The sequence below is a fragment of the Thunnus thynnus genome, chromosome 17 (assembly GCF_963924715.1).
Source record: "Thunnus thynnus chromosome 17, fThuThy2.1, whole genome shotgun sequence".
In the NCBI taxonomy this organism is placed as follows: Eukaryota; Metazoa; Chordata; class Actinopteri; order Scombriformes; family Scombridae; genus Thunnus; species Thunnus thynnus.
In genome coordinates this window covers 14,572,397-14,860,754 of record NC_089533.1, presented here as the reverse complement: position 1 = coordinate 14,860,754, position 288,358 = coordinate 14,572,397, and the positions used below count along the sequence as shown (strand labels likewise).

General features: G+C 42.0%; 10 protein-coding genes across 21 annotated transcripts; 3 read left to right on the top strand and 7 right to left on the bottom strand.

Annotated features, from left to right (window-relative positions):
* Window positions 1-32,629: 32,629 nt before the first annotated feature.
* On the bottom strand, window positions 32,630-53,246 carry pdgfab (platelet-derived growth factor alpha polypeptide b). 2 transcript variants are annotated; one of them, XR_010932108.1, is made up of 7 exons: window positions 52,560-53,246; window positions 51,167-51,263; window positions 46,446-46,589; window positions 44,979-45,169; window positions 36,459-36,585; window positions 35,705-35,829; window positions 32,630-34,972 (listed from the first exon to the last, which is right to left on the bottom strand). XR_010932108.1 is itself a non-coding variant. In XM_067615748.1 (6 exons), exons 1-6 carry the CDS (start codon window positions 52,620-52,622, stop codon window positions 34,959-34,961), a joined length of 636 nt encoding a protein of 211 aa, XP_067471849.1. In that variant the 5' UTR covers window positions 52,623-53,242; the 3' UTR covers window positions 32,630-34,958. The 2 variants fall into 2 exon arrangements, 1 of the variants encoding a protein (XP_067471849.1); XM_067615748.1 differs by lacking the exon at window positions 35,705-35,829 and having other exon boundaries at window positions 52,560-53,242.
* A 13,997-nt stretch (window positions 53,247-67,243) lies between these two features.
* Window positions 67,244-133,879, bottom strand: prkar1b (protein kinase, cAMP-dependent, regulatory, type I, beta). Of its 2 annotated transcripts, XM_067570285.1 has the most exons (11): window positions 133,704-133,879; window positions 131,532-131,719; window positions 117,676-117,846; window positions 113,216-113,307; window positions 94,623-94,684; window positions 91,034-91,080; window positions 87,159-87,317; window positions 81,279-81,339; window positions 78,686-78,807; window positions 70,503-70,584; window positions 67,244-68,655 (listed from the first exon to the last, which is right to left on the bottom strand). In XM_067570285.1, the coding sequence occupies exons 2-11, from the start codon at window positions 131,703-131,705 to the stop codon at window positions 68,483-68,485; spliced, it is 1,143 nt and encodes a 380-aa protein (XP_067426386.1). In that variant the 5' UTR covers window positions 131,706-131,719; window positions 133,704-133,879; the 3' UTR covers window positions 67,244-68,482. The 2 variants fall into 2 exon arrangements, with proteins under 2 accessions (XP_067426386.1, XP_067426387.1); XM_067570286.1 differs by lacking the exons at window positions 131,532-131,719; window positions 133,704-133,879 and adding an exon at window positions 122,606-122,693.
* Window positions 133,880-135,756: 1,877 nt separating this feature from the next.
* LOC137168525 (dynein axonemal assembly factor 5-like) lies at window positions 135,757-159,995 on the top strand. 2 transcript variants are annotated; one of them, XM_067571158.1, is made up of 13 exons: window positions 135,758-136,340; window positions 137,067-137,251; window positions 137,382-137,506; window positions 137,722-137,840; window positions 139,923-140,155; window positions 140,566-140,790; window positions 145,102-145,245; window positions 146,681-146,849; window positions 149,462-149,609; window positions 153,193-153,343; window positions 154,931-155,087; window positions 155,385-155,576; window positions 159,078-159,995. In XM_067571158.1, exons 1-13 carry the CDS (start codon window positions 135,803-135,805, stop codon window positions 159,230-159,232), a joined length of 2,541 nt encoding a protein of 846 aa, XP_067427259.1. In that variant the 5' UTR covers window positions 135,758-135,802; the 3' UTR covers window positions 159,233-159,995. The 2 variants fall into 2 exon arrangements, with proteins under 2 accessions (XP_067427260.1, XP_067427259.1); XM_067571159.1 differs by lacking the exon at window positions 140,566-140,790 and having other exon boundaries at window positions 135,757-136,340.
* A 129-nt stretch (window positions 159,996-160,124) lies between these two features.
* Window positions 160,125-166,305, top strand: LOC137168527 (glycerophosphodiester phosphodiesterase 1-like). The gene is made up of 6 exons (XM_067571161.1): window positions 160,125-160,533; window positions 161,834-162,009; window positions 162,337-162,442; window positions 162,717-162,809; window positions 163,080-163,291; window positions 164,064-166,305. Exons 1-6 carry the CDS (start codon window positions 160,273-160,275, stop codon window positions 164,209-164,211), a joined length of 996 nt encoding a protein of 331 aa, XP_067427262.1. The 5' UTR covers window positions 160,125-160,272; the 3' UTR covers window positions 164,212-166,305.
* A 175-nt stretch (window positions 166,306-166,480) lies between these two features.
* LOC137168528 (MAPK regulated corepressor interacting protein 2-like) lies at window positions 166,481-171,029 on the top strand. The gene is made up of 5 exons (XM_067571162.1): window positions 166,481-166,986; window positions 167,099-167,168; window positions 167,694-167,833; window positions 168,958-169,050; window positions 170,622-171,029. Exons 1-5 carry the CDS (start codon window positions 166,932-166,934, stop codon window positions 170,690-170,692), a joined length of 429 nt encoding a protein of 142 aa, XP_067427263.1. The 5' UTR covers window positions 166,481-166,931; the 3' UTR covers window positions 170,693-171,029.
* Window positions 171,030-171,035: 6 nt separating this feature from the next.
* trap1 (TNF receptor-associated protein 1) lies at window positions 171,036-181,628 on the bottom strand. Its single transcript, XM_067571160.1, has 18 exons — window positions 181,425-181,628; window positions 179,004-179,210; window positions 178,810-178,892; window positions 178,574-178,714; window positions 177,324-177,395; window positions 176,683-176,843; window positions 176,425-176,534; window positions 176,241-176,314; window positions 175,925-176,080; window positions 175,618-175,738; window positions 175,414-175,483; window positions 175,076-175,223; window positions 174,786-174,971; window positions 173,755-173,893; window positions 173,563-173,648; window positions 173,171-173,316; window positions 172,999-173,071; window positions 171,036-172,146 (listed from the first exon to the last, which is right to left on the bottom strand). Exons 1-18 carry the CDS (start codon window positions 181,543-181,545, stop codon window positions 172,045-172,047), a joined length of 2,196 nt encoding a protein of 731 aa, XP_067427261.1. The 5' UTR covers window positions 181,546-181,628; the 3' UTR covers window positions 171,036-172,044.
* Window positions 181,629-182,327: 699 nt separating this feature from the next.
* crebbpb (CREB binding protein b) lies at window positions 182,328-220,594 on the bottom strand. Of its 4 annotated transcripts, none has more exons than XM_067571052.1 (31): window positions 219,704-220,594; window positions 208,269-208,888; window positions 203,532-203,699; window positions 198,926-199,178; window positions 197,940-198,053; window positions 196,947-197,198; window positions 196,657-196,750; window positions 196,101-196,238; window positions 195,866-195,983; window positions 195,509-195,683; window positions 195,302-195,364; window positions 194,847-194,968; window positions 193,619-193,807; window positions 193,085-193,465; window positions 192,653-192,826; window positions 192,187-192,367; window positions 191,941-192,059; window positions 191,582-191,821; window positions 191,286-191,374; window positions 190,154-190,264; window positions 189,942-189,998; window positions 189,740-189,817; window positions 189,556-189,623; window positions 189,314-189,464; window positions 188,154-188,300; window positions 187,947-188,060; window positions 187,672-187,837; window positions 186,661-186,828; window positions 186,250-186,411; window positions 185,784-186,065; window positions 182,328-185,672 (listed from the first exon to the last, which is right to left on the bottom strand). In XM_067571052.1, exons 1-31 carry the CDS (start codon window positions 219,786-219,788, stop codon window positions 183,342-183,344), a joined length of 7,410 nt encoding a protein of 2,469 aa, XP_067427153.1. In that variant the 5' UTR covers window positions 219,789-220,594; the 3' UTR covers window positions 182,328-183,341. The 4 variants fall into 4 exon arrangements, with proteins under 4 accessions (XP_067427153.1, XP_067427155.1, XP_067427154.1 ...); XM_067571054.1 differs by having other exon boundaries at window positions 190,154-190,234; XM_067571053.1 differs by having other exon boundaries at window positions 192,187-192,364.
* Window positions 220,595-221,762: 1,168 nt separating this feature from the next.
* On the bottom strand, window positions 221,763-256,677 carry LOC137168022 (adenylate cyclase type 9-like). 2 transcript variants are annotated; one of them, XM_067570435.1, is made up of 10 exons: window positions 252,140-256,677; window positions 234,013-234,185; window positions 232,126-232,236; window positions 231,459-231,715; window positions 231,213-231,321; window positions 230,266-230,474; window positions 229,284-229,443; window positions 228,930-229,072; window positions 226,727-226,750; window positions 221,763-226,441 (listed from the first exon to the last, which is right to left on the bottom strand). In XM_067570435.1, the coding sequence occupies exons 1-10, from the start codon at window positions 253,950-253,952 to the stop codon at window positions 225,061-225,063; spliced, it is 4,380 nt and encodes a 1,459-aa protein (XP_067426536.1). In that variant the 5' UTR covers window positions 253,953-256,677; the 3' UTR covers window positions 221,763-225,060. The 2 variants fall into 2 exon arrangements, with proteins under 2 accessions (XP_067426536.1, XP_067426537.1); XM_067570436.1 differs by having other exon boundaries at window positions 231,219-231,321; window positions 252,140-255,773.
* Window positions 256,678-260,053: 3,376 nt separating this feature from the next.
* srl (sarcalumenin) lies at window positions 260,054-274,365 on the bottom strand. Of its 3 annotated transcripts, XM_067570437.1 has the most exons (7): window positions 274,207-274,365; window positions 265,314-265,403; window positions 265,089-265,184; window positions 264,125-264,160; window positions 262,675-262,791; window positions 262,000-262,233; window positions 260,054-261,845 (listed from the first exon to the last, which is right to left on the bottom strand). In XM_067570437.1, the coding sequence occupies exons 1-7, from the start codon at window positions 274,265-274,267 to the stop codon at window positions 261,034-261,036; spliced, it is 1,446 nt and encodes a 481-aa protein (XP_067426538.1). In that variant the 5' UTR covers window positions 274,268-274,365; the 3' UTR covers window positions 260,054-261,033. The 3 variants fall into 3 exon arrangements, with proteins under 3 accessions (XP_067426538.1, XP_067426539.1, XP_067426540.1); XM_067570438.1 differs by lacking the exon at window positions 264,125-264,160; XM_067570439.1 differs by lacking the exon at window positions 274,207-274,365 and having other exon boundaries at window positions 264,125-264,278.
* A 3,235-nt stretch (window positions 274,366-277,600) lies between these two features.
* Window positions 277,601-287,834, bottom strand: tfap4 (transcription factor AP-4 (activating enhancer binding protein 4)). Of its 3 annotated transcripts, none has more exons than XM_067616291.1 (7): window positions 287,443-287,834; window positions 283,537-283,702; window positions 283,330-283,428; window positions 283,012-283,182; window positions 282,752-282,901; window positions 281,033-281,203; window positions 277,601-280,847 (listed from the first exon to the last, which is right to left on the bottom strand). In XM_067616291.1, the coding sequence occupies exons 1-7, from the start codon at window positions 287,529-287,531 to the stop codon at window positions 280,689-280,691; spliced, it is 1,005 nt and encodes a 334-aa protein (XP_067472392.1). In that variant the 5' UTR covers window positions 287,532-287,834; the 3' UTR covers window positions 277,601-280,688. The 3 variants fall into 3 exon arrangements, with proteins under 3 accessions (XP_067472392.1, XP_067472393.1, XP_067472394.1); XM_067616292.1 differs by having other exon boundaries at window positions 281,033-281,200; XM_067616293.1 differs by lacking the exon at window positions 287,443-287,834 and adding an exon at window positions 284,343-285,959.
* Between the last annotated feature and the right edge of the window lie 524 nt (window positions 287,835-288,358).

Here is a 288,358-nt window from a genome sequence, read left to right as displayed (position 1 = left end):
GTTGCAATTATCATAAAATTAAGTTATTGTTTATTTAGTTTGTTTAGCACTCAATATGTCTTGTGTATGACAGAAAAACATACAGAATAGATACACAAACATATCTATACATTAATGTTCATATAATTTGTTTTATATATATATATATAAAGAGAAAAAAGTAATAGAATTTAACAAAGTAATTAAAAAGTTAATATGGGAAATGGGATATCAAATATGGAGCAAATAGGACATGGAGCGATATGGAACAAAATGTCAATATGGATATTGTAGAGTATGAAATGTAAGAAAGGAGAAGGAGAAAAAGAGATTAGTATATTGCACAATATGTCAAATATACTATTCGATATATTGTGCTGGGATGTTTGTACAGGTATTTATAGCTATACAGTGTGTATATACTGTATGTAGATGTCCAAATGCTTGATGTTTTACTGTCTGTTTGGGTTTTTTAAGTCTAATGTCATTCTTGCTTGACACTTTCTTCTGCCAACTTGTACTGCAATAGAGGACCAAAATGGAAATGAGCCTTAGGGCTTTTTTGTATAGTCTGTCTTTGTGTTCAGCCTGTCATGTATGTTTTTTAAATTTTATAAAATAAATCTATCAATCTATGTAAAAACTGATATCTGACTTAACTAGAAATTCAGAAGTTTGCATCTAAAACAAGCAATGACAGCAGTTTTGAGAGAAAGTTTCAATAAGATGGAAGTGAACTAGCTGACCTTCCTCCATCTCTGGCTAACTTTAGCCGATCAGAGGAACAAGGTGAGGATTAGGTGTAAACAGAGAATGACTGGCCGTTTGAAGCCAACCAGGAGGTCATGTTCACATCCCTGGCCACTTCCACCCTGTTTCCTCCATTGATTGGGAATGTTTATCACATTAGGGAGAGGTCAAGGAGGGGGTCAAGTCAGAGAGGGGCTAGTGGGCTGCCACCCAGCAGTCTGGCTTATGATACTGTCCAGAGCCTGACCACAGGCACGAAAACCTGTTAAGTAGGATTTAGTGGATTTTAGAGATAGAGGGAGAACATGTTTGTGATTAAATGAAGCTGAAGAAAGCTGGGTGTTTCTAGAGGAAAGTAGCAGGCAAGGAACAAGAAACTTCTTGAATTTCCTGTACCAAGTGATTCCAGTGTTTCTGCCCACTGGTGCACCAAAAAAACAACCTAAACCTACCTGTTAACATCCTCAGTCCACCATTAACCTGCCCATGTTTAACTCCTCTGTAATTTGTAGCGTCAGCCTGGTCTCAAATCAGCAGGACACTCACATGAAGCTTTCATCCCCAGACACAGGCTGAGTTCAGGGCCTTTCACTGTAACCTGGACCATGCCTTGGCTTAGCCTGAGGCACAGAGACATCCCTCTCATGAATGACAGGGCTGGGACCTCCCCAACCTCCCCATTTGACCCCCTTGTTGGCCTAATTGTGTGTAATGCCAGTGTCATGCCCCACCCAACCCCAGCAGGCCCTCGGGCTGCCACGGCGTGGCCCAGCGGCTACAGAGGCCAATTATTCCCTTATTGTTGACACAGACAACCTGACAGTCTCCCTCCCACATAACTCCTGTCCTCCCATGTACTCCTGTGTCTCTCTGTCTTCCCATCTTTTTTCAAGACCACCTAGGTGTTTGCAGGACCTAATGCACACAGAGGCCGTTTTTTTTTTTCTTTTTTTCTTTTTCACGCTGTGTTGGCAGGATCCTTTCTGTTCTGCTCGCACTCTGCATACCAGCGGAGAGAGCCATTAACCATGCTGCCTCAAGGCACGACCGTGACGGAAGGGTGCAAGGGGGTTAAAGATCACCCGCTATAGAGGCAAAGTCATTTGTTTACTTCTTGACCCATAACAACTTTTATGATAAAGTTGTTATTTATTATTGTTGTTGTTTTGGGGATTTTTAAAAAAAAAAATTTCAGGGGGGTGGGCGGGGAGCTGGGGCGGGGCATCTCTTGCCAATAGCCTTTCTTTTTTCATGTTTTCTCTTTTCTTTACTCTGTATCTGGTTTTCTCTTCTTGCTGGTGCTTGGTACGGAGAAGCTGTGGGACACATTTGGCATGGAGAACTGTGTGTTACGATAACTCTCTGGTCTGGTCTTAATCCCTTAAAGACATAGTTTCTTGGCCAGTTTTCCTAAATGTAACTTTTACCAGCAGTGGCACAAACACCCTGTCTGCATTAAGAGAATGACCCCTTGCTATGCTAGGCATGTACTGTATCTTCCATTTTCAGCAAGTCAGCAGTTTCAGTCACTGGTGATGACCGCTAGTCATCTGTTTCAAAAGCAAATCCTTCAAACAAAGCTGAGTTATATAAACAGCATTGAGTGGAACACAGCAAACTATAAATTGTAGACCTTTTTCATCTTGAGCCCTGCATGGACACCAGCCAAAGTTTGAGGAGAAGACAATGACAAGACTGTGAGTGATTGTATTTGTGTGTGTGAGTTATGATCAGCACCTTTCTGCAAGTTGTCAGGCATGGCATTGGCAAAGGGATAGAAACGTAAGAGAACTTCATGATCACACTTTGATGAGAATAAGGGGGCTTGCCAAGTGCTGAAGGCCCAGAGGGACTGTTTGAGTGTGTGTGCCTACACAATATGTGTGTAGATGTGACTGCTCAGCTCTTTGAATGCATATATACCTGTTTAAAACTTCCCTCCCAGGTAAGCAGTAACAAAGTCCTACCTATACAGTTAACACCTGCGTGATCACACCTTAGTCCTTTCCTTCCTCACTGTGTCTTCTCTCTCTTGTAAGGTCTTGTGGCAGAGTTGGATGGTATTTGGAGGCACAGTGCATTTTAACAAAGCTGCTTCTGTGTGGACCCACTCACTGTGGTCTCGACCCCTAACTACCTCTGCTGTCAGACCAAGATGGAGTGTGTATGTGTGTTTGGTATAGCTGTCTTGATCTCTCTCTGTTCAGCAGCCTAAAATGTTCACTCCACTTCTCAGTGTCCAAACAATATCCAGTATGTGACAGTTATTGTTCTACAGGGATACAAGTCCCACCAGGTGTGTGTGATGTGTGTGACAGCCTGATGATTTAGCACCACAGCTCTGCACTTTTTAACGAGTTAGAGGAGCCTGCCCAGATGGATGGATAAGTTGGACCCATGGGAGCCATACAGGCTCCTATAGAGAGGTCCCTGGACTGCATGACTCCACCCCAGAGACAGTGCTGCGACCGGGGTGTCGGTCTGGGCTGGGGCCGGTCTGTGGTGTGACGAATGGGACACCTGAGCCAAACTGTAACACCGCCAGCGTGGTGGGTCCCCCTAATCACTCTGGCTGCCCAACTTCCAGCTTCGGGTTTCAGATTCCTTAGGGTGTGATGGTGGAGCACTGGGGCTGAGGTGTCTGGTTTGCTTTAACAACAAACATTTACAGACACTCCTGCACATACCACTCAGTGCCCCTACAATACCTGACTTAAAAACAGACAAATGAGCAAATTAATACATGCAAGCACACAAAACACATGCACCTCACACCCAAGGCTCCTGGGCCCCGTAATTGTAACTGTGATGAAGTTACAGGGCAAATCACAGTCAACCTGGGTCTCACACTGGATCAGGATGACAGTTTACAAGACAAGGCTTCACCCAGCAGATGGTGGACAACTGGAATTTTCTGAAATATGATCACCTATATGCTAGATGATGCTCCTCCAATAAAGCGAAATATATGGAAAAAATATACCAGCTGTTGCTCTCCATTCAAATTTCTAGCCATGCCACTTTAAAGCCCCCACCCAATAACAAGTTTTAGGAAGTAGTATTATTAGTCCCTTACATACACAGCATTCTCATGATCAAATAAACCTTGGCAGAAAATGAAACGGCCAGTGAATAAACACTACTCTAAATTTGTCATTGACAGTTCAAGTTGGCCTACTTTGTGGATATAAGGGGGCAGAACTTAATGCTTGGTGATACAGCGCTCTGTTGACATGGCAAACTATCAGTTTACCATGTTAATTGAACATCTAATAGCTTGCGTAGAGCAGATGGCCTGAGGTGAAACATGTCCTGCCCCCTCTCTTTGGGTTTTTATTTCTGGATCAGCTGGAGGAGGTGGGGTGAGAAGGGGGCAGAGGATGGTGTCTCTGCCCAGGACTAAAGCCTCCCTGTTAGGGCACATGAGACTCACTCCTCCCCTCATCTTTGCCGACATCCACCACCGCCAAATTTAGGTGAGGGGAAAACTACGCAGGGAGATATTTCAGTAAACTCTGTGTCAATAGTGATTTGTGCCAAACCAAACTCCATTTGCACTTGTTTCTCTCCTTAATCGCTCATCTAAACAAGCTTGAGGGTTGGTGGGAAAGGAGGAAGAAGGGCAAGGGGGCGGGAGGTGGAAAGGTGAGGAGGCAAGAAAGGGGGAGTGGACGGGGGTTTGCCAAAATAAATGCATGAATGCCGTCTTTGACTGACTGGCATCTTTGAAGTGAGCTATAATTGCAGGCCTCTTGTCCAGCAGTGGAGCCTGTGGCAAGCCAGGCCCTGGCCATGCTGAGATGTCTGGCTGCAGCACTGAGGAAACGTCATGGCTTGACAATAAACAAAGTCGAGAGGCCTCAATTCAGCATGATGCAGCGTCATGCTTTGGTGGCAGCGGAGTGGAACCACACAAAAGAAAATCAGTTATTGTTTCATTCATATGTAGAAATTCTGCATTCGTAGAAATTGGGTGTTTATAACCGTCCATTGCCTAATCATTGCACTGATATGAAACCAGTGTAGTTCCACATTGGGTGCACCACTTAGAAATCCCTTTACTAAGAGATGACGGCATGTATAACGAGGTAAGTACCAAAGCACTATAAGGGCTAAAGAGGATCCCTCACAAAGCTCCTTTCACAGCAGCACATATCCAGCTATTAGGTAACACTTGAGTCCCCAGCCCTCACAGAACAGCACTACCTGTGTGTACTGTACTCTGCTGCTCTCTGAGAACGCACTGAATGTATGAGCATGTGTTTATGTGTTCATGCATGTACATGTACATAGGTACATACGTGTCAAGGGGGCAAAGGGGGGGTCCTGAGACATGAGAGCCGGACGTGCTAGGGAAAAGCTCTCTCTGACCACGGTGATGTTTTTCCACTGGGGGGGAAGTGTGACAGGGTTACATGGCCTGTGATTAATACACGGCCCCTTGATGTCTTATTTAGAAAATAAACCCACCCAACCCCATGATTATTAGACTGAACTCCCTGAAGAATACCTTACACAATGCACCTTTCAGCTGCCCTTTTTAAACTGACTTTTTTTTTAGCAAAGGGTGTGTTGTCTGGGTTTTTTAAATGTTCCACTGCAGCACTTGTGAAAAGGGGAAAACCCAGCTTGGTATTGCATTACAATACTCCTCGGTGTATGCATATGTAACTTTGTACAACTTTTTTAAGACTGGAAAAGTAAACGGAGGAGGGATCAGTTAGGTGTTGCGGAGAGCAGAGCTGTACTTGTCAGGGCAGCACTTAAAATGGCTGCTAGGGGTTTCTTGTCCTTTGTTTCATTGATGAGAAGATGGAGAGGCTGATCACTTTGAAGCGGCTATTTTATGTTTGCCTGAATTCAGGCACCGTGCCAAATACGCATTCCAGGTCATGCAGATGCAGTGTCCCTCTTTAACCAGCGGGTATTTTCACAGCCCTGAGAAATGTAAATCAGTTCCTATCAAAACTGGTTTCAATGAGAATACTGTATCTGCATTTTTGGGTGTATATTGTCACTCAGATTTGTGCATACAAACCAAATCTGTGATTATTGACCCATACTGTATCTGCAACAACACAAAGGTTTTTCATACCCTAACTCCAAACTTAATGTTACAAATATCATTCCTGCTCACCCACAGGTGTCCTTGTGGTAAACTCTACAGTAAATCCACTCTATTCTGCACCATGCATCCTCTATATGCTATCTGCAGCCAGCGGATTCCCTCCTTGCATGCAAACCCTGCTGCTGACTGGAGGAATCCAGGCCCAGGTGGGGGGTTTGCGGGTGAACCTGGCAACCATCCAAAAGGCTAAAATCCCCCCACCCACCCCTAAAGTCACACAGACAGCCCCTTTCCTCAGAGTACACACACCTGTGCCTGTGTCTGAGCCTTTCTCGACTGCCGGTCTGAACCCCAGGAACCCCAGTGCTGTTCTGCTGTTTGATCCAACAAAATCTCAGGTTTTCTTTCACTTTCAGGTGCCGCACACAGAACGTACACCTGCACTAATGGTTAAACACAAATGCACACATGCATATACATTCACATACACGAATATACCATGCATTCATGTTGTGAACTCACTCACACCACAGATGGCGACTAGATTCTGCTAGCTGCAGTAAAGTTTCCTGAGCTTGATTTGTACTTTAACTGACAAAATGGCATGGGTGGATTGAATAACGTGTTTTGAAGTAGCTAATTTCGGTGATGCATGCTACAATATAACAAAATGTTATTGTAAAACCATCGCAAATTGCAGTACTCAAAGAGTCCTATAAAGGATGGCTTAAAACTTAATCATTCCTGTGAGACAACGCCTGGATATATCAGTTTTGGCACAGTTTGTGTTATTGTAGGCAATGTTGTGTCTTCAGTGAATGAAGAAAGTATGACTAAGATGAAGAGTATGTTGGGCAGTAGAAACAAAGCGTAATCAGATTTCTATAGGTTCAAGTGCTCTTATGAGAGGCCATGGGACAAATAATTGATACAGAAATATTGTATAACTTGTATGTATTGTATAATAACTCATACACACACATGAACACACATGCCAGTGCTGTATTAAAGGAAAATGGACCCACATACACTGTGGACATAAATCCACCTGATGTGCTGTCCACTCAGCACCCATTTTTCAGACCTCCATCGGGGTAAATCACATTCTGTGAGCATTGGCAGGGTGGGTTGAAGCAGGGGCTTAGTGGGGTGGTCTGTGAGCAGAACAAAGAGCGACGAATGCCCCTTCTCACCCTCACCCCTCCCCTTATCATAGAACCAGGTTCACCTTCCCACTCCCAGCCCCTCCGCTCAGATGGAGGGGTTGAAATTACAGCAGTGCAGGCTCCAAATCTCCCTCCATTCTCCACACATGCCAGACAGAAGGGAGGAAAGAATAACAGGCTTTACCGCCTCTGGCCTGCCTTTCTCTCTGCCCAGGCCTATGGCTCAGCCCCACCAACAGATAATCATTACAGCTCATAAAAACATGGAGGAAAGGAGGGAAATGTAGAGGGAGGAGGACAAAGACAGGAGGGAGAGAGAGAGAGAGAAGTGATACTTCGTTGAGTTGAAGGTGGGAGGACAGAAACAAGGAACTGTGGGCAGAAAATGATGCAGGGCAGAAGTTGAAGTCTGAAAACGAAAACAGGTTGGGTGGTGGTGAAATCAGAAGAAATTGGAGCATAAAAAAGCTGCAAGGGTTGTGGGAATTGTTGGGATGTAGTGTAGTTGAAAGAAAATATAGCAAAAAATACCCAGAACTGATTATGACTATAAAAAAACAAAAGAGTTAGAGAAGAAGGATGAGGAGAGACAGCCACAGCGAGAATAAAGTGACCAATGAAAGTAAGACAGAGACAGCACAAGAGATATGGAATAGAAATACAGGCTGACTAACATATCAAACACGTAAAAAAGAGAAGAAAATGATGACAGAAGACAGACCTGGATCATATCCAAGTCAAAAGAAAAACACACTTAAGCTGCATGCTGATCACACACACCTAGTGTGTCTCTCCATGTCTCTTTCATCTACAGCTCTGAAGCAACAGCCAGCACACATGAAAACAGTTCAGGTAATAAAAGTGTGGAGGGGTAGTTCCCCAAGTCATCCTCAGCCCGCAGACAGCGTGCAGACAGATATAGAGCCTGCTTGTGCAGAGGGAAGATGTCATACCTGGATGGAAAGCGAGTGGAGACAGGATGAGAAGAAAGTGATGGAAAGGACCCGTGACAGCAGAACATAATGAGTTACTGTAGGAAAAAAATGGGTTTATTCAAGATTAATGAGCCCATCAATCCGTCTTGATATGAACAAAAAAAAAATGGTTTAAATTCAAGGAAGTTACATTTCAAATAAGGGCATGCATAATGTTTTAAATGCTCCATGCACTAATCAGGTTTTATAATATGTATGAAGTTCAGCACACTTTGTGATCTAAACTACAAAATTTACCCCTGTAATGTATCAAATATTCTCATGCGTTGGCTAGATATTGGTGTCTTATATAGCAGAACATAGGCCCTGAAATATTTTACCCTTTAATCCACACAGGACAAAGAGACCTTTTACCCTCTTGTGAGCTGTCATCAGGAAAAATCTTCAATCTCATTTTTGAAGTATGATGAGCTACCTGAAGTCATCTATAACATGCTTATGTAATGTCTACAGCGGCACTTTTGTACTTGTGCGATGACAGAGAGAGAGAGAGACAGAGAGAGAGAGAGAGAGACAGTAACCATGAGTGGAGAGGTGGCTGTAGCGTGAGTCCAGAGATGTGTTTTGCTGATGTTATCTGGACAGCTGTAAACAATCCTCACTCAGAACAGACTGGCCAAGACACTAGGACATACTGATTGTAAACTAAAACATACAACACCCACCCTCCCTCTCCCCCCCCACAAAAACAACCTCTATCTGCCTTCCTCTCTTACATGCTACAAATACATACTATTTGATATTTTGTCTTCATCACTATTTCACTTTTTATCTGCCATGTAACTCTTTTGCTTTCTCTGATGTGTTTTCATCCTTCTCAATTTGTTATACACTTGTGGATCTTGTCTCTGCCGTGGATGTTATCGCTCCTATCATGTTCTCTCTTCTTCTCGTCTTTCTCCTTTTTCATCTTGTCTTTCTGTGTTCGTCACAGCTCACTGCCACTCCATCACACGCACTCCAATCATACCTCTGTCACTGCCAATCGTTTTGGTGAAAAAAAGACCAGCTTTTGCCTAATCTAATCCATTACCAACTACTTTACATGACTGCACCCTTATCCGCAACATGCAACGAGCTGTAAATATCATTTTAATTTGAATGCTCTTCATTCTCCACTCCGCGATCTGGGTTTTTGCCTAAGCAGATATGTGTTTGTATTATACAGTGGTATGAAAAAGTTTAGGCACCCCTGACAAGTGATGGACACAGCATTATTTCAGTAGTGAAATTAAGTTTATTGGATTAACAGAAAATGTGAAATATGCATCAAAACAAAATTAGACAGGTGCATAAATTTGGGCACTCCAACAGAAAAATCACATCAATATTTAGTCGAGTCTCCTTTTGCAAAAATAACAGCCTCTAGACGCTTCCTATAGCCTCTAATGAGTGTCTGGATTCTGGATGAAGGTATTTTGGACCATTCCTCCTTACAAAACATCTCCAGTTCACTTAGGTTTGACGGTTGCCAAGCATGGACAGCGCGCTTCAAATTATCACACAGATTTTCAATGATATTCAGGTCTGGGGACTGGGATGGCCATTCCAGATCATTGTACTTGTTCCTCTGCATGAATTTCTGAGTAGATTTTGAGCAGTGTTTTGGGTCGTTGTCTTGTTGAAATATCCAGCCCCGATGTAACTTCAACTTTGTGACTGACTCTTGAACATTATTCTCAAGAATCTGCTGATATTGAGTGGAATCCATGCAACCCTCAACTTTAACAAGATTCCCAGTACCGGCCACACAGCCCCACAGCATGATGGAACCTCCACCAAATTTTACTTTGGGTAGCAAGTGTTTTTCTTGGAATGCTGTGTTCTTTCGCAGCCATGCATAATGCCCCTTGTTATGACCAAATAACTCAATCTTTGTTTCATCAGTCCATGGGACCTTATTCCAAAATGAAGCTGGCTTGTCCAAATGTGCTTTTGCATACCTCAAGCGACTCTGTTTGTGGCGTGTGTGCACAAAAGGCTTCTTCCGTATCACTCTCCCATACAGCTTCTCCCTGTGCAAAGTGCGCTGAATTGTTGAACGATGCACAGTGACAGTGACTGCAGCAAGATGATGTTGTAGGTCTTTGGAGGTGGTCTGTGGGTTGTCTTTGACCATTCTCACCATCCTTCGCCTTTGCCTCTCCAATATTTTTCTTGGCCTGCCACTTCTGGCCTTAACAAGAACCGTGCCTGTGGTCTTCCATTTCCTCACTATGTTCCTCACAGTGGAAACTGACAGCTGAAATCTCTGAGATAGCTTTTTGTAGCCTTCCCCTAAACCATAATGTTGAACAATCTTTGTTTTCAGGTCATTTGAGAGTTGTTTTGAGGCCCCCATGTTGCCACTCTTCAGAGGAGAGTCAAAGAGAAGAACAACTTGCAATTTGTTGCCTTAAATACCTTTTCTCATGATTTGATGCACCTGGCTATGAGGTTCAAGGCTTAATGATCTCACCAAACCAATTTTGTGTTCCAGTTAATCAGTTCTAAGTAGTTACAGGTGTTCAAATCAACACAATGACAAAGGTGCCCAAATTTTTGCACAGCCTATTTTTCACGTCTGATTTAATTTCATACAACTTAATATTGCTACACTAAAATTCTTTGTCTGGAAAATACCCCAGTACTCAGCTTTTATTAGAAAATGAATGGCATGCCAATGTGATCATTTTCTGTGAAGACAGATTAAATTATTATGCAGCCTCAGAGGGGTGCCTAAACTTTTTCATACCACTGTATGTCTGTTTATTTTGATGGCAGGGTTAGTAGGTGCATTAGAAACTGTCAAAGCCTTGTCATACACTACAGCACATCCACAGCGGTCGCATGCTTGACTGCATCCAGAACGGGTATGCATTGAGAAAACTCTGCCAAGCCTATCCATCAAACCAGACCCCAGAGTTTGGTCGTGTGAGCCTTGTGTTTCTTGGAGGACTTCTCTTTCCAAAAGCCATGTGTTTAACGTGAGTCACAACAGTCGCAAAACTCACTTTTCTACTCATTATGTGTTTTAATGTGTAAACTTTTTTTTGGATGAACTTCCAAACACACATAAGGGACAACACCTTTCATCTATTAGCTAAGAAACTCGGCATGCAATCCGCAATGTTTATGTCTGTTTAGCCAACAAGTCTGCACAGGTCTGCCATCTGAAATCAATCAGTGATTCAGACACAATTAATATTTCCTCCCCAGACGTTTCTAATGAATAACTTATCAAAATGTCCTCTTCAACCCAGTGTGTGTCTACAATATGTGTGTAGGCCCATCTGTACAGTATCTGTGTACTTGCAATTGATAGGCGTTGGCTAATATCTTGGAGTGAATTAGGATACTTTACATTAGCAGTTTTCTGCACAGTAATGACATTTCTCAGTGTGTCTGTTTTCCTCCTGTGTTTTATAGTTTTGTACAGAGAAGGTCAGCAGGTTGCTTCACTGTACAGTAGGCCTCAGCTCCCTCCACTTCCCTCCCTTTCAAACTGCAGAGATGAGCTACAAAAAAAGAAGGTAGACAGGAGGCAGTGAAAGAAAGAGACTTATGAATATTGTGTGCATTTGTCATTCAGTAAAGGAGGAGGAAATATTTAAATGGGCACTTGGAAAACAATGGCCGCAGTGTGGTGGATATATTATATTTATGAGCGTGCAAGCTGAACCAGCATTGGGTTTTGTTATGGAACAGTAGTTCCTGAATGGGACAATTTTCAATAATCACAACACATGGAAATAAATGGAGAAAGGTCATGAGCAGCATAGGGCCAAGCATCAAAGAACATGTGAGTGAGGGAAAGAAGATCATGTAATGTGACTGTTAAAATGATAAAAGGAGGGAATGTGGGAGGAAGCAGGGGCATGAGAAGAGAAGACGGGGGTGTAGAGGATTGTGTATATGGTTGTTCTGCTTGCGGATGTTGTAGACGGTAATGTTATACCTCCTCTGTGTTTTGACATTTGAAGACTAATGGAACAGTTTCATACCAACAAAAAGCCAGACGATTATTAGGCCTCTTTTCTAGACGTAAATAAAGGGTCCAGAGACATCACTTTCCCATGATGACACTTGTGCCTTTGTACCTGATATCTCCTGCTATTTATTCAGATTACAACCACAAATATCTCTATAATTGGTTTATTTATACTTTGCTCCTCTGTTGCATCCTCCTCTTGAATGCTGATAAGAAATCAACTCCATGGTTAAGCATGAGGAGGATATTTTTTCAGTGTTTGGACCAAATGAGAGGCAGACAGACAGATAGACATAAAGTTGTTCCTAAGAGGAAATGCCGTCTGCATAATTTGGATGCGGGTGGATGGTTAGGAAAGAGAGGGGGAGAGAGAGCTGAAAGCTTGTGGGACGAGAATGAGAAAAACATATCCTACCGTCCACAGCATCAACAATGTGTTCTGCTGTGTGTGACCCTGACATGGATCATGTAATACCACTTATGTTATTATAGAGGAGACCAGTGTATCAGTGAATGTATGTTCTACTAACATTTAAAGTCAGCTAGTTCTTATTTGACCTTTGTTGCAGGTTTGTCTCTGGACGTCACACAGAACTCAAGTCTGCAACTGTAGTTCCGCAAGTCAACTGTGCTAAACCACAGTATTACATTACATAACACCATGTAAAGTTAAGTTTCAGTTCAGTTTTTCTCTTTTACAGGATTTCCTTTTCTTGTATATCTACTTGTACATGCTCTTTACTCCCTCTCACACTCTCTCTTTTTATGTCATTCTTTTGTAGACCAGTCCAGTATAAAGAAGATTTTCATGAATGGTCAAACATCAATAGCATCAAATTAAGTTCCCATTATGAAGACACCTGTTCACCAAAGCCAGGCAGCATTGAAAACAGGGAAGGAAGGGGGTTGAGAAACCAGATGCAATGCTGGCCCATCAAGATTGACCAAAGCACTGTGTCAGTAGTAAAGGAGTGTGACACCACCAATGTACAATACAGCAGACTATATAACAGGCAGCTGTCTGTTGGTCTGGTAAGGGGAAATTGTGTCCCAAATCTCTTCTTAATCCTCATGGAAAATAAATTTAAAATCAAAGTTGGAAAAAAAAACATCCATAGGTATTAGTTATGAAGAGTTTAACACTCATAAACTCAGATAATCTGCTTCATCAAGATTATGCGGAAGTGGTTTCGAAGTTTTGATTGTCCTGATTGACTTGGCGACGTCAGCAAGCAGTCACAAAACTTTCATCACACTTTGATTCAAATATTGCTAAATCCTGATTGCTACATGGATGTGCGTGGCACCACCTTTACCAACTGAGTCCTGCCTACTTCAAACCACTGAGAAGTGCTCAGACAATTGCTTGCTATTATAAAATTAGTTTTCAGGGGCTTTAAGGTAAGACTAATTTTTCAAACCATTCACCCAAACTAAACAACAAAATACAGTGCCAGTTGAAAGTTTGGACACACTGAGAAAGTGTGTCCAAACTTTTTACTGATGCAGTACATAATTTCTCTTCCAAAATGACCCATATGAGCATTTTCTGATCTGCAAACTCTATGGTTAATGTTTGGTTAGATTTAGGCACAAAAAACAATTCATCAGAGAAGTTTGAGGCTGATGGTTTTCTATATTTTTCTTATTGTCAACGAATCTCATGTGCAGAGCCAAACCAACAATGAACTAATGCTACTTACAAGTATTGTCTGTGCATCCAAAGTCTGGTATATCTTGTTCCTCTGTGCCATACAGCTCTGTTGTTGTCCAAAAACTAAAAACGATGTCATTGGGCCTCACCGTAGCACTGGATGACATGTTCTTTCACCACAAAGGCAATTGTTACCGTAGTTTGTTTAGAAACGGCTCCAAAGCGTAATAACAGCTATAACATTTTCACTCTCAGGAGAGCAGTTCCTTGTACGGCAGACGCCACTGCTAATTTGTTGGAATACATTTCCGTTTCACAAGAGGTTGTGATATGTAGTACAACACGCTAGCGACGCCCTGTAAATGTAACTGCATTCCCATGCATGCATAGTGGCATCTGCTGTACACAGAACTACTCTCCAGAGACTTAAAATGTGATTACTGTTATTAGTCTTGGCCATAGTTACAACAAGAGCTACTTAGTTAGTGTTCATAGTTAAGAGGAACCGATGTTGACGGTTACTGGAAAACAGGATGAGAAACAGTGAGCTCTCATATGAACGTCACTTGTTTTGGTGACCCATCCATCAACCCCGATGTCATCACCACAAGGTTTTACTGCAAATGTGACAACATCAAGCTACTTCCACTTTTGTTCCAGACAGACAAGGATGATAATTCACATGCCCGCTGGATGTCTTATATGTTGTAAACATAAAAAGGTTGTCTTTGTCTTTTCTTGTAAGGACAATCTCAATTTTTCTGGTATTTTGTTGATCCAAGCTTGAACCATAATCCAGCTTTCATAAGAATGTGTATCATTTCCTATTTCATTTGTAGCATTCATCTTTTCATAATATTTTGAAGGATTAATAGGACTCTCTCGTCCTTACGGCTGTTGGTATTTCAGCATCATCTTTATAATCTCTCCCACTCTGCTGCACACAAAGATGTCTTTTGTACTCCTCCTTAAACGGGCTGCAACACCTTGACACTTACTACAAGCCAGGTGGCTACAATCTCTCTGTCAAGTGTGATATCATTCATCTAGAGCTGATAATGTCTTGGAGTCCACTGCCATCTCTCAGATTTGGTTGCTGTGGTCGTTGCCTGACGACGTCAGTGTTGTGGTCATGTTTAGGAGATAAATCAGGTAGTATCTTGTTTGTATGGTCTGTGGGACAGGTGATAGAGTGTGACTTCATGGTTGATCTGTCTTCTTATTACTCTGGGGTCACATTACAGCATAGCCAGCCATTACTTTGCTACTTTCTAAACTCAGCAGTATATACACTGAAGTTAAATATCAAGAGAGGTTCAGCTTGATGAGATTTCCATTTAACAGTTCATTTTATATTATTCAGGTCCCAATCCTGTTACCTTGGTAGTTTCTGCTCTTCCTGTGATCCTGGTTTTGTCAGCAACTTAAACTTTAAATGCCAGAATACAAAGGTCTATCCTCTGATTTACTTCTCAATTAACCTCCACACTTTCCAGCCTCTTTTTCCCTCTTTCCGTGTGACCTTCTCACCCCTTCCTCTGTTTTTATATCCCTGCCCCCCTCTTCCAAACACAGGAAACCTGTGCTGGAAAACTCAGCTTGTGTGTCACTCCACTTTAAAGTGAGAGTATCAAGCAGGAAAATAAATACGGGATAGAGAAAGTAGCAGCAGAACAAAGCGAAACAAAATTGGCGTGGCTGCATAGCCGGGTTCTGGCTGGTGTCCATGTTGATAGAGAGGCTTAGGCTGAGACTGGGAGGACGCTAGCTTTTCAAAAAAGCCGCCTCTGATGCTATCACATCTTATCGCTGTGTTATTAGACTGCCAGGGTTGTGATTGTTGCTTTGATTATGCTGCACGGGGTGTAAGGCAGCCCTCTTGTATTTCCTATCCCTCACTGAGTAATGATTTGGAAAGTCCTAAAAGCTTAGTGTGTACCCACCATGGCAACGATTGTGTGTTTGACTCTCCTGCTCTTCTCTATTTTTCATGCTCTTTGATTTACTTCCAACCAACCCAGGCATCCCTCTGTATACACCGGTCGCCGATCTCTCACCTGACTAATCCTTCAAAGCTGACAGAATAATTTGTCTGGCAGAGTCGCACTTATCCACTGAGCTCTGTAACTGTGTATCTTCATTGCCAGCCTACAACGAGGGCACCAACAGATGATCAAAAAGCACAGGCAGGATAATAATAATGTTTCGAAACTGTGATCTTCTCTTACAAGTGGTGCATTGTGGGATACAGGCTGTCAAATGTTCGAGCTGATTACATAAAGGTGTACATCACTCCTTTAATCACACATCAAAGACTCATCATTGTCATGGCGACAGGCTGGTCCGTCCCATCTTGTACACTTCAAAGAGGTTGAAAAATCTCATACGCAGACACACTCTCACACAAGTACCTCTCACTTTGTCTTTACACATAAACTGACACACACAGGCAATTTAAGTGGCTCGTATCAACAGCGCAAACATCCTTCAGTGGGTAAACTGATATCACTAGGTATGACTTAAAACACCATACATAGATGGGCAAGCGTCAAGATGAAAGCAGATTTCCCAACAAGTCTTAACGGCTTTGTTCTAGAAAGATCCTGAGTGGAGATTTATCTGCTGGAATGTGGAGGGAAATCGCAGCCTGCATATTAAGCAGCTTGGCAAGGGGAAAATTCGATACAGAGGACAGATATGTTTAGGTGGTGGGGGGCGTTAAACATTCCTATAAAGTTGCTGTAGGGACAGGCAAGGCTGTGTTCCACGACCGTGTCCACATGTTGACAGCTTTACGCCTGTGGTCCTGTACTTTAACTGCTGCCTTGGATAAACCCAAAAGCCATCGACTCTTACCGCTTGCTATATAAAGTGAGACCTAGAGAAAATCTGGCCTGGACTGAAGCTTGTTGCTCAGTTACAGACACTTTAGGTAATGGATGAATACTGTAGACAAGAATTGGAAGATATTACATACAATTTCATTTGAATGACAGTCTCTCCCCTCAACAGGTGCCCCATCTAAAATCCAAACAAAAACCTCAGAGAGCAGACTTCAGATGGTCACACTGGTTAAGTTCGTCGACCTATGAACCTTCCTCCTAACCCCAGTTAACAAACACACAGCTTGTCTTTCCTCAGTCTACCTTTCAGGTCTTAATCACAGAGGAGGAAACATTGTTGGTTTGGGGTTCACAGAAAAATGTCCCGGGCTGTTTATAAGGTTAAAGGGTCAGTCCAGCCAAATTACAAAGAAACATATTTTCTCACTTACCCCCAGTGGTAGATAGCCATGCAGATAGTTTGGGTTTTATTTGCTTGTGTTCTTTAATAATACCTTTAAAAAAAAAGTAGGTCCTATGAAAACTGTCAACAGAATTTAACAGGGACATTGATTACAAAAATAGATGTTGCTGTTGAATTTTTTAAACAAATTTCTATTCACCTCCATTATAATAGTGTGGGGATGGAGACAAATATATAAAAACCTGGACAAATAAAATAATAATTTTATTTAATAAGTAACACTGCCAGATACCATCTAGGGCAATTAAGAGAAATGAGGCATAGCATTTGTTCAGACAGATGACTAAAGCCAGGACCAGCTGTTATGCTATCAGCTGACTCATAATATCCAGTCATATTCATACAGGTGTAGAGCTTAACCATTATCCATTATAATCTGACACTTCTCACTATTACTTTGCTATTACTCATGCCAACGCTGTTTGCTGCTGCACTATTACTCATGCTAACGCTGTTTGCTGCTGCAGCTCCCACCACCTCCCCAACCTCCTCCTCATTTGCTATATTTTCAGTATTGTTTATTTTAAGTTAAGACTTAATGTGCATGTTTGTTCTCAAAGAGGCTGGTCTGCCAAATCTCACAGTGTAACAATTTGCTATAAATGGTCAATTCCTTGTCTTAAGTGTTTCTGACTAAAATGTTTTTTGGGGGGGTTTTTTGGGGGCGGGGGGGGGGGGGGGGGTCCAGGGAACTGCATCATCCTTGCTTTGATTCGTGTTGAAGGCCTTTGTTGCATGTCATCACACTGTTTTTCTCTTTCCCTACGTTTCTCTCCACTCATTTCAGTCAACTGAAGAATATAATTTTTTTTTTTTTGCAGGGTAAGATCCTGTTCAACTGTGCAGCACTTTTATGCAGTGGATCACTCTCGCTACATTCACATTACAGGCTTTAATGCTCAATTCACTTTTTTCTTGTCAGATCCGATCTTTTTGTGTTGATGGGCCACATTCATGTTTGTAAGTGACATGTATCAAGCTTCAGTGGTTTAGACCTCAACACCTGTCATGCATAGGCAGATTTAACTGAAAGGTGAGCCGTATGCATACAAGAAAAACAACTATAACGTAATTTGTGCGACAATCAAATCATGAACATGGATGAGATGAGATCTGATATGAAAAAAAAATCAGATTTGGTTTGTTCATACTTCCATGAAAAAATAAGATCTCATGGAGGCAAAAAAAATTTGGACGGATTTGGACCACTTCAGCATGTAATGTGAACGTAACCATTGCGATTGAAATTAAGTTTACCATGCACGTAAGACAGGACTGTTGAAGATGATTGTAGTTATTTTTTATTGCGTAAATGTGTAAATACACTGTGCACAGCCATGCTCAGGGAAGCTGACCATCCCAACACATGTTTGCTTACAGGAGCTTTTTTAGGGGCCCTGTTTCCCAACATGTGTTGAGCTTTCTGGTCCATAGACAGTCCTCAACCAACCTCTCCACACCGATCCCTCTGTCCATTACCACCTCTCTCTCCACCCTCATCCCACACACACAGCGTCATAGTGAGACCATCCAACCCCAGCACCAGCTTTGATGACAGTATTAAGTGTTTCTAAGTGTAGCTCTCATAAGTGTAGTTCCCTGTTTTCCTCGATCCTGTTGATATGTAGCAATAGTGGGGGCCTCTGCAGCCCACAGGTGTTAATTTTACGCATGTGAAGTAGTCTGTTTTAAACCTGATCATGGTCATAAGGTAACCAAAGACAAATATGCAAGTGCATTAAGTCTGTGTTTTTCCAAGGGCCAGCTGATGAACTAATACACATTTGGCGGATATGAGCGGGCTACTTATAGGCTGAGAAGAGAAACATATTCTTGGTCCTCCCATATGGCATGGATGATATTCAGTGGACCGCTAACACTGTCGTTTTTCACGAGGCTAAAGTGCACATTTCATATGAGATGTGCCTGAATTAGCTGAAAGGGGGCGAACAAATTGTCTTTCAGACTCGGTCTCGACACAGTGTCTTCTCTCCCTCCCTCTATCTGCCCCCTCCGCTCTTTTAACTGGAGCTTCTCGAAGCAGGAGAGCTGCACAGTGAGTGGATTTCAAAAGCGACAGTCTGATGGGGCTCTTTATATGAAAGAAATAGCTCCAGTGTTCCCTTAATGGATTTTTTTTTTCATTGAGCACTTCTCAGAATACCCTCCCTTGACTTTCCTCTCCACTTTATGATAATGGTACATTCTGTCCTTATTGCCCAGAAGTAGTTCATTCCTCCTCCGTAGGATGAATGGAGAAATAAGTTATGAACATGCCATTGAATCTATCTTTTCTTATTCCCATAAAGAAATATCTATAAGTAATGGCATTAAAATGACAAGTTAACAAAAGGTCAACAAAGAATTTCTGCACGATTCTCTGCCTTTATCTGAATAAACATTTATTTGAGAGCAACAAATATTAACATTGTTCCTCAAATGTGTTTTGTGCTTATGCAACAATGTGCTGAGAGTTTTTATCATTCGCAGAGTTCCCGTAAGGCTACCATGTGAGAAGAGTGTGTTTCCTTTTACTTTCACAGAGAAGAATGGCATGGTTGCTCCCTGTACTGGTATCAGTGCAGGGCTCAGATATTTGAGTATAAATAGCGTGAAAAGAGGAGTTGTGCCAGACAGGAATGTCCTGCTCAAGGGCATCTGTTGGACGATGCCCAGCGTGCCATGATGGGTGTTAAAGTTTGCTGGAGAGCAGCCAAAAGCAGAAGGGAAGAAGGGGGACTGAAAGAGAGAGAAATTCCTCCAAGGAGACTCTTGTCTCACACTGTTCATTTCTCTACCATGCTCCATTTATGAGCAGAGGGGGGAAAAAAACAAGACAGAGACAAGGAAGAGATTGACAGATCTATGAGGCAACAGGTCGATACAGAAATATGGTGACTCAAAAGAGAGGACAAGGAAGATGAAATGAAAAATTGCAGGAAAGAGAAAGGAGGGAGAAATGAGCTTAAAGAGTGTCAGAGGAAATGAGGGAGGAAACAAAGACAGAAGATATCTGATTGGCTGGAGGCAAACAGGCAGAAGGGGACAGGAGAGGTGAGAGAAACAGAGGATGGAAGAGTTATTTCACACTTCTAGTTAGCATGACACTTTTCCTTCACTGTGTCCTATTAGTCCTCTGAGGGTGACTATACACAGCAGTATGCACAAAGCTGAACTCACTTAACACACTTTCATTACCTCATCCTGAATGTCCCCATTTCCTCTGTTTTACTTAGCCTATTTCTCTTCTCTCTCCTCTAGACTGTAAACATAACAGAAAGTTTAGTTTTTAATCCATCAAACACCAGGGCAACTGGCAGCTATTCTGAGTGGCCGTCACCTGGATATCAGAGACATGAAAACACACCGCTCAGGAATGGAATCTGAGCAAATGACCTTATAAAATAACATGCCAGACAAGCTTTCAACAGCTCCTTCTCACTTCTCAAACAGAAACCCTGCAATGCCAAAGCAGAGCATAAAGCGATTAACCAGGTATGTCAGGTATTGTGGAGTGATTTTGTGTATGTGGGTCTGCACTGCTGCATGTCTGTATGAATATTAGTGAACTGTATGCAGCCACAGTAGCTTTGTTGCCTTGTTTGTAGCAACAGGAGCCGCTGTCAGTTGCACAGTGACCCCGCTATTTTGCAGGGGTCAGAGGTGAGAGGTCAATGAGGTGACACTGGGATTGTTGGGAGATATGGAGTGAACTGGCCCGGCCCCATCACGGCCCTGACACAAAAACAATAGGCTGTGACCCTGAGAAGTTTTTAGGCGCAAGCAAAGTTGCTGATTTGGATTTTAAATCAATTGTAAGAAAACACTTCAGCGATAACTCATTAAGCTCCTGGAGGGCTTAGAGAGGCACCAAAGACATGCGGTCATTTTGCCACCTCGGTGAAAAGGAGAATGAGGAATGACCACAAAGCAGAGTCATCGGTGCATTCCAGTGTGGCGGGATATGAATCACAATGCTGACACTGTGGAGACACTCTGTAACTCATGGCAATGGGATTACAATGAGGAACAAGGATGTTAGTGCCTGTAATTTTGGAAATTTGAGATTTTGTGATTTTGACAGACACCAGAGAGGTCATCTGCTGGGTTGTGTTGGGAGGGGTGATGCTGGTGGTGCCGTCCCTGCTCCCCTGGTGCTTGAGATTTCACAGCAGCGGTGAATTCCTAGGCTCCGGCTTGTCACAGTGAGATTTGTTTCATATGGCAACACAAAGGCAGTGCTGGCTGCTCGCGGGCCCCCAGCACAGAACCAGTCTTGCTGGAAGGGCCACGCAGTCACACAATGGCACCTCTGTGACTCCAGTGTGCCTGCAGAATTTTGCTTTTGATCTCTGATCACGCGAAGTCACACTCCAGAATAGAAATAAGAAAATCCTTACATCTTCCTTGGACTATCTGGCGTCTACTTCCACTGTTTTGTTTTGGCTCTCGTTGTCAAGAGCTATTTTCAGAGAGGGAAGCTTCCATTTTGATCTCCACCCACGGAATACATCTCTTGATCTGACACTGAGGAAAATGAGCAAAACAGGAATACGGGAGTAAGAATAGAAAAGAGAGACTGAATAAGACCAAGACAGGGAGAAAAAAGATCCTTGCCATGTTCTGCCCTTGCATGCTATTAGTGACAGAACGGGTCAGAGAGGCCATATTTTACAAGGTAGCATTCAGTGTTGCTGTGACCTGCAATGCAAACAGGTGTTCAACAACATTATCTGACTCACTGTCTGTCTCTGCCCCCAAAATTGTTGACCTTTTCTCCTTCAAGCCCCCCATCTGTTACCTCCTTAATCCTCCAGGCTCTTTTCACCACAATGGTTATCCCTCTTTAGATGCACATGAATCTTCATGAGACCACAGTAAAGATAAATGATGTCAACAAAGTCACACTGCTATGGCCCGTACATGAAGTAAACATGAATTCACATTTGTTTTATTCCAATATATGTTTTGAAGCTAAAAATTTCCAAAAAAGACAACAAGGTGATCAAATGTAGGTTTTAGGGAAATAAATGTAACTTGACACTAAGGTTTTCAATCTTTTTTTAGTGTATTTTGGAGTGGTTCTTCCTTTAATACAAAATTAAAAGCATTTCTGCACATTCACATACAGTAAATCCCTGTATACCAGCATGAAATAATCAGTTCAGCAACCCCATTGTGTAGAAGCTTTGAGGTTAACCAGAAGACTTACGTGACTCCTCCACACATTAGACCACGCAATGCCACCTTGTAGCACCAACCGCAGTCTAACACAGCTGTTCAGAAAAGAGCATGCCACCCATATTTAAGCCATGCACCCACAACCAAATGCTTGTGCCTCGCTAGAGCCTGATGAGACCTCTTGTTGTCGGATTGGGAACAAGACATGAAAAGAGACAGTAGACGGAAAGAAAGAACAAAATGTTGCCACTGCTGCCAGTAATTCAAGGATTTGATTTCGCATCTTTGTGTGTTATCGCAGGGTGGAGATCGACATGGAGAGAGGGTGAGAGAAAAAAAGAATAGAGAGAAGAGAGAGAGCAGTGTGGGCATGCCCGCTGTTTGCTCGCCTATCTCTCTTCTCCATCAACTCTGCAGCAACTCATCCAGCAACAGGAGGACAGCTTTCCACTGAACCAAAGCTGCAGCGAGATCTTCAAACACACATGCACATGGCACAACACATACATGCAGAAGGTTCACTTGCCTTCCAGCTGTTTTCTTTAACTCGCTTCTTTAGTAACTCTCAGTGCAGCAAAAGTATCCTTATTCTTCCTTCTTCCTGATTCCTGATTGATCTGATTGATTGAATCAGGCACTCTTATTAAACGGCATTCCTGAAGTACAGGGCATGCTGGTTGCCTCAATCTCTGCCCTGAATCTCTTTATTCTCCCTCCTGCTGCCTTCTTCATCAACTTTTTCACCTTATGTTTGGTTTTATCAGAGAGCTCAGATAAATATTCTGCACTTTTCCTCATCTCCACTTTCTTTATCTCACGCTCTCTAACTTAACCTTTATCTCATCCTGGTCTCCTCTCCTCTTACATATCATTGCACATTTAAATATGAGACTCAGTGCTAATCTCTGTCATAAAAAAGAGCCATTGTCCTAATTTGCTCTAAGATAAATGTCTCAAGCCTGTAATATCATCAAATTATCAAACACATTAAGATTTTCCTGTTGCAGTATTGGTTTCCCCAGTGCAAACATACTACCATTGTCATTCTCTGACTCTCATATACACACGAGCCCCTCAGCATTCAATGTCTCGGATGAACTCGGAGCCGAAATGCACACTTGCGCCACTGGCATAGGAGCAACAAAGGTCTACACAGGCCCTGTTGTCCTGGGACAGTAAGGTAGTTATCTGTGCCACAGTGGGAACATAAAGCAGTCAATAGATGAATGCTATCTTTATATCTACTGCACCAGAGGTGATTTGAAACACTGCCACTGGACGTCATAGAGCCCCACTCTGAAACACAGCCTTTGAAGCACTGACAGCGCCGACAGAATCAGGCCAGCTCTTTGATACGGGTGGTGGGGAAAGGAAAACTTGAGCGTTAAAAGGGAGCATTATTTAGTTACAGCTCCATTAAAAATGTTGAACTTTTGAGAATGATAGGAGGAATTACACATGTTGGAGTTGGCTAGAAAAGTGCATAGAAAGTGGTTTTTAACCACACATTGGAATGATGTTTGTTGGGGCTTCACTTCAAGTAAAGAGGGCAGAATAAGAATGTTAAGTACTTGTGTGTATATATATATATATATATATATATACATATATATATGTGTGTGTGTGTGTGTGTGTGTGTGTGTGTATGTATGTATATATATTATTATTCTGCATTTACATGTTGTGCAACCATAGGTTAAATCTTTTAAATAAACATGATTACTGTATACCACACAAGCACAGAGACCACTAAAGTAATCCTAAATTGGGAACTTGTGGTGTTATTCTTTGTTTAATCAAAAGGCCTCAACTATAATGAAGTCCCTTGTTAGACCTGTTTGGGCTTGAGGGAATTTAGCTATCTACCCCAAATTCTGTTTATTTTACTCAGACTTCCTGTTTTCCTATCACACATCATCTAAAAGCTCTTTCTCACTTCCTGCCCGCGGGACTGCAGGTAAACCAAAACATTACGTCAGTGAGGAACTCACGTCTCGCCGCTTTGGGCCCCGGAGGACTTTTTGAGGCGAGTGATCAACACAATCGCTGGCAGTGGGAGAGAGAGTTAATTACTAAAAGCCGATTCACTCACTAATGACTGTTTCACTTCTGTGGGGTGTTTTTAATGGGATTCAGGAGTCAGGCTGAGCAACGGCACAATCTGTTTTTAATGGGACTTTGAACGGTTGGAGTTGATGCTGTTGCGCACAGAAACAAAGCCACTGCTTTTATTTGTGCTGCAGAGTGATCTCATTTGAGGCTTGGCAATAAAAGAATAATGGAGTGATTAGATCAGGAGGAACATAGAAAAAAACTGAATGACATTATCGCCGGTTTCACACTGCTCAGAACACACCCCGAGGCATTTCTTTCACCATGATCACACTTAATCCCTGTTGTTGTGCTGTTACAACATAAACTTTTACTGCAATGCTGATTCAGTCTTAGGAAACTGGGTAAAAGAAAATCTTTTGTTTACACTACATACTGTATGCATATAAAGTAGAATGCATTGAGAATGAAACTTATTTCTTAGAAGATGGTTGTATTTGCTGATACACATACAGTAGATTGTAGCCTGAATCTAAGCATTTGGAGAGTGAGATGGTGTGCGTTGATACACAGTGGAAAGTTCTTCAGATCTTCCTGAAGACTTCCCTTTTTTGTTTTTATTTTTTCTGCGTTTAGAGACAATGTTAATGGCTGCACCTCCTCTCAGTTTCATCATTTTTTGCTGATGAGGCCTGCGTAGTTTAGTAGTTAGCAAAGTTGAGTAAGAAAATGGTTATTATAATCAGCTTTTTTGTTTGTTTGTTTATTTTTTTTTTATAATTATTTGATAAATTAACTTTTTGTGTTTTTTAACTCTTGAATATTACTGACCAAAACATAAGTGATAACATCATTACAGCTCAATACCACTGCAGCGATAAAACACTATCTCACTTTAATATATCAGCAGCAAAGCATTCAACATGTTAAGCATACTACAGGCCTCAGAAAGGAGGCTCAGTCGATGAAAAGCAGAAAGGTGATTAGCAGTGTAACAATAGAGAATGATGACAAAGCATTGTGTGTTTCACTGCGGACCCCTGTATGTGACTGTCCACGGCTACAATGAGACAATGGCAGAGAAGAGGAGCCTCAAGTCACGGGGTGAGCCCTGGACTTATCACCTCAGCCCCCTGCTGCACAGCCAGGGATTACTGAGCTCTTTATAAAAACCACTTCCCTCCACATGCCTGCAGACCCCCCAGCATTCAGCACGTGTTCACACAATGTACATGCTCTGCACATATAGTCATATACACATACCTGCTCAAGTACACTCACTCATCTTCCCCCTGATTGTCTGTTTCACAGCACATATTAGTTGCTGTAGTATCAACTAGTAGAGTTTATACAAGAATGCAAACTATTTACATTCACCCTGGCTACTGAGATTGAATGACTTAATCATGTACTTTTTTGGAAGATTTCTCGTTTTTGTTTAGTGCGTTTCAAGACATTGAAATCGTCATCTGTTAAGTGTTGTGAGAACATTTTTCCCATTCCCGTTCCTGTGGTCCAGACTGAAATATCTCAACAGCTATTGGATGGATTGCCATAAAATCTTGTAAAGACATTCATGATCCTGAAAGAATGAACCATTCATGATCCCGAAAGAATGAACCCTAATGACTTTGGTGATCCCTCGACTTCTCCTGTAGTATGACCAGCAGGTCAAAGCTCATCCAGTAAAATATCTCAACATCTACTTGAGGGATTGGCACAAAATTTCATACACACATTCATGTCCCCCTCAGGATAAATTCTAATAATGGTGATTCCCTGACTTCTGTAGTGTTGTAGCGCCAACATGGCTGTACACTCTGAGGCTTGTTGGACTTAACCTACTTGCACTAAATCCAGTCAACACACCCTACAGCACAAGATACACTTCTGCTCCATTGCAAAGACAACACTGAGCAGCTACTGAGCAATCTACAAGTGATTTGATAGCTGTGTGTGTCTGTTGTTGGGTCAAGCTTAAATAAGGAAGGGGGAGTGAAAGAGGAATTCCTGGACGCTGAGCGCATGTTCTGTTTTGCCCTCCTTTCTCCGTGAGCAGGGCAGAGGTGTCAATCATATATATTCGAGTGTACGTGCACAGCAGCCTCGTGCAGTGGCCCACAATGATTTACACCTCCAGCTCTGCACGACAATGAGTATGTCATTTAAAATAGCAGGTGTTCACTGCTGCTTAGCTCATGGAAAGCGAGTTAAAGAGAGAGACAGAGAGAGAGAGAGAGAGGGAAAGACAGAGGGGTGTGTGTGAGGGGAAAGAGGAGGGGGTAGGACTGAACCTGAATTAAACTCATAAATGGTGCAGTCAAACTGGCATGCAGGTTCACTGAGTTTCCCGACCACTGCGGGGCCTGTTTCTCATCCTGCGACAATAACTTTGCCAGGCAACTTCCAGCAGCACTGGTAGCAGTTATCCTGTTGCTGTTATTAGCTTTGGTGAAAGTCATGTCAGAGATATTCAGGTCAGACTAAAAACCACTGAATATAAAGCACTGGGGTTAGTGGGGAACTGTGCATGCATGTGTGTATGTGTCTGTGTGCACTTCTGTTTCTGCACAGTGGAATGACATCATCTTACTGAGTAAAGAGAAACGTGAAAGTTTAAAAACATATTTTCATATGCACAGTGAGCATGCTAGAGAGAGAAACCGGAACTTCCGGGTTTTGTTCAAGAAGTCAAAAAACTTCATTAAAAATGCCATAAATGTTTTCAACGGTATGTTGTGTGGTTCGCTCCATATGTCTCAATAAAGATTGAATAACGTTGTTTATTCAGTATTTTTGTTTTTAGCAGCCTTTGCTGGACATGATTTCAAGATTTCAATAGATTTCAAGAGCTTTTATTTTTCATTTCCCATGAGCCCTAGACATTCACAGGCTAAACGTCACGGCTCGACAGAAGAGGTGAGTCCATGAAGGAGTCGAGGTTTCATGGCTAGCTCAGATGTCTGTAATAACAGCAGGACAGAAAGCAGAGAATGCTGTAGAAGTTTTTAGACAGCAGAGATTACAATCAAAATGTTGAAAAAAACATTCAAAGAAAAGCATTGGTGAGTTTTATGGATGTTGACGAAACCAAGCTATGATCATGTAAGTACCTGCGCTGCCATGCTAATATTTTCATGTGAGCTGTATTTTTTTCTGTGCACGTAAAGTAAACGATTAACTTTGTTAAAATCACAAGGGTCTCAGCTTCTGATAGCAAGTGCTGTAGTGCCCATTTGTCTTAGAATATGAACAGTAAGTTAAATACATTTTCAGACCGGCCGATGAAAGAAGTGATGAATGAGAGATTGCATTGACTCACAGAAGCTAGTGGAACTAGCCTGGACTGGATGTCATCACTTTGGGTCTTTATACTTTAACTGGAAATTCTGTTTCTGAAAACAGACAAACTGAGCCGTCAGAAAATGTAAAATTACTACAAAAGCAATTTTAATGGATTTTACCAAAAAAAGTAGCCGGATGAAACAAGAGTTTGGAACAGAGATGCAATGCAACAAAAGAACAACATGAAGTTAGAATAGGAATACAGAGAGAAATCCTCATACTGCACAACAAAGAGAACAAACGGGGTGCTGTGAAGTCTGAGAGCCGGCAATGTTAACAGGCTGTCAGAGATCCTTTCACAGTCTTTCCTCTCCCCCACCATCCCTCCATCACTCACTCCCTCCTCCCCCCACTGTCGTGACCTTCCCTCAGAAGCCACTCCGTCAAACCAACTTCCGCTCAGACTCCTGCGTCTGAGCCTCACCTCGCATCAAAGACGGTCATGTGGGGACTTTCTTACAGAAAACATCTTTACAGAAACACACACACACACAGCTTTTAAACGGATATAACAGCCAGTAGCCAGTGTTTTGTCATTCTGTCATTTATTCACCAGCTAGTCACTAACTTTGTATGTGCCCTTGGGTGCTGGGTGTAATGTACAGTGGGTTTTTAGAACTTTTTCGCTGAAATCAACTACCTGCTGTGGCTGAAAATGGCGATGACAACAGCGTGAGAGTAAGCCAAAACAGTAAAGAGCAATGCCTTTCTCTGTAAAAACATTGATTAGAACAGTTTCAAACAGAGCACTAGACTAGACTTAATTAATGTTTTTAGTTACACCTGCCAACACAGGTGAAAATGTTGGCCATGAAAAAGGCCTAAAGCACTATCTTAAGCAGTTACATGAATTAATAGTATTATTAAGTCTTCTTTTTGGAAAACCGTCATGTGTGCGTTCAACTACTCTTCAGTACCAGGTGTGTCTGCCACCTGCCAGCCGGTGTGAACAGTGTGAGGTCTGTTATGTGATGTTCTCATCATACCCCCATCAGACAAGGAGGTGTGTGGCTGCTTTCGTGGTCTTTCCCACACTCCGAATGTAAACTGCATGCACACAAAGTCTGCGACACAGACACATACCAAGGTCCAGAGTCCTACATTAATGTGGCTCGTCTAATTTTTTTCTTTCTGTGAGCACAAGAAAGTCTGTGTGTGTGTGTGTGTGTGTGTGTGTCTGCCCTGTCTATAGACAAGTGTTTTAAAAAAAAGCTTAAAAGATAAGAATGTGTGTGTGTGTGTGTGTGTGTGTGTGTGTGTGTGTGTGTGTGTGTGTGTGTGAAGGCTTGTTCACAAGAGTTGTAGTACGGTTGTTAAACTAGGTGGTCTTATCTCACTGTTGAATTATGGGATGTGCGAGAGCACTAAGCCCTTTGTGTTTTGCTCACTTCAGAGACAGTTCAGCTTTCTTCCAAAGAATCAGGAGCTATGATGATCTGTGTCACACACACATCATCTAGTCAGCATATAAACGGTGCCTCCTTTTAGTTCACCAGCCCTTTCTGTGTTGAAAATAATGAAGTAAAGGACATCCTGAACATCATCATTGCCCCTCGATAAAGAGAATCGCTAAGAGGAAAAACAGAAAGAGAGAGGGTTCAGCTGAGTCCATTACTCCTCTGATGGTGGTTGGATCAAAGTAAATACTGATAATGGTTCCACCACAGTTAATAATACTGCTGCCCAAGAATGTTGGCTGGGCCGGCTACTCCCGACCTCACACGTATAATTGTGCACACACACACAAACATGCATGTGCACACACGCATGCACACACTCCTCATTCCTCAATAGCAGTGACACATTCCAAGCTTTCTTCCTCTCTTCCCACAAACCAAACACTGCTCACTCCTTCTTTCTAATTGTAGACTTTCGATTTATTTGATGTGCAAAGGGAAACTGGCTTCCCTAGCTGCGCTCCCATCGGAAAACATGCACACTCACACACTCACCCAGTCACACAAACAGACAAGCAATGACTCCATGCATCTCCCTTTGTAATTACAACACATACAGACTTCAGCCCCCATTAGAACCTGACTTATCTCCCTCCAGAGACCTCTACACTCTCAGTAGTTCCTCTGACACACCCTCCTTCACTCCCTGCTTCTCTTGCTTCTTCTCTCCCTCCATTTAACAAGACCTTACAGAGGCTTTGCCAGGTTCCCTACAATCAGATAGTGCTGAAGTTGAGTACTTCTGGATCAGTCAGTGTGAATTTCCGTTTTGCCCTTTTTCTTTCTCTCCACACAGACATACTGTAGACAAAGTCAATTATAAGAGATACAGTATGATTTAACCAAGAGGAAGTGAAAACTAATTCCATCAGCCCACCAGTAAACCCTGTATGGTTGTATGGATTAGCGCTGTTTGCTATGTGTTTTTGCCATCTCTTGTGAAAGAGTTTTTTTCCACGTGAGAGAATGTGATTACTTGTCTTTTGTAGAACTGAATATCCTTGATGAGATTATGTGAGTAGAATATCATATGTTATGCAGGTCTGCATACACACAAATGGAGAAACAGAGTGTGACTCTAGGAGGGGTCCTGTGTCAGCGGGTTCCCACTGAGGGGCCGAGCAGGCTGCTGTACATCTCAGGTTTATCAGCAGCATCAGTCAACTCGTTTCCCTGGTGGCTCCAGAGTGCAGCGATCTGGTTTCAGAGCCCATCTTTGCCCCATCTCCCATCTTTGCTTGGGCCCAGAAACACGACAGGTGATGGGACTGTGACATAGCTGTAACTAAGGGAGAGGAGAAGGGCAAGAACAAGGTGGAGAGAGGAGAGCCTGTTGTTGGGGATTAAGGAGGTCTTGGATATAGGGACGGAAAAATTGTGGTTGTCTCACCAGCAGGTAAAGGTTTTAAATTGAACCCAGAAAGGTTATAATTGAGCCTTGACACTTTTTCAGAGAAACAAATATCAGAATGATTGAAGTTTAGTGAGTATTTATGTTCTGTATCATCTTTCCTGTGTTGCTAATAAACTATTATCTGTGTTAGGTGAGAAACGTTTCTGAGGGACTGCCACCCACGGGTAAAACCAGAGACCAGAACTCAGAAGTTCAGGTGACCCGCTTACCTACCCCTGTGCCAAACCCCACCACCACCACCACTCTCCTCAATCAACCCTCGCTGCCCTAATCCAGTGTTTACATAAAACGCTGGGCAGTAATGATAGCCATGAGACCATGGACCACCCCACGTCCCACTCCCTACACACCCTCCTCTCCCCGACCGCCCCCACCACCTTCCACCACTAACCCAAAGCTGTTTTCACAGGAGCCAAATACCTTAAATACATAATTAGCGGGGTCATTTGTGCGATGGGGGCCCCACCGAGGGCATGAGCGTGAGTTTGTGGGGGGCAGAGGGAGGATGAGGAGTGTAGCGGGGTCAGGATATGAAGACGTGAGAGAGCCGGACAAAGACGTGTATTCATGGCTGTGGCCCCGGACAAACTTGGCTGTCGCCATCTTCAAAGGCCACCTCTGCCTTTCCTCAAAACCCAGAGGCCACAGGTTGGGGCAGAGAGGAGAAACATAACAGGGCGACATGGAGGGAAAGAGGAAAGGGGAGGACGGGGGACGGAAGAGAGGGGTGTAAGTAATGAAGCAAAGGTTACAAGATCTGTAATCTGGGAAGAAAATAGTCAAAGTTGACTTGAGGGAGTTGAGGCTGGAATTTAACTCCTTCTGTCGATCATATCCGGTAAGTTTTCGATCCAATAATGTTATTATTGTAAGATTATGTAATGACCATACATATTTAAATCAAAATTAAGTAGAATTTATTTACAGTAAACATAGAAATGGAGGGAGTTAATTAAATCTTTACTCAACATCCGCCACTTTGCACCACCAGCAACATCCCCCATATGACCCCTGCACCCTGAACTCTGACCCTGTGCATTGTGGGTAGTCAAATCACAGTTTGCCCTCTGCAAGGGCCCAGAATTCCAGTGGTCCATGTTTCACACCAGGAGACCTCCTTTGTATTCTTAAACTACACACACACACACACACACATTTGCACACTTGTGCACTTGCACACACACAGAGCCAATTCAACAGCCTTCTTTACACCTTGTCTGCCCTCTCATCCCCCTCTGGCATTGTTTATGAAAGCATGTCCACTTAGTGCTGCCCTGTCTGCTCCCTCTTGCTGTGGTGCCGATTACCCACATCCTGAGTCCACTTCATTCTTGCTTTTTTCCCTCTTTCTCCTCATTTTTTTCCCCTGTCTCCATCCACTTACACTCCCACTCCTCAGGGTATTCTCACCCCTCTCTCCTGTGCTCCATCCTCCCTCCCTCTTTCCCCACCATGACATATTGCTCTCTTTTTCCTGCATGGTCAGTAGGCTGTACACGCTTTAATGACTCCTCACTCGCTTTAGCTCTCCCTCCTTCCTTATGAATGAAGCTGTGCATGTCAGATAAAAACAATAAAATCAATCCAACCCCTGCTCTTCCTTTTATCTTTACTTTATTTGCTTTATCCCCCGTTCCACTGGCTTGCTGAGCTGCTGTCTCTCTGATCCTTCCCCTCTTTCATGTTTTGCCTTTCTTTATCTGACTCCCTCCTGAGGTAATAAGCGGGGTGTATGGCCGGGAAGTGCAGAGGAGAGAGACTTTCATGTCCCTTAGCCCTGGGATTAGGGTGAGCTGCTCGGGGAAAAGTAATAAAGCCCCCAGCACCTACCGTCTGCTGCTGGTGGATCCTGGAATAAAGCCCAGCTCCTGCTCAGCCTGCAAGCCTGGAAAAGCTCACATTTCCTGTGTACACCACCACCCTCATATCCAGCCTCTGTCCTGCCTCCTGCAGCAGCACCAATACACATCGACTCCTCACTTGTGAACTCACATAATCTATGTCTCTGTTACATTTTTGCATTTTTTACTTTCATTTAGATAAAAATCAAAAGTTATTTGAAATGAGGGAGCAGGTAAGGTTTTTTTGGTGCAGGGTGGTCCCTCTAACCTCTTTCATATGCTGTACTGTTTTTTCAGCTTATTCTGTTCATTTACTTAATGTTTTACTTTCCATAACTTTACTTTTGTGCCCATTTAAGTACTGCAAAACATCTGTTTCATAACTTAATTCAGCCTCAAATACCATCCTTGACACACAAATCAAACAAATTATGGGACTCAACATTCAGTGAACAATTTCATGAGCAGAAATATATTTATTGTTGAAAACATAAATATATAAATTATGATTATTGCTGTCTTTATCCAATGGAGGCCCAAAAGAAAAGTGATAAAGGCTTAGTGATAGCGTAATGGCATTTTCTTTAATCAAATAGCTCGAAGCGTGGTCCCTTGTTTACTGAGAACACTATCTTACATTGATGTGAATGGAATTGCAAAACAGTGATGAAACATCAGACTTATAAATATAGCACCAGTCAACTGATGGTTAGTTAATTCACAGACAGGCTGCGTCTATTTAAGATCTGATGTTCACAACCCAGTGGCAGCTGATACAGCAACAGTCAAACTTTTCTTGTTTTACTTTCGCTTGACTCACTTCACTGTGAACAGTGACTCACTCTTTTACTGCTATAAAAATCTCCTTCAAACTTCCTTATTCAAACACAGGTTGGACTGTTGTTTTTGCTACGTGTTGGCCTGATTACACATTATTCACTCTTACAGGAACTGGTAAGGAAGTAATTGTTCCATCAGGGCACAGGTTGAGGCCAGAACTGCACTGTTTTCAGGCCACCTCATCATCATCTGTCCTGGTGGTATCTGGCTTCATAAAGTGTGAGTCCCATCAAAGGGTGGAGTGATCAGCGATCTGTTCTCCCATCAACAGAAGAGTTAAAGCCTGGTTAAACAAGGAGCCCATTCATGCGCTTGTCGATTCGCGTTGCTCACTCATTCGCTCTTTAAGCTGGCCGAGGTGGACTTTGCTCTTTGCAGGCTGAACATGTGTGCTGGTAAAGCAGGCCGGGCGGGCATCTTCCTTATCAACGCTTAAGTGATATGGGTGAAAAATAACTTCATGTACTGTAGGAGAGAGATTGTGTGTGAGCGTGCACACGCCCTCTCTACCCTGCCTCATACATGGGTACTTGCACACTAAAGTTGCTCTGACATAAAGTTTTAGTGTGTTTATGGGATTGGCATGCACACACTCTAATGTGCTGTCTGCATGTTTGTGTGAAATGGCACTCTTGTTACATAAATGATTGGGCAGTGCTTTTTAAGGACATAGAATAAGCTACAATATGACTACTCAATATGAAGTTGCCATGTTTAAGCCACTATATCCCCCTTTAAACACCTCTGACACACATTGCCAATGCACACAGGCTAACAAGCACTGACAGCCTTTTTTCTCCCTGATCTATTCCACCATGCCCCCTCCACACATTTTTGCATCTTTTCCAATGGATTAAATACAGGCATTCATCAACAGAAAGAAATAAACATAATTCCTGCTTGGCTATAAGTAAGCATAATATATTTCATAACAAAAATAAAGCATCTTCCTGTACTGACTCCCACATCTCCTCCTTGCACACATATATCCAAACCATATATCATACATCATTCAGATATACTGTAATATAATAAGAAACATGGATGACAAGATAAAACAACAACTAGAAAAAGGACATTGAGATTGTGATACTGATTGTTACAAAGAACCAGACCACACATTGCATGTCTCCAAAATCATACAAACATCCTTTTAGTTCTTTCTTTCTTTTGTACTGGAAGAGACAGAAAGCAAACGTCCACACGTATAAATAGTTTGTAAGTAGCGGCGTGTCTTCCTTTTCAGATTTTACTGTACAGAGCAAGTGGGCACAGTCACAGGCCGCCAGGGGTCTCTTGATTCAGAGCAAACATCTAAAAACTCAACTCAGAGCTTCTTGAAGAAGAAAAAACACATCTCCCATCTGTCTCTTTCTTTCTTTTTCTCTTTCCATTGTTTTTCCTATATCTCTCCTTCCTGTGTATGCAAGAGTCATTTAAACAGGGCAGGGCACTTTTATGTTGCCCAGCTGGAGGTCATCCACTGCTGTTTTGGAGTCTGAGTAACCGATTCCCACGAAAGCTTGATCCAGCTGTTTCATGGCCGTTACTGTTGTGCGTCTTGTTCAAACAAAGTCTGTCAAAATGTTCAACACAAATCCCTTTCATCATCTCCCTTCGGCGTCTTTATGCTCTGCCCGAGCTCCACAGCATCATTCTCTTTTCTTCCTGATCAATGGCAGGGTTCAGTTGACTCGGTAGATGGCGTACCACAGAGGAAGTCATCATCACTGGTTATTGTTTTTTTTTTTAAAAGCACCTTTGGCATCTTATTTATTTTTGTCTGTTGCTTATTATTCAGTCACTCATCTTAACAGAAAAGTTTGTTTTTTTCAAACGAAGGTGGCATGGCGGCGGGGAAGAGGACAGAGCAGGTCTCCTGTTGGTGGCATCCTCTATTTAGGTCCCTCCCACGCTGAAGTCCCTTGTTCCAATTGGTCTCACCTCACGTCCACTGTGGGAGAGAGAGCAAGAACTAACATGAGAATCTGAATTTATAAAAACAGTAACAACAACAACAACAACAACATGGGTTTCATCATGAAAAAAAAAGAAATTGGATTTTTGTAATTTGTGCATAATTGCATCAATTTCTGCATGCATTTCAACCAAGCTGACACAACACACACAAGATCCACAGTGTTCCAAATCATGTTTCTCCAGATTTCAAAGATAGTGATGAGACCAGACATCATAATGTCCAGTCAAAATAATCATGTGTCATTTTGTGTGTGTCCAAAGTAAAAGGCACAAGAAAACTTTTGTGGTACAAAACATTGTGGAAAAAAAATCTCTCTTTTAGTTACAGCCAGAGATCACAGAGGATAAATATTGGTGATGATACAATAAATTGAAGGTAGGTGAAAGCAAAAAAAAGAGAGAAAGGTGTCTTTTTAGCAATGAAACAAGACATACAGTGAGTGTTGTCTTGATGTACAACACAACAATAACAGTGCACACAACCACACGCAAGCACAACACAGTGACACAAAATATGTGTTCATGCTCAGCAGGCCACAAAATCAACATGCAGCGGTGAGGAACAGAACATTTCTGCCCTCCCCCTTCTCAGACTGATTGGCTGTGACGTGATTGGTGACGGTGATTGGCAGGCCCTTTTTTTCACCCCTGATTGGGCCAGTGCAGTGCCAAAAGGTGAGAGGACACTTTTGTGCTAAAGTCCTACCTGTTCCCTTCACAGCTCTCCAGTGGACTTTGGGTAATGAGTGCAACTTTATTATGTCGCCAATAAATCCTTGCTGGGTCTTAGTTTTTTTGGTTTCCTTTTTTTATCTTTAGCCCTACGGTGGCCTGAAAACACAAAGTTGGGGAGAGTGGATTGGAAGGAGGGTTAAAAGCAAGAAGCAGGGTTTATGATACAGAAAGAGGCAAAACAGCCCTGGGACAGAAGCAGAGAGTGCAAAGATATGACACACTATAAATACTTCAGATGCCTTATCAGCACACATCACAGCGCTTATCTGCTCCCAGGGAGAGAAAGGCTTGAGATCAAGGCACTAGCAGTTTACCTGCTGTCTTGCCAAGCAGCCTTTGGACACCCTCCCTTAACACACAGGCTTTCACACACACACGTACACATCCTTGTCTAACAAGGCACAAACACACAAGCTTTACAGTTTTGCAATAACTGCCCACCTTACAGGTCTGTCTGCCTGTTTGTGAGCAATCATAGAAAAAAGGTCACTCAGTGCAAAGCCAAGAGCCAGACAGGGAGAAAGAACATCAGACAGACATGAAGAGGTCAGGAAAGGAAGATGATGTAGGGATGAGGGCAGGACTCAGCCATCAAACTCAGCCTCAGTGTTTGTTTGTTTGTTTGTTTGTTTGTTTGTTTGTTTGTTTGTTTGTTTGTTTGTTTGTTTGTTTGTTGCTTTGACACTATTTGCAATAATGTAACAAAGATGTATAACTTTGATTACCTGTTTCTGCATCTGAGTGCTCCACCACATGATGCTGTGACGTGCACACACACTCCAGGTGGTCTTCTAACCGCACAAAGACCTCTTTCAGCTTGGGTTTCCTTCTCACATACTCCACCTTGGCTACCTGAAGAGAGGAGGAGAGAAAAGGTTAGCTACAGAGGCAGCTCCTGCGCCATCATTACTCTTCGCCGTGCGTGTGTCGTCAATGAATGCACACTCTCTTTGCCCATCCACTGACATCAAGAAGCATAGCGCTGTGACTGATGACTCTTTCATAAACTGATTCATAAAAACGCCAGCCATAGCTTTGCCTCCATGTGTTTGAAGTATGACGACAGCATTCCTCAGAGGCTGATGCATTGGGTTCCGCTCACTGTGTGCTCTATGGGCTGTTGATCAGGTGTGTAAATACTGAATGGAGTGTATGACCTTGTCCAAGCAAGCTCAAACAATGGGAGAGGAGAGATGGAGAATAGGTGGGGAAGCAGTGTACGCCCTAAGGCCCAGGGAAGGTTTACCCTGGCAAGAGAAGAGAGGCTGGGAGATCCCCCCCTGCTCCAGGCCTGGAGCATCCACATCCAGACAGACACACACCTAAACTCCATTGCCTTGTCCTGACATGTAGGTTGGTTTTAAACCACATTAATATTTCTTCATGGGCTAGGGAAAGTTGCTTAACTGCTGCATGCAAAAAATACAGTTTATATGGTCTAATCTAAGCAGTAGAACCCCAGAAAGCAGCCCTTCCAATCTAACAAACACAAAAGCAATGCAGGAATTCCTATCCTTCAGTCCAGCTAACACCCTCTCAGTTTAACACAACAGGACTGACCTCCACTTCCCACCCAACAGCTAGTAATGAAAAGGACTGATCCTCGGAGGGTTATGAATAGGCTATGTTGATTAAAGCTTAGATGAAAGCTGAATAGAGAAGGTTGCATGGAGGTTATGATGATCTTGTTGTGTAACCCAGGGGAGGTGGCTACATGCTTTTCCCTCTCTGATCTGAGTGCCAAGGGCAGGTAACCTCCTCATCCACCACTGAGGGCCTGGGGGCCACATGGAAACAATATCCCCTGCTTCACCTATCTTTCTGGTGACTGCACGAGAGAGGATATTGGCCGACAATCTCCCAACGCTCTCTAGTGTTATGAACAACATGGTTTTACAGTCAGCATGAGGCTCACACACGCACAGACAGAGGGCCAAAAGAGATGAGAGGCTTTCTTCCTCTATCCTGTGATGGCATAGCGCCAAAGCTGGCTCTTGGTGGTAAATTAGTCATGCAGACAAATGAACATACCAATCTCTGTCTGATAAAACAAAGTGTAATGTTGACATTCACACAGCAAGAGTTGCCTCATGTCAGTGCTGTAACAATGGCTGGGGAGTCACTTGGTGAGTCTAAAACTGAGACCAAAAGAAGTCAGGGACCAGCGGTTTCACCGGCCGCTCCTTTGCAACAGTGTCTTTCTATGGAGGGAGGAGAAAGAGAAAGAAGAGAGGGAGTAAAAAGAGGGTAAGCAAGCAGGGGAGGTATGCAGTGAGCAAACAGAGCACAATGGTGTCTGGGTTATTGGTGGTGTGTTTGCTGTTATCGGGCCCTGACACAGAGAGAGAGAGTGGGTGTGTGTGCAAACAGAGGGGGTTATTCAAGGAAGAGGGAAGAATGACTGACCATGATCATGACTAGCATTAGATGACATTCATGTGTTACCTATTAACATTTAGTTTCTGGGTTACCCATTGGGGAAATTTACTACACCGATACTGACAAGTAGATGAAGACAGATAGAAACGTTATCAAGAGTTTATTATTACCTGCTAAATGTGCAGACAGTATCCCAGAATGATATGATTTTCCCAGAAAACCATTGCCAATACTTAATCAAATTATCAGACTGAAAGACAGGGTACTGTAGGAGTGAGATGAAAAATGCAGCTGTCTCTGTGGACCGCTCTGCTGTCGTTGGTTACGGGAATCTCTCAGCTGAGGGGGGTGCAGAAGTACCTAACAAGAAGCCAAAAGAATCAGCCATGTCTGACACTTACTACTGAGGCTGATCCTAATGACTAACACACACACATACACATGCCAGCACAACTCTTCAGGCCAAACAAACAGCTATTGATAGAGGGATAAAGCAATGGGCCCCCTTGATGGGAGGCCCAGCGGTAGGCTTGTCTCCTTGCCCTTCAAACAGCAGGGTTATAAACACTCCCTGCAGGAGTCATGATACACACACTTACACATTTATATTTGTGTCTGAATGTGTATATGTGTGCCGCAATACTTCTCAAACAGCCTCTGCTCTGCCCACTTCATCAATACTCTCTCTCTCTCTCTCTCTCTCTCTTATTTCCTGTTTTGTGTGTTACGGGAAACTGTTGATGCTACAGAGGAAGGAATGGTGGTCTTCACTCCCAAAATTTTTCCACTTTACATCCATATTTAACTCAGCCTCCCCTCATTTTCATCCACTTCTTCACTTCTGTACAAAGAACACCGGCTTCCTATCCGGCGAACAGTCAATGACTTCCCACATAAAACATACATCAGAAAGAGACCCCCACACTACGACGAGGGGCCCCACACTGTCTTTGTATAAATCAAACTGCTCTAAACTCCCTAGAAAGCCAGGCCCTGAGAAAGAGTCCCCTGAGTGGCTGTGGAATGATATCTGATCCAGAGGGTTGGGGTGAGGCAGGGGGCTCTGGGAAGTGCACCCCCTTCGGTTTGACCTAGGCTTTCCTCTGAATCTCCGCGGCCCTCTGTGTGAAGCCGATTGTCCCGGTCGGGTTAATTGGGAATTCCCTGAGCACCAAGCACTGATGAGAGCATGATGGAGGGGAAAGTTTTACTCCAGCCTTCCAAGGAAAACACAACAGGGATGTGGATGTGCACCGCGGGCCATCGTGAATTGGAACAGTGACAGAATCAAGCAAGAATAAATAAAAATGGATGTGTGTATCTGGAGAAAGGAGGGGTGGAAAGAGGCAGGGTGGGGTGGCAATTCATCTTTCAGGAGGGAAATCGGGCGACTGAGACAGAGAGCTTGTGCCCTGGAAAAAAAAAAAGCTCTTGTTGAGATGCTACAACTGTGAGGTAGGGGATGTGCTTGGGAAGAGGAACGTCTGTCTCATGAAATCAAACAAGGAAGAAATGAGACCCAGAAGAAGAGATGCAAGATGATCTGCAGAGGGAGGGAGAGCAAACCACAGCAGACACAGACTGAACATCAGAGGAAGGCAGGCTAGACAACCTGCTGTTACCCTCTGCTTCAACCCCCCGCAAAACACACACACACAGACACACTTGGGGTGACGGGTGGAAAGGGTTATCACAGGCGGTGTGTGCAGAAGAGAGGAAGCAACGACAGCATTTATCATGTTGCACAGGCCTGCAGTGCCAGAAAGGCACTGCGTGGCACACCACTCCCTCCCCACCTCTCCCAAACACACACACATACACACACACACACACATTAATGTATCACCAGATGTGAATATCTATCTAACCCTGTCCCTTCCCCTAAGAGACCAAAAGAAACCATCATACAATATCAAATATCAAAGAATACCACAATGTTTCATTTTTCTCCTCCTTCGCATGTCTTTACAGAACAGCAGAATTGCAGACGAGAAAGACATTACTGAGCATTTAAAAGAGGGAGAGCGACCAAAAAAGATACAGACTGAATTGCAGAGACAGACACAAGGGTAAAATTAGTGAGTGGGAGATGGCTCTCTTGCAGGAGAGAGAAAGAAAGAGCAAAGAGGGAGTGAACAACTATTTCACATAACAGACAATCAGACTCCAAGAGTGTAGAAGAGAGGTGGAGGGGGAGGATGAAGTCATAATGGAAGAGCGAAAGGGAGGACAGGAGAGGAGGAGTGAAGCAAAATACAGAAATGAAGTAAAATATGATTAAAATACGACTGCTACTTTTCCTGCTCAAGCTGATGCATTCCAGCCGGCGCAGCAGAAGCCAAACTCTCCGGCTTCTGGCTTGGTCGGGACGCTCCCATGGTCTCTGACCCGCTCCGCAACCCCCGTCGTGCACACCACACTCACACATATACACACACAAACTCCCTCACCCTTCTTCATCTAGTCGAAAGAGTTGAGTGAATCAAAGGGAAAATAATTCACAGCTGCAAAGGACTTCAAACAGGGGGGCCCCTCATTCCCATCTGCCCCCCCCTCTTCACCTAATCCACAGGACCCCTCAGACATTCATAAATCATGCACACTGTATCACCGTCACACTGTCTTTTATTTATGAAACACCCCGTAAGTCAGGGTCCCACAAAACCACATGGCTACAGCTACTGCTTCCCCCAACACCCGGATCTGCACCACTGTTGCTGAGGTAACTGTCAGTGTGTGTGTGTGTGTGGGTGGGTGTGTGTGTGTGTGTGTGTATCAGGGTCGGGGCTAGGGCCAGTGCAAGGAGATGTGTGGACCCCCACACTCAGCACTGTGGCTATATCCGCCTGGCCTCTGTCAGCCTCCACTTTGATCCAGCAGCCATCAACACTTCATTACTCTGCGGCCCGTCTTCCTCTTGCTGCCACTTCACACAAATGGCCTTGTCCCTGCGCTGCGGTGGGGGAGTTTACGTAGCATAACGCGCTCTCTCTCTCTCTCACACACACACACACACACGCAAACAATCTCCTTAGGTTTACACAGATGTGCGCTGTCGACCCTCTCCGACCTCTGCAAAATACTTGTACATATGCTTCAAGGGCCATCAAAAGTTTCCAGCTACTAAACCAAACCAAATGATAGAAACTGTACTTTATTGTTGCCAAAATATGCTATACTAATTAGATCAAACTACCTTATAAAGGCAATAGAAAGCACTGGTTCTCGTGTTTTGCTTCAATTTTAAATTGTGTCAGTAGTTATTTATGTGAATTATGTTACTTTTTTTAGCAGCTCTTTCCCCATTTTTCTCTTCACTATCTATTATCTAAAGCACTCTCTGAGCTGTTGTTGCAATAGGATTTAATTTATTTGTGTAGTGGAAAACCCCCAAATTTACTGGGGTACATCAAGTATTTCTAATCTGCTCATTTTAAAAAATCTGGTTATTTTTCATGAAAATGTCATCTCATTATTTCTGTATCTGCTTATGTGGGTTCATGAATGAGGAAGGGGAAGATAATGAACTTACAGACAACATGTACTGCATAAGTCTTAGAGTTAATGAGTGAGAGGATGAGTGACAGCTCCATTCTTTGCCTGTGTCATGGCCTGTTTACTCTGCCCCACTGGAAGAACAAGAGGCATTTAGATTCACACACATACTGGTGCACAAAGACTAATGTGCAAAAGAATGCAAAAGCGCACATACGTGTGGCGATCACTACGTAACTCACTCTCCCTTCTGTGCACACCTTGTTCACTAGTCTCCTCCATCCTTCCTGTCCAAAATCACCTGTTATTTTATGAGTGAGTTTGTCTAGTGAGCAAGAAATGAGAACCCCATCAAAAATTCTGGTCACAGGTGCAGCCGTGAGCACACGGAGAAAAAGATATGAGGGAATACAGAAGATATGAGGAGAAGGAGAAGAATGAGGGAGAATGATAAAATATGAAAGAGGAGAGATGAAAGAGTGAAGACCAGAAGGGAGGAGATGGAGGGATGAGGGGAGTTTGAGGGAATTCATCTTGTTCCATCGAAATGATGCCAATGCTGACATTTATTTTGATGACTGTCGTTTCACGCCATAGTGTATCTAGATCATAATACATCTAAGAGCACTATGACAAAATAACACTGACAAAATGGTGAAAATATTCTGCAAGCCTTCGGTGATAAAACACCAATAGAAAAAGAGAAAGAAGAAGAAATGTGGAGGAATCACTTCGATGGAAAAGAAAGGATAGAGCAAAGATGCTGGGATAGGGGGAGTGAATATGGAGTCATTGAAAGTGCAAAAGGAGGTGGGGTGAAGGAGGAGTTAAAGGAATGCTGGGATGATAGAGTTTGAATACATGAAAACATTTGATCATTAAATATTCTGTTTGCATCTGTGCTCTGTCCATTTCCCTCATTTGTCTGTCTCTCTTTCCATCTCAGTCTCTCTCACTAAATCTCTTTTTAATGAATTTTGGACCATCCCTAAATGGCTCGCAAGACGCTTGTCTTTACACTTTCACTGTGTATTTCCCATGCCAAGGTATGCACACAACAGGAAAACAACTACCAACGTAGCTGCACATATATTACAACTGACAGTAATGGACAAAAGTGCAAAATAAGTTTAAGAGAAATGCAAGAGAATGAGAGGAGGGGAAAGGAGAGACAAGAAAAAGAAAGAGAGTGACTTTAAATCTGCCCCTTCTCCTCCCTCAGGCTTGTCCTATTTAAAGTTGCCTTTTTTTATTACCCTGCCACTGAACAGGACAGGCTTGTACAGTACAGGGCCTGCACAGACCTGTTCTCTTTTTTTTTGGGTCCATAGCAAGGAAAAGGAAAGAAGGAGAGAAAGAGAAGAGGGGGCATAAATAAATAAAGGTGCATTTGGACAAATGCATAGTGGCATGAGATGGAAAGAAACACAGCGAATGTGTTCTTTTCCCATCCTTGGCCAGCAGAAGGAAAACAGGGTAGACAGGCAACATTTTTAGCTTTCTAATAAACGGAGGGAGAAGCACAAACTGAACCCCTATTCAGCCTAACTGCTGAGAGGACAGACAGGAAAAAAAACTTGGCATGAGACAATGTTTCTCACACACAATGTGGTGAATGTCTCCTGACCGGAGCGAGCCCTGACGGATGACCTTTCCAGGGATACAACGCCTCTCTGCCCCCCGCGGCTGAAACCACATGGAAAAAAACGGCCCCGTGAAACCCTGTCCAACATGCCTGAAGGTCCCTCTCCAGTCTGTGTGCTCATTTTGTCCTCGGGGGTTTGACAGTGTCATGAGGGGGACACGGACAAAGTCTTATGGATCATGGCATTCCAGGAATAGCTGAATCAAGCCTTAGTGTCTTGTATGCCGTCGTCAGTGTCTCCCCATCCGATCCGTCCTCGTCTCCGTGATCACAGACAGAGCTCCTATTGAGGACGACGGATACCGACTGTCTGGCAGACGGAGAGACAGACAAGCTTGCATGCAGACAGACAGACACACAGGGTTGTACTGTATATCAGAGATTGACTCTGTTACCGCACTATGAGTCAGCATTTCTGACCATAAACCCTGTGCCCTGGATGCAGTGCCCTGTGCCCTTCAATGGCCATCTTGTCAGTGCAGCCTTACTGTCTCTACTCTATAACTAAAAGAGGGGGTCAGAGAATGTCCTCCTATCCATATTGAAATCTCCTGACCTGTGCCAGTGTGCCAAGGGGCAGGAGGCAGCAGCAGGTGGGGTTGGTATTTGTTTTATTACTCTGGTCTATCGAAGCGGCATCTTAAAAGCCCTCCATGGAACAGGGGAGAAAGCAATGTCTCCGTGCCCATGGCCAGGCAGGATGACAATGATTAAAGAGTAGAGACAATAGAGTGCAGAGATAGACTCAGAGAGAAACACAAACACACACAGAGTGTTCCAGGCTATCCTGTTTATCCCCCACTTGTCTCTTACTCTTACAGAACAGAGCACATAACTCCCATACCTCCAAACAGAGCCATGCACCGGCTATCAGGCTGTAGTGTAAATACACCAGAAATATGACTCAGCTCCAGTCATGGTGTCTCCTCTGATCCTGAACAGAAGGACATGTTTTCAAGCTACCGATGCCAAAGAGCCTCTGAGAACAGTGCAACCCCCTTCGCTCTCTCGCTCTTTCTCTTTGTCGCCTCGTCTCCTTCGGGCTCCCTGCTTCCAGAAAAGACAAAGGGCCCAAACAAACAGAGAGTAGAGAGATGGCTGTGCAGTAACCGGTGACACTCAGACATTCTCAAGATACAGGAGACTGTTTCTCTCTCTCTTTCACTGGCTGTCTTATATCTGGCAGGAGCATCCCTCTTGGGTCGACCCTTCAACAGATGTCCTTGCTGAAGGTGCCAACAACCCTCCCTGTCTGTCCTCTCTGTCCTTCTCTTCCTCCCTCCTGCTGTCCTGGCACGGCCACCCTGGCCTCTTGCCAAGCATGGGAAAGAGTTGATGAAGAGAGAGGATGGTGATCGGCTGTAATGGAAGGAGAGAGGGGAGGGGGCAGCGGAGGTGAGGTGGCCACTATTTTGGATACTGGCCAAGGAGGCTCAGGGGAGAGGGTTAGACTGAGATGAACTGTAGAGGAAAGAGGGAGTGAGGTAAGAAAGGAAGAAAGGTTGACCCAACCTTGCCTCCCATGTAATTTACTTACCTGGTGAGAGGAAAAGTGGTGGAGATCTATGTAACTATAAAGAGTGTATGTGTTGTAAATGGGGAGACTATGATATATTGTGTGTTTAACCTTGCAATGCAGTAATGTTTTTGGCAACTCATCAAGCTTGCAGACAAGAAAGTGAATGTATGTGTGCATATCTATACTGTAGGGGTGTGTGTGTTTTACCTTAACGGTGCGGTGGTGCTTGCGGGAAGGGTGACAGCGCATGTTGCTGGTGTTGCAGCAGCCCGTGCAGCGCTTCACCTCCACACAGGGCGGCCATATCAGGAAGTTAGCAGACGTGGGATCCACCTGGCTCCTGGGGATCTCGTAGATCACCGTCCGCGTCTTACACACCGCTGGGACCGCCTCTTCCACTGGAAGACAGACAAGAAGAGGGAGGAGTCAAGTTAATGCGTTTGGTCTGCATGAATGTTCAGTGACACATTTTCCAAATGCAAGCGCACACTGATGTATTGTTGTATTCCATCCTTTTCATTCCCAGCTGCTTCATGCATTCCTTCACTGCTCATTATTTGATGACTCACTTGATGTGGGAGCTGTTTGTCTTACCTCAGATCACACCCAACCTCCTTTAAGGCTGTTAAGAAGACAAGCTATCCAAAAAGCTGATCTCATATCAGCTAAGGAGCTTTGGGATCAAGTCGGTGAGACAGAAAAAGACTGCTCCTTTGTTCAGAGCCCTCAGTGGGGTTAATGCAGCGTGACTAGGCCAGAAAACCTTTATGTCCGCCGGTGGGAAATCTAATAATGGCCTTTGACCCTGTTGGCCATTGTGAAAAGAGGAAGGCAGTAAGCATTCATTTCAGATTTAATGCTCTGACAGGCACTCAAACCTAAAGATGTGACAGCAAGTGTACAGTAAGATACCATTATGTCGTAAAGATGATATGTGCATCATGTACAGAACATGAAGGCCTTTGTGGACAGCTGCCAAAATGTTATACTGTATCGTACACTTATGATACAGTGCACATACATGAAATACGACCAGTCGCTTTATCCTGCAATGCTTTAAATGCTGTTGCTGTTGGGAGAGATGTGAAGAAAATGCAGCCAATCTTAACACACACATTGCACACTACATGGTATTCTCCACGCCTCGATCAGATATCGTACCGCGTGGCGTTTTATGAAGAAATCTGACTGGGAGCCCAGACGGGCTGCAACTTGAACCCTGAATGCCTGGAATTTCCACGCTCAAGGATATATTTCTCTCCTGACGCGTGTGCCTTAGATCTCCAAGCCTCTGGCCAATTAAAAGGCTTCATGTCAGACGTCCTCGTCAACCTCACACACCAGTCTCGTTTCTCATGATTCCTTGATTGCCATAAATACTAGGTAGATGTCTTCATTAAGATGCCTTTTATCCACAAAAACACTATATAAAAGCCACTAACTATTAGCTTTATTTGAAATTAGTGTAAAGCGATCGGTTTCCTCTTGTGGAAACTCATATATGTACAGTAAAGGGGGGATATTTAAGATAGAAGTTATTTTTAAGGCATTATGACACTGTAATGCTGTGCCAAGTTGTGATGTATATAGTATCAAACATGGTCATCATGATGCAACCTCTGAGCTGCGCTATGAGCTGCGCATGACAGCATAATTGTATTATTTCAGTCTTACCGAGGCTCCTCTTGCGTCGGGTGTGGAGCTGGGAACTCTTCAGGTCGTTGTAGTAACCAGGGTGACGGGAGTAGTTCTTGTGGTGGTTGTGGTGGTTGTGGTGTTTGTGGTGCTTGGGCTCCTCAATAACATCATTTCCCGTACCTCGTCAAAACAGAAGGCAACAATATTAATAATGTCACACAGACAAGGCACAAACACACACACATACAAAAGCTTATTCAACCAATAAACTAGCTATGAGACTGTTAACCGCTGCTGGAGCTTTAGCAGTGTTGACTGACTGTGGTGGGTGGCTTGCAAGGCCTCACCAGAAGGCCGCATATGATCCACTATTGATGTTTTATGTACCCTTCCACAACAAACAATGTGTTGGTTAGTCACGCGACCATAATGAGATGGTAACTTCCTACTGGCTTCTTGTGCTGTATGTAACACATGCTTTGATTCCCTGAAGGGCTTAGGGTTCCCTTTATCGTGCTAGCAGGCAGGCAGGCAGGCGACTACTGATGATGTCACAAATTGAGGTAAACAGTTAAGAGTACACAGGGTACAGGAGGCACAGTTTTACACAGACCTCTGTGTAATTGCAAGCTTTGTGTGTCAGCCTCAGTCACTCATTTGGCTAAACCTTCCCAGCAGGAATAAAGTAGCTAGACACAGGTGAGTCAGCATGCTCCTTCAAAAACAACTAGCTTTCACACAGGGGACTAAAGTGGTCATTTGACAGGTAGTACTCAGTCGCCATTATCCCTGCACCTAATTAGTGGTTTCATGTCTCTCATTTACCTGAAAGTGTTTACTTTTTCAATCATTCCTTGGCTTGGAAAAGTACTTGTTTTGTTCTGCTGCAGTGCTACCCTCTTAAACCTCTCTAACTCCAGTCTAATATAGCCAGCTCAGCGCATTCACAGTCATGGTCATCTGATAAAGCTTGCTTGTTTTGGTCCACACCCAATATGAAGTGGATTACAGAAGAGTGCCAGAGCAGCAATAAAACGATAAAGCTTTCCCAAAGAGCAGAGTCTGACAGTGTTTGCGAATTGGGTGGGTCTACCTGTCTGTAGGTACAGCATACCCACCTAGCTAACACAATCCTACACCTGTACACTTAACATAAACACACACTCACAACTACACAAACTCCTCTCATTATCCTCCATAACATGTTAAAGCCCAATGTACACCAGCACAACAAAGCTTAGCCATAGGCAAACACATTCCACTCATCCAGCTTCTTTGTGCTCTGACCAGAGTCATCTGAAGGGATTTCCTCTACCTATGAATGGTCCAATTCTAGGATTGGTTGTTTATTTGCTTTTAGATGCCTTTTCTGCAGGTATGTCAGGTTCCCACCCCAAGATCATCTCCTCAGTGAGAGTGGAGGAAATTTCCCTCTAGCTTGTCTTGCAGTCAGTCAGACAGCCAGTGACCCAGAATCAAAGGTCCACAGAGAGGAAGTGTTGACTGCAGCTGAGGCCTGCAGTTAAGCAAAGGGCTGAGCAATCAGTGTGCAAGGCCAGTGTACCCACATACAGAGACACACACTCTCCAGTGCATGACACATAATTTCAGACACACACCTACACTGTCTGCGAGGCTGTCAGGTGGACTCATTGTCACAGCTGGCTGATTTTCCAACCTAACAACCTTTTAACACTGCAGGTCACTGACTGAACTCCCAGTGTGCCTCCTCTCACTCTGCCCTACCTATCCTTCTCTTCATCTCCTCCTAGCCACCCGGAGACAGTTTGTGTCAGAGCTGACAGGAGAGAGGGAGGGAGGACATAAAGAAGTCTTTTATAGACTGCACAGTCCATTTTTCAGCACCATAGAAGGGCCTTTCTGTAGTTTTTTCTATATTCAAAAGAGAGGGATGAAGAAAAAAGAAAATAGGGAAAGAACGCAATCAGCGATCAGGCAGGAAGATTCAGGAAAAAATGAGGTAAGAAGAGAGGAAAAAATAGAGGCAGAATAAGAAAGAGTGTTAAATAGAAAGGTGGAGACAGGGAAAAGTAGAGTGAGGGGTTTGCTCCTCCGTCGGTTCCAGGTGACTAAGAAGTAATAACATGCCCAGAGCGTCGTCAAACTGAGACAAGAGAAAAGAGGACAAGAGACAGTCTCTTGCCATGAATCAGGCTTTTATGACTTGCAAATTACTCCCTCCATTAGCTCAGGGCCCCGTCTCCCTCCCTTTACTCCTCCTCCTCCCTTTCTTTTCCCCTCTACCTGTAAAAAAAGAAACATGTTGTTGACTTGTTGTAATAAGGGTCTCCATAATTCTCTCTTTCTGTCTCTCCCCTTTGTTCCTATTATCAACATGTTACATGGCTGAGTTGACAAAGTATTAGTTTAGGTCATACGGGCAACAGGTCCTCCCTGTGGGTGTGCAGGCTAGTAGGAGACACGATAAGTCTGTTTTTAAAGGCACTGTAAGTTTATAGGAAGTGCTGCCAACTGTAAAGGAGGTAAACACACTACCAGCTTGTCAGAAACAAAGCAGATTGCTTACTTCTGAGTGACGTGTAGCGTGAATATAACCTCCAGAATCCTAATGCTCCCTCCTCCACCTCTGCCCCACGCCAAGAGTCAGGTTCCCCTTTTCTGTCAAAGTCCTTCACTGAGAGAGATAAGCAAGCAGGCCATGGGGCCGCATGAGAAGGGAGACAGGGATAGAGAAGAGGTAAAGCGAGCAGAGGAGCACCTCAGGGGCCAGACAGCCATCTGCAGACTTCAGCAAGGTCATCTCATCTGTCACTCAGAGCCGAAGACACCATCCTCACAGGATGTGTGCACATTGAGGCCCAAAAAGAAATGCAAGCCTGCACTAAGCAAAGAAACACTAAATGAAATACACAGCCGCTAGCTAGATAAGCCCTGAAGGCCTTCTCAGTGATCCTGACACATCCGTTCTTACAGGCTGAATTATAAAGTCATTCTTCCAGTTGACAGAGATCTCAGATAAGGACAACCAAGTGCTATGAAGACAACCACAGGGGAAAAATTATCGCTGCCTACATCAGTAAAGTGCTTCAAAAAATAAATGATTGACTTTGAGGATCTTCCGGATCCACTATTCATCACTGTCATCATTTTTTGTTACATCTCCCAGGTCCCAATGTGCTGCATAGTATCAAGGATAGAAACAAATAAATTTTAGCCTTTCCTTCCTCCTTTCCTGGCTGGCATACTATGCCATGTACAGTCCAGCCTGTAGTACTACGGTAGCTTTACTGTCCTGGCCATTCGCAACAAAAGCTCTGAAAATACCCCTCAGGCTGGCGTCAAAGGTCTTTTAATGGGCTGGCCAGGGCCGCCAAGCTGGCCCTCAGACAGATTTATGTCCTCGTAATAATAATCAGCCTACTACTGTTACCCTGCAAAACATTCCTCTGTTTGAAGAAAGACATGTTAATTCAATTATAAACACCTCTTCTCATGCTAGAGGCACTTTGGGGATCTATTCTGGGCTCAGCATAAAATGGGGTGATCACTGTTATGGAGCGCAGGTTGGTTTGATTGTGAATTAATAAAATTAAAACAAACACACTAATGATACAGGACTATTAGTCCTAATTGATACGTCCATCAGAAAAGTAATCATGTGGTTAAACAGAAGAATACTTGAGTGAAATACCAGCTCTAATGCTGCCTTGCTTAATATAAGTTTTGAGGTTACTAATGAGCTATGACCAGTGAGGCAGCTTACATCATTAGACTGTTAAAGTAAATTTAGTAATTACCTATTTCCATCAACAAATCTTTAGGGGGGAGCCATGTATTTGATATATGGCCGCTGCCTGTGTAAATACAGGCTCAAGTGAAGGCAAACAGCTTCTTCCAGCGCACCCCTGTAACTTAATCTAAGACAGTCTGACACAGACTGGTCCCCCACCACAGAAGAAGCAGCACCTCCAAGAACCCAAAGCTGAAGAAACCCGCCTGACCTGCGAGCCGCTGTCTCTGTTTACAGGGCAACATATGTGACAGTCTGGTAGCTATATCATTGCTTATTGTGGTAATAGCAGCTGAAAGAATATGCGAAAAAATAAAAGCCTGCCAGTGAACGTCCATCTTTGTCAAATGTGTACAGTAGATGCACCTATCACGGCTACTGCTTTATCATGCACGGTAGAGCTATACTTGGAAGCTCCCCTGGGTGCACAGATCCCTCAGCAATTTCCTGTGCAGTGCTGTAGTCATGGGCATGCCTTTTGAGCTTGATTTCAGGAGCTTACTAAAATGAGCCATAACTACACTAATTCCCTGCTGAATATACCATGCAGACTGTGCAAAATCAACACGGACTCCTGTTTGTTCATTAAATTCACTAAACCCTCAGCTATGGCAAAGTCCTGGCATCTTATTAAATTAAATGCCATTCAAACATCTGATTTCCCCTATTCTCCCTAAACATTGGATCCAATTGGATCCATGAATTGTGACACTACACTATTAATTTGTGTAATTATTACACATAGGTCACCTCGACTTCCAGTAAAAGTATAGATACTGTAGTTTCAAAGGACAAGCACACTGTATTTTACAGTTCATGAAAGCTGATGATGTAGATCATGGTGGCGCTTTTAGTACTCCCACACTTTTCCTTTACTCTAACATCAGCAATAGCAGTCTCACATGTGGACAACATCCCACTTAGGCGTCAGAGTCAAAAATGTAAATCAGGTCTGTTGAAAAAAGTATCAAGAGGCAGAATTTACCTACGGAGTCAATCTCCAATAGCCGCTGGAGGTCGCTGATGCTGTGGATTTCACTGTGGGACAGTCTGTCTATCAGCTCCTGGGGAAACTCCACTTCCTTCAGGAGGCGGGGGGGGGTTGCAAAGAAATCAAACAAGAGAGGAGGGTTAGAGATGTGTCAGGTCAGTGGCAAAACATTGCTGTAATTGTTTGTCTGTATAAATAAATGTGCTGTGTTTAAACAACCACCAAGACGATCAGTGCGTTAACCACTTCGCAACAATGTGCCAACTACAGTAAGCAGGTCTGTTCTTAGGCTACGTCCCTCTCATGCATGGTGAGAATGTGGATCCGAACTGTCTTCACAAATTATGCAATGTAATTATGCTTTGCTAATGCGCAAACGTTGTATTCCAGTGGGATAATATACCAAATATTTTTTGATTTGGGTCTTTTGGCTACTTCTGCACCCAGGTATTTCTAGAAATTATTTTTTTCTTGTAAAATATCTTTTTTTTTTTAAATGTTCCCAATTGCCTGCATGCAAGACAATGATTATGGGAAAGCTATCATGAAATTGAAATCGTGTTAATGTGACTATTACTTTTAGTATAACTTGGATGCCGGGTGAAAGAAAGTATCCTAATTATCTTAGAAAGCCCTTTGTTTCATATTGCTTATCTTCCTTGTTTGCGGATAAGTGAAACAACTTAAAACCGTTTGCTTTCTAAAGGAATTTGGAGCACTACTACAAATCGGGGGCTACGTCTGCCCGTGTGAACGGCAGCTCGCCACACTTTGCACTTGTTGCGGTCCTGCAAGCACCTCAACTTGAGCAAACCGTGCAGTCTTACAGGAACAGTGGCTATTTATATCGCCCGGAGCGGTTCCCATGAATGCTCTTTGCCCAACCAAAACGTTTGCCCAGTTGGCTCAGGCTACAAACAGATTTGGCACAAAAGCCAAAAATAACTGCGATATGCGTCCAAGTGCAGACGCGATGCTGGTTCCGAAAAGCGCGCAGTCACTGCTCCTCATGGTAACTGGAGATGATATGTTGTTTGGTCACTCTCGGATTCATATCTTCACACTGTTCTTAAAATAGCCCCTCAGATTAAACTGCTCATTTTATTTTCTTAGATGAAACCGTTTGTATGTTATAGGTTAATTAAAATGAGGCTGTGCCTTAAATTATGCACGTCCTTATCTTCGAGCCTAACTACATCAAAACTTGGAGCTATTACTCTGTAGTTTTTTTTTCTCGGGGCATCAAGTTGTGGTGTCTAGCTGTTAGAGAAATGTGCGCTCTGTGAGACCCTTGCACCCTGCACCACTTTGTATGACATGGGGCCAGAGGGACACAGTCTATCTGGTCCCGTACCACTCTGGCTGCGTGGAGTCCTTGTAACTTTACCTCAGAGGTGGCCAGCAGCAGGTACGTCGTCCACAGCAGGAAGTAACAAAGTGCGGCTCTCATCTCCCTTTAATTTAGATTTAACCCCAAACAAGAAAAAGGTGCTATTCTGTAGGAGCCGCAGAGTCGCTCCTGGCCCCAGAGGATCCACAACCATCCCCTCGGGGAGGGAAACCGGGGTGTCAGAGCTGTTTAGCGGGCTCAGTCAGACTCCGTGCTGCACTTGCTTGTAACTGTGAAAAGCTGAAGAGGCTGGAAGTTGACGCTTGTTATTCACATTGGACTGCGTCCTCTTCAACAAGCTCTGTGCGGCAGATCGACATAGCTCCTCAGGCGCAAGTGGGACAATCCCAAGAGACAAGTCTGAGGCGCGTTGCACTTGTCCTTCACCCTCTAACAAATAAACTTCAGCCCAGTTTACTGAAATATTCAAGAAACGCAGCTCCTCTTCTTTTGGAGAATTTCAGTATCAGACAGAATTAAGACGCACGAGTTTTTTCTATGATAGGATTTAATAGCCCTAAACGAATATAATCCAATAAGCAGATCCTCTGAGAAAAATCACAAAGGCAGTCGAAGCAGGGGGAAAGTCGTCCGTGTTGTGCTTTCCAGAGCCTGTCTCGCAGCAGTCTGCACAGGTCCTTGGCTGTGTAGGACTCTGAAGTGAATGGAGTCAGAGCGCCTCTGAGCCGCTGGATATAGAGCCAGCAGCTCCGTGCCCGTTGCGCCTCCCCTCGCGTTTCGGTGATCGTGCGTCTATTTAGTAAGGGGAGCTGGTTGGCTGGTTGGATGACTTAAGACTCAAGAGCATGTTCCCATCCCCCCTCAGCCCCTGTGTGTGTGTGTGTGTGTGTGTGTGTGTGTGTGTGTGTGTGTGTGTGTGTGTGTGTGCGTGCGTGCGTGCGTGCGTGCGTGTGTGCGTGCCCTTCAGCAGACAGCCCACTCAGAGATTCAGGCTGCAATTTATATTGATTATCGCTGATTGGAAAGGATGCGAAAAAGTGACAATTAACTTTGGACAAAAATTGAAACAAAAAGACTGATAATGAAGATGATGACAATGAGATATTGTACTCATTCCTCATTGTCAACTATTGCATATATATATGAATTAGGGGCTGATGAAGCCATTTACTGCATTTAATCTGTAAAAATAGACAGAAATGTAGTATTTTCTGGAGGAAAGGATGTACAATCGGCGAAAAGTTAGACAAAGTTTTTGATGATGACTATTATCATCATCATCATACATCATGGCGGTGGCGGTGATGATGATGGTGACTCATGATGATGTCTCACAATGATGTTGAGATTGTATCACAAACTGTGCATCTGAGTTTAAGGCAAAGGAATGTATTATGTCTATTATATATTAACGCTAAAGAAATATGTAAGAATGTCTGTAAATGTAGCAAAACGCCAACAAAAATGGCATGAACGATGACAGATGATGACAATGACCCTATATTATCTTAACCATTCAATACTGTGTGTGGGCATGACTTTGGGACACAGGAAGCAACTAGTTAACAGCAGGTTAACAACTGACTGGTCCTAACTTGTTGTGAGGAAGCTGGAGGCTGAGAGGTGCTCTACTGTGCTTGGAGGTCTGGGAGAGGAGCCCCGGGGGCCTGATAAACGAGGCATACCTACAGGAGCAGAGACACAGACAGAGACAGCGTGCACACGAATGATCAGCCAGAGGTGACAATCAGCAGGGAGCCATAGGTCACCTAACCAGGTGGTCTGCCCTCCACCTTGTCCATTCAACTAGATCGCATAGCGCAAGGCCAGCCTGAGGGCTTTGTGACTGGAAATACTGCATGGAGAACACACTGCAGCAGCAGCAGCAGCAGCTGGTGGAGTAATTAATGTAACTATTTTAATAGGCTTATGAAGTTCATTTTAGGATGGTGTTGTAAAATGAATATAATATTTTTATAATAAATGGCCCTCTGCTAAAGCTATTTATGTGACACGTTTCTTTGACTGAAGCCTCTTTTTTTAGATTTAAAAAAAAAAAAGACTGCCCTGCAATAATCGTTCATTCTCCAGTTTGACATTGCACAAGTGACTGCATAGAGGTATGTGATTTTTTGGCAAAATGACTAACACTGGCTGGTGATAGACAGGTTTATCATACCCCCCATGTGTTCATGGTTACATCACAGGTCAGCCTCCCTCCCTGGATGTACGCTCTCACTGAAATACATGAATCGTGCTTCTTGTAGGTGTACACTTCACGTCACAGTGGGAAAGGGGGAGTCAGAGGAAGAGGCATGAGAGCAGTAGGAGAGAGTGATTGTTACGTGTGTGAGGTGAAGAAGTGAGTAAAGGAAAAAAGTAGCAGGTGAGGATGACATGTTACAACTATTTTGCTGTTGATCATTTTTACATGTCTTTTTTGTTTCGGTGATTGTGAATATGAAAGGTGCTTTTGGCCAAATCATTAAGAAGAAACAAAAATCTTAAACTTGAACTTGAGATACAGAAGAGTGAGGCAGATGGAAGACAGATTGGATGGAAGAGGTGGTGAGAGGAAGATAAAAAGAAAACATTATATAAAGGAGGGGAAAAACAAACTGAACTAAGTAAAAGAAAGACAGAGAAGAAGAATGACTAAAACGTCTCTCCCTCCTTCTCTTCTACGTGAGCTATTAGGCAACATGTTTACTGGCAACTGAAGTCTGTGTACCTAACAACATTAACCCCATTAAATGGTTTTATAGATGCTGGTGCACAGTAAATCTAGCCATAAAGACGCTGTGGAGAGGACGTATTCTGAGTGAGGTGATGACTCCTGTTTCCCCCCCCGGGCCACACATAGTTCCCAGTGAGAGGAGAGAAGAAAAAGGGTGAACATTTTTTTAAGAATGTGGTGGATATGAGTAGCATTGCCTTTGGGGGATTGAAGTGTGCCTCTTAGTCTGGATAAAGGACATCTGTTTTTATCATTTATAGCCATAGTAAGAGGGCGTGATCATTTGAGGAGTCTTGACCTTGTGAGCCCAAATGTCTCTTAAGCTGGGACAGGGAGATATTATTTTTGGTTGGTTGTCAAGCATAGTGTTGGACCTGGTTCATAGTCAAAATAAACCCGTATATAGGGTGACTGAGGAAGAAATGAGGCTGGTTCAAAGATGATTTTTTAATAATGTTAAAAAGAAAGGAGGTAAAGCATGATGATGGAAATCTATTTGTCTGATGTTATATACAGTATCTACCTGGACTTCTTATCGGGTATTTTCCCATCTTTATTACCTCAAAATATACTGGTTATGTTTTTTTTTTTGTTTGTTTGTTTCACTGACAAAATTCTAATATACTCATAAAATACATCATTTAAGACTTTGTGGGGGATAAAATGATAATGTCCAGGACTTATTGCTATCATTGCTCTTTTTTTTTACTGTCCATCAACCTTTAACAAGATGGAGAATCATTATCTCCGTCCTAATGAAGAATCTGTGGAAACTGGTTGGTGTTTTAAGCCATTCATATGCCTGACTAAATTTTCTGTGATACTTGTATGTCAGCCAAAGTATGATAAAGTCCTGAAACCTATTGGATATGCTCAAAGCTATATCTTGTATCCCAGCACAGAAAGTGTTATAACACACACATTATTATCCTTAACCCAATCTCAACTTGATCCCTGAACAGCTGAACTCTGACCCTGCAGCGAAAGCAAAGAATCTCACACTTCATTGTGCTGGAAAACCATAAAAAGATAGCAGAGCTGACAATAGAAACTCCACATACTGATAGCCACATATTCACGACAGTTATGATACCTGCAGCTGTTATGTTTCCTTTCCAATGAAACCAAGTGCATATTTTCCACTGTGCATCCCTGTTCTATTGCACCTCATAATGTCAAAGACCAACTGGATTATAGAGTGGATTGCCTTGCAACAGAGAAACAAACACAGCTCTTAATCTGGTGTCTCCCTCAGCGCTAACCAGCCATATCATGAGCACGTATGAGTCACGGACACGAGCGACTCCTTTGTAGACTCATGAATGATCTCCTCCCTCCTCCTCAGGGTAGAGCTAACTAAAGCCCTAACAAGCTCATCAGCGTCTATGATGACAAAGTTGATTCCATTAGTGGGTTGTGTCTTGATGTTTTTAGTGTGGAGCTGTGTGTTATTTGACACGAGCTCATGTCTTGTAATAGGCCCATTAGAAACAGCGGTTACATTTATGGTTGGGTAACTCATGTACGCACACACACTCACACTCACACGGGTAAGTAATTCAGGTGAAATTTCCCAGGAGCAAAGGTACATTCCTGAGGCTGGTAGCGATATAGATTGGACTTGGAAGTTATCCAGAGCAGAGTGCATATCCAGGGCAACCTCTACACACATAAACACAGAGTCACACTGACAAATACTCAAAGACACACTCTTACTGCTTGTTCACCTAAATATTAAGCAGTGTAGGGAGGCAAAGTACAGCAGCCATACTTCCAACTGGTCCTAGAAGCAGCTGCTTTTTTATAGGGATGATTACTGGCAGCCATTTACAGGCGTTCATCTCTCCAACATGCATAGCAACCTGAATGAAGTGCTCTGTGGGGCCTCCCAGCACCCCTATGAACCCCTTTTTCCTTTAAGGCACTATAGGTGTGCAGGCATTCAGGGGGCACAATGCCCAACTGCTCTTTCATAAGTCACAACTGTGTAGTGTAAGTTCACCTCTGGGATCAAAAATTATGCCACATGCACACATAAATGCACAAAGCTGGTGGTACAAGGTATGCAAGGCAAACATCCAGCTGCAACACATTATACATTACAGGAGCACACTTCAGTTGTTAAGGGACCACGGCATCCTCTCCGTGTGATCTCCAGATCTGTCAAGCTGCGGTCTGCTCTTGTCATAACGCTGCCTTGACTTTTTCACTCTGTAGTCTTTCCATGAAAGCTATCCTTAGAGAGCCAGAAATAGGTGTTCGGTGTGAAGGAGAAATGACACCAAAGAGAGAAAATACTGGGAACACGCTGGAACAAATCTGTGTTTGTGTGTGTGTGTGTGTGTGTGTGTGTGTTTGCTCGTTCCCTGCGGGCTCAGCATCCAGTTCCTGCGGGTTCCAAGGACTTGACCTCGTCGTTTAGGTCAGAGATGGACTCCTGACCGCAGACTCCAACCACAACAGTGCAGAGGAGGCATCAGACAGCAAGCGTCAACTCCATATGTGAGGAAAGGAAATGCCATCTAGAAACAAAATCAGACTTGTAGCTCAGGTATGAACAGTGGGAACCCTAACACTTACACTTACTTACACACCTGCACTCTCTTAGGCACGTTCTCCAATTTCCACAAATGGACAGACAGACAAACATGAAGCAATCCGGCACAAGTCCTTACATGCAGTTCCCCGTTCCCCCTGTCCCAGCTCCTTTTTCCCCTTAAAACACTGCCTCTTTATTCTCTATGAACGAAAAAAAAAAAACTTTTTCTGCACACACACACTCACACAGAAAACAGGGGACTTCCAGCCACAGAGAAATAGCAGCATAATTGCCGGTGCTCTGTTGTCTATCAAGACCTGACCTTTTCAACATGTGTGTGCCATGTTGGGAGCGGTGGGAACCGGCAAGGAGGAAGACAGGGGTCTCCCCAGCTCTGTGGTGGTCTGACCCAACCTCCCCCCTCCTTTCTACACTCCAACTCCCCTAAAACTGTGGGAACTCCCACTGCGTCCCCGTGTTCTGTGGATTTGGAGGCTAGGAGGGGAGGACATGGCTAACCAACAAATCAGACTCTTGGCAGGGGGATATCAAAGGCGGGACAGGACGATGTGGAAAGGACAGAGGTAGACAGAGCTGCCCTGTCTCACTGCAGTCCCAAATGGATGGAGGAAAATTTGAGGTCTATGTGTTGAGCCTGGACATTATAGTGGCACAAATGTAAGCTTTCTGTTAGTGCCAGTGGGAAAATAGCTGACGAGGATTGCCTTACATGAATCTGGCCCTGAAATAAGGACAGAGAGAATGAAACATATACAGGGACATATTCATAATAAACATAGGGGAGTTTATAGGATTATACACCAATGGTAAGCGGAAAGAAATGGCTTTGACTTGCAAAGGAAAGTCATCCAAACAAATAGCAAGAATCTAATATAGTGAAAACGTAGATGTGGGGTTCATGAGGGACCCTTATATGAAAACTAATAAAAAGCATATTAAAAGCAAAATGGATCACTCATGGGCCCAATGACAAGTCATCTTTATGTTGCTATATGACAGACAAGCTCACTTCTCAGAGGGGGCACACAAAGCTGTCCTCAGAAATGTATTAGGAGCCTGTAAGCCCATAATTACTCCAATTGGCATGTCAGATGGGGCTTTCACTTTGTTATTTACCGTTCCTTCTCCATGTGTCTTTCACTAGCCATAGGTCGTCCCACTGATGGTGAGGGGACCATGAGATGGGGGAACTACTGGTGGTCGTGATGATGGCGGTGGTAATGTGTATGTGGGAAGGGGGCAGGGCTCTGTATCAGGGGGATTAAGGGGAGATTTCTCTGCTTGACTTGAGCGACATTAGCTATCCGTGAAGTGAAGAGGAAAGAAGAAGACTAGGATGGAGGGAGGAGGATGAGAAGAGACAAGGAAGGGTAGAAAGGGTTTGAAAGAAAACCAAACCACCAAACGAAAGCCCCTGGATTAAAGGGTGATTAAGACCAGTTATACAATCCACTTTGGCACACCTGGTTGCTTGATGCTTTACCATGGTTTGAGGTATGCTATGACATAGAGCAGGGCCCAGGATTGTGTTTGAGATTTTCGTCAACACAGCGCCATTCCTATAGCAACCACACCTCCAGGAAAGACGCCCACCCAGTTTATGGGTCATACCGTGATGCTGTTTCGCACGCATCTTGGTAACGATTAAAGGTGGTTAATGTGAGCCCCCTACCCCAACAAGCTCCCAGCTAGCTCCTCTGGAAGCAGGACTATAGCTGCTTTTAAAAAATAATTACAGCAGATTTTTGGCTTTTTTATTGTTGTTGTTATTATCGAGGGCCATAAAAGCAGTACCAGATCCAGGCCCAGCATTGAGGGATGTATGTAAGCAAGTGAAGGGGAGAAAAGAGAGGGGAAAAAATCAAAAGATGGGACAGAGTTAGGGAGACCCCCATTGTTTTTTTGTTGGTTTTTTTTCTGCCTGAATTAAACAGCCCACAGAAGAAAGTAACAGAGAACATCCTTGTTGTATGGACTGTATGGATTTGTATGGATTTGAAATATATGGATTTTAAACAGCATGCTAACATACCAACTCACAAACATGGACACACCTTGTACCACAGAACATATCATCAAAAAACCCACATTACCCCTGAGGTAGCTACAACTCTCATATCACATATTGCAACCCACAAAAATAATGAAGAAGACTTGGTTAATAACTTTAACTAAAAAATGAAAACAGTGTTTGACACAGTCGCTCCAATCAAAACCAGGAAAATAAAAACAAAAAGGTTGTCCCATGGAAAAACAGTCAAACCATGGACCTAAAAAGAGACTGCAGAATTGCTGAGTGCAGATGGCGAAAAACAAAATTAGTAATACATCACACTATACTCATTGAAAAACTTAAAAATTACAACAAGGCAATTCGAACATCACGGCAAAAATATTTCTCAAACCTGATAAACACGAACATTCACAATTCCAGACTGCTTTTTAGTACAATAGATTCTCTGGTAAATCCCACAACTAACTACAGTATTGAGTTTCCAGGTTCTAAATGTAAAGAGTTTGCTCACAACTTCAGAGAGAAAGTAATCAACATTAGATCTGGTATATGTCAGCAGAACAAGCACACTGCACTTTTACCTATATCCTCTGTACTGAAACTCTCATGAAAATAGTAACAGAACTGAAGCCATCCACATGTTCCCTTGACCCAATTCCTACCTCCCTTTTTAAAACTATTTTTAATTCTGTATGTGAAGACATCCTTGCCTTAGTAAATCACTCCCCACCGCCTGGTGTCTTCCCCACTGATTTTAAAACTGCTCTAGTAAAACCTCTTTTAAAGAAAGGGAACCTAGATGTTTTAGCACCCAGCAATTTTAGACCCATTTCAAATCTCCCATTTTTAAGCAAAATTTAAGAGAAATTAGTTTTTAATCAGCTAAGTACCCTTTTAAACTCAAACACTAAATGAGAAATGTTTCAATCAGGTTGTAGGACACATCACAGCACAGAGACAGCCCTGCTAAAAGTAATGAGTGATATCCAACCAAATCTTGACAGCAACAAGCCTTCAGATCTGGTGCTACTTGAGTGCTACCTTTGGCACTGTGGACCATAAGATTCTTTTAGATAGATTAAGTGAGCATGTTGGACTGTCTGGAATTGTTTTTACCTGGTTTACCTCATATCTTTGCAGAAGAAAATTTTTTGTATCTATAGATGACCACTCCTCCAAACACTATGAGGTTACCTGTGGGGTACCACAAGGATCAATTTTAGGACCGTTACTTTTTAATTTGTACATGCTACCCCTGGGCAGTGTCATCAGGAGGCACGGCATCTCTTTCCACAGCTATGTTGATGACACTCAGCTCTATGTGGCCGTGTCTCCTGATGACACCAGGTCAATTGACTCACTTTTTTTTGTCACAGAATTTTTTACAGCTCAACCAGGATACAACAGAAGTAGTGATCACTGGTTCAAAGGCTCAGAGAGAGAAACTGTCCTCCAAACTAAACACACTAGGACTCAACCCAAGCCAAGGGGCAAGAAATCTAGGGGTGATTTTTGATTCTGGTTTTAATTTCAAGGGCTTATGTGCGGGGCATCACAAAAACAGCATTTGATCATTTGAAGAACATCTCAATCTCCAAAGTGAGGCCATTTCTCTCTCTGAGCAACACAGAGAGGCCAATACACGCTTTTATAACTAGCGGGGTTGACTACTGTAACACTATCCTTTCTCGTCTACCGAAGAGTACAATAACTCAGCTACAATTGATTAAAAATTCTGCTGAACGAGTGCTGACTAAGACCAGAGGGAGAACACACATTACACCTATTTCAAAATCTTTACACTGGTTACCTGTTAATTTTTGCACTATTTGTTATTTTAACTACCCATCTTTTATTGTTGTCTTATTCAATTAACTTTTTTGCTTTCTAGCTGTGTTGGCATGCATTAGCCTCTAAATACATTTTTAACATCCTATGTTTTGTCATTCGCTTGTAAAGCACTTTGAATTGCATTTGATTTGTTTGAATAGGGCTATATAAATACAGTTTGATTTATTGATTGCTGGAATCAAACCAGAGATTTTGTAGCAGCCACATGCCACATGGCATCCCATCCCAGATTGCTGGCCCTCCAGGACACCCTGAGAGCCCCCATGGTCTTTTTTTGATGTCACACATCTATGTACTGTATAAATAATGATACAGCAGAGGCATCACATACACAGAGGTCTGTTATAAGATCTGGGACTCTAATTAGAAAAATACGAATTTTTTTGGTCTCTATGCCTTTGATGCCACCCCATACTGTCATTATGGTACACAGACACCAGAACCATAATAACACCTCTTTTTCCTCCTCCTCCTCTCCTAGGATTTAAAAATGAAGTGTCAAAATCCTGAGGCAGAGGGAGATCACAACACACTGATTATCAACAGGAAGTGCCTCCATTATGAGCTTAAAGATAGGAGAGAGTGCTCTCTGGTTACAGCACTCACTCAAATCCACACATTCCTGCGGGGTTTAGGGAGAGCCAGGTCACCCCTGCTCCTCAGCCACTGCCTCAGCCCAGGGGCATAGCTCAGGGTACAGCTGGGACATTGAAGGGATTTGAGGGTCTTCAAGGAGGGGCTGGAGGGTTGCGGATTCCTAGGGTGGCCTGACAATCAAGAGATGCTTGACAACCATTGCCTTGTGACTTAACACACCTGTACTGAGTGGTTGTGTTGTGTGGGATGAGGTGAGTCGCCTGGGATGTACGGATAGACTTAGTATTAATTCCTGGAGAATCTTATCTAGATATCAAAGAAGGAACATCTCTTAATTGTCAGCTTTTGAGTTGTGATGCTCCAAACTGGAGTGGGTGTATTGAAATCATAAGAGCCTGTAGCATCATCCAAAATGTCTGAAAGTCAAAATTCTATTAACATTATCTGAGTGGGCGTCTAAAACCATTTCCTAAATAGTTCAACTGGGGCTTTTCCCTCATTGCATTCCTTCATCTTCCTAATGTGATTAGAACAGGGCTCCACTACTTTTATGATCTGCACTCAAAACCCTAACGACTCCTCAGAGAGTAGGAGGCACTGACAAAAAGGAACAATTGAGACAATTGCTGAGCTGCCTCCCCAGGGAATGAAGTCAGAGCTGAAGTGAAGAGATGGATTGTGTTTTGGCCGGGATCAACGTGGGTAGGAGATTGCAGAGTCATGTGCACGATGGAATATCTCACTCAGAAAAATGCTACTGACCCATTATTTCCCCTTGAGCATGCAGAATGTTAGGAGAACATTTCAGTCTTTTGTTTGTTTTTTCTACACGTCGTTTGAAGGCAAGTCACACAAGGCTCTGTTGGCTGGGAATAACTTTGAAACTGAGGCCAAAATTGAGGCAAGTCGGGGAGGCCTGGTCCCAGTGTCGGTACATGTATACATGTGAATTATTTACTTGTCGTCCAGCAGGAAATGAGGAACGATAACAAGCTTGGGAAAGAAAAGCAGAAAAACAAACAGATGGTATCTCATCCCCTCCTTCATTTCTTGCTTTCTCTCTTTCTCCTTTCTTCCCTCTGAGGCAGTCGGCCGTGTCCTACTGTGGACAAACAGCAAAGGACGTGTCACTTTAAAGAAGAGGACATTTCCAAAGCCTTACATCTGCTCCTTTGCTGATTTGCTCCTATTAAAGCATCAACGAGAAAGACGATTGCCTTTTAATGTAACTTATTATTGTGCTCTAGTAACACCATATTGGTATTTACACAATTTTGGTTGTCACTATGTAGAGCAGCAGCAGTTAACTGAGCTGGACCTTGTGATGATCTCCTGACCCAATTTTTGACTCTCCTTCTCCTCCTGACCTCGATGCAATACCCCCTGTCCTCCCTAACCTTTCAATCCCATCAGCCTCACTATTGCCCAATCACCTGTGACCAGGCCTGGGTGGTGACCTATGACCTGAAAAGGTCACGATTAGAGCTGAGAATCAGAGCTCTAGAAGTGGGGACAGGCGGAGATGAGATGCCACTGGACCAAGAGCTTCGACCTAGCCAGGCTGAACTCTGCTCTGGAACAGTCAGGTCGCCACACCCAATATATCCAGACAAGAAAAGAGATGCGTATCAAAGGCTCTGGTCATTAGTGCAGGCGGCTGGGGGTTGATTCTTCCTCCGGGGTGTGAGGATCATGGAGGAGGGAGAAGGAAGGGAGAATCAATGGAGGTTGTAGCCCAGTGTTGGCAGGCATTTTAATTAGCCTGGATCCACCCAGACAAGAGAGAGGGAAGCAGAGATGGCGGCTATGGGAACATCGGGAGTAAGAGAAGAAGACAGGAAACAAAAGAGAGAGAATCAGGGATAAAGAGAAAGAGAGGGGGTGAGGGTCATGCGCCCAGGGGCTACACTCACTGTGCCAGATCTAAATATGCAGCACCAAATAAAAAATCCTCTCATGAGATCACGGGTGGCTGTGTCTGGTTATGGGATGCAACTAATAAACATACAAGCATGCACACACACACAAATCACTCCCAGCCATCTTATCTTGTAAATATTTGGCAATCATTGCATAAAACTTGGAATTTGGATTAATGTAAATTAGGAGGCAAAACGTTCCCATGCGGGACACATTCTTTAAGATCTATCTTGCTGGTTAAATGAGTGGAATTCACACCACTCTGGGGTGCACTTAAAAACCAAGTGAACATTTTCATGTTCCTCCTCCATCTCCTACTTTATCCTCTCTGTCTCCTCCCTCTCCTCCTCCCCACCAACTCACTGAGTCTGTCCTCTTGTATGTTTGGGCAACAAGATGCACAGAAGTCCCACACCAAACATTCTCCAGTGTGGGAGTAGCCGGGAGTTGTAGTACAGCCAAGCTGTAGCAACACAAAAAGGATGGATGGAAGGAGTAAAAGGGATAGTGGTGCATTTGGGGTCAAGTCCCTGCTACTGCTGCTTTCCTCCCCTCATGGACCACTTTCTTTCTCTCTGAAAGGGAGTGAAGAGGCACAGTTGAGAAAACAAAGCTAAAACTCAAGCGGATAGGATATGGCAGGGAGAGCAAGTCTGAAATCATTTAATGAGTAACAAACTGGCTGTGAACATAACATGGAAAAACACTCAGAACAACTAGAAAAAGCTGCTTCACTTGTTCAAAGACATTTAACACAATATGTTAAAAGATATGTATAACAATGTGTGGGCTAGAGGTATTTGAACCACTGTATGTAAGACAGAACTCGGATCCAAGAATTTGTTTTTATTTTTTTATTGCAGCTTTGAGCTTTAAAGACTGTCCAAACTGTGGCCAACTTTAATTTACTGAACAGAAATGATGAGCTCTACATGATCTGTTGTGGCAAAGTAATTGAATATAAGCATAAACATACAGTATGTATACTGGGAATAAAATTCACATTTAATCATCAACCTTAACATGGCATGCTCTCCAACCAGTGGTTTGCAGGCCTTCATATAAAAATGAGAATAATACTGGGAAGCTTTAAATGACTGTAATCAACTTTTCATCCATTTTGTCGGATAAAATCACTTCAAGCAAAAAAGTACTTTTTAATTGGCTGTTGTTGACCGAGTCTTGATGGTTGGGCCTCTCCTGACTTGACGATCATGTTGCCTGCAATATGAACACACAGTTACCTGAACTGGCAGCTTAGCTGGTGAAATGTTGTTGCTCTCAATGTTACAGGCACAGTGGGACCACAGGAGCTGTATGACGGATTATGAAACCATGAAAGCATAAAGGAACCAAACACAGAGCTGAGTGACTTAAATTAAAAGTTGGTAAAGGAGTGTGTGAAAGTGCGTATTTGGTGGTGCTCAATTTTTGTAGCGCTGGCACAGTGCCACGGTGTCAAAGCTTCATCTTACTGCTTATGTGACAGTGCCAAGTTTTGTCCGCAACTGGCCCACCCAGAATGGCCCAGTAATGGCTGTGCGTAATCAGGTGCTTTGGACGTACACCAACCACACTCACACTCACACTCACACTCACACACACACACACACACACACACACACACATAAACACAGGTCGGCCCAGGTTGACCTGTTCATTTTAGTGTCACCAGTTACCAATAAGGCTTCGTTAAGGGAGATCAATGTTTGTTGTATGACAAAACAATTCAGTACCAGCTTCTTCTGTAGCTTTCATCTGAACCACATGGTCTCCATCAGTAGCAAGAGTTTGCTCGGTAATAATGGAGATTGACATGCAATGTCAGTACCTCTTGGGATATCATCGATAGCACTTTTAGGAGTTCGTAGTAAGAAAAATCAGCCCCAACTCAAGGTCCAGTTTTAATCACATACTATCATACATAGTTGTTGAATTTTGTTTATCTTTGCGTGTATCTTACCAACTATTTCTCAAGCTGAAACATCAGCTGCATCCTCTTCAAGGCAAGGTAAGTTTATTTGTATAGCACATTTCAACAACAAGGCAATTCAAAGTGCTCTACATAGAGCATGAAAGGAATCAAGACAGAGTTTAAAAGCAACACAAGGCAATGTAAAAAGACATTTAAATACTTAAAAAGTGTTAAATTTGGAATGAAGCCTTTGCTTCAAGAAAGCAAAGACAAAAGGAAGACTGAAAGAGGGATCTAGAAAACAGATGAGAAGAAATTTTGATTCTTTATAGAGTCTCTAGTATTAAAATGATGGAGCGAAACTGCATGACTGTCAGCATCTTTATCCAAGTGACAGTGGACCAATTACTAGTGCACATGAAGGAGAGAGAAAGATTCATGTACTGTATGCAAGTGGTTTTGATATGTTATTCACGGTTAACTGCCATTAGTTGATGCATTTTTTTCCCCTCGAAATCAAACCCCACACCTTTGCTGGATGGTGATGGAGAGGCAGTACTTGTTTCACTGAGCTACAAATCCCAAACTTGTGTGTTTATTCATGTTCATGTGTGTTAGTGCGTATTGTCAAAGTGATGAATGTGTATGTGCGAGCATGTGTGTATGTGCGGGGAGGGGTCGTACTAAACTCAATGTCGGTGAGTTGGGGGCGCATTCCTTAGTTGATTTAGTGGGCATTAAGATGAGGAGGAATGTGTCAAAGCTGTAGCTGCTTTAGTCCACTGTGGTGTAAACTGGCTGGGAGGAACTCTGCGACTTTCTGACAGCCCAGACTGACGAATGACTGACACTTGGCTTAATGTGAGAAGGATGGAGAACAGGGCGGTGCAGAGGGAGCCAGACTGTGGTGGAGAGGGAGGCTGGGATGGAGGGGAGGTAGCGTGTAGACTAACACCGCATGAGCTGAGATAAAGGGAAAGAGAGAGAACTTAAGTCCAGTCAGGAGAGGAGGTGAGGATGCCAAAAGTTGGGATAAACAAGGGGGAAAGAATGTGAAAAAGAGTCACATTCACACCGGGACAAATCAGGGCCCATGAAGAGATAATAACAACTCAAATCAAAAGGCTTTCAGAAGCTTATCTTTATTTGCTCAAGATGGTTTGATAGTTGAAAGAAGGAGATACATAGAGAGAGAATACAGAAAGATTCTTTTCTTAAGGTCCCATTTTATACAACATCAGTCGCTGGGTCAGTTGTGCAACTTTGACAGATTACAATAGTTCAAAGGAAAGCAAGTTGGTTTTTTTTACCTCTTTTTTTATATATTTAGTACATGGAAGTCTTAAAAACAGCTAAATCAAACTGCTGTATTGACCCAGCATTACGTACTGCAAAGTGGTGCAAAAGCTTTCATCAGCAATAAAACAGAACAAAATTAGCTTAAAAAAGCATCAGGTAAGACGTGTGTGTGTGTTTTGAAGATTCATTTAGTCCTGAGACAGTGTACGCATATACAGTATGTTTGTGTGTGTTTCAGACTCTGTTTGTTTGTATGTGGACTGGACTGATACCACTATTGCGCCTTTGGAATACCGCAGCTCACGGATCAAACTGAACCACTTTCAGGAAACATTGGGACAGAGAGGATCTGAAAAAAAGCAACTTGTCAGTTAATTTGCCTGGCACACGCCACACAATAGTCTCAAATAACCCCCCAACTGATGATAGCAGTAAAAGCACATTTAAAAAGCAGTGAAAAGGAATATAACAGCCAAGAATTCATTGTCATACCTCTAAACCTATGTTTTAGGGAAAACAGGTCTGTGTAGTGCGGGTCTGATTTAACCTAGAAATGGCACCACACACACCCAGAAGTGAAAAAAAGGCAAACCACAGGCAGCGAACAAAGAAATGTGTACTCACTTCTTCCCGCTGTACGTAAACATGACTTTGCTTCCTCCTTATTTCCTGAATGAATCCTTTACCCTTCATAAACTCACGAAAGTGCAAGCGTCATCCTTTGTCAGTCGAGAAGCATGCATCATATACAGCTGACGCACTGTATAAATGACTCATTTACAAGATAGAATGAGCTCAATGATCTCTGTTCTCGCTCTGATTTTTACACTCCTGCATGTTGTTTTTGACATAAAGCTACGTGACAGCACAGGTCAAGTCAAAGTGCACAAGATCAAAAGAAAGAAACGCGCAAAATGGAAAAGAGGCAGCAAATGAGCGCCCTGTCGTTGTAGATGTAAAACCTATGTCCTTTCCCCCGAATCCTCACCCCTTCCCACCCACTGACCAAAACTCTGATGCTGATGTCGCCCACCCCTGCTGGTAGGGCCCAGAGGGGGCCGACCTGTCACACCGTGAGAGAGATGAAGCTGTTGTATCTCTGGATGTTCCTCTTGAGGATCTCTGAGCAGGGCCCCAGCACACGCTCAAAGCGGGGCCTGTCCAGCTTCACACACTTGAGCGGACCACGGGCAACTACAGTGGCAGCCCTGGGACGGTTCAACAGCAGGGCGATTTCACCTTGAGGAGGAAGAGGAAGAGAGAGGACACCAACAAGTGTTCAGTGCTTAGTTGGGATGTCACTAAAAGTGCCACAAATCTAGAAACATGAATGATGAATGATATGATATGTTGTCTAAGCATTTGTAATGAATTAAATGTCAGTATCTGTAATGTATCACTGTGTAATAAATAATTCTGATGTCTTCTAAGGTGGCTGTTGTTGTAAAGAGGAGCAGCTCTGATTGTCTGTTTCAGTTTTATTTTTTCCTTCTGGCAAGTTTGTTTTTGGGACATCTGGCAACAAATGCAGAACAGAACAGAGAAATTGTCAGGAAATACTGTATTCCAATAAAATGCAACTTAGTGGGGAAAAAGGGTAAATCACTTTTCCAAGACAGTTCATTGTTTGATTTTCTTTTCTTTATTCTAAGAAACTTACTCAATTCTAATCTATGACATTCAAAAATTACACCACACATTGTTTGGAACGAGACTATATTTTGTTCAGAGCTGAAATGATTAGTCCTTTAATCAATTAGTTGAATGACAGAAAATTAATCGCAAACAATTTACATAATTTTTGAAGCAAAAATGTTAAGATTTGCTGGCTTTCTTTGGTTTATATTAATGCAGACAAAATGTTTTTGAGTTTTGGACTGTCGGTCGCACAAAACAAGACATTTGGTGACATCACCTTGGATCAGTGGTGAAAGAATAATCAGATCCTTTACTTAAGTAAAAGTAACAATACAGCAATGTAGAAATACTCCAGGGTCACCAGATAAATCTGAGGAGTCTTGAGATGATCAATGGGAGAGGAAAGCAGAAAAAACAAAGTTCTGATACACAAATCTGTTTTCAGTTTTGGACTTTTTCTCTCATCTTTGATTTTTGGTGAAATATTGGATCATTTGAACATTTATTGAAATGAAACCATGTAAGAAGTTTAGAAGGAAAAATCACTATTTGGTGGAGCTGTTAACAACTCATAGACATCTGAAATGTGACCCGACTACACACTGCTTTTTGTAAGACGTCAAAAGCCAAAAAGGTTGGAAACCACTGGTTTCATCTTTAACAATGTGTTGTATTTTAAAAGCTTGTTATATTATCCATCGTGTCAAATCTTCAACTGAAAAGTAACTAAAGCTGTCAAATAAATGTAGTGGAGTAGAAAGTACAATATTTCCCTCTGAAATGTAGTGGAGTGGAAGTATGAAGTATTAGAAATACTCATGTAAAGTATAAGTACCTCAAAATTGTACTTAGGTACAGTACTTGAGAAAATGTACTTAGTTACATTCCACCACTGCCTTGGACTGATGATGGCGATGGGCATTTTTCTGACATTTTGATAAAGATCAAACAATAACCCTTAATCAAGAAAAGAATCTGTATATTTATTGATCATGAAAATAATTGATAGGTTGAGATAAAATGGTTTCGTTTGGGGTATTTTTTTTTTAGTATTTCGTTGCTGAAGAGATTATGTGATCATTACATACGGTAATTTTACAGCATAATTAAAGATTCCACCTTTCTCATAGTCATATTATTTACAGCTTCTTTTACAGTCTAGTTAGTTCAAACTCTGACTGGATGGAAATAACAATTATTGCAATATTAAGACAAAACACTCCTGCTACACTTCAGTGCAATTTAATCAACATTTGACCTCCTTCAGCTAAGATATAGCAACCCTGACGTGCTAGAGTTGTTATATTTGGGTTTCTTCTCGCACAATTTACATTTTTAATGCTAAATAATAGGTATAACACAAACCAGTTGTTGTTCTGACCGATAGCTTTGTGTGTGTGGTGCCAAATTTGGAGGAGAAAAGGCTGCATTGGCCCAGAGCCACTCACCAAAGTAGTCAGAGGGTCCAAGGCGTCCAACCTCCACATATTCCTCATTGTCAGACCTGCGCTGCAGAACAGAGGCTATTCCCTGGAGACAGAAAAGAAAAGAAGGAAAGTCGGAGAAAAGAAAGAAGAGACAAGATAAAGAACAGGATAAGAGGGAGAGAAATAAAAGGAGGAGGGAGTGTGGGTGAAGAAAGGAAGGATGGAGAAAAAAAAGGGGGGGGGGGGTTATTTCGAATGGGGCTGAAAATCATCAGGAGGATTAAGCCAAGGAGAAATTCCTTTGCTTCATAAGAACACAGGTGCACAGGATTTAGCTCACTTTTCTGTGGGACGGACACACACTCATATATTCCAACGGAGTACATGATACAAACTCTGATTGGTTCTGCTTTATTTCCTCCAGAGTGTAATAAATACAAACATCTAAGCCAGATAGGGACAGAACCGATTCCGAAATATCCCTCAGTGTCTCCATCACATAATCCCCTTTATCAGCATTCATCCACATAATGGAAACAACTGAATTGTCCAAGACTGAGGGAGCTCCAACATAGTGTCCCTAACTGACCCCAAAACACTAACACACATTCATGTAAACTCACAAACCAAGTATGTTAACCACATCGTCCATTGTGTATTTGCAAATGCACATACACAGACAGAGTGAGAAAATCAACAGCTGATGTCTGCTGGACAGACTGACTGGACTCAATGACCAACCACGATACGCATATTATCCATCACCCACTGTGCTGTTGTGTGTGTGTATGAATGTGACTCATCTAAAAAGTATAACGGAGGAAATCGGATTTCCATTCTCCCTGCCCAACAGATGATAACAGTTTGTGTTATCATTTCTTGCAGCTGTTGACAAACTTTGTGTGTGTAAATGAGCATAATATTTGATTTTTTTCTCTTTGCATAAGAGCTACCAGAAATTGTGGCAATATACTTGATGCCATATATGCTTACACTAACATCTAATTCAATCAAATACTTGACGACATGCTTTTCAAAGCGTTGCTGTTTGTGTGTGATGGACACAGATTTGGCACGTATTTGTTTAGACAGAGGTAGAATATGTGTTTTGTCATATGTCTAGACTCTTACATGCGCTCAAGTCCGAGTGTAATTGGTAGTAGGTCAAACATGAGTAGGGGAACTTCCCAGCTTGTCTTGGACTGTGTCTTAAAACAGATTTGACTGTTCCAGCGCTCCCTCGCCATCTCTAATCCTTCTCCGCTCACTCTGTTCCTTCTACTGACCAGGCTAATAATCCTAAATATGAATATAATGAGACTTAATGAGAACCCCAAAACTGCCAGCTCCCTAATGCAGGCATACAAAGGTGTGACTGTATTTCAGTGAAAGGGATGTGTGTAATTTTGAGTTTGTGTTTGAAATTAGCTATGGAGAAGTGGGGAATACTGTGCATGAGAGAGTCACCTACAAGTCATACCTGGCCAAACTGTGCCATAATGCCATGACCTCCACACACGCTATTCAGCAGGGTGGAGTGGGGTTCCCGCATAACCACAACCACTAGAAGACAGGCCAGTAACACTGTTACTGTTGGCTGAAGCTGTTGAGAGCGTCGGGAGCCGACCGACATGTTTGCTTACTTATTTTTGTTTAAAAGTCACTCTTGATAGTTGCCTCTCAACAAAAGATGATAACTTGCATTACTTGTCAATAACAAGACATGATCACACACGTGATCAGCAGCAAGACTGGTGTTGTTTTACTTGTGGACGAGCACAGCAATAAGCAAGATGAAGCGTTTTACAGTGTATTGATGTAGATGATTCGTGAGAGAAAATGTCTTGAAATGAGTTTTCTTACTTTTTCTTTGTCGTTTAAGGAAGTGGCAAGTATTATCAAGAGCATTATCAAAACAGACCATGACACTGCAAAACAATATGCTAATAATGCTAAAAGTGACAATTATTCACTGCAAAATGTAATTTCTGTTCAGAGACAACTGCCACAACTTTCCAGCAACTGTTGAGGATAGATGACGTCTATTATTTATTTATTTCTTTGGCTAGGCTACTCTCATTTTTGCTTTTGGTTTCCATTTTTAACAAGTAAATTCTAAATTCATAGGCATTTTAAACAATATAATATTGACAATAAACCACACCTCAGATTCTGGCCTGAGGATGTATGCCACAATGGACACATTTCTGTTTTTTTTCTGACGCATTAGCACACTTTCAATTGGACTTTTTAGAAATGTCATGTACAAGGAATGTTTACACAGTATTAAAGTAATTTAGTGAGCGCTACTTGGAAAGTGTGCGTGTTTACGAGTCTGTGTGTTTTTAGCTTGATCTGATTTAGCTTGGCAGATGATGGGGCTGGTGGCCAAAATCACAATCACTTAGCAACTGCATGAAATTTGTCTGATGAGGCTGACTGAGTAAAGATTATCCAGTCCCAGTAGCTGAACTGATCACCCGGGACAGTTATCTGAACTGCCCTGAGCACGAGGCTGACAGCTGGAAACAGGTAACTTCCTGCGTGTGCTACCCTGGGTCCTAGCGCTGCTCCAGACTGCTCCTTAAACATCCTTACGAGCATGCAGCAAGAGGGGAAAAGCTGGTGTTTCATAGTTTACTTTTGTGGTTGACTAAAATGCTGCTATGCTGACCAGTTTACATGGCATGCTGTATGGCATTTAAGCCACAATGTGAACACAGCATAAACTAGAAGACACTTACTAGACTACATCAAGTATTAGTGCATCACACAGAGGAAGAGTAGTTGAGTAGTTTAACAGATAGTTGAACATAATTATGGGATGAATGTTATTGCCATTCATTTTCGAAAAGGTGACCAAAGAAAGGAAATACAATATAAAATTATACCAATACATTTACACCATCTCTCTATGTTTATTCTCAATCTCTTAACTCCATAGCAACAAATTTTATTGTAATGAACTACATTACACCATGATTTTGATGGTGCTCTGATTTTGTTTGTGCTTTGTGCACCATAATCAAATACGCCTTGCTCAGTAATTCTTGTGAAATTTTCCCCTGGAGAAAAATTACAATCATTCCTAATTTCTGAGCTAAATGTTTTCCATGTTGCATCTACTTTTTGTTGACTCATCCAAATGTGATGATGATCCCACTGAGGGAATGTCTGTCTGCTCATCTGCACTGTCAAACGAGCTTGCGGAAAATGAAGAACTGATTTGCTGGACACTTTTTTTTATAATATAATTCCTAATCTTATTCATTTCAAGTAATTCCATGTCAAAAGGTTAAAGTTCAAGTTAGGTCACAAATCGAGTCAAGTCTTTTTGATTGCGTCGAGTTAACACATCACATTCAGACACCTCTGCCTTTTAGCCTGTGGATGAAAATTCAGTAAAATCAGGTAATGGTTGTTCATCCTCACGCCATCCTCCTTGCTAATGCATTCACTCCCATCTCTTCTAGTCATCAATCTAAACAAGTCAATATGTTGTCTCATATTTGTCCTTTGACCCCCCACAAAGGTAATCACACTGAAGGGATCTAAAGGGTCCCTGTGGGTCAGACAGAAGAGGAATCCTCATCGACAATACATTGCCTGTTGCTGTAACCTACGTGTATGTGCTGACATGCAATTTAGCAAATGGAGCTGCTTTTATATACGGAAGAGAAATGCTGTTAATGAATGAAGTCATTTTTGTCAGACTGCAAGCATACAGTCAAAAAAAAAAACAGTGAAAAAACAGGCCGTCGTGTGTATGCAAGAGAATAAATCTTGCAGGAAAAGCTGTTGTCCTCCAGTATGTTCAGTAAATGATCTGTGTGTGTATGCGTGTGTGTTGGTGTTTGAGTGAGAAGGTGCAGACGCTGCTGGTACTGGGTGGCCTTGTGAACAGGCTACTCAGGATATCACCTTTCTTCCTCCATCTCTTCTTGTGCCTCTATCCCTTTCTCTTTCTGTGTCTGTTGTTGATCCAGCGGTCGATACTTCCAATGTTGCAAGATTTTACGTTTCGACATGTCAACACGAGCCTACTGGCTATGCTCTGCATGCGGTGTGTGTGTTTTTCAGGTATGATTATGGCAGATAGGAGTGTTATCTGGTCAGCGATTCCTGCTAATATGAGGGACTCATTTACCGCTCTTCAAGCTGACTCACACTCTTCCTTTTCTCACTCTTCCCTCCCTGCTTGTTTATTTTTTAATTCATTCATATTCTTCGGTTTGGTTTCCCTTTCTCTCTGCCTTTTCTCCTCTGCTATCTTTTGTTGTTGCCAGCCCTTCACACCCTGTGTCTGGCAGCGTGGTGAGGAGGATCTCTGATGTTTATAAAAGAAATATCTGGAGCAGAGCGCTGCCCCTGGGGTGGTACAGTATGAGATGGTTATCTGGACCACACTGGATGAGGCCTGTTCACAAATTAACTACTGTACTTGACGGCGCTGCACTGTCTCACTCTCTTTGTTTGGACATGACTGGAAAGGAGAGGAATCAACTGGTTGTAAACACAGGGGATTCAATGTCCCACCCCCCTCATTCTCTCCCCATTCACATATTTTATACCACTTCTGCACTCAAACTTCACAGTTTTTTATTTTCTAATCTGCTATACCCATCCTCTCTCATATTTTCTGCCATGTTTAAAATTGTTACTGAAGTTCTGATATGATCAGACAGTAGGGAATTCAAAGATGCAAAAAATTAACTTTTCCACCATTCATATTTACATAAAATTGTTGCTGCCATAACTTCCTATCAAGTTATGGCAGCAATCCAAGCAATCCCCAGCAGAATCCCATTGGATGCACGATGTAGAGGCCACCATATTTGGAGTCAATTCCAATTTCCATTGGAAATAAAGGCCTTGCTCGGCTCAGTATGTATGTATGTATGTATATACTATACTAATCATTTAAAGATTAAAAATGAATAAAAGGCACATAATGACTTATTACGGACCCAGAAAACAAAGTTTAGGATTTGGAGTTAACTCGTGACTTGACTGACATCTCTGTTAACAGGTTACAAGTAAAAAAAAAGAAATGTACCTATAGAGCAGCATATTTTACACACCTTTTCAACACCATGTTTAAAAGCTGTCCCTGAAATCCGCCTCTCTGATGTGCAAGAAGTCTCTTAATCCCTCCCTCACCCTTATTTATATACATAATTTCAGGTGACAGTGAGAGCACAGATGACAGGGTGCTGAGCTCGGGTCTATGAGCATGAGCTGTTTGTGTGCATGTGCGGCCCTGAAGAACGGAGGGAATGGAGGAAGTAGGAGAAGGAGGGGATTCGAGGGAAGGTGAGGCTGATCCTCCACGGCCCTGGAGTTCTGTAAAGGCTTGTTTGTACAGTGCAAGAAAAAAAATGTAAACATGTCACTTTTCATTAGGACCCTATTCCTCCCTGTAGGCAAAGAAAGTGATGTCTCTATATCTCTCTTTTGTTAATCCTCCCCATCAGCAGCATGTAATTTGTGATTGTGGGGTTTGTCTTTGGCTGATGCACCAAAACCACAGAAACAACAAAAGCAAGTGAGAGGAGACATAAGAAGAGGGAGGAGGAGTGAGAATGAGAGTAATGGCAGGGTTTTGACTGAACAAAGCGCTGCAATCTCAGCCTGAATTAATCAAAAGAAATAAAGGTGTGCACATGAAGAAAAAGAAACACAAGAGCGGAGGATAGAGGATAGAGGAGAGACTGATCTTACTGAAGAACAAACTCTCATAAAATCCCTCTCTCCCTCCTTACTTGTGGTCCTTTTTGAATCGACCATCTCTCTACCCATACGTCCCTCCCTGCCCTCTTTGACTCATCCCTCTCTCTCTCTCTCGTCTCCCTCCCGGGAGGCTGGGTCTCCTGACCCCGTGTGAAAGTCAGCAACGCACATTCCACCACAGTCCCTCCTGCTCTGGGAAAGTCAGGCACTGCTGCATGAGAGACGGACAGAGAGAGAGAGAGAGAGAGAGAGAGAGAGAGAGAGAGAGACAGACAGAGAGAGAGAAAGCGAGGAAGGGAGGGACTGAGAGAGGGAGCTTAGAGGAAAATGGAAGATAGACAGGAGAAAGGGAAAAGGGATTAAAGAAAGAGACAAATCCTGCTGTTGGGTGATGGAATTAAAAAAGGGAGCAGCAGTGAAGTAAAAGAAAAAAAAGGAAAATATTGTTAATGCGTGTTAAGGAAAAGTGTAAGGAAGTGGGAAAGTTGTCCCCGTTCCTTCGTGGTGAGTATGGATTCACGCTGCAATCTAAAAAAGGATGAGGCTCAAAGTGTCTGGTCTAATGTGACACACTTCCCATCTGCCTCCTCCCTCTCTCCATCCTATAATCCCCCAGATTCCTCTGCATATTTTGCCTTTCTGCTCTCTGGGATGTCTCCGATTGATGAGTCATGCATTGCTAACTGCTATATTTATGTCCTAAACCCCAATTGGGTTCATTTTTGCATAGACAAACTGGCTTTTAAGGGATTTCTGTAGCTTCAGGAGGCTTCAGTTGGAGGCTTCAAACTTGACCAACACTGCTCAGATAATGTGAGGTGAACATAAGATATATGCAAAGCAGTCTATAAATATTTGTACAGGGAGATTTTTTGTAGTACTGCTAGCACATTAGATTTGAAAGGAAGCAATAGTCTATGAGGTTAAAGTGCCAACCTTCCGCTTTAAAGTGAGACTATTTAACTTTGGAAAGACAAAATAAAACATTTATAAGCAATTGCTCTGTATAGTTTGTACAGTAGCAGCTAATTTTGCTGGTACAGCCTTCTTTTGTCTGGTATGACCATTAGCTTATGGGGGCTACTGTTACCAGTTTTTTAAGTAGATTTAGATACTGCTGTGTAAGTCACATTACTAAGTTTTAGTATTATTCTCTACTTATTTTACAGTTACAGCCTGCTTTCACCATTATTCTGTAAATGTCACTTGTGGCCACAGTGACCACTTTTTGGCAAAACATTACATTATGTCTTTCATTTGTTTCATTTGAAGGAGTCTACATTCACATAACATGAACAATGTAGGAAGATTAGCCATTTTTACACATACATTTATATTTTTACAATTTGTTTGGAATGTCTTTGCAATCAATGACATCCTGCCAACATAACTTTCCAAGTGATGCTCTCCCAGGGCTTTACTGCAACAGTTCTTGCTTGTTTCGAGGGCTCTTTCCCTTTTTTTTGCCTCCACTTTGGTTTGCAGCAAGTGAAAGAAAATGATAAGACAAGATCCACTGTAGAAGTAAACACCCTAAAACCTTTAGAGTTTAATGTCTGCTCTTTAATCATATAGTGACTTGCATTTCAAATTCAGCTTGGTAAGACAGAACCAATCTTCTTACCAATCTTTGGTAAGAAAAACAAAAATATGTCTCTGTCCAAATACTTGCAGACGATAAGGTATATATTTGAGGAGAGGTATAACATGGTGAGTGAAAGGATGGATGAGAGAGGGATGGAGGGGAGGAGCGTTGTGCTGAGGAGCACAGGTGGAGATACATCACTCGGCACCTTTGATAAAATCCTCCTCTGGCTTAGTCGCGCCTAACCACTCCCATGCAATGTAACCAATGAACTGCTCATAAGGACTATTGATAGACATAGAATGAGATGGACAGACAATAACTGACAGACAGAGAGACAATAAGCGAGAGACAGACCAACCTTCAAGTAAGTCTAAGAATGAGAGAAGTGAGGAGGAGGAAAGGACAAAACGACAGCAGATTGCATCCCTACCTCTCCCACAAAGTGCTCTCTTGACATGACCCTGCCAAAAGCTGTGTAAGTATGGAGTTAATCAAAAGTGTGTTAGGATGACAGGCAGGGGGCCCTTCATGGAGCTGCGCCAGGGGCCCCAGCTCAACAAAGCCTCCAGTGTGAGGGGGGCTATTCCTCGCACAGGAATCGTGGTTGAGGGCCGGTGGCAGGGGAAGGTAGTCTGTCTGCTGGTGTCAATAAACTGGGATCAGTTCTGATCTCAGCAAAGAGCCCACCAACGTCTCGGCATGATGACATGTACATCAACCCTGGTGCCCAGCTGATTACACATACAGGGTCTTGGGCCCCATATGTCAACACATACAGGAAACGGGACAGTAAAGTTGCCACGAAATGTCTTACTAGTGCACCTACTACTTTTTCTATACACACACACACACACACACACACACACACACACACACAAAGATTTACCTCTGTGATAATGAAAAAGTCATCACCAGGTTCTCCCTGCACCACTATCTTCTCTCCATCCTCAAACTGAACGGGCTCCAGAGCATCTGCCACAGTCAGACGTTCCCATTTATCCAAAGACTCTGTGAATAGAAAATGCACACGGCTCAGTAAGGGGTGTTAATTTACAATGATCAAGGCAATCTTATATACTGTTCAAAAGTGCAAACTCAGTGTGTTTGTGTGTTTCATGGTCTGAGAAGATGTCTCTTGCTCTAGTCCAGTAAACTGGTGGGAAAAATAAATCCCACCTCAGGCTAATCCAGTCATTCACCAAAGACCATTACATCCCAGATCCCCTCCCACCTCCCCTCCTCTCATGGAGCCTCACAGAGTTAAACACCTTGAAACTAACCTGTAATCTGTAAGCCCTCTGTTCTACTGATTCTGGGGTGTGCTGACAGAGAGCTGTCTTCTTTGAGGTTAATTCAAATCTGACCATCCCATAACAGAAAGATCAAAGGTTTTATCCCCAAGAAAGTCAAGTATCCTTGAGAGAGACACTTGCTCAAGGTAAATTGCTGTAGATAAGAGTATCTGCTTGTACAACATGCACAGAACTGTGTTCTAAGGAATACAATGGGCAGTGCAAGCCTATATATGTGGATTGAATAAGAATAATGTTTGCTCAGTGGCTGACGTAAGCAGTGTTTAAATTGAATATTTCCCTTCTGTTGTTGTAAAATGTGATTCAATTATACTCCATGCATAGGACTTATAATTTAATGAGTTTATATTACCAATGATTACATTAAGATGACATTATTTTAAATGGAATTGAACATAATAATAAATGTAATTTAGATATAATGACTTAAGTGACTAACCTATGAAGGCTTGGAATGATCTTTATTTCTAAACATGTAGTACATTTCAAAATTCCCTGGAAACCATGTAGAGAATGGACCATTTGTGAATGAGTCCTGCCAAAACCTGAGATAGGATCTTCTATCTCTTTTCAGTTTTGTTGATCTTACAGTAAGAGCTGGTGGCGACAGCTATCTTTCCAACTGTCCAACCACATGTTCAGTGACATGGTTAGCCCAGGATATTTCTAGAAGCTGTTGGTATTCACACAGAAACCAAAAACATAGATGGTCACACATTTTCACTGGGAAAAATGTTCCAACCCAAGGAGTTTTGAGCAACTCAGAAATATTGCTATTTATAGATATAGAGATATTTATATGAGGAACGCGAGTTATCTGCAGTGAAAACACTTCAAAGCTTTAGCTTTGTCTACATATAAGGATGATTCAATGTTTTGATTTGACTAAGACGTGACTTAAAGGCGTAAAAGTACAGCGGAATCTTTTTGTCTCTGACTATTGTCTCCCGATGTACTTAGTAACTGATCCCAGTGTGTGTCTAGTTGTGTGAATGTGTAAATGTGTATGTATTTAGGATTAACTGAGGTGAAGTCTGGTGGTTTGGAGGTGTCCAGTGTCCCCTCCGTTGGGGCCGTGGTGTCTGCCGGCCCCAGATGGATGTCCTCTGTCTGTCTGGCAGGCTAAAGGTAAGTTCCTATAGAAGTGATCCTTAACAGCTCGGCAGGTAACACGATACACAAATGTGCTGACTAAAGAACCTACATTTCACGCTTCGCAGAGCCTGCATCCACTTGAATCACCTTGCTACACACATACATAGTACGCACAGAGGGAATTGGCCATTGGGATGCTGAAGCTTTTGTGTGTATGTGTGCGACAAAGAACATGTCGTTTTCTCCCATTCACGCCACAACATCAAGGGCTTGTACTCAATTTCGTGGTTATCTCAAAAATCAAAGACAAACAAAAACACTACCGCCTCCGACCCCTCCTCCAATTCAAAGAGGTAGAGCGGAGAAGGAGGAAAAGCACTTCGAAGAGGGAGGCGTGTATTTGAATACAGGCCTCGACAGGGCTGTCAGAAAGGGAGTCACAGAAGAAAAGAGGTGAATGAAAAGAGAGTGGATCTCGCGGAGACGTTCTCCTAAGACCTGAATTGAGTGTATGTGTTTACTCAGCCAGCTAATAACTCTGTACAGGGGGCATGGCCTCAGTCTATACACCACACACACACGATCAAGTGGAAGGGGATGAGATGTCAGTTCCAATTGCAATTCGTTTTGAAAGTCTGAATGAATCTCATTCGCCATTCCACCAAACTCAATGGCCTATGTAGGCTGGTGTTATCCAAATTCCAGTGAGAAAGAGAGGCTTAGCTTAACTCCCGATTCTTTAATTGTCCACACAGCGACAGTGCAGAGTGTGACTGGTTTTAGTATGAACAGTGCGAGAAGATTAGGACTGTACATACAGACCTTCCTGAGCCATGGGCCTTGTGTGACAACGTGCGCCTGTGGGCTAATCTACAGTATATGTTGCCCTCGGCAGATTTAACTGCCTGCACTCTGGACTCTATGACTTGGTGTTTAAAATTAATGCGTAACATAGCATACACGTGCAAACACACTCATGCTTCAGCATATTCATAAAGCAGAAAAACAGTACAACAAAATCTGTATTATCTTCATTATGCAGTACACTTTGACACATATACACAGACTTACCAAGGATGGACACCTTGCTTAGGAACTCTTCATACATCTTTCTCTTCCTTAAAGTGCTGCCCTGTAAAAAGAAGAAAAAGAGGAGAGACATGCACCATTAGACACACTCTCTCAGTAGCGGTAGCAATGGTAAAAAAACTGCAACAAATAAATGTCTTGTTCTTTGAATGTTTTTTTCTCATACTGTCTCACTGTGCTTCTAATCTAAACCAATTCAAATAATTACCACTTTGGAGTGCTGCTACTACTGAATAATAACCCCTTGGACAAAACCTGCAATAGTTTGTTGTTACAGATTTAAAATTGAGTTCCTCTGAGTGACCAACAGTGATTCCTTTTTTGGAAATGAATGAATACTGATATTCAAAACATTTTCTTCTCTAAATATGATTCTTTCTATTTGTTACACTTTCCTTGGTCTGTAGAAGATTTGTCACCCTCTTTCTTTTTCACTGGAACTCACATCATACTGTAACTTTTCTTTCGCCACCATGGCTGTGTTAAACAAGACTCAGGATGAACATATTTTAAGAGAAGGGAGTATGGTTCTATTCTAAAAGAATAAGTTAAAACGAAAGTGATTAGGCTGGTCGTCAGTGGCTTTACTGATGTTCTCTGGGTGTAACTGCCAACTTATCTGGTTTAGAACAATGAACAATATATGGCAACAATCACAGTATTGTATTAAAATCACAGCATCCTAAAATAATAGCATATTCTCTAAATGAGTCCATTTAAAATTACTAAACTATCAAAATTCCAGTAAACATAAAATAGGCTTATATAACAAAGTATTAGGATTTATTAATTCTAACATGCATGCAATGCATTAAAACTTATTCTCTGATCTGCAATTCTTATGACTAGTATATTCTTATACAAAACAATAAATTAACCCAAATATTATAATAAATTCAATGGCAAGTATTACAAATTAAATAAATTATTTTCTATAGGTTTACCAACTACTAACATCATGGTTTCTGTGCTAAATACAATATATCTTATCTGTATTTACAATGTAGCTTGATTCTGCACTCTATTCATATTCCATTAGCACATGAATATTTACTGTTGCTATGGCAACAGGTGACAACTGACGTTAGCATATATTAGCTAGCTTAGCTTAATCATCCAAAAAATAAATACACACAAATACCTCATAAGCCACAGCTGCACATTACTTGTTCACTGATTCACAAGTGTAATAAAAGCATATTATGTCACAAATGGTCTTGGAGGCTGAGGCTAACATTTAACAAATACCAGTACCGATAAATTACATTATAAAATATGGAAACATGAAGTTAACAATTAAAACTGCGGTATAGTGTAATCTGTCGTTAATGGTATAGACGCAGTTCATGAGGTCATGCCTGTGGAGGTGTGTATGAGCTGTGTGGTAATGTTCATGGCATGTGTGTATCTGTGTGTGTGGCCCACCCCACCCACCAGGCAGGGGACTTTCCCCTCTCTGCCTCTGCCATGAACATCAGGTGCTTCCTGACAAGTCTAGACCCAAAGGACCCCCTTCCCTAACTGCATTTCTCTTTCTTCCCCTCCGTCATCGCATAGAACCACTCAGCAAGAGCGGGAACATAAAGAGAAAAAGAGAGAGTGAGGAGAAACAATCTTGTCCGCCCTGTGTCTGCCTTTGCATATGGAAATGATATATTGAGGCTTGGGGTGTCTTTATTGCATAAGTGCCTGAGTTCCGCTGCTGCCTCTAATTTCATATAATTTCACATTTTGTCTTAAAAGGGGAGAAAATGTTCCCAAGTGAGCCAACGTCAAACTCAAAATCGTAAACAACTTGATTAAAGGAATTCTAGTCTGCATTGCCTCCCTCCTGGATAAATGATTCAAGTGTGTATGTGTGTGTGTGTGTGTGTGTGTGTGTATGTGGTGTCAGTGTGTGTGTGTGGAGCACATGCAGTCTGTTTTTAGTTTTGCCACTTATGTTTCGTTGCTGTCTCTGCAGAGATGAAACTTCATGCTCATTAAGCAAGCAAATACAAACACTCACACATGTATATTCTACCTCTAACACAATCTCACACGCACCTACCAACACACACATGCGGTCAATCTTCCACAGCGGCTTGAGATGTTGAGTTGCTCTCCTGATTTCATAGCCTCCCCATAGAGCTCTTCAGACAGACTTGCTGAGCTTAAAGGCTTACCATGCACACATAACATTACACTACACAGCAGGTCTGATTTATGCGACTTGAGGAAGAAGGGCCGGGTGGGCCAAACTAATGTCAGTAACATAGGGGTTTACTGGAGTGGATGAAATAAAAATGTAAACTTTCATAATGTTCTGATTCTAATTTTTCAAGTTTTTTTTTTTTTTACTGTACATCTTCTTTGTCTTTGCATTCTTTTTATTTGCATCTTTCCTTATTTGTATCTTTCATGTCGACTTGGGAGGGCATGAGCACATGTTTCATGTATAAAACTCCCCTAATGTGTTCTCTCCTCCCGTGGTTAAAGATGAGCCAGCCTCTGTCTGCTCGCTGTCTTTGAGGTAGAGTCATCAAAGAGTTGAGGTGTGGAGCAAAGCCAGGCTAAACCAACTGCACCTTACTCCCCATCCCCATCACCTTCATCTCCGTCCAATGCGAAACACCCCCCCCCAACTCCATATTTCTTGGTATCATCCTTTCTTGTCTCCTTTCGTCTTGTGTTCTGTTTGTTGACAGTGGTCTGTCAGTTTGTTAATGGCTTTGTCTGTAGCCGTGTGTGGTTAAATACCATGATGACACAACAAGGTGGGTATTGTATGACTGGCGGCAACACAATGGAGAGAGTGTATTTATCACAGGGAATGGTATTTATATTATATTTTATTATTATAAATGCACTCCTAGATAAGGAAAAGGAGGAGGCAGCAAAGTGAGGTGGTTTTTGAAGAATTTCTTGGCTCAAATCAATGAAATCTTCTTATTCTATATAAACTGTGTCATCAGCATGCTCAGTGGTTGAAAGTGCTTCAAGACCAGTTTTCATGATGCTGATTATGACATGTGGTTAAGGTACTGCCCAAAGGTGGTGTCATCTTCAAGGAGACACATTAAGGATGATTAATCCCACGAATTCCTGATAAAATCTGCTCTTATTTCCCAGCAGAAATAGCTGTGGGGACCAAGAATTATTAGCATGTGAGTGCTAATAATAGTGTTGCTGTGTGCACCTGTGCATTAGGGTCCTATAGCATATTGTATGTACTAAAACAAAAGAGTCTTTCTCCAAACCTAATTTCTTCCATGCAACTGTCATAGATGTCGTCAAACAACTGCTGTTATTACAGTTATACAACTGGATCAACTTTCCACTCACTTTTCAATACTTTTACTTTTAGATAAAGTAAACAAAGTGGAGCGCAAAATCTGTAAATGAAAACTACGCAGTGGCTTAAATGAATATGCAGATTGCAAAGCAGTGTTCAATGACTTGAGTATTGATTGCATAAGATCATAACTTAACATCCAATAACAATGCTCCCATCTCTCAAACAACTAAACAATACACTGAGATGGCTGCATGTCATGAATATTCCTTTCCTGCCACTGCGGCAATAATAGCATCAGGTCAGCTGCGTACAGGTGGTAAGACGCTGGTTTGTGAACTTCACTTTGATCAATTGAAATTAGTATTGAGTTTCCTTTTTATGCGTGTCATTTTGTTTTCGATGCACATCATGGTTGATAACCATGGCTCGTCAATGGTTATATAGCCAGCAAAAGTTGACAACTTTTCAGGCATGTGGTGGCTAGAGACATGTTTCTTGAAATACAATTAATCAGAGTTTATCAACCTATTTACTTGACTATAACTGTACAAATGTAAGACAATTCAGTCACATTAAACTCATCATTGACTATCTGGAGGTGCACCAGAGAGGCAGGACACGGTAGAAGCAGATGTGCAAACAATGAAAATGATGGTAGCAGCAACACACCTTCCTGAGCTGCTAACTATCTAGCTGCAGAAGCAGAGACTCAGCATAGTTTTACTGGGGAAACACACACACACACACACACACACAGAATGCTCATTGTGTTTTGGCCTGAGACGTTGCCAGAATACCATACTTTATAAAAACAGCTTAACAAATCATTGACAGCAATAATTAACTACAGGTTCACATAATTGAATTCTGCTTCACCCCGTCTCCCCTCCTGCTGCTGCTGGAAGGAATGCAGGAATGAGAACAGGAGAGAGAGAGAGAGAGAGAGAGAGGGAGAGAATCCTCTCAAAGAAAGGTTACCAGGGCAAATTGTGCCCTCAGTTAAACTATGTGCTTAAGAGGTGACCTGAGTGCTGGGCAAAGCCAGTGCCAACTTTACACTGAGCTGAAAGGTCTAAACACAGATCTTCTTCCATCTCTGTGGGTTCAAACTGTTTGACACTGTTTTCAGCGATGCACTTAGGGGAATGGAAGGTTAATTGGAGGCTATCTAATGTATTTAGAGAAAGTTTTTAGGAACATTTGAGGAAGTATTTAGTTTGGCATGGAGATTCATACACACACACACACAAACATATATACACACACACACATACACGCAGCAATTAATCATTATAACAGCACCCAAAATGTGTGTGTATGTGAATCTGTATGACAGATAGGGCAGAGCACCTTGTGTTTCCAGTTTAAACATTTAGACATTCCTACTAGATAAGCTCCTAGAGGGGGAAGTGTGTGTTGAGGCATTAGAGTTGACTCCACAGCCCTCCATTACTCCCTCCCTCTATCTCTCTTTTTCCTTCCTTCGTCTAGAAACAGATTAAGAGAAACATTAAAAAGGGAGGATACACTCATGTGTGAGTCTATGTATGTGGGTGTGTGTGTGTGTGTGTGTGTGTGTATTTTGAGTATAAAAATGAAAGTAATGGTTTTAAGTGTTTAAGGATTCTTAAGTGGTTGAGTGGGAGACAGTATTGCAAGTGAAGGACCACAAATGATTAGAGTGTAGATAGTGTATTACAGTACATTTTTGTTGTGCGTACATCACACTTATTTGTATATTGTGTCATAGTGTCAGCATTTTTTTTTTTTTAAGTTTTTTATAGAATAATAGGAAGAGTACGGAGTTTAACTGTTCCAAGTGTCCTTCTAGGAGGAAAGAAGGGTTTTCCTAATCACATATTTTGTCCAAACAAAGAAACTAGGAGGTTGTGATACAGAAGCCAAAATAACACATTACAAAATTATCAGTGTAGGTTGACTAAGTTCTTTTTTTTACTGTGAATATTTGAGTTGTGTAACTGACATTTTTTCCGTATCTGTGGTGTAATGATAGAAAAATTAGGATTGCAAGTGACTATTTCTACAGACAATTCAGTTTTGTTTACTTGTCTAATGCTACCCAAATAACTTAAGGTAATGCCCATTTATAAATAAATAAATTATATAATATCAATACATTTATTTATAAAATCTTCAAAATGGAGATTAGTGTTACATAGTGACACTTTTAATTATTTTAAGTAAGTGTGAAACGTAGCAAACAAAATAAAACTGCCATTACATTTTTTGCCTTTAGACATTTAGGTGACAACAGTGACATGGCTACTACATCTGCAGGTATAAACTGCTAATACTACTCTTCTTAATTATTTGTGGCGCACACACCGTCAGGTAATTTTGCGTGTGTTATTACAATCATTTATGGAGCGTCTTCTCTTAGAACAGGGCAAGCAAATTATTATACACATCGTACCGAACATCTGACAGCACCAGAAATATTTTCAGAAATAATGGCTACCCAACCAGGTCGCTGTAGAGCAAGTAGCCTGTGGTGCATGTGCATAAAGTTTACACTGAACCCGGAGTGTAGTGAAGTTGTATTAGTCAGTGTGTTAAATTCATACCATGAGGATGCGCCGGTAGCTGTCTCGGTCGATTCCCCACAGTTTAAGATCAGTCTTGGCCTTCACTGTGGCAGCTCTGGGTGTCCCATAGATCAGGGCCAGCTCTCCAAAACTGCCTCCTTCTCCAATGCTGGTCACCCACTCCCCATTCACATAAACCTGCAGAAAGAGCAAGAAACACAGTAAGAGAGAGGATGTTACAGAAGTTTCAATGCTTCGGAAGAATTACATTTTTTCTGTCTTTTCAGCCTCTCTATTCACCTTGAAACACCTTCTCCTCCCCTTCTTCTCCCCCTCCTCAGTTTCCGGGCTATTTGATATGCTCACTAGGCTTGTCACTAAGTATTTGATCCCAACTAAGCCCTCAGATGAGACCCTCTAAAAGGTCCTCTATCCCTCCTATCTCTCCATCCATCCCTTTTATTTCCTCTGTCTTGTCTTGGTAGAGCCTTCCCTTTGATTTGGGAGTGATGGAGGACAGGGGCCGTGGTAGACTTTGTGGGTATACTCTCAGATCTAAAACACATACATGCACTCTCACATGCTTGGTTACTTACAAGCACGCACACACACATACACGCACACAGCTCTATTTAGGCCAGCGACTTTAGCTCTACGGACAATACAACCTCATTGAGACACATTCAGTCTGTCTCTGGGGCCGTTATAGTTTCACCTGTCGACACACTATCCACTATCTTGTTGACTTAATAACACAGAAAGAAAGGGAGAGAGAGAGAGACAGAGAGAGAGAAAGAGAGAGAGGGAGGGAGGTTTTATCCCTCCAGTGGCTGTTGTGAATTGCTAGAATTGTTGCGAGCTATTATCCAAGGCTCAGAGTAGACCACAGGGGACTCATCCTTCACCATAAACCGGGATAGCTTCAAAGAAGTGCTGGCTATGGTTATGTCAAGCTTAGAAGTACAATCATTATGAATGTTGCAAAAGTGTTGCATCAGAGCAAACAGGTAGTAGTATTTTTTTCAGCAGTTTCCTGATTCAGTCCTCAAGTATCTCCTGTATTTGTTCAGTCTTCATTGTTGTATGTGTGATCCCACATGGTTAACACTTTCATGCTATTATATGCCTGGTAAGGTAGAGTTGTTACTAACTAATAATCAGCAGTAAATCCTAACCAGATCAGGTATGCATGAGTAAAGCTGCAGACTCTGCAGAAAAGGTGGTACATAAGGATTGAATTTGGAAATGCTTCTGCTGTATTGAGTTAGCACTGTGCAGAAGGTAAAACGGAGTTCATGATAAATAAAATTGAAACAATGCAAGTCTTGAACAATATATGCTATCTTGCAGCTGTCACTGAATTTTAAATATGTGATTATGTCTACAGTAAACTCTGAGTGTCTGGTGGTAATTAAGAAGCAACAAATCATGAGTACTGGAAGGTGGACGAGCATGCAGTGTCACTGTGTATTTCTGTTTGTAGTTACTTGAAGTGTGTGTGAGAGAGCGTCTGTCTCTATTCGTTGTCTTTTTGGAAACAATTATTTAGTTTTGTTCCCAAATGCCATATCCACTTCAAAAAATAATAATGAAATAGAGCCAATTCTTACAAAATCATTACTTGCACTATGGTAACAGTAGTAAAGTGAATTATCACAAAGTGACAGATTTAACCATGATTTAAAGATAATTAATATTTAATTACAACTGGCATCTTTTTCCAACAAGATCATCTCACATTTTGGAATGAAAGCATTAATTTCCCTCGTTTTGCACCCATATAAACACACACCAACGTCTGTAAGTGAATACATTTGTGTGCAGACATGGAGGGGTGTTTACATCAGTGGCAGTGGTTGTCAGCTTTCAGGCAGTTTGTGGGATGCCAACAGATTTACACCCCTGTCTAATGAGAGACATCTCCACACTTTAATAACCTCGGCACTGAGCTTGAAGTAGTTTAGAGCCTGAGCTGTGGGTGGGAGGCAGCGGCTGTCTGTAAAGATAGAGGGATAGATGGTGCGGTGAGGTGAAGGAGACACAGACAAGCATGGAGTGTTCTTCACCCAACTTGGGTGACATGGTTTTTGGCCAGATGCCAAAGATTCACCAGTGACAGACAGGGAGAGGTTGAAGTTCCAGCCCGGAGGGGACCACCTCCAGTTGAACATACTGGAGTAGACAATAAAGAAAAATGCTAGACTGAGCACCAGGCCAACTGTGGATTTAACATGAAGTTGGGTCAGAGTCAGAAATAGCTACTCCTGAGATCCAACTGGACCAAGTGTTTGAGCAGACTGACCGACATACCTAAAAAGATGCAAGCCAATGACAAACAGATAAGAGGTGTGAATAAAACTGCAATGTTTCCCACTAAAAAGCCTCTACCGTGTGACTCTAAAGCTGAAAACACACCGCTGGCGCAGCTCCATGGTGCGTCATATGACATGCATCAAGTGCTGCCCCTAGCACCAACAGGAAGCGTTGTGCTGCAGGGCATCAATCAGTACAGCGTGAGACAATGAAATGCCATGGATGAGTTGCCCATTGTAGTTGTGTACTTTTGATTACTGACTTGAAAAAATTATAATCTGAGCAGTGAGATTATGTTTTGAAAGCAGCAGATCAACCAACAATATTAATTTTTGCCTTTTAGATACAGGCACAAGTGAAATAGTTAAAATTAAAGTGAAAAGCAAACAACAAACTAGTAAATAATGTCTGTAGCTGGGCCAAAATTTTAGTGAAGTACAAAACAGCTTTTTCTCTGGAAAAAAATGTGTTTTTTCAGGAAAGGCGATACTCAAAATAGGACAGTGGCGTGAGGTGTCACAGTGCAGCGTGTCGACATGCCTCGCCACCATTGGTATGGGGGTTGTACATAGGAAATAATAGGGCCGTTCGGTGGCGGTGTGTTCTGGTCTTAAGAGCATCATACATTGAATCACAGATGTTAAACAAGACCTTACACTAAAGATGGCTGAGGCAAAGAGGAAAAAAAATAGTTGAAGGAAAAAGCAGAGAATATCTGTACACTGGATTATAGCTCCATACTGTTTCATCAGGCCTGATGAATATTGTTGCTTGTTCAATCTAATAAACTTGCAGAACTATAATCAAATATGCAGATATTTTCTGCTTTTTACTTTACTGAATTTCCTATCTTGCAACTCGACTAAATATAGGATTGTGTGTGCACTTAACTACCCTTCTGTAAAAACATCAGGGCCTATCACTGTTTCACCAGAATCTAGCAAGAACTTATCTAATCACATTTGACAAGGCATCACCCGAAACCATGCAAGTCAATGCAACAACATTGGTTTAAGTTGGTTTTACACAGTCTTTCTATCAAGGCACCGTCTCTACATGCAGTATTTATATGCTCCTTTATTTCTGTCTCTCAGGTGGGTTGACTTTGTCGCGTCACGCTCAGCAAAGCTTGCCAACCTGCTTCTCCCCTCTTGGCCACTCTCAGTCGGCACTAACCGCTGTAAGCCGATAAGTTCATTTCCTGTTTAACTTTCCGTCAGCTACTGTTTTATCTCCCCACTTAACTTTATCGCTCCGTGTCAGGCTCGCTAAGACAAAAGACGTTCTCAGTTGTCTGCTTCACAGAGTGCAGGAGTCTATAGCGCCATGTTCAGATTGTCATCCGAGTGGAACCGAACTTTGAAGAGAACAAAACATGGGGGCAATCCAATACAACCTGTCCATTGTTGGAGGGAAACATTGTCTCAACATGAGTGGAGAAGGCTGGGTTTTCCCACTGAGGCACAAATCCCTCTTATGACCTACCTCTGAAAACAAGTGAATAAAAGCTAACATAGGCACACTGCAATTTGGAATCCTCAAATGGTTTGCTTAAGGAGTGTTTTTGTGTATGTGCCTGTGTCTTCTTGTCAGCCACTTACGTCCACTTCACCTTGGTCAATCACATAAAAGTTGTCTCCTTCATCGCCTGGAGGGGAGAGAAGAGGAAAAAACATGGGAGTTTGTGAGAGAGAGCAGAAAAAAGAAACATATATCTGGTGTTGAACCAACCTTCTGCTTAAGTTCTTAAAGGTGGACTTTTAAACCATTAAACCAAAATGGGAAACATTTCTGTGCTTTTGGACTAGAAGATTTGAATATCCTGAAACTTATACATTAAGACACATAGGCATACATTTTCTCAAACTCTCTTCCTCATGTCTGTCTACGTCCATTCCTTCCCCTTCTTTTGGTCTTTAAGAATTGAGGGCCTCAAAAATCTTCAGGGCAGCACCAGTGTAAAAAGGAGCCCCTGCCTCCTCCCGAATGCATATTTCACTGGCCCTGCCAATATCTTTGTGAAATAGGGCCCTCGCCAGCAGAAAGTTGCAGCAACAGCAGTATTTATTACTGCTGCTTGTGTGGCTTAATAGTGGAAACTCTGAAACTGTGCTGCCTGAGCATGCAGAGCTACAACACCTCAGTACAATGTTAGGTACAGAGAGATTCATAGGATGACCAAAGTGCGGTTCAAAAGAGTGAACATAATGACATAATGACTGGTCTACACAACAGTGAACATAGACACAAAAACAAAGCAACACGGACATTGACAGTTATGGGGTTTTTTAAAATGCAGACATACCAGTTAGATGGATATAATGCCAGATTAATGTGTGTTTAGCAGAGAACCTATGCATCTGTCTGTTTCATTTATTATGCTGGAGAGCTTGCTACTCTGAACAGAAAATAGACGCAGACACAAATTTTCCTTTAGTAATCAGGTAGTCCTATTGAGATATGTGTTTCTTTTTCAAGAGAAACAGTGAATGTGAACAGAACACAAGATTAGAAGGTGTACACGAGGCTGTAATGCTCATTGCACACTTGAAAACAAAATCGTACGGTGGATGAAAAATAGAGACAACTTGCTATTGGATCTTTACGACTTGGAGGGCAAAAATGATTAGGTTTGGCCCGAGTGCAGGCGGAAAGCCTGCGTTACTGCATACATCAGGATTTACTCCCTGTACAGTGACCATTTTAGGACAGACTCTGGTCAGGAAAGATGTGATTTTCTTGCCAAAGTAAAAAAAGGTGCAGCACCTGATTTTTGGTAAGAATACAGAATTTTAGCTTTCTCCGTCTCTAACAGGCTAGATCCACTGCAACTAATTGCTGGATTACTATTAAATGTTCACAGTAAGCAACTCTACATGTTGTCTGGTTTGCTGACTGGATCTCTGTTGTGTCATTGACAGAAGCATTCTGTGCTTTCTCTGGACCTGAAGCGAGCCATGGGATCTGGTTGGTTGATGTCTGCTAAAAGCATCTCGTCTGGAGATAAGGCTGAAAAATGGCAGAGTGTTCCTTTAATTATGCTATCTGTTACATAGGGCTCAGGGGAAATTATTAAAAAGGTCTGACAGCCACATGCATGAGCGCTGTGAAGCTCTCCCTGCAGCTACTTCTTACAATAAGATATAAATGCAACTCCATTCAGAGGTACAAGTGGGTAATGATGCATGAGTCTACATGACACAAGTATGCATGTGTATGCATTTCGTAGGTACCAAGCGGGGGCGTGTATGACTGTGTGTGTGTTCTTGTGTGTATGTTCACCTGAGGAGTTGAAAGGCTCAGAGCACCCTGTGTGTAAAGTTCACAGGAGTTCACACGGCTAATTAATACTGAGTGGAGAGTGCTCGTTAATCATACAGCTCTATTTGTCACACAAAATGCTCCTTGTCTGTCTGATGGTCTGTCCTAGTGGAGACCCCAGACACACGCACACATACATACACGCACGCACACACACACACACACACACACACACACACACACACAACCTGCTGCAACCTGGCCCTTCGCTATCTCCCTCTCCCTGTCTCTCCCTCTCTTTCTTTCATCTCATCTATCTCTCTTTCAATTCCCTCTCACTCTGTCCTTCTTTTCTTCTACTCTTCCTGTCTTTTATCACTTTGGTTCTCAAGCCTTTGTTTTGCACCCTCCCAATCCCCCTGTGCCTGAGAGCCCTGGCAAATATTTGACCAGAATGTGCACAGACACACACACACACACACATACACGTATGCAGGCCAGTGTACTCAGAGTGGCCTTGTTTCAACACAAGCTAATTGTCGTACACACTGTTAAGGTTCTTTGGCTGTACTCTAAAGGAGAACATGGGTTACATCCTTGACTACTAATGTGTTTTGTATCCACAATGTTGGCACACCATAAAGCTGACCAACATGTTGACTTTCTATTTTGGAATTTCAAATTTGAAACAATATTCTTAATTTTCTCTTTACCATATCAAATTGCTGCAATCAAAGACTGCAAAGTTGCATATATATGAGAAACAATGAAAATATCTCCACTCTTCATTTTGCATGTTATGATAAAGTAAATTCTGCCTTTGTTTAAATACCACTCGAGCCACAGAGTCGATAACTTCTAGCTGTGTCTAAATAGTGTGTGATGGGCCAGTAGCAGAGGTGGTTTCTTGAAGCTGTACAGTAGTCCAGACATTAGCAATGACATCAGCGCCGTATATACTGTATACCACACACTCTATAGTGTATATAACAATGGGCTGTCTGGGACTGGGGGGCCTGCAAAGTTAGCTAGACTTATTATCACCAAATTAGGACTGATATATCCCTGGATGCTGTCTTAGAGTAGGTGGGGGTGACTGATGGAGTGTGTGTCCAAGCGCCGACAGTTTTCCCTCATTTAGTGTTTATGAGTGTGTGCTTGTAAGATACGCTCTACAAGTGCGATTCTATGCAAGTGTGAACACAGTATTATCTAATACTGGGAATTTGTCGGACAGAATGTGTGTTTTCAGTGTTTTAAATATGTGGTTGAATGTGTCTGTGTCTGTATTTGATAGGACTTTAAGTGGGGGGCACTGGAAAAATACAGTCTGGCCTTGCTAGGCTCTGTGTTCCTTCAACGTCCAGAGATGTCTAGATTGAAGCCTTCGGAGACTGTGGTTAGGCAGACGAGAAGGACCTGACATCTGGTGCAGACTGAGGGAATGTGTGAATGAGGCAATGAGAGAGAATAGAGGGAAACAATTTATTGAAGTAAAACCTGATCAATAAGTGTGGCCAGGTGGATCTAATTTATGCTGATACAGTGTAACTCAGCTCATCAAAAAGCTGTCTGAACATTACCTTCATTATGTGTCAATGTTGTCATGGGTCAAGGGCTTTTATTAGTGGCTAAAATTGCAATATCGCAACGTATTTGTACAAAACTGAGTTGGACTGAATGAAATAGTAATATTCATTATTTTGCCATTATATTATTACAACTATAAATTGTGATTTTAATCTTGATATTATTGCATGTTATAGCACCATCATGACTACTTTCAACTACAGCACTCATTAAAAAATATCAATATCACTGTTATCCCAATTTTCTAAAATTTTTAATGTTGGAAAACCAAATTGTGATATACTCAACAAGTGATTGCAGCTCTACATAAATTCAGCTGAAAACAACATTTATACATACCTTGCTGGATGACTGTTTCCCCTGCAATGTGGGTGACAGGGAACATGGCATCAAATATGTCACTGAGGGAGAAAAAGGCAGAGACGAAAGAGGAGAAAGAGGAAGAAGGAAAGCGAGAAAGAGAGAACATATACAAATATTAGATTCCATCTGTTGCGGTGTATTACTCAACTATTCTTCAGAATTGTTTACTCACTCTTATACTAAAACATACAGTACACACACTCAGGATTTTGTTCTCTGGAAGAGCGGTATGATGGGAAAGACAGCCATCATCACTCTGTTAACTCTGTCATCTGAGGCCATTATTCACTGACAAACAAGTAGCATAGCCAAAGAGATGGGCCTGGAACTCTGGATGACCCTAACACACACACAAACACACACACACACACACAAACACACACACACACACACACACAACTTGTGCACAATACGCCCACCTGAATGAGTTCACTACTGATTTCATCATCGTCATCCACATCCAACAAAACTCCCACTGTCCTCAGTAAAAACTATCAAGAAAGAAGAACAAAGCTGCTAACAAGAACACATAAAGTTTTATAATTTGACTCCAACAAAACCACCACAGTTTGGTTCATCATCAGGCTCAAAAACATAACAATGACATTATTACTACTTATCTGGTAATACTGGTGTTTAGACTGAACTAGTTTAAATGAACGTACAAAACCTAAGGGCATGTTATTGTCAGATAATCTCTTTACATATTATTGGTATGGCACATAGACTTAAACATGACTCTGTATTGTTGAGGCCTATGATCAACGCCTGTATCTCTGTGTATAAAGATACACTCTCTGAGTCTATCTTCAGAGAGAGGCGCTGAAAAAACAAACAAAATGACGGCTGCGCAAGTACTTAATTTCTGTTTCAGCCCGGCAGGGAAAACGCCTGTTAGACTGTTCCTAATCGGGCCATTTAAATGCATGAAGCCTCAGTAGATTAAAGTTCCACTGCTGGGATGTGTTGGGACAAGAGAAAACTCAGTATCCTTCCTCTCCTCCTCTCCGCCCATCTCTCACCTTCAGGGTATATTTATCTATCTAATCAGTTGCATACCACCCGTCTTATAGAGAAATATAGAAAAAACAATAAAAGAGGGTCAGGCATATCAAAGACATACTGTACAAGACCTGCTGAGTGAATGCGGGGCAAGTTTGAGCCTGTTCTCGGTTATGTGTGCATGTGTGTGTGTGTGTGTGTGTGTATATGCATCACTGAATGTGTATTTGAGCCAGTCTGTCTGTGTCTGAGTATATATTGCCTATGAAAACACACATGTTTGTTTGTACAAAATAACGTGTGGGTGTTGAATATGACTGCGTTCATGACAGTACACTAGGCTATGCATCACTTAGAAATGAAAAGGCTTACACAGGCGAACGCACCTTGCTGCACATAACAGACATGAAAGTGTGTCTTTACATGAACTTTCCCGTTAAAGCTGCAGGTCAGCAGATGTTGGGGAGAGATCTGAGGATGTTATTGAGTGGTTTGGAAGTGAATGGACTCTGCTGGTATTTGTTTATGTGACATTGAATAAAAAGCAGACTTAAAAAGGTGGATTTAGGCCAACTACACCCACAGGTAGGCCCTGTGTGTTGCAGCTGGCCACTGACTCACACATAATCCAGGACATGCAGCACACACACACACACACACACACACGTGTTCAAAAAACAAACTCACTCTTTGAAGTATGCAGACACCAGCTAAAAGATGCAGGGACATACTTATAGGTAATCTAATATACAAGACAAATTCTATTACGTGGTACCGTGAACGCAACCACTACAATCAGCTGTATATGTCAACATACTCACACACAAACTTACAAGTACAACAACATATTTAAGCGCAGGCATTCCTGATTAAAACGTGAATACCGGCACTCTCGTATGACACGCAAACTCAAACGCTTTGATGGTGATTAGTCAGAGCAACATCTGCAGGAATGCCCTGAACTCTCCTCACGTCTGTGCCCACCTGCGCTCAGCATGGAGTCTGTTTATTCAGGGAGCTTCGGAGCACTTAGTTTCAGGTCACGTATTACTAATTTTGTGTAGTCTATCAAAATAATTACCTTCGCAAAAGAAAAAAAAAATCAAGAGGAGACCAATTCAACAGCCTGAACTGAGGAAATAGAGAAAGAAAACAGTATTTATGAGTCAGAAGGTGTCTTCTTGTGCTCCTTAGCTTTGAAGACTATAGGCTGTACTTCGGTAGTGGTGATGATGATGGTGTTGATGATGATGATGATGATGATGATCCTACTAGCCATGCATCACATGGCTAGTAGGATGTTCAAGACTGAGCGAGATAGTCATAGCAAGAGGATCAAAGGCAAGCAAACCTGCGTTTAGGTAATTACCCTTGACCACCTCTCTCTTTCCATGCCCTGCCTCTCTCCATCCCCTCAGTGAATGCATCGGTGAACACAACAAAGACACTTATGCAGGTAATTACTTCCCCTCGTCTTTACCTGTCTCTCTTTCCCTTTCTTCATCCCCAACTTCCTCCATGTCTGTTCTCGATCACTTTTTCTCTTCCTCTCCCCTCTCAATTACCCTTTTCTTCCCTCTAATTCTCTTGTTGCCCCACCTATTTCTCCCATCTCTCGGTCTATTGCCCCCCCCCTCCTTGCCTGTCCCAGATGAAGTGATTAATCTTGTCCTTTCCGCTACCTGTACCCCCTCTGACCTTATGAAAAGGCAGGGAAGCCCCTTAACAATGGATGTGCTGTTCTGACAGAGACAGAACAGCACAAGAGAGAGACAGAAAGAGAGACCCTGCAGACTCTGTGGGGGCTAGGAAGTTCACCTCCACCCTAGGGAGGGAGACAAAGCTTCTGTCATGGTTGAGATATGTGGAGATACTTCCCTGTGACACATGTGTACGTGCCCTCACATGCACCCACACTCTAGTGCACATGTACACAAAAACAAAAATGCATCTATGTAAATACCCAATTGTTTATTTCTTTCATCCTATCCTCACTGACATCATTCTGATCTCATTTGAAACTCTTACAATCTATCCCCCTGGGCGTGCACACAGTCCCTAACCCGATGACATCACATAGACAGTACAAAGCCCGTATGTGTGTGTGCTTGTTTGTAGCGCAGGAAGTAGAAGCTAGAGATAATGACACTTTCGTAATAAACTAAGCAGGCTTGTGTGGCGATAAAGCATCAGTTTCAAAGGAGGATGCCAAAAGATGCAGTCATAGGTAGAATTAACATCTAAATGGATACAATTAGAAAGAAGACACCTTTATGTAACACCCAGCATTGTATTGTGTTGTGCTCATCATTAAACTGTGGTTTTGTTAAGAAAAAAAAAAAGCAAGTCAGAATAACAAAGTGTGTGTATACATGCATGTATGTGTGCAACTATGTGGGAATGACAGTTTATGTGTTCCTTCACTCTCGCTTACACACACCACACTGCAACACCCCATTATTGTTCTCAAACACCCATAAAATGTGGTTAGCTTGGGGGATTTCAGTCATTAATTAAATAAAATCAGGCTTGCTTGTTGTAGCTGGATTGCTTGTTGTTCTTTCTGGTTGGCGTTGACTGCCTTTCTCTCTCACCTCTTCCCTCCTTCTCCTTAATCTCTCCTACAACACAGCTGTTCATTTGTTCAGCAGCAGACGTCTTATCTCTTACATTACTACCTCAACACACAGCACTGCCATTATGCCATTAACACCAAAGGGCTCTTTAACAGCACGGCGTGCCGCCATGTCTTTGTGTTTCTTAATGGGCCGCAGAATGTTGAGTTACACAAGCGCTTAATGGGGAACCCATCCAGAATGCTCACTCACTGGGTGGAAGGGGTTTTGCAATAACCAAAATAATCAACAACCGCATAGGGGAACTTCAAGTTGTGTCTTGGTTGGCAGCACTGTGCCGCTGATTTGGCTGGCACAGTGTTCATGTCGTAAGTGCTTGAAGGATTAATTTTCACTACAACTGTTGAAAGTAATTCAGATTGCTGATTCTGGCAAATAAGACAATAGGCTTTGTTTCGCAAGTCTGCACAATTCAGCAATATAAGCAATGGCCCGAAGACACCAAATGTACATGTGATTTGTTTAATACGTTCAAGTTTTGTAGGCTAACAAAGACAACAAGTAACAGGGTGATAAGGTGATAATACTTCACCTGAAAAGCCACATGACAACAAACAACTGCCCGACTCTGACCACACTATACATTGAGATGAGGAAAAAAAATCCTACATGGATCAATAGAATATTGTGAGAGGTTGTAAGCATCTGACAAAGGGCGAACAAACCAAAAAACTAGGAATTTATAGTTGTGAAAGGTTAAAAGGGGAGTTCTCCTCTTTTGCATATATGACTATTATTACACCTCCCAGATGAGGCTACTAATACAGTATGCTAGGGTAAGAATGACTGTGCCATAAGACGGAGGAAAATTGGTTTTCATGTGTCCTATAAGTTAGAAAGCCCTGTGTTGGTCATTTATGTTGGAAACGTAGTCTACCTAGAGGTAAAAGCTCTTGGAGGTCTACAGAGATGCACTGTGGATTTCAACAACTTTAACTAAAATGGCAGGTTGCTATGGATGACATACTACAGTAGTGCTTTTTGTTTGGCTACCAAGTGCAGAGTTGTGATTAGTCAGCAAAATGTAAAAAAACGCAAGCAAATTCAAGAATAAGCATGCAAACATTAATTAGAGTTTCACTGATGACGGTGGTAAACAGAATTGTTTACTAGCCTTTTGTGTGACTCACTCTGGGTATATCACATCGCTATGGAAAACCGTTTTATGAGGCTGACTAAGTGGTGCACAGTTTAATGTCCAGAGTTTAAAGTTAAGCACAACCAGCCAAAGTTACTCACATGGAAGAACCAACTCACCCCCACTGAGCTCTGTTAGTGTGCACACAATGAATTTTTTTTTTAGTTTTTTTTTTTATAAACCATCTAATTCAGTCTCATCTAATTAAATACAGTAAACATGTATGCACATACACACAGGACACAAGACAGAGACACACCACTGACACATAACACATAGGCAGTAGTATTAAAGAGTGAGCAAGAGAGAGAAAAAAGGGGCAAATGAAGAGGGTATAATTATAAAGCACTGAAGCATTCAAGGAGGATATTTATGACATGAAAGCTCTTGGCACGCGCCCTGAATCTCCCTGGAGGTGCAGCAAAAAATGGAGAGACCAGGCCGTGCCAGCTGCTGCCCATTTCTTCACATTAGCCTCCAAACTCCAAAGGAAAACCCCCGGCACTGTGTGTTGTGCCCAACCACCAAATCATAAGACTCGTCCTCTAGTCAAACTGGACAGGATACTTTATAATACAACAGCTACAGCATGATTTTAACAGCTGCCAAATGAATAGACAATGTACAATGATTTCTATATATTTCTTCTCACACACCATAAAGTCCTATTGGCAGATGCATATGATCGAAAACTCTGCAGAGAAGAAACCATACAGCAGAATCCTGCAAACTGTCAGTCACTTTATTTTATTTATAAAATAGAAAAGACAAAAATAAAACAGAAAATAAATGGAAATACACATAGAGTAGGCTGTGTTCAGTTTGTTATGTTTGTTTGAGCTGATGTGAACTGGCCTTAGAGGTTTACAGGTGGGCATAACAGTCGGTCGACTGGTGGCAATGACCACTTAGGGATGGTCAACAATGTGGAAGGAGAGAAAAGGCCAAGGCTAGAAAGAGTGAAAGAGAGCCTTCACTTTTCTAACACTCAATTGGCCTTTCCCAGTCTGCCCTTGGCTTTGGTCCTCGGGGCTCTAAGACTCCAGGTCTGATAAACATAATGGGCACCAAAACACGCTGGTCTATTGCACAATGAAGAGTTTTTTTAAATAGAATTTAAAAGTGGTTTGGACTGATATTTTTGTCTCAAAAATCTAATGGGGGCTAATGTTCTCGTACACGGAATCCAAAGAGGTCCAGTTAGAGTAAGCTCTGTGATTAAATGTTGGAGGTTGCATTTAAAACCAACAGAGGGCAGGGAGCACACTGTGTTAAACCCACACACCTGGCCCTGGTGGGTTTATAAGGGGTGTAAACCTGGATGCATCCTGTTGCCTCAAACTGTAGACGTGTGGCTAAGTATGTGCGCACTGCAGTACCAAAGCACCTGAGGGCCGGTGCGTTTATGCTGGTGATACACTGCTGCTAAAACCTGCTGAAGGAAACAGTGTCATTTATATGTACTGCAATGATCAGACCACCTGAGAGAAAGAGAACGTTTGTTGAAAGTGTTCAAGTGTAGTCTAAGATGCGTAGTTTTCCATAGTTCTGTCTAAGATGGTGAGATGCATAATTTTTTATCCTTTCAAAGCCAGACAACATTTCGCAAGCTCTGTTTTTGCTCAGAAATTTCTGGAGAACTGACTCAGCGTTGTCAGATATACACAGCAGACAGCAAATAATGAGGACTGTTTTAGTTGATGGTGAGACATACCACCCCGAGAACCCTTCAACCTCATTAACACTTATTTAAACAAGGGTGTCTGTTGTTGATATAAGATGGAATGTAATTCTGCAACTACACAGCCTATTTCTTAGCTGAACTTTATTCAGAATCTGATGTTGTTGAATAGTCAAGAGGTGCAGTCATCCCATCAGAAGTAGAAAGGGTTTATGTTGATGATGGAGAGTGAAGAAATCTCAAACCATGCCCTTGGTAGACTTCTAAGGGAAAGGTGAATTTACGTCTAAGATGTAAGATGACCAAATGAACAAACTGTGTAAATCAAGGAGCCCATGTCACCATGGGGACTGCTCAATAATAAACAGTAGCTAATGCATTATCTAGTAAATACACTTTATAGCTGTACTGTATAGCTGAATAATTGATACAGTAGCTTTCCTGAAACCTTTGAGCCTAACTGTAGTCCTCACACACTGTAAAATATCAAGTTGAACTTTCACTGAACTGGCACTGGCACCTTGGACCCTGCTAGCCTGCCAATGCCAACTTCATGAAAGGGCAATCCGGCCTTATTGCCTCCATTGCTTTCCTAACACTGTCATGCTAGCATGGCAAGGGTAAAGACAGGGTTGGAAGTGTTTGTTTAGACATAAGAAAAGGTAGAAACAGAGAGACAGTAAAAGAGAAATAGTGAGATTTCATTGAGAATAGTAAAATGCTGTTGAGAAGGACAGCCAGCTGATGCAGTGAATACCAGACAGCTTAGGCCTACTACCAGACGGAGCTAAATGAACACCCTGTTCACACTTGCTTGTACATAAACACACACACACTCATATATACAAAAGCTTTAAAAAGATAATTTACGTCTGCCATCAGCTTTAATGGCAGCTGTGATAATGATGTGGAGGTTGTACAATCGAATTCCTCTTCTGTGACTACTGCTTGGAACATACCCATCCAACACACACACACACACACACACACACACACTAACTCACAAATATACAACACATTCATACTGGCATCAAGGAGGTGAGAAGCAGAGTTGCATGGCAGTGGAAGAAAGGACCAGACTGAGGAGGAAAGGAGTTTGAGAGCAGTTGATAGGAGGATGTGAGGAGAAAGGAGGATGTGTTCCAGGGCGGCGAGCAAACATCAAGTAATTTGACAGTATCACGATTGTAAATATATGCCTCATCAGTATCTTTGATGTTTAAAATCATAGGATTATTGTGTGATACTACAGAGAATAGCTGAATAATTTCCAGTACTAGTACTCAGTTGGCTGAGATGGTGTCTTGTGGGTCGATATCTAATCTATTTTCTCCTTCCTCTCCTGTATTCTGTCTATAAAGAACACACACTATCATGAAAAATGGAGCTGGATTAAGAAAAGGGATAAAAATAAGACTCACTAAATCTCAGAATACATTGCTGGCCTTCTGGTGATATGGATAGAGGTTTTCCTGCTCCCTCATTGTCAGACTGCGCATTCAACATGACAAGGCTGTTATACAGACCTACCTGATGATCCAACACACACCACCTGCTGATGCAGCCATGATGTCAGCCTATAAACATCACAAACATGTCCAACCCTGCTGCCTCTCCCTTTCTTTCCTTTTCCCTTTCTCACATTTGCTCTGTATAGTGGTTAAGCTGCTGTGCTGTTGATTAACTTTAATAAAAACCTATTTTTGTCTTTGCTTACTTGAGCTAATTTTCCTCATGCTGTCGGCCTAGGTCATTCAGTATTTTCAGTGCTTGTGCGTTTTCACACTTCCTAATGCCCCCTGTCTCCCGTTGTTTGCCCCAGGGCAGGAAAAAGCGAGCCTCCTCCTCCATTTAAGGGGAAAAACGGTCAGGCTGAATCAGGCGCTGACAGGACTAAACCTCCACCGCTCTGATGTGTCTACAGGGGACATGTCACTGGAATGAGGGAAAGAAACAGAGAGAGAGTGGGAGAGACAGAAAGAGAGAGAGACAATCTCTCTTCCTCACCTGATATGCAGAGTTAAAAAAGACGTAATTCCACCAAATGCACACAAATATATTATACACAGATGAAATAACCCTATACATTGTGTACAGGTGCCAAGAGCTGTGTCTCATTCTCTCTCTCCCTCCCTCCCTCTCTCACTCTCTCAAACACACACACACACACACACACACATCCTGACACGTCGCTAAACATCACAAGACATGCCGCTGTCTCGAGGGCATGTCCTTTCCTCTCCTCTCTTCTCCGCCCTAACCCTCCCTCCTCCCTCATTCCCACCTCGCAGAAGACAAGCACTAGAACAAGATAAGCATTTGAGAAGCAGATTGGGACAAAATTGCTTTTTTTTTGTTGGGGTTTAAACCTGAGACTTTACACAACATGGCCCATTATACATGCACGCAGAAACACACGGATACAAATGGAAATTGAGACGGAGAGGAAGAGGAAGAGGGAGGGAGGGATGAGTAGATGACTAGATGGAGAGAAGTGAAGGAGGGGGTATACACTGTAGGACTGCAAAAGGCTAGAAGTGTGCACTGTATTTGTGTGTGTATGTTTGTGTGTGTGTGTGCATGTATAAACTTCATCAACCAGTCAGTGAGGTAATAGGTGCAGCGGGTGCATGGGAGGGAGAGAAATGGTCGACATTCAATAGCTGACATCTGACTGACGTAAGGCCTTCCCTGCTGTAAACAGACAGCTTCATCCGACACACAGCCTGCAGACCTGGACAGTGTTGAGCAACCACCTAGCACCTTGTGTATAATGTGCTACCACCATGGAATGTGCTATTGTTAGCGGCTTGCTAACTGAAAACCTCATTGAACTGTAACAACAACATAAGTTGACTCGCTGAGGCTGCTATTGGATACAATACGAGCCGTGATTTTCTCACCGAGAAGTGACAGCACAAGTTTCAGTCACAATTCTTAGGGAGACTATTTTTAAATGAAAGTACTTATTTTGTATCATCCTTGTGCCTGTATGAGCTTCTTGGGTATGGTGATCCTCAAATGGTTTTGGATCCTCAAACTACTCGTTTTAGGGAAAACCCTGCTGTTATAAACGTTTGGGTGGCCTCATTTTTGTTTTTCCTCCAAAGGATATTCTTTCAATATGTTACTCCTTCATCTCTCTCTCTCTCTCTCTCTCTCTCTCTCTCTCTTATACACATCAGATTTGTTTTTATTTCTGCATTTGCACCGTCCACCATGTGGTGTAAAACAACCTTGCAAGTTGTTAATGAAAATTATGGAGAAATTGCGAGTGCTTGGTGAGATGAAACAGATCTCTCTGCTAATGCAAATACAGCAGAATTGTTATCATGTATAAGTTTTTATAGAGATGTGAATCAAAATACTGTAGCACTTATAACACAAAAAACTGTAAAGCCCTAAAACTCACCGAGAGCCCTCTTGATAGTCAAGTTAATGTACATACTGTAACTAGATAGCAGCATTTGTCCGGCAACTTTTAAAAAAATCTATTGCCTGAAAAACCCAATTGCTCTATGGTGGCCTACTATCTACAAGTTCCCTGAGACATCACACATTCAAGGTTATCAAGCATGGAAATGGGCTGAGCGCCTCTTATCTAAATGAAACTCGACCAGAGTGACACCCACACACCAATGAGTAGGTCATGGGAGAATTAACACGCTATAACTAGACTCTTGTCTGTGCCTGTGCGCTGGAACCTATCACAGTAGCATAGACAAAGCAGACGGGATGTATACAATAGGAGGCCATGGGCCAACCAGGGCTATTCTGTATAGGGCGCTGGGCTGCTCCGTCCCCGGCTAATGTGTGTTGGTCAGTGTGTAGGTTGTACTTTGGGCCTAGCTGAGCTATAAAGCCACTGAAGGGTTGCAGGAACATCATGTCCTCACAGCAGGGGCAAACGCTCACTCGGAAGTCAGTGTCATGCACGATTGTACATTTACCCTACATATTCATTCACATAAAATGAATCATGACACTGTCCACGTTCACGAATGCCATGCATCATTCCAAACCAGTGTACTGCTACACAAACACTGACATACATACACAGGCGTGTGTAAGCTTTAAAGTGTTAACACTGATTTTTTTTTTTATACACTTGCTCTCTTCTACTACTGCACTACTTTCACTCTCTCAGCAGTTGAAGTACTCAGCCAGGACCATTTTGTGAGGTGACACTGAGGGTGATTCACTGTTTCTCTTATTGTAGACATTTGATCCAACTGTTCAGATCCAAAAGGAAGGCCAGTTTCTCTCTGTTTTCCTGTTTACTGCAAGACAAACATGCATGTGTGCTGTACATGCATACATGTACAGAAACACACAGTCGCACACCGTTTTTGTAAGGATCCGCAAACACATAAATGAACGGGCAAACACATCTAACCCTCACTATACCCACGCATGCAAACGCACAAAAACACACACTCTCATTGATGGTATAAGCAGCTGAAAAGGCAGGGATGAATCATAACTAGCTGGAAAACTGTCCCGTATTGACTCTGGGGTACATTTTGGAAGGGATACAGCTTTCTGAAAGGACTCCAGACACTAACACTACTATATGACTCATTACTGGATGGAGAAATAGATTGAGTGAAGGATGGAGAAAGATGGCTGGAGGGCAGAAGAGGCAGCAGGGGACAGGTTGAAATACAGCAGAGGGTGTGAGAGAGGACAAAAGTTTCCAGCTATCTGTTCATTCGTGTGCTCTCTTATACACATGTACACGTGTGTTTGTCTGCAGAGGCTTGCAAGCATGCAGATTGGCTGATACGAACTTCCTACGAATTATTATGTTCATGTCCGTGTCCTGTGGTTTGCATGGGCGTAAAGGTGAAGTCGTCTGAGCTGAGGCAGAGATGCGGTGCGCTGGGGGAGGTGAGACTGCTGGCCTGTTCTGTAAGCTGGATGGTGGTGGGGATGGTCGAGGTTCAGTCAGGCCTGCAGCTCTCCTGTGGAGAGTGACCTCATCGCCTGGCCCCTGGCATTGTGGCAGCAGCACAAAGCCACGCAGGGGACAGAGAGAGAAGACTACAGATGAATGTGGGGGAGGGACTGGATGTGAGTGGGGATGTAGATGTGAATGAGTCTGCGTGACCGAGAGAGGGAGAAAGACAGGAAGGGAAAGAGAGAGAGTGTGGTGAGTTCTGAAAAGGGGGGAAGAAGAGGACCACCGGGCTCTCAGGAAGAACAGGGATGAGAACACACAAAGAGTCAACGAGGAAATCAGTAAGACAGGAAATACAAACAGACGCACAAACAAATAGACTAAACAACACACAACATAAACCTGCTAATTTGTTCATGCTTCGGACTGCTGTTGTTGCTTAGCTCACCATAAAATACAAATCATAGACTGAGTCAAACATCCTCACAACTCCTCCACCTGAACACACAAAGAAACAGGTCCTGTTAATGACGGGAAAAGACAGACAAATAACCGTAAAGCCAGCACACACACACACACACACACACACACACACACAATCGAGGTATGAGAGACTACAGGATACCTCCTCTATCCTCATCCCAAATTCACAACAGTGGGAGAAGAGTGTGCAAAGTGTGCAAGTGTGTATGTCCACACACATACCATTAATCTTGGATATATGTACTTGTTTGTGTGTCTAGCAGAGACAATGACTCAAGTGATAACTAGTTAATATCTACAGTATATTATCTGTGTGTGGCAAAAACACCCTCTAGAGGCAGCTATATGGTAACAACACATTCTGAGTGTCACTGTATGCATCTGGATGCCAATATTGATCTAAGTAGGTGTGTGTTTGTGGTTTTGCATTTCATCATATATTAAGAAAAAAAAAAGTTCTGGCTGTACTGTTAATTGTAGAAACAGAGGCTTAAGACACAAGAGCCTGTGTCTGTGTTTCAAATATGAGCCCATCTGCCGGAGCACTGAGCCCAAGTTCCACATCCATAATGAAGATATGAAGCCTGATTCAAATGAGTGAGCTATCAGATATTATAATGGGAGTTGTGTTCATCTGATATGGCTACACAGCACACTATCTACCATCTCATCCTCTTTGTTGTTTTGTCCCTTCACACTGGCCTTAGATAAACCTACGCTGGAACACGAGACAAGACAGATCTCTCAGGTGACATCAGTGTCCTTCCCTTTGCTATTGTTTGTTTACTTGAAGTTTTCTGTTGCTCGCTGATTTATTTATTATTGTTTTTGCACCTCTTCAGGCACACACAAACTCACACACACACACACACACACACACAAGGAGTGCCAGTACACTAAAGATGTTCCCCGTCCATCGGCAGGGGCTAGTGGGGAAGGTGCAGAGGTCAGGGTTTCAGGGTCAGAGGTCAACTAATCAGTCACTTCATCAACTCATTACTCTGCTTGTTAATTAGAGGATTAAAGCAGACAGGATGAGGTGAGCACCACCTCTTTACAATCGCTTTCCCTATTGTATCCTCAGCTGAAACGTTTAAACAGCAAAATTTAGCTTGTATAAAAATTTGTTTAACTTCTGACGTTTTGGTTCTCTATTGTGTATTTTACAATTGGGCCCCGTCCTGAAAAGATTTCACAACTCCTATAACCAGATGGTAACTGGTTATTTTAGAATTTTGCTGGCTCTGCCAAGACAGCTCAAGTAATAGGATGGACAGGGTTTCCTTGTGCCTGCCAGAGTATTTATGTCGTTATAAAGGGAGCAGGGCTTCTAGTATCTGTACTGTCACCCAGGAGAGTGTTTTGTGGTATAAGGGCGTTAGACTAATGCAGGCAAACAGGACAAGACAACTTGATGTGCATATATGTGTGTATTTGTGTGTGTTTTTATGTGTCAACGGCAAAATAAATGCAAAGGAGCAGTGAACACCAATGGCAGATTTCCCAGAGGCCTCTTATTCTGTAAGTATAATCCCTCTCTAAATGTAACCTCAAATAATTGCTCCAATCTTTCACTTCATTCCCTCATACATACCGTACACAGAGTGAGAGATCGTCAAGGTCATTTATCTAGGTGTGCAGAAAAACTGACAAAAGCATGAATACATACACAGCCCATTGATATCAGAAGTTTCATTTCATATCACTTGAGTGGGAAGTTAGATAAGAAACACTATCACAGAAGGAATGAGTGTTTAAACAGGCGATATGGCTTCTATTGACCATATTAAAAGACTGATTCTCAATGGGAATTCATTCTCATTTGAGGTTGCACCTGGATGAACAAGAATGTGCAGGTAAGCACATGAATGCAAACACACACACACACACACACACACACACACACGTGCACATACATAGTGTACAAGTATGTAATGTGACAATTTGGCTGAGGTAAGATATCCAAATTGGCGCAAAAGAAAATGACCTGATTCTTCCTGTTATCAATCCTGACATGTTCCTATCAAAACCTTTAATCTGAAAAATATTATCATCTAAATGCTGTTAGTTACCTGAAAGCAAAACAGAACAATCAGACAACCAGATGGTAAGTTGAGATAATAGTTTCAGTCGATATGATAACAACTACTGTACAGTTACAGTATTGAGACAGGTGGTTGCTGGCTGATTTGGGCGTTAGCAAAACAGGCTTGGGACAATGTGAAATCAAACACCTGTTCCCAGCTTATCTTGCGCACTTGTGAGTCTGTTTGTGCACATAATAATGAGGTCATTATGGCAGCTAACGGGCAGCTAATAGAGAGGTCAACCCAGTGAACTGCTGGGAACCACACCATGGTAGAGATTCAAACTTAAGTTTAGAGACCAGCCAAGGTCAAAGAGATAAACAGACAGAGACTCAGTCCTGTGATGGTACAGTATATGTTCACTCCCTTTTAGTTTGTATTACCAACAAATCATGGCCATTTTATTCAGCAAAACAAAATATCCCTTATGTTGCACTGTATTTACACTGGTGCAATGCATGAGCATATGTATGTATGTCTACAAATTTGGAGGGCAAAATGTGTTAAGGTTTTACTTCCAGGCAGCTGAGGAAAGATGCACCACACACACACACACACACACACACACACACACACGGCTGGAGGAGCTCAGGAGATTTGAGGCCATAAAGTGTGACATATGGAATGGTGTGTTAATCAAAGACTCCACACTCACAGCTGGAGCAGACTCACTGGGAACTCAGACTGACGTGCATTCTTGAAAATGTGCGTGTGTGTGTGTGTATATATCCATATAATCCCTGTCATCATTTGTAGTGATGGTGGTAGTATTTGCATGCCTGATTATGTGTGTACGTTGGTGTGTGCGGCGTGTGTTTGCTTCACATTTTACTGTTGTTCTCTTTCCTGTTCACATAGCTTATAGGATGGATTCCAACATTTTGGCCTTATGTCTATTTAATTATTATTTGCTTAATCATCCACATCAGAGAAAGTCGAGGGTGTCATGGTAGGGGTGTAGGTAGCAAAATGTGGGGCATTACCACATCCATCTTGCTCCCTTTTTTCCTTCGTTTTTGCCTCTTTCGCTCTCTGACTCTCACCTTTAAAGGGAAAACAAATGCCTTTGCTCTTGCTCAGTTCTCTTCTCAATTCTTATCTTCTGCTTTTGTTCTCTCTCCAGAACTTACTCAAACACACACATACACCCTCGACCCTGACATCTTTACATTAGTGACAATGAAAGCTGAGGACACAAACATTTACAAAACAGGATATGATCAAAAGACAGACCACAAGCTTGCTCTGTTTTAGTTGAAGTAATACTCTGCCCTACCAGATCATTTTTCTCTTGTCTGAACCAATCTTGTAATTATACACACAGTCACCTCAGCCCCATCAAAAGATTGATAACGCAGCTTCACTACTGAGAGATAACTCTCACTCTGGAAAGACATGTATACTGTACATGTATGTGTGTTCGGGGGAGTCGACGTAACACTTGAATCTCTGAGATTGCATTCTTAAAAAATGTACACACATATTTAAAAGCGTAGACTTTGTCCACTGTGACTGATATTTGTCAAGCAGGCAACAAGGACGCAGGCAGTGGTCTATCTTCCAGAGATGCCTCTGAGGGAATTAACTAAACTAACCAGGAAATCACTGTAAAGCCTCTCAATCCTGCAGTGTCAGCTGTGTGCACATGGACAAATTTTTGGCCAAGTAAAAAAGTAAACACACAGTCAACCCATTTATTATTATATACTGTTTTAAGTCACGGACTGGCATGATATATTGTTGCTAACTACTAAGTTTGACACTTAAAATGTGTACATTAAATGACTCATTAGTGGTTCTAGTGTTCAAGACTGGCAGATATAAATCATGTTCCATAAAAGACCACAGATTTTAATTGGTATCTGTAGAGTATGATATTGGATTATGCACAAAATATGCCTTGTACATTTTTGCTGAAGAAAAAAAACATAAACACTCATAGGAGATGGAGCAGCAATACCAAAAAAGAGAAAGAAGAAAATGGAAGAAAAAGTAGTCCTGTCAACTAGTCTGTTATTAAATTCATCAAAATGCACTGCTTACAGAGCCAGTGCAGTCTCCCTGAATTCCTAGAAAGGCAGATAAGTAACTTAAGAAGATTAGATTATGATTATGAATGAGAGACTGAGCGAGAGAGGACAAGACAACACAAGAAGACAACAAGGGAAAAAAAGAGGGCAACAAAAAAGAAAAAAAAGTGATGAGAGGAAAAATAGAGCGCTAGAGAGAGCAGAGAAACAAAGAGGGCTTCATTGTTTTCAATCTTGCTCATTACTGAAGGGGATGATAGCATAATATAGCGCTAATGGGGGAACAAATTGTGTGGTGTTCAGCTTACATAACTGCTGAGTGACTAATCACACAAGATGTTTTCATTGACACACACACACGCACATACACACACTGCTATCAGCCTTCTGGTTTTCCTCTCTCTGTCTCTCACATACACATACCCTTCAGAAAAAAATGGCTATTTTATCACAGTTTAAGCCAATTATCGAACAAAATACAAAAAAATACTTGCCAATGCAAAACATCAGTCAATAAAAACTAGTCAGAAGCAGTTTTTGTATGCAATCATCTGTAATCACGCTGCATGCATTGACCTATTCCCCTGATGTCAAGCAAAGGACCTGAATGGTCCTGCAATACTGATGTGATATCAGAGGTAATGGTCGACTGTCACTGTCTTCTCAGCCAATGAGACCACATGTGCAAGGGCGTGTGATAACCCAAATAGCCAGCTGTTTGCGGAACAAGAGAAGAGCAAGAAAGAGAGAAGGAGTGAGAGGCAGAGAGAGAGAACCGTACAGTCAGACTCCATCTGCTAATGTGCGTCAGTCCTTGACAGCTCTGGCACATCTTAAGAAGCCAATGTACTTCATACCGTGACTTCATCAATGCCAACAACAGAAGGGATCAACAAGCAGAAATTATTACTTCGAAGCTTCGAGTTTGGCTTCATCTGCTGTTTTGCTGCTTGTAATAACATGGATACACACTACTATTGTAAATTACTGATATTGTACAACATTTAGTGTGAGCCAAAATCACAGATGCACCTTCTCAGGAAAAATTTTTGTGCCATCCCTGACCAATGTAAGCATGTAGTGTGCACTCCAGCAACTGAGCTATGTGCAAAGGCCTGCTGGTTGCTGTGTGCAGTTTTTCATTAATGTTGGAGGACCACATTGGCTATACATCAATACACTTCTGTCTGTAGGGGCTCCAGGCGCGACAACCGCAACATTACCGCAATGCGACCAATTCACCAGCCAGCCAACCGGCCAGCCATCAAACATCATCAGCTGGAAGTGAGAAGTGAGGAAGAACAGAAGAGATGGAGGGAGAGCAATGCAGAGAGGAATAGAGAAAGGACGAAGTCATAGCCAACTAACTGCCATGTCGCTGTACAATCTAGCAAATCAGACAAGGTCTTACCCAATTTTCACGAGCTGAGAGCCTTAAGCACTGCTAGCTGCATGTTCACCCACAAATCCCACAACAACGGATTCCTGTAAGTGCAGCATTAATGGTTCATGCTAGCTGTGTGTAGCGAGACAGCGAACACGACAGCCAGTCGAATAAATTCTACATCATACATGGTTTCAAGGGCTGACGACAACGCCATTACATAGCTTGGCATGCCGAGAGGCCTTGAGTACATTAAAACCTGATGGTTTATGGTCTACTGGCATATATTTTTCTGGTGTAACTCTAATCTGCCACATCAGCCACCCAAGTATATGGTTTTTCAGACTGTCCAGATCTATCACATGTTGCACTCCGCTCTGTGCTGCTACAGAGGCACTGACGTGCAATCAGAGGCCTGTGTGCCTGTGCCAAAGGAGCACGGTAAATTGTCAGCTGACGAAAGACTGGAAAGAGTGTGTTTTGGGTTTGGTCCGCAGCGGCTTTTGCCGACAGGAAAGCTCTGGTGTTTTCCTCTCCATGGGGCATAATGGATTCTCCCCGCCAATGAAACACTATTCCGGCTGGCGGTCCCGCCCGGCAGCCACCTGAGAGACTTTCCCACAAGGCCCCCCTCCCTTGTCAGAGCCAGACCCAGCCATCACTGGAGATTTGGGACAGATGGAAGGATGGAGAGAGGATGGCTGAAGAGAGGAGGAATGTGATGGAACAATGAATAGGAGCAGATGGTATGAAAAAAGGGAGGGATGGAGAGAAATTGGCATCCTTCTCTCTCAAAGCCAACTATGGAGAATTGTTGATTTCTGACCAAGGTGTCTGCGTACCACCGCCCATATCTGTATACACATGATACTGACATAATTTCAAGTTACCATAACAGCCGACAACACAACACAATACAACATACAGACAGATCCAGTTGCCCCCTTACCCACCCTTCGCTGTATCCCCCTCCTCTTCTGCCACATCTGTCCATATTCAATCCTCCTCCTCCCTCTGTCGTGTCTCTGCAGACCTGAGGTGCTCCCTAAGCAGGCAACACTGGCACACAGTGGCCATGAGGGCAATACACTCGACTGGAACAATGGCCTTTTCATGACTGCTTACAAACATACACTCATTGTCCAAACACACGTCTCGCTTTCTGGAATCACACTAGATGCTGTGCAAACTTATTAAAGTTGTCAATGGAGTCATAAAGGTTTTTTACCTTCTCTCATTGTCGTCCAGGTGAGCAAACAGCACATTCTTGGAGATGGCTTTGGCCAAGGCCGTCATGGTCTTATAGTCCTTTGGGATCACCTGTATAGACAAAGCAGAAATATCCATAACAGTAAAGCGCAACACCATGCAGGTGGACACATGAAACAAACCAGTGCAAACACATAATAGGCCTGACTTCAAAAGCAGACTAAATTGAGTAATTAAAGAGCAGCGTACTGGCAAACGCTGAAAGGAATATACCGCACGTGTGTCTGTGTATTTTTGGGAAAGCCCATCTGTTCAGGGATTACACTCAAAATGTCACAAAGCCCTTAAAAATTCACAAGAGGCCTGAACTCATTCATAAAACATGCATTTTCATGTCCCAGACTCAGTGGTGTGTGTATGTGTCCATGGGAAGGGAATGGCAAAGTCTGTAGCCACAACAAAGCCACAGAAGTCTGTATTTATAAAGAGGCATCCCAGAAGAGAATTTAAGCTCTTTTTATCATAGGATGAGAAAGGCAAAAAAGTAAGAGAAACAGGAGAAGAAATGTAATAATATGAAAGGGAGAGGAGTGTGTGTGTGTGTGTGTGTGTGTGTGTGTGTCTGCGTATATGTGTGTATGTGTTTTGTCTCTGGTGGTAGGGGAGAGGAGGGGGCAGGCTGTAATTACTTTAAGGCAACAGATGTCTCCACATGAAGACAACCACGTAGCACTGTGCACAGCATGCACACAAAATACACACACAACCACATCACATATGAAATAAAAAGTACCAAAATTTTATCTATCTGCAGTACTTGGACAGAGAAAGGGAAAAGAGTCTGGCCTGGCCTGGAAACTGAGTTGGTTGAGGACACAGTCACCCAGAGGGGGCTCAGTGGTAGAAGTCATTTTCAGATTCAGATTTCAGGTCAACCTCCTAATCATCCTTCACAACATCCAGCTCCAGCTCTGTCACCCAGGGGATCATTAAATGTCAGGGCTCTCAGCTTGTAGCCAGCTTGCAACCACCTATTTAAACTGTTCAGAATTATATATTCATAGGGTGTCCTTTCTAACTTGTCAGGGTAATGTCAACATACTCTGCTCTAGCCAAGTGGAAATTGCAAGATACATATTTGGGGTAAAGCCACATATATTCCTCATGATTTCACAGCTAAATTTACAAGTGGTTATATGAGAGAGCCAATCAAATTCAACTGAAATAAATACTCAATAATAAAATGAGATGAAAAATGGAAATTAGGTTAGACACAAGCTGATTATTTGCTTCCATCAGCAACATCCATATTATATTCCTTCAACAGCATTACTTACAGTATTATATTAGCTGTGAAATATGTTTGGAAATCCCAAAAATCTCCATTTGAAGTTGGAAGAAACATCTAATCCCAACGTCCTCTCTGTTCCTACCTCATCAGGAGAGTGCTCTCAATCAATCTGATGTCAGTCCTGACATTCATTCTGTTAATGTGTTCTCCAGGCCTGACTGACAGGCCTCGCTATTCATTAAGAGAAGAGTCGCAGCACTTTGCAGCAAAGCTATTTTAATCGGATGAGCAGGGTAAGCTAATTGATTGTGTTCTGTTAAAAACATCTGTTGATTTTCACAATGGAGTCACTAATGGAATTGATGATGGAGGAAGATGTCAGCATGTAGGCTGTGTGTCTGCCTGTGTGTGTGTGTGTGTGTGTGTGTGTGAGACTAGTGTTACCTCGGTGTACAATGGCCAAAAGAAAACCTCTCCCATACTGAAGCAATAATGTGCTTTCATGTTCTAAATCAGTTTTCCCGGATGGTCTGTTTTGTTGGGTAAGCACATTAAGTAATTTCTTTTTCACATGCTGCTGACGTGGCTGTGTGAGCCGTTGCATGTGTGTGTGTGTGCGTGTTTGTATGTGTGTGTGAAAGAGAGAGAGTCTTTAAGAAAGTGAGGGACAGTGAAGAAAATGAGGCTAGAGATAGAGGAAGGCTTGTTGCCATGACACATGACTGCAGCATCTGGTAGGGACCTCAGAGCCATAAACACAAATGCATGTGGGTGCATGTACACACCTGACACACACACACACACACGCGGCATGCTCCAGTGGCCATGCGATTACAGCGTGGTGACGGGGGTTCATGCCGTTTTGTCATTACCCGGCAATTAATGCCGTGTCAAGTTAATTACAATTGAACAAGCACGGTAATGATATAACGACTAGGGTTTGTGTGTGTGTGTAAAGGTGAGTTATAGTTTCTGGCAAAAGAGCACTCTATCCTGTAGCCCTATTAAATTATAAAATGGAGACAAGATGATAGATAACAACCTCGATGTCCGCAATAAGAAAACACAAAGTCAATTTACAAAGAAATCATTTTCAGGTTCACCTACCTGTTCACCTCCAAAGACAAGTAAAAAGAAATGTCTTGATTCACTCTTAGACTTTGTGTCAAGAAGTGTTTATAAGCACTTAACTTTCTGCAATAACTTAATAAGAAAACCAATTTCCGTAATCAGGTTAGGAGATTAGAAAAAAACAAAACATTCGACAGCATAACAGCAAGAAAACATATTACATGTAATGATGCATCCTTGTATTCAAAATAATTTAACTGACAGTTGAACCTGACACGAACTAGCCTCTTTAAGTCTTCTTCCACACTTTATTTCCTGATTTTGTTATAATATTAATCTACTGTATGTGGTTTAAGACTCTTAAAACGAAGCAAGAAATGGCTTAATAAAAACAGTCGCTCCGTTCAGCATTAGGAAGATGTCAACTATCTGTAAAAACCTGAGGGGGAGTCTATCACAGTCAATCTAATATCACAGAGTTGAATCTCAACATCCATGCTGAACATCGGTTAGGGCTGCTGACTCATAAATTGTGTATTTTGTGTCCAAGTCTATTCATTAATTTCTGTAATAAATTTACACAGTTAATATCCCTTCACACTGTCACGTTGTTCCAATGAGTGTGTTTATATTTATGCACTAAGTGGGTGTTAACAGAATGACAGCTCTCTGTCCAACAAATAAACAACAAACAACCTCAATGTCTGCTTGATTAGTAGAGCAGCAGAGCTAATAGGACTTGATGTTTCAATCCTGGTGGTAAATTGGCACTCTTGATGTTGGTAGTGGGATTGGAGTGGTGAAAGGAGGGGTAGGTACGTCATCGGGGTCATCAGGTGGGCACCTTCCTTCTTTGACGTTTCACTGATAAGCTCACGACATCTCCAGAGGGTTCGACGGTTATACCTGGCGTCCCAGTTACACCCCCCTCAGTTCCATACCCCTCTATCTTCATCTAGCCGCCCAGTTGTTGTCTCTCCTTTTAAACCAAAGCTAACTACCACTTTTTTTCTGCTGCATTTGACAAGGACAGAGGAAATCTTGGTCTTCCAGCCGTTCTGGGCAGCTTCAATTGCCAGTTCAGAGTACTTGGTCTTTTTCCTCTCATAAGCTTCTTCAGCGCCAGCAGAATCCTTGCATCCTTTGATGTTATATGGTGCTCTGGAAGTTGGCCTGCTGGTACGAAGGGCGTGAAGTGGACATTTCCTGCTGATGTTTGTGGGAAAGCATTTGTCGTGGTTCGCCTCTGCTCCAAGACTGATGCCAGCTGTCTAAGAATTTGGTTATGCTGCCAAGTGTAACGTCCTTGGGTGAGGCTCCTAGCGCATCCTGTTAAAATTTGCCTTAGTGATGCAGGTTCTTGACAAAGGAAGAAAGCGGGGTCTCCCAACCACTGCTTCTAGGGTGTGGGTAGGAGGTCATAAGTGGCTCTGATGACAACATAACTGAGATCCCTCCATCTCCCAGATGTCATGCCAGCTGGGTTTCCTCTAGTCCAGGCTCTACCAGTTAGTCCATTGACCTCTATCACGAGTCATCTCTTCTACACTGACGTTGCCTTGTGCCATTGAGGAGCTTTTGGGACTAGCCCTAGACCTGCTTTCCCATGTTGGCCTTGGCCAACCACATCCCTAAAGTGAAGACCAGACTTAGCACTCTGAACGGTTTCAGATGGGGTCCACTTCCTCCCTGTTGCCACATGAGGAGCTGCTGTTCAAATAACAGTACCTTCAGATTCAGTGAGGGTCATGACCAGCCTTGCTTTGGAGCATTTGAATTCTTCCATAAGACCTGCAACTGGTAATTCCAATTTTCTATTTATATTAGACTGTATTTTTAGTTCCTTGTGTTGGGGAGGGCCTTTGATAAACCCCCTTAATTTCCTCCATCCCCTGCACATTTTCAGTTTGTTACGATTATGTGTTAATCATGCAAATACAAAAACAAATAAATATCATATTGTGTTTTGCAATTTAAGTGTTATCGTTCTGTTATCTGTTTCTGTTATCTTTCATATAACTGCAACAGTATGTGCTTGCAGGCACTGTACTAGCTGTGTGTGCCTGTGCATGCCTGTATGTAGATGTTTGTGTATGCATCCATCTTCCCAGGCTGACCTTGCGTACGTAGCTGACAGCATCCTCTTCAGTGTAGACCTCGGCACTGACCCCTCCCCTGCGGCGCCGGGCCTTGACAACTGGGTTGGGCGGTGGGGGAGAAACCTCATCATCGTGTGAGTCCGACTGGCTGTTAGATTTCTGGCGTGCCATGATCTGCTTGCATTCTTCCTGTAAATGCAAGAGGAGAGACAAGATTGGTAGGGGGGACATGCACAGAGCGAGGGACACTGATAGGGAGAGAAAAAAGCTTTTCAGTGGTTTAAATATAGATAGGCAGATGCTCTATCAAAACAGTGCCTTTATTGACAAATTCTATGAATGCATAAAAAAAAGACGCATGAGTAGGAAAACTGATGCGACAATTATTGTAGCTTTAGGCAAAACAAAAAAAAAAAACATCTGAGACAACAGTGTTATTCTTTTGCCTCACAAATGATCACATGAGGAAGGGCTGACAAACATCTCCAAACACACTCTCCAACATCAAGCATCATGTGGATTCTTCATCAAATCAGATAATACAACATTATACAATAAACCTCAGAGAAAGTTTGGACATGTCCTAGTCCTGAGTGTATACTTTGTGGACATCTGGCTGCTGTGGGATGAAGGGAAAGCCATCAAACATTAATATCTGTGGGCCTGAGCATGTAAGGAGAAGAAGGCTAAACCAGGTACCCTCCTCCTCTGAGATAATGAACAACAAGGAATAAAGACATCAAAGGGGAGACAGGATGCCTCTGGCTTGCTGTTGTTTCAACTACTGAACCCTCTGCAGGTGATGAATTATTGATGGCAATCTTGATTAACAGATTAGCATAAGTACACAATATAAAAAATAAAAACACTGTAGGTTTGTTAATATGTGAGAGTGCTGTGAGACAAGGGCAAGGGGATAACATTTTGTGCAAATGGAGCCAGCATCCACTGCTTTGTATATTAAGGTGTACCATTATGTTGAAATACTAACTAAAACTTGTTAGTGTGGAACTAACAATGGCTAGTGTGTATCTGTGTTCATTTGCTGGCATTGTGTGTTTAATTCTTTTATGCATTAGTGTTTCCAGTGGCACAGTGGGAATTGAACTGACAGCAGTATTACTCACCACCACATGTTTTCAATATCTAAAATACATTTTAGTGTTTGTAGTTGCAACTATGGCCAGAGATCGCACTCTCACACTGCAACACAGAAACACCACATGGGCAGAAATAAACAGACAGACAGAAGTCATGTAAAAGAGGCAGGTAGAGTAGTGTGGTGATTTTGTCAAGTCTATGAAGCAGATCAGTGGTCTCTCCTGCAAGTTTATAGCAATGCTAAACAAAGTTTCGCCTTGGTTATTCCTTCATGAAACAAAAAAATGACAGATTTTCAAATCAGCTATATTTACTTTAGTTTGCATTAGTAATGTTAATTATTAATTAATCACAAATGTATTCACCAACTAAACAAGAGGTTACAGTCAAAGGACACACAACTCTCTCCAGACCAAGTACATATGCTCACATATACTTGAGATATATACTTGTCAGAAGACCGAGACAGCCTATTTAATCTTTCTGCTCAATGTAGGAATTCATTTTCATTGACACACATATTGGTCAGGCTTTGTTCTCAATAAAGGCCTGTATAGCTACTTAAGCGACATTTTTACTGCAATTACTTGTAATAGGGTATTAGTCATTTTTAGAAGTAATTTTTGTATTGCGGTATTGCTTCTTTTAATTAAGTAGTGGATGTGAATACTACTTCCACCCCTTGTCAACACACTCCCGCTGTGCAGCACACACCTGTGTAACAATTTCGTCTCACCGCCTCCGTCCCTTTGAAAGGATACGCTCCCACCTTTTGCTCGTAATCATTGTCAGACGATTTTCTATTTCATAACATTTATGATCATGTACAATTGTAATTTAAAATGTACTTGTGTTTAATTAATTTGTTTCAAGACCACTAATTTATTTTTATGCTTTGCTGACACAATAGCACACGTCAATTGTTCAAATATTGCTTTTGCCAAGAAAAAAGCAGGCATTTTGTTTTCTATAAATGTTTAATGTTTAATTGATCATTAAGATGACTGACAATCACTTAAGGAACTTGCTTCAAATTTGAATTCCTGGCACGCATCACTAAGAGCAAATGAAGACGCAAGAAGCAAAGAAGACAAATCTTGCGCCTGACTTAATGCCAACATCGTACCACCATTACCGCTGATTTGATGCATCCGTATCTGAGTGTGTTGTATAATGCAAGTACCACCATTTTCTATAAAATGCATTGAAGCAACTTTTCACTCTGCAAAATTGGAGAGGGAAACAGGAAAAGGAAGAGCCGGAGCAGCCGGGAACAGAGTGATTACTGAATGCCTTGAGCAAGGAGCTGCTGCTTCCCTCCGCTCATATACTGGCAGGGAGGGTTAAAAAGAGACAGTGAAGGAAAGAGAGACAACCTGTGACAGAAACACAGAAAAACCAGAGATAGAGGTGAGAGAGAGTAGTTGACAGCGAGGAGGCAAATGCTGAGTTTCATCAATCACTTCTCAAACTGCCATATTACCTGAAAATTGAGACAAACAGAAGTGTCAAATCCAGAGCTCGCAACTCAGCACTATGTGTTTCAATCATCCCAACAGGGTAATGTAATGGGGATGGGAAGAGTAATCTGCAATGCTATAATAATACGAAACAGCAGCCATTTAGACAGTTTTCTAAAGGGCATTCATCAGCTTGACAAAGAATGCAATTCCACACTTTCTTTGAGTTGGTATCCTTTTATCTAGCCATCTTTTTGCCACAGTCTCTCTCAGATTCGCTCCCTCCTCTCTTTGTCCCTCACCTGCTCCTTTCACATCCTAAGATTACTGTGATGCTTTGCTCACTGTCTGTGTAAAACAACGTGATAATGAAGATCTCTCTCACATACAAACACACAAACATACATACCACTGTGAGAAGCAAGCAAACGTACTCCACAGCGCACACATACACACACATACACACACACACACATTTCGTGCTTACGCAGAGTCACTGCCTGAGGGAACACAGCCAGCAGGAGGAGAAGAGGGGAAATAGAGCCAGAGAGTAGCATCAATGCACACACACACACACACACACACACACACAGACACACACCCAATCTCACAAGCAGACTGCAGGAGAGAGGAGATAACATACTCCAGCTTCATCAAGGTGGCCAGATCTGCCATCAGGTAACACACTACATCCCTTGACAACAGCAAAGCCAAAACAAACACAGTGTTTCCCTTTCTTTCAAGCACTGAAAATACATATTGATTGTCTCCTCATCATGACAAACTACAAGGCAAAATTGCAAAATAGCAAACACCAAGTCTGTAAACAACGCTTCTGTCTAAAACATTCACTGATGTTTCACTTAAATTCTCGCAGACACTCAAAAGTAGCAGCAAGCATCTTTACCTTGCAACAAAACTTGCCCAGATTCACACGCTTGGACAACAAAGACAGTGTATCCTACCTGCTCATACCTCTATGAGATTATACACATTAGCTCCAGCTGGCTAGGTATTTACCATGGCATGGAGGGCCCCTGGCCAGGCCTGCTGTGTGTCCCTCAGCCTGTCAGAGGCACCAGGCATCAAGTCAAAGTGTGAGCGTGTCAGAGTGTGCATGGGAATCAACACACATGAATCCCCATCTCATACACACCTGACACACATGTCACACTATAGCAGCATCTCGCTATACAAGCACAGCAAACCGCTGTGTGTGTGTGTGTGTGTGTGTGTGTGCGTGCACTCAGGTTTGTGTGTGTGTGAGTAAGCGGAGAATCCAAGTTCGTTTGTGAGAGAGAGTAAGAGAGCACAAGTGGCAAAAAAAATATCTGCAATCCCCACGACACAGCAGCTAAAGAATAAGACTACTGATGAAAACACTGATCACAGCAAAAAGCCTGTCTCTCCATCGCTCCTGCGCAACTCTCTGTCTCTGCTTTCGAGCCTCTCTCTCTCTCTCTCTCTCTCTGACACACACACACTTACAATCAGGTGGCGCAATGAGCGGGCTCCTCTCGCTTCCCCCCCTCCCCCGTCACTATGACAACTGGGTTCTGTGAGCATCCTGAATAGTTAGTGGTGAGTCTGAGCAGGAAGCAACGGCGGCTCGCACACCTACATTTGTGCACACAAGTTCTGACGCCTGCTGACAGATCGTCCCTCTCTCTCTCTCTCTCTCTCTCTCTCTGTCTCTCACTCACACATCCACAGTGATTCAGTTCACAGAAGGGAGGACGTCACTCCCGTCAATAAGGACTACTGTTCTGGCCAAACGGCACGTCTGTGTGTTTTGCAGCAGCGAATGGCTCCGAGCATTCCCATAGGGATATAGCATCATCCCATACGTTCCTCTTGTGTGTCAGACACTGTTCTGTACCATGCAGTGTCTCTCTCACTTCTCGCTGATGTCCAACCCCACCCACATGCTTTCCTCTTAGGTCAGAGGGTCAGGCGACAAGTGAGGACTTTGTGTCTGGCTCCAACAAGTCCTCATACTGTTCTGGTCCCAGCGCTCAGACACAACAACACGTACAGTACGACTTATGATATGTCACAATGTAAAGGGGTGTACACTGGGGGCTTCATTAGTCCAAGGTGAGCTGAAAACAGCTGCAGCAGGGACAAAGTTTTTCCTACTTTAGCTTTTCTGTAACAAACAGGCAAGAATCCAGATAAAACTGAGGTAGAGCCAATTTTTTTTCTACGGCTATGTAGCTAAGCAAAACCTTTATCAGCAGACTGTTTTTGCAACTGCTTTAGCTTTTTGCTTGCAACACATAGGACCAATCACAATCTGAAGTATCGTAATTTAAATTTTCAAGCAAAATTAAATGGTCTTTTTTCCATCTTGCAATCTTCTATTTATTTACCAACATATTTCCTACCGTAGCATCGGTGCCGTTACACTATGTCAGAGTCTCTCTCTCTCTTCTCTCCCCTCCTTCTCTCCTCTCCCTGCGTCATCATCAGCGGCTGGGTGCCAGTGAGAGAGGACAGGAGAGGACTGAGAGGAGAAGAGGCAGAGGACACAAGCGTAAGCAGGATACAAAAGCACTGGAAAAGTTGTCAATTAGAGATAGAGTGCGGGTCTGCCGGATAGAGATTAACCCGAAAGAATGAAGACACAGACAAAAGATGACACACACGCAATGCCACGTGCGCTCGCTCCATCTAAAGTCACCGTTATCGGTTCTGATTTCGACTAAATTGTGGATGATGAGTCATATTAAAATTGGCCTCACCTGTTATTGTTTGTTCCCTGAACCTGTGCGCACCATTATGACTAACTCTCATCCTAATAGCTATGCCTAACCAATATTAATCAGTCTAACCACCCATCGTGCTCACCCCAAAAGCATTCAATGTATCGGAAGATCAGTAGGCTCGCAGCACAGGAACATATCAACTCTTTCATGATGTTCATTTCTAAAAATTTAAAGGAAACTTTCATCGGCTGTTACCTTAGGTAGCCCTGTGTCCGGTGACGTAGATGATTTCACTCTCCTCTGAAAAGCCTGTGAGTGAACCAAAAACAACAAAGTGCCGCACAAACACACACATACACACACAGGTAATGAAGCATGGAGTGCTGATCCACCAGCGGAGCTAACAGTCTACTCATCACTCTGTTCCACATCATTACAGAACCACAATGGACAGAAAGTTCGCTGCTGTATCATGTCTGCGTGTTGTCGAGTGCTGACCTCCTGGTTATGAAATGATGTTCATTCTCTTTATGGGCTCAACACAGACACGCACACACACACACACTATCCAAATGGTGACTCTCCATTAGGTAAATTCATTCTCTATCTGTAACCCTTAAATCTACTTGCTAAAATGTAACCATTAACAAACAGTAATCTCTAAAATAAACTCGTGTGCACCAGCTTTTCCATTCCAAGGTAGTCAAGAGTAAATGTATCTGAGTAAACTGTTGCTGAAGACTCATAACGTGCATAAACACCTAACTCCTTACATCACATGTACAGTTTTCTCATGCTTGTGGGATGTTAGTGGGAGTTCTTTCAGTTCTTCGAGTATTTCCAGTTTATTTACAAGAACTAAAGGGGGATTTTCTTTTGGCTAAAACTGTCAATTTTTGGTGAGTCAATAATTCTCAAATGTAAATACTTGCTGGTTTCGTGAGTCTTCTGAGATATTAAAATGAATATTTTTGGATTTTGGACTGTTGGTTGGACAAAACAACTTTGACTTTGGGAAATACTATTTTCTTATGTTTTACTGTCCCAGTCAATTAACTGATTGATCAAGAAAATAATCTGCTGTTTAAATGATAATGAAAACAACTGTTATTGCAGTCTTATCAATTTACACAATGATACTGCCTAATTACAAACAAAGTCAGTGCTTTACCAGTGTTGTGTTTGACTGTAACTTTGATTAACTGCTCTGTCAAACATCCTTTGCTTTAATTCCTTGTGTAGTTTTTGTATTTATGGATCCTTCTTGCTGTCTCTGTCCTAGCTCTTCACATCTTAGGGCTGCATTAACTCCTCTGTTTCTTTCACACCAACCACAGATTAGTAGAGGAGGGATGCAACGGGCAGATGAGAGAGGACAAAGGAGGACCACCAGGAAGACAGGGCCTGGGGGTCCGATTTACCTGCAGAGGCCCAGGGTGGGCCAGGGAAGAGGAGGTTTAGGCCTGGGTCACTGCATGCACCCCAGGCTGATTTGACAAAATACCCTGTTCCCAGCACGGTGGTGATGAGTGAACATACAGAGGCTGGAGACACTAATTACACTATACATCACAAACTAAATGTATAGGGCATACTACACATCATTTACACACACATATAAAGTGATACTGATATAAATAGTGTTGAAGCAGAACAAACAGAAGACTGAGAAAAAGAAAGAAAAAGGGAAAGAGGAGATAATCCATAGCTACGCTCAATTCTCCTCTAAATGCTCTCAGCAGACTCAACAAACAACCAAACCCTTCTGACAAATTGTCAATCAGAGGCCTTTGAAGGGACTGGTGGATTTGTTATGATAGGTCCTGGTGACAGCTGAATGGCTGGCAGCACAGACAGGCTTCTCATCTTACAGGGGAGGGGGAGACAGTGACTGATGGACTGACAGACATAATGCAATGTGATGGGACCATTCGCAAACAAGAGTTGATGGAGCAGGATTTACATTTGTTTTACTTAACATGCAGAGATGTAGAGACACAAATAAAGACACAAGCAATCCAATCACCGTATCCAGATTTTGCTAGTGGTTTCTGATGGGGGTCCGTCTTTCCTGTTTTTGTTAGACATTATTTTACATTTAGTCATTTATATTTTAAACTGAAAAAATAAGAGGAAAGAGCAAGATAACTAGGGTTTCACATTAATAATAACTTTATTTATGTAGCACTTTCCTTATCATAGTAAGAAATTGTTTAAAAAGTGATGACAAGATGCTGTATATTGTAACCTTACATTGAATAAATTAATTAATAGAAAAATAATGACAATACAATGCATCTTAAACTAAAACCAGGTTTTTAAAAAAAGTGGTTTTAGCCTACATTTAAAGGGTCACTTCAAAATACCTGGGAGAATATAAATGTAGGTTGGAGCTAATCAATTTAATACCTAAAAAAAACAATGAACAGAAGAGAGAAAGCACAAGAAAGGATGTGTCAGAGAGGCAGGGAGAAAAGGGAAATAATAATGGAGGAGAAAAGAGAAAGAGGTTAAGTATTGAATACATGAAAGAAGGGAAGCGAGAGCGGATGAGACAAAATCCACACGGACTTGCGAGAACAAAACATGACTGCCGAGGAAACGGAGAGACATGAAAAGATAGACGATAACGACACGAGAAGGGATAAGGGAGAAACTGTAAAAAGCCAGGAGTGAAGCATGAGACACAAACTTATGACAGCCGTGTGAGCGTAATGAACACAGGGTTCATTCTACCGATACAAAAACCCAACCGCAAACACACATCACAGTACACAGAAGAAGCAGAAACTGTTTAATAGCAACTAATATGAGGGCAAACATTTAAGGGGCAGTTCACCCAAATCATAAAAAATATACTTTCCCACCCAAGCACCAGTATCTAGTTTTGCAGATACTGTAGATTTAGATCACAGCGCATTTGCCAAAGGTTTTGAGATCTTTGCCTCTGAAAAATCTGCTGACACAGCAATACAATGGAATACAATGAATGGATTTTTGTCAATGGTTCAATGGTTGAATGTATTCGCTGTCAACTGTTATCAGGATTTTCAACCTTCAGCATAAAGTAGTTTCCAATGAAAACTGTCCACAATGACAAATAGTATCCCAGGGTAAGAAACCAAACTTGCTTGATAAGGAGAATGGTGACAGAGACCCAAAAGATGAAAACATGAATTGGAGACTGGTTAATGGTTGGGGTTGAGATCACAGAACAGTGTCTAGGCGTGTATTCATGCCTTAGCATTTGCTCATTCAAGATTATCCAAACAGGACGCTGATGTCCAAGCACCACACAGGAGTGACAGCTGTCATGTGCTGAACATTTGGGCTGTGTTGCGTGTGTTTATGTGTGTGGATGCCAGTGCAGGTGGTATGTTATGTACAGAACAAAGTGTTGATTTCTACATAGCTGCAGTGAAAATTGCAGGAGGAGGGAGACACATCTTAAGACATCAGATATGTTCTCCCAGACAGTAATAAAAAAGAGGAAGAGGGGGAAAGACGTATGCAGCATGTATGGATCCTTTGTAGTGTTTTCATGTGCTGTAAAATTAAATAAGAAGTCTAAAGCAAGTGTCAAGTCTCTGCAAGTTGATTGTCATACATGTAGTCATCTAAATCCTGCGAAAGCAATTCAGGGATGGCAGAAAAAACTGTTGAGCCTTGGAAGGAGGAAATGTGACTAATTCAATAAAACATCTGTGGTGGCAGCTGCCCACTTGATATACCATCCAAGTGACATACTGTATCCACATTCACACCTTCGGTCCTGGCACTTTGAGCTGGCGCGTGGTGCTGCCTGTTGGACGGATCTGTGATGGTGCAGACTGATGAGAGCTAGCCATCATCTCTAGCTTAGTGCAGCATTCATTTGACCATCTAAAGCCAAGCCTGTCAACTTAATTGCGACAGCAAAATACGTTATGCTTGAAAGGTAATGCTGGATGAATTATGATTTCTCTCAACGTAATGAGAAAATGTTGTTAATTGTTAAAGTATTTGGCAAGTTGCAAAAATGTTGATACTGAACGTATGAGTGAAATGTTCAGGGACAACGTACCTAGTTGGGGGTTTATTCCACCAAAATATCTTGCAGCACAATATCTGCAGCAATATTAAACTTTTTATGGTTATTTTTAGACTCTAGACGCAGTCTAAACTTCGGTCTAAACTTAGCTGTACATGAACATAATTTCTAGGGGACAAAGTTTTCTAAAACAGACCTCTGTAGAAACCTTCACTTATTATGCACATGGCTGTGCCAAAAAGGACTGAAACAATAAACCCTGTGTATTAGAAATCCATTCTTTGTTCAACAGTGTTTCAATTCCTGCTGTCCATGAGCCATAATCTCCTACAATAAGCTTTTGTATTAGTGAGAAACAAACTTGCTCTTTAATTACAGATTCCAGAGTAAACTAAACAGCTATGCTACAAAACTTACAGTAAATCATAGTGACAAACACACTAACAAATAGGAAACATGTGTTAAAGCATATAGCCCTGTCAGAATACTTTAAAAACTCCGCTAATGTGTCATAGAGATATCGTCTCTTTACACTGCAGTGAGCCAAAAATTAAGGCTCACTTCTCAGCAATTACACACTGCTGAGCTGAGCTGATGGAGAAAGGGAGATGAGAACATCCATCTGAAGCTACTGTTGTAGAGATCAAAGGCATCATTACCATGCATAAATGGGCAGGATAAAAAGGAGCGAGACGCCTGTTATTTTCCCATTCACAACGTCAGCTGGGGGACCAAAGACGTGTTATTATATCCAAACAAAAGTTAAAAACAAACTAGTCAGACTGATGATTTAGTGTGTTGTAAAGTGTGCATGTAAAGTGTGTGTGTGTGTGTGACTGTATGAGTAGGAAAGAGACATCATATAGAGAGTAAAAGAAAGAATGAAAGAAAGAGAGACAGAGAGAGGAAAGGAAGTGTGTATGTAGAGAAACAACAAGGGGAAAAAAACATCAAAGAACAAGACTGTGAGAACGGATGATGGAGAAACCGAGACAGAGGAGAGATCTTCTAGATAAGACAGTGAGTGCTGTATGAAATGGATCCTGTGCAGATATGAAATGAGATTAGGTCAACCCCGCCGATCTAATTGGTGCACAGCAAAAGGTTGAACGCAGGAGAGGAAAGAAGGAATAAACTTTGTGAATAAAGGGGCTCATTGAACACAGGATAGACTACAGTCTATCTATCCTCTACTGTTGCCTTGGTTACCGCCTCTAGTGGGCGACGAGTGCTGACGAAAATGGCTGGAAGAGACGAAAGAGAAACACACACAAACATGGAGGGTGAAGTACAGGGGGAAATGTGATGACAAAGGTGTTTCTCGTTCTAATTTCTGGTATCTCTTTGTGTTGAGAGCAAGATCTTCCTGCTCTGAAAGACTGTTAGACCTGACACCTTCATTACAGACATACACACAAAAAAATCAGTATGTTGTTTTGCATTTTAAAAAAAAAATCTTATTCTACTAGTAGTTTTTTGTTCAAGGAAACATAATATTTTAAGACATTAAGATGGATATTTTGCACGATAGAATACTGAAAACCCTTAAGAAAAGAACAGAAACACAAAATTCAGAAAACTACATGTCAAACATGGCTTGTTGAACCAAATATCGTCCTCACAGTTGCCCTGTGGAGCGAGAAACAACACAATAAGCTCCTTAAAAAAAACTGGGGCACCAAAAAAAAACAAAAAAACAGACATGACCTGTTTCAATTCCACGAATGACTGACCTCACAACACAAGCATAGGTTTGAGAGGCTAGACTCTGTCGGTTGGGACACAGAAAGGCTGAAAGCTTGCAGTTGTTTTTATTCCAACCGCTTGTATAAACCAGGTGATTTCACTGACCGGCGTTCAACACAAGCATTTTGCTCCTTAAGCTCCCTCAGCTCAACGAATGCTGTTTTGATCCTGAACTTTGACTCACACAAAGAGACACAAGCAACAATAATAACATATTATTATAGTTTTATAACAGGTTTATACAGTGAAATCATGATCTTTAAGCAAAACTGCAAACACCATTTCCTCTGAATAATCAAAATAATATTTCCTGTCTTATAAACAGAATTATGTTGAGCTGTTAGTTTTGCAGTCATTTTAGTCAGACAATGTGCGTCAGTCAGACTATTGCTTTTTTTTTTTTTTTTTTTTTTAATGACAGTGTTTGATGTCTGCCCCGGCGTACGCTTAGCCAGCACAGACGGAGATCGAGGAGTGACAACAACTAATTTCCTCCACTTCACAGGAAAGAAGAATCAGAGCCAACGGGTGGACGCGGCGGTCGAGATGGGGCTTTGAGATGAAACACTGTACGTGAGCAGCAGCAGCAGCAGAGGTAGTGTGATACATGTGAAATGTAACTACTGCAGCGTAGGCAGGGTGTGATGGGCATGCAATGCAGAGAGTGGAGCATGTCACATGCAATATTCCACCTGATAACAAGGTATTCATCCCGCTCCAGCTACTTATAGAGGAAGTAGGAATTCTTTCACTTACATGTACTTGTGCACAGTTTATACTTGTGCAAGATCATATAAATCCTGTGTTTATCTTTTCATATGCCCTATAATCAACAAGGTGGTCAGCACATTAGATGGCTCACTTGTGAATAACTTCATAACGCAACGGAACGTCTTTGAGGCTCGTTTGTTATTGTGATGGGATACACACGGCATAGGTGTGCAGTATGTCACTTTACAGCATTGCTCACACACACAACATGCTACTGTATGCTTCTGCTGAGCTATATCACAACCATTAGTATTCATGCTGCCTCTCTGACAATGCAGCATTACAGCAGTAGCAGCTCCACTATCAATGCTCTGCTCATTTTGACGCTTTGTCTCTGTGAGGACCACAATATTTACAAGCGTACAAGCTCAAGCAGAACAGCCTGACCCTGACCTTACAACTTGTTGTACGTTCTGCCCTAAAACCTAGGATTAATATGTTGTAGGCGCAGAGTGTTGCCTTACTTATTCCTTTATTCACTTATTCATTACATGTGCTGGAATATACAGGCAAAACAATACTTGTATTAACATGATACAACCTTTGATTTAAGAAAATTACAAATATTTGTGGAGAATATCACTTGTCATAGTAAAGGCTGATCAAATCAGATGATTCTCACATGCTAGCACGCACACACTAGGACACACACACACACATGCACACGCACCACTCTAGCGAGGATGGAGACTCTCCTCCAGGCATGACGAGAAGGGTGAACTTCAGCTCTACTATATCTGATGTCTCCTCACAATCACTTCTCTTGTTGGAGACGTCTTCCCGAGGCCTAAGGCTCCACCTCATACACCTTTATGATCTATTTCTAACAGCAGTGTAAGAGTGGAGCCCATTGTTTAAACTAACACGTCTTATGATCCACACATGAGCAAACTACAGCTTGATCAAAGCAGAGCCAGGAGCTCAGAAAGAACATCCATTTAGGCTAAAACCCTGGGACACCACGTTTTGTAGACAACATATTGTCCGCAATAACAATTTACTGATCATATGATATTTGTTAAAAGGTTAGATAAACCTGACAATATTAACAAACTTGCTTATTTTTATATCTACAGTATAGTGTTGCCTGCCTCTTAGTAGCACTTTTGCTCATAAAAGCACATTTCAGCAGTCAGGGGGGCAACTTTTATGTAAAAAAAAAAAAAAAAAAAAAAGCATCTTGCCACTGTAGAGGTGCCAACTGGAACCAACACTCTAGCTTATTGCTCTAGCACATTGTTTGTGGTCTATCGGGAATGTGCTACATAGGTTTCCCCTGTTTTCACCTGTTTCCTAGTTCTGATCTTTCTCGTCTCTCTTCTCTCAAAAGCCTTTCTCTCCTCTCTGTAGCTGTTAATGAATGTGTCACATCTTTTGTCTCCCTGCTCACAGACGGACAGACAGACAGACAGACAGACAGATAGAAACAGTCTGTTCCCTGAGCCTGCAAACAGGACACTGGCCTTTTATGGGTGCTCCTCTCACATTCCCTAATGGATTCTACTATTGCAGGATGAAAAATGAAACCTCTCTTATAACAGTTTGAGCACAATCTGTTTTTTTCTAACATACACAAGCTAGTCAGGGATGTTATTTGTCTGCACATATGTGATACGATATAACAAATAAATACAACCACTTTTGTGCAGTTCAGGAACACAACTATACAGTAAAAAGTCCACATGAAATACCAGCACGCTCAATGAGATGTGTATATTTACACACACAAGTATCTACCATAAAAAAAGCATTCCCCTTTGTAACTGAGCCTATATTTAAAACTTTAAAATCTTATAATTTATAGACCCTTTCATTGACGTAGGCTGCATTATGATACATGGTTAGAGGAGTTCAACATCAGAGAAGTCAGACAAGAAACACTCCTTGTTAACTTGCACACACTGCAATGAGCATTCACATCACAGATCATATCCAGGTTGAAACAAACTGCAATTAACAACTTCAAAGTCACCACAGAAGAATTCGGACAACACAGATTCCCACATTAAAAAACGAAAGACCCAAGTCATACAAACACAGAACTTTGTTATCACCAACCTTCTCCAGCTTTTCAAAATGCTCCCGCAGGAACTTCATAGGACGCTCAGGCTTAGCGATGCAGAGGTTCACAATGCACTCTTTGAGGATCTGCTGGATGTTGTGCTTCTGCACAAAAATTTCACAGCCCTTCAAACTCTCGTCTTCTTCCAGTGTGGAGGAGGAGGTGGCCATCTTATCTTTTATCTCTGTGGCAGTGGGAGAAAACAGGGTGGACCATGAGAGGAGGGGAGGGAAAGCAGAACAGAGAAGGGGGTAGTACAGGGTGGCAGGGGAGAAGGGGGTTGTGGAAAACAGAAAATAGAAAGGAGGGGCAAAATGGGGAGCTCATACTGTATGATAAGAGGGGAACAGTGGAGAGAATGGATTGTGGGAAGGAGGTGACTGAACATTTCACACCCTGTTGCTAATGTATCCTGTGAATGACCTCATGACATAACCTGTTGTCAGTTGGCAAAACCTTCAGTAAGACATGACATTTTTTGTAAATAAGTTATAAGTCATTAACTTGGTGCTTTAGTAGAACAGTTAGTCATTATGACAATATATTGTGAGCCAATATAAATTTGCTAACCATCAGATTTTGCCATGCTGTTTAGGGCTGCAATTTACGATTATTTCATTATCGATTAATCTGTAAATTATTTTCTCGATTAATCAATTAGTTGTTTGGTCCAAACAATTAATTGATTATCAAAATAGTTGGCAATTAATGTAATAGTTAAAATTGATTAATATGAATTAATATCTCTGGGTGTATTAGACATTTGTGGGCCATGCTGCAATACAATGAGCAGGAATGCTTTATGGCCATAATGGATTTTTGTGATATTTGAATCATCGTGGTGAAGTAGCTACCTTGATTTGCCATGTTTTAATTTACAATATTAGCTAACACAGACATTCCCATCTGGCAATTCTATATAAACATTTTATCGATTAATTTTCCTTAAAAAGTATTATATAAAACACAGATCGATATCACAATATCAAATTACAGATGCCAGGATAGAGGATTTTATCCCTATCGCCCACTCTTACTTGCTATATTAGTAGTAAAACTGTATCCCTGAGCAAATGTGCCAGCCTCTTCCTTGTGTCTTTGACTGTGGACAGGTGACAGAAGAAGCCCACAAAAGAGTGTATTGGATAACAGTATTTCACATAAGGCTGGGCGATATGGACAAAATCAAATATAACAATATTTTTAGACCAAATACCTCGATATTGATATTGAAACAACATTGTAGAGACGACTATTGATGCTTTCACAAAATATTTACACAATGAGGTTTTTTGATAAATAATCATAAGTGGGTAAAGGCAAATAATAGAACAGCTAGAACAGGCTGGTAAGTTCAGAAAATTACATCAATTTACTGTAATGCAGCCATTAAAACCAAGAAAAGACAACACTTATGCCATATCACAATATTATCATATCCAAAATCTAAAACCATATCTAGTCTTATATCACAATATCGATATAATATCGATATATTGCTCAAGCCTAATATCACACTTAATAGGGGTGCACACCTTATGTTAAATGAATACATAACTAATACATGCTCATTAGTATGTTTCTTTGTGGATGAAGATTGAAAACTGGTGCTTAAACAGATATAATGTTATTAGTGAAGTAAATTAGCATAAGCAGGTGGAGGCAAAGTAAATCATGTAACAGTGTATGACAACTGACAACATGATCATATCAGGCTATAGTTGTGCCAAACAACAGCAGTATGTTACATGACAAGCCAGGAAGCAAACTGCTCACTACCCTATATGACTTCCTGAAATGGAAATCACGTCTATGATATGGTTAATGCTGCATAATAAATCACAATCAGTCATGACTTTAGGGTATGACATGTACCGAGTGCACTTTCTTCACAGCAAATGACAAAGCAGCGTCCACATATAGCAATTTTTGCTGGGTACACTATGGAGCTAGTGATGAAAGTGGGCACCTGTTCCAGTGCATTCAATAGACGGCTAACCCAGCTAGCCTTGCTAACCTTACAATGACAACCAAACCACAACGAGGCGGAATTACTGCGACTACCACGACGTGAACGCTGCCAGGGGGGTGGGGGCTGATAGGCTATAACCCGCTACTCTGTGTCCATAAATGCACGGTGTAGTCGGTGCTCTGGCGGGTATCCCTACCGTTATATTTTGGAGGATGCTCAGTAAGAAAACACCTCGCTGCTGGTGGGAGATTGGTGAGGTACCGTTTGCTGGCTTAGGATGCTGCTGCTGCTGCTGCCGCTCTGCCTCTCTGCTACCTCGGCTCGCTCTGCGTCAGTCCGGATGACGTCAATCTGTCATCTTCTCGACCGCAAAGGCGCTCACTCCCTCTCCCTATCGAGGCCAGCAGCAGCAGCCTGTTTGCAGGTGAAAAACCTTTAAAGGAAACATACACCTGAAATCATCATTTGGGGAAGGGGTGTCTTTCTGTGATACTGAACAGGTTTTGTCTGTGAATTTGAAGACTTACTCCAACAATAAGGAACAATAAGGAACATTTACTTGAAAAAATTCAGATTTCAGAGAGTTTAATGGCCTCTCAAAATTAAAAATCTTCCCAGAGAAAGGAGACAGGGCATATCTTGCGGCCCCCAATATGTATTAACATGCCACAACCTGAGGGACAATGAATGACCTACACACACACACACACATATCCATATTTATACACACAAATTCATGTCCTATGCATGAATTTGTGTGTATAAATACATGGATATACCATATATAATTAATATATATCAATCCTAATGTTATGTTAATGTTATTTTGTTTCACTGACTCTTGACTCATGCCAATAAAGCAGATTTGAATTTGACTGTATGCTGATTCCATTTATAGAGAAACCCTGGAGCTGACATATTTGACACAGGGCCATAACCAGGATTACTGAGGTCATGAGTCTCAAAATGCTCCCCCTCTCCCCTCTCAGATAAAGACCAGACTGACCAGATTTGTCATATGCCTATTTTATTATTATTAGCCTAATATTCAACTGTTAAATTTCCTAATTCTATTTCCTAGTGTGAAAGTCTGAATGCTGTTTCAAAGCCATTCTCTACACTGTCAGGAAAACAATTTTGGTTTGGTTTATTAAGCCTTTATTTCTTTTTGTGCTCCATTTTGTTGGCATAAAAGTAGTCAAATTTGAATACTGAGTGCAGACACACCAACTGCAACAAGTGACAGCATAAATTAAAGTCTTGATGCTTGATGTTGACTGTTTTCACTGTTCGTAGATATCACTTTAGGCTATTCTGCTACTGTTTGTAGATATGACTTTAGGCTACTATGCAACATCACTGAAATAGCACAATGTAAATTTTGTATGAGGGCAGATTTGACGGTGAAATATGTGACAAGACTTGCATTTTGCTTTCATCATGTGCTACCAGACATGGGGCTAAATGAGCAGTATGCCCCTATTGATCCCCCGTTATTCATGCTTTCTGCGCATTAGTGTACCCAAGTAACACAGTGGTAGTCATGCATCTTAATTATTATTTATGATTAATTATTTTGCCATTTGTCACGTTGTTTGTGTGACTAATCCTAAACAAATCTGCAATAGTAAAATGATCACAAACAAAAAAAAAAACAGTATGCAGCCTTAACCTTGGTTGTTTGGGGGCTACTAGGTTCTGGGGCATTTGTCCATTTTTCCCAGTTGGTAATCCAGCCTTGGTTAGATCCCACTAAACAACAATTACATGTTCTTTTGTCCTTGTTCTATGGGGGGGGGTTTCTTTTAGGACAGTATCCAACCGCAAATTTCGTTTTTCCCATTTGTAATTGAGGACTAACAGAATTAAAGCAATCAATATTATTACAATTTTTGCAAAAATGACTGTGTTGCACCACCAGACTAGAGATGTAATAGTAGATTTGCCATCTACTGATAGTAGATTGCTTTTTGGGAAATCAACAGAATAGCTTAATCTTAAAAGGGTGATTGTTAATAATTATATCTGAAATTATAATTATTGTCATTTTAATTGCATTATTTACATGTTATTTGGCAACATGAACTTTATACTTTTGCTGTCCCGATCATATCTTGTTTGGATTCAAATTCCATCGTGAATAGAAACATTTGTAAACAAATGTTGGAGGGGAGAGAACTAGGTGAAGGAAGAACGTTGTGATTGCGAATAAAGTTTTACGTTTTGAATAGGAAGCTATCGTAAAGCAGCCGTTTGTTTGTCGTGCAGCTGCCGGTTGCTATAACAACAGCCAAGATGGCAGCGATGGCGGCTGGAGATGAGCATGCTGCTTCTGAAGTTTTGAGAGGACTTGCCAGACATTTAAACTGTCTGAACGAAGACAACAAAGCGACAAGAAAGAGGGCTCTCGAGTTAATCAAGAGGGAGACTGTTGATAAAAAGCTCTCCAGCAGCGTCCTACAGGAGGTTTTCTCTGCCCTCCTCAAGCCTCTCCTCAAATGTCTGTCAGATCCGATGGAAAGATGCAGAGAAACCGCAATTGCGACGATAACAGAGTTTATTCGCTGTGTCCCCAAACCGGAGGAGTCGTTGCCTTATCTCATGCCCTGTCTGGCTCAGCGGCTCGGGGAGAAAGAGATCCAGGAGCCGGCGGAGGAGCTCCGGCTGTCCGCCGTGGAGATGTTGACTCTGACGGTGGAGGTGTGCGGGACGCAGTTAGCGCCGTATCTGACCGAAATGTTCAACATACTGCAGAGAACCGTCGTCGACCCTTTCCCAGACGTTAAAAGAGAAAGCTGCAAATGTACCGTCATCTTTGCAAAGTGTTTGCCGGGTAGGTGAAAGGCTTTTCTTTTTGTTGATTAAACTTTGTTGCCATGGTTCCCAGGCAAGCAGACAGATACACACACGTACTACACAGCTGCAGGCCTCAGGCTTAGCTCTAGTATTCTCAATTATCGATTAATCTGTCACTTATTTATTCCGATTACTCATTTAGTTACTAGTTCCCACCTTTTTTGGGCTCGTGTTACCCTTAAAACAAAGCAACAATCCACTTGAAACCACTTATCAGCAGTTGAAAATGATTATAAGATTTATGCTGGGTCAAATATTTTCTGATCACTTGTCTTATTTTATTAATTTTTAGATGTGCAACCCCTCAGATGGTCTAAACCACTAGTAACTGTTGATTTTCTGTTGGCTAACTAATCGATGTATCATCTGAGCACTAATTATTTACCTTGATCCCAATATTTGTTGGATTTGGCTTGCATGAGATGCTCTAGCAGGGAGATCCAAAGCTGAGAGGCCCCGATTGAAAAGCGCTGGTCACCCCTAACTTTTCATTTCACTCACTTTGAACAGTCAAAACAGTGTATACAAAAGTGTGTCACTTAAGATTTATTCATTATTTTATTCTAATGATGTCAGAGGACACACTCCTCCTCTCAATCATAAATGGTCAGTATAAACGTGTAATTGAGCCTTTGAAACCACAAAAAAGACATTTAAAGTTATATCATGATATAATACAAATAATATGATCTCTCTATCTCAGAGCACTTTCACATGCAGGCTGAGAGTCTGGCCACGCCTCTCATGCAGACGATTGCACATCAGCACTCCCGGGTACGAGTGTCTGTCATCGAAGCCACCGGGGCGGTCATTCAGCATAGCACTGGGAAAAACATGGATGACGTACTCTCTCATCTGGCGCAGAGACTGTTTGACGACTCACCACAGGTTCAGTTTCAGCAGTTATTCACCTCTAGCAGGGCTTGCACTTCTCTTCAAAGTCAAAGTGTGTTATATCGATGTAAACTATGTGCAATACTTCTCTGTGAAATATCTCTGTTTCTCTCTTTGGGTCCAGGTGAGAAAAGCCGTGACTGCAGTTGTTGGTGATTGGCTGCTACACATGCGAGACAGATACTCTTATTTCCACAAACTCATCCCACTCCTGCTGAGCAGCGTTAATGATGAGATTCCTGAAATAAGGTAAAATAGTTTCCCCTTTGCTTCACAATGCAGTGTACCTCATGTACTCTATTATCTGTGTTAAAAATATATCATATTTTTATATTATATTATATAACTGACATCTGAGTTGAATGTAGGAACAAGAGCCTAATCTAAATATCTACAACATATGTGAAATAAGGTGATGGTGATGATGTTGAGGACTGAGAGAATGACTGGTGTTTCTCCTGCAGACTTCTAGCAGCTGATTTATGGAGGCAGGTAGGCGCCCAGTGGGAGAAGGAGAATGAGGACGACATCAAGGACAAGATGGACTTTCTTCTGACCCCACCTCCCCTCTACCCACCAGGAGGTCAGGCGCTGCAGCAGCAGCTTCTTCCCGCTCTATACCATATGGGCAAACAGAATTTGATATGTAGATGGATAGACTCCAAAGGACTATCACCATCCATCAACAATAGCCCTTTTACTTAGATTGTCCTTGAGCTACATTTGTCTCTACCCCTACAGTGTATCAGTTCTAAAAGTTGTTTTATGTGATCTACAGATATTTAGATCTTTTATTTAGGTTATTTATCCTTCCTGGTTATTTAAACTAGTTGTCAACTGGGTCTACATGTCATTCCACATGCAGCATTTAACATGCTAATTACTCGCCCATTTTAAGGTGCATAGGTTTGAAGAGAAGAACATTTGGAGTAATTGTTAGGAAACATACACAAAAGTCATGGCTGTTTGTGGCTCATGAAAGTGTAAAGAGTGCGAAGTAGGGTGGTAGCATTTTATAGATACTTCTACTCCTGCCATCTGAAGCTCTTATTAGCACACATTTCTGCCATTTGTCAACACAGCAATGAGGAAGAAACTAACTTTATGTTGGGCCTGGGTGATGGAAGGACGAGACTGTAAAGACAGCTGATTTTTTTTCCCTGATGAAATAAACTGAGCAGGAAAATCCTTGGGATCCAGCTTAAGCCCAGGCTATAAACTCAGACTTACATCCTATAAATATTATGTCATGTGCTCTTTCAGTAGATGGGTTCATTTAGGTGCAATCTAAGGTGGGAATGAATTTCATTGTCACAACAGAGCTAAGTTTGGCTTCATTGGTCCTTCCACTTGCAGAATAAAATCCCTGTCACACTAGTAAATCAGAATTTTGAATCTAAATCAAATCCCTACACCTTGCTGTATTAAATACTTTCTCTTTATTACAGCTGTCCAAGGTTATAACATGCAGTAAAAATGACACAGGTATGACTAGTTTTCAGTACAGGCACTGGCTTGGAGAGATAAATGTCACCCCCGGGGCTTGGAATGAGTGTGAACCTGAACATGGTCACCACAGCTTGCCTATAGGGCTAGGCTAAACTTGTGTGTGTATGTGTGTGTTTATGTCAGAGGTACGGTAGCCAGCCATGTCCCACAGCTACACATGTGACAATATGGATAAATACAGGTTCCGCCTGGGGACAGGAAAGGAAAGGAAGAGGCTCTCTCCCTCTTTGTCTTTTCTCTTTCTTGCCATCATAAATCTGCCGGGCCTCCCAGTGTGAAGAGGTCACTGTCAGACAGTGAGAGACAACCAGAAAAGGGCTTGTTCTGTCTTGTCCTGGTGTGTTTCTCTGATTTATCCCTGTCTTCCTTTAGTCCTCCCTTCCTCTCTTATTAGTGTAGGAATAGGAGAAGAAGAATAAGGGAGGGGGAGAGAGAGAGAGAGAGAGAGAGGAAGGGGAAGAGAGGGACGCAGGATTGGAACTGTAGAAGGCCATTTGAGAATGTGTTTCACTTGCTCTGACAAGTCCCTTGTGGGGAAATCTCAATCGTAAAAAGTTATAGGTAGAAAATTAAGAGCCCTGTCCGCCGACATTTGAAAACCTGTGAATCTGTGATATTTATTGTTCCCTATATGCTATTTCTTAGTCTATGTCTTTGTTACAATACATTTTTAAAAAAAAGTGTGTAAAATGGGTGATCAGATATCCCAAAAGCTGCCTCAATAGACATGTAATGCAGCCAGACGATATGTTCCAGTTTGAATTACCAGTGTTCATAAACTACGTGCTAAATGCTGATTGGTTATATTTATATGCCCATTTCCTGGTGTAGTTCTGGAAAGAAATAAGTAGTTCACTTACTTAAGGCAAAGTAGAAAAAGGTGGGCTGAGAGACAGTGAGTTCTTCCAAAACATAAAAAAAAAAAAAAAACTTGTGAAAATTCACTTTTAGATGTTATTTGAGTTTTGGTTTTCTTGGATGAAATGGATTTTTGGGTTTTTTTTAAATCTCACCAGCACAATCACTTTTACTCCTTTTATGCCATATGTCATTTTGTGTCTTTTTATTTGTGCAAACTAAAACTTAAACATCGCAGGCTGATGTCTAACAGTAAAGAGAGTGTATGAAGATGAATGCTCTTCATTTTCTCCTCCAGTGGAGCGTCCGGGGCTTGGCTGCAGAGAGTTGGTGGTGAGGAACCTTGGCAGGCTAGTGCCAGCCATCACCCACGACGTGACCGACTGGCTGGTTCCCACACGGGTCAGGACCTCCCAGCTTCTCTCTGTGCTGCTGCTCCATGCAGAGGACCACAGCACCCAGCACCTCCAGCCTCTCCTGGCCACCCTCTACCGGGCCTGCACCGACTCAGAGAGGGACGTGGTCAGCAATGTGAGTTCCAGAGAGCTTGTCATCAGATTAGCAGGACGTTATACAATAATACTGTATTTCCTTTTTGGGATCAGGGGTTGGCATTTATTAACTCTGCACCTCTGCTTAGACACAATAGAATTGTTTGGTTATATTTCAGTTCTCACCAGACTGAATTATTTCAGGACACATCTGTTGAGCTTTGAGTCAGCACTTCCAGTGACATGCGAGTCTACCCGCTGTCCTCATTTAGACTGGGCCAAGCGGGGCTCAAGGACTTGGGATGCACCTGTTTACATTGGAGGATTCTGTGGATCTTTGATGTTTGGCATATTAAAAAAGACTTCCTGTTGTTCTTCTCCTTCACACTCCCCCATGCCTCTGTATCTCTCTTCACTCTCCTCTCTCTCTCTCTTTGTACCTACAACTAGTGCCTGGCAGCTGCTAAACTGTTGGGGACCTTTGTCCCTCCTGCAGTCTTCCTCAAGCTGCTGCTGGATCATGTGACAACCTCATCCTCTTCCGCTCACCCCTGGGCCCCCCTCATGGTGCTGGCTGCAGCTCTGGGAGGCTGCTCCAAACCTCTCCTTAAACCACATCTCCAACAGATCGCCAACACACTGGCCCAGCCTGACGTCTGCCAGGAATATCAACAGGTCAGAAGAGGGAAGCCTGGGTTTGGTTGTTGTCAATCTTTTTTTTTTTTTTTTTTTTACTTATCAACCTGAGAATGACTGCTCTCTGCCAGTAACATCATGTATCTCATTCACACCCAGTGCAACCACTTCCTTCTATTGGTAACTGAGTAGCTCCAATAGTCTAGTGACACCTTGGTAGAAGTTACTGTTGAAGAGGAAAGAAAAAGATGACAGCTTTGCCAGGTCTTTTCTGCCCTCATAGGTTGCCATGTCTTGATTCTCCCTCCCCTGATCTGTGCGCACCAGCTGTTTCAATTCCAGTCTTGTTAGGTGATCTTGGCAGTGTCATAGAAGGTCATTTTCTAGTCTCTCTGTGTACCTTAGCACTCTTATTTTTGGCAGTGACAGTGCAGCAGTCATACTCTATATTTCTTGCCTAATTTGTCCCTTATGGAAATGGGTTTCGTGATAAGATGCCACATCTGTTAAAAGGGCTTTCGCTGAAGAGCCTCTTTTCAATAGCACCACTGTACGTGGTGAGTTCAGTGGGTTCGCTGTTGAGTAATTCTGCAAAATGCCGACCCCACTAAAGTGACAGTCCGGCCACATGGTGTTTTTCAAATCTTACATTTCAAGTCTATGATCATAACGTCTCCACTCACACGCAACTGTGAAATGAGCTCCCACATTTTTTTTTTTTTTTGAACTTAATAGAAAAAAGTGATTAAAAATGCCTTCTCTGAAAATAAGAGTCTACCAGTGGAAAAATCTCATCAAGTCCAGAGCAGACTCTTCCCCACTTCCTTTCCTCTTGCACCAAATATGTTTCCCTTTCAGAATCAAAATAACAGTTGCTTGGCAGAGGGTTATTTTCTGATCCTGCCGCACCACTGACTCACCTATACCCATGACCCCACCCGACTCCCAGTGAGGCCTGCAAGAATTTCCTCCCTGGGATAATAATAACAAAAATCCACTAATTTCACGTGACCCCTGCATGGCTGCTCTGACCTCTCTGAGTAGACAAGGCAGCGCATAGTCTTTGTTTTTTTTTATAGCCCTGTGCAAGGTCTCAGCACCGGACTGTGGTTCAGTCACCTTCATTCTCCCCTTCTCTCTCACAGCGCTAAGCCATTAAAAGAATCTCTGAAATTTCAAAGCCTGCCTGGTCAAGGCCAGTGATAAATGGGGAGAGAAGCTGACCCCCTTCTGTCCTCCCGCATCGCTGCCCGACGAGGTCAGCCAGAGGGAGAACTAACAGGACGAGACGGTCACACATTGTCACACAGATGGAGGCAGACCTCTGCTTCCTCTCGGTCTGTTTCTCCATCTATCTCCCTCTGTCACTCTCTCTGTCTGTGAGTCTGACGGCGAAGCAAAGAGCGCTGTGATTCAAGAGCTCGACCAGACAAAGCACCTGCAACATTCTTCGACAACAGGCGGGATTCTTAGCAGCGTGCAGGGCCAGATCCCTGTGTAGCTGTAAATAACACTACTGGAGACAGTAGCACCTGCATCCAGCTCACCCTCTTTCTCTCTGAAATGCTGACCCAGATTATTGCACATGTACTTGCTGCACAGTTGCACAGTCTAAAGTGCTGGTTAGCCCCCAGATCCCTCATATAGGTCTGACTGACTTTGTATTTGCAAAAAACAAACACTCTACTTTCTTTCTTTTTTTTTTTTTTCAAAACGAGGCATCTTAAAAATATGTACGTTTGGATCCAACTTGAGAGAGCTCTGTGTCATTTGAACCAGAGGCAGAGAGGAAGAAAAAGTGAAGTTTGACTTGGACAAAATGAAGCCCGTTAAGAAATGAAATATAAATAATCTTCAAAGTGAACAGTGGCAGGGGAAACTGCGAGGCTCTGTGGGGAGTTGAGGGAACAAGCTGAAGATTTGGCAACTGATATATGATGCTTCTGCACGACTCAACCTCGCCGACTCTTTCAAGTCTCTGTTTTCTTTTCTTTATTTTAGTGGGGGAAAAGACAGCTTACAAAAATAAATGGCAGATGCTCGGGCAAAAAAAAAAAAAAAATACTGGTCGTAAATTGAAGATGGTGTCAAGGGATTGAGGGAAAATGAAAGGAAAGCCAGCGGTTAGAGAAGCCACCGTGTTCTGAGGTACCCTGTGCAATGTGTATGGGATGTTTGCTTATGATTCACATACGGGTTTTGCTTTTAAAGGGGTATTCCAGAGAGGATGAACAAACCTCCACCGTCACACAGACTCTTTACACAGCTGAGTGTCGCTCTGTTGTGGGTTGCCATGGGGATGACGGCATCACAATATCTGCAGGGCTGGAGAAAATTGGTAAAGATAGTACTAAGAAGAGAGGGAAAGAAAGTTATATAGAGGTTGCCTGACAGTGAATTAGCCGGGATATTTACAAGCGGGCTTGTTAGAAGGGAACATGTGCTTTTGGTGACACACTGTAAAAAAGTGCCACAGTAGCCCAGAGGAACAAATCAGCAGGAGAGCAGGGGAGAAAAAGAAGGCTCCGTTTCATTTCACAATATGACAACAAGCCAGTATTCAGCTGAACGTCCAAACATACTTGCGTACATCATCGTCTCATCTGCGTGCCTCGGAGCCTGCCCTTTGTCATGAATGACAGCTGCGTACTCGCTCACTGCTCCACTGAACGACAGATGAAGAGAGGAGAAGAAAGGCAGAATAGCAAACTTTACCTGACTGCAAAGGGTCGGCATCCCATGCAACACCAGTGTTTGTTTCCCTGTTGCCATAGTAACATCAGTAGCTTTGGGGGGGGTGGGCTCCCCACTGGATAGGAATCCATCGCTTGTGTGTGTGTTTATAATTGATGTATCCAGTGGTGGACAGATGCGCACACACACTGCGTAACGAGGCCCCCGGAGCGTGCCCAGACCAATGAAACCAGGTGTATCTCGCCTGGCTCCAGGTGTCCACCTAGTCATTACACCACAGCACTTTTTCCGCTCTCTCTCTCTCTCTCTCTCTCTCTCTCTCTCTCTCTCTCTCTCTCTCTCTCTCTTGGCCAGCTCTAATGGATGTTTTCTGCGCATGTATAATATGCGTGTCTGTATGCGTGTGCGCTAATGTGTGTGTCTGGCACAGTTTGTCACATTATTTCCACAACTGCCTCCCTGGAGCTCTCGCTGTATTTACACGCCAGTGAATGGCTGAGTCGCAGACAGGGAATTCCCCCATCAATGAATTCACCATAAGAGTGCACAGTGCGGTGCGTAAGCCGTTATAAGTGTTTTGAGTCTAGTCAGCTGAAGAAATGAGGGCAATGTTCAGGGCTGCATGGGAGTTTAGTTTAGCCTCAGACTGCCTCAGGAAAAGATGTCTACACACGTAACACCCTGGACTCAAGATACATATAACAAGCATTTTTTCCAGTGTGTGCTCATGAATGCCTCGCGCTCACCTCCACTATCACAAAAAAAAAAAAAAAAAGTTTCTAGCAGACTGGAAATCCCTTAGCTGCCGTTTCTCATCACAAGTTCTGGCTTTGTTAACACTCTGAGCATCTTTACTTGGCTTGACACTTGTTTTCCTTCCAGACTAAGCCAAGCTCTGCTGTACAATAGCCTCACTTCAATTTGTGAAAAGATAGTGCGCCTCCTAGTGATACCTCTTGTAATTGCCAGTCAAGCTCAGCGAGTTGTGTGTGTGTGTGTGAGGTATGAATGTCACATCTCGCCACCCAACTCCTCATCACCAGACCAAAGCAAACACCTGGAGGGCACTCAAACTCTACAACACACACTCTCTCTCTCTCTCTCCCCCTCTTGCTCACCCCCCCCCCCCCCCCCCCCCCTCCATCTAGCCCTAATGACAGACTGGTAGAAAACAGGAAAAGAGGCCGTGATCCCAGTGATGGCATGGAAATTAGCCTGAGCCGCAGGTCTTTGTCTAAACATGAGCTCACCACAACACTGGCTGACAAGTGACAGCAATCTAACACACACTCGTGCTCGGAGAAGGAAAGAAAGTTCTCGCTCTCGGTTACCGTATCTTGTCGATCGCTGTTATTTTTTGTGCAAAATAGGAGACGGGGAGCTGGTGTGCTTTTTAAGTTACTTTCTGTAATGGGAAGGGAGGTATTTGGTTAAGAAGCAGCATTACTACTTAGTTACTGCTGAAGAGTAGATAGTGGAAGGTGGTGTGTGCTGTGGAAGAGGAAAGAGGAGAAGAAATGGAATCAAGGCAGAAAAAGGAGATTGTGTGGATTGAAATGCAATGGGGTTCCCTCTCACGTAATGACAGCTGCTATCCAGATAAATCTTAATATGCTTTTCTCTTTTTCTCTGTCTTCCTATCTCCCTTTTTTCCAGGTTATGTACTTGGAGCAGTTGTTGGCCTGCGTGGATGTGCTGCTGTGTCAGTGTGAGTCAGAATGTGGCTCAGTCAGCCTGCAGCTGCTGCAGGTGTTGGTCACCGTCCAAAGCCTCTCCACTGAGCCGCAGTTCAGCGAAAAGGTGAGACAATACAACTTAACCGCACAAAGATACAATCCCAGATACATCGTCTTCTGGCAACTCTGCCATCAATTTGTTCCGCGTGAGCAAATCATCTCACCTGCGTTCGGTTATGTTCTGACATGGCACTTTTTTTTTTTTTTTTTTTTTACCTTTTTCACCCCTTCAATTTTCTTTTTCCATCCCAGTTTTTTATTAGAAAGGTAAGCAGGTTTTATGAAGCAAGAGAGCTATTTGAGGAATGTGAGCATTTGTACAGGTTCAAAGTGGGCATAGCCAACAGTATAATTACCCACTTAGCCAGTGGAGCTGAAATTGCACCTTTAGAGTGGAACTTTACATCTAGTGAAGGGTTAAAGGAGATGGGTGAAAAGCAGAGAAAGAGAGAGAGAGAGACAGAAACGGAGAAGAAATGGAAAGGGCGTGATGAGCTGTGTTTCTTAGCAGGTGTGTGTCATCAGCCAAGCCCCATTTGTGGCTCCATAATGCCTCCTAACATCACAAGTAACGCGTTTTAATGTTTTGATCAGCCTCCAAGTGCAAAGACACAGACAGGAACTGTGATTAAATTAAATGAAGCCAACGGTATCAGAAGCCAGTGTGTTGCTTAACTGCTTGACAGGAGCGGGAAGGGATTGGCACCGATGCTTACCAGACACCATATGTATGTTCAGAAAGAGAGCAGTGTTAAAGATGAGACTGGGACAGTAAGAGTGGAATAGATTAAGAAAAGAAAGGGAGGGTGAGAATGGCCTTGGGCATTCCGGGACCCAGAGGAAAAGCAGAACTTGTTTTCCCAGAAAAGGGGCACGTCTTTCCCATCAGTGGACAGCTCAGGGTTGTCTAGCGTTTCTCTGAAGGGGCCGATATGTGACTCAGACATTGTCTCTGTCCCTGTCCATCCCTGAGGGACTATGAAGGGAGCTATGAAGTGCCCTAAAGGTCAGTTCCCCTGCCCTGTAGAGTCAGCTAATTATTTACTCTCCTATCTCTCATTCCTGCCCTTTCCTCTCTGCTCAGCTTTTATTGGTGTGTGTGTGTGTGTGGGTTCCTGTGCCTTTGTGACATCCTGTCTATCTGTCGGGGTTTTTGTTACTAAGTGGTTTTATGTGTTAAGATCTTGTCATGTCTGCTGTGTTGTTCTTCCCATGGTTTCACATGATGGTTTTGTGCCTCCCATGTGAGCATGACCTGAAGAATTCCTGACATTACAAGAAAACAGCTGTAATTGTTCAACTTGAACACAATACACTCTGCTCTGGTACTACTTTGTGTCATCGACATCATCAGCCTCTCTCCCACCTGATCTTCTCTGACTTCTTGTCTTTTTTTTTTTACATATTCTGTATGATTTCGTGTAAAAATTGCAGCTTAAAAATGTGTTGACATAACTTTGTTTTCCTCCCATCCTTCCATGTCTCCCTCTCTCCCTCAGGCCCTGGAGAGCGTACGGTGCTTGGGTAAGGTGCAGGGCCTGGACTCGGTGATGGAGCTCTATAGACAACATATGGGCCAGCTGCTGGACTGGCTGTCTGCCTCTGTCAGCACCTGGTCCAGTTACTCCCCACAAAGACTCCAACTGCATATCATAGTCATTCAATCAGGTGAGAAGTGAAGCCTGAATGTGCACAAGACATTGCCAAATTATACAGCAGGTGCTGAAGTTTGCACGTATAAAGACACAATAATAGACAAAGAAATACACTGAGAAAACTGCCTTGTCAAATGACCTGGTAATGATGAGAAAATCACTACATCATTCATCCATCTGAGCATACCCTTTGGCTCCATTTCACCCCAGTATGTTGGTGAGACTATATAATCTATCTAATGTTTTATTAAACATTACTTCACAGTGTGGTTTGTGAAGCCATTCCTTCCTGAACTTGTTCAGACACAACGCGTTACATCATATTTTAAGCATCGTGCTGTTTGTCCTGTTCACACATGATCCATCATCAAGGCAGCACATCAAGGCCAGCAGCTGTCGAAGCAGCAGCACAGATTCTCTTCCACAAATAGTTTAGAAAGGGTCAGGGAGTAGCATTTTCTTGAATTCACAAAAAAAGCAGCAAAACATAACCTACCTGATCCATCCTTTTTCCTTCAAACTCTCTCCATTCATGTTTTCATACAGTCCCACTTTTCTCCTGAGATTAACTGTTGTCAATTGTTGGACACGCGTGCGTCAACGCCGGTCAGAGCAAGTGTCAGCAGCACTTGACGGATGCGAGGGCTGGCAAATGACCCGATGTTTAATGTTAAAGTCTATGTGATGTATTGCTTGATGCCCCAATGGATGTTATATTGTTACATCGATGGTTTCCAAGATGGATGAGTGACTAGGAAACACAGAAATCTCCATTATTTTCTGTTACCCAAGCAGAGAGGCACATGGTCAAAGACACACACACAAAAAAACAGGGCTGTCATTAACACCAGTTGGCTTACTGACTTTTGTAAATCCCTGTCTTTCCCTCCGTGTGTCAGTCAGCCAGTGTGTCTCAGCCTTGTCTTAAGGAGTTAAAGTGTCTGTGTGTGTGTGTGTGTGTGTGTGTGTGTGTGTGTGTTTGTGGTGCAGTGGGTTAAAAAGCTATGACCCTGTCCTCTGTGCTGAGACTTCACTTTACCGCCCTCTATACCAAATAATCCTCCATCATCAGCACCTCACTGTGCCACACTTTCATCTTCATCTCTTTCTCCCTCCCTTCCCTCTCTTTCTAATTGACTGGGCAGCCGGGTACCTCTCTAATCCCCACACACACATCCACACACTCCCACGACTAACTGACCAGTCCACTCAGTGATCCCAGCGCAGGTCACCACATCAAACGGCCCCACAGCCGCCTGCTCTTGACCTTTTCCCCTGGATCAAGGCCACTTTGAAGCTCAATGTGTGTGTGTGTGTGTGTGTGTGTGTGTGTGTGTGTGTCTTTATGTGTATGAGTGTGTTTTATTTATGCAAGTTGAATGCTGCACTAAGCCACCCTAGGTTTCATTCTTGCAGATGTGATTTTTGGTCTATTAGAGAGACCCGGCCGAACAGAGAGTGTGTGTGTGGCCGATGCGTTTGATGTGCACATGATTCAGGGAAATCAGCCCTCTGCCAAACAATTGACGGTAGTTAATGTGACAACTGAGAATTGGTCATTTTGCTTGCTCATCAGCTCTTCGCACACTTCATCTTTGTTCGTTTGAGACAGGAATAATTATTGCCTTCTCATATCCTCCTCCTCCGCCGTCTTTTGTTCTTCAGCTGGTGTGCGATCCTGGAGCCTGCAGGAATCTCTTACCCCCTCTTTCTCTATGTAGGGGTATAGTGCCTTGCTCAAGGACAGGATACACGTTGACATTCTCCCTAAGCAATTACGAGAAGTATGTTTGACACACACAGGCAAACACCGCCTCGTCATGTCTGTAGTCGATGTGAGTTGACCTGCAGACGTCTCTGGTCGAATGACACACCCTTTGATTCACACATTCCAGCTGGTTAATGCAGGTTTCCCTTTCTCTCTCCGTTTCCCCATATCTCTTTATGACTTTGGCCGCCACCCTCGGGCAGTGTCAGGATTTCCTCTGTCTCCCTTCACGTCTGTACAATTGAGTCCAAACAGGGCACGGACACTTATCGGCCATGGCGCACACATATCACTAAATATAGCTCTGTAAACATGCAGTGAGACTGTCGGTGGGTGGGTGGGTGTGTGTGTGTGGGCATGAATGCAACTGGGAATATTTGTACTGTGAGATTTTCACTTTTCCTGTAATAGACACTTGTATAGAAACACTCTGTCACACAAAGACCTTTTTATGCCTCATTTCCTCGGAGCTGTGTGTCACCGTCTCACCAGTCCATTGATCTCTCAATAACACAAGCCCTCTGGTCAGTGCTAAACCAAAAAAAAAAAAAAAAAAGATCTTATGTGTGTGCAGGCTTTGTCTTGTTTGTCATGAGATATTTGGTCTCGACAAAGAGGGGAATTAAGAACTTTTTACATTTAATATTTAGTGGCTGGCTAAAAACGGCAGAAAAAAATCAAGAGGTACCCGGAGATTTTGACATCAAGTAATGCTATGCAGCAGTTCTTTATGAGTGGATCCCTGTTTTGTTTGTCCCTTGCAGGCTACTTTGTGTTACTGGAAAAGCATTATGTTCAATTAAGTATCACAGCAGTAGTAATACAAATGTGTGTGTGTGTGTGTGTGTGCATTAAAGGCCCAGTAATTGGGGAGTTTGTGAACCAGTTGATGCCTCTGCTCCGTGGCTGCCTCCAACCAGACAGAGACCCAGAGATGAGGATGACCATCTTCACAATGCTGGCCAAGTTGCTGCTGGACTCAGGCAATACACTAGATTCCCAGGGGTGAGAGGGACACATATACACATCCACATATAAATACACACACACACACACACACGCAGTGAGCAAGGGAAGCTATGAAATAATATAGGAACTGTTTTTTTAGTAGGTTTAAGAGAAGTTCTTGTATGTTTTTCACTTAACAAAGACGCACGCAACAGCAGAATTGCAGGTTAATTGTCCATAATTTCATAATTTCATGATGTAACATTGAGCTTTGAACTCATCCAGTTGTTTGGGTTTGTCTAGTCTGAATTTTCCAACTCATTGTTATTAGCACAGCTCATATTTTTAGGCTTTACCTCACATTATGTGAATAACCACCCAGCCCACACTATAATTAGAAACACACACACAAAAACACAATAGTGTACTTCCATGAAGTCATTATAACCCCATGAGCTTTTTTAGGACCTTGCGGTTTATTCACATAAGGTCATATTGTAGAGTCCTATTTAAGTTAAAACAGTCTCTTAGGGAGTATCAGATAGACTAACTCAGATTAGTTAATTACTTCCCAGCATGCCTGTAGAAGAAGGCACATGTCGTCTGAATCACTGGTCAGTAATTTAACAACACCTGGATGGTTATTGAATGATGATGGAGGTAGGACTTGTGTTTGGGATAGCAGAGATGTCTGACATCCATAGAAGATCTCCAGTGTGTGAGTTCTTCCTCTTTGCAGCCCCCGTTGCCCTCCCGGGTCCCCTCCGAGCCCTCAGCTGTGCAGCCTTCAGCCCGGACTCAGAGCTCTAATCTGAGGGAATGCATTAAGCCTGAGGCCCTCCCCAGGTCCCAGCTATCACCACAGCTGCTCCTGTCGATCAAGAAAATAAACCTCGTCCATGGGGTTGTCTTGGAGACATCTGTGCAGCGTGTCACTAACCCTTAATATGAGGGATAGATTGATAATCTTTGTGTGGTGCAATGTTGAAAGTGCCTTTGGCATGAACCTGGCAGAAGTGTAAAGAATACAAGACAAAATAATATCCATGTCAGTGAAATATGTCACATAAACAACAGGAAGTGTTCTTAAGCCAAAACATTCAGCCACCTTTGCCAAAATTGTGGAAATTGGAACTTTGCTTTCAACTTTCATCAGATTATTTTATCCATAAATGTGCATATTAGACAAAAGGGGTCTCTGTCTCGTCCTCACTCTCAGCGCGGCCACCTGCGCTGCTAACTGCTCCTCTCATTCCTGAGCTATATCTGCGGTAATCACAGGACCATCAGGAGACAGAAATCATGTTACACCTTCAAAAGGTTTCAAACAAATGCTTAACTTACAGTATGTGGGTCTGTGCGGTCTGCCATAATATTTCCATTCATACTCATCTCATCCCTCCATTCATGATTTATGGCGTAATCTTTGCTCAGCAGATTGTAGCCCACACACACACACACACACCCTATATGTCATCAAGAGGACAATGATAGTCATAGAGAAAACCTCTTCTCTTTGTTCTACAACCCAAAATGACATAATGACAGCTCTGCTTTACAACAAGCAGAAAGGGAAAGGAGTTTGTGTAAGTGCCTTTCATCCACACACACACACACACACATAATGTCTTTGTTTCATGTGGATTTGTGTGATGTGATTAAAAAGATGGATGTGAAATCTAAGTAGAAGGTAATGTGTGAGAAATGAAAGTTTATACTTTTTTTTCCCCTGGATGCGGCAGGCCAAAATCATGTGCCACTTGCAAGGGAGATAAGAGAGTGTGTTCTCATGCATGTGTGAACTGCAATAGGCTGCAATCTGTCTGTAATCTTAATTTCAACTTTAAAGACTTAAAACAAGAGAAAATAAATGCTACCGGGATGAGATCTTCCTCTTATTCCAAATGCAGTTTCCCTTTTGCCAGGAAACAAGACATGCATGTATCAAAAATGACCCTTTATTCTGTAACTAGAAAACCAGAAACAAGACTTAACCTCAAAACATTGGCACATTCATTTAACAGCTTTATGAAAATAACATTTTGAAAGTAACAATAACAGTGACATGGGAATGGCTGATATAAAGTACCAGTCAAAAGTTTGGACACATTTTCTCATTCAAGTGAATGGGAAGGTTTGTCCAAACTTTTGACTGGTACTGTGGTTGAAATTATTATCATAGTAACAATATGGATACTATCCAATATCATTATATATCATTATATATGGCAAATTTATGCACAATCACGCATTAAACAATCAAACTCATGTTCAAAGAAATGATAGTGCTACACATTACCAAATTCTTTATATGAGTGAAACAAAAATAAAAATCACTAATTTTATTAGTGTTTAATGACAAATATCAATAAGTTGGATGTAAGGTCGTATTGTAATTTTGCTGAAATATGCTAATATTATTAAATTAACGCCCATCCCTACTTGATGATAGACTAAATTTCTCGTTAAGATGTAGATTCTCTATTGTTCTATTGCTCTGAGAGAGCAAGTACTGATTGTTTTCATTATCATTTATTTTATCATTATTTTCTCTATTAATTTATCTTTTTTTTTGGTCTATAAAACATCAGAAAATAGTGGAAATATGCCCATCACTGTTTCCATAGAGCCTGAGGTGATCAAATGTTCCACTATCGGTCCCAAACCCAAAGATATTCAATTCACTATGAGCTCAAGACTAAGACAAGCAGCAGGTTTTCACATTGGAGAAGTTGGAACCATAAAATGTCTTTTTTTTTAAAAAAAATATACTTAGATGACGAATTGATTATCAAAACTTATCTTCAGCCGTTCAACTAAATGATTAACTGACTAATAATTACAGCTCTGCTGTTACTTTGTGAGCATTAGAAGCACAGAGAGCTCCACTGTGTAGAGACTCATGAAGCGTACAGTCAAAGTTCCCTGGATCTTTGTGTGTGTGTGTGCGAGTGCGCTAGCGTGCATGCACAGACATACATGTGAAAGGTAAAGTCCTACTCTTCTTTCCTTTGGAAATCATCCCTGTAATGTGGAAATATGTCTTTCCATCATCTGGCGTCATTCATGATGAGCTTTCAACACCTGTCAACATGAAGCGGCTGAGTTACAGTCCTATCTTTATTAATGGCACTCAGTCTCCCTCTACTGGCACTGAAACACTACAGCATACTTTATCAAATACATGACAAGTTTATTGTGACACCAGCTGAACAGCCAGATGCCAGGGCAGCTACCAGAATTTTGTGGAGTTGGTCAGGACTAAAGGACAGTGCGGACTCGTAGCGTGTGAGAGGACGTCAGAGGGCCTAAGCCAGCGTGGAAAAGACAGGGAGAAGGGAAAGGAGGACACCCAGATGTTCTACTCCTCGCCTTTTTGCCTCTCCTCCACTGCGCCCCCCCCGCCCCTCCTATCTTAGAACGAGTGTGGGAAAATGACTGCAGTATAGCAATTGTGTTGCAGTAGCTTATGAATTCAACAGTCACATAGCATTCCCAACAGCCAACATCATTCGCTTAACTTCAAAACTGTCTTCAAAAGTGCTCCATTTTTGTAAAACTAAGATGATTGCCAAATGCTAATTCATGGAAAGTGACTTCTCTGATCCTGTCTTATCTTTTTCTCTCACCCTTCTTCCAGGCATTTTCGTAATGAGTCAGAGAAGTTCCTGTGTGACATCCTGCTTCCTAACCTGGTTTGGCACGCGGGCCGCACTGCTGCTGCCGTCCGGACCTCGGTCCTCAGCTGTCTGCTGGCCCTGTTGCATGGAGGGGCTGTCACACCTGGACAGGTACCAGCACTGCATAAATGACATCTACAAATACATATCATTGCACACAGGCTGCATACGACACACAGTGGTTCCATTTGTTCCCACCTGTGCAAAAAGCACTGGAAGCAAACACCGGATATGAACCGTCTCCAGTAGTAAATACTCCTGATCTTCAATCTGCAGAAACACTTTTTATTGACTCAGCTGTAAAGGAAAAGATGTGGTAGTGCATTCTTCTAATCCATCAGGAAGTGACATTTACTTGAAATTCTCTGTTTTGTCCATTTCACATCAAAACAGACTTCCCGCTTGGCCATTTGGGGAAATATATCATCCGCCATCTTTTTCTCCTTAGCTGAAAGAGTTGGCGACTGCAGGTAGCAGGTGTACATGGGGCCAAGCGGGTTCACATACCTTTGTCCCTGAGGAACAATGCTTCTACTGTTCTGGGCTCTTGTTATATGTAGGAACTATCACCAGGACATGCCCTTGCACCTGCCTGTCAAAGCTTGTGCCCAGTTAGGGTATGCGTGCTCTCACACATGTACATCTGGCTGTGTTTGCCCTTGCGTGTGCAGTTGAGTGACCAGTTGAAACCGGCTCACACACCTCTGCTATTCACACGTCTTTAACTTAAAGGCAAAGCAAACAGCTGGGGGACAATGCGAGTATGGTTGTAGGTGTGTATGATCAAACTTTGATTAACTTATGGGAACCAAACATTCATGAAAGAATAGAAAACCCGAAAGAGTGGTTGCTAATCAGGGCTGCATTACTCTAAGACTTGAAGTTTGTAATTATGTTATAGTTGAGATTAGATAAATAAGAATGTCAACTTCAGGATATGTGTGTATTTCCATCAGCAAATTTAAACAGCCTTTCATTTAGACGGACATTGTTTCCTCGCTACTCCCTGTGAAAACAATTAGCAGGTCCAGTTACACTTGGCACCCTGATATTGTCACTGATGTAATGCCAGATCACTCTCTGCCAAATTTTCCTTCTCTTTCTCTCTCCTCGTCTCCCTCTCCCCTCGCTCCTTCACGGTTACGATAGCAAACAGACGGGGTGACAGAGGTTTTAGCCATCACCTCTTGGCCTGTGGATCCCGGCGCTCAGCTTCACCTTGTTTGTCCATTTCCTCTGTTTCTCATCTGTTGGTGTGATGAAAACATTGGTTTTCACTGGACCTCTGATATTGGGCTCTATGCCCATTTGTCTGTACAAACTGATCCAGAGCTTATGTCAATCTGTCATGGTTCATGTGATATTTCACTTGGGTAAATATATACAAAGTTCAACAGTAATATTTCCAGTGGAAGTGTGGACATTGTAACTTTCTTAAAGCTATCCTGGGCGTGTGTTGTCGCCATCACTATCCAGCCGTTTCCTCCTCTAATAAAGGAGTATGTTTACTGTGGAAATCTACATGAGAAATGTAGAACTTAACTTAATTTCTTAATTTTTTTAGACCTATTTTGTAAACTGGAGACATGATTGCCCCATTAGTGAGTTTGAAATGTGTCAAACATGCACACAGACTTTGAACTTGTCATTGATGGTCTAATCGCTAAGTAAACCGATCTATGCCTTTTCTGTGTGCAGCTGCTTTGCATGGAGGAAAAGCTGATTCTTCAGGTGTTATCAGCCCTGGAAGAGGACTCTCAGACGGGCAGACTGTTGGCTTGTCGCTCTCTGTCAACCATACTACGGCTCATAGGATCCAGTCTGCACCCTGAGGCCCTCAACAAGGTCTACCCTGGTAAATGACAAACACATAAAAATGAATGCACAATGCAACATTTTGTCAGACTGAAAATGACATGTATGCTTTGCAATTAATTGTTTAGAATTTCTTGAATCTAACAAATCAAAGAATAGCAGCATATTGGCCATTTGGGAAACATTTCACTTCGTTTATGTTTGCTGTCATTAAAAATGAATGTTGTGAGATGCCACAGATGTGGTGAATTACTACCCTAAAAGTCAGCCAAATTGAAGGAAAATATTTTTTCAAATCCTTAGACTATTTTTGTGTGTGGGTGTCTTTCCTCCACAGAGCTGCTGAAGCGTCTGGATGACAGCAGCGAGGAGGTGCGCGGCGTGGCTCTGCAGGCTCTGGGGCTGTGGCTGTCCAGTCTGACCAAAGACTACAACCCAGAGCTCTGTGCCCCTCATCTCCAGTTCCTCTTCCAGGAGCTCCTCCTGCACCTGGACGACCCCGACAGCTCAGTGCAGGACCAAGTGCTCGGTGAGACTGGGTGGGGTGTTTGAACCAGCGACCTCAGAGATGAGGATGGAGTGTTGATAATAAGCTGATGGTGAAGGTTTAACAGGAGGATGTGCGACTTTCCTGACAATGCTTTTTCAGCGTGAACAAAAAAAAAAAGAATAATTTGTCTGGATCCTAGAGCGATGGACTAAGAATTACTGTCTAAAGCTTTAGTCTGTGTGGAATGTATCATAGCTGGGTGAGACGGTCAGGGAGGTGTCTGGAATACTTACTTTTCCTTCATCACTATTCGAATCCTCACTATTAATCATAACCATAACTCTTGACAAAATTTGGCAAACATTTTTCTAGCTGGCCTCAAATGCATTTTAGTTTTTTAAAACATGATGCTGACAGTCCTCGATACCACTGCTGATAAGAAATAGGAGGGATTGTGAAGATAACATAATGGGATACATAATATGAAACATCCTCTTGCGTATATGTGTGTACGTATACTGTATTTGACTTAAAATAATGATTCGTCATTGGCCTAATGACCCTGATTATCTGATAAACATGTTCAGATGATCCAGATATTAAAGATGACGATGCTGAATGTGAGTCGATGATGAAAGCAGCATTTAGCTGTGATGATCTGCAGACCGGCCTGCTGTGTTTGAGACGCTCACAGAGGGATGAGAGGAATTAGGGGTATCCTCTATCAAACACTCGATTATTGCCCTGGCTCGCTGCCAGCAGATTCCCCTCTCCTTCATTTCAAAAGGCTCTCCGTTATCCTTCTTTTCCACGCAATTCATCACCGAGAGCAGCTCGAGCAATTCCCCCTGCCAATGTGAGTCCTTTAAGGGCCGGGTTGGAGTGAAATATAAGATCCAGATATGGATAAGCACCCACCTGAGAGAGACACTGTGCCCTAATATCTGTGTAACTGCCTCATTCCCCTGCCAGCACACCTGGGATAGACTGGGCAAATATCTGCCTCTCCACCCAGGATCTCACTCCAGAACATCTCAGAACAGTCTCCCCTAATGACAACCACATGGGGCAGAACCCCCCCCCCCACCTCCACCTTTTCCCCATCTGTCCTCACACCCATCCCGCTTAATCCCTCCATCCTTTATCTGTCTGTCTGTCTTCCTCCTCTTATACCCAGTGTTGCTTCACGGGTGTGTTTTTATTGATGTTTCAGTGGAAAGTCTGAGTGGCTTCTCCTGAACTCTGTAACTGAGGCTCAACTCTTCTGGACTTTCACTCTCTCCCACTCTCATGGATGTTAGCTGTCATTACTTCTGACAGGACACAGGTGAGCGCTGATGCCTTAGCCAGGGATGAGAGGCCTCGCTACGGGATCTCTCATCTTCATACGGCTAGACGTGGAGGGAAAGAGGGGGGGGAAAAAAAGAGTAGAGAAGGCATTCTTACACTCGCCAGATGCAGCAACAGCTTCCATGCCATGACTTCTAGTCTCTGCAAGATTACTTTTGAAAGCCCTCCAAGGAAAATAAGCATTTTTGTTGTTGCCATTGGTTATCAAGTGTCTGTAACCTTGACTGCAGAAGGCAGAATAACAAATGTAAATGAACTTCATGAAGCAGCCTTCGCCCACATACTATACATCTGAATTCCTTGTATCTGAGTGCTTTTGTGTCATGCTCGCGTACGCGTACTGTAAGAACTCTCTTTGAAAAACAATATGGTAATACTGTATGTTCCAGTTTAAACATGAAAGGAGCAGTTATTGAGGATTTCTTTGTTGCATATCCAGCACAGGTTGAGCCAGCAATGATTTATCTTTAACTCATGCTCTGGCAATTAGTTACGCACCTAAACTGATACTAGCGAAAGCATAAGTCTGGTGACATTTTATATATTTCTTATTGTCCACAAATCCCATGAATAGACACAAACTAAAACCTTATATCGCTCATTCCTTTGTGGCATAGACCTCTATAGATGTCCAAAAACGATTTATAACACATGAATAAAGCACACCGTATTTTGAGTCTATCCCACATACGCCATCCTGTTGCTGTAAATACTCACTAACGTGCCAAATAGCAGAAAATAGTCCCCAACAAGTGCATCATTTGCACTGTTAATGGAAGGTATTTATCCCTTTTTAAAAATGCAAGTTATATATTTGTGACCTGTTTTTAAAGATGTATGTTTTCAGTAGGAACTGTTTTACACTTTTTTCACAATAACAAAAATACACAATATTGTCAACCTTATTATTTAAACATAATTGTGTTGTAATTGTGTTGGGACAGTATCTTAGTAGTTATCTAGTTCTCCATTACTCCAAGTTTACATTACTGAGGTAGAGTAATTGATATGTCTTATAATATGAAAAATGAAAATGATGGTGATGCATCATTAATGAGAAATTAGCTTTAAGGAGTATGTCAGCGTATCTGTCCTGTACAGAGGCCCAGTTCATCACACTGTGATCCCCATGAAGTACAGTACACTCATGTCTCTTTGTGAAATGAGCTGACCTCACATCTTCCTGAGTGATCGTCTGTATCTGACAGCACCCATAACCGCCTGCGCCGCAAATATGGAAGCATTCCACACTCTCATGCATGGCTCTTTTTGAAGCGTTCTTTTTTTTTTTTTTTTTTCCCCTCCCCGCTCTTTCTTTCTCTCTATCTCTGGTTCTTTGTTCCTTTAATAGTTGATCCCATTCTTATGCTTCTTGAATTTCAAACGCATATCTGTGAAGTGGCTTGATGTCTGCAGCATGTCCTGACAGCATGACGGACAGCACCGCCAACCCCTCCTTCCCTCACTCCTCCAGTTCTCCACCCTGAATAATCCCAAAGTCCTGGCAGCACGGCGGCTACCTGCTCAATCACACACACACACACACACACACAGACTCTTTCCACTGATATAACTCACTTCTCACAAGTCATCATTGTTCTCCTTTATCTCAAAGTCCACCCCCACCCCCCTGTCATCTCCATCCCAGCTAAGTACAGTATACACAAAAGCTAAAAATCCCCTCAATCTCCTTGAAGAACAAAGGCTGGTATCAGATGATGAGTTTACATGAGCTAACTCATCCAGAGTGACGGCATGTCACCACTAGAACAGCACTTTTGCATTGCGGTTTCCGAAGCATTTTACCCACTGACAGCAGTTAAAGTAATTCAATATACCTCTGATAATCAGCAGATGGTGTGGAAATGATGGCAGGAAAAGATTTGGAAAGAGAATTGCCGCCTCCCAGTGGAAGAAAAGGGCATTTGAACATTTTTGGTTTGCAGAGTTAATGTAGTGTAGTTCATCACTGCCATCTGCTGACTGATTTTTGACATGAGCAATGAATGAGAACGCAATCAAGGCAGGCATAACTAGAGCACCATCACCTTCAGTTTAATATTTACGGTACTTCATGTTCTCTGAGTATTGCTGCTTTTAATTTGACTGTATCTTTTTTCCTCTCATCATGTCTCCTGTCTGACTCCTGTCTGTGCTGTGTCTTTTGGGTTTTGTTTTGTGCGTTTCCAGAGATCCTGAAGCAAGGCAGCTCGGTCCACCCATCACTCCTGAAGAGGGAAGTGAAGGCAGTGAGGGACAAACAGCGGAGTCCTCTCTACTGCGACCAGCTGCTGCAGCACATCAGCTCACTGCCCACAGAGACTACAGCAGACTGTCCTGAGTGACAAGCCCAAAACAGACACAGAGACTGATATTTGTGCCTTTTAATCAAAGAACTCTCACTTTTTGCTGTGAAACTGGCTTTGATGAACAATCTATAACAGCACGATGAATCATTATCTTGCTCCTGGCCTTAAATTCAGTGAAGTGTTGACCCTTGTGTGGGCGAGTAGATGACTGAATTTTCATTTTTTTTTTATTTTCAGTATGTCCTTGAATGTGAAATGTCTCCTTTACCGTTTGTTCAAGAACAGTTGTTCTGCATCCGTTGCATTTTATTCCTTTGGTTCTGATGTTTGGGTTTTATGAAAACAACATGTTTGATTCACTGTGGTTGTGTTTACATGTTTCAGTTATACACTTATAAGATCTCTTTGTTCATATCTTCGTGATTCTGGCAGACGGTTTGTGATATTGTTTCATTCCTGCACCTACTCTATCAGCATCCCAGCCTCCAGATGGTGCTGAGCCTGAGAGGAGGTACTCATGTGATATCTGTCTTTAAAGTGCACTTGTTCGCTTTGTGTTAAAAGAAAACCTGACAGTCAAGATGTGTACATACAAATCACATTAAAATATACCTGAATCTTTTAAATATGGAGTGAAACTACTGACACAGGTTTAAAAGAAATGGTCATCGGTAAGAATGTCATTTAGACAAAAGCCAAAATTACATTTTAATACATTTTTCATGTGCGTTTTCACTGAACCTCTTAATATCAGTGGGATATTATTAAACATAATCGTAATAAAATGGTAAAAAATGTTCTGGCCGGGTGTTTTAAAATATTTTGTCTGACTTTACCGTGATGACATCAGCGACGCTCCCTCTCTCCTCTCCCATCCTCCGCACAATCAGAAGTGAAACTGCTGATTCTCCATCATCTCTGTGTGTGATCTGCTGTCTGACCCATCCACCATATACTCAGTTACCTGAGTGCTGACAGCAGAGCTCCATCCATGGCATCTTTCTGAATCCACGATTCTCTCATCCTCCGGTGCGGTCGTGACATAAATAGGCTATCCGTGCGCTTTTGTTTCCACCATGCTGCAGATTGGAGATGAAGTGGTGTATTTCTCGGCGGTGTTTCTGCTGGTGATGTTAGGGACGAGGAGCGCCACGGGGGCCTCCCTTCTCACTGCATTGCTCTACGTCTTTATGGTGATGTTCCGGTTTCCTGCGGTGCCTGCGAACCAGGCCGGCCGTGTCCTGCGGCCCAGGGCTCCTTCAGGCGGCGTCACGGTGGTGGCGCACCGCGGAGGGAGCCATGATGCTCCGGAGAACACCCTGGCAGCGATCAGAGAGGTCAGACTGACATCCAGTCATCTGATGAAAATGCTGGAGTGCTGCACTGTATTATAGGCTACTTTAGAAATCACCCATGTCTATTCTCTGTAGTAATCTATAGAGGACCACATGGGAATTAAAGTCCCTAGGGAGATATTAGGACATTTTTCCAAAAAGGATTTTGTCTAATAATAACTGTTATATAATTATATTGATAGCCTGGCCTAATAGTTGCTTGGGCATTGCATGTCGTGTTTTTTGTTTGTTTGGTTTTTTTTTTTAGGTGTAAGCAGAACACACTAATCACGATGGTCAGGTTTTTATCAGCCTTTACAGTGAAAGCAGATCAGTGTCTATGTAGCTTTGTATTCTTTTTACCTTTTAAATGAACCATTATACTGATGCCATCTGCATTATGAAGTCTAGAATTGCATAACCTCTGACTCACAGGCTTGTAAATCCTTCCCCTCCCTCTTGTAACTCAATGTCCTTTCACATGTTGAAGGTGCTGAGTCAGCGGTGCTTGCAGTGTCTCATAGCTGCCCCACATGCAGTCATCACTGTGCCCACCCACTCTTACCAAAATCCTCCTGAGATCATAACACACCCAGCTTTCTCTCATATTATAGCATATTATATAGCTTATATCTAATGTCATGGCAAATATCTCTCTGGCTCAGTTGAATCAGCTGTTTTCAGGGTCAGTAATCACACCCAAATCACACTGATGCTGTGGTGCACTACAGTTTGCTGCTCCTCAACCTCATCATTGTCTTTGTTGTTAATGTCCATTTTTATAAGATTGTATGACACGATACAAGACTGGATGGCACAAGTTTCCCTCCCTTTCAAACCTGATTAAACAGTCAGTGGCTATTGAGTATGTAAAATGTGCAGAATTTTGGTCCACCAGTTTATATAAAATCCTCCTCTAGGTGTCACTTTTGACACTTGAATATACTGTATTGTGAGTAACATGGTCACTCGGTCGTGCTCACTCAGCAAAGAAGCCCTACTTTATTCAATACATTCTCTATTCTCTTTTATATTTGGGAATATTTACTCATTCTTTATTTATGTTGTCATTTTGAAATAGTTGTAATACACTGTTTCTTCTCATAATCATTCCAATCTAACCTGGGATTTTGGGGCAATGTACTGCTTTTGTTAAAAACTAGTATAGCTCCTATGTTATGCCTTTGGACTGCATCCTTAGTGACCATCTGGTCACTTTTTTAAACATATGTAGGCTAATTTCCATTTTGCAAACAAAACTGTCTCTTTATCTTTTTTTTCATTCCATAACTTCTTGCTTTAGGCCAGTAGGAACGGGGCTACTGGAGTAGAACTGGACTTGAGTTTCACAGCTGACGGAGTGCCCGTACTGATGCATGATGAGACTGTGGACCGCACCACCAATGGCTCTGGACCAGTTAACAAAATGCAGTTTGTCCAGCTCAGGAGACTAGATGCTGCTGCTCGCCACCGTCTGAGGTACACTGCATTTCAAACACCCACATCAGCTAGTCTAGACTTGTGATTTCATGCTCAGATAAGGAAACTAAGACCAATGTGTCCATGAAAAAAAAGTGTGAAGTTCTTGCCAAAAAGTGAAAATGCAGAAATGTCCCACAAATATGTCACCATTTAAAGTTTTTGACACATCACCTCTTGTCCTACTTGTTCTTACTTGGATTTTATCACAGATGTTAAAGACTTTAAAGAAAGGAACAGGAGAAACAGACTGGGAGCATGAATGTGTGAAGTTTTTACAGCAGGAATATTACCTCTCACAACTGATGTGGTTGTCTTCGCGGCCAGGGAGAGGTTCAGCGGAGAGAAAGTCCCGACTCTGCAAGAGGCAGTGGAGGAATGCATCAGACACCAGCTGACCGTCTTCTTTGATGTCAAAGGTCAACCTGATAAGGTAGCGAATAAACTGAAACAACCTGACAGACAAGTGTTGACAAAAAAACTCTTTTTTTTGATACATGCATATCTACAATTCAGCCAACCTCCTAGACAAGAGGATTACTCAGATTGCCTACTTTTGTGATCTGCACTTTGACCCTATAAGAGGGCACATATTTCAGTAATTTCTTTGACAATAAACCAGCTTATGTGGATAATTACATAATGTTGCCTTAGTCATTTGTCCTGTTTTTATGAATGATTGAAAAAGGTCTCCTTTCTTCAATCAGGCTGCATCAGTGCTTCATGAGATGTATAAGAAGTTTCCGGTCCTTTACAATACCAGCATGGTTTCCTCCTTTGAACCAAAAGTCATCTACAAGGTAATAAAACATATAACATATTAACACAAATGCTTATCATCGTCTTTAGAAAGATGTCTTAGTGTTTTGGCTGATATATTTGAAAGTTTTGTTTAGTTTTCTCTGATTTTCTGTTCCTTTAATTATTTTATCTCTAACTTACTTCCTTGTTTATCTACTGAATTATTAGATGTTATGTATTATTACATGTATTTGTCATAAAGAGCTCTGATAAAAACTGTATAAGATAAGACAGCATGCTGTTGACGCCTGACCTCTTCTGATCAATAGATGCGTCAAACTGACCCCAACGTGGTCACGGCTCTCACCCACCGGCCCTGGAGACTGAGCCGCTATGGTGATGGCACTCCTCGGACCCTATCGTCGTGGGGTCAGATGTGGACTGGGGTTCTGGATGTGTTGCTGGACTGGGCTCACCACCACATACTGTGGAAACTCTGCGGAGTCTCTGCCATCCTTGTGCAAAAAGACTTCATCTCACAGTAGGTGACATTAAATGTGTTTCTTCATTGCGATGCAAAGCCGTGTGTAAGTCACAGAGTTTATGGAGTTTTATGATGTGTTTATTTGAAAACTGAATTACCTTTTTTTCATTTAATTCAGCTGTGTAGTAATTCAAAGGTCTGGGAAGATTTGAAACTGTTAGGCACTCAAAAAGCAGGATATATTTGTAATTTAGTGGTTGACTCAGCAAGTTTCTTTCTATCCAGAAAGAAACTGTCTTTATAGATGTACACAAATTGGTTCTGCAACAGATTGTTTGTCCAATTTAACTTTATTAATTGTGAAAATCTGATATGATAAATACCAGGATGTCTTTCTATGTATATGAGATAATGAGAAACTAGCAAAATGCAAAACTGCCTCCAGTTTAAAATGGTTTCATTTGCTTGGTGACATTGAGACACGTAGCACTGGACCATCTTCTGTGTGAATGGTTCTCAACTTTGGGGTTGGTAAATCTGAGGGGTCACAACATAATTAAAGGCAGTAAGAAAATATATTTCAAATATGCAAAATTATGTTCACTTTTTGTTGTTTTTTCATGTGAAATACTAGATGCTTTCACCACTTCACACCTCTAAAAATCCTTCAAATGAAACTAAAAGGAAAATGCTCATAAGCAGACATTACCTCTTTTGATTTTTTACAAGCCAAAAAGGTTGCAACTGAGAATGTTTCTCTGGCTTTGGGCCCTGCTGTTCATCCACCGATCTGTACTGTCTCCCCCTCCTCCTCTTCTCTTTCACTCAGGGACTATGTTCAGTACTGGGCAGAGCGTGACGTGGAGGTGGTGGGCTGGACTGTTAACACAGCTGTGGAGAAAGACTACTACCAAAACCTGCTCAACATTGGCTTCATCACTGACAGTCTGCTGGAAGACTGTGATACTCATTACTGAATGATCTCACACACACACATGCGAGGTTGTTCAACACATGTGACAATGATTAAAAACAAAGAAAAAGTTTCCTTATAAACAAATTAGACATTTCATTAACATTTCTAAGTTTCTTTTCTTGTTTTTTCAAAGAGCATAACATACTGAAATACATAGATGAAGTTTTAAGAGGGAGGAAGCTTGGTATTTGGTGCTAACCAGCTGAGTAGTGGCAATCGAACAAAGCAAGCTTTATAGAAACACATATATGATTTAGCGTAAGACATAATAACACATTGTTACCTGTAGCTGGCATACAGGTAATTTCCCTTTAAATCTACAGTCACGTTAAACCATGAAGGCTCTACTGTATCCTTATCCTACTACCAGCAGCTATACCTCCGACTCTCCTGGACCAGGGATTAGGATTACGCTACTTTAAAGATCTTTTCTACCTTCTGTGCTGATCTTTCAGAGGCTTTGTTGCGGCGTTTAAAGAGACATCAGTGTATATAATTGTAACTTTAGACATATTGGCATCATATTAATGCCTGCTATCATGATATTTATCCAATTCATAGACTTCTCTTGTGCATATTCTACAACTTGACATAATTGTTTGATTAATCTGAAATTTCCCCTCTGTTATTAAGTGCCATTGTTGCACAAATACATGAGAAATGTTGTTATAAGACATTGGCGTATGATAAAAGACACTTATATAAAGAAGACAAACAACTTGTAAACCATAGAAAGTCCTCACACAAATCTCACAGACTGAAAACAATTTAGAATTTGTTTAAAAGCGAATTGTCTTTTAATTCAGCATTTAATTCAACAGCTGCTCGGAATAAGAAATGTTTATATCTATTATATTACAGTATGTGCCGGTCTGAGTGCTCTGACACATCTCTGCCACCAGAGACCCAGCAGTTTTGGCAGACACATGAATTAAAAAGACTAAACATTTTGATCCTAGCTGCACCGAAAGGCCTCTGTTGTCTGTTTTGTGATCAGGGCCACAAACAGGATTTAATAAAATACTGAGGTCAGGAGTTCAGATTCCTTCAGTGCCACCCCACCTGCAAAAGAAGTGTTTGACTAGACACCCAAAAAACCTTAATATTACATTTCTTTCACATTATATTTATTCACTTAACATTTCAGTTATATATTCTGCACATTTTATCTCTCTACATAATGGTCTAAATGCTGCTTTAAATAATTCTCCACACTGCCAGGTGTATGATTTTGGGGGATAAATGCTAAATCCATTAAATTGACTTTTATTGAACTTAATTGTTTTGCATGAAAACATGTACAGATACTGACTGTGGAGAATATCAGAATCAGCCTTAAAAACCTAATTGTCTGTAACTGTAGAATGTAAACTGTTAATAAAAAGCTCCAAATTTCCAGAGAGGGTACAGAGGACATGAAATAAACATGTACAATAAGAGAATCTTGTAGGCTAAAGATGAGGTTATTCTCTTGAAAGAAAAATCTACATTTCAACAAGACTGTGGTCTGAGATTAGTGATAAATCAATAAGCGATTACTCATCAACATTTCCCTGTTTGGCTGAAATATATCTTCAGAATGTATATCCAGTCTGCAAAACAGATGGAAGCTAATAATGCCTTGTAAGTGAAAATCCTGAATTAATAAATGTTTTTGTATTAGTTTCCGTTAATGGCCAGCTGTGTGTCTTTGTGGACTTCGCTTTTTAATTTACCACGGCATCACTAGTTAGTATAGTAAAGCCTGATTGCATTGTAAACAGGGTTATGTGTGTGTATGACTGCATTGTGCACCTGACCTCATCTGTGTGTACTGTAAACACAGAAACGTTGGATAGATGGAAAGCCTGTTTCCAGACCCTAAAACAAGTCCAGAATAGACAGATGACACCAATTTAATGAATTCTTGACCCACAAATTTAACTCATCTGAGTGGATTCTATTTTTGAGATTGATTTTATGCTGAAAAATGGCAAATCTGTGGAAAAGGAAGTCATGACTAAAATCAAAAAGTCATTATTGCACTGCACATTTGTATCATCATGACTGAGCAAAATAAGGAAAGAAAAAGTGACATTTTCTTCACATTCTGGGAATCTGCTTGTCTCTACTGAGTGGGGAAAAAACTGTAAATGAAGCTCTTTTGGGTTCCTCCCTCTGAGTTACAAATTTAATCCCCACAATACTGGGACACTGTCTCTTTAAAGCGCAGAGGGAGGCGTGTAAGGACGTCGAGAAGTGGTGCGCTTTGACGGTGTGCGTCCAATGTCTTATGAATGACAGCCGATGTTTCGGGTTATGTGACATTGTAGCACTGCGGGACACTTTAGCACCAACGTGACTTACATCGGTGTCTGGTCTGCAGGTGAATAAGCGGTAGGGTCGCCGGTTGAGATGCGCCCCGGCTGTTGGTTTTACGCGGAAAGGAGCGTGGCGCACGGTTCTGCTTCCTGAGGTTACCAAACAGCCTGAACGGTCTCATGTCTGCTCCGTGGATTTGCTTAACCTGCGAATTGAAATTTAACCTGATTAGCTGAGGAGAGGACTGACGTTTCTCACATCGAGAGAGGTTTTTTTTTTATTTTTTACATCGGCAGATCCTGGAGGAATGTGTTTAACTTAAAAGTGCCTTTACAAGTAGACTTGCTCCTCCTGCCATCTGGACTCTAGTTCTTCTCACAAAGTGCCAAACTCTAAGTTTACAGGTGGTTTTCCTTGCGCATGATGTACACAATTACAAGAGGTCCCAGCAAACTGGTCACCCAGCGACGGACAGGTAACAACCAACTTGCAACCCTTAAACACTCATTGATAGATCCACCAGGCGTTCATCTTGTTGGATAATGATTCATGTGGAACCTACATGTGCATATGTTCCTACTTTCTAGGGCCTACACAGCAGCTTGACAACAAAATTAACGACTTCAAGCACAAACAAACGTCCTGGAGCATGCCTGAGTAAGTGTCCAACTTCTGGAGAGACAGCTCCATGTAATCAAAAACCACCAAAATGCTTTTTTTGTGCTGTTTATTCATGTGTGTCTTAAAGGTTTTGGACATTTTACAAGGACCAGACTTACTTGGCAGATTAATAGTGTTGGTTAAAGTGTGTGACAGTGTCCTAGCAGCAGTGGACGTCATCAGCTTGAGACAGGCAGTGTCCATCAGCGAAGGACTGAATGATTTATAACACACCTTCAGAACCAAGGCTGAGTGTGCCTGCTTGGCTGTTTTCATGCCTTTGAACCAGCCTCTATGTGTGTGTGTGTGTGTGTGTATGTGTGTATGACCTTGTGGGAAGGCAAAGGTGGCACATGGTCCTTCATTCAGCTGTTGCAATCTCTAACTCCTGCACAACCAACCTTGCTTGACTTTTAAGAAACATCCTGCTGGAAAATAACAGTGGCAAGTCATGTGTATTATTTTCAGAAATCATCAGACTATTTGTGACATGTTTTCTTTCTTTCTCCTTGTGCCCACCAGCCTTCCTGCACCCAAGATAGTTTTCAACCGTCTGAATGGTAAGAAGTACCATCACCCTACTCCGGCTCTGCCCGCAGACAATCAGCATGAAGAGAGCTTCACCCCTGCACACGAAGAAAACGTCAAGTTTGTCTATGATGGTAAGGAAATGAATGAATGGTCTGACTGGAAATACAAGAATATGACGCTAGACAATACATATTGTATCATCTTCCAGCCCGTCCCTCACCGGCTGTTTTGTGAATGACTTTGTTTTACTATCAGAGTTTATAAGAACTGCTAACCAGCCCCCCTCCCAGGCCTCACCCACACAGCTGCTCTGACACTGATAGGCACCTAACAGAGAGCCGCTCTCACACCCACATATCATGCTCCCCATGACCCCCGCTGCCACACGTGCTGAACAAAACAGGATTTTTGGCTTTGACTTCATGCACGCCAGCCACCAGGGAAAGAGGCTTGTTGTCTGCTTTGAGCAGCAGCAACAAAGGGGTCTGACGGGTTGAAGGGTTTTGCTGGGTCTGGGTGAAACTTTACACAGTGACCCAGTTTTGAAGTGTGTGGCTCTCTTTGGCATTCACAGGCTGGTTTAGTCTCCGGGAGACTTCATTTGGCTCAGACGCTCTTACTTTTCTGTGTCCTGTTAGTTGTTGGCATTGAAGCTCAGCCACGGCAGCTCATAAACAACTTCAGTAACCTTGTCGTTGAGCAGACAAGGACACAAAGTAGGCCCGACCTCCGCTGTTGAGAACGAATACTGTTCAACTCTCTGAAATACCTCAACCCACGATATAAACACTCGTTCAGTTGACTTTTCTGAAAGTCACGACCTGGAGGCCGCTACCAGAGATAAAAATCAGCCACAGTTCACATACACACACTACATGTGACGAGTCCACATGTTGCCTTATTTGAAATACAAACGTTTGCCAGGAGTGACATGCCTTTGTAGCAGTTGCCCTTGTGGACTTTACTTGTTTGACACTGTGGGTGTGACTGACGCTAGGGTGCAGGACTTTTTAACTAGGACAGTTAGGGACATTAGCTATTACCTGCTAATAACAGTCTTAATAGTATATCTTTAGGTTCATCAATTGTTTAATTCATTAAAGGAGCATGCACCACCATGAATATGACTGTGTTAAATCCTGGTTGATGTGCAGGCTCTGATAGTTGATTAGAAGCTTACTAAATCAAATAATTGACATACAGTATCTTAGAAGTGTTAGTGGTGGCTGCACTGACTGATCTGTTTTGTTTTCAGCGTGGCAGGAGGTGGTGCAGCAGGAGCAGGGGCCTGACGCGGCTCAGGGAGCAGTCCACTATAAAGAGACCACTCCCAGCCCACACATGGACAGTGAGTACAGCTTCTCCTCCTCTGACACAGTTCTGTCCTCCTCCGTCCTCCCTCAGCTGCTCATGTCCTCAGGTCATAAGCCTATTTGTTTAATAGTTCATTTTAAGGCTGAACCTAAGCCTAAATAAATCTGTTACAAGTGTGAAAAATAAGAATCGAAGTTTACTGCTTTGATGTTTGGATGACTTCTTAATGTTTTTGTTGTTTAGTCTCTTATGTTAAAAGCCCACAGTCTTGTAACTGCTGTAACCTGTACAGTAGGTTATATCATGACAGCCAGCCAACTGAGGATTAGTGGAGCTGCTTCTAATCCTTCCAGCTGGAAGGAAATGAGTAAAGGTTAAGGACCTGTCTCTCCTCATTGTCCAAATAAGACGTGGCAACTCTGTGACACATCTTTAGATACTAATTTACGTTTCATACTTAATTGTCATGTCAACCCAGTAGAAAGAAATTTGTTTTTAAAAACACAATATATGGCATGCATGGAGGGAAGATGAGAGGACATTTCCATGTGGTCTGTAGTGTTAAGTTTCAAATTGTTATTTGATTTTGCAGACCATAATCAAAATAGTGCTAAAGGCATTAAATGTGCAACCAACATTACCTCTACACAGCCAGTTGGTTGAAGATATACAGTTTTTTCTTAGCCTGAAAAACAAACTGAATATCTGTTTAGTTTTACTTCGTTATTCAGGATTTTTTATGTTATGTTCAGGAATATCAATGAATCATTGATTATTAATTTGTAGGAGCAGTTCCTCACTGTGTCCACTAGAGGGCAGTGAACACTCCTGATTCTTTGATAACACAAGATAATGATAATAATGACCAGTTATAATAATTATCAGTTCAAGTATAAATGTGTATAAGTTTTGCTGTAGAATGTTACTGCTGTTATTTGTAATAACTATACTAATAATTACTTCTACATTTTGAGAATGAGATATTTAATGATAAATTAATAACGAGTTTGTTAGCAACAAATAGAATGGTGTCACAGTTCCTCAAGCATTTTTTTCCCACCCATATTCTGCAAAAACCCACCCCTAACCTTCTCACGCCTCATGCCTAAACCTAACCAACGAAGTCAACAAATACTAGCCAATCAGAGGCTAGTAGTAGTAGGAGGAGGAGGAGGGCGGGTCTTCACAGAATGTGGGTGAGGAAAAAAAAAGTAAGGTATTCCTCACTACGACCACTAGAGGGCAGTGAACTAGTCAACTGTAAACAGTGAGCGTCAAGGCAGACACAATGCCATACTAACTCTTCCGGGCATAACTTTAAATTATAAATTATATTATATAACTTAACTCTACTTGGCACCAAGACATGTCTTATTTTTCTATTTCTACATGTTAAATACACACATTACCACTTAGAAATGACCTGTGACAGAGCTTCCGTAAGGCTAGCAGTTTCCTCCCTGCTTACAGTGTTGGTGCTGAACTGATAAGAAATACAGAAAGAATAAATATTCTTTAGATCTTTATTTATAATTTTGACTGTGCCAATTCATTTATTTTTCTGGTGCATAATAATCTTTTGCACTCCTCTCTTTCCTTTCTCAGGCTTTGTGCCGATAGATCTGGATGAATGGTGGGCTCAGCGCTTCCTCGCCAACATTGACAAGCTATCCTGACACTTTTTTTGGATTTGTGGATCTTGACGGACAGTCAGGAGATGAAGGCCTGAGGCAGGATGGCTCACTGGGGAGAGGAAGCCTGGGAGCGGCGGCTCTCAGCGCCCTCATGTGGTTCAAATGGACGGACAGCACTGGGATGCCGACATAAAAACCACAGTCACTTCTCTTGAACTCTAGCCTTTTAACTACAATCCATCCAACTCTGAGTAGTCAGTCTGCAACAGACGGCACACTGGAGGACAAGTCTTGAAGCTGAGGTTTCCCTCATCTTACCACCCGCACAACAGAGATGTAATGTTACTTTGAAATGCAGTAAAAATTGTATTTTCAAGAAGCTCTGTACTGACATCTTTTTTTTTTAATCTGCCATTAGAGTGGATCCATGTTTATTCATCTCATCACCGACATCTTCATAAACAATGCTGTGAAACCTGTGAAGTATCTATGTTTGACGACTGACAGCTGACAGTTCAGTTATAGCTAGTACATCATCTACAGTATATAAGTTCTCAGTTCACATGTATTTCATCACAAGAAATATTCTCGCATTTCACGTATTCAGTTCATAACATAAAAGATTAAATAACAAGAAAAAAGGATGAAAAGATTAAAAAAAACAGACAATGGTAACAGCTCTTTTCAGCAGTTAGGACGTCTTACATTTGTAGCTGGATCATGAGTAATTTTACCACCACTCTCTGGCATCTTCAAAGCTGTAACTCCACATTTTAGAATAAAACTCTGCTGTGGTGCTTACACTTGTCATTTCAAAAGGATTTTCAAATGCAACTCAAGAGCTCAGATTGTATTACTTCTACATGTCTGACCTAAATTTTAACACATCTGAATTATTTATTCCCACTTAACCTCCTCATCTCTACATTGTTTGTGGCTGATTTGCTTCCAGACTATTCAGGATGTGGCCTGAACGTTTATTTTATTGGACTTGGTCATTACAACAAGGTATGATCGGAGTGTGAAAGTCACATTGAGATGACAGGTGTAACCACAACATTCACAACAGGCCTGTTTGTGGCACATAGTCTTCCTAATATTATTACCAAAGCATGAGGACATAGAAGTCTTTATGGCAAAGCTCTCTAGGAGGCTGCTAGCACTTCATCTTCACTCCATTTTTTGTTTTAAAGCCTTTTTGTGCGCTCCATCAGCGGGGATGAAATACTCCAGAAGGGGAAACAGATGTGATTTAATGGTTTCAGATGAACAAAGGCCTGTAGTGCTCTTCAGAAACTGCAGTTCTCCAGCTTTGTTAGGCCCTTCAGCTGCTGTAAATGCTTCAGTCTAGCAGGCCACTGTCAGTCTGCACTGTTCATGTCTGCACGCAGCTCTCAGTGCTTCTCCAGAGCTTTCGTCAGCAGATCGTTGAGGCGGGAAACCATCGGCCGGGGGTCGTCGTTCAGGCCTGCTGTGATCATGGCGTTGTCATAGATCTGAAAAATATAGATAAATGTTTAGAACCGCCCTGGTTGGTTTCAAATCAATTATCAAATCATGTCAAAGACAGTAATAACATTTAGTTAATTACCCAGTTGGCCAGTTAACTGAAAGTTAAGTCATTTTATAAGTAAAAATTCCAAAATTTTACAGGTTATGGCTTCACAAGTATAAATATTTTCTGGCTTTCTTTGTCTTCTATGATAGTAAACTAAGTATATGTAGGTGTTGGACTGCTGGTCAGACAAAAACAGTTAAACAAGTCAACTTCAGCTTTGGGAAATTGTGATGCACATTTTTCCTTATTTTCTGACATTTTATAGACCAACATTAATCAAGAAATTGAGAAAATAACCATAGACAGTAATCAGAGTAAACAATAATGAAATAACTTAGTTGCAGCCCTACAGTAATATCCAGTGAAAGGGATGGATGACATGCAGCCAGAACAGCTAACCTAACGGACCAGTATCTATTGTTTATCATCTATCATTTTAATTACATTGATATTTTCTGTCACAAATTGAGAGAAATGATTCCCTGACAAAAAATAGTCCCCAACAAATGCACTAATGCTAAAAACTGCTGTTTTAAGAAGTTATGGATACTTTTTAGTAGTGAAACTATGTATTTTGGGCCTCTATTTAAGATTTATGTCTTCAATAGGAACAAGCTAGGCTGAACACCACAAGGAGAGAAGGATGTCAGAAAGTATTGAAAGACTTACACTTTGCTGCTTTTGGTCTTTTCATGGGGTGTGTTGACAGTACAAAATAACAGATGCAAACCGGCTTTATGCTTTAACAGATATCATTATATAAATCTAACTCAGTTGTAACCCACAGTACCTGTTCCAGAAGCAGTCCAGCCAGTTCAGAGTTTGTGTCCTTCAATGCGTGCAACTTCTTGATCAGATCATGTCTAGCAAATGATGGAAAAAAGTACAGTGAGAGCTGAACACAATCTACATTATTTAAAACAATCCCTCTACACACACACACACACAGACTCCTCTCTTACCCTGCGTTGATCTCCAGTGTGGGCTGCAGGATCTGGGCTCTTTCCTCGGCGCTGCGGGCCAGCTGCTGGGTGCGGAGGAAGTGGCGTGCAGCACCCATTTCAAGCACGGTGATCATAGCTGGGTGGGTGTCCAGTCGTGGAGTCAGCTGGGAGCCAAGAGTGATATTGTTTTATGCAAGGTGTGTTTAGGATGAAATATGAGACTAAGTTGATAACTTAAAGAAATGTGACATTAAAAAAAAACAGTTGCTCAACATTTAAATACATGATTTCTTCTTAGGAAAAAGAACATTTGAGGCCTTGGGTTTAAATGTTTACACTTGAGCTCAGTTTATTAATCAACAGAAACCACGATACCAAATCCAGACATACCAGACACACATTTTCTTTACCTTTATGTTGGTGACTCGGGTACTGAGAGTATTCTTCATCCAGGCTATCAGGTCGTCCGCCTGCTCCTGTGTCAAACGCTCAGAGGCTGCGGAGGAGAAAAGAAAAACAGGAGTCAGAGTTGATTTGTGTAGCAGGAGCCATCTCGCTGTCACATCTGTAATCCTAACTGGACACATGAGAGGGAACCAGACCGGGTTTGCTGTCCTCGAACTTCTCCTCCTTGTAGTGATCCACCACGATGTCCGTCTCTGCTGAGATCAGCTTCTTCTTGTCGAACTCCCTGAGGTGGAGCAGGGTCAGTTCATCGAACTGCTCGTAGCAGAACAGCACCTGCACGCATGATATTGTCACAGTTTTTATTAACTGACATATCACAATCTGCCTTTTTATCAGTCACTTTTTTTCTACTATGACACAGAAAACTGACTATTGTATGATAACCTAGTGTTTTATGAATTAACCTATCTGGGTGCTGATTGCACTAAATAAAGTACAAAGTTTAAAGTTTCAAAGCTACACAATGAGGTTCAGAGTTTGGCTACGAGCAAAAACATTTTAGACCTTGTTTATAATATCCAGATTTACATTTGAATCTTTGTATACTTGTGTAGCAATAAAGGCATAAGATTATGGTTGCTTCTACATCTAACATGTTTGTTGCAGTTCAAACAAACTCTGGTGCATCTGCCCATTCACCCGTTTGGTTTGTTTATGCTGAAGTTAAAGCTGCAATTCAAATTCAGTTCAACTTCCAATCCAACTCTGGTGTTTGATGTCTGATAGAAGATACAGTTGTGATTTTAGCATGAATATATATAGGCTAAACTACTATTAAAACTATCTGCGGATTGTGGGAACTGTTGAAGAATCGATATGTATAACCAATGTATATTTTTATGCAAGATTTTTTGGTGACCATAGTAACACATATTTGCTTTAGTAGATGCTTTTTTTCTTCTTTGGTCTAGACCAAGTGAACAGAGCTAGAGGTGTGAAAGCGACCTCAGGGCTAAAGCAGACCGGAAATAATAATTTTTAAAAAAGTATAGGAGGTATTAAAAGTATAGGAAAATAACACAACTTAATTTCACTCAATACATTTGGGGGATAATGTGATGAGCTACCCATTAGAGCTTTTATTGCATGGGCCTTCAACCTATTGATTTCTCAGTACACGTCTCTACAGGTTTAATCATCACTGAGAGTCCTGTCAGCCTCTCACCTCCATGTCTTTCTGTTTCATGGCCTCGTAGTAGGGGGAGTGTTCTGCGAGATGGCGGTTGGGGGCGCACAGGTAGTAGATGTTACGTGTGCCAGCCTTCATGCGGGCGGAGTACTCCATGAGACTGGTCTGCTGGCCCACTGGCAGAGCTGAAGACTCAAACCTCAGCAGCTTGGCGATATCCTCCTGCACAGAGACAACATACACCGTGTTTCTGCTGTTTTCAACACCGGCCATCTTTATGTAACACTGGTCTCTGATGAAAACAAAACCCCCCAAAGCTAATTCACCTTGACGTCCTGCTCATGGGTGGTGACGATGCCTTCCCGCATGAAGAGGCCGTAGTCCTCAAAGAACTTGTTGTACTTCTCTGGCTCCTTCTTGCCTTGGTCCAGCAGGAAGCGGATCACCCTCTGCTGCAAAACGTCACGAAGTTTCCTGAGGCAAGAGGTGGAGTAAAAGTAAGGATCTGTGTCACGCAATGTGAATTCATCAGTATATAGACTGTATATATTCATAAAAACATAGATTTTGATTATAAAAAAAGTAAGAGTAAGACACCGTGGTTAAAGAGAAGCGAATACATTTCAAACAAAAAACAAAGGGAGTTGTAAGTCTGGTGCTGTACCTGATGAGGGCACTCTCCTGCAGCAGCTCTCTGCTCAGATTCAGCGGGATGTCCTCACTGTCCACCACACCTGCACACACACAAGCAATGTTCAGGTCAGGATTTTTTTTTTTTTTTAATTATAGAACCTTTTTTTTTCTTAAATCTATGCATGTAAAAAGACAGTAGAAATTCTGAAACATTAACAAGCAGGAAGATCCTCACCTCGGAGGAAGCGCAACCACTTGGGCAGGATGTCAGTGGCTTTGGTCTGGATCAGCACCTTCCTGCTGTACAGAGCCACACTGGAGCCCATCTCCCTGCTCACGTCAAACATGGACGGCTTCTGTTGATAAATAAATTCATATCGGTAAAACTCGATCTTTAACACCGGTTGCCATAATTTTACAGGTTGGCAAACCGGCTTTGAACCTGGAAAGTTGCTGGTCTTTTTTTTACAAGGTCATCACTGGCTGTGCTTACAAAACTACATTGTGCACAAACAAAAAACAGCCAATCCTGAGCTCCTCACCGCCTCAGGGACGTAGAAAATGCTCCGGATGTTAAGCGGGGCGTCTGCACGGTAGTGCAGCGTGTAGCGGGGCTTGTCGTAGGCCTGGGCAACATATCGGTAGAATTCCTCGTGCTGCCAGTCACTAATCTCCTTAGGCTCCATCATCCACAAGGCCTGGTGACACAGAGGTCAAAAAACAATTGTATTTTTTAAAAAATCCCACAAAATTAAGTGTATGTTAATGAATCAATGTCTACATAATTCAACATTTAGTTTTGCTTTAGTGAATCTTCATTCAGTGAGCGTATGAGCATTAAAATCAAGATCGGCTCACCTGCAGAGTGTTGAGCCTCCGTCCATTCAGGAAGATCGGGAAGCTGACAAAGTTGCTGTACTTTGTTACAACGTCTGAAAACGGACACAACAGCTTGTCATCATTTGGAGAGATGGACTGATGTTTACCTTTAGCTTTGACACTGTAGCCCTTTAACTGCCTGAGGCGGCTCTGGCGGTCATACCTTTAACTCTGTCCTCAGAGCAAAACTCCTTGCAGTCGTCTTTGAGGTGCAGCACGATCTTTGTTCCCTGTTGAACGCCACTGGCTTCAGCGATCTCAAAAGCTCCAGAGCTGAAGGAGACAATGGCAGAGCAACATTTGGTTATAGATGTTTCACTAATTTGGGTATACACTCTTTGTTCTACTGCAGAACCTTCTCTTGATGTAAATAAAACACTTTCTTTCATTGCTCTCATTCCCGTCCCTTCCTCCCTCTCACCCATCTGAGGACCACTTGTATCCAGGTGTCCCCGGCTCAGAAGCCTGGGAGTAGACGTCCACACGGTCAGCCACCATGAAGGCCGAGTAGAATCCAACACCAAACTGACCGATGATGGTGCTGCTGGCCTCTGCCTGGTTCTGCAGAGCATCCAAAAATGCCTGCAATGTGTAGAAGAGATGACGATGATGACTGAAAGAGTGATCAGCAGGATACATTGTGTATAAACAGTATACACAGGTGTGAACTTCGTAGATCTGCAGTGGTGGAAAGTAACTAAGTACATTTACTCAAATACTGTATTTAAGTACAATTTTGAGGTACATGTGCTTGGGTATTTCCATTTGATGCTACTTTATACTTTCACTCCACTACATTTGACAGATTTAGTTACTTGTCAGATGAAGATTTGACACAATGGATGATATAACAAGCTTTTACAATACGGCAGATTGTTAGAGATGAACAAACCAGATAGCAAATAGCTGTCAACTCATTGAACAGATGAGATACACAACCGTACATTTTAAAAACTGAACCTTCATGTAGGACAGACATATCAAATAAATTACATGAAGAGGAAAGGAAAAGTGAAAGAACAGCACAAAGAGCAGAAATGAAAGATCTATAACGACAGCTACCTTTGAACCAGAACGGGCGATAGTGCCCAGGTTGGCAATCAGCTCCTCTTGGTTCATCCCGACTCCTGTGTCCTGTTATGAGAACAGAGAATCCCAGTCACTCAAAAATAGAAGTCACTCTAGCATGTTGTATCCTATTCATCCACCAGGTGGCAGTATCGCTCAAAAACAGGCCAGGACTCAGAGTGCACGGAGCACTTTTCCACTGCAGGAATTTATCAACCAGTAACCTGGAGCTTCTCATAAACCGGTTCTTCCTTTGTGTTTCCACAGTGTTTTACAAACCAGGACGTATCTCACTGTATCTTATGACTATGTAATTTTTTTATGTACTATTTGGTAGGGGAGCAGTTAAAGGACAGATAATGATGGAAGTGGTGGCACAGATATCATTTCAGATTTTCTTACATGTTTAAGCTACTTCAAACCACTTTGTAGTTTTGTAGTTTTTTGGTTTGCTCCACCGTGTGCATTGTGAATCTTTATTTTTCTCTAATCTTGTTTTATCTTTTTATCGCCCTTTAAATGGCCTCATCTCTCCAAATACTAATGAGGGTTTGAACGTCTTTATCTGTCCAACAAGCGTTCTCCATTATACATTTTTTTATATATATAGTATTGCTTGTCCTGGTTGATAAAGGTGCAAAAGTGAAGTGGTGGTTACAGTTTATTGTGGTCGTCTTTGCTGGGATTAGGGCTGCAACTAATAATTATTTTCACTATCGATTAATCTTCTGATTATTTTCTCAATGAATCAATTAAAAAACAGTGGAAAAGTGGCATTTACAATTTCTCATAGCACAGTGATGTCTTTCATTTATTTGTTTTGTCTGACTAACAGCCCAACAGATATTCAATCTACTGTCATATACATCAAAGAAAAAAAGCAAATCGCCATATTTCAGAAGTTGGAACCAACAACTATTTGGCATTTTTGTTGGAAAAAGTTACTGAAACAATTAATCAATAATCAAAACAGTTGCAGATTATTTTTCTTTTGACTAACTAATTGATTAATAGACTTATCTACTCATTCCCAAAATAGTCATAGAACAGCAGAAAGAAAAGCAGAACCTGTGGCAACAGTTAGTCGTTATATTACATTTTGTTCCTGCAGTGCAAAAGGCCTAGAGGTTGTAGGTTTCAGCAAAATTCAACATGGAACTAGAAAACCAACAACAATATAAAACTAATCGACTTAAATTCATGCAGGCTGCACGTTCTCCACAGACGTGTGTGTGTGTGTGTACCTGGATAGTGAAGGTGCCCTTGGCAGCGTCAGTCTGCAGGTGGATCTCCATAGGAGCCGTTTCACCACCGGCTGTGATCAGTTTGTGACGCAGTTTTTCCAGAGCGTCACTGCCGTTGGAGATCAGCTCCCTGATGAACACCTGGTGGGACGAGGGAGAGAAGAAGAGCAGTTATAGTTAACAGACACTGTAAAATTTTAAATCATAAATACTTTCCCTCTCTCTCACACACAAACCTCTTTCTCCGAGTACAGGGATCTGGCGACAATGTCCAGCAGCTTTTTCGTCTCTGCCTGAAATTCATGTTTGGAGAAGCTGCCTGGATAGATCAAAAGGAGGACAACGTTCAAATCATCTTACATCTCACAACCAGTAATCAGTTATGAGCTGTAACATTCAACAACGGTTATGAGTGCAGCTGTTCCAGCACCTTGTACGGACTCGGTGTCACTGATGATTGTGTGCAGAGGCTCCTCCTCGGGCTCTTTCTCGGGCTCTTTCTCAGGCTCTTTCTCAGGCACTTTCTCGGCCTCCTGGGTGCTGTAGTACGACTGCTGGCTGATGCCGAGGCAGGACTGCTGAGAGCTCCACACTCTGGGCCGGCTGCTCCACCTCTGCTGCTGTCCAACCTGCAAGTCTGATGACAGGTGGATTTAGCTGGGGGAGCTGCCTCACAAGAAAGCTGAGGCAGTGAGTGTTTTGTTTTATTGGATGCTTTACGGAAGGCTTATTAACCAGAATTAAACTTAGGTGTGCTGTCAAAAGTCAACGGAGGAGTAAAAATGTTCTATGTGTAGTGTGAAAAATTAGACATATATCGACTCACTCTTACTCACAGTTAAGTGTAGGAGTTACTTTTAAAAGCAGCTTTTAAGTGTTTTTAATTGTTCATTTAAAAAAAAATCTTTATATTTTCTCAAGTAATTTTAAGTCTATATATAAAACAATTAATTCATGAGTAATCCTGAATATTTCCAATTGCAATTAACACCTTCAATTATCAACAAGGAGCTTCAAACCATATAAATATGTGTGACATAAAAAAAAATTTGACCAGAGAGTTTGTGAACACAAACCAATACCAGCTTTATTGTTGCTGTTTTGACTGGTTAGGAATAACTGCTGTGATTTTCAATCAAAAGTGAATTTGCAGATAACAGTTTACAAAAACAGCAGCAGTTGTAACTGGTAGGCCAAAACAATCTGATTCTACATTATGAATATTGCTTTAGATGGCATATTGTTCATCAGGACAAATACCATGTACAGTCCTTCCATAAAACACATCTCAGAAGACGTCTCTGTACTGCAGACAGGCTGTTCTTACTTAAGAGATCCCTGGAGTTCTGGTAGCATTCAGTTTCCTTTTATTTTCTGATTAAGCAGCTTTAAGGTTGTAAAAATCATCTTATTCCACTCTGACATATTCGTATCATGTATATATATATATATATATATTTTTTTTTTTTTCGTAGCTTGTTTCAGCTCTTTGTTTAAGTTATGGGATGTGAGTGAAACCCAAAACCCATGAAAATATTCTATTCATTTTATACTCATTTCCCCAAATTCAGTCTGACATATCCGGTGTCGTTAACCCTTGTGTTTTACTGGCATTGGCTTTTCTTTCCTCCTTACGTCCCACAGACCCCCATTGCTGTATGTGTAAAATCAGTAACTATAAAATCATATCAAATGTTTATCCTTCAAATATTTTATTCCTAACCTTATTAAAACCCAATATCTAGGAAAGTACTGAAGTGTTAAATCTTCCCTTTGTCATATGAGATGACAAAGTACAGAAATGAACATACAGCATTGTTGTTACACCAGGAATGCAAATGTTTTATATATTACATGAGTTATGCATGGACAAATATAAATTACTTTTGTTTGACAAAAAGTCATTCACTGTCAAAGACGTACAAAAGACAAGTTCACAATTTTCCAAGTCTGTCATACTGACCATTAGAGGATCCCTTCATAGTGTACTTACAATGTAAGTGACGGAGGCCAAAATCCACAGGCCTCCTTTTGTGCAAAAATGTATTTTAAAGTTTATCTGACGCTAATATGAAGCTTCAGACATCCAAATGAGTGAAATCAAGTATATATATTTTCCAGTCTTTTTAGTGCCAAAGTCCCTCTTTATGTTACTATATTTCCACCGCAGCTCAACAGAGAAACACTGTCCAAGGAAACACAAAGAGGAAATTTGATGCTAAAAAGACTGTAAATGTGGCAGATATCCACTTGATATGACTAACTCAGACTACTGAAGCCTCATATAAGCTTCACATCAACTTTTAAATGCATTTTTGCACAAAATGACTGTGTGGACACATTGTGAATTTTGGCCCCCATCACTTTTGCACATTTGAAGGGGATCTTTTCATAGCCGGTATGAACAGGAGGAATGATCACAGCGAGGAAAACCTCCTCCAGTGTTGATAGTGACACCTGACTGTTGTTTTAAGACAGACTTGAAAAATGGTGGACGTATCCTTTAACCTACGTAGTGACGTCACTCATGTTTGGGGTCAATTAGAGCAAAGACAAGTCAAACTCCGTTAGTAAAACCTCTTGAACAAACTGTGATAAAACAATAGCAGTTATATATGTAATGCATACAAGGCGTTTTGCAAGTATCTGTTCTGTTGTCAAACACAAATCCGTCTATTTATGGCTGTTAAATGAAATCAGTTCATTCTATAAATTTCACTCTGTGTTTAAGTCTGATGTAATAACTTTATCTACAGCTGTCATGTCTATCAGACTAACAAACTGCGTTATCTTGTAGCTGTCAGCTATCCGGCTAGGCTAACACACATACACTCAGAGACACAAATCTTACATCCAGTGAAGGAGCGCGACACAGTCCGGCTGCTCAGCCCGCGTGCAGATGTCATCAGTCGTGAATTGGTCCTCTGAGAGAAACCGAAGGCGAACCGAGCCAGCGCGAGGCAGCGGGACATGGTGAACGACTAGGGGACAAGAACACACGAGAACTCGGGTCGTCGGTCGGTTGGGTTACACACCACACGCTAAACCACGGTGCACGAAGGACCCGTGCATAATGACGTAATCACGGCGTCCATCACACTGCCTGATGAGAAATGGGAATTATTACACACTTACTGCAATTCATCCCATGTAAAAAAGTATCTAGATGATTTTTTTCCTGTTTGACATGTATAAAAAACACCAACAGCCATAAATGTACAAATTTATCAATTTATCCTTCATTTGATTATTTACCAGCCACTTTTTTATTTGACGTGGATTAATTTGTTCTTAATTTGCCCTTCAAGGTCAAACGGTGGTCACCTAAAATGCCCTACAAATTCAACTAAGATATTTATACTTATTTAACTATATAAATAAGTTTGTCATTTGAAGCTGACAGGAGCTGAAATTATAACTAAATCTTGCATTAAATTTATCTACAACTACTCTGATGATTGATTATCTTTGGAGTCATTTTTTAAGTAAAAATATCAAACATTTGATGGCTTCAGCTTCCCAAATATGAGACTTTAGTGCGTTTCATTGCCTGATTATAAACTGAACCTCTTAGTTTTGGACTATTAGTTAGACTTAAAAAATAAATACATTGGACACATCACCAAGGGCTCTAGTATATTGTAACGACCAGTTTTGTAATACTCAAAAGACCAACTGATTAATTGAGAAATAATTAATAATAATAATCAATAATGAGAATAGTTTTATCCAAACAGAGAAGTTAGAAGCAGAGTCTGTGGCACACAGGTTTATTTAACAATATGGTATATAAGTACGAAATGAGCCATTTGAACCAGTTTGTACAGTGATTTCATTCTTATTTTTCTGCATATTTACAGTACTGTCTAGCTGCATGATTTACATTAGAGAACAGTTCATCATCAATTCAAGTTTAATGCAAGAGAGAAAATGATGCACAAAACTCTCTGAACACAAATCAGCAGTCAAACAAGTTCATTTCCCACCACAGGCAAAAGAGGTTTAGGACTTAATGAGAATTTCTTTAGACTGAAGGAGAGACAAAGCAATTATTTAAACATCTGCAAGACAAATACTGGGTCCAGGCCAGTAAAAAGAACATTCCGGCACCTGTGAACATTAACAAGCTTCAATACAAGTTTCTCTTACACCTGCATGTTCTGTTTGGGTGTGTGCAGAAGTTCCTAGATCTATACAAATACGTTAATCTCCCATAGACTCTGCAGACAGGAAAGAAATTTAAGGCTTTCCCAAAGGCAGTCCTTTTGAAAAATGGCATTTTAGAATAAATTAGCCAGGAACAGAGAAACTGAGCGAGAGGTGAAACCTGGCAAAAAACTCCCAGACAAATAATTTTACAGTCTGCTCAACACAAATACGATATTAATTTGCAAAGGTACAAAATAAAAAAAAAGAATAATAAAATGAAATATTTTTTGTTTTGAGAAGTTTTGTTAAAAAAGTCAATACCAGAGCATAACAAATGAAAAACAAATTTAAACAACACAAAGACCAGAGCAGAATCTTGCAAGGCTGGTCTGAACCAAAAATATATTCTTTGTGTCTTTGTTGTCTTCTTTTCAACAGCAATTATTAAATCACTCTGTGTGTTGGAAGAAAAAGCAGTCCGTTGGTTTAAGGAAAGTTCACAGTCCATAGGCCTCATATGACTCATTTGTTTGCGTTTCTTTTAGCTTTTTACATCAGCAAGTACAAAAAATGTCTCAGCTGAAAACAGAACAAGGCCTTTTTCTTCTGTCACGAAATGCTACAATCCTTCAACAAATTTCTCCAGCGTGTCTCCCGTGGTGTCACCCACCATACCCATGTCATTACTTAACCCCCCTCGGTTTGGTGTGTTAAGCTGTGGGAGCATGGCACTCTGCTCCGGTGTTCCCATGTGTCCCTGGTCCATGGGGCCTGACATCGGTCCTCCAAGGCTGGGGTGGGGAGAGCTGGAGTGGAGGGCGCCGTGCTGGGGTGAGGGCTGCGGCTGTATCCGCGGGGAGGGACTGGAATGTGGGGGCTGCTGCGAAGGCGGACGGGGCGATTGCACTGGGGCTGGGGAGCGTACTTGATTTCCCAGGGTATTTGCCATCGTTTGGCCAGGTAAGTGAGCTCCTCCCTGCGCTTGGCCTTGGAGCATGTGGGGTTGTGGACTCATCGAGTTAGCCTGTGCTGGAGAACCCATCTGCTGCTTCAACATCTGCTGCTGCTGTTGCTGAAGCATGCGCTGTTGGAGAAGGTTCTGGGCCCCATCCATGCCCATTCCAGGTTGGCCCATTTGGGACGTTGGAGGGAGCTGGCCCATGGGCCCCCCACCTCCTTGCATAGCCATTTGCTGCTGTATACGGAGCTGGGAGTAGCTTCCTGGCCCCGGCTGCTGCTGGGGGAACTGACCGTGGCCCTGAGGCATGCCTCCTTGTTGTTGCTGTGCCTGCTGCTGCTGCTGCTGCATCTGCTGCATCCTGAGCAGCTGCTGTCTGCGGTACAGCTGGGGATTGCCGTTTTGAGCAGCATTCATCATCTGACCTTGGGGGCCCATGGGTGCCATGCCCTGGGGCCCTGCCTGCTGTGGAGGCTGCTGCTGAGGTGGCATCCCTGGCCTTTGTACCTGATTTGCCATTGCTGCCATGGCCTGCATTCCTGCCTGAGAACCCAGCATAGCCTGAGGGTTCTGCTGCTGCTGGGCCTGCTGCTGTTGCTGCGGCTGGTTGGCCTGGTACTTGGCTGTCCTCTGTTTAATGAAGGCGGCCATGAGGTGGGGGTTAGACTTGAGGATGTTGAGGACCTGCTGTTGCTGCTGGGGGGAGCTGGGAGATTTGAGGGTGCGCAGTAGTTCCTGCAGAGCACTCGGAGCAATGTTACCAGGAATCCCCCGGGGCATGTTTTGCTGCTGTGGTGTCATGCCCTGCTGTGAGGGCCCCTGGGGAGGCATGACCCCAGGCATTTGGAGACCCTGTTGCTGCGGCATCATGGGTCTCTGCATGAGCTGGGCCTGCTGGGGCATGGGGGTTCCCTGAACCTGCTGAGGAGCCATGGGGCCTTGTTGAGGAGGAACTTGTGGCTGATGACTCTGGGGATTCTGTATGGGATTCTGCATCCCTGGACCCCACTGGCCCTGCTGCATAGCCTGCATCACCTGGGGTCCCCGTGGCCCCTGCATCATCTGCATCTGGCCCTGCACGGGCCCCATCATTCGTGGATGGTTCATGGGCATCCCATTCATGGCATAATTTTGCTGCTGCTGCTGCTGCTGCTGCTGCTGATGTTGTTGCTTTGCCTTGGCAACCATCTCAATCTGTCTGGCCACTTTCAGGGCTGCCAGCAGTGGCTGCTGTTGTTGCGGCTGCTGTGGCGGCTGAGGCTGAGGCTGCTGCTGTGGGTGTTGCATGCTAGGCAGAGGTGACTGCTGCTGATGGAGAGGGGATGACTGAGGCCCTGGTTTGCCCTGTGGGACTGGTGTTGGGGGCTGGCTGCTGCGGCCATTGTTGGGGAAACCTTGGGCAATATTGGCCGGGTTGGGTGGCTGCTGCTGTTGGGGCTGGGTGGGCATGGGCTGCGGGGTCTGGGGTGTATTAGGCTGCTGCACAGAGTTGGGGGTGTCAGGGGCAGCTGAGGTAGGTGGAGATGGCAACGGCATACCCCTTCCAGCCATGGTGGCCATTCTGCGGCGCATCATTTGAGCCTGCTGGAGCCTGTGCTGCAGCTGCTGCTGACGGAGTTTGTGCTTGATGTTGAGACAGAAGGGAACAGGACACTTGTTCTCCTGACAGTGCTTAGCGTGATAACAACATAAAGCAATGAGCTGCTTGCACACAGGGCAGCCACCATTGGTCTTGCGCTTGCAGCCCTTGGTGTGTTGGACCACCCTCTTCATCTTCTGGCATGATGGCAGAGAGCAGTTGGCATTGCGGCACTGGCAGGCATGGACCAGGGACTGGATGCAGCGCTGGATGCTGAGACGTCTGCTCTCCTGAGGGCTCTTGGAGGCTTCTCCACCCTGGCTGTTGCTGTCATCGTCTATACCCAAGCCCCACTTCACCATCTGGTGCTCATGGCCCTTAATGTTGTAGCAGTTAATGCATAGGTCGTAGTCCTGTTGACATAAGGTGGACCACAGCAAGGTTAGGTTGAGATTTAAATTTTATTCAAAATTGATACAGATGTAAATTTCAAAACATTTCTGTAAAATTCCAACATTCCCTACCTCGCAAACAGTGCAGTGCCAGCGAGTCTCCACATGGTGCTTGCACTCGTTGCAAGTGTACACAAAGCGGTCCTGGCCCTGGTTGTGCAGCTCCACCAACATGCACATTGTGCTCCATTTACATCTTCTCAGTGAGCTGAACTCCCAGTGCTTGTCCCTGGCCAAAGTCAGAAAGGCATCACGGCCATCCATCAGGTCACATGTCAACAGAGGGTCGGGGTCCATGATGGGTGGCAGGGTGTTAATGACTGGCCCGGAATGAAGGTGGATAACAAAAAATACCTAGTAATAGAAATAAGGAGGAGAGACATTCTCTGTTAGATTTAAAGACAGTCACAGTGCACTAAAACCAATTCCCCACTCTCAGTTCATCCCATGTAGGAGGCAATCCCTGTATGTGATATACGCATGTGCACTGCTCTCTAAGCAGAAACTTGATAGCTGCAATGTTGTATGAAAATCCCACCTCCTTATGCTTCTCCATCGTGGCGTAGAGCTTCTGGGACAGATCGTTGGCTACATTCGGCATCCCAGGCTTTTTCTTATTGGCTCGGCTGACGCTGCTTTTGTTTTTGTTGGTTTTCTTGTTGTTCTTCTTTTTGGCATTCTTGCTGTCAGCCTGGGCTCCCTTGAAATAGATGGAAATGAACGTTCAGAGAGGCAGAGATTGCACAACAAGCAAGATGAGGTTATGCAATTAAGCTGAGTGGTTACACAATGCCTGAGTGGCTGCTGAAAGCTTTTATATAATGAGGACTTGAGGATGATAAAATGAGACAGAGGCCTTAGCACCAGGCTGTTGGTTTTGGCACAAAAAGAGCATTCCTTTATTAAAACCCATTTCAAAACACTCAGTCCACCTATCCATCTAACTCACCTCTGTCGTCTCAGAGGAGGCCGTGTTCTCCTCCTTCTTCCTCTCCTCCTCCTCCTGCTCCAGCTCCTTGATGCTCTCCTCCAGCACATTAGGCCAAAAGTCACCCTCAAAGTACGGCAGCTCGTACGCACTGGTCAGCCTGTCTTCTGTTGCTTGCTTAAAAATGTCCTGAACACAGACACACAAGACTCCCGTCAAGCAAGATAGTAAAATAGCTACAGGATGTCTGCAAGTTTCACTAAGTTGAGTATATGACTTTCAACAGCTTTTTACTGACAAATTTATATGTGAGATCGTTTTTCAACTGAAATTAAATTCGAAAAGTAGAAAAAAACAAAATGGTCATCCTATTGGGGCATACTGTAAAGATTAGTCGAAATTATTTAACTATATATTGTCTAAAAATGGTTGGAATTGTAGCTTTTGTTGCCAGAATTTTCGCACTAACCCATATCAAAACACATAGGGTGAGTCACTCCTATGCTGCACACTTGTGGAAACAGTGGGTGGTGATAAATAGACATTTACGTTTAAACTTCCAGAGTAAAAACAAAATCCTGTTTATCTTGTAAGGCTTAAGTTTTTTTGTGCATTTTAGTAAAACATATTAATGCTATAATTAATAAAAAAAATATCACCATATCTCTATGAGAATCTTGTAACTAAACAAAAACACAAAATTATCCCCCAGACTTAGATTTAAAAAGAGCTACCCAAAAGAAGATGAATAAACACAAACTAAACGGTGAATAGTTAACAATAATGCCATAACGAAATAAATTGAAATTTTCATATCTGCTTACTGTAGAGAATCAGGACTCATTGTTTTTATTCTAAAAATAAATCAGATAAATTCAGCAAAATGGCATGTGACAGCGATATTCATCACAATAGACACCCAGATTTACACACTGTACAGTTAGTACTGGTTGCGAAATAGTTAATTATAACTGATGACATGTTTAGAGAAAGAACATCCCACCGGGGACGATACTATGATCATGTGCTGACCTTGTAATCGTGTATGATCCTCTCAGCGAAAGCCTTGTCCAGCATCTTCCTGTACCACTCTTGGAGCCTCTTGGGCTTGGGGATCTTCTGGTCGGGAGGATGGCAGTGGAAAATGTAGTCATCTCCTTCACTGGGTGGGCAGGCCCAGATGTGACCCATCACATACCTGAGCAGGACAAGAGTTATTAGCCACTTAGCACTAGCAAGAATTATAAATATAGTATTAAATAAAAAAAACTTAAAGACTACTACGTGTACAGTTACTCGTCACCTACCCCAGTTTCTTCACATACTCCAGGTAGCCTATTAAGATCTCATGGTACACTGCAGTCCTTAGCAGACGTGGTTTGAAGAAGTGAATACTGTCGAGGTATGATATGTAAACCCGTCTGCAAGACAAATATGGAGATTTTGATGAAAATTGACTCAAAAAATACAAAAATAAAAACAAGATCCATCACTTTTTTTTTTTTTGTTTTCACCTGGTATTTGGAAAGGGGCACTCTGAGCCGTACTCCTGGACGTGCATGCCGAAGAAACAAACATCCACCCCGTCTATTTCCTCAAATGCAAAAAGTGCTTTGGTTCTGTAAGGGAAGCTCTCCACCATCTCGCCTGAGTCCACAAACCTGGAGAAACAGAAAAAGCACAGGAAAAAGTTGAGAGTTTTGTTCTTTGTTTGTTAGTTGTTGTTTTTTGTTGGTTTTTTTTTTTTACAGAGAACTTAACTTGAACAATCAGCTAATTTTTGTAGAGGACGGAAGATAAAACTATTTTGGGCTCCAGACTCGAAAGTGCTCCTGGAACATTTCCATGCTCAGGTCTTTCAGGCATGTTTTTTTTACATGGAGATTTTATTTATGATATGTGGACAACTGTGCTGTAACTGGAATTTATTTTTAGCGCAAAGGCCGAGCAAGAAAACCACAAAATACATTCTTAGTGCATTTGGAAACTTCTAGCTGTGGAAGGTCGTCACAATGAAAATGTATATGGAGACGGTCATTATTTAACATGTTTAAATCCATCAATCAAAAGTGTCAATCTGGCTGGTCCCTAGTACTCTTGGGGTTCAAGATGCTGACCATCCAGTGAGTCCAGCTGAGGACCTTTGTTGTCTTCCCTTCTCTTTCTCTCTCCTCTCATTTCCTGTTACCTCTATACTGTTGCTATCAAATAAAGGAGAAAATGCCCAAAAATACTTAAAAACAATTGACAAGATGTTGGTATCCGAACCTTGTGATAAGGGGAGTTCCACTGATGATTTCACAATTCATACTATCACTAATTTGAGTTCAAACATCTTCTTGATCTGTGATTTTGAAGACTTTGCGTACATATCAAATGCATGACACAACAAATACACGATCAATGAGCCACATTTTCTTACAGAACACCTAAACAATCCCTAATTTGTTTTAAAGATTAAATGTGGAAGAAGCCACCAATGAAAACCAGCAGCAATACATTTTTAAATTGTAAAATGCATTTTATTGAGTATGTTGGTTTTGTGCCCACATTACAGACCAATATCCCTTTAGGTTAATAAAGTTAGTCTGAAGTATAATGTTATAGTATTCCAGATTGATCAAATGTCCTTTTCAGTGAAGACTAAAGCACTAACAGCAGGTGACAACCTTACCTAGACTTCATGCCAGGCTTAATCTCCACAGTTTTGTCAGAACTGGCCACCACTCGTACAAACACCTCACCAGCCTCTGGGTGGTTCTGCCTTTTCAAGTACTTATTCACTCTGTCCTCGATGTATGTCCCCAACCGTGTAGACTGCAACCCTTCACAAAACACAAACACATTTAAGATTAATACAAGTATTAAACATTGAGAGTTTTACCTGATTAAATAGAGGAATTACATGTAACTTACTTTTGGCTGAAAACTTGTTCTCCTTTCTTGCTTTGCCAGACTTCTTGAGACAGTTGTCACAGATAAAGCTAGAAGAAAGAATATCAAACTCTCAACATACAGTAACTCGTGTAGACAGGAACTCTTGTGAATTAGCAAACTCAAAAATGTATTGAAATCTGCTGTGATAAACTGTGAGACTTACCCTGATGGCCAAATGACATCGTAGTGCAGCACGCAGATCTGATGCATCTTCCGCCCACAGTCTTTACATTCAATAAACCTGCAAAGACAAACATTTGCCTTTTACGTGCTTTTCCTTAAAAATTAGTTATGAAAAATCACTGTCATCACGTAAATACCATCACATAACATCACACTGAAGCTACTGCCCGGACAGTACTCACGGTTCAGGGTCCAACATGTCATTTTTCTTCTTTTCAAACTGCTCTTTTGATATCATGCTGCATGGAAAAGAGTAAAAGAGACAAACAGTTTCACACCGGCCCCTGCGACCAAAACTGCTTTCCACAGATATCAAGTCCAGAGAGACAACAGCCTGAAAATCTCGAAAGAAGACCACCAGGTAGTGTTCGGCCACCCGGGCCTGGTAACTTACGTCTGTGGCTGTGCCGGGTCATCCCCCAGGGTCACACTGTTGCCCTGGATCTCGTTGAAGCACTTCTCACAGAAGTGATACCTGTCGGCAATAAGGCCATATTTGGGTGAACTGCAGCCAGCACACACAGTAGCAGCACAGGCAAACCGGCGCACAGGTGGCAGAATGCAGAGTGAACGGAGAACATGGCAACAACCGAGGAGGGAGCATGGGCAGCGAAAAGATGGAAGGACACATACACATATACACACACACACACACAGGCAGAGGTACAGATTAGTCACAACTAAAATGATCATGATCCAGCCACTCTCAATCAAACTACAACATAAATGGGAGAAAACATGCTAAAAGGCTATGTTAATGACAGATGAAGTATGAAGGTCAACATCAAATGAATGTTTAACAACAGGAACTACTGTATGTCCATACAAAACCATTTACCTGCATGCTGGATTATAAAAAAAAAAACGGTTTCACTACAATCATTTATAACGTTAGCAACATGCATTATGGTAAATGAATGTTATGGTTGTGCCAGGGGAGACAGAATGAGAGATAATGGAAATGCAAGTGTGGGCGTCTTTCAGGAAAACCAAATAAATGTTATTGAGTCTCAGAGAGTTTCAATCTTAGTATACTTTAGGCATTTAGCTTAAGATTTAGTCAGAAACTACATAGTGAAACACTACATTCTCAATTCTCATAAACACTGAAGTTTTCAATCAAAGTGTTGTATCCTAACCTTGTAAGCTTCACAACATATGTAGTGAATATGTGCAATAATTGAATGGTGTTGCATTGGAATGACACTTAAGTGCAGTAGCAGATTCTGCACAGCAGGGGGAACATTGGTGCTGGTTGTAGGGTACAATAGCTGTATGAAGACAACACAAGGCATGCACTTTCTGCTTGGCCACATTTTAGGTATTGTCTGTGACACCGCTATAAAAGGAAAGATCATGTGAATAAAGTCCTTCTAGCTTTGTGGAGAGGTACGGCTGTACGTGCGGTGGCATCTTATTCCATGTTTTATCTTTGAGGGTGCAGCTACACACCCTCTTCACAACTGCTCCTTCACCTTTTCACCCACCCACCTATTTCCTTAACAGAGTCAGCATGCAAGGTTTACCTGTTCTGGTAGCTGTAGTAGGTGCCATCCCTGGAGATGGTACACAACTGTTTGCCATAGCAACACAGCGTCTGGGGCGAGAACTCGTACTGCGGAAACACCAAAGCAACATTAATGATCTGTTTAATTGTTACAAACGGGTTGCACTTCAGTCAACAGCAATGTATAGGTAGAAATAAATGTGAATTGACAAGATAAATGTAGTACAAAGTGGTTTATAAAGAACAGTCCTGTATATGCCTCAGTGTTGTTCAAAAACAGTGTCTGTGTTCAATTTCCGTCCTGTATTGTCTCACCTTCCTGCCGCAGCAGTAGCCCAGGCCCTGCATGACGGGATCGATCTCTGCCTCAAACACTTCTGCCAGTTTGCTGCAGTACTTGTAAACACGAGATGTCTTACGGTTGTACAGCCAAGCATTGTTGAACATGAGCCAAATATCGTCCACGTACTGCCACGGCTCCTGGTACTGACCCGTATCCAGCTTGCGCTTGATGGTTGATAAATCAATGGGATTCTTCACTATGTCAAAGTAGTCCTGTAAAAGCAAGAGAGAGACATTTGCAGGAATGAACGACGGATACTCAACAGTGCTTCTCTGCATCTTGTAATACTGGAACAAAAGGTGTGTGTGTTCCTCTAATTGTGGACACTCACAGGGATGCCCAGTAGCATGGGGTCTACAGGTTGTCTGAAGGGCAGTGACTCTGGGTCTTGCCTGTAGAGGGCCTCAAGTGTTGGCATTAGGGCTTGTCTCAGTTCTTCTGGCTTGAAAACTGGACAGACAACAATAGTGTGTCAAGAAACAAACAACGTTAGTATTACAGCATCCAGCCCCCAAAAAATATATCACAATAGGTTGTTGCACGTCCTAATATATACGAATGAAATCTGTGTTCTCACTTTTTTTGCGGTTCTGAGTGGCGGAGGTGGTTGATGTGCCGTTGGCCCCACTTTCCTCCTCTTCTTTGGGTTCTGCCTTCATCTCCGGCTTCTTCTCCTCAGTTTCCATTGGTTCCTGCTTTGGCTCTGCTGCATCTGGCTCCTCCTTCTTCGTCAGTGGGGGTTTGGTTTCATCATCCTGCTTTATGAATAGAACCATGATTAACCAACTATCCTATGGTGATGAGTCAGGAAACCATCAAGTATTTAATACATTTTCTTGGAGGCAGAGAGTGAAAAAACCACAAGTCAGATGTACTTTATGGCCAGGAAATGTGAGCAGAACTTGTAGTTTGTGGTGGATGAATTTTGCAATAGTAACCAGGGGAATTAACAGCAAATGGCTTCTGGTCTGATCTACACTAGACATAAGTCAACAATGCCTTTCTTACCTACTGATCACTTCTTTGTAAAATCATGTACATACCTCCATTTTTACGTTCATCTGCTTCTTCCCAGAGTTGCTGTCATCATCTTCTTCTTTTACTTCAGGTTTGACTTCAGTGCCGCTCATGTCAGGCAGGGCCTGCTGAGAGCTCAGCTCAGCCACAGAGCCTGGGGTGGGCACTCTGTTATCTATACTGGCTGCCGCCTGGGACAACTTAAAGGAGAGAAGAAATAGACATTCTGCTTACCACAATGCTGATAATTTAAGAGATCATACAGACCTATAAGCAAATGTAGTACTGACTGTTAGTGATCCTCTGTGAAAAATAATTAGCCTTTTATATTCCTTTGAAAAATAGTTTGGTCAAAAGACCAGTCGGGTGCCTCAGGGAGCTTTAACAGAAGTTAGCAAAGGCATAAGCAGTAACAAAGCCCTAGTCACTTTATCAGTACTAACATAGTGGTATCTCACCGGTGTGCTCGGATGCTGTGCTTGCACTGACGTGGGCTGCTGCATCTGGCTGGGGGGTTCAGGCTGGGGTTGTAAGGGCGTGAGCGGCTGGGAAGGATCAGGTGGTGTGCTCATGGCTGAAGGGGGACCAGCGAGGCTACTGGGTATGTGGGTTGGGGTGGAGGAAGGCCCGCCCGTGGAGTTGGGGGTGGAGGGCCGCGGTGTCACCTGGGCCTGTGCAGGAGCATGATGCTGCTGCAGTTGCTGCTGTTGAGGCTGCAGGCCGGCAGAGGCATTGGGTGGAGGGGTGGCACCCATGCTGGGCTGGGCTGCGGGGCCACAGGGCAACTGTGAGCCAAGGGAGCCCAAAGCATTCAGAGGGAGGTTAGAGTTCTGCGATTGCTGGAACAAAGAGGGATGCACGGTTAGCATACCGATGTCACAATCAAAAAAACCCTGTTCAAAAAAAAGGATAAAAAAGCAATGTGCACCAAAAAAACGCAGGGAACATACAAAATGTAAACATCTCTCTCAGCACAGCATAAGTCTCCTCACCTGGGTGACAGCAGGCTGTGTTATGGGCTGGCCCAAGCCTACATTCACATTCATTGCTCCACCTGCAGCTGCGGGGAACTGGCCCTGTGGCAGGAACTGGCCCTGGTTGGCTGGCTGAGCTACCATGTTATTAGCATGACTACCCATCATTCCTTGAGTCTGAGGCATCCTTGAAGGGGACATGCCCATCTGGGAAAGAGAAGAGAATGAAAAAAGAAAATTATGGGAGTAGGCACCTAGCATTCAGTGCCTGCCAAGTAAAATAAACTGTATCTAAATGGAATGCAGCATACAGTCCATGCGTGCAACCGCTACAATAGTCTTCTTAAGGGCTTGTGGTGTAACTTACAAATTGATAGTGCTGAATCACAACATTGCACGGCAACAGATCTAAAGCCAAAGAGAATCATTAAATGGCTCTAAGCCAGGCCTTACCCCGTGTCTAGACAGCAAGCGTTTCAGACGCGTTTTTCATATGCACGTCGCACGCAATACATACGCTCTCGTTTTAATCTATGCAGCTGCCTGCATCAGCTCTGTGCAGGCTGGCATGTCAGAGGCGTAACCGTGACCTGAAGCATTCATTTATGCTTCAAGTATATTTTTCTCCGTTTTACACGCGTCACTACAGTCATGTGCACTGGGCTCTGAGCGCTTCCTACATGCGGGTGACCCACACCTAACGCTGTACCTGAACGCCTCCAGTGTAGACACACAGACGGAGCACTCGCTGCTGCTACTGCTGTGCTGACGTGCTGCTTACGCTACGCTTGCTGTCTAGACATGGGGTAAGTCTCTGCCATGGTTTCATTACAGATTACTTTTTGGCAACCAGGCAGCTAGTACATAAACGGATCAGGACATGTGTCAACCACAGGCAGAACACTCCGTATTTATGTTGTACAAGTGTCAAAATGGTGAGATGTTAAGAGATGAAAAACAGCCAAAAGCAGTGTGGCATTTTTACAGCCATCGGGAGAGGAAAAGTGGAGGAAAGAGCCAAAGAATGACTTAGAAAAACAGAGCAAACCATACTTTAATAATGATGCAATATCTATCTATCTATCTATGAAAGTGAGGAACTGCGTACAAAACAAACATGGTGAAAAATATTTCAAAAATGGTTCCAAGAAGGGCAAGTTTTAGAGGAACTGAAGGGCTCGGAAACAAAAATTTAAAAGAAAGACAGACCAAAAAAAAGTAGGGAGACAGAGGAGAAAGATCTCACCGATGGGACGGAGCTCATGTTCATCTGCTGTGGATGGTTCATGGGAGAGGGAGCACGTGCTCCCATGGGTGCCTGAGACATCTGCGCATTCTGCATTGCCATTGGGTTAAACTGATTGATTCCTGTGGGAACAGACACACACAATTATATACCTGTTTATTATACTGGGGAGCTGTTGTAATTTAATATTCCATGTCCTTCTGGGCTGCAGAGGCACTGAACCAGCTCACTTAAACATCAGCACTCCGACAAATCTATTCAATTGTCTTAACACTCAGGTGCGCGCGAGGAAGTAAAACTCATTTCACTGTTGAAATGTTTAACGTTTCCTATTCTTCGTTTAAAGGCCATCCATTAGCAAACTTAAAATCTAGGAATGTTGGACAAAAAAAAGGACATATGGATTGTGTTTCCCAGGACAACAATTGCTAAGAAAGCAACGGGTGCACACATACCTTGGGGCGCCTGCATACGGTTCATTATCTGATTTGGCATGTTGGGCATAGTCACAGGGCCATCTGAGGGAAGACAAAATATAGCAGCATTCATTTTATAGTTCATTTAGAGGTAATTATTGTTTGGAAAACACCCTGACAGTTAGATATTAGTACTTATATCAAGTGATAACTGTCAACCAGAGTGAGGAGAGTTTGGCTACTAACTGGGAGGTCGGACGGCCTGTCCTGGGCCCATCACGTTGGGCTGAGCCATACCAGGCTGCTGAGGCCCAGCTGTGCCGCCCATGACAGGCTGTTTCTGGAGCCGTGAGCGCCTCTTCTCCTCCAGTTCCTTCTGAATCTTGTAGATCTTCTCTGCTAGGAAGTGGTAATACTCGTCCTAGTGAGAGGATGAGAAGAAACAAACAGCAGACGTCTTTAAAACGATACTGTACGTGTTTTGTTCTCTGCTCTCATAGCATCAAGAGAAAGGTGTTGGAAATAAAAAAAAAAAAATGCTCATCAAGGATGGCTGTCACTCATGTTGCAATGGTGTGATAAAGGAAATGAACTTAGTGTTACCCTGCTGTTGGCTGACTCATACATGTCGCCCTCAACCTTGCGTGCATATGCCACCAGGTTCTCCATTCGCCGGTCCTTCAGTGCTGCAGGGTCTGGGGTGGGGAATATGGCTTGTACGCTGAAGAAAAAGAGCAGAAAAAATACAAAACTCGATCATAATACATCAAATTCTATTCTATTTCCACCTGGATGGATTTCAGTAATTCTAGTACATCTGTTTCATTGTCCGACTTACAGTTTGTGCACCAGGTGGGTGCGCAGGTCCTGAGTGACATGTTCGTGCCAGGCCTTCCTTACCCCCGAAGCAGAGAGAGGGGTGGCAGTGGGCAGGTTTCCCATGCCTCCTCCTACTGACCCATCTGGCATCAACTGACTGTAGGGCAGAGAGAGAAGGAAACTTGTTTAGTCAAGTTCAAAATAAAGGTTTAAATCATCCCACACAAAGTTTCATGAATTAAAAGAATTTGTGCGTAATTTGCAGTTTTTCCTCAGAGGGAATGTGAGTTTTCCAAGATACATTTGAAATTATATTTAAAAGAAACCCAAAGGAGAGTGGACAGATTACAATCATGGATTGTTATTTGTCAACAGAAGATGCACATGATAGTGATTTTGTTGATTAGAACAAATTAGAAGTCATAGGACTCATTATCCAAACCAGCTCCTAGTCTTTGAAATAAATGGCAGCTACATCATCAAGATAATGTTGTAAGAAAGATGAAACAAACTGTGGCAGCTCTGTCGGTAAAAGCCTGTTTTTGCTGTGATATGGAAAGGATGAGATTGCTCACTTGCTGATTGTGGAGGGTAGAGAGGAGTCGGAGTGCATGCCAGCCTGATCTGAAGAACCCATGCCTCCTGCCATCTGGTTCATCTGATTAGTGCCTGATAAACATTCATTAGATTATTAAATGAGACACAGACACAGATAGGTAGGCAATTAGGTATCTGGTTACAGTCTGGTTGAATTTGTATTTACAAGTTTCTCAGAAAAAAAATTCTTCTGCAGCTTTTTGTAACTGAAAAATCACATGCTCATTAACTTCTAAAATGCCAGTGAAATCCTTTTCTACCCCCGTACCGAGTGGGTTCATATTTCGCAGCTGCTGGTGCCCCTGGGGGTTTTGCTGAGCAGGACCCTGGCCCTGGTTCTGTCCCTGGACTTGAGCAGGAGACTGGTTCCCATAGGGCAGGCCCAGGGCAGCGTAGGCCCTCTGCATGGAGCTGGGGTCGATGTGCGTGGCAGCACTGTTGATGGCTGTGGCGCTGGGCTGGCCAGGCCCCACTGTGTTGATGGTGTTCTGCAGACCAGCCCCAGGGGAACTTAGCATAGCTGGAGGGAGAAGAGGAAGGAAATAAATAAAAAGTGTCTTGGCACAATGAAATAAAGCATTTAATTAATATCTTGTAATAACCGAGGTGTAACTGCTGCTTCTGGTGTCACGTCTACATTTCTATATATCAACATGTGTACATAAATAATACAATTTGATATTTCTAATTTATATGAGTAAATTGCCATCTCATCTCTATACAATTTGTGTTTTTCTGTGTAAAGAAAAAAAAAATATCTTGGGCTCTATGAACCCTGCACTGCTCCCTGCTGTGTTGATTGCTGACAGGGAGCACGCTGCCTCTGTGGGGGATTTAAATCTGTCATAGCGCCTTTTAACCAATCAGAGAGCATGCAGTCCCAGGGCCCTGCCCCCACTGATAGCAGAGCCACAGAGCCCCTCCCCTGGGTGTCTCATTACAGGCCCTGCCTTTCTAGAGGAATCCTCTCACTATTGGAGCACTCGCAGCCAGCGAGCCAGCACAGAGCTGTGGCAGGGAAACACAACCTGCAGGTGGCACCACTTTATACTACACACTGACTTGAGGCTTACTGCTGACTAACAGCTGCCTTGCTGAACAGTTTACAAGGCAAAATGACCACAACCAAGCAGATAACCGAGCCACATCAGGAATCCTATACTATGGTTTTGTATCAAATTAAAATTCAACCTTTTTTTTTTTTTATATGGATTTATAAATGAATAAGAAGAGAGAAGGGGGAGCTGGTGGAGTTACTCACGCTGCTGGTTTCTTTTGTCACTTGCATTCTTCAAAGGCAGGCAGACCGGACAGTCGTGCCGCGTACAGTTCTTCCAGTGGGAGATGATCTGTCTGGATGATGCACAGTGAGCCACTAGGGAGAAAAACAAGGGAGACAGTGGAAAAAAGAGTGAGGCTTGATGACGGGTCATTCAGCAGAATCTGACATTTTTCAGGTTAGGTTTCCAAAAAAAAAAGACTATGTAAACACATTCAATTTATACATTGCCACAGTGAACGGAAGTAAAACAGGTGTTGACTCAGTGAAGAGATTTGGATCATAAAATGGGGATGGTAAAGTGATTCAACCGGCACAGTCCAAAAAAAAGACCCTTCAGCTACAGTACAATGTACAAACAGCTATGTTAAAGCTATTAATCTACATGCTGTAAAACCATAAAACGCAAACTAGTATTTACTATGAGTGTGTAAACAGTATAAATATCAGAGCTCAAAGTTCATGATTTGACCTTGTGTGACCTCCTCACTACCCGAAGCCGTCAGAGGGAAGCTGCTAGACACCGGGGTAGACACGGAAGTTGAGAGCGACCATCATGACAGGCATTTTAATAAGATTAAACGTATGTGCCTGCTGATGTTGTCAGGTGAAGAGACGCAGGCGACAGCAGGCGCTTATATGACGTGTTTACTGTGTTGTTCCTGTGGCATGTACAGCTGCTGTCCACGTTGCAGGTTCTGATTGCTGTTTATCACAATACACATGGTGCAGTTTTCCCATCCATAAGGAAATTCTAACCAAGTCTATTTCTTGATCCAAATCTCAGTCGATTCTTAACAGTGACTAATAAATAAAAGACAGACCACCAACATCATAGTCACATAAAAGCTCACGAGTGGCAATTTTAAATTAGTACAGTTACAAACACATTAAAAAAGGTGAACTCCCACAAACAGGAGTCAGCCAATCAGACCCGGTTGCTCTGAAAACACTTCACTTTCACTCACCCTGGCAGGACTTGCCAGCCTGGCAGTGGGTCATGTGGTTGAGGACGTTCTTCATGGTGCGGCAGTGGGGCAGAGTGCAACCCCTCACCTCCCCGTTGGCCTGCTCCCGCCGCTGGCACTTATGTGCATGGAGCAACAGGACCAGCTGCTGCTGAATAAGTTTGCGCTTCTCAGGATCGGCCGTTGGGCCTGCTGACACGCCACCAGTGCCAGGGACCATGCCCACTGACGCTACCTGCTGCTGCATCTGGGACTGCAAGAGCACCGACACACAGATCAGAACACAACATTTTAAACTTTGATGTTGGATGTTAAAAAAAAGAAACCAATAAATATAATGAATGAGAGGAAATATTGATGTAAAGCAGGGGCTTAGAGATGTAGGAGAAGAGAAAACAAGAAAGAGGAGGCAATTCAGTAGAAGTTAACACATGAAAAACTCAAGAATTAAAAGAAAATGTTGATGACAACACTGAGAACAGAACTGGTAAACAAATCTACAAACTCAATATATTAACTTTCTCAAAAACAGAGTGACTGACATTTCCTGTCTCGATTAAATACATTTCCTGTTCCTCAAAGAGATTTGCATGGCTCTGGCCCATTTACTTTGTGCCTTGACAGAATATTACTCTCTCACTACTCAAGAGTTAGTGTAAACACTCAACAATATCAGACTGAACAGCCTTCAATAAATAAATATGTTGGCCTTAGAGTGATTTAGGCTTGCCGCGGTAGTCGGTGTTACCGGTGTTACACGGTGTTCAGGCATACACCGATTACATTATTGGCTGACCGCCCACGCTGTCATTTTGTTCTTTTAAAAAGAAATAAAACCCATTCAGTTTATTTTTGCATATCAGCACCCACGTTCATCAAATAAAGACTCTAATTTGTAACATACTAAGTGTGTTATCAATATTTAGTCGGACAAGGGATGCTACACACACACACACGCACAAAAACCATGGTGAAAGTGGACTTGCGTTATTCTCCAAAGCTGAGGAAATTGTTGAGAAAAAAGGTAACGCGACGTAGGGCGGGCAGCTATCATCTGTTCAGGTGGGCGGCGACTTCCTGACCAAACACTAGCATTGGCCACTAGTGTGTGCGAGTGATTACGCCAAGCCAACAAGCTTAAATGTTTGTCACCTATTTGTTCTGATACTAAATTATTGTACGTTATAAACCATAATCAACCTTCTGGTTTCTTTAGGGTTCTAATGCCGGCCCACACCAAACCACTTTTTTAACGGTTTCACTGTTGCAGACAAGTTTCCAATGTCAGAGTAAAATCATTCAAGTTTTACTAGAGTTGTGGCGTGTTCCCGTTATCTCGATCGTTTGGTGTAAGGTGATCATAAAACTGTCTTAAGTGAGTAAGTCTTTTTCTCGTCTTGACGTTCCGATAAAATCAAACATGTTTAATATTATCATAAGTCTTTAATCTTGGCTCATGCCAATAGTGAAGGTCATGTCAAACAATCAATAGGTGCGCTCTCCGAGTAGTTACTGTAACGGCCGAAAAAAACTCCTAAAATACCATCACACACACACACACGATAGACGGTGTATTAATAGTGTTATGAGTCAGGGTTTAACCCAGCGTGTCTCTGATCCAGCAACCAGCACGTATTTTAGTGAGAAATTTAATTCTTGAAACGGTTCATCTCCAATTCCCACGGTCCCCTCCCACTGAAACAGCGCAGCTAACTAACAGAGGCTCGGGGGGGGGGGTTGAGGAAAAAAAAATCCAAAATGTTAAGTTTGTACACAGATGCACTTTATCTTTATGGATTATATTGATGCCGAATTGACAAGAAGACTGTCAACATATGACACCTTTAATCTTGTGTTTCTAGAGTTTGTGTTTTTTTGCAAACACACGAGGAATTGTTAATGTCATATTTCTTAAAATGGAGTTTGGCGCAACATTTTCCCCAGAGAGCACAGGAGCTTCAGTTTAATTCAAACTGCTAATATGAATATTTTTAGCGTTTTCTCACCACTACAGAAACACAAGGTAACTGCTAAAGTATGATAAGGTTGTCTGACTTTGACTGCTGTAAGTTTTTGGTTTGATTAATGGTTTACAGCCTAATAATGTGTGTTTGTATTGATTACTGGGAGTGGCTAATTGTACTCAGTTTCTAACAGCAGTGTGCAGTAAATGGTTTCCCTTTGTGTGTGTGTGTGTTTTTAAACTACTTTCCTAACATGACGTGCTTGATGGTGTTATTAACAACTCCTGATGAAACTTGAAAGCTCAGCGTTTTTGTTGCCCTTTAGCTTCCCTTTTTATAAGTCACATTAGCATTTTTTTTTTTACCCAGAAAAAAACTAATATTTCTCTGTATAATTTGACCTCTTTCTGTCAGCTGCTGTGTGTCTGCAGTGTATTTATTGGTTTTTCAAACATGATTTCAGGCCGGTTAAAGAAGTTCAACCTGTGACTTTCTACTTTTGTATAATTATCCAGGCTGCTGCTGTTTCTACTGTATTTCATGCAGGTTTCCAACAGAAATACTCCGACATCCAGCAGCTGAAAGTGCTGTGTACAGATAGTTAATGGTTGAAGGTGGTTTCTGTGGGCAGCTGTATAAACTGTGTAGCTGTTTTAAACTTGTAAAAAATACAAGTACAGGACGACACCTGTTGAAATGTAATTGTCTTAGCTGGTGTGATCTAAGAAACGTTAACTCAGATATATTTTTATTCGAAGGGGGGAAAAAAAGGTGTTAAAAGAAAATGAGTTAATAACAGGAACAATAAGCGTGTAGTGTCTGTTATTTCTCTTCATAGTTGTTGCGCAGTTATAACTGAATTAATTAATTAATTTACATTTTCTTTTGGCTGCTTTTTCAGAACAAACCGCTGCACACACAAGGGCGGCAGTGGCCAAAAGCAGCTTCTGTTTCTACTCCATTATTCAACAGTTTTTCTTCTTGTAAATTTCCACCAGGAGCAAGATGGGAAATAATCTCAAAAAGGAATCTAGTTGTAGTCCGGCAAGATCCCCGGTCTTTGCAAAATCTTAGTCTGGGACTGAAAACTCAGTGACTTATGACATTGTCTTTAGATGTGAGAGGGTGTCAAACTTCAGCCATAAAAGTCTTTTCAAAGTCTTCTAGTGTATGATAGGCATAAGGAGAATACTCTTAAAACTGTAAATTGAGCATTATTATTCATTATTATAATTATATTATTGTTATTATTATATAATTAACTATCATAATAATTACAGACATTACAGATAACTTTTTTTGGCCATATCGCCCAGCCCTAGTGTTGTGCCTGTTTTTATCTGGCAACTATGTTTTTGCATTCCCTCTCAGGTTATTTGCTTATACATGTTTTCTACCTGCATCATTTTAGTTTTATTTATTTTCATATCTATCAAGATGAAAATCACCCCCACTTAAAAGATTTATGCTTACACCCTGACAGCACAACACCTGTTTCAGCCGCATATTTTAGTTGTTTGTCTGACGTACATCTTATGAAGCCAGTACGCTCCAACTTTAATGAAAGCAGCTGTCTACATGGGCCACATAACGGCATGAGCTTTACACATGCACTCCAAATCCATTTCCTTCTGTATTAAGAGCAAAACTACATTGACTGTGTACTGCACTGTCAAAAACACCTTTGAGTACACACAAGCACTGTGGCTGACCGGATCCAGTCTAGACACTGATGGAGATCTGCAGCTGCTACTGCTGCGCTGCTGACATGCTCCTTCTGCCAAGTGTCCACTGTACACAAAGTATTAGGCTCAAGCTTGGGAGGAAACCAAAGTATTTTACTGAAATAAAGATGAAACAAGGTAACAGCTGGGGCTGCAACTAACCATTATTTTCATTTTCGAAAAAATCTGCAGATTATTTTACTGATTAATCAGCTCGCTTTGTTAAAAGTGCCCACAGTCAACATCTTTAAATGTCTTCATTTAAGCACCTAAAGGATATTCAGTTTATCATCATGTATGACAAAGAAAGGCAAATATTTGGCACTTTACTTTAAAAATGAATGAAAACTTGATCATCAAATTAGTTGCCGAATCACTTCCTGTTGATTGATTAATCGACTAATCGTTGCAGCTCTGATAACAGCCACAGTGAAATTGAAACTACTACCGTATTTACCAACAGCTGGTCTGTTTAAACTGTGTGTGCAATGTGTTTGCTTTATCCCAACACTTAATACTGTACAAAGGAAACAAAGGGTCCTTTATATCAGAATGTCAATGTTTCTGTAAGGCTGACAGACTTCTATGACAACTGTCCTCATGAATGTGCAGGGACGACAGCAAAGCTTATATGTATACTTCAAGTCTACAGAATAGCATGTCCATTTCAAAGTCAATTCCTATAGATCTTATTAAACAAAGACCCTACTTAATATGAGTGTGTGTTATATAGCATGGTACCAACACCACAATGCACATTGTTTTGGTTTTACATTGTATCTATTTAGGCGATGTAGATGCAATGCAACATGCAAAACATTGACAATGTTGCCTGAAACAAAAACATGGCTGGGACAGATATCCAGCTTTTTTTTTTTTTCTTCTTTTTTTTTTTTTAAAGATCCTGGTGACACTCACCATGTTTGGCACACTCCCAGCTCCCTTCAGCTCAGCAGGGAATTGGGGCAGGTTGTTGGGAAGAGCTGTCTTGTTCTGGAGTTGTTGGGCATTGACCCCTGCTGCCCCCATCTGCTGCACCCCAGCTTGACCATACTGCTGGCCAAATGGAGCTCCTGACATCCCCATCTACAGTGGGCAGACAGGACAGAGGGATGGTCAGAAGATTTGCATATCATGCGGCATTCCATCACAGGAGATCAAACCTTGACCTCTGTGCTGAATGTATGTGTGAATGTATGTGGAACGGTTTCCCTCTTTGAGAAGGCACAAACGGCGAGGTGAGGACGACTCCAGCTCCAAGTCCATCGAAATTAAACATGCCACACAACTCTCAAACTTAAAAAAGCTGTTTAATGTTAGCTTGAACGTCTCTTGAAACTGAAGTGATTACTAGAAGCAAAATGAATTGTCGAGTTGCTACAAAAAAAAATCAGCAGAAATACATCATTTTTATTTTTTTTTTAATTGGCCTCTGAAAGAGAATGGTTAGTCTTCTTCTTTGGATGGTCCTCGACATCCATCTGTCTGCTGGCTTTCTACAAAACTACAGCCTGCTTTGCTTCGCAGAGGTTCCCCACTGCCAGCAGTGCTCCAGCAGACAGAACAAGCCCAGCCCAGCGGAGAGAAAAAACGGGAGGAGACACACACACACACACACACAGAGAGAGAGAGAAAGACCAGCTTGCTCAACAGCTGAGCAGAGCGCTGCTGCCTGCCCCTCCCCCCTCCGCAGCACAGAAGCTTGCCCAATGACTCCCTCTCATTCACACACGAGCATGGTTTCAACCTCCTCTCACACACACGGGCTTTCCCACTTGATGATCCGCACTTATTACAGAGTGCCACCGGGCTAGAGGATAGCACTGTTGTGCGTGAAGCCTCTGGTGTTTCCCCTCCTCTTACCATGATCCCCCTTTTCTCCTCTTCTGTTCCTCCCGTTTCTACCCCGGCCTCCCCCACCCCAACAACACGCTAACCGGCTCCTCTAAACGTGATTTACAGCTCCACTATCAAAGGCCAAGGGGCCCGAAGAGAGACGGCATATGCCAGAGAAAGAGAGAGAGAAGGAGAAGGAGAGAAGAAAAAGGAAACAGTTGAATGTAAAAGAGTGAATACTAGCAAATAAAGACAAAACAAGGAGCATCTAAAAACATTTTAAAACAGAAAAAAATCTAGAATGAAACACAGGTTATTCACCTCTGCATCATTTCCATCTTAGTGCTGAATAGCAGAACCATCTAGTGATTAAGTGATTACTCAATGTCACTGTTAACTTATATCCTAAAAAACTCAAAGGGTTTAAATCATTTCAATTGTGTTGAATGTTGGTTCAAAAGAAATGTTGATTACAATTGCCACGAACCTACACATCATCAGTAGCATCTAACTAACCTGTCTTACAACAGTCTAAACCCAGCTCACCTTCCCTAATAAGTGGCTGAACAATTCGGTGACTTCTGTTTCACAATGACTGGAAGAGCTGACATCGCCACAAGCCAGTCATCCTTGAGCTAACTTCTGTGTTTTGTTGTTGGAGCCCTCTCTATTGGCTACCCTACTGTCTATTCATGTCTAACTGGCATTAACAGGGATGAAGTATTTTTTTTGAGAAAGCGCTGTTCTACATCTGAAAACGTGATCATTGAGAGCAGGAAATGACGTACCGGGAGTTTAATCTGCCAAGATCAAGAGGAGAAACCGGGTCGTGTGTCGAAATGGTGTATCCTTTCAATCCCAGATATCTGTTAATCCTTTAATTTCCTGAAGCCCAAGGTGACATCTTTGCTTGTTTAGTCCAGAATTTCAGTGATCTTCAATTTAATATTACACAAGACAAAGAAAAGCGGCAAAACTTCCAAATTTGAGAAGCTGTAACTAGGAAATGTTTGACAGTTTTGGTGAAAAATTAGTTAAATGATTATTCAATTATCAAAAATTTGCAGATTATTTTTCTGTTGATCGACTGATCGACTAATCCATTCAGCTCTGAGTTAATCACACAACTAGTTAAGTAAAGTTATGATCTGCGAGCCACCGACAAGCAGTTTACTCAGGTAAACTCGGCAATGTTTACTGCCATATATGAGCATTCTTCTGTAACTTTGCCATTTCTAACTTTAAATAATTATTCTGCCCTGTCACAATTTGGTCCAACAATCATACATGTTGTCTTTGCTATTACAAAAGTAGAGCCATCTACATCGGAAGACACATCGCCAACGTATCGAACCCTATGTATTATCCAAAAATGTACATTTCAGTGATCCATTTCCCATGTGCTCAATAGGAGTAATGTTCCATTTTATCCATAACATGCTCAAATGATAGTGAATCCAGTTACAGTCACCTGCCATGAACAGAAAAGCCGACGTCACTCTATGACACAATTCAGCAGCATGTTTCCCTGATGGCAGCTGCGCAAGGTAAATATGACGTGTGCCAGACTCGTTACCGTCCAACCACAGACTCGCATAGGCGACACTCAAGAGGCAGGTTCAAATCTGTGTCTTCCTCTTTCCCCATCGCTGCCTATTAGACGCAATCTTAGTACATAAATGTGATGTAAACCCCTTTGTTTCAGTTTTGTATTAAATCTGAAACTGCTCATGTACACGCAGACGCAGGACGCAATGAGTGTCTGTAGCGTAATGAAAGAAAATGAAGGCAGACATCAAGGTGTATGTGTCTTTATGGGGAAGAAGGGAAGGAGGGGCTTGTTTCATGTGGTGACGTCTGTTGAAATAATCTTGGTGTGAACTAGCGAGCTGGTTTAACTTTGGTTTCCTGTCAAACCACAAACCCCTGAGACTCAGAAACAGGGGGAGACATTTTCTCACACTGCGCACTTCAAAGTGTGAGAGAGCAAAGATATTCACATAGAAATACGACCAAAAAACACATCACGTTAAGTATGTTTCATTCACAAAAACATTTAAAAAATCGTTTCACTGTGTAGTTGTGCCGTGACAACTGTAGCTCATTCTCAGATTAGTAAAGGCATAGGAATACAGCGATAAACACATCAGCATTGATCTGCTATGAAGCTCTCAACTGAGCCAAGTTAGACCCACAGAGATTGATGCACTTGACTGCCGATTCAACCCCTTCAACTGATTGTCTGCTTCCTCCAGCAGACACAGGAAGACGAACAGATCAATATATAGTGAGGGTGAGATAACTGACGACAAGCCAGCGGTAGGGCTAGACAATACAATTAGTACTTTGCATATACTTATCTAGATAAAAGGATGAGATGAAAATGAGAAACTCCATGATACTGTCCACTGGGTTCATTGCTTGACATCAACGTCCCATTATATTGCGACATCACAGCTATTTCTAACTAATCATATAGCATTTAGGAAAGAACGGCCCACTTCGTTAAACAATGCACAGCACAGTTGGCTGAGTTAGCTAATCTCACCACATGCTATTACTTTATTGTCAAAAATCAGAAAGAGAGGGAAGATAAGCCCTTGACTCATACTTTATGACCTGAAGCACTGCCATCCAACAAAACAAATTGGTTTGAAACATTAAAAAGGACAAAATGCACTATTAGTGCATCTTGCTAATGCTGAAGGAGAGACTAAAGTTGTATCTTATGAACAACAAATGTTCCACAACAAGATGAAAAGAAGGAACACGCTGACTAAAACTTGATAAAAAAATAACATTGAAAATAAAATTCCCTCATTTGACTGCAGGACTGCTGTGAGGAGAGAAAACTGACCGGTACATGCAACACTTCATGAAAATTACATTTAAATAAGTATATTTGTGATAAAGTCCAGGCTGTTTAACCCCACCCTGAATTCTGACTCTGGCTAGGAGAAGCCCAATAAAAACATTTATTACTGAACTCAGAGATAAGCAGCACAAGGTAATTAGAGTTGCTTATATATCTGCTGCTGGGGTTAATATAACTTAGGGTGTAAAATGAAAATGAAAATGTCAATGTTTGATATATTTGCAGCTGTAACATAACATATATCAGTGTTTCCCCTAGGTTGACTGCCTTGGAGCGGCGGCGGCGGCTGCAGCGGGGGGGGGGGGCACTCAAGAAAGAGACGTTCTCTGTTTAAGAGCGGCTGACATTGACACTAAATGAGACAATGAGAATTGCGGTCCACCTTAAGTGAGCCTGGTCAAGTTAAGCTAACGCGTTGTTGCTAACTTCGGGGCTAACCCCCTAGATGAGTATTTTCTTTGTCTTGAGGAGCTGCAGCATTTATTAACTGACAAACTGTAGTCTGTACTGTACATTTACTGCCAGATTGACAACTTACTGCTAAACTTTTCCTCTGCTCCGCTCGCGTTCACGTCATGTTTCTGCCGCTCGCGCAACTACTCACGCACATTTACACACACGCACTGCCTAATTCCTTAATGGAGTTACGCTACTCTTGTACTTTTCACATAGATGTCCTTTGAAGAACGAAGAGAGGGAGGATGACTAAAAATAATCCACAATAACGCAGGGTTTTTGTGCTCACACAGTGTACGAGTGAAAATCATTAGTAATGATTGATTAATGATCGTCTGAAATTTTTGCAGCGGCGCTCATAATTTTGCAGCAGCGGTGTGCTGAATATAGGGGAAACACTGTATGTAGCATTTCATGTGCTCAACAGATAATTTTGAGTAACCAACTGGTCACTTGTGGAACTAATGAAGATGGATTTTTAACCTCACCTTATTCATGTTTCCAGGTTGCTGAGCATTCATCGCGTTGTGTGCACCCAACTGTGGCCCTCCTTGGGTGAGGGTCTCTGCCAGCACACTGCCACCAACACCCGGTCCAGCTCCCACCTGTGCCCCCTGCATGCCTTGGCCCTGGTACTGCATGCCGGGCCCAGGTCTCCCCCGGCCTGCTGGTCCCAGAGTCCCGTTCATCACCTGTCCCGTCTGGCCCAAGACCCCATGACCCTGCCCACTGTTCAACATGGCCTGATTGAAGCCCATGCCTGTGCCTCCATTGCCTTGTCCAGTAGCTATGCCTCCTTTCTGGGCCTGGGGAGACTGGTGATTGGGGGAGCCCTGCCCCATAGGACTTTTACCAAGCACGGCACCTAACTGGCTTCCCACCATGCCTCCCTGTTGCTGGCCACTCCCCAAGATGGAGGAGCTTCCTGGTCGCAGGAGCTCAGACAGCTGCTTGTGTTTGGCAGCTGCATCGGGGACGATGGAGTTGAGACCAGGACCCCCTCCTCCACCTGGACCACCGTTAGAGGACATTCCCATTTGGGACAAGTCTCCATTTGGGATGAGCTCATCTGGAAGGTCATTTTCCAGGTCAAACAGAGACACAAGATCTAAAGAAAAAGAGAGAGAAAAGGAAATAAGAATTAGCCATCATCTCTGACACACCCACTTAAACCCATATCAAACTGGCAGAACAAGCCGATAACCATCGAGCACAGAGAAACTAAGGTATTTGTTTCAAGAGAGAATTAGAAGGTTTATTCAATCGCCTTTACAGATTGCTTCCTTAAAAAAAGGTCCCATGATCAGCGGAGGGATTCAGCTCTGGCTCAGCTTCTGAAATTAGGCTAATTTCTGTGATTGGTCTGCTTTGCTTTCACACCAGAAACTAACTACACTTAAGAGGCAAACACATCATTGTCCGTCTGAACCAAACCAAGAAGGTTATGTGTGAGGAGGCCCTCATTTCTAAATGCATCAATTGTCTAACAATTATCAACAATTAACCATGTGTCAACCACAAAAATTAACTTATTTACTGATGGTGTCAAAAAGATCTGACCAGCTGTTATAACCAAAATAAAACAGACCTGACCAGAAAACAAAGGTAGAGATAATAACGGAGCATATTTTTGCATTTTTAGGAGATAAAAAATGCTATACTGTAGTAAGCAAAAGCCACAGTAAATTCACTGGATCTACAGTGGGATTATCAAAATATAGTAAATGCAACACGTTTCTTTCTACAAATTTCACTTTAGAGTAATTCATAAAAAATATCCACAGAAAGGGCACGTTTGGCATGTGTCAATATGACAAAAGTATATTTGTTGCAGTTGTGCAAGAGCAACCATTAAAACCAAAATCATGTGTAAAAGAGCACAATGTGACTTTTGATTGAATACTTGATAAACATTGTAACAGTACCACAAACCACACACCAGTTTGCACTATTTTCCTGAAAGTGCATATTGGGTTACCTTATTCTATGGTTGACAGTCAGACTGAATGAATAAAGTAAACTGTACTAAGGTGACTTGTTAGGTGTGCATGTGTACACATAGCGAACATGTATGTGCACAAACATACACTAAAGTGGCTCAGCCCCTAGACTAACTCTACAGTACCATTGGGGACAAAAAAAAAAAAAAAAAGGTGAGGAGAGAAAATTCGAGCTATGTAGCTGAGAGCGCTCGTGGCTGGCTGTGCAGAAAAAAGTAAACATGAACATTCAACACACACAGAACATTAATAGAACATTAATGGAGGTTACAGTCCAAATCACGCGTCTATGCCAAGATCCTTCACGTGAGGGTGCGAGTGTGTGGCTGTGTATGACAGCCCATAAAGATTTTACCAGCACAACCGCCACACCCCTACACACGCCTTGCTCGGTGTCTGGGGTTACTGGGTTGCTAACAGTGGAGAGGAATCCAATCGGTTTCGCAATTGGATGTGGTGGAAATTAATGGCAGCCTAAATACTACAACCACAGGCTTTAAATGAAGTGATTGATCTTTCAGCGTATAAGGTTAAAGCAACAAGTGTAAGTGCACACCGAGAGACATGGATGGTGCATTGCTGAGAGCCAGCACCTGTGTCTTGCCCCGAGCCTATTCAGCAACAAGATTGAGACCACACAAATTTAAGAGGGAGAGGATACAGTGGAGCCAAAAGGCTGGCTGAAGAAGAAGAAGTGCCTTCAGCATGGTGGTTCTTTTCAAAAAGGTGCAGGAGTATGGTTTGAATTCGCTTATTAGACAACAAGGATATGATGAACATATCCAGGAGCGAGCAATCACATATCAAGTAGTGAGAACAGATGCATCCACTAACCAGAGAATCCCAACACTTGAGTCACATTATTCTCACCTGAAGAGGACATTGCTGCTGCCGGTTGTAATTCATCCAAAGCTTTTCAGCAGCCACATGAAAATCTTAAATTAAGACTCTTCAGTCTGGGAGATAATAACAGGCTGCAGAAGGCTGTTGCTACCTCACCAAAGTCAAAGAGAAATGGGATGGAGGCTGAAACGTAGATGCTTCCACTCTGTCCTCCAAGAAGGGGGAGTTCAGTTGCTACTCAAGCACACTGAGGGGGAATATTAAACTTATTTGGGAACAGGCTACACATCTCATGTCTCGACTACCAAGAGACCACCTGGCTGTTGGTCATAATATTTAACCAGATGGCTACTTACTCGCTTCCAGTGGAAACGTAAGACGGAAAGAGACTAATTCTCGATTACAACACTTTCATTGGACAGATTTAGGATGTCTGTTGGATGCTCAATGTGCATCCAAACTTAAAAATGTCACTGAGACAAAACTAAGTTCATTGCTGAGTGAAACGTGTTGCTCATATAAATAAAAGATCCATGATTATATACTTTTATGGGCTGAGTGTGCCATCACTTTTCTAACCATATGCAAGTCTCTTCACTGAGAGGCTCTTCTATAGCGACAGGAAGTAAAAAATCTGGTGACATTCGCTTGTCCATCCTAAGCTATCTTTTTCAGAAGTGGTTTGGAGTAGCATCTGAAAATACTAATCTCACTCTCTTGACTCCAACTCTCTCTGATTGTTCATTTTGTATAGAATTATAGCTGATCACACAATACAGGTGTTAACATTTTGATTAGCTTAATGTCTCAACGCAGCTATAGATGAATTACTGTTTGCCGTTTGGTTAACAGATTATATTTTTGAGTCTCATGCTAATCGCCATTTTATACTTGTGCAGTGATCTGACAAGATAGGTCAATGAGAACAACTTAATTATACGTTTGGCTAAAAAGAGGTTTAACCAACTGAGACCAGGCACAGTAACAGGATGTTGTTGCACTCCTTACTAGATGATGGCTGCAAACCCAAAGAAGGGGGAGGAAGAAGATATTTTGCTGACTCTATTTTCTATTGTTTTTGAGTTGTGGGTGTGGAGTGAGGACTTTTTAAAAAGCGGGTGTTACTTGAATTATTTTTCCCATGTTAAAGTTTATTGGAGGAGCATAATCTTCAGTTTCATAATTAAATGCCATAGCGTAGACATGGCCTCATTGTTCAATGCTTTACATTATTACACTAACTAAAAACTTTAATTGTCTTAGTTGTTTTATATTAACGCTGTTATGTGTTTAGAAGTAGAAAATGAGCAACTGACGAAAAGTTACCCTACACTTTGAAGAAATAAATGTGGAAGTAAATGTACAAATAACTATATTAATGTGGAAGCAAATTTATATACATAAATATATTATTCTATTACTCTATTTATTTATTCAATCTATTCATTATTCTTATTTGGCAGTATTACAATTTATTTATCTATTTTTTTATTTCCTTTGTCAGTTTTGGGCCCCAATATGCTGCTAGAATAGCTAGAATAGCAGCATATAGGGGAGTTTTTTGGAGACTAAAAAAAATACACATTGTGTAAACGGGACACCTTAAGAGTTGGGAACATATTGATTCTGTGTGTGTGGCACATTTAAAAACTGTGGAGGTTTGATGCTGGGTTGTTTTTCCACACATTTGATTGGAAGTACATCTGTAAATATGGTACTTTATAAGAAAAGCTGTGATGACTTCAAGATGTGCAAAATTAGTGGCACACTACACTTGTAAAGCTGGGGCTGCACTCATTTGCTGTTCTGCTTTTATGAAACACAGAAAACCACAGTCTTTCACAGAAAATGACAAGAAGAAAAAACTTTGGGCAAGGCTACATGATCCGAGAAGGCGAAAAACTGTTTTAATTTAGCTTTTGCAGACAGACACACGGCTAACAGTCTTGTTTAAGAGGATATGAAAGTTAGGAGTAGAGGAGGAAAGGGTAGATGTAGCGAGGGCTGCAGGACAGGGGAACTGCTGGGGTGGCCGACTGGTTGGTGTCCAGTGCTACCGGCTCTTCTCTTTATCTCAATCAGTTCCACATTAGCTCAGACATTGGCTAGCAGATCCAGAGAATCATCTGCCACTGCTTTACCACACTGGTGGAAGGCAACATTTTAACGCTTGACTGTATTTGAACGCATGCTAATGTAGCTGAATAATGCTCACCCAGGGGCTGGTGATCATACACACAGGCCAGACGGAGGAGGCGGAAACCCCGCTAGGTGAGCAGTCTGGTTGGAGAGTGGTGGCCCATTTCTCACCTCTGGTGCTGACATGCCCACTCAGCCATACAAATGAAAACAAGAATGACATTGGCCTGTGGCCACAGGAGCAAACGCATACTGACACGAGACTAGAGGACCATAAAAACTGTCACACATTAACAGAAACACCACAGACAGGCTGCTAATCTGTGGTTTAGAGCGACAAACACAGCGTTCAGTGGGCTAGATGTGGTAAAGGGGGACGTCTTTGCTATCTGACTACCAATTACGGGCCCATGCCAATAACCATGTGCTGTCTGAAAACAATGAGTTTGGTCATTCACTCTACACATTGAGTTAGGGCTGCAACTAACGATTATTTTGATAATCAATTAATCTGCCGATTATTTTAAAATGCCCATTATAACTCCCCAGTCAAAGTCAAAGGTGACCTCTTCAAATTTCTTGTTATGTCTGACCAACAGTCCACAGACATTCAGTTTACTATCATGTATGACAAAGAAAAACATTAAATCTTCACATTTGAGGAGCTGAAACAAGAAGATTTCTGGTATCTTTTTAGGGGTTGGTATCTTTAGGAATCTCACGATTCAACTCTGATTCTTGGTGTCCGATTCAATTCAGATTCGATTCTTGATTCAAAAATGAATAGAAGAGGGCACAATTTTTAGTGTCTTACTCCAGTATACTGTGTGCCAAACCATTCACTGGTGTCCTTAGTCCACTGAAAACACAATACGAAACATAACTGACAGTTATAAATGGTCCTCAGCTTTTTGATTTCAAGTTAACTGTATTAATTAATTCATTTGAAAGCATCTTACAGTCTTCTGCCTGTATGAGAATAATGAAATGAAAGTGTAATTTACCGACCGACATCACTGGTTAAATGTCTTTTGTAGAAACAGAAGCTGGTTCGTTCGCTCTGGAGTAGGGGGAGGGGGAGGCAGAGTGCTCCGCTGTGTTATTATTAGCGTTATGTCTCCAGCAGTGGAGAGCAGCCTCTCTGCTGCACCGTTAGCTGCGGGGAAAGCCATCGCTGTCCAAGATGCTGAGCTTAATAGGTGCAGGTGAAACAGACTGCAATGAGTTATTTTCTTTGCCGAGCCATAGTTGGTCTAAGTTGTTGAAGTGTTGAGTTTGCTGCTCCACTAACAGTCTCAGTGATGGCGTAAAAAGTATTCACAATATACTTGACGTTCTTCCTGCAAAGGTAATTATTTAGTCATTAAATTTAAAAAATGCGCCCAAACGCTTGCCGTTTTTGAAGATGAACTATAAGATATCTCTAACGTGTGCGACTGCCCGGGTGCTGCACTGACCTCGCAGTTGAGTTCCACCTTTTTCATTCCTTCAACGTCACATTATTAACTAACATTCAGAAAATCGATTTTTGACATTTGTGACTCCATTCAGAATCACAGGAGACAAGAAGTGTGATTCTTATGTGAATTGATTTTTTTCACCAACCCATAGTATTTTTTGCTTAAGAAAATGACTGAAGTGATTATTCGATAATCAAAATAGTTGCAGATTAATTTTCTGTCAATCAACTAATCGATTAATCGACCAATTGTTGCAGCTCTATATTGAGTACAATTGTAATTCAAGTAAATTTAAGCAGACAAAAGAAAAAAAAGGCACAGTAGAGGATCGAGGCTATAAATTACAAGTTCTTCACAGATCTTCCTCAGAATTGAGGCTTTATCATCCCGACGACAAAAAACTTCAGTGCTTATCCTCCCATCTGCAGCCTGGCACTTAAAATTTTCTCAGTATACTTAAGACCCTGAGCCGCATCCAAGACTTCAAAAGAGAGCAGATCTCCAAGAGACACTGTGCAATATCATACTAAATACATGTGTTTGTATGTGCGTCGACTGAGACAGAGAGGGCTTCTGGCGGCGGTGGGGGAGGAGGCCCGATGTCAGGCTACTTTATTGCCCAGCGAAAGCTCCTTTCGCCCCTCTGAGAAGATGAGCTACCTCGCCGAAGACTGCAGACTGTCAGCCGACTAGATAATGAAACCACCAACAGAAGACAAGGCACACTGAACAAAGAAATGTCTGCAGCTGATTGTAACTGCCAGACAGATGTTTCCGATCTTTACTACACTTTAAATTAAGCAACTGTACCAGTCATAATGCGCTCTCTAGAGGATGAGAGTTAAGAGGTGGCTCCAGTGGTGTAATCCCAAAGCCTTCTTTGCTGATATGAAATGGTCCATGGTTTTTCAATGCTTGGTGCCAGCGACTGCACAGCGAATACCAACAAAGCTATTTTCAGTCCACAGCAAGTATATACACATGCGCAACTAGAATGTGCTTTGCAGGATATTATTTCTGAATGCACCCTAGACTGGACAGCTGATAAAGACACATGCAGTATCTTACTATGACAGCTTTTAAGCGTGGTGGAAATGATACCCAACAGTGTTGACGCCATTGTTTTCCAGCTTGTAGCTGAAAAAAGTCTAAGTCCAAAGCACGCTCTTGCAGTAACAGTGGATGGAAGTCAGTGAGACATTTTCATATCTTAAAAGGTGTCTTAAGGCTGTGCGACAACAATGATCATGTCACAATGTGTGAGATACCTGTGATAAAATCTTGGTTTCAATCTGTGTCAGACTGTGCAAAATCAGTATGAGGCGTGTCAGATTGTGTGATGAATGTGTGGTGAATCTTAGCACAATGATGTTAATAGAAAGAAGTGGCCTATATGAGAGTTTTGTTTTGTGTGTGCCAAGAACGAATTAGGGGGAACAAGTGTGTTATCTCACTAAACAAAAAACAGCATATACAAAATGTCATGACAGCCAGTGTGTTCCGTGTCATTTCATGCTGTGTTCTGATTGGTTTATTTGTATATTTAGGTCACAGCAGCAGTCACGTTGTGAGAATTTGGTCTTAAAGATCTCGTGTTACGGTCTTTTTTGACTAATTTTTATGAATACGGAGTCTATTTTAAACATCTTTCTTGACAGCCCAGATTCCCCTCTGTCCTCCAGTAAGCTGTTTCAGCAGCTGTTTCATAAAATCGACATTATTGATATCCTCTGACTCTGATTGGCCAGAGGCGTGGCTCCCACCTTTACCCCTAACCAATCGGAATATGACCTAAACAATAATGAAAGCTCCTTTACGCCACATCTTTGCCTGGAGTAATGGCTGCAACTGGAGATGTAAGACAGCATGTAGCGATCTATGAACTGGAGCCTGATCCTGAATGGGAAGAGGAAGTACCTGCTGTTGCACAGTCGAGATTTCAAATGGATGTTTCAGAATGGTAAGATCGTGTCCAAGTTTCGTAAGTAAAAGTCTTTTTTTTCTAGGGCTGTAGTCAACCAAAGAAAATCTTGGTCGACTGAAATCGTACATAATCTTCAACTAATCGATGAGTCACGCGCAGGGGGAGGGTAACGGGACAGAGTGCACAGTAAACTCGGCAGCCACACATTTCTCTGTTCTGTATTTCTCTGTTTTGTGTCTCCAGGTTAGGCTAACCCATTGTTGCTAACTCTGGAGCTAACCCCCTTTACTTTTCCAGCATTTGGGGAAACAACAGACGTGACTTTTTAGCATTTATTAACTGACTGTACTGTACTGACAACTTACTACTTATCTTTTCCTCTGCCCCGCTCGCATCCACCGTCACTTCTCTGCCCCTCACTCTTTCCCACTCGCTACGCAAACATACTCCTTAACAGAGCCACGCTACCAATAGTTTCCCGGGCAACGACAGAGATTGTCTCCCGTACCGGAACAGCGCTGCACAGAGACTCTCAAACGCTGTCAATTTCCGAACGAATGGATATTCATTCGGATAACAAATATTAAAAAATATTTTTTTTGGCCTGGCGGGGGTTCTCGTTATCATTATGGAGAAACACAGATTCAGTAAACGTTCAGTAAGGTCAATAAATGTTGAGTACAGTTAGACCCAGCAGTCTCCATTAGGTTGGGCGAGTTCAAAGTTTTGGGGGGTGTTTTGAATACACCCCCGTTTTCACAGGTAATTTGTTAGTCTGTCCCTCCCGCCGCAGGAAATAATGGATTACTCCTGGAAAGCTATTGATGTAGCACTTTTCTCCTTATGAAAATAACACGGAGATTATTCGACCAATGAGAATTTAGTCGGACGAGAGCATATCGACCAACTAATCGACCAGTCGACCAGCAGACTACAGCCCTAATTTTTTCAAAGCTGGTGTTAAGTATTGATGGGTATGCCTCAACACCGCTAGCTCTTGACCTGCGAATTCAAAATTTAACTCAAAAATACAGAGGAGATAGTAAAAAAGTCATTTAAAAGCAAGAGGGCCTCACCCTAATCCATCCCTAAGCTTATTTTTCTTGTTTTCTACAATAATAGCCCTTTAAATATCTCACACTGTCAAAATTTTGCCTCAGGCTGTTGATCGCCAAAGCTCCACATCGCACATTGGTGCACGCGTCTCACAGTGTGATCTAAGACCACCGTTTTAGAGGGACGACCGAAGATTTTACCAAGTTTCTCTCAGGATTGTCAAGTCTTGCCTCAGACAGCTGAAAATCACACATGTAAAGGCACCTTTAGACACTGTCCAGTCATTTTGTCTTGTCTGTTGTTAACATCAAACTGGCAGCTAGCACTAAGACACAACCACTAACTTTTTCTCTCCTTTCTTCTGAGAGATGCATTAAAGCCTCAATCTCATGTAGAACCTATGAGATTGCAGATCCACCATTCAGACAGCACTCATGGTTTTAACTCTTCAAAGTCTGAGTCACCATCCATATCATATGTCCATGTTAAGTGAGTTCATACATGATAGGATACTGCAGGTCCAGGTTGGACAGACTAGAGCTGAAGCTATTAGTTGATAAATCAATTGACAGAAAATTAATCTGCAACTGTTCTGATTAACTGTTTTCAAGTCTGTTTTTAAGCGAAAACGCTTTTTCAAACATTTAATGGTTTACGATGTCTTAACATTGTAGTAAATTTAACATAGTTGGGTTTTAGACTGCTTGTTGGGGTAAAAAAAGACATATGTTGGGCTGTATGAAATTGTTATGGGGATTTTTTTTAGTTCTCTGATATATAGACCAAGCGATTATCAATTAACAAAGAAAATAACCAGCAGATTAATTGACGATGAAAAACAAATGCCCGAAGACGAAGAGATGCCAAAAGTTCTGTTTAATTTTAAAAAGTCACGAGGTAATTTTAGAGCGATAGCGAATGAGTATTCTGGTGCCAACTTTATCAAATTATTATTATTATGCATATAATTAATTATGTCCTCCAGTCAGATGGGTAGCAGCTCTAATTTCTTGGTGTCTTTCAAACTTCAGACATCTTTGAAAACATACCGTCCTTAGTTTGTGACGTGCAAACTTTTAGTTCTTAGCTTGAATCAAACTTGGCATTGTCATTATGGGAAACCACTGAAATATTGACCCATCTTTAATTCCCAGAAGAACACACAACACAGCAATTCTCTAAAAGTGCATCTGTTACATGCCCATGTGGCTGGTCTCTGTCTGGACAGTTATAATAGTCGATAACTAGAATAAATAATGACCACTGTAAAATCTCAGACCCCGTGGTCCATTTCTGTGTCAACCACTTACCACACACACAACTCAGAGCGTGAACAACACTGGGAGACCATTTACTGTTGGTGTGAGCAGAACACACATAACCTCACAACATGTTAGAGCTAGCATGTCATCGGCTGCTGATGTAAGTAATGTGTTATAGCCAAAAGAATAAGAAAGCTTATATTAAGAGGGCACTTTCTTTTAACAACAGTCCTCTTTCTTTTAAAACTCTACCAGGTAATCCAGAGAAGTTGCTCTGCAGGTTGGACAAGTGAAGACACAACCTAGGGCTAATTTCTAATACTCAGTCCTATCATGGCAGAGGTTCTTCTCAACTTTGCAGCTTCTGTTTTGCATGTTACTGGTAGACAAACACATGACAGAAGAAGAGTTGGACATAGGTACAAAACAAACGTAATCTTCCGGTATATTTTCTTAGCTAACTTTGTTTTAGCCCAGAGCATTTTGTTGAAGGAAAGAATGGTTGAAGCTTCAGTAGTAGTGGGCTGACCTAGTGGTAAGAGACATTTGCAGGTTCAAGTGCTTCTTGTGCTGTCAAGAATCTGCACTGCTTTAGTGTCAATGAGCAAGAGACTGAATCTCCAAGGGAACAGATGCAGCACTCTCCTCTGTGCTGATTGGTAGAAAGAAAAGGACTTTCTTTAAATCACAATATATTTATGATGCCAGGCGTATTGATATACAGGTGCCTGGAGATTACTTAAAGCCCAAGTGCTAAGAGGTGACAAGGGGGAAAAAAACAGGAACCAACACCATAACATCCCTGCAGATACACTGTCAACATTTTACTCACTTATTTCTCACAGCTGTCGGTGATGGGTAAGTACCATTATGTTTTTTTTAACTTTTAACCCAGCAAAACTGAAAAGTTGGGCGCAAACTCTTCCTAATGAGCAGCCACAATGTGATGAGGAGGCAGTGAGTTTGCACTTTTTTTTTTACACTAACAGCAGTTATGCATTTGTCAATCACATATAGATTTAATCAAACAATCCTACAGGGACTTTGCGTGCATGTGTCCTGTGATATGAGCCCCGCTTTAAGTGGTGATAGCTTTACTTCACCGTGGCTCTTTTCCTTAAGGTGGAGGATGCATCCTACCTCATAAAGCAGCAAGACTGTGCAGTTTGCATGTGTAATAAACACAAATGCAAGTTAGCACATTCTTGCTACAGTTGTAAAATCGTGATCTGCGCTTACCTGGGCCATCTGATCCTGAGAGAGGTGAATTAAGCTTGGGTCGCTTTGCAGTAGGGGGTCCGACGTCCAGCAGATTGTCAGCCATCCTGCTCGGCAAATATTATGAGTGGATGTTGATGCAGGAAAAACACAACTGGATCAGTCCAACTTGTGGGCCTCTGGCTCGTAATAACTGATAAGTTTCTCTAACGTTACGCGTAAAGGATCAATTTAACTGTTTGGGTTTTTTTTTTTTCTTGACTGGCAGGCTGGCGAAATGCTGCCTGGAGAAAAGGGTTTCAAAAGAAAGGCAACAGCGCCACGCTTCGCCACCGAAGATCACCCCATGATAATCCAACACCCAACACCCACATAATTATCCTCAATAATTACGTCCAAAAATTATTTCAGTTCGAGAAAAATAAATAAAAATCAATCATAAAATATTACACAAAGCGTAAGCAAATCCCTTTCTCCGCAGATCGCCGGATTCACGTCTGTACAGAATCATTTTTTTCGCAGTCGAAACGAGCATCCATAAAATCTATTTTGGGCTTAAATAAAAAGAGTAAAATTCAAAAAATATTTTCTATGAGGTGGATTATTTTTCTCGTCGCTGTCTCCCGGTAAATACAGCGTCTCGGGACGGAGATACGGCGAGAAGCGGCGCTCTCTAAAAGGGAAATCAAATATACAGTGGGCTTTCGACACGATAAAAACCCATGTAACCCTCACATGTTTGCATTAATTCTCGTCGGAAGAACTAATACTTCGATTTTCTGCAAGAAAAAAGCCGTTTGAGTCCGGTCTGGGTAGCTCCGATCGGTTTTTAAAATTAATGCTCCCCCAGAAATCCCGATTCTGAGCCGCGTCAAGATGGCGGCTGTTGATTCCTCCGATACAAAAAAAAGTTTTTTTTTTCTTCCCAGCTAGACTGTGGGGGGAGGAGGGGGAGGTGTCGCGCTATGACGCCCTGACGTAAACCTGTGTCCCACCGTGCGTCATGTAGACGTACGTATAATAGCCTCAAAGAGTGGAATAATCCCCCCAAAATTTAAATTACCAATAAATACTAACTGCTTCAAACTTTGTAAACACATAACAGTCACTAATACAGATTTAAAATAGTAATTTAAGAGGGAAAAGAATGCATTTAAGATATGATACAAATAGATACAAATAGCGACATTACAACTATTTCAGTTATTCTTACCATATTACAATAGGCTACCACATTTAAGTCCCCATACTAATACAGTATATTAGAATAACTTTCCACTCCGATCTACCGGTATTTCTTTTTTTTTTTTTTCTTCTTCTCTTTTTTTGTTTTTCAGTATTTAAAAATGAATGAACAGCAAAGATTAGCTGAAGCCATACCCAGCTTCACTGGTCCTGCACCAGCTCCAGTTGTTGGGAAAATTGAAATGATTCTCAGGGTTGGAGCACTGTTACATGTTTATGAAAAAGTTATGAAAAAATCTATTCTCGAGCTGTCCCATTACTATTTAAACATATGCACTCAACCAAATACGCTAAGTAATTTTCATCTCTTTTGATTCCCTGTGTGGGTACCAGTATTCAGATCCTTTACTTGAGTAAAGTAGCAAAGCTATGCATTCAAAGGCTTGCTTAAGTGAAAATACACAACTCATATAGTAAAAGTCTACTTAAATTAAGTATTCATTATGCAGCATAACAGCCCCTGCCAGTGCTATTTTTCATATTATTCAATCGTTATTACTGATGCACTGTAATCAGCATTTTAATGATGTTGCTGGTTTAAGGAGGAGCTCATTTAAACTATTATGTTACAAAGTTTAATCTACGACAATGCTTCATATTTTATTAACTGATCTAATGTTTTACATGCAAGATCTTAAACTGCAATGTAGCAATGTAAGGCAATGGCATAGTATACCTGGTATAAAAAGTATTACATAGCATAAAACAGAAATATTCAAGTAAAAGTAAGTACCCCAAAGTCATTGTCTACTAAGAAAAAGAAAATGTGCTTAGTTACAATCCATCACTGCTAAATACAATGTAGTGTACAAGCTATAAATTCAACCGGACAACATTTCCCAGCAACTCTTTATTCAGTTTTGACCTCCATTTGCATACCTATTAGCGTGCTATATACAAAACATTTCCAAAGAAAGCAACAATTTATTAGAACTAGGCTATAGCAGGCTACTCAATTACTGCCTACCAGCAGACATCTAGCAGTGTCTCACCATTTTTATTATATGGCCAGTTTGAATTTCTAAAAAAAGAAAAAAAAGAAAAAAGAAACCTGTGTTGATTGAGTTCTCACTGTCCTAGCATGTCATACTTTTAAAGAGTATAAAGTTGACTAAAATGTGCAGGTCGCATTCCTCCTAAGATTAGAGCATCCCTTCCAAAACACACACAACCACACAGTTTTACAAACACTCATACATTTTTACACACATGCAGGCAAACAGAATGCACAAATATTATTCCAACATTGTTAAAATACCCAGTTCTTTATACTATTTAATACTCTAGCACATGCGCATATATAAATAATAGAAAATGCTCAGATACTATACAATACAAAGGCATACTGTACATAAAAAGTGAGTGCCTTGTGCAAATGTGTTTCAACAGTGAGATCTATGTTGAACGTGCTCAACAAAATCACAATCTAAGAAGGAGATAAGACAATACATACAAAAAAAAAAAATCAGGAGATGGCAATGACACTCTTTGGCATCTAAATTTTCCCAGTGTGCCATTCTGCTGGTTCAGAATGTCACTTACATCTCAATAAATCCAACCAAATCAACATTTAAGCTCATGTTTGCAGTGTAAGAATAAAAAAAAAAACACACGTGGCAATCAAATCTGTGAGTTCTCACCCCTATTTCGTTGTTCCTGTTTGTCCCAAATACAATAGTAATCCAGAAAAAATGTTCAAAGTTCATAAAAACACAATATTCAAAAGAGCTCATCAAAATTACCAACAAAAGAAATGTAGCTAATGCAGTATCATGACCTTTGATAGTAGCAACACTGATTATTCTAAGCTTCCCTTTATTGTAGTATAAGATACATGAATTTGGGCTGGTACAAGGGTTGTGTGCTCATCAGCGTAATGAAGGTCATTTTCCCTTTAAATCCAAAGATGTTTAACACTTATTATTGCATTTAAAACAAACAAACTCAATCTGTGCAATAAATACAGTACTAAATGGAGGGCCAAACAAGAAGGAATTCGAAAACAGCAATAAGGCCAATTAATGTTGAATACGTTTGGTATGATTACATTGAGTTTTATATATTAAGAAAAGGCACTAATTAAATTTATGACCTCATTGTGATGTCATCAAAATTAAACGTGATTCAAGAGCAAAAGTAAACATTCTCCTCCTTATGCCTGGCATAAGCTTTTGAGAAATATTAAGTGTCTCAAGAAATGAAGCCTAGCCTTGAGCTGACTGTGAAAAAAATTATCAGGGAAATCAAGTTCAAAGTTAAAAGGCACAAGCTACCCTAACTCCACACATAGAAAACAAAGCAAAACAAATAACTTACTTATTAGGGCAATATTAAATAGTGCAGCTGAAATTAGATGTTAGGTTAAAAGAAGGCAAATCGGTTCTTTGTTTTTCTGTAACATTTGTCTTGATTGCTTTATTACTTAAAAGTATTGATTATAAATGGTGATTTAAAAATATGAAGTTGTTAATCTGTTGTTCAGGGAATTTGAATGTGAAAAAGAAGACAATGAACTGGATTTCATGGTGAAACTGTTTTGCCTCTGAGCACACAATCCATTTAATCAGCTTGATTTCCTCAATAATATTGACATAATAGAATGAAATTAGGGAAGTCAAAAAGAAAGCATAAAAAGACCTAGGCAGACACCTGACCTACATTTGGTGCACTGCCTTTGCATTTACAGTGCTTATATACTGAAGTTTTATGCCATTGCAAGTGTGAAGCAGCTAACATGTTCAGCTGTTAAGATCCAGTAATGTCTTTCAAATCATAGAAGTAAGAGAGGGGAGCTTCACATGAGCAGTTCAAGTTTTGTGTTACAATAAATACAATAAAACACATTTTGATTTATGATTTTGCAACATTCCACTTTGATTATCCATGTCTTAAAAGCTATCAACTAGCACACAGTGTAATCCATAGCAACCTAGGCAGCTGTTTTCTCTAATTGATCTAAAGTCACAGCTAAAGACACTCCACAGGTACAGAAGTACCTTGTAGGATCCATTGAAATACTCATCAACACTAAACACAGCTTGAGTTCCCACAAGAGCCTGGATCATGGGGGCACATAGTCTAGTAACAGTTTAGCCTCGTCTATGGTGCTGTCGCAGCAAGCGCGCTGATAAGTGTAGCTGAGACCATCATGCCTCAGTACTGAGACAATACAAAGATCTTAGCTGAGGCCAGAGAAAAAACTGCCACATCAGCAAGCAAGAGTTTTTCATCCAACTGCGTTCCTAAACTGTTTGTCATCCTGTTGTTTCACCAAGTCAGCCTAATATCTCATAGGCACCCCTCCTCATTAATGTCTGCATGATCTTGCTATTACGCTAACACATAAACACACACTCACACACTGTATACATGCAATTACACTCACACAACACGCAGCACAGCCTCCTCTGCCCTTAGTCTGCATTGATTAGTTTCTGCTGTGCCTATCACAAAGAGTTTTTGGGTTTTCATGAAGAACATGGAATCAGGCTCTGCTGCATTTTAGTGCAGATTTTACTAATATATATATTGGAATAGCATCTTACATCCTCCTCATAATGTAGCACTTTCCATATGTAAGGTCAGCTTGCTGAGCTGTTTGTTGATAAAAGGCAAAAATATCATAGCAAACCACAGTTTTGAAAGTAAAATTGTAACAAAAGCAAAGCATTTTTCCCAAAAAAGTTTGCAAATGTACAGTTTTCCCTTTATGTTATTCTACTCTTATACTCAAAAAGGCTTAGTCTACACATTATTCTATTCTAAAGGCACTTAAAAGACATATGAAACGCATAATCAAGATTAAAGGTGTAAAGATAATCAAGTAGTTTAATGGGACATGATGGGATCTGTAGCAGGCAAGAGGAGGTTCAGAGTCAGCCATCATATCTTCCCATTTCTTCTGTGTGTCCCTGCCTGACACCATCTTTGTGGTCGACCCAGCACCCCCAGATTAAGACCTAAAACAACCTGCCGCCTGGCTGATGCAGAAGAGAGGCCTGTGGGTCTTTCCATACCCTATGATTCTACCTGGGGTAGGACCAAATGTACAGCAATTCTACAAATGCAAACTGGCAGGAACAAGAGCTTAAAGGGTAGACGATTTGTGATAAAAGCGCCATTGTAGCAAATTCTTAAAGTCTGGTTAACTCTCCAATGTTACTGTCATAGGCATCCTCGTATTTGTCTTTCTTGGAGTCTTTCTGGGACTTTGCTGTTGAACTTTGGGGTGCATTTTGCTGGACTGTGGATGAGATGATGAGTGGTTTGTTATTTGCAGAAGGAGGTGGCCCCTCTATGTTGGTAACAGGTATAGATGTCAGGCCACTGTGAGATGTAGATCGCTGGGCATGGGAAGTCTCTGCAGAGGGACGTCTTTCAAGTATGTCCACCCTCTCTCCACACCGTGCCGCTTCTCTCTCATGGCCAAGCCCTGTGTTGGTAGAGCAACCAGCACTGGCACTGGGAACCATAGTATTGGTACTGCTTGCAGTTATGCTGGTTGTTGGCATCATGCTGGCGATTTCATCAGTGGGTGAGCGCCCAATGCTACCATCCACCTGTGCCCGGATCTCTGGTGAGACTGAGAGTTGATACTGAGGCACAGGGCCACTGTCACTACTCTTAGGGTAAAGGAAGGTCTTCATCTGACCTTTGCCTTTGACATTAACTGTGCCACGGTAATCAAACTCGTAATCCATACCACTGAGCACACAATAGCTCTCCTCACTGACCTGGACACGACACTCCACACCTGTTGTATCCATGCGACTGGCGATGTTGACTGTGTCACCCCAGATGTCGTAGAGAAGCTTGGTGGTGCCAATCACCCCTGCTGTTAGAGGCCCGTGATTGAATCCGATCCGAAGCTTGAAGCCAAAGCCCAGCATGTTCTTGTTGAAGTCGTCCACCACACACATCATTTCCAGAGCAAATTCAAAAAGAGCGCGGAGGTGGGCATGAGGATGGGCTGCATCTGCACACTGCTGCGCATTGAGTCCTGCTGCTGCCATGTATGTGGCACCAATGGTCTTGATCTTTTCAATATTTGAGAAGGCTGGCTTCCGTAACAACTCATCAAAATCTCCAATTAGCTCATTGAGGACACGATAGCACTCTTTGCCTCCCTCATAGCTTTCTTCATAAAACTCACTAAAGTTAACAATACTAGCAAATATTACACCCACATTGTCGTGGTTCTTGGAGTAACTCTGCGTGACCTTCAGTTGCTCAGCCACATGTATTGGGATGATATTGCGAAGCAGCCAATCGGCCTGGTCCCTCATGTTCTGGATCTTGATGCGGTGTTGATCAGCCTCCACGTTGCCATGGTAATGCAGGCGGTAACTGACCTCAAATTCACGGTTAAGAAACCACACCAGGAGAAGGAGCAAGAAAAAGGCCACGCAGGCCTCAGGGCCCAGCAGGTCCTGGGGGTGAGGCTGTGGGTCAGGGTCTGCTAGGCTGTCAGATATGAAGATGGAACTGTTGCTGTTGTTGTTCTGTCCAGCCGACCTGGAGGAGAGAGACAGACAGACAGAGGGAGGGAGAAAGAAATGCAGTGAAAAAGACAAACTGAATGCTTGTCTAAATAAATTGTATCTGAAAGCACCACAGCAATTACAGAACCTTATAAAAATACATTTCTGTGCATGATGCAGGCAATAGTGAGTGACTACCTGCAAATATCTATAAAAGAAGGAAATTGAATGGTTTATGATACATGTATGCTTTCTTACTGAGCACAAATGTGTAAAAAGACAAAAAAGCACCAGAATGAACAAAATTTGTTGTACGTACCAGAAAAACAGACTCTTAGCAACACTAGAAGAGATAAAACATATGTAGCACTAGTTAATACATCAAGAACATGTCAAGATCTAGTGCAATCCAACATATACTTATATCCTTTTTTTTAAATTAGTGTCATCATGGTGAATGGCTACTGCTCCGAATTGACCGCTAGCTGAATTGATTAGAGGGAATGATCAAATTGAGGGGATAGTAGGTGGGGGAGGCATGATGCACAAAATAGCGTTGTTCACGGAAGACCTTCTTTTGTTTATAAGAAATCCATTATTGTCTATACTTGCTCTCATGCAATGTCTGAGCAACTATGGATAAGTTTCTAGGCATAAGGTCAATTAAGGGTAATCTGAAGCAATGATGATCACAGGAAGTTGGCCAAAACAGAGGTGAAATTCAGATGGTCAAAAGGGGGCTTTAGATACTTGGGGGTCACTTTGACTAATAACTCTTCTCAATTATGCACAGCCAATTACTATAAACTTATTTCTCAGGTCAAAAAGGATTTGGAAATTTGGAATATGCTTCCCCTGTCTTAAATAGGTAGGGTGGAAACTATCAGGATGAATGTACTGCCATGGTTGCTTTTTCTATTTTGTTGCCTTCCTATAACTGTCCCAGTATCTACATTCAAATTCCTGGAAAGACTTGTCTCCAAATTCATATGGCAAAATAAAGGCCCCAAGTGAGACTCAAAGGTCTCTGCTCCCACAAAGCCTCGCCTCATTTCAGAAGTTACTCCTGGGCATCGCAACTTAGAATATTGGTCTCATGGATTAGGTTAGATGTGGATACAAAATGGGTGCACATAGAACAAGGCTCTGTACCTAATATATCAGTTTCAGTTCTCCCCTTCCTAAAGGCAAGGGTATGGCGGAAACTTAAGATACAGAATGAATGGGTAAATTATACTTTAAAGGTTTGGGAGAAGATATGAAAATAAATTAATTTACCTATAGTATGTCTTTATCAAGGGCAACAAAAAAAGCTTCTATTTGCAACTTTTTGCCTGAAAAACTGGATAGTGGTCTTACGGTCTTACTAAGTGGGTGGGTGGATGGAGAAAGGTCTGACCGCAGTAAATCAGTTATTTGAAGGAACAACTCTCAAGGTATTCTCTCACCTCTAGGCCCAGATTGGTATTGCATCTAATTATTTTTTTTAGATATTTTCAGATATGACATTTGGTGACACACAAGGAATGGGACAAAATTAAAGAAGTACCAATCAATCTTGAACAGTACTGGATTGAGAATCAAACACACTCAAGGAAAATAATAACATGTTTGTACAGCAGGATTCATATGGATTCAACAGACAATACATTAGATGTAAAAGGTAAATGGGAATTGAAGGTCAACACCATAATTAAACATGAGGAGTGGGAGAGGTCCTGGATGTCTTGGCATGAATGCTTAAGTAGCCCAACGTGGAAAAAATTTGGTTGGAAGTTGAGAATGAGAAGTTTTAAAACACCAATAGTAATATCCAACAATGACAATAAATCTAATCCTCTCTATTGGAGAAGATATGGTTTAATAAGAGACTTTTCTCATATTTTTTGGGATTGTCCTAAATTACAAGTTTATTTTAGAGAAGGTAAAAAGGAAATAGGAGGAATTCTGGCCTTAAACAGATCATTTGAACCACATTAAGTGATTCTAGGCAATGTATCTCTTACAGGGTTGGGGAAAAACAAATAATAAATGCTCAGAGCTCTTGTGTTAATAGCCCATAAAATGATTACAATAAACTGGCTTAAGCTCCACCCACCTACCTTTGACCAATGGACCGAAAGACTTAAGGCCGTGAACTGAATGGCCTGCGAGACACAACTGCGAGAATGCAACTCTAGAGGGACATTTTTTTTAGAAAGATGGTCTTCTGTTATATTGTATCTAGCAAAGTGAGCATACTGTAAACATTTAGTTGGATAATTTGGGGTGAATATGAAAGTATGTATAACCTGTCTTTGTATTGTTACTTATTTTTTTATACCAATATTATTTGTGTATGTAAAGTTGTGTGAGACTTATTGTCAAGGAACCTGATTCAATAAATGTTCAAAAAAAAAAAGATATTCGTGTCATCACATCCTCTTTAAATTGTTGTTTAACACATTTTAATTATATCATATTTTCAGAATCACTGGGTAAACAGTGTTATTTCCTTCCATCAATTCATAGGTGTGTCATACCTGCAGGGAGAGCTGAAGAGCAAGGCAAGCAGTGCCATTCCCACCAAAGTTGCTAAAGTTGAGCGCATCCAGTAACTGAGCTGGCAGGAGTTACAGTACTGAATGATAGCTATGATGACAGCACAGCAGATGAACATGGTGAACTGGGGAAAATATAGGACACAGATACATATTCATTACACAAAAAATATAAAAGTCCGCGGGGGAAATTTTACTAACAAGGTAGCCTTGCAGGCACACATTAAGACCTGAATGGGAGCCAATAAATCTGCTGTGAAAACAGCAGCCAAATAACAAAACCAGAATCCAACACCCTCATGATCCATTCCTAAAAATATGAAACTGTCAATCCACCTGGATGGAAAGATGCATGTCACAGGTGACATGGGAGAAGACAGTCACAGCAGGTAGGGACACCAGGACAGCTCCTATAAAGTGACGTGGTATCCAGCCTGAGATGGCTCTTATCAGTATTCGGGTGCAATTAAAAGCATTGTCCAGGTAGAAAGCCGTCCTGGAGAAGGAAAACAGGAAGCAGTGATTGATATACAGATTATTATGATTTATTAGAGATGATATAAATGAAGTGTTTATCTAATTGTTGAGTGTCCCGTGTGACCCCAGCCTGATCACAACCTGATCACACCCTGAATGATAAACTGATTCAAGACATGATTATGCATACCTGGGTTTGTATTCACAAAGCTTCTCAGTACATGATTAATAACAAGGATTAGTAAACAAGACTTTACAGATCCACTCACTCACTTTATAGATGTTGATCCATCATTAGGGCACCCACTTTAAGTAGCATTGCAAATGGGGACAAATGTATTGATCTATAATATAAAATCTATAAAATATCTGTAAAATAAAAATATGTTCAGGCTTTTTTCCTCCAGCCCCCTTAATACTTTTTTTTTTTTTTTTACATTTTTATGCCTTCATTAGACAGCAATAAGAGGGAGATGACACAAAATTAGGAAGAAAGAGATACAACAAAGGTCCCCAGATGGAGTTAAACCAGGGGTGTTGCAGTTCATGGTTAACATATTCTCTTAGCCACAGAGGTGCCCCCAAATCCCAAATAATTATCTGTTCCAAACATTTCTTTCCTGTCTCCCCTCATCCATCTAATTATCTGCTTTCCAAAAGTATGAATACATTTAAATACACTATAAATACACTAATAAATTACACTAATGTTTCCCATTAGAATTAAAAGCAAAAATCATCTATGTAATATAAACAATATTCCCATGTCATTATCATGGAAACTAAAAGACAGAAAGCAATTTTCTGCGAGCAGGTCCAACCTACATATTCATTTTCTCACCGTATAGCAAACAGCAGAGCCACAGCCTCCAGCAGGGCAGCTACAGCAGTCACAACGATGGCTGGTGTGGACGGAGTCAGCTGGGTGACTAGCGGTCGAAGGAAACAGGCCAGTGACAGAGCCAGAAACACTGAACAGCATAACAGCATGTCCAGGAAAGAACTGAATGTTGGACTGGCAACAGTCTGCACCGCTGCTTGCGTCTCCACCTGGGACAGAAAAGGAAGAGAAGGAGAAAATCAAAAAAGATATGAGAATATCAATAAACATGTACATAAGCATGAGGTATTAATGAAAATTAGTCAGTGGAAAATAGTATATGTTATTTCTTTTCAAAGAGCAAAAACGCATGGAAAAAATAGTCTCATTGTTAAGGATGAGTTGGAAATGAATTATCAAACAATCAATAATAATTTAATGACTTAAGTAAGTCTGTACTGAAAACTATCTCCATTCACATAACAGTGACTCACTATACTTACCAATGTAACAACAGTTGCAGCTATGACAACATAAAAATGCACTTCTGATGTTACACCAGCAGAGGGCATCACAACCTCATACAAAACTACTTTTAAGGTCCTGCAGTGATTTTTCTTTGCCGCAGTCTTCACCGGTCTGGTCATAACGCAGCAGTGCTAACAGGCTTCCCAGACAAGACAGAGATCCACAGAGAAACGCAAACAGGCAAAACGACAAACATGTACAAACACAGGCAGATTCCACACCCATATGTGAGGACAACAGAGATTGGATAACTGGAATCATATGAAGACACTGGTTTTCTATGAGTGTGTTGTAAAACTCTGAGCGATCGTGGGATCGCTGTCAGGCATGGCATACATGGATAAAGTCAAAAATACGCAGACACACTCACGTGTGAATGCACACTTGTTAAACACACAGGCATGCAGGCACCATTGTGTCACACACACAAAACAACTCACACACACCTCCTCCTGGAAACTTATCCGGTAAGCAGACTCCAGGGTCCTCTCCAGGAAGGTGAGGCTCAGCTTGTTTATTGGAGGTCTGTAGAAATAGTCCTTCATAAGGCTGTCACAAGCAGAGAGGAAAGTCAGTATAAATTATGTTCAGTGTTACAATAACTATCTTAAAAGCAGTTGACAAATTCAAATTGGCTTCATCCACTAATCTAACATCCATTATCATTAACTCTTTTTAGCACTCACCTGTCTTCTTTGATAACATCCACAAAGTGGGCATCACTCCTCTCCCTGAAGTTCTTGGATCGTAAAGGGATGAGCGCTGAGTGGTCCATGCCCATGGCTCCTCCACTCCATGTCTTCTTCTCCTTCTCCTGCAGCATCTCACACAGTGACGTCTGGCTGTTGTTCAAAGCTTCCAGCCGAGGACTGAGCAGGCCGTTCAGAGCCTTTGGGCTGCGTCCTGCAGAAACCACTGGGGAGCACTTAAGAATTGTAGATTCCTAGGGTGAAAAGAGGAGAGAGAGGGGTACTATATCTCCAAATATTATATCAGTATGGCCAGTAATATTAGGAGGCAGTCCATACAATGTATTAAGCTAAAAAGTTTAAATAAAGTGCTACAGTAACACACTTTTATGTGCACGTGTCTGTGGCACACTTTAACTGGGACTCATGGAGTTCTATTTCTTTGAACTATTTTTGAGTCCTTTTTGCTGCTGGGCATGAGCAAATGAAACCAGACTTGGTTTATGATTGGCCCCAATAAACTGATGGAAAAATAATTACATAAAATATTTTATATTGGACAGACACAGACTCTTGTTCACAATGAAGAAGTCAAACATTTATCATCTTAGATAAACAGTTAAAAGTCTCATCTGTGTAGTTCAGATGATAACAACAGGCTAACCTTGCTGCTACTGGTCTTGTGGTCGTCATGGCAGCCATTGTGCACCGTTCCTTCTTCCAGAACCTGATCCTCCCCTGGTATTAGGACCACACTGCAGGATAGACAGGGAGACTGCAGGGAGGTAGAGATCGGAAGGGGACAGAACGGGAGGGAGATGCAGCATATGGGTGCAAGAAAGAAGAAAGAGAATGAATAAATTTGAAAGATACAGATCAAGGAAAGCACAGGAGCAGAGAAAAACATGAAGAGACGGCAAGAGATTGAGATCAAGGAGGATGACAAAATGACAAAAGGGAGATGACAAAACACATGTATCAGCAGTGATCACCACAGCACTGCGGCAACAAAGGGACAAAACTTGTCACTTAAACATAGGGATGCAGTGACAAGTCTTTCACTCATTTTACTGGCTTTATTATTTATTTCAGTGCTGAGCGGCAGCAGCCACTGAGAAACGGATGTGCAGATGGAAAGTAAACAAGAGCCGTCTGCATGGGCTCATGATCTTTATTCTCATCCCACTCACCCTCTTCAAACAGAATGGAAAGTGTGCGTATGATAGAGAGAGAGAGAGAGAGAGAGAGAGAGAGAGAGAGAGAGGTTTGTGCGATAGTTATGCTGCGCTATGACTGACCATGACACTGACACGTGCGAGGAGTATTGAGATGCCAAAACACACACACGTACATAATGTAAACACACAGAGATTGCACGCTCTGTGTACCTACATGCTACATTAAACGTGCAAACATTCATTACTACACCTGGCCTATAAATCCTTTCACACCATTCAAATGTCGTTAAGCCTTTTTGAAGATCCATGAGTGTGATCCTTCACAATGAGCCGTATCTGTATTTGTGTGTGAGCCATGCACAAGATGAAAAGCTGTAAACGGAGGAGTCATCAGGCAGAAATGCTCGAGAAGGGCTCCCCGTCTCCCTGTTTGAGTGAGCTCATTACCAAACCGAGGACCCCCACTGATTCTCCTGTCTCCCATCATCTTCTATCCTCTTCGTACTCTTTTTTTTTTTTTTACACCCTCAGCTACCCCTCCCCCGCTCCACCTGGTCTGGCAGAGAGCTGAAAGATCTGTGCCTGGATCATGCAGTGCACGTGTACAGAGAAAGGAGGATTAATTGGGGTGAATATAAAATAGAGTGATGCAGGGTTTTAAGGGTAATTATAAAGAAATAACGTGTTGCAGGGTTACGGTGAGTCCAGTATGACCTCGTGGCACATTTTGGAAGCGAATGAGAAATTCCCCTTGAAGGCAGGGCTAAGGAGGACATAATGGATGGACATGTTCTGGGTTGATGAGCACTACGGGTCAGTTATTATGTAGATGGCTGGCTGGGGAGAATAGTGCTTTGGGTTGCCTAATTAATAAGATCTTGCTGTTTTATTCTCAGATTCTTATTAATAAGGATTTAATTAGGACTGGGGTGCTACACAAGTGGGACATGAAGGCATGTGTGAAGGTGCACACATACAGGTGCACATAAATTGAAAAGGGAGATCAAAAAATATGCTCTAACTATGCAAGGCGCCCAAGGTTAAGATCATGTAATTACATGGAACAAATGGAAAACTTAAGATGCAGGGTAATGGCACGGATGGAAGCTATTCTGTTTCTTTTCCACTTCCTCAAGGTGAGTCAAAAGGAAACTCTTTGCATGCAAAAAAAAAAAATCAAAATATTTAATAAAGCTTCTGCAACACCCACATAAACAAAACCACAGTGAGAGCAGAGATGAGGCTGTAGAGGCTGTAGGAGAACATGCAGCTCAGAATTCTTCCTCAGGCAATATATTTGTGCAGTGGAAAATGATCCTAGAAATATACTTACTCGCTCAACCTACATTTTCTCAGATATGGTGTGCACTCACCTTGGCTTTGTCAGGGGGTAGGGTGCCGGCTGAAGGGCCTCCATCAGGCGTGTGCGCCCTGGACGTGGGGCACCGAGGATCTGCATTCTCTGGTCCAGCCAACCCCAACTGGGAGCAGCTACAGTGAGAGTGTGGCTCTACTTTCCTACCAGAGATCAGGTAGGTCCTAAGGCCTAGAGAGAGACACAAAGAGAGAGGAGTGAGTGATGTCACTGGCAGATCAGTTCTTATTCTCAGCTGTAAGAGGAACAGGCCTGAACTGTGTGGATGAAGGTCTTGTTATTTGTGGAGTTGCTTTAGGATTCAGCAGAAGCTCAGTACCCAGCAGGATGAATTCTCTCTGTGAATTATATAAGAAAAAGTCCTGGCAGAAACGCTGAATCAAGAAAGGATGAAGCACTGAATATCAATCTCTCCCAGTTGATAAAGCCAAGGTCATACACATGAGTTGTTCTTGTTTCCATATACATAAACATGACATGTGGTGCTTTTATGGTGGATTTTTTTTTTCTCTTATTCAAAATATGACAGATGAGAATAATTGAGTGCTAAAGAGACACAACAACATACACAGCCAACACTTCTTTCAAGGTCCACAGATTTATTTTTCTCCACTGTCATTTCTTTTTCACCCTCCTCTTCACACACATTTCTCTCCTCCTCCTCCTCCATAAGCTGAGGAGGAATTTCTGTGTAGAATTGATGAAATCCTCTCATATATCCTTCTTAATCTATTTTCTCTGTGATGAGATAATTACTCTTTAATGTATATGTCATACAGGTGCATGTGTGGATTTCATGCATGTGTGTCTGCTGACCATGAGATGGTTCCACTTTCAGACACAACAGGCCAGGGCCAAATATTTGAACACCTGCGTCCTCCCTCGTCTATCAGCGTGTTATCATTTCCATCGGTCCTAAAAGTGTGTGTATGTGTTTGTGCAACCTTTGGCCCAAAATTCAGCTGACCAGTTCACTAAAAATAATGATAAGATGTGGTAATTTTGAGATCAGTTCTTTTAATTAACTGTTGATAGACACAAGGTGTTTGACTTGCTTAGCTGACAAAACATAGATGCATTGAAATGCAGAAACTTGTTTATTTCACACTCTCAGTAAGATTCTTCTTTTGTTTCTACAGTTAGACCTCTGAGTCACCAGGAAGCTCCCACTGAGTGATTTTAATCATGATTGCAGACATATGGCCCACTTCCTGTTTGGGTCTTTGTTGCCAACTTTGTCGCTCAGATAGATACATAGACAGAGGCTGTGGCTATTGAGTCAACCTCACTGACACCAAAGAGACCGAATGTATGTGACTGAACATTCATCATTTTTTCCCCCTCTGTCTGCAACACAGTTTTTTGTCACAAGACAAGGGTGACAAGCCGCAACCACAATAACAGTTGGCTGTGTGTATTAGTCAGTAACACAGGTAAGTACCTGTGACCGTGTGCGTAGCCACATAATTCAACAGTCAGTGAAGCCGCAGCCTCAGGCTCTGAGCATTGTCTGCCCTAAGTACTTCAGACAAGCCTGCCACTGCCTCGCCTCGACGGAGCCACCCTGAGGCTGCACTCTCTGACACATCACACACACACACACACACACACACACACACACACACACAGAAAGACTGCACACATGGCACAAGTAGACTGAGACTCTTTTGCAAAGATACACACATAATTTAATGGACAAAAAAATTAGATAAGTAAGAAGCAGACACAAAAAAAAGAAAGTAACATGCAAACAAAGAGACAGATGTAAACACAAGTGCTATTATGAGACCTTCACAAAAGCACTCCCCCTCCAACCACCTACACACCCAGTCAAACATATAAACGCACAGCTAGCGGAGGTGTGGATAGACAGCTTCGCTCTAGCTGGGTCGATAGCCAGGTGGATCAGGATTCAAGGATGAGAAATGAAGGCGGTAAACAGCAGTGACAAAGAACTAATTCCCCACACCAGTGATGCAGAATGGCGCAGCAGACGAGAAGAAGGCGGCAGGAAACTAAGAAACTAAGGGGAGCTTATCAATGCTTCTGACAAATGAGAATGTGCGAGTGGGACTGTGTGTCAAATACGGATCCAGAGACACAAACACACGATGCACACACTGATGACTGATTTCATTAGCTTGCTAATCAAATCCTTCCCTGCCTCCTACAGTGACATACACTGACTTCTGCTTCTGCTCATGGGTCAATGGGGTTATTTTTTTCCTTCCCTTTCTGTTTGTTTCCTTTTCTTCTGTCTTTCCCTCAGTATCTCTGAGGACAAACTGGCTGCCTGTGACACTGAGTGCTCTTTCAACACATACAAGTACCACAGGTTAAGTTAGCTTGAAATGAAATATGGAAAACAGCAAAGAGATGTCAAACGGTGCCTCATTTTGCCTCAGCACTGTGGGTAGAGAGATGCATAGGTGTTTTTTTTCCTGTCTGTTCACTCAGCCAGATTGGGAGCATCTGAGTCAGAGAAACAGTCATGGCCGTTTTGAGTTGAAGCACATAAAGCTATAAAAGTAGAAGTCACACTGTATTATTTATTAATATATTTAGAGTCATGATTAATACAAATCCTATATTGTCTGCAAAACCAATGGTGCTTGCTGAGTAATAATAAAACTGAATAAGACGAGGACGAAGCCGAATCCACCTAAACAAAAATCGCTGGACCATTCAGCTCCATTCCCCCAATACTGTAACAGCTTATTAAAAATAATGAAGTGTTTAAAGCTGGATAATATGCGCACCAACACATTACCAGAGAGAAAGGGTGGAGAAGACTTAATAGTGAATGAAAGAATGATGACCTAATATAAAAAACACAGTTAATTAGATAATTACAAAGAAGATGCCAGAGACGAATGCAAATGAATAAAACAACACAGGAGTAAAATGGGTCAAGACAAATAAATAAATAAAACTCACACATCAAAATAAATGTGTTGCCGGCTTGATTTTAGAAAACATACAGAGACTTCATTCATCAGACTTCATGATATAGGTAAAAAATATCTCAATTTGGCCTTCAGTGCACCCCTTTCATCAGATTAAAGAAGAGAAACATGGGTAGTGCTTAAAAGACGGCGATCCATGGCCATCCCTTTCACATGTGGTCGTATGTTACACTGATCCCATCTTGCGGCCAGACAGCTTGTTTCAGGAAATCATTTCACATGGCAGAGCCCTGACAGCCAGAGAAGAGCAAGATAAATCGACCACAGGGGCTCGCAGAGATGTACGCTGTGTTATCTGAGTGTGTTTGTATGAGGGGTTACGTGAGTTCAAGTGTCTGCAGATGTGTGTGTTTGTGTTCCCGTTCCTGGCCATTCTAGGACAATCTCTCGTCTTTACGATCCAACCTTGTGGCAGCTGAAATTGCAATGTTGTCAGGCAGTAAATTGTGGCTCTGATAAACTGGGCTGAACAGGGTCCAACATCATCAGAATACAGCTGTGCTTTTTGGCCTCACGGCAGGGAAAAAAGGTCAGGAAACGTCATGCTGTGTGTTCAGATTGATGTCTCTTGTTTCTTTCCAGCTGAGTGTGTGTGTGTGAGTCCGTCCGTTCACTTGTCTGTCTGTGCGGATCTGTTTGATGATCTGTGATGCAGGTACATTTGTGTATTGGCCTCTCTCCATCTCTGATGACCCTGGGCTAATTGAAGAGCATCATTAGTGGCAGCCTTTGGGCATTATGGGACTTGAAGTGTCCTGTCCTGTGCTATCAACTGACAGGGAACAGTAGATAACCTTTCCCCACGAGAGCCCAGTCACATTATCTCCTTCTCCAATCCCCTTTGTTCAGGACAGAGGAGAGTGACATGAGAAAAGCACTTTGCAAACAAACAACACCATCGCCTCCACTCCTCCCTTACTCTCACCTCGTCGCAGCACGGCCAAGCTCTTCTGTGACAAAGGCCGCCCCTGAACCCCCTCTTTCTGTGATGAGAGAGGGGTTGGGTGTGCCAAACAAATATACACAAAAAACAGTGGATACGACACACACATCGTCACTGCAGTGGTCATTCCATACACTGCCACTTCCATTAGCCCTGAACAGATGGAAGGACAACTGGCTTGAATACAAACTATCAGGTACAAAAAGCCTGACTTCTACATACCCTTACACTGTCCTATATACCACAAAGCACACAGAAAAAGACAGAATAAAAGATAGAAGGCCAAATGGTTATTCAAGCAAAAAAAATCTTATCTTACCCTTGGGATATACAACAGACAAAAAGAAGAATAGATAAATTGTGTTTAAAAAAAAAAGACAGGCACACCAATTCTACAGGCACAGTGGCTATAAAAATGAAACTTTTTTGGTTGTTTATCACAAAGCACCATCATTCCTTTCAATTCCCATTTGCAACCCGAGTGGGACTGAGCAGCCAATGCTGCTGTCTCAGGGAGGTTTACTAAAAGCCGCAGAACAAGAGGGCAACGGAGAGGGAAGGAGAGTTGGCACGGCAGATACGCTTGAATCAGCACACACACACACAAACACAAACATATCATGTGCCTGATCTTCCGATAATGACAGGTTTGCCTTCCAGGGCCAGGTATGGGAGCAGGAGGGCAGTGGAGCAGGTGGCGCACAGAAACTAGCACTGCTAGGCTGGGCAGCTCTCCATGCCAGTTGGCACTGCCAACCAGCAACCTAAACCCCCCACAACCCCTTCTCACTCCACTGCGTCCCGATCCTGGGATATATTGTACATCCTGTCCCTGTTGGGGGAAGAGGACAGGAGGAACAGGAGGAAACCTGTCCAGTATGACAGCCTGTTTAGGAGGACTTTATTAGCCCTTTATTAGTGGCTTGGTTTGCAGAGGAGAGGAAAGGGAAATGAGGGGTAAGAATAGCAGAGATTTAAGGAACAATTCAAGTAGACAAAGATGGAGCCAGGACGAAGAGAAGTAGAGACTAGAAAGAGGCTGTGAATTTGTGGTAGTAGTGGTGGAATTAAATATTTTGTGTGCGCTGTCTGTGAGTGAACCCATTCAGTCAGATAACATGAAAGACACATATGCATTTTTCATGAGGAATCACCAAGGGACTCACACTGTCATATCTGACAGTAAAAGGAGGTGCAGAGAGTTTGTGTGTGTCTCCCGAGATGAGGATGGGCGGGGGAGGGCGAGGGTGAGCGTTGACCTTCCTCTTTGCAGCTGAACACTTCTGCTGAGCCCCGGTAACTTCTGAGGCATTAAAGGACACGTAAGAAGGTGAGCAGAATTATTCACAATGTCGAATGCCAGAGAATGTCAAGCAGAGGGAGACGTGTCAACAGAGAGAGCTGTTTCACATGCTGACTTTGCCAATAACTGACTGTCTTCTTAATAATATATAAGAGAGGATGTTTCATGCTTATCTCCATTTACTACATGCACAAACATGCAAGATGAGCAAAATGCTGATTCTGTTAAAAATAGATTGTGTTTGTGTGTGCACATGTACTGCACTACCTAATATGACTAGGGATGGTCATAGTATCCTACCTCTGATAGATTTACAGTAGAGATATGATGATACTGGGAGACAACAGAGGTTTTTCAACCTGTTGAGATTCTGCTACTGTTTCTACTGAGGTATCTATCCCTTTTATATCTGTGGTAGTATACAGTAATTGTGGGTGGTGTTGCAAATCGATGAGCAGGACTGCTTTACAGCAAAATTTGATCTACAGGGTTTCATCAATGTGATACAGCACTTTAATTTGCCAGGTCTTTAAATTCACTGGATTACCCTAAATAAAATTCCAAGTGGTTATTCTATCTATGAATGTCTCAGTTGAAATCCTAGAACATATATCAATACTGGCATATAAAAGTATGTATACCGTGATAGAAGGTCTATGCATATTGGTCATAAATCACTGCTTTTATAATGTGCTTCACAGCATCAAGAGTATCAAAATTTCTAACTACTTTTATTCTTCTATTTTCCCATAACCGTGCTGTTACTGGCTATATTTTTAAACTAAAAAGTATTGTTTTTCCTTTTTTTCTTTTATTTCATTCATTGTTTCATGTTTGTCTGAGTAAATTATTAGAAAAAAAAGAGATATCAAACAAATAGAAAAAAACAAAACACATCCTGTAACAGACAACATCCTGCTAACTATGTAATGGAAACTACTCTGATGAGATCTTAGGCTACTATTTCAAAAACATTGCGACAGCCTTGTTCTACATTATCAGCAAACAAAAACATATAAAAAAAAAGTAGGAGCACTTTGCAGTGATGGATATGCAAAGCAGACTTGCATGAGGTAATGTTTCAGAAACCACGTGCCTTCTTGTTCTTCAGAAATTCCTCAGAGCTCTGAAAAAGGCATGTTGTTACCAGTTTCCATATCAGTCTCCATTTGAAAGTGCTCCTGCTTCTTTTTCAAGTTATTATTTTTGTTTGCTGCCCAATGCACGTCATGTGCAGCAGAGCATACTTCCCTGCAGGCTTGATTGCGTAAGCTACTCAAAATTCTTATTTTGCAACTTTGAAACAACATCTATTAAATCATATTATGCTGTTGAAGTGGGTAAGACTTTAAGACTATTTAGAACTAATGAGTTAGTAGTCAAGTAACTTTTAGACATAAAAAACATTTTTCTGTAGCACCGAATATTGGTGCTTGACAAAAAAGGTGCCTAACATGTACAGTATCAGTAAAGGTTTGGAAACACTTCCTCATTTAAAGGAATAGGAAGGTTTGTCCAAATTTTTGACTGGTACTGCACACATCAAACTCATAGAAACACAGCTAAACCAATAGAGTTTTTTCCCAACATTCAGAGACACCAGATAACGCACAGTGACCTCTTGGTACGAGTTACATAAGTTCATAAAGAGAAATGGCAAATCTTGCACACCACCTGGGTTTTTTCAGCACATTATCCATTTCAGTTGTGAGTCAAAAACACGTCTCTAAACTGTGGGTTACATCAGAGTGCTTCTCTGCGTACACACAAACACACGCTCCAGCACAACAAGCCATACTGAAGTCTTCCAACTTCCCGTTGCAATCAACAAAATCTGTCAATATCCTTCCCCTCTCTCTGCCCCTCAGTGCTGTAAACAGGGGTGGCACTATAACAAAAGTTCCATATTTGGCTGTTGTTGTTCTTTTTCCTGGCTTCAATCCCGCCCTACCACGGCTCACTCAAAATGACAATAGAAACACTTGACATCTCTCCAAAGTATTTAACTCTCGCTTGGCTGTGTCTGTCTCTTACTCCCTGTGCTCGTTTTATATTCTGTGCCTCCGATCCCTCCATCCTTGACAGCCCAAGGCTGCCATGGTCTGCTGGCAGAACAATAGATACAGTTGACATCCCTCCAGAATCTCTAACCCCCCTCCCCTCACCTTTTGCTCAGTGGCCTGTGTTTTCTCCCTGTTTTGTCAATCTCACTGTAACTCACTATCTGTCTTTCCCTCTCTCCGTCCCAAATCCAACTCTCCTCCCCGTTCTTTTGTGTCCGAGCCAATATCCGTTTGCCTCATCACCACCCAGGCTTAAAGAGCTCTCCACTGTGAAGAATTGCTCGGGCTGACATCATCTCAAAAGCTCACTTTCCATCTCATCTTTTTTACACTGTCTTACTCTCCTCTGTCAAACCCTTCACCCGTGCACGCTCCTTTGAATGCGAATGCCCCCACCCTCTTTTCATCTCTCTCATAATGGTCACCATATGGCTCTCCATATGCCATTCAGCACATCTGTCCACCCTGCAGAAATATCCATATGAACAAGCACTTTTCAAACTTTACCTTTATCATAAAAACAAGTTAGGAAGTTTGCCACAGAGGTATCTGATTTCACTTGTTTCCCATGTAGATCAATCTGTTTCAAAGATCTTTTTGAATCAGTTGTAATTTTCTTCATAGTGGTGATCTGCCTTGCGTTGTCTTGTTTCAAAATATAAGTGGAATTATCCTCATTCAATCTTTTACTTGTTTTAAGAAAAATTTAAGGAGAAGACAATGAGTGTGAACCCCTTTGGAATCAACTTAAGCATCAGATACTGAAGCAGTGTGCTTTGTGGAGTATTGTGTGGGAAGTCCCAGCCCAGTGCATCAACATTTATGTTTAAAATCTCTCCTAATTACTTAATTTTACAAGCAAGTCTTTGTATGATGTCCTTAACTCCTTTTCAGGAGTTCATTCCTCCTACTTTTATTCTTGACCTTCTTGTTTTAAGAGACTAACCAATTTTAATGTGTTTGGATCCTTTTAATAATTATGTAATATACTTTTTTTAGTCTATAAAACATTTTGAACTTTGGTTTTGAAAACTGCTATAACTAAAACTATTAAAACATTTTGAGGACAAAGAGCTAAAAGTCTTCCTCTACCTCGTGATGACATAAACCATTGGTTTTAACGACCCTTCGACTTTTTCAGACAGCTGTCTTCATCTCACAAAACCATTTAAAATAAAATAACCATGAAAAGGAAGAATTTCTAATTTATTCCTGACCAGGAGATGACACATAACTAAAAGAAACAAACAACCTCTCTGTGACTATCCTGCTTCTAACTGAAATTCGATTTCATCTCATGCTGAATTATCACAGCCTGAGATCCTATTGACCCACAACTATGAGCAGTGCTCCTTCATCGATTAAACAGTGACCGAGTCTATGGCTGTGGGTAAATGATCAGAGTGAACAGCCAACACAGACACAAACATCTCCCTCCCGCTCACACTCCTCCACTCATACTCTTCTCCTCTAATATCATAGACTGCGCTTACTCAACACTTCGGGTAATGGCATCTTCACTGTAAGTTGATGATGAAAATGTTCTATATCTTCTGCTGAGCACGGCACCGCTCCCCGAGGACTCTTTATCTAAAACAGGCTAATAAAGCTGGAGTAAATGAAGATGCTAACTACAAGCTCAGATTCCACCAAAGAAAGCCTGAATCATATTTTGCCTCAGACACAGAGACAGACAGTTATTTGCACTATTGACCAACATCCTCTTAAAAAGCAGAACCGACAGGTTCGTTAAATCTCACGGTCAAGCACAGAGAGGAAGGCTGGAAACAAGTTGATATGCAGCCTGTTGATATAAGCGTTGCTGTAATGTTTGTTGATGAAAGTGTCGTTTCAAAAACAGCGGAGGCAGCATTCTGACTCAACGGTTACAGAATGAGACAGCAGCAAGATGGAGGCTAGAAAAAGGTAGAAAGCCAAGAGGGCAGAAGAGTGACCTGAAGAGACGGACTGAAAGTGATAATAGGATGGGGAGTGACCTCTGCCGGGAATACATTTGATACTTAGCACACGCACGCGCACACACACACAACCACACATACACACATGCAGTAAGTCAGCAATGGCCTTTAGGAGTGACAGCATGGGGGATTCCTGGGCAAAGTATGTGGAAGAAGGAGCAGCTGACAGGTGGCGGAGACACAGGAGGTCTGTCCTACACTGAAGCCAACAGATGGCGCTAAACCTGAGACAGGCTCAACTCACTTCTTTTTTTTAAAAATTCTAAGATATGATATCAGTATCAGCCTCACAAATCCAGTACCAGTCAAGCTATATCATACATTAGACATGCAAACAACATTTTCATTTTAAATGTATGTATCAATAATCTTTTTTGACTAATCAGTTCATCATTTGGTCAACAATAATCTTCTAAATTGCTTTTTATCTGACCAACAGTACAAAAATACGATGATGTCACAGAGAAAAGCAGGCAAATCAAAAGTAAATCAGCAAATTTATGGCATTTTCATGATGTATTACTATTCAGTTACCAAAATTGTCATCTATTAAGTGTCACTGACTAATTGTTTGAGCTCTAGTATGCCAACAAGCACACTCACTCCCACATGTAGTGACTGGGCCATGTAAGAAGAGAGTTATATAACATTGAAATGATAAAGGAGGAGACCTTTGAATATCGAAGATTAATAATCTAAGTCCACATACCACAGAAATATGGGTACAGAAAAGATTATAGGAATGTGAAGAGGAGAGGAAGAAGAAAGGGTGGCGAGGAAGAAAAGAGGCTCAGAAGTGAGATGAAGAAAATGAATATTAAAGAGAGACAAGCATTGCAACATACAGGCTTCCTCATCCTTAGAGCAGAGAGAGCTGAAACTGTGCTTAGATACCACAATGCATTTCACGGTCTGCACTGCTAATAATAAAATACTTCACAGTCATTTATAAGACAGACACAGTGCACATGAATACACAACATAACAAAATAATTCACTGCATGACACACACTTTTACTGTACACACACACACACAAACACGCACATTCAATCCGTGCAGGGTGAGTGCAGTAGCGGGCTCCAGGGTTGACTGGCTCCCCGTCATCTTCCCTCATTCATAATTCACACAGCCATTTATCACACACACACTCCCTGCCGTGCACACTAACGAGTCACTACAGCCGCAAACATGGACAGGGTGCGGCTGCATGGGTGGGTGTTTGCATTAAGTGTATGCAAAGAGCAGAAAGTGTGTGTGTGTGTGTGTGTGTATAGGTGAGTGGGTGTGGGGGTTTTTTGTGAGTCACCTTAAGAGTGAGCTCCATCCATCAATGTCAGTGAATGCAAGTGTGCATCTGTTAGGAGGAGTGCTGGCATTTTCTGTACCCTTGATCACAAGGGGGAAAAACTCAGGATGCATCAATGAGTCATGATAGCCCTTTATCACCCCAGCATCTGCACAGCTGTGAGGAGGGCTGAGCACCATGCACGGGCTCAACTCATACTTTACAAGAGGAGATTTAAATGAAGCATCAAATATACAGTGAGATAGCAACAGCAGGAGAGAGAGACACACAAAGACACTTTCACATTTCTTTCACTTTTTCAAGGTTTACAAATCTTTGAGAGTCAGATTGTATGCAATTTAGTGCTGCGGAGTGTTCAGCTTATTCTTACTGGGCTCACACAAAAATAAGCCTTCACTTGGCTTTTACCACAATATGAAAGTCAGAGCTTCAGCCGAATAACGTCAATTTGGCCCATCTCTCCCAGTCAGAGCACCAGTCCTTCCATCTAAAAAAGAACCTCCAGTTTCCAGCTGACCCTCGTCCCTTTTAATAGCCTGTTGCCATGGCAATTAGCCTTGGTGGGCCCAGGGTGCAGAGCTGGAGTAAGTGTGTGTATATGTGTTTGTGTGTGTGTGTGTGTGTGTGTGTGTGTGTGTGTGTGTGTGTATGTTGCTGCAGATGGGAAATGTCCTTTCCCATGTGTTGTGCTGAGGCTGGTGTTATGACTGTGAGCCGAGTGGAGCTGCAGAAAAACCCTGAACATGATGAACCGTACAGGAGCAACTCTATCCATCTTTTTGTCACAGTCTGTAGACAGTGTTTCAGTCTCTTTTTTTCTCTCTCTTTCTTTTTTCTCACGTTTCTTTCATGCCCTTTCCTCTTTTCTCGACTCTCTCTATTTCATTCTGTCTAAGTTTGCAGGAGGGAAGTTATGTTTGCAGAAAGATATGCAAGCAGATCCTCGCAGCACATTTGCATATGTGAAAACTCCTACAGCGTACGATAACAGATTGATTTGCTGTGTGCAATCAAGAGAGAGCGACAAGAAGATTCCTTTATAATCTCTGGCTGCATAAGCATATCAAGATGGCATGATATCATTGTATCTTTGACTCTGTAAATAAGATGTTTCTTACCCTAAGGTAAAGGAAGGAGTCCAATTCTAGTGGTAATCATGTTTGCAAGCCTCTTCTATTTAGGGAGCCTGATAAATATTGCAAATGCAAATACTACAAGGAAAGCTCTTTGTGGATTTACAATACACTTTGCAATTTGGAGATAAGAAACCACATAGTCCACATAGCTAAGACATTATGTTTACTATCCTGCAGATCAACACTCCCTCCACCCTCCACCACTCACAACCTCTGTGAGGCTAATTATACCAGAAAGCAGATATCTGTCATATATGACCACCTCCACACAACAGACCAATGCATGGCTGCACTACATTAACTTACTTGCATTACCCCACCTGTTTAATGGTAGCTAATGGAGCAGCAGAAATGTGGAGGAGCCAAAGCACATTATTCTCCCATTTAACCAGACAAGATCCCCTCTGAGCATAAATGGATAGTTCGTAAGCTGACATCAATATTTGCTTTAAAAGATTATAAAGGCTGTAACAGGTCTATATTTAATTTGTATTTTCTTACACTTAGAATGAGGTTTTCTAAATATTTTGAGGTAATCATGGCTCAACAAATTGATAATACAACAATTACTGTATAAATTGCTAACAAAGCTAAAATCCCCTCCCTGGCCTATCCAGATCATATTTCATGCCACCAGAACATTATTCTTTGCAGGCACTGCAATTATATCCGTTTCTATCCTTAACTTATTCTAGATTAAATTAAAAATAACAAAAGGCTTCTGAGCTAAGTGAAACGATGCGTGAAGACAGCATCTTGTGTTAACATGTTATCCTCCACATGCTACATGTGCTGTGTTTTTCCTACAGGCTAAGCCATGTCAGCCTGCTCGCATGTGGCTCCTTATCAGACAGACAGTGGTGGCACTGATATCAGGCTCTCTCTTATCCACCTCGCCCTGGGTCATCTCTGTCAGACTAGATAGAGGCAGGACACTTCACCACTGAGCCATTAGGACAGCTGTCCCCTATAGGGGGACTGAGAGGTCTGCAGGGTCCTCTGACACTTGTCAGGATTAAGTGGAGCACAACAGGATACATGGATGTTCAGAGCAAAATCTCCAACAGTATCAGCTCAATGGAGAGCTCACTGGCCCATGCAGATAAGATTATTTGTAGCTCTTTGAAATAATATGTTTTCTGCTTTTCTGTTTTAGATCCCGAAACTCATTACACCCCCTGAGTACTAATCTTTTATTGCTTGCTGGGATGAAGCAGCAAGCAATACCCTTGCTGCACAATCCTCCTGAATGTGTACAGGTAGCCCAATCCTGCTGAGTAACAGCGTGACACAGCAGATAACCTAAATGACTGCAGCTATAAAATCCCGCTAATCACCACATTGTAGACCTTCAGACAACCTTGCCACAATGGCCCCATGTTTGCAGAGCATGACAAGGGATCCTGAAGCTCTGCAGACTTGCTCAGTATGATAAGGCCAAAAAGATGATAAATGGCGAGATTGTGTTGCTGCAGGCTACAATGCCATGCTGTGCTGAACTATAATACGCAGTATAGAGCAATACTGTACAATGCAGTGTGATGTATTATGCCATTAGTCTCAGCAGAGCTGTAATCTACCATGCAGAGCCAAGGTGTTCTAGGCAGGGCTCGGTCACTGCAATACAATATTGCAGCTCAGAGTCCCTCTGGCTGTTTCATTCCCCCTGGCAGTCTCTGAGCAGTCACATCCCCCTCTCAGAGTTCAGATGAAAGGGCCGCAACAGAACACAGTATGGTGTGTAACAGTAATCCCAGGATCTATTTACCAATGGTTTTATAAACCATACCAACAGCTGCCACCACAGCCTAACCACACTCTCTCCATGTCTGCCCCTCCTTACCCCATCCTATCAGTAAGCCACTTGACTCAAAGTACTCTACTTCACTATTGACCCATCACCCCCCCACCCCCCACCCCGTCTACCTACAGTGGGGCTGAATGGTGTGTGTGCATACTGATTTGGACTCAAGAGTCTAGACAAAAATTAAGCCAGGTATTTGATTGCTGGCTGGGGGAGAAGACAGCTGTGTATATAATAGGGTGAAAAAGCCAAACCATTTAACTTTTTGAGTATGGCAGTGTGTATAAAGAGCACACACGCAAACACGCACACACAGCACTTTAGGTGTGAAATCCAGAGGATTAAATGTGTACCGCCCCCCTTTATCAGCTTGTGGGTTCTCCTGGAGCTCAATGCTGGGGTCCAGTGACATGGTAGCTTAACGTAGTGGTGGTTAGGCAATGCTGCTGCAGTTTCTGCTCCCTTAGTACCACCATCAATTTGGAGCAAAATCAAGTGTCAGCCAGCGAAACTGCACCACAGCTAAGAGCAGTTCATCTACTTTCACTCTCTAGTTCTCTCTCGCCTTCATTTCTCTGTTTCTTTAAGTTTCTTTAACCTCAAAACCAGCCTCATTTATCAAGGCCAAGGTCACAGGTAGCAGCCGTTATAAGGATTTCTCCACTGAGCCTCAGGCAAATACTGTACACTTTATTGACTGACAGTTCATCCCTGTGGAATAGCATTTGCAGGGTAGGGGAGGGGATATGTAAATGTGTGTGTGTGTGAGTCTCCCAAAAGCCCAAATGAATCTCCCAATTATAAAGTAATAGGACGAGAATGAAGGGACACAGAACATTCATCACCAGAACTATTTGCAGCCCAGTTCTACTCTGTGTCCACATCAATCCTAATGTAGCTAATCAATTATTGTTCTCAAGGCTTTAAAAGGCAGACAAGGAATTTGTACAAATTAATATCATGGGCCAGAATATATATAATCTTTCGTCTTATAGCTAACACAACTCCTGGCCTTGGTTGATTCTCTTTGATATCCACACGACATGAAAACCTCTCTTGTTGCCTCATCATAAATATCCACGGCCATGACAGCCTCATTATAGGCAATCAATATCATTTGCTGTGATAAAAACGGTTGGCTGGCAGGCAGCTGATGTGTTCGGGGTCAGGATAACACCACGCCAGCGTGAGAAGATATGATGACGGAGAATTACTAACATTAATCACTTTAGCCAAGGAGATTACCCAGTCTTGCTTAATTAGAAATCTCCCATAGGGCAAAAGAGAGGGGAGAGCAGGGCAGGATACTGTACACAGCTGCCCAGCACAGCTTTGCTCAGCAGTTAAGTTAGAAAAGGTCATGCTCACAATTTCAAACTGAATCTGAAAACATGCCTTACCTTTAGGCGACTGGTTACTCAGAACTGTGTACATAATGAGTGGAAAGGGGCTGTGCGATGATACAAAAGAGCGGTCAGAAGCTCAAATTAGTGAAAGTGTTCTTCAGATCATCAAAGTGGAGCAACTAGTGTTCATTTGGGTTATTTCTTTAATTTTTTTTTATTTATTCAACTTGAGTTACAGCAACAGCCTGGAGCAGGGGAGAGGAAGTAAGATAAAACACAACAAGATTCTCCAAAACTAGAGGAGTTTTTAAATATCTGCCACCAAGACACTGAAGTAATCTAGACATTTTATGTACTATTGCAGTGTTACAGATGATAATGACTCTAATAACTACATTTGGTCTTTTCACATTGTTACATGACATTAAGCCAACATCAGCACACAAACAAGTTCATTTCCCTTGGAAAAAAAAAGGCTGCTTGGAGGGGAGAGGGAGCAACTCCGACTCTCTGTGGTGATTCTATCATCATCAGAAAGATAACAGGGCCGTACTGACAGTTTCCTCCAAAGGGATAATCTTGTGCAGGTGCCATCATTCTGAATTAAGCACAAAGGAAGGACATGGACAGTTACTTTCCAGGGAAACGGAGCCAAATATAGCAACCATTTCCAGCAAGGAAAACGCACAACACAACAAGGTCTGGCCTCACGTGCAGTCCCTTATAGAGACGACCACACACAAAGAGCCTTGTACAGAGCATTGTGAGGTGTGTGCATTGTTCAGAGCAGCTTTTAAAAGGATCATCTTAGTATATCCTTCCCATGAGCTGTATAGTAGCTTATTTTTTTAAGCTACAATAATTCATTAATCAATTGACAGAATATTAATCAACAACTCATTTGAAATGGTTTAAAAATAAGTTATTTATTCAGAAGAAATGCCTGGTTCTAGATCATCAGTTGAAAGCATTTGCTGCCTTTCTGTGTTTTTCATTGTTGTAGGCCTAAATTATACAGTAAGCAACAACTTCTCTTTTTCTATACTCATAACTTTATAAATCGAGAGCACTTCGAAGTTAATTTAAATGCTGTTGTTTCTAATGTTCTATGTGTCAAAGAAATTTCCACTGCAGTTGACAAAAAGTTGTATTGTATTGTTAACTAAAAACCTTTTGGACCATTGGTCAGACAAAACAAGCAATCTGACAACATCAACTTGGGGTTTGGGAAATTGTGATGGCTTTTTTTTTTTAATTTTAGAATTATCTGGCATCCTATAGACTCAACAATTTTTGAGGAAAAACAATCATTAGATTAATTGATAACAAACATATCATTAATCAGAGCCCCAAATGTAACTGTAAAGTCCTCAAACTGTCTTCAGTTTTCATCCACTGGGATGTAAAGTGAGGCACCACTTCTTCATCTGTTGCTAAAACCACAGGCCTCAGGTCAGTGAAGAGCCAGCAGGATGCAGCTGTAACACTCAGCTGACCACACGTGGCTGCACTCCATGTGAACCTCTGCTACAATGAACCACAAATAGTGCATAATTACAGTGGGCAGATATAAATAAAAAGTAGAAACTTTAGAACATGTGCACCTGGAAGATGAGACAAAAAGACTGGACTCTAGCTGCAGCCTGAAGTTATAGTGGAGCTGTAAAAACACTTATGAGTCAAAAACTATTTGTGAGAAGGTGAAACATCACACTAACTCAAAAAGGACATCAAAAATACAAAGAAGACAGCTGCACAAATCAGTGTCTAGGTCAGAGCAATTTACTTCTGAGTCAGGCAACAGGGACCAGCCCCAGCCAGGATCCAAGCCTGGCTGCAATGTTACCCAAGTGATTTACACCGACTAAGCTAGACAGTGGAGGGATTTTTACAGCACCGGAGAACAACTCTCTCCTGACAGCCAGCTCTCTCACTGGCACGGCAAATCTACAGGGAGAGGATAAATCTTAGGAAGGGAACTGAATACATGATGGAGGCCAGAGAGAAGTCGAGGGGAAGAAGAAAGAGGAGGGGGTGAAAACACTGTGGGTAACACATTTATCCTTGCAATAAAAAAAGAGGAGCAAGTGCAAGAGTGGTATACATTCATTAATCTAAGAGATGAGGGGAAAATGCAGGCCCATAAATCACTCTGGGCTGGCTGGTAAACAAAAGGCACTTTCATTCCATCTCCTTCCTTGACTGGTGACAGCACTTGTTTCCAGGCCAAGTTGATCATTATTAATTATTAACGTGTACACTTACATTGCTCATTTGTACAGATTACCAATTCATAATCCATGCTAATCTGTGCCTAAAATGCACTGTACAAAACAAGACATGCAGTCTCCAAAGAGAGAACCAAAACAAACCTGAAATGCAAATTTGAAAGGACAGATGAACACCATCTGCAATATCTTAGTCAGACACTGTCACTTCACTTACACCAGGTGATAATGGATCAACAAGCCTCAAATGACGAAAAGAGCTAGTAAGCCAACAATTAGTTACACGGGAGAGAATTGCTTAAACGTGTCAAATCAAAGCTGCAGTCAAGCAGTTTTGAGGCAAGGCAAAGTGAGGACAAGATAGAGAAGTGAAGACAAAGCTGCAGGCAAATCACTATTAGAGAAGGCGACAATTGCAGTGTTGTAAAGCAATCCCTGGGGTTCAGAGTGAGGTTAAGAGAACAGGACACATTGAGGACGTCTGAAAGGCAATGTAATTGAACAAGGGAATAAAGAGTGGGCAGAGACAGGGTGCAGGGGAGGCTGGGAAAGAAAATGGCGTCTGTCTGTGACACAGTCACATAATACTAACATCACAGAGGGCACTGATAACAGACTCAAACTCTTGCCAGTCAATCTATACCAGTTACGATACACAATGCTAAGACCCTGTGTCCACCTTGAGTTATACAAATGCTCCTGTGCCACTGTTTTGATCTATCTCGGGGTGAACTGCTGATATGCTGGCATAATTTCCTGTAGGGATGGCAGGGAAGCATTACAGGACATAAACATAACATAAAAATGCCAAAGTTTGTGGGCTCATGGAGGAATAATTGCATCGATAAGTCTTACTGTTGCAGCCCATTTGTAGCATCTGCTGCTGACCTTCGTATTACGTTATTCTTGTTAGATATTAAAGCTACCTTTTTCATACTGCAAGCTAAAATACAACATGAAATAATACTGGAAAAAGGTGTGGCATTACCTCCACTAACTACATCTATACTTGGCATGTTAATTTATACCTTATTTTCACAGAGCACCTACCTTTGAGCTGGTCTGCCACCACACTCTGTCCTATTCTCTCAATGACCTGTCCATCTTCATGCTGGTAGCGATCATCCAGAAAGTTGGCGGTGGCCTGCGATAGATGCACCTTCCCAGCCACACCTAGTTGCTCCATTAGGTTGGCCAAGTTGACATCATTTGACCAAACATCAAACTTGAAGCGCTTCATGCCAAGGATACCACACAGTACAGTGCCAGTGTGGACACCCACCCTCATGTTGACCATCTCCCTCTTTTCCTGGCAGAATTGTTCAATAGCTTGGATCATGCCCAGGCCCATCTCCACACAGCAATAGGCATGGTCTGATCTGGGTTCGGGACAACCAGCCACACAGTAGTAACAGTCTCCTAGAGTGCTGATTTTTTCACAGCCGGTGAGCTCGCAAAGCCGATCAAAACGTCCAAACAAGTCATTTAGAAGGCCAACTAGGGCATGAGCAGATTTGTTGGCAGACATCTTTGTGAAGCCCACAATGTCTGCAAAGAGGATGCTGACGGGCTCCATCCGCTTCATGTTGAAAGGTCTGAAGATGATCTGACCTCGGGGGATGGAGGTTTTCTTGCGTTTATTGTTCTTAGGGCTGGAGATAGCAGCTGCTGCACCACTAGTGGAGTATCGCTTCACAGAATTGTCACCTATCTCCTCATCGCCCTGCTTCATCAGTTCATCAGCCACGATCCTGGGCATGACAGAGTGGATCATTCGCTCCTTTAAGGCCTTCTCCACCTCCAGGTCTTTACCATGCATGATAGCTTGCCCCACCTTAAGGAAGGTGCTGCGCGACCGCACCTCAGACATGATGAACAGGTGAATGCCTATGGCGTGGGCACAGAGGTGGAGCAGGGCTTTGGCTGGACCCAACCAGCTTAGTGTATTCCAGTCTGTTTCAGAGGCTATGCTCCAATTGCCCCCCACCTGGGTTAGATGCCACCAGCCCAAGCTCTCAAAAAATACAGAGTAGAGAAACCCGAGTAGGACAGAAGCATAGAGACGAACATGAAGAACACTGTAAAGCAACAGAAGAACCTCAATACAAAGTGAGAAGGTGCCAACAGGAGAGAGACAGGGGGACCAGGTGCTACCTCCCACAAGCTTGTCATAGGACATGTTGTATGTGGGCTCCATGCCACTGAACTCTTCCACATCAAATGCTGGTGTAGGAGTCTCCGGATCTCTGAAGCCTGATGTCTGGATCTGGGGGGCCAGGGTCAGGATGAAGGTTACAATAATAAGCAACAGAGATGCTTGGTTGTAACAGCGAGAGTAGAGCTTTGTGAAAGTTAAGAGGAAAAGGAGGAGGCAGAAAAGGAGAAAGGATGCAGTGGGAATGAGAAAAGCTGTCCTGTCACAGCGGGAAGGGTTGGCAGCAAAGTACAATCCCCAGAGGAGGCCAGCAGCAGCCAGGTAAAAGAGCACATAACGGAACCGCCGCTGGGTCTGAGGGAAACACCGTTCTCTACAGGCCTCCTCCAGGATGGAAGAGTCAAACTTTGGGTCCCAGAAATGACCTGCAGACCTCTCAAAAAGCTGAGGCATCTTCTTCTGTGTGCGAAAGCTCTTGACCACCGGCCTCCTCACTCCAGACTCTCCAGAGCTACAGCTGGAGGAGATACTGTACTTGCAATGCTTGGATCCTCCGATGAAGCCTCCCCCGATTGAACCAAGCGGCCCGCCTCCGTGCTTGTGTTTGACACTACTGCCAATCCTCACTGAGACGCCCCCATCTCCACTTGAGTCACAGCTCACTTCTGTGTTGTGAGGCAGCAGTTGTTGATGTTGGGGGGATGCCATGTTGCTTTTTTAATCTTTCCAAAATCACAGACGATGCAGAGGGGACAGTTCAAGGTAGAGAAGATAGGTAAAGTAGTAAGGCAAAGTATGGAGCCACAGTATAACAACCAAATCTTAAAAAGTCTTAAAAGTGAAAACACAGAGCATAATCAAAACCTCTTCCAGGAAAATTGCACTCAGTTAGCAGTGTAGTGGCTGTAGAAACACTAGCAGACCTTCCAAAGATTTTGAGTAGTTCATTATTGCCCCTCTTGACGTCAATCCCTGCATTCCTCCATGTTCCCGTCTGTTTTGACGCACTCCACGGTTCACTCTCTGCCTGCTAGGTTGCACTCCAAGTCCACTCAGCTGCCTACTCACTGTTTCACTCATTGGAAACATATGTAGGGGAAAAGAATTACAAAATACTGTCTGTAAAGGGAAAAGTTGAGAGAGAAAAACCAAGTAAGTAAAGAAGATGATTTAAGGAAGTTCCTGGGAAGTTACTGAAATATCAAATCCAGTTAAATGATGGTGTTGTTTTTTGGAGAGCTTGCTGCAGTCTTTCATTACTGGTGCATGTCCAGTCATGCTTATCGATTCAGTTTTTCACTTTCACTGGAAATACACAGTAATACCTCCTGACGTTTTTGTTCTGAGCAAAACTTAATCTAAAACTAATTCTCTCTAGTGTTTGTTTTTACATCTTTAAAAAAAGACTCGACACATGGATCTGCTGTTTGCCGTGATGAGGGAAGAGATCGGCTTTCAACTTTGGGGCGCTGATCACTTCCAGGTAACGGAAACATGCGCGCAAAAACTGCCACCTAAGCTTGTGTTTATACCCACATGCTCCTTGCTGTGGGGCCTAATCGCGACTATTTCCGTGGACAGAGCCCCGTCCTTTCCTGACTTCTCGCTCCGGGGTCTTCACCGCTGCTGCGTCTCCAAAAACGCAGAGGGGTTTTTGTGCACGGAGGTCAGCAGGAGACAAATGCATGAGACGCGATGTGCAGAAATCCCAGGAAAAAAACTGTTCGGTTTTATTATGAGCTGTCAGTGACTCGTGTGTAAACACTCTGCCCCGTGGCTATGCACCAACCAGTCTTGGTTTAGCGTTGCATTGGTGGTGCTTTGGTATCCACAGACACACCAAATGTCGCCAACTCATCGTCACAATGCGCCCTAAGGAAATATCCAGATTGTCCAGATATCCTGACCATGCCGGTTCCTGGCTGTATATTCTGTGTCAACCGGCCAGCTGAGATGAAAAATGCAGACTTGCACCGACTAGGCTACATGAAGTATCGTCCAGTCCATCCTTTTCCCTGAAGTAAAGTTTGCCCATGGCAGCTTGGTGCCCCCCAGTTAAAAGGCAGACGACGAAAGCCCGGAGAGAGTCGGGCTAATTAAAAGGTCTCCACCTCCGCTCCACGCCCCCCACGCCACAGTCCCACAGGTCAAACCAGAGTGCTGCCTTGATCCAGCCACTTTAATTGAATTGCATGGGGTGCACAAGAGAATATTTTCATATCTCCTAATAATTATCCTTTAATCCAAGACAGATATGATGGATTAGGGCTGCTGCATTGTCCAGCCTTTCAATTCCCTGCATCGTCCACAGTGAGATAAGATTTTCTTATGTCCTTTATCTGACCAGTATCTGTGCGCCGCAGCAGCGTCGACACCTGCGTGAAATGTGGTGTGCGCTATCCAGGCGCGGTGGGTAACGCAGTGGCCGCAGCCGCCACCATCTTCTGTGCGCTGACAGCCGTCCAGCCGCGAGAGGTGTGTGTGTATGTGCGAGCGTGTGTGTGAGTGTGAAGTATGCCAGAATAAAATAAAGATGATTTCCGCCCCTTTCTTTCAGAATAAACCCTCATGTAGTACATATAATAGCATGTTTAATACAACTATACAGTTCCTCAGTGACGCACACTTTAAACTAAAAATGAAAACGGTTCTTTCATGGCAAGTTTTCATATTCTTTTTCAATCTGCATTGCTAAACATGCTACAGAAGACCCCATTTATGCCTCAGGTGAAGTTTTTTAAGCTTTCATTCTCACATGATGGGACTTTGTTTTGGTGACAGTGGCCACATTGTCGAGCTGAGCATATGATTTTCTTAGTCATACCTTCAGAATAACTTGTATAAATCTTTTATACAAGCTTAATTTCACACAGTGAAGTCACACATACCACTGTTTTGAAGTAATTTCCCAAAGTATTACAAAGGTAAATATAGGCTTTTTTTTACAAGAAAAAATAATCTGCTGCACACGATCATTAAAGGTGCAGTGTGTAGGTTTTAGTGGCACCTAGTGGTGACGTTGCACATTGCAACCATCTGAATACCCCTCGCCCTCACGTTCCCCTTCCAAGCGTGTAGGAGAACCTACAGTGGCCGCGAAAAATGCGAAATTACTTCTCTAGAGCCAGTGTTTGGTTTGTCCATTCTGGGCTACTGTAGAAACATGGCAGTGCAACATGGTGGGCTCCATGGAAGAGGACCCACTCCCTCTATAGATATAAAGGCCTCATTGTAACATAATGAAAACACAACAATTCTTATTTTCAGGTGATTATACACTAATTAAAATATACTTATGAATATTATTTTCCATTTCTGCCAATAGATCCTCCTAAATCTTACACACTGGTCCTATAACACATGTGACACATCATTGTAAAGGTCTGAAAAGTAAAAACAATACTTAGGAGGAAAAACTGAGGCAAAGTTCAATTAAATTACCAGACATTAGTATTGAATTTCTTCAGATCTACTCCTAAAGACTCCAAAATTACAGCCTCAACCAAAAAAAAGTGATAAAACAGACTATTAAAGGTCGTTTATTTAGAAGTCCAATTGCTGTGCTTCCGGTTTGAGGGCTGCGGTTAACTTGACGGTTCTGTCTGTGTTAGGCGAGCAGGGAAGAGGAGAAGGGTTGACTGTTAATGGGAGGGGAGGGGGACCGTGGAGCTACGTGCACGCACTGGGAGAACGGGAACTGAGAGGTAACGAGCACGTATTTTTGGAAAGGGTGGGGACGCCTTCTTCTCTTTTTTTTGGACCGCAATGAGCGCAACCTCACTTTCACTTGAACGATGAAGCCTCTCCACCTTCTTGTCTTTTCCACCCCTTATTTATTTTATATTGAACCTCTGCCCTTGGATGACAGCAGAAGAAAAACTCATTGCAGAAAAAGGGAATATCATTATATTACAGTGAAGCCACAGAAGACAACATACACTAATTCACTAAACAGCTCTAGACACTCACTATTAATGCAATATCAATATTGGATTATAAGATTATTATGATGGATTAAGATCTTCAATTAATAAAGTTAGCACATAAAGGCAGACTAAATCTGGTGTTGCACACTGACGTATTTGAAAACGGAAATCTCAGTGCGGAGAAGTACAATCCTACAGTATGTGCAGCATATTTCCTAATTGCTTCATTCTCCATTCAATAGCCTAAGAAAATATCAAACTGCAGTCTTCTGTACAGTGGCTTCACAGTATACTGAGAAGATCACTGGGAGGGAGTGTGCACACTCTTTTGAAGTACACTTCTCTGTAGGGGAAGAACAAAAGCACGTCTTTTATGAGAGGAGAGAAAAGAAGACTTCTGCCACTTTTAGATCAGTGTGTGATTTACATAATATAATACAAAGCTTTGTGGTCGTGCCATAGAACTTGCTAGTGTAAGGTAAGTCTTAAGATGAATTTCAAAGCACAAGATTTATTCTACAGATACAAAAGTCTTTCTCATATGTAGTGAAGAAAGATACCCTGAACAAGATACAATATGTACATGTGCCTGTGCATATCGGGTTATGCATTGTAAATGTATATGCAACATGCACATCATACAATGATCTTGTTTTTAATGCAAATAATGTGTCTGTTTTGTGTATGCCTAAAAACTCAGATATGTTTATTTTTCAGGAAACATTTTTGTGTGTAAAAGGATATTTTTTTAAAAAACCTTTTCATTTACACAAAGCCCCTGTGTGTTAATTCCTTAAAATGGTTGCTGTTGAACCTTTTATGCATAAAAAGACTTCTGTAGAACTTATTATGAACTTTAAATCTTTTTTTTCCATTTTCCAGTCAGACCTTTCATGTAAAATCATGTTTGAGGAACAGTGCAAATACACTCACAGTGAAACACACGTGCTTTTAAGTCTTGGTGCATAGCTATCAAACCTATTACCGAGTTACAACATGTGTATACTCACTTATGCACACAGACATATACACACACATCCCTCCCCACTTCAGGTCACGACAAAAAGTTGGTGCAATGCAGCTGCAGGATAAAACCATGCTTTCAAGCCCAAATGTGACAGATTGGACCCTCAGAGTATTCAGACTCTTGGCGACAAGGTATAACAGAGAGAACAGAGATGAATGGAGACAGAGATGTGATAGAGGGCTGCAGTAAGATAGTGGGAGAGAGAGAGGGAGGAAAAGAAGAAAAAAAAATCAGTTTGCTACAGGAACTAATCTCTCTGTTTCCTTATTTAATGATTCCTAGTTGGGAATTGATCATTTTATCAGAATAACCACAAAGTTTCACTTAACCTAGTCAATCAGAAATCTTTATTCTTGATGATCAAGCTTTCCAATATGGCTAAGAATGGTTTAAATTTGATACCAAAACAAAAAAAGTGAGTCAGCAACTACTTTAATGGGACACACATCCTTTCCAAATCTAATTCACAGGTAAATTAAGATGATTGATACTGAAACATACTAAAAACACAACCACACAACACTAGTTTAGCCTGGGCTATCACTCCACTATAAACTGTTGCCATGATGAGTGTTGGTTAGTGGTCTGTATATATATATATTTTTTACACTTTTACACAGCACTCTCTAGTGGGCATGTTCTGGATCTGCAGTGTAAACATACTAAACACATCCTGTGGAGCACTCACACTCAAAGAGAAAATTAAGTTTAATTGGAGTTTGTTCATTAGATTTATTTGCATTATGCCTCAGAGTTTAGTTGGGAAAAGACTCTTCTCTGTGGGGTTAGTGGGGGAGGAGGCAGAGGGAATTGGAAGTGCATTTGTCCATGAGTTAACTTGGTGCTTTTTGGAGCTGTACTCTTTACCACCTACTTGTGCTCTGAGGATTTAGGACTTTATATTTAAAGCAATAGTTTGACATTTCGAGAAACATGATTATTCACTTTCTTGCCAAGAGTTAAATGAGAAGATTAATACCACTGTAATATGTGTATGGCATATGTAGCTGGAGCCAGAAGCTGGTTAGCTTATCTTAGCATGAAGACTGGAAACAGGGGGGAATAGCTAGCCTGGCTCCGTCCAAAGATAATGAAATTCACTTACCTGCACCTCTGAAGCTCACTGTTATATCTTGTTTGTTTAATCCATATAAAAACAAAGTGAGAGACACATGAAAGAGGGGTTATGTGCCAGACTATTTCTTGGCCAGGCGCAGGAAGTTCCTGGCTGCCTGACCAACTGATTGTAATGACAAGACTCTATGAAGTTACTGCGCCCGTCCAAGAAATAATTCAGTGTCGAATAGGTGTATTTCCAAAATGCTGAACTATTGCTTTAAGCAGTTTCACGATGCCATACACCTAGAAAGTTCATTGAGGTAGGCTTACATAAGAACCTGCTGGCTAGGACATGTATCACTCCAAACCAGTTGTGATGTGTAAGGGTCAGTATTTGGGGCTTCCTTCTTTCCACAGAGGTCAGGGGTCAACTCATGAGTCCTCCACTTCACCTTTCCCTCTCTATCACCTCCAGACCAACTTAAGCAAGCTGAGAAAACCGGGCATCAGAAATCTCATGATCAATGACAGTTACATTTTTGAAGTGAAAGTTCATAAAATTGTACAGCAGGATTGTTCAGTACACATACACAGCCTATTTCAATGCCCATTTGGAAAATTTACACAGAAAAAAAAATCAATAAATAGATTTCTAACCTGCAGAAGTAATGGCAGAACAAATGGATAAAGACAGCTATAATTTAAACACATCTTTCAGGTGTTATTTCTTATGGTCATTCAACTTAAAAAGCTGGGAAGCTTATTGATGCAGGAAAAAAATAATTCATAACACAGTATTGAATTTCTGCCAGAGACTGGCAAATTTATAGAATCAAACAAAAACAGTAAGAACAGTTTAAGAAGTGAAGCAGATGAACGTACCCTCCCCACTCTGAAGACTCTGACTCTTGAACCCTGACCTCTGCTTCCATCACAGTGCTCATTTCACAGGTTGTCAACAACCAAGACCGGTGAGCATATAAAACTAAGAAAAAAAGGCCTCATTTGTTGCATGGCAGGGTTGGTTCAGGTTTCAGTAACATAAGGAAATGTTACATGAGTTTGTTAGAAGGCAAATACACGCACCAAAACTGACATCTGTTAAATAAGATGTTACCACTAACATGCAGGGTTAAGATTAATCTATGTCAGCAGTAAAGGTTTGCATAACTACCCAAACACAAAGGCTTTGTGTAGCACCCACAAAAAGGCTACTTCAAAAACAGCTTATGAAGCTTATGGAATTGACCTGCTGCAATGCAATTCTCAGGATTTTACAACACAAATTTGCAACACCTGTTTCCACTTTCCTGTTTTATTCACATACAAGGGAGCTGGTATTTGACTGTTTTTAGTATCAGGATTTTCAATTTTTATTTGCTCTAGCTTATCGTTTTTTCCATTTCTGTTTTTCTTCACATCATTACTTCCCCAATCCCCAAAACCCCAGACAGTCCACTGTGATTGTGCAAGGGAGAGAGGAGGGCATGTATTTTAACAAAGCTCAGTGATCAGTGGCATGTTCTCATTTATTCAGCACTTGTATCCTTAAGCTGCCTTTTCAAACAATGACCCTTCCCTACCACTATCTGCCTCATCCCCACAGTTCCCTAAATGCACCTTGCCATATTCTCCTGAGGAAAAAAACACAAACAAAAATCTCCTTTCCTCAATACGATACAGGCATTCTGACAAAAGCAGGGTTGGCTTTCATCAGAGCCCTTTTCTTCACCTCCTCTATCTCCTTACTTCCCCCACTCAAGTTATTTGGTGTTCCTCAGTTCTTTCGGTAGCGATTCTTTGGCTTCTCACCACAGCCAGTAGCCTCGCAGGAGGACAGGCCAGGCTGCTTGCCAGAGTTAATGCTGCTCAGAAGGGCGGGCAGCTCATTGGTGATTGCCCTCTCAATCTTATCCAGCAGACAGCCTCCCATGTAGGAACACTGAGCCGTCAGGGCCTTGAAGTTGTTGATTGGGTTGATGCCAAAGAAGTCACGGTAAGCGTCACGGTTGGGCAGGTCAAACTTGCTGACATTGGTCTTGGCTAGGATGGATTTGAAAATATAGAACTTGTCGGGGTCGTCCACAATCTCTTTGAAAACTAGTTCAGGGTCACTGAAGAAGCTCATCTTCTCTTTAAAGGTCTGGACATAGCGGTCCACCAGCAGGCCGTGGATGCGCACGCGGATGCCATGCTGGCGGATAAAGGCAATCTTGTTCTCCATACGGTTTTCAATCACCTGGTTAAGATCTTCGAGCAGGGAGATCTCCTCTCGCTTGAAGAGCTCACGGCTGGTGTCAGGTGCGTAGTCATATGGCCAGAAAGAGCTGACGTAGACGCGAGGGGGTTCAGTCACATTGATGAGGGGAGCTAAGCTCCAAAAGAGTGCTCCATAGACTCTCATCAAGTCCTGGGTGGCCAAGTTGTCAGCCTTGTTTAAGATGATGCGGATCTGGGACTCACGACCCTTCAACTGCCGGAAGAGCATCTCCAGCTCCAGGCCAACGTCCAGCTTGGTGGGGTCAAACACCACGAAGATCAGGTCAGCACGGTCAATGAACCACTGGCAAACATCATTGAAAGGATAGCCTAGATCGAAGAAGAGACATAAGTAACTGTTACAACTAAATACCGAGTTGCATCACATAGATCAACGTCCACGAGTAAAATTGATTAATGAGGAAGTTCTAATGTATCTGAAAATTTGCAAACTGAGGGTAAAATCTTCTGCCTCGTGCTTTACCTCTCTCCTGCTGCTTGCGGTTCTCAATGATTCCAGGTGTGTCTACAAAGGTCACACGTTCCAGCAACTTGTGGGGCATCTCAATACCAATCAGCTTTTCCAGGAAGTTTTGGCCAAACTTCTCCAGGGGAGAAAAGGAGCGAGAGCTGTCTGCAGCCATAACAATGCCCTCAACAGAGCGGATCTTCTCCCCGTGCATAATTACAGTGAACTCAGAGGTAGTAGGCTCAGCTCCTGAAGATTCATGAAAAAAAAGAGTTTAGCAAGAACACACGAAAAAATCTGAATAGATCCACACAGAGATGAGATAAGATGTTAAATCAATTGAGCAAGGGGTACTAGATTGCCAAAAATCATTGTTGAGCCTCCTTAAGATGGATCTAATTCAAAAAAATGCATGTAATGGTATCATGTGATGGATCTGCCTACTTGATAGCCAGAATGACATACTCGTACACTCACATATGTAACCTTGTAATATTTAGATAAGACAGTTGCCTCTCATAAAACCAAAAGACAGTGGCCCTTTTGGTTTTATGATGCTATTTTAGGGTTACTTCATCTTTCTCTTTGACATTTACATTGGGTATCTGCCTGAATGCTCAGCCTGAATTGTAGATTACAACATTAAACATTGTTGATTACTACTTTAAAAAGAAAATGTGTGTAACATACCTGTGTAGAGCTGATAGGGGCTGTCGCTCAAGCCCAGGAGGTAATTGATCATGGAGGACTTGCCTACACTCCAGGGTCCCAGGAACAGCACCATGGGCTTGGAGGTAATTTCTCCATCTGTGAATAAAAGATGACAAAGATTAAAATCTCAGTAGGATGGCTAAATGATGATGGAGAACCTCTCAAGTTCATCCCAAATGTTATGTGTGAAATTAAGTTACACAGAGAGATGTAGGCATCTGCAAAACTACGCAATTGTATTTGTTTCTGATGAAAAAAGGCCTTAGAGCTTGTGCTGCAGTCTCCATTTCCTTTTATGCCTCATGAAAGGATAGTTTTTTTTAACCAACAATCCATCCCAAATATATTCTGGGATTGTTTTTGGGATGAACTATATTTTAATTCTGAGAGACACCGAGAAGCACATCAGAATAACACTGTCACTCTCAATCCAGAGGAAAAGAAAAGGATATGGGTAAAGAAAAATGTCTCAAAGCTGTTAGGCATATTTAATAGCATAATAAAAAGCTCAGTGAAGTGCTGCAGCCATGTCTCAGTGACACATAGTTAGGCAGTGTCCATACTATGACTAAAGACTCAAGAGGGAAAGGCTTTCAAAGCAAGCTGTGTGTCTCATAGCAGGCTGACATATGTGTGTGTATGTGTGTGTAGGGGTAAGCTCTGCTGTGTTGGTCCAAACCTGCATGAATTCAGCAACATATGAAGAAAAGCAAAAAAAAGAAAATGTCATCACAAAAGAATGATAAATAATTCAATTAAAATAAAATTTAAAAAAGAAAATAAAGAAGAAAGTGTGTTTATTCAGTTCACTCCTAGCCAAACGCTCACCACCCTTCCCCACCAGTGTCCCCTCCTCCAACCTGTTCATCCTTTGCTGAAGCCAGAACTGCACATGCAACCCCCCACATTTTATACCCTAACTACACAACTTTCTGTGTAGTCTCTCATTAAATACATAATATACTACCTAGACATTAAAAATTCATATTTTAGGAACTTTTGATAATCTGTATATGCACATTTCTTCCCTTTTAATTCATTAGTAAGAAGTTAGAGTTTTGGTAATTTTAAAAAATTTGAAGTGACAACCAAAATGTCTTTGAGTAATCTCCTTGGATAACACTGCTGTCCAAAGTGATATGAATAGAAATCCTTATGACACCAAAGATAAAAGTGGTGACATAAAGAGTACAACCAATTTAGACTCACACTGCACTCCTTCTATGGGTTGATGCTTTCACTCATGGAGCACTTTGACCACACATCATCTAAAGTGAGCCGTGCTTGAAAAACTCAACCCATAGAGAGCAGCACAATGTTCATTTTGATCTAAGTGACTCACAGATGTATGAAGACAAATGAAGGGGGAAACGGAGGGGCTGAGCACTTCAGGCAGTGCCATGCATGGGTAAGTCCCACCCACACCCACCTGTGGCTGAGTCCCCCAGGGTTCGTCCGGAGTAGGCTGTTAGATGAGGGGAGCGGAGGGGATGGGGAAGGAACAGAAGAGGATGGAGTACAGAGAAGTGAAGGGAACAGGAAGTGGAGGAGAGTGAGGAGAGCTCAGTGAGGGAGTGAGGTTTCTAGAAGCAACAGGGAAGGGGTAGAGTAACAATGTGTATGAATGGGTGGGAGATAATGGAATGTAGTCCCATATTTGACTTGATGTGTCAAACATGTCAATCTCTGCATAAATGGAAGATGTGAATCTGATTGATTGCCCAGTTTTTGACTCTGTACAGCGAGAAATAACACTTCATATCAAGGCATGGCACTCAAATGATATTTTATGCCAAGCCTGGAAAGCCGCAAGAGGGTGAGATTTATTTCATTGTGAAAAAGAGTTTGTTCTTGGTAGTTCAGTGTACTGTGTTGAGGTTACTGTGGAGAAATAGTGCAAAAAGTCATTTAAAAATCAAACAGGGAAATTACAAAAATGTGTAAAAAATGAATAGAAGAAAAGGGGAAGAAATATTTTAAAAGTAGCATGAACGGAGTGATACAGACAAGATGATACTTTACCTTTTCCCTAAAGCCTGCATTGCCACAGCTAAGTTCAGTTTAAGTTGGACTTTAAACTGAATACAATTGGGTATGATTACATTTGTTGTCACAATTTTTATGCTCTAGAGCCTACAAAATTTCCAACATACTATTAGAAATATCACAGGCAGTCCATACCTTCATATAACAGTGGTTCTGAAGAAGAGCCCTAAGAGCCCCAAGAAGTGAAAAAGTACAAGATCCTGCTATTTTTATGAGTTGATAGTGTAAAGATGTTGCATGTCAACAAACAAGTCAACAAATCAGTCACTAAAGCAACCCAAACAAAAAATCCACACAACGGAAGAAAGTGAAGCAGAGTGCAGTTGAAGTTGAAGCCTTGGTTATACCTGAGATCTCATGCTGCCTCAGCTCATTGTACTTGTAGGCCTGCTCCATCGGCTTGATGGATGTGTGGTAGATCTTCCGCAACCTCTCCAGAGCCGCTGGTGGACAAGAAGGATGATGGGAAAGAATAATAAAGATGTTAGCATGAGGAATTTCTCTCTTCTTTTCTTTCACATTACCAGCTCTAGTACATGTTTCTAGTCTACTGAAACATCTCTGATTTTCACCTGCATAGTCTCCCGATTTTTCCTCAGCTGCAAGTCGCAGCGTCTCATCGATGTGAGATCTGTCTCTCAGGGCAGAAATGAAATCTTCCTCTGTAAAAACAACAATGACAAAATTAAACTCAGTTCAAGTTCTCAGTGTCTCTTTAATGGTCTGATAAAGGAGTGATGGAAGTGGACCCAGGTGGCCAGATTTGGTGAAAACCAACTGAATGACAGTTTCATTATATGTTTGTCATATGTGATCAATAAAGCTTTGCTACTGAGGCAAGTGATGTTGTTTTTTTCTGTTTGCGCGTCAATCAATACATCCTACATCTCGCTATATATGTCACAACTGCTGGGTGTAACACAGAGACATTTGGTAATAAACGCTGGAGGACAGTTTTACATTGGGTGTCATCCGTTTCAGACATATCAGACATCTGAGCTGTCTCATGATCAAACGTTTGCCACCCGAGCCTTCATCTGCAGCTCCTTGTGCAGGAAAAGGCTCTTCGACATCGTCTTTTCTTCTAGTTCTCCTCTGTTTTACTGCTGTCTATTAGATACAAAACCTTAAGAGTGTTCACTGTACATGTTAGCACCAACCCAATATTTTATAATACCAAGTGTCTGGAAAGAATGACCACAATGAATAACTGATATCATTTTGGTGCTTTCAGTGTGGCAGACTTCTTTCAGCATTGATTCCCTGCTGTGTGGTTCTTTTCAGCAATGAATATGAACAGAGGCAAACAGTCACAAAATGTTCATACTGAATGTATTAGCAAAATGTTCACTATTGAACTGGGAATAACAACACTTAACCTAATTTTATGTGTGTTTGTACTGAAAATTGATCCATTATAACATCATATGTAATTAAATGACCTTTAAAATGGTATTCTTAAATCACACAAAAGAAATCTACAAAAAGGATAAAATAATCTCATTGTTTTAATCCAAATTTATTTTGAGCTTTATTGTTTTAAAAAATATTTTATTATTTAATTTTTGGAGATTTATTATGTATGAATTTCTTTCAATGTACACATAATATTGGGCATTTTGGTCCAAGGCAGATACCATTTGTCCCTCAGCATACATACACAAGGGGAGCAATTTGGGGTTTAGTATCTTCCTCATGGACCCCTCAACACGTGAACAGGAGAAGATGAGAGTTAAACTACCAACCATATAGATAACTGCTTTTAGGAATGTTTCATAAATCTTTTGACTAATCCCTCTGTTAGTTAGTCATGAGGTAAAAAAAACATTTTAAACATGCATATGCATATTTCATAGGAGCCACATTGATAATGTTAATAACAAAATGTATAAAAGTAATAATATATCAGTTGTGTGTGTGACTAGGAGAGAGAGAGAAAGAGAGAGAGAATCCGAGAGAACGTATCCGCTCACCAGTGTGTCATGTCCAGTGTTGAGCATATCGGATTACTTAGATCACAGCTGTTAGTACAATCAGCTCTTAATTTAGAAAGCAAACGCTGAAAATAAACAGACAAAGACATTTGTTTGGCATCACCATGGGATTTATAACAATGGCAAAGATAAGAGAGAGGCAGACAGACAGAGTGAGGGACTTCCCCATTTCACCTCGGACCAGGAGGAGAACTCAGAGCTGGACTGAGTGTTCTAGTTAGTAATATACATGAGACAATGATGTGCAATCCTCTGTCTTTTCTCTTCTATATTTACCAACCAATCACAGACTTATCAGTCTGTAAGACCTGTCCTTGTGTGCCCAGGTCTCAGAGCAGGCGTCCCCGTGATGCCTCTCACACTGTCCTGCTTCAGACAAATCTGCTGCGGTTATGAGCTATATATAGGAGTAGTTGGGAAGTCTTCCTCGTTCACACTTCCATGCCCTGGGGGGTTATGGGCCTTAGTATCCAAGCTACCAGACACTCCCCTAATAGAGTTGTGGGGGAATTTTAAAGGCATTTGCAGCATGTTAGTGGAATATTAAAGCTGATATAGTAGCAGCTGTGGGGCAGTTAATTGCAGTCATTGAATTGTAAATCAGAAAACACATGCCATAATCTGAATATTGATGTTGTTATATAAACACATCATCTGCATACTTCCTGTCAGCACATCCCAGTTAAACTCAGTTTACTGGTGCAGGAAACATATTAGCATAATTCAAAATCAATCCTTGACTTGATCTTGAAATAGGTTAGAGAAGAAAGTTGATAGAAAATGACAGAAAAGAAAAAAACCTCTTCAGCTGCACATCTTTTGACTTCCTTGACAAAAATCTAACAAAAACCTTTTCAAAGTTGCTGCTTATTGTGTAAAACTAGCAATAAATGTTCAGATGAAAATGCCTGCATGGAGGATCAGAAATCATGAAAAGTTAGCACTGTTGCCAATGGCATAATAGTCATCACAAAAAAACACAAAGTGAAGCACTCAAGGGAAGTTAAAGATTTCTTATCAGGTTACAAGTCAAGTCATCTTAGGCTTATGGGACAAACTTTAATAATTTTATGTACACTGCAGTAAGAGCTCAGGTTTCTTTCATTCAGTTACATCATACTGAGCTGAAACAGGTCCAGGAGCTTTTATAGTTTGCATCTTTCCTCTGGTGTACACCAAATAATAACACTATAATCATTTGGCTGTCATTACACCTGATTTGCTATTGGACTTTTTTGCACATAAGAAGGTTGTATTTGAATTAGCAGCAGATTCTGGGTAGTAAGAAGTGTCAGAGGTCAGGAGGTGACAGAGGAGGTACAACCTAAAGCCATATTCCATGAAATACTCCAAAACCTCATTCTCTGGCATCACAACAATTCATGTTGAGCGCTGGAACTCATTTAGACAAAAATGAATGACCATATTTTTGATAATATGATTGTGCTTGTTTGATGACAATATATAATCCATGACATTATTTCTCTGGAAGAGATAATTACAGAACTGCTTCTTTTTTAGTGTCAGAGCCAAGCAACAAAAGTTTGTCTCACAGCAAAGCAGTGTTGGATGTTAACGGTGTTTTCTACAGGTGACTATATACTATATTTTTAAGTGAGGAGGCTCAACCCTCTCAGAGGGTAGCACTGTAATGGCATCCTGCACCCTAACCTGGAGTAAAGCCACTGGCCATGTGGTCATTGACTTCTAGTGTTTCTGGCCAAGTGTCCGTCAGAATTGCACGTTGCTTTGGCCAAAACTGACGCTGTATCAAATTACAGGAAAATCATCTGAAGGCCTGTTTGTTTACAAGCCTGAAGCAAGCTTTTTTATATCACAACACCACAACTGTTTAAGATATAGACACATTTATATCATAAAATGACCTGGAGTCAATAAAACTGTATGCCAAATGAGTCAGAAATTGAAAGTGTCCTTTCTCCATTCATAAAAATCCAGGGAGCACTTTCAGTTAATCAAAAGATTTGACACCACAGGACGGCAAAAGGAACATTTCAAACCGTGCATAGCTAAACAATAAAATAAAGACCCCCAAGGATAAAACATTATATGGCTCAAGATTTAGTTGAGACCCCAACAGATTTTTCTTTGCAGTGTAGCAGCAGTGACACACTTCTGGTTAAGGAACAACGCAACACCGCTGATTCTCCCCGAGTCAACCTGCTAAAAATAAGCCTGTGTAATGTTGCTCCCAGCACGGTGCAAGAACAAGAGAAACCAAAAGGTTAGCAGCCAGAATAAAAGGAGGTTATAAGTAATGCTGCAGTCCTAAAAATATGCAATAATGTGACTACGTATTTATATACATATAGAATATGTTTAATTGTCAGGTTGTTAAAATGGAAAGGAAAATGGGTGTTATCCTTTCATGCATTTGAACTCATAATACCATGTCTGCCATCCCTTCTTTATCCCGTCACTACACTTAATGCACTGATGAAGTAGCAATACAACTTCATTTTTGTCATCTTTAGAAACAACAATAAATTATGTAATCTTGTAGCATTATCTGTAATAAATGGTTGCCATATAGAAACCTCAAGACAGATCATGGCACAGGTTGGCTGCATGTCAAATGAATCAAAGAGAAACACGGCACAGGTAAGAATCGAGGTTATTAAGGTTATGGCTTATGCTCTGGCACAAGATGTGACAAGTTACACTATGAGTAAGGGATTTTTTCTTGTCAGTGTGAGAGAAGTCACCTATCAGAGGATGCTGAGGATGATTCAACTTGGAGGCTAAAGTGGCTCTTGAGGAACAGGTTTCATCTCTTCAACATAATAGGATTGTATCTGCAGTACACAAAGCTTACTCAAGTTTCTGTAACTTGACTCATCACTAAGAAGAGTCATGTCTTTTAACACTAGTCTCTTGAGTGGGCCTTAACTGCCGTGAACTTGTTAACACCTTCCAATCCAGTCAATCCCTGATTGAGGCCCAGAGCTCCGCAAAGATCAGAGAGGCCAGTGTTGCCTGTGGACGGCGGGCCTTGCATCAGTGCTCAAAATGAACCCTGCAGGCGCCAGGGGAGTTGAACCCCTGACATCTGCGCCCAGGACCATGTGTCCTCACTGAGCCCCGTTGCCACACAACCCTCCCTCAGTTTGGAGAAACATTCTGGTGTCATCGGCACATCCAGTAGGAATGTTGGCGATTTAAGCCTACTGCGGCCTCAGCGGCTGAGTAAGTCATGCCTCAACTATAGATCCTTATGTGGATGCTGTTCAATTATCAGATACAATGTCAATTAACTACTCTGAGTGTGAAACTCCTGTGCAAAGGTTGAAAGTGCCCAAGTTTAAAGACCCCCTCTACTCTACTGCATTTTCCCCCAAATATTCGAATTTAACTATACAAACTGATATATGTACAAAGTTTGTCTCCTGAAGGCTGAGGGGAGAAAACTGCTCTATACTTCCCTCTGCACTTCCCTCATGTGGACATATCAGCTACATGATTGAGACAAGTTTTAAAAAACAATGCAAGTTGAGTTGAGAGCTCTCAGTTTCGTTCTGAACAAAAATATGCATTATTTTATGTACTCAAAGCATGCAACCCTAATGTGTATATATTCTTATGTAGGCGTGCATGTGTGTGCTGGTATGTATTTGCAGTCATGTGCATTTACACTGTATGTATATATTAGGTAAAACCCCAGGATGTGTAAAACCCCCAGATCATGTTCTGCTTGCAGCACAGTGGAGGTAAATTGAATTAAACTGAACATGATGAGGGTGGCGGGCCGGAACCTCCAGTCAGAGGATTTATCCTGAGCACGGGGGGATTCAGGCAACCTTAACTAAAGGCCAGGGGGTTCCACTGGAAAGATCCATGGAGAGGTCTCTATTTTTTTCAGTTTAAACAGAGTGGATGAGATTTTTACATAACAATTGGTTTGTAAAATCCCAAGGATTTAAATGCCATCAATGACACACACAAGCCAATTCTCCTGCTCACTTTAGAAGGACTTTGCATCTGCATTTCACTAAAAACAGAGTCTAGTTTATGCATAATAAAACTGTGCCCATAAAAATACACAATTCTTTCTCAAGCAAGCATCAGAGGTGTGAACGTAGTCAGGAGAGCTTGCATAGGGTGTGGTGAGAAGAGGCCACGGATGGCAACAGGTGGCACAGCATGTGGAGCTAGTACTCCCCCATAGTCAGAAATAGCCCTACAATGGGTCAGAAGATGGATAGAAGAGGGGGCAGAATTGCCTCCTATTTTAAGGCATTGACCGTTAGTCATTCTGGAGACTGAGAGACATCCCTCATAACAGGCTGTGTAATATAATGTAATATATATGTATAAATGTCAAATACTGTACTGATTTTAGCAAACTAAACAAATTACAGTCTCCCATGTATCTCAGGTATTTTACACATGAAACAAAGCTCCATCACAAGTACAATCCAGTTTTATGTCTTTTTTCTACATTTCACATTAGTCCCCGTAAATGTATGATCTCAGCCGGAGTTACTTTACATGAAAATGCTTTCTAGATCCAAAGGTGGGTACATGTTGGTCTACAGTAAAGGCTGGGCTGTTTTTAGCTGGACTGACTCAAGGTTTATTACTGGCACTTACAGATCATCTTATGTTAGCTATATCCACATTGGAAGTCCTCTAAGGGGTCACAGACGAATGGATACGAAGAGGAGTGACAGGCTCAAAGGAAGGTGCAAGGGCAAAGACACTTTACGCTGAGGTGTTGATCTGATGCCTCTATCCCTGCTCTCCTCTCCGAGAGCCAGGAAAGGTGCCCTTGGGACTGGGAGACTTGTCTTAAGGAGAGGTGTGGAGTAACAGAGTACAGTTCAGTGTCCCTTCCACTACTCCCTTCAGAGGGATGTCCCAGACATGCCACATGCCATCGCGTGGAGACTGTGCGCCATTAACTTTCCATGTCTCCTTTCTGCACACTGAAAAGTCCAAAGACGTTTTTCTTGTTTCAGTGATCGATAATATTATCACTTAAGTATAAACCACATGTGTAAAGAACTAATCAAGGCTCCAATGAGGCTGTAATATAAGAAAAAAATATATATCCCCAAAAAAACCCCCAAAAACCCTTATAATTACCTAACAGTTACTATAATAGCCTACGTTTACCCCTACATGTAAACACTGTCAGATCTACCTAAAACTCTGGTAAGGAGCAGAATCATGGACCAGGTTGGTCATGTAACATATGTTAATCCATTCACACCCACAAAAATATAGAGGATTCCACTGGTCATTGCTTCGGCATGAAAGATCGAAGTATGTAACACATGCAGGTAAATGACTGTAAAGGAAATATTACGGCACAGTCAGAGCTACCCTGGCACAGCAGATGGAGCAAGCTGTACTGAACCCGGAGGTTTGATCAGATTGCTAAATCCCGCATCTAATGATGTCTAACCATACATCTGAGGTAGGCAAAGCATTATTATGCCAAAATGATTCTTCTATTTTGTCTACAAAACGTCAAATGTCAAGGTGTCCTTAGTTTACACCAAAATGTGGACAGTTCTAATCTTTCATTTAATGCGATGGATGCTGTTAATCAACTGGCTTCAGTCTTCAAATTTGCATGTGACAGTAATGAGTGTAAGATTTCACAACATCAGTATTACCATGTCAATGTGTAGGCCCTGCTGCTGCGTTCAGCTTTATTTCTCACAAAATCCACAATGAATGAAACTAACTGTGTTAGAATATAATGTTAATGTCTTTGCTTTTTAGACTTGCTTTTTTGCACAGCCCAGGGCTGTTAGACAGCCTATGATGAAATGATAGCAAATCGATTCCACATTCCTTTAGAGGGAGATTACCCTTTTCTGCTCCTCTCTGCAGAGTTAGCTATTTCATTGGAGTTCCCGACAGCGATCAAACCAATCAATAACACAAATGATTACATACTGAGCGGCAAGAAGTTCATGATTCTCATAATTGTCCATAACCTGCTGGTATTGGAATCAAAACTCTTGTGTGCTCTGTAGCAGAAATCAATATTATGCATACGCCACCACTAAAAGACACCTGCACAGGCCTGCAGAAGAGGTCTATGAAGGCATGAGTTGCAGCCACAGTTCAGCCCCTCCTGCCTGGAGAATGCATGTCCCTATAAGGCCAACTGCTGGGAATAAATTGCGATTGTGACAGTGCAGAGTGACAGCAGCTGTGCAGCGTATCTAAAGGGTAGCTAGGGGATGGGAGGGGTGAGGAGTCAGGAGGGAAGGGGAGTCAAGCGGAGGGAGGGAGGAACTATAGTGGACAGTGTTGGGTTTCAGGAGGCCTTCCAATCTTAGACACCTGACAGCAGCCTGGAATATGGAGGCCTGGCCCTAGGCTGTGGAGCTGAACGCCACCCCAAGGACAGACAAGGGTGACAGACAAGGGTATCTTCTCTAGTCCAGATCCATAAGCCAGTCCACATTTTCAGCTGGGATAATCTGGGAGTAGTTGTGGGTGATCAGCTCACCAAGATATTCAATTCCATGGGTTCCATGTAATCATATTTATAATGAGATAGCCATAATCCCTGTGCTTTACGATGCTATCATCACAGCGACTTGAATTTCAAAGAGGAGTATCTCTTCAAAATCAATAATAATAATTTAATTAATAATAATTTATGAACTTGTAGAGGATGTAATTCAAGAATGAAGCAAAGAGACCAAATCTATGAATGCGTAGGTAAAAGAGACTCGTGTGTCCAATCAAGCTCCCGCATGACTGTTCTCTTCTAGTCGGGTAGACTTTCCATCAGCTGGTGCCATGCATTAGGACAGCTGACACGCTGTCAGTCCACATGAGGCTGAACTCTAGTTTGAATATTCCTGAAGAGCTCTACTTCAGAAACTCTCCAACACGTATGATAGGAAATTTGTTCATATATCAAAAGTGGCAGACACTACAGTATTTGTTGTGTTTCAGATTTAAAAATAAAAAGGTTAGGAAGATACACTTAAGTCCTCCATTTAACACCTGGTGCCAAAAGTGTAATTATAAACTGGGACAGATTTTAAATAGTTCTTCTTGGTGGTAAAGACTGGTGTAACATTTCTGTCTCTGTCACTGTCTATCCTTGGCTGGTGTCCCCATAACTGTCACTGTCCTCATACTCTGCCTCTAAAAGCCAATGCCATTCCTGGCTAAACTGCCCCCACAATGGACACAAGAACCTACTTGAACTAACTATTTTTGGCAGTAATACAATTTAATATCTATGACTATAACAACAGTCTGAATCACATCTTCTGGATCTGAACAGTCACTGTATGATCAAACTAATGATCAAATGTGGCAGTAGCACATTCAATACCCCCACCTCTAAACTTAAACCAAATCACTGTTTCATTCTTTGGCAGCACTTGTACACAAACATATATAGCCTCAGTGCACCGCCCGACATAAACCTACAGGCCACCAGATATTTGACCAAAATGCGTCTGAGTCTTACCTGCTGTGGCCTGCAAAAGCAGCAGGGAGACGAAACAGCAGATCGAGACTGCACCCTTCATGATGGCTGCCAGGAGAACTCTGATAGTCACACAGACTATATATACCAAGGCAAGAAGGTTAAAGGGCTTGCAGAGAGAAGAGGCGGGGCACAGCAGCTGGTGGAGGGGATGAGATCTGTGTGTTCCCTGTGTATTCGAGGTGTTGCAGGAGTCATAGCATGCCACAGGGACTCTACGCGTACAAGCAGCTGACTCTCCTTTTTAGAGAGGCTGCAGCTCAGCCCCCGGCATCAGTGCAAGGAGACCTGGCTGCTGCAGTGATGATAATAATACCAAATTTGTTTCAGTGACTGAAAAATGTGTGTGTTTAAAAGAATCAAGCTTAGAATGGGATACTTCACTTTCACATGCTGTATTTCTTGGCTGGGTGCAGTGACATACTGGAGTCTTGTCGTCACTGTAAGATTGACAGAAAATCATCACGTAACTGCCAGAAAAATGACAGAAAACTTGCAGTTGTTACATTTCTGTTTGTGTGCAGATTAAACAAATGAAATATACGGTGGTAATTTGTGATATTTAAAGGTACCAGTAGGGATATTATTTTTTTTTACCTTTGGAGAGGGTCTCCCAAAATGTCAAACTATACCTTTAACATTCAATTATTTCAATTAAAGGTATACTACGCAGAGAGTGCAGCGGTGGTTGAGTGAGCTAAAGAGTGAATGAAGAGAGTGAGCAGCACTGGTGAGAACAAAGCTGTGAATCAGATAAATAAAATGTTATTTTCTGATTGTTTCACAGCATTTAGTTTGAAAGCACAAATAAACGCACCCACACCTCTGCACAAGCCTGCCAGAGGGTGCCGCATTGCCGGATTTTGTGTGAATGCTCTGCGTGTGTGTAGCTCAGACACACAGACCTGCTGCTCTTTGTACATCCACGACACAGAGACAGAGAGCAGAGCAGAGCAGAGGAGGGAGATGGAGACAGCTATGTAACCTGGTCGCTACGCTACGAGTCCCGACCTCACTCCCTGCGCACTGTTGTTGGTTGGGGGCTACACACCCACTGCCCAAAGGTTGATGTCCAGAAACATCCCGAAAACAGCAAAATAATAAGAAAATACAGGCAGAGGGCAGAGTCTCTGTAGATACATACACCGCCACACACTTCTAGTGGGTCATAAGTTTTGATTGAGAGGGATTACTTTTATATGAGTCTATACATTGTTTGTTTTTGTTTTTTTAGGAAAATCCTGCATAGTATACCTTTAAGCATAAACAGATTGAAAATGAATATTGCCTGCCTCTAAATGAATGGTGGAAGAGTAACTTTAAATTTGACAAAATGAGGCAGAGAGAGAATCACAACGAGTGGCCATGATTGCTTTGCCCAACAGAGAATGATCATCAAATGACTGTAACAGCTTTAGAGCCCTTGCAGTAAATGAGCTGCAAGTAAATTAGCAGCTGGCATTGGAGAGAGCTGTCAAACCCTTATTCTAGTGTGGAAGACACAATGCTCACTTGGCTGGCATGCTGGGGAAGTCATCATCATAAGAGTGTGTGTGTGTGAGTGTGTGTGTATGTGTGTATGTAAAAAAAGGAGGGAAGGGTGAAGAAATGGTATGTCTGGAAACATAAAGACCTCTGAGTCAACCTAGAATCCCTAACACAGCTAAACGCTTGGCGGATTACTGCTTTATCACACTCAAGCAGACACACTGTGCTGAACATAATCCCACAATTCCTCAGGGAATCAACATCTCAACTGTAAATTAATCCCCAAAATATGGCAGGAGTTTCTTACTCGAGCATGTCCATCCCAAATGACATGGGAAGCGTGTCCAGACAATACAGCGTGTTCATTTTGGTGCGTAAAAACTGCCTTAATCTTGTGCAACTTCACTGGCGGTGGGAAGTGGTTGAGAGGCATGATGATTTGTTTATGGAGGAATCTGTGTTTTGGATGAGCTTTTATGAATTCTAATTCTTTGTAAATTACAGACTGACAAATACTGGCATTAGTTTCCAAGCACGCTCTCAAAATATTGAGTGCAGCTTTAGAGCTGCTGTCACTAGCAGGAAAATAACATCATACAGGTGACTATCAGTAATGAATACAGACTGATCATTTGTAAAACCTTGTGTAGGTTCATTCAGACATGTTGAAATTGTAGTCCAGCCCTGGTTAAGAAAGGTGTCATTTTATGTTTTTTGCTTATAATCCGTGCCTTGATGAACAGGGCTGTAGCAAGGATTTTAGAAATGCTCCTGAGTCCTAGTCCCCCCAACAGCCCCCTCTGCCCAGACACAAAAAAGAACGTCTTTTAATTCAATTACTAATTGGATATTTCATATTTTGTCATTCAGATGCCTGTACGATTAGGTATTTGTGGGGCCTACAAACTTTTTTGAAACCTTCCTCACCCTACCAGAAATATAAACTTGTTTTTTTAGGCCTAAAATTTGAATTTGAATTTGAATTTCAGTCTAAAAATAGAATCAACATATAAAATAGCCACAATTTTGTAATTGTAGAACGTAAACTCCTCCCTGGTTGTTAAATACCCACATTACAGAAAATAACAGAGGAAATGTACTCAGTGTCCTCAAAGGTAGCTACAGTCCTGTCGATAGAGCATTAAAATGCTGTTGTCGGATGGCATTTCATATTTCAATTACATTTCTAAGCAGTTTTTCCCTAAGTGCAGCCACAAGTTTGTCTACACGCTCTATACCCACCGACTTTGCCCATCGACACAATAACTTTGTCAAGATGCCCTGTTCAAAACTAACCTCACTTAGCACGATGTCACTCAATACCTTGTATATTAAGTCAATATCGCTGAGCAGAATTTCATATAAAGTGCCAGTACACATTTTGCAAAATTAGTAATATAGTTGACTGTTGTGGTTTTGGACACTCCCTGATTTAGCTTATTAACAATAATGTATACTTATATATTTTAAAGTCAAACACTAACATAAGGACTGACACCAAAACTTCAAGTATTTGTGAATGAACGTGTGAGGGTGTGAACATGAGGTTTGGCGTGTCAGCAGATGATGGCAAGAGATGCCACCTACTGTCCCTGGTGTGCATTTAAACTGACACAGAGAAGGTGGTCAGTCTTAATTTAGCAATGAGCTGCTGAGCTGGGGAGGGTGGGGGGCTTCAACATCCCATCCACCAATCAGAAATAGACACTTGTGCATCAACTGTACCACTTGAGTGACAGCCAACCAGTGCTGCAGAAGAGATCAGTTCAGCTAGTTATGTCATCGTCACTACTATAATAAATGTTGTCTTTTCACATCAAGTTTTTACAACGTTTAGACTGAAATACTCATTTTGAAAAAAAAAGACACACACACAAGGCCCAATGTGTAAAAAACAAAGTACAAACTTTATTATTCTGTCTTTACAAAGGCACAAGCCTCTTTATCCCCAAAACATTTCTCTTAAAAAAACAAAAACAAAATAGCTTCTTGATGACCATATGCACTGACAGGTCTAACAAAAAAAAAAAGGTATAGAGGACAGACAAAAGGAGGGGCAAAGAAGGGAGCGGCAAAATGTGAAGGGAGACAAGAGATATTGACGACAGATAAACAAAGACAGCATAAAAGATTCTGCAAAAGAACAAAGAAGATATGAGGGGCAAACAGGACAAGATATAGGAGGCCTGGACATGGAGGGAAACAGGGATACACAGCTGTGCGGTTTTTACTCATAACCTCAAGAGCTTCAGCTGAGGAGGTGCCCCTTTTTACAAAAGAAAGAGGCCGACTCCAGTATAGTACAGTAAGTGCTTTGTAATCTTGACCTCATTTAATGATCCCCAGACCCACCCCACTCATCTGACGATCTGATATGTCCACGTAACGTATCCTAAACGCACAGAACAGAGTGTAAAACAGATGGAAATATAACAGTTCTGGGCTTCGGCAGAAAAACTATCAAATGCAGATACACAGAGGAAAAAGCAAAAGGCTCTACAAAAAGCAGAGCACGCAAACTATGTTCTCAATATCCAGGAATCCCCTTCCTATACTGATAAGTACTGGGAAAACGTCCCTTGATTTAATTTTACACATGACGCATTTCAGTGCAGCTGACATCAATATTTTTTAAAGGGCGATTCTGTGATGTAAATAATGATAGATGAGTTGTGTTCAGTTGAACACATTATCTGTCCAGCAGTTCTAAGCTCCATCTATGCATTGATGCAGGTGATTCTAATAATAAATTTGTAACTAAATGGAATTTTAAAATAGCAGGGATGTGTCAAAAGCCCTAAATATAACTGTAATCTCTAAATCCACCAGGTTTTACTGTTGAAAGTTACCTGGTATAAAAGAAAATGTGTAAAAATTTAATGGAATGTCAACATTTAATTGTGGAATTTTCTTCCACACATCTGGTAATAGTAGTGCACACAATGGGGGGTAAAAAAAAAAAAAAAAAAAAGGTTGCCAATCTACATGTAAATCCAATCAGAGTATTCAGATACATTTTGAATACTTGCATTGGGAGGGGAGGGGGGGGGGGGTAATAAGGAGCGCTTGAATGTAATTAGTATATCAGCAACCTGTTCATTTTTGAGGCAAACATAATAAAACAAATACTCAAACGGATTAAAAACCATTTTCTAACACACCAAGGGTGTTTTTACGAGCCTGTGTGGGATGGCGCGGTGAAAACCAAAGTGGCCACCAAGAGGCCCAGATCAAGTGTTCAAGTATGTCTCTCAGATCCCAGGGCTGTGTTAAGGCTGGCTTTACAGTGCCTCCCTGCACCCACAGGCTATTAGTAAGGCAAGCTGCTGCCTCTCTCCGTTACATGTCTTAATGTATATCTGTCTGTCATCCAACAGTTTCAGGCAAAAAAAAAAAACAACAACAACACATTTAATAGTAAGATCTATGCAGGAACATGTAAATAGCATGGTACACTACACATAAAGCGCACAAAGAACAAATGCTGTAAGGAAATGCATAGAGCATGTAGTCTACCCAGTCACCTCCATGGCACATTCAAACAATTTCACTGGGCTTTTTCCTCATATGTGAAGCAAACTCTGCTTTGATAGATGTCCCAACATTTGGACAAGAAACTACACTTTAAGGGCTAAATAAAACAAGCCCTTAAGATTGAGCAAACAAGTGATTGTATGTCAGTCGTATTTATGTGTGAGTGTTGTGCGCACAAACACACACAAGTGTGCCTTAATTTCAAGGCAAAAGTGGTGCTGTTGCAGACTGCCAGAGTCTGGGGCACCTCTAAGCCCTGCTGATTCAAAATGCTAAGAGGGACAAACACATACACACCAGTGAAACTCACTCAAGAGAGCCCACAGATTAGCTTATTTAACAAGCCAGGTGCTTTTATATTCAAGAGGGGAGGATGTCAAGAAATGTCAAAGCACTGATTTTTTTTTTTTTTTTTTTTTTTTTGTCAGGCCATGAGTAAAAAGAAGAACATGCCAAATACATATGTGGGATTACTGGGAACCCAGCCCAGTAAAAAATGGCAACAAACAAACAAATAAACAAACAAAAAAAAAAAATTGTGTTGTGAACCAGTAAGTGCACTCTCTCCTCCCGTGCTTCGCTTCATTTACTGCTCACAGTAAATGAAGCGAACAGCTTTTAAATTCCCGTCAATGTGGTGCTTTTTTTTTTTCTTTTTCTTCCAGTACAATCATTTTAACTTGCTGGCCGAGGGAGCCTTAAAGAAACGAAACACGAAAAAAGTAGACTTCACAAGAGTAAAATAACATATTCTTTCATTCAGAAGCCTAAAAAGGTGGAACTTTGAGACAGTCTTGTTAGCTCACAGTGTCTCTCGAAAAAACAGCTCAGATGGGTCAGGAAGAGAAGGAGGTTAAAAGGATGTTCATCTTAAGTGGAAAATACTCGGTGTTGGGGGTGTGATGACGCCACATTGCTGGGCTCTTCGTTGACTTTGTCTCCTGTTGTCAGTCACGTGGCTTCAGAGCCAAATAAAGAGAAAAGCCCCGGCGGTTAATGGAGATGTTTAGCAGACATTTGAATTTCTAGTATCCAGTTTGACGGAGCATTTATAGGTCAGTCAGTGAAGAAGTCGCTCTAATAACCTTTCTATAGAGTAATGAATAGACATGAGTGTGTGTGTATGTGTGAATGAGACAGCGGGGGGGGAGGGGCTATAGATAAGCAGAGAAAAGATGCAGAACAGACTGCATGTATGAGTGTCTAAGTGTAAACCTATTCGGGCTGCCTATCACGGTACAACATGTAAGAGTGTGTGTATTAAAAAAAAAACAAAAGTCGAGTGCTTCAATCTGTCTACCAGCCCTATTAACGTCCACGGAACAAGAGTGCTGTGGGTTTGTAGCCTCCCGTAGCCCTGGTCTGCTTGGGCCATTTGCATCTGTGTGTGTTTGTGTATAGGTGTATGTAAGTGTACGGCGTGCGTGATGTCAGGGTTGAACTCAGGGCAGTGAACAGTCGTCGGGCCCGTCGCTGTTTGAGGCTGTGTCTGAGCCCGCCGCGTCGGAGAGGACGCGCCCCGAAGTGACGATGACCGCCCTCCGCTGCTCTTCCTCGCCGACGCAACCCTTCCCCTGGGTGCCCTCGATGTGCTGGATTGCCTGGAGAAACAGGACGAGGGAGAGATGAGTGATGTGAGCGACTATAGCACCCTCTAGTGTTCGGATTTAAAAACTTTTTTTTTTTTCAAAGATCCAAACCAGAATGTTCTTAACCAAAAAAAATGGTGTTTTAACAACCTTTGTAAGCAAATTCTGTTTTTATCTGCCGTTTCTCGGTTTCTTACTTGAACAATGGTGTCCAGGTTCTGTCGAGATGTGGACACTGTATTGATAACTGATGTCTGGCCCATGGTTACCACGGTGACATGATGGGGCTGTGGAGGTTGGACAGGTGCAGGGACAATGACTGTGGCATGGTGTGTAGGCGCAGGGGGGGTAGCCGGGGCCAACACCTGCTAGAGAGGAGCAATTATCACACATTACGCTTATGTCACCACTTCACTGTGCTAAGAAGTGATGTTAGCACACTCAGGTATCATGGTAACAAACTACCATAAATATATAATATAAATACATACAAACATGCTAAAGCAGTGTGTACACACCTACACGGGCACAGATACATATATAACTGTGAATTCAACTGGACAGTATACTGGATATTAACCAGACCAGATGTTAAGATCTCACACTGACCCAAGTTTTCTCATGTCCCAATGTTTAGGGAAGGCTTTTTTTTTCCTCCCTGTGTGCAATTGAGAGGTGTTTATTAAAACTAAGCTTATGGGGAAACCATTTTCCCCTAAAATGGTGCAGCAAGCGGTGCTCAGATTTCTCATGAGTGCGGCACTTAACAACAGGTGCTTAGGATCTATGTGAGACTGAGTGATATACTCGCCACTTGCCCAAATCTGTCACACCGCTCAACCTGCACATGCATCAAACTCACGATTTAAAATGTGCATTAAAAACCTGCTTGCTCTTCACTCAAGGTCCACTACCTAGCTTTTGACCTGATATTAGTAATGTTCTCACTTATAACATCTCATAACTGTGCGATGTGGTTGAAAACTAAAAAAAACAAACTAGTAATTAAACATTTGTTGACATATTTTGTCAAATTTCCCTATATTGTTTTTGATGGTAGATGCGATGCGTATGTAATTCCTTTATTGAAAAATATCTGTTTCAATAGTTCAGTAAAGTTAAAATGTGGTATTTAAGCAGATAGCAGGCTGTAATGGTATTAAAAGCAAAATGTTTTTTTTAAATTAGGTTTATTCATTTCCCAATATAATTTTGAAAAAATGATTTAATTTTGTCAATTCATAGAGATATTGATTTGAGGTCATATCACTCAACTCTGCTTAGTGAGTCACAAAGTGGCGCATGGCGAATCTAGAGTGTATCAATCATCTTTCACTACCGGTGCCCAGCTGCCACTAGGAGTAAATGGGCAGACGGCTCGCGCTGATTGATTTGGCATCATGTTCAGTTAGGGTCAGCCTCTAGAAACAGGATACTGCGGCTGTCAGGACAGGAGACAGGCACAGCAGAAAGACGTGTGAGCTGCTTATTTAACACATTGTAAATGTGTCTTAGCTGTTGACAGCTCTAACTCTTTGACATCTACAATACACCGTGAGATTAGTCAGGTGTGTGTGTGTGTGTGTGTGTGCAACATGCATGGAATTTGGTGCCAGACCAAACAAAGACTAAACAAAACAAAAACATTAAAGCAGACACAAATCTTTAAATGGATTTATTTCCTTGTTCTGCTGTTTGAAATTTATGCCCATGTGTCAACTTTATGTATATATTCAACAAGAAAAAATAAAGTCTAAATTTGACAGCTGCCAAATTGACAAAAGGTCCATCTCCTCAATTTTGTATAGCAGGGGTTTAAAAGAAAAAAAAGTTAAATTTATCAGCACATGAGCATAATTCTCTAAAGGATTCTGCTGTTTATGTGTGAGTCACACTCCTATGCAAATGTTTCAAACCTGTGGGCTGTGGGCTGGAGTAAGGTCCCTCTCCAGCTGCTTATGCTGCTGCAGACAGACAAGGCTCTGTGTTTGGGCCTGCTGCTCCTGGAGCTGTTGGGCGATCGCCTTCAGTTTCTCTGGGTACAACTGGGCATCCAGGGAACGCATCTGCCACACAGAGTAGGATTTAAAAAGGTGTGAGTCAGCATGTCAAAAAATATCGGGTTTGTCATTTGAAATGGGCAGAAATTGTGTTACATGTCACGGTTGTTGCTCACCTGATCTTCCAGCATCATCCTGACTGAGCGCTCTTTCTCCAGCTGCTGCCTCAGCTCGATCATCTCCCTCCTCAAATCATCAGTCTTCTCCTCCTCCAGGATGTCTGGCGAGCCGATCCCTTCATCCTTCTCCTCTGCACGCCTCCTCTTGGGGGAGGAACCGCTTAACTCCTGGGGAGAGCAAAGAGAAAAGAGGAATAAAATCATGGATTAGGGAATCTGTAGAGAGTTGAGCACTGAAATTCATGATACTGGAAGGCAAAAAAAAAAAGCCCAGATTTGTTCGAAGTTTTAGGGCTCTGTATGATGATGCTTTACTTGTATGATTCGTTTGAGCTGACTGTTCTGCTGCAATAGCCGTGTTTTCTCCTGCTCCAAAGTAAAAATGTACTCTGCTGTCTGTTGCAGGATGGCAGCCTGAGGAGAAGAGAAGAAGAAGAAGAATGTTTTCATTTGAACGTGAATTCAGACCTTTACGGATACATCCAAGTCATCGTCCAATTCAAACCTCTCTTTGTGACCCACCTTGCTGAGCTTCTCTCCATCGCTGTGTGGGATGAGTGTTTTAAGTGACTGGAATCCAGCATTGATGCTCTGCATACGCCGACGCTCATTGCTATTGGCAATCTCTCTGCGAATTCGCCTCTCTTGGTCCCGGGCTGTTTCTGGGGTCAGAGGAATGTTGGCCAGACTAAGGAAGAAGGGGAGGTAGGGGGCATAACAGTCAGTGGGACAAAAAGACAAAATAAATCACCCTTATATGGTGAGTTTTGCCCTAATCCAATGATAGAAAGAGCACCAAAAATAGAAAAAAAAAGTTAGAACCTAATTTGTTCCTACAAACGACCCATTCAGCAATCACTTCCATTGGACCCATGTAGGCTAACAAGCATTGACAAGATACTAAATTGTAGCTACCACTGTACAGTCACTATGTTCTTTAAAGTTTGACCATGTTATTCAGATGTTGCATCCTCAGATAACCTTACGCAAAATCAATTTGTGGTATCAAATGCTTTGCGTGACTTTTTCTGTGATTAAGACTCTTCATTTGCTTTTTCTACTCCGACTTCTGTTAGTAGAGGGCCGTAACATTCTTGTTTGCAACCGAAGCTGAGTGTATGGCCATAAATACAGCACTCTTGTGAATGCAATCCTGTCTCACTCAAAATGCAACATGTCTTGTGACTTCATCTGTTGACGCTACTGTCATCGGAGATCTTAGTATTTTTGCCAGTGTTTTTAGTACTGTTTGATTTTGAGGGACTGGCTGTCAACAGTTTTATTAGAACTACTTTGCACCAGAGGAAAATGTAATTAAAATTGTTTACTGTAATGTCTGCGGATTGTCCACAATAACCAGGACAGGGCGTTGTTTCTTGAGACACAAATTGCTGTTGAGTTTCCAGTTACGTCACTGTAATGGGATGGCAGCAGAATTTTGCATGTGAAAACCTTAGTACATAAAACTAAGGGTAAGCAGGAAAATCTTTCTATTTAATTACACATCATCCACAAACAGCGGAATGGACCTAAAAATGCAAAGTACATCACCAATTTTTTAACACATATTGAGCGTGCATTAGTCTTTTAAGTCCATGACTAACTATTCATGTGTGGATTAAAACAATTACTAAAATATTTAACCCTAAAGCAAAAATTTAAGTCCATGTTGGCCTGCATTCTCCCTGAAGCCTTGTGCAAACACAGAGTGGGGCTACAAGATTGTTCCTCTGCCATTTCTTAACAGGTGTTTAAGTATCACACTCATATGTACAATACGATTTAGTAATGATTTAGATTTTTAATGAGTGATAATGTTTCCTCCTGATAAAGCAGTGTTGACATTTCACAACACACACATGCGTAAAAAAAGGTATCTTTTCAGTAGCACCATTGCCGGTAACTCCAGTAGACTTTTTCTGAGATGTAATTGAAGCAGCACCCAGACTGTAAATATTGCCATCCTGAAATTGTAGAGAAAATCCACTGCAAGCCACCTGCTGTAATTCAGTTGAGGGGAAATTCTAACCGAACTTCCTCTAACAACCTCTGTATCGAGCTCAGTATCTCTGGGACCCTCTCTAGCCAAGCTCTTATCTGTACTGACTCAGCTGCCTCAGTGCAAACACTGGGAACAATTGTGCAGACACAGATGAGAAAAGTTGTGTGTATGCGTGTGTGTGCGCACATTGCGGTGGCACATCCAGCAAACACATCCACTGCCAAAACATGACCAACTGGGCCTGGACTTCACCATATGACACAAACACAAACCAGTACAGAGGAGCAGTATGTGTGCGAGTTAAAGCATAGAACAGGAGTTGCAAGTACAAGGCAACTGAGTGAAGCTGAAATGATTAGTTGATTAATCTGTTAGCTGATCTGCAGTAAATCATCACCAACTATTGTTATTACCAATTAATTGTCAATTTAATTAAAATTTTAAGCAAAAAAAAAAAAAAGCCAAACATTGATGGGTACAGCTTCTGTATGGTGAGAATTTGCTGCTTCACTTCTCTTGCATCATGGTAAATTGAAGATATTTGGGTTTTGAATTACTGGTCGCATAAGAGAAGATATTTGAAGACATCATCTGGACTCTAGCTAACAGTGATGGACATGTTTCACGAGAGCTGGGCAATTTATCGATATTATATCATGATATGAGACTAGATATCGTCTTAGATTTTGGTTATCATAATATCGTGATGTGGCATAAGTGTTCTTTTCCTAGTTTTAAAGGCTGCATTACAGTAAAGTGATGTAATTTTCTGAACTTTCCACACTGTTCTAGCTGTTCTATTATGTGCCTTTACCCACTTAGTCATTGTATCCACATTACTGATGATTATTTAGCAAAAATCATTGTGCAAATATTCTGTGAAAGCACCAATATTCATCTCAACAATATTGTCGCAGTATCGATATTGAGGTATTCGGCCACAAATATCATATTTGATTTTGTCTATATGGCCCAGCCCTACATTTCACTATTTTCTGAAATGTTATAGACCAAATTATTAATCTGCAGATTCACTGACAATGGAAATAATCACTGGTTGCAGCCCTGAAAACTGTTGGGTGGATTTCTTTCTTATTAACATAGGGTATTAATTATTAGGATATTTTTATTTTATATTATTACGAGTTTTTATGTCGTAAACTATTTATTATATGATGACATGGTCTCATGTTTACTTGATAAAAGAGTAACACTTTCTGTTACACAGGCCATTGCTTTTAAGTTTAAATAAGCGTATGAAGTCAATCTGAGTTAGTTGGGGGGGTATATTTCCTCATTTCTGTAGGAATGAAAATAAAAAACGCTTAGACGATCTAAAAAAAACATATTAAAAAAGGACTACATTTCCCAGCTTGCCTGTCTCACTGTCAGCAGCAGCAAACAGCAGCTGCAGATCCCTCCGCCTCCGTCTTCAAACAGGGCTGCGGACGTATCGACGGGCCTTCCGCGACATACACACCCCCTTATTAATAACGCCACTTATAATTTTTCTGCCTCCTCGCGAACGCCAAGTGTCCCTTTTACTGACACACCGTATGACGTGTGACTCCTCTAAACAGTCGCAATAAGCTCCCCTCGTCCTCACAGACGCTAGCAACACCACAACCACCACCACCGTGCTCCAAGCAGACTTTTCGTATCCTCCGCCATTACAACAATGCGGCAGGCAGCATGGCAGAGGTGCGGGATGAAAAGACGCAGTGGAGGCGACTCCACGGCGCGAACAAGATACGCAGAAACGCCAGTTAAACTATCGCCACGTCGAGTGTGGCCAATTTTGACAACAGTTGTACATTTTCACGATGGGAGTGAAGGAGAACAGGGCGCCATAAACAGGAAACAAACGCCAGACCCCCTCATCGCTTTTAGTACAAGCCACAAGCATGGCCGCACTACCCACAATAACTTCGGATCGCTCTGAGCGAAATCTGCAGCCCTCGCGGTGTGTGCGGCAAAACTAGACCCTTTCTCTATATATAACACCCGCACGTATAATCATACCCTTTCTTATGCAAATAACAGCACCTATAGGTGTCACTTGGGGATAATTTGAGGATAAATAGAGCAGTGATGCGCTCTGGAGCGGAGTAGCAGCGTGGTGTGCACGGAACCACGTGGTTTATGTTTGTTAGCCACAAAATGCATCGATTTCGCAGCCAAATGTGTGAAATAACATAACGGGGTGGTTGCTGCGGTCTAAGTCGGAGCCCCCACTTGCCCGGACGCAATATTATTTCAGGCTTTGGTGACAATTAATGCCCGCAGCTCCCTGTGAGCGGGTCGTGTACATAATAACAGATCAGATCGAGCATGTTGCCTCAGCGCCGTCGCTAAGTGCGCGCACTCCAAACAGATGACTTATAATAATACACACAGCATGCAGGGTGAAGCGCGTTTATACACACCTACAAAGACCTCCAATCACTTCTTTCTCCGTTTTCCTGAAATGTTGCAAGGAGGGCACCTTCTGAGCTGGTACCATGAAATACTCCATGCTCGCCTCTCTCCAGTTTGGTTTCCCCCCCCCTCCAAAAAAAAAAGCAAAAACAGTCACCGTAGAATAAAAGAAAAATGATGACGTTAGTGAGCAAAAATCCCGTGATCCGACGCGGGTTAAATCCTCAAAGAAGATATGAATCCCTCGTATGTGTAATGTAGTAGTTTGAGGCTGCTGAGAGTTGTAATGTTACTCGACTTCCAGCTGATGGGGTTCCCTCGTTGTGTGTGGCGCTCTACCTCTCTCTCTCTTTCTCTCTCCCTCCCCTTTGCTCTCTCCCTCTGCATGACCGTGTGTGTGTGTGTGTGTGTGTGTGTGTGTGTGTGTGTGTGTGTGTGTATGCAGCTGATCGGATGGCTTTCAAGGCGGGAAACAGCTGGTAGGAGTCACTGCACTACCAAAAGCCTCCCTCCGCAGAGACGGGGGGACTGCATGTAAACAAAGGACTATTTAGCGCAGATATACACCGACAGGAAAGCGCGCATATGGAGTTAAATGGGATTAAATGTCTTTAATAGGAATTACAGCAAAGCATTGACAGTTAATTCATAATTAAATGTTCGGTATAGGGTTGATCTAAGGCAATCCACCAATCCTCCAGTCGGTGATTAACATATATATCAATTAAAAATCTTTCCTCTTCATATTAATTGCCTCAGTTTACATGATTACCACTTTTTTTATACAAAGAGCGCATATAACTTTAACCCACAAACATTTAAAGCACTACTAAAAGAGATGTTAACAACAGGTAATTATATAATCATAGCGCCTGGAGTCAAATTTTATCCTTTTTTCATCGCAATTATCCAAATGTGTGTTGC

Excerpts from the sequence above, each read along its gene's own strand:
- pdgfab (XM_067615748.1), bottom strand. The coding sequence starts at position 52,622 with ATGAGAGCCGCACTTTGTTACTTCCTGCTGTGGACGACGTACCTGCTG. Across the intron at positions 45,170-46,445 it reads CCGACGCAAGAGGAGCCTCG|TGGAAGAGGCGGTCCCAGCG; the intron begins GTAAGACTGAAA and ends TCTGTCTTCCAG. Across the intron at positions 36,586-44,978 it reads AGCACCACCGCACCGTTAAG|GTAGCCAAGGTGGAGTATGT; the intron begins GTAAAACACACA and ends TCCTCTCTTCAG.
- prkar1b (XM_067570285.1), bottom strand. The coding sequence starts at position 131,705 with ATGGCCACCTCCTCCTCCACACTGGAAGAAGACGAGAGTTTGAAGGGC. Across the intron at positions 78,808-81,278 it reads AAGCAAGGTGTCCATCCTTG|AGTCTTTGGATAAATGGGAA; the intron begins GTAAGTCTGTGT and ends TTCTATTCACAG. Across the intron at positions 68,656-70,502 it reads TGGACCCTCTGACTACTTTG|GTGAAATCGCCCTGCTGTTG; the intron begins GTGAGTGGCTCT and ends TTCCTCCTCAAG.
- LOC137168525 (XM_067571158.1), top strand. The coding sequence starts at position 135,803 with ATGGCAGCGATGGCGGCTGGAGATGAGCATGCTGCTTCTGAAGTTTTG. Across the intron at positions 136,341-137,066 it reads CTTTGCAAAGTGTTTGCCGG|AGCACTTTCACATGCAGGCT; the intron begins GTAGGTGAAAGG and ends TCTCTATCTCAG. Across the intron at positions 140,791-145,101 it reads TCTGCCAGGAATATCAACAG|GTTATGTACTTGGAGCAGTT; the intron begins GTCAGAAGAGGG and ends CCTTTTTTCCAG.
- LOC137168527 (XM_067571161.1), top strand. The coding sequence starts at position 160,273 with ATGCTGCAGATTGGAGATGAAGTGGTGTATTTCTCGGCGGTGTTTCTG. Across the intron at positions 162,810-163,079 it reads AACCAAAAGTCATCTACAAG|ATGCGTCAAACTGACCCCAA; the intron begins GTAATAAAACAT and ends TCTGATCAATAG. Across the intron at positions 163,292-164,063 it reads CAAAAAGACTTCATCTCACA|GGACTATGTTCAGTACTGGG; the intron begins GTAGGTGACATT and ends TCTTTCACTCAG.
- LOC137168528 (XM_067571162.1), top strand. The coding sequence starts at position 166,932 with ATGATGTACACAATTACAAGAGGTCCCAGCAAACTGGTCACCCAGCGA. Across the intron at positions 167,169-167,693 it reads ACGTCCTGGAGCATGCCTGA|CCTTCCTGCACCCAAGATAG; the intron begins GTAAGTGTCCAA and ends TGTGCCCACCAG. Across the intron at positions 169,051-170,621 it reads TCCCAGCCCACACATGGACA|GCTTTGTGCCGATAGATCTG; the intron begins GTGAGTACAGCT and ends TTCCTTTCTCAG.
- trap1 (XM_067571160.1), bottom strand. The coding sequence starts at position 181,545 with ATGTCCCGCTGCCTCGCGCTGGCTCGGTTCGCCTTCGGTTTCTCTCAG. Across the intron at positions 176,844-177,323 it reads TCGCCCGTTCTGGTTCAAAG|GCATTTTTGGATGCTCTGCA; the intron begins GTAGCTGTCGTT and ends TACACATTGCAG. Across the intron at positions 173,317-173,562 it reads CCCGAGTCACCAACATAAAG|CTGACTCCACGACTGGACAC; the intron begins GTAAAGAAAATG and ends CTTGGCTCCCAG.
- crebbpb (XM_067571052.1), bottom strand. The coding sequence starts at position 219,788 with ATGGCTGACAATCTGCTGGACGTCGGACCCCCTACTGCAAAGCGACCC. Across the intron at positions 197,199-197,939 it reads TGACAAAAGAAACCAGCAGC|CTATGCTAAGTTCCCCTGGG; the intron begins GTGAGTAACTCC and ends TTCTCCCTCCAG. Across the intron at positions 189,624-189,739 it reads GATGTCATTTGGCCATCAGG|CTTTATCTGTGACAACTGTC; the intron begins GTAAGTCTCACA and ends TCTTTCTTCTAG.
- LOC137168022 (XM_067570435.1), bottom strand. The coding sequence starts at position 253,952 with ATGGCATCCCCCCAACATCAACAACTGCTGCCTCACAACACAGAAGTG. Across the intron at positions 234,186-252,139 it reads GGTGGCAGACCAGCTCAAAG|GCCTTAGGACCTACCTGATC; the intron begins GTAGGTGCTCTG and ends GTCTCTCTCTAG. Across the intron at positions 229,444-230,265 it reads GCTCTGCTGTTTGCTATACG|GACGGCTTTCTACCTGGACA; the intron begins GTGAGAAAATGA and ends TTCCTTCTCCAG.
- srl (XM_067570437.1), bottom strand. The coding sequence starts at position 274,267 with ATGAAGGGTGCAGTCTCGATCTGCTGTTTCGTCTCCCTGCTGCTTTTG. Across the intron at positions 265,404-274,206 it reads GCTTTTGCAGGCCACAGCAG|AGGAAGATTTCATTTCTGCC; the intron begins GTAAGACTCAGA and ends TTGTTTTTACAG. Across the intron at positions 264,161-265,088 it reads GAGGCAGCATGAGATCTCAG|CCTACTCCGGACGAACCCTG; the intron begins GTATAACCAAGG and ends CTCATCTAACAG.
- tfap4 (XM_067616291.1), bottom strand. The coding sequence starts at position 287,531 with ATGGAGTATTTCATGGTACCAGCTCAGAAGGTGCCCTCCTTGCAACAT. Across the intron at positions 283,703-287,442 it reads GTGATTGGAGGTCTTTGTAG|TCTGGCCAACATTCCTCTGA; the intron begins GTGTGTATAAAC and ends CTTCTTCCTTAG. Across the intron at positions 283,183-283,329 it reads AGCTCAAACGAATCATACAA|GAGTTAAGCGGTTCCTCCCC; the intron begins GTAAAGCATCAT and ends TGCTCTCCCCAG.